The sequence below is a fragment of the Mesoplodon densirostris genome, chromosome 15 (assembly GCF_025265405.1).
Source record: "Mesoplodon densirostris isolate mMesDen1 chromosome 15, mMesDen1 primary haplotype, whole genome shotgun sequence".
Taxonomy (NCBI): domain Eukaryota; kingdom Metazoa; phylum Chordata; class Mammalia; order Artiodactyla; family Ziphiidae; genus Mesoplodon; species Mesoplodon densirostris.
The window spans coordinates 30,830,767-31,119,124 of record NC_082675.1 but is presented as its reverse complement, the minus strand read 5'-3'; the positions used below and the strand labels follow the sequence as shown (position 1 = coordinate 31,119,124).

The 288,358-nt window shown below is 40.6% G+C and overlaps 4 protein-coding genes and 1 pseudogene across 7 annotated transcripts; 4 read left to right on the top strand and 1 right to left on the bottom strand.

Annotated features, from left to right (window-relative positions):
- Positions 1 to 54,995: 54,995 nt before the first annotated feature.
- On the bottom strand, positions 54,996 to 55,841 carry LOC132502696 (small ribosomal subunit protein uS2-like; annotated as a pseudogene).
- Positions 55,842 to 64,370: 8,529 nt separating this feature from the next.
- Positions 64,371 to 66,458, top strand: LOC132502476 (BCL2/adenovirus E1B 19 kDa protein-interacting protein 3-like). The gene is given in 4 exon segments (XM_060118354.1): positions 64,371 to 64,620; positions 65,137 to 65,244; positions 65,886 to 66,000; positions 66,002 to 66,458. Coding segments are annotated over 4 exon segments (930 nt in total).
- Positions 66,459 to 81,158: 14,700 nt separating this feature from the next.
- On the top strand, positions 81,159 to 107,116 carry NDUFV2 (NADH:ubiquinone oxidoreductase core subunit V2). Its single transcript, XM_060119021.1, has 8 exons — positions 81,159 to 81,294; positions 87,536 to 87,601; positions 89,809 to 89,871; positions 89,959 to 90,075; positions 92,541 to 92,709; positions 94,445 to 94,554; positions 99,427 to 99,503; positions 106,967 to 107,116. The coding sequence occupies exons 1-8, from the start codon at positions 81,241 to 81,243 to the stop codon at positions 107,058 to 107,060; spliced, it is 750 nt and encodes a 249-aa protein (XP_059975004.1). The 5' UTR covers positions 81,159 to 81,240; the 3' UTR covers positions 107,061 to 107,116.
- Positions 107,117 to 111,875: 4,759 nt separating this feature from the next.
- Positions 111,876 to 221,792, top strand: ANKRD12 (ankyrin repeat domain 12). 4 transcript variants are annotated; one of them, XM_060118423.1, is made up of 13 exons: positions 111,876 to 112,035; positions 136,316 to 136,453; positions 148,155 to 148,302; positions 156,144 to 156,212; positions 160,420 to 160,566; positions 164,558 to 164,758; positions 166,096 to 166,238; positions 175,900 to 176,047; positions 198,838 to 203,552; positions 210,733 to 210,831; positions 216,071 to 216,214; positions 218,272 to 218,367; positions 219,009 to 221,792. In XM_060118423.1, the coding sequence occupies exons 2-13, from the start codon at positions 136,367 to 136,369 to the stop codon at positions 219,192 to 219,194; spliced, it is 6,183 nt and encodes a 2,060-aa protein (XP_059974406.1). In that variant the 5' UTR covers positions 111,876 to 112,035; positions 136,316 to 136,366; the 3' UTR covers positions 219,195 to 221,792. The 4 variants fall into 4 exon arrangements, with proteins under 4 accessions (XP_059974406.1, XP_059974407.1, XP_059974405.1 ...); XM_060118424.1 differs by having other exon boundaries at positions 111,876 to 112,162; positions 216,098 to 216,214; XM_060118422.1 differs by having other exon boundaries at positions 111,876 to 112,162.
- An 8,627-nt stretch (positions 221,793 to 230,419) lies between these two features.
- On the top strand, positions 230,420 to 265,312 carry TWSG1 (twisted gastrulation BMP signaling modulator 1). The gene is made up of 5 exons (XM_060119577.1): positions 230,420 to 230,582; positions 232,184 to 232,340; positions 252,554 to 252,653; positions 261,507 to 261,773; positions 263,259 to 265,312. The coding sequence occupies exons 2-5, from the start codon at positions 232,218 to 232,220 to the stop codon at positions 263,438 to 263,440; spliced, it is 672 nt and encodes a 223-aa protein (XP_059975560.1). The 5' UTR covers positions 230,420 to 230,582; positions 232,184 to 232,217; the 3' UTR covers positions 263,441 to 265,312.
- Positions 265,313 to 288,358: the final 23,046 nt, after the last annotated feature.

Below are 288,358 nucleotides of genomic sequence, written 5' to 3'. Positions count from 1 at the left end.
TGTTTCAAGCTTAACCTTGAGCTGAAGGCGGAGGTGTGCAGAAACTGAAGCCCGGGGGGTGGGGGGGTGGGACAAACAACTTGCTCCCAATCCTTCATTCATTCACTTCACAGATGTCTGTTGAGCCTTGCCCTGTGCTGCGTTCCCTATGACATTTGCAGGACCACATGACAGAGGCAACCTCAAGACTAGAGTCTATCATCTTAAACCCCAACTCAGGGCTTTTTCCATTGCCCCACTCTGCCCTGGAAGCCCCATCTGTGGATATTCAAGGCACAGGAGGCTTTGGTTCCAGGAGACGTGGGCTTCCAGAACTGCAGGACAGAGAGAAGCAGTGAGCCTCAGGCTCCAGTGAGGGAGAAGTTCTGACACTGCTTGGGCAGTGAGAGAACAGCTTAGAAGAAGATTCTCCTATCAACCTATCTATGAAACAGAAACAGAATCACAGACATAGAGAACAGACTGGAGGTTGCCAAGGGGGAGGGGGTTGGGGGAGGATGGAGTGGGAGGTTGGGGTGAGCAGATGTGAGCTTTTTTTTTCTTTTTTTGCGGTACTCGGGCCTCTCACTGTTGTGGCCTCTCCCGTTGCGGAGCACAGGCTCCGGACACGCAGGCTCAGCGGCCATGGCTCACGGGCCCAGCCGCTCCGCGGCATGTGGGATCTTCCCGGACCGGGGCACGAACCCGCGTTCCCTGCATCGGCAGGCGGACTCTCAACCACTGCGCCACCAGGGAAGCCCCAGATGTGAGCTTTTATAGAGAGAATGAATAAACAACAAGGTCCTACTGTACAGCACAGGGAACTATATTCAGTATCCTGTGATAAACCATAATGGAAAAGAATATTAAAGAAAGAATGTATATATATGCATAACTGAATCACTTTGCTGTACAGCAGAAATTAACACAACATTGTAAATCAACTATACTTCAATTTAAAAAAATACATTGACAAAAGAAAAAAAAAGAAGATTCTCCTAATATTGGAAGGGGGTGAAGAATGAGCTCAGTAGTAGAGGGGCTACTACACTGCAGAACCCCACATGGGGGCAGACCCTCAGGGAGTGGCCTGCCCGGTACCCCTAGAGAGGTTGCACCCTGGGTCCAAGGGTCCCAGCCTCAGCAAGCCTGTCCTGGGCTGGCTTGTCATGGAAGTCGCGGCCTCATCAACCCTTTAAGGACCATAAGAGCTTAGACGGAAGAACAGAAGGTCCTCCCCAAAACCTGGACTGCAGGAGACCGCATGACCTTTGCAGGACCCTGAGAAAGTCAAGAGAAAGAACCACAGTGATGACCAAGATTACATTTTAACAGTCTCTAGAGACTGGGCACTTAGGAGTTAATTTGCTTTGATTTTTAAAAATGAAACAATCCATTGTATCTTGGTCTGAAGGTTGGATAGGACTAAATTCATGTGCGCTACACATATTTATAGCACAAAGCTATTACTTAGACCAGTGTTTTTCAAGGTGTAGATTGAGGCCCACTACTAGGTCATGAGATTAATTTAGTGAGTCTTTTTTTTTTTTTAAGAAACATTTTTCATTTTCACCAAGATCTTTATTTGTTTATTTTTGGCTGTGTTGGGTCTTCGTTGCTGCACGCAGTCTTTCTCTAGTTACAGCGAGTGGGGGCTACTCTTCGTTGCAGTGCGCGGGCTTCCTATTGGGTGGCTTCTCTTGTTGTGGAGCACGGGCTCTACGCGCGCTGACTTCAGTAGTTGTGGCTCGCAGGTTCAGTAGTTGTGACGCACGGGCTTAGTTGCTCCGCGGCATGTGGGATCTTCCCAGACCAGGGCTCGAACCCGTGTCCCCTGCATTGGCAGGCGGATTCTTATCCACTGTGCCACCAGGGAAGTTCCAATTTAGTGAGTCTTTGACCAGCCATTTTTCATTAAATGAATAGGAAAGAAAAGAAAATATCTAAGTGCTGTTTCAAGTTTTTTTTTTAAGTAGCAGATCAGTATGTGTGTACAGGGTAGTGATGTAAGTGTATTTCATGTTCTGGGTCATAGGCAAAAAACTTGAGAAGCACTGAATTAGGCTACACCACTATGAGTGAATAACTCCCTCCACCAGCCATGGGTATCCCCTCTCCTATTTCTATAGGAGGAAATATACAACCTATATTGAATGATTCTCAATCTTGGATCCTTAAAAGTGGTATTGGGGATATTGAAAACTATTTTCTGTAGTAATAACCATAACTTAGTAAGCATACCAGGGTACATGGAGTGTATCACCTCAATTTCCGAGTTAAGGTCACTCAAACATATCTATTAAATTGAAGAGCTGGATTTTATATCCAGCCTCTTCAGCCCCTGAAATAATGCCTTTTCTAATAACGTATACTGTATACTCCACCCTTTAAAAATTCAGAAAGCTTATGGGAAATAATATAAGACTCACAATAAGGCTGCCCAGCTAAAAAGAAAAAACAGGTCTGAGAATGTTTTGTAATGTTGGCTAATTCACATGAAAAGTCAAGTAAAGTAACAAGAGAACATGGGTAAAATATTCTATAAACCATTTAGCAAAATAAAAACCTAAGGTGGTAGTAAGCTCAGACAAGACTGTTTTGGAGTCTTTACCTCAGATGTCTCAGATCCAAAAAGTCATCCCACTACCACAGCAGGCCAATTAGGACTGGCCAAATGGGGCTGCTGGGGGTCTCTTTCTGGGAATTTCCATGGACACAGGAGCCCATGGTCTGTCCTCTCCTGCTGTTCTCTGCCCTGGTCCTCCTCCACTGCCCCATTTCCTTTTCCTACAAGCACAGATCAGAGCTCCTTCCTTTTTCTCTGAGCATCTGTCTCTCTTACACTGAACACGGCCTTGTCAATTTATCAGGTTTCTCTCTTCCAGCAGAAAAAGAAAAGCTAAGCATCAAATTGATGGCCCAGGGCCTCCCTGGTGGCGCAGTGGTTGAGGGTCCGCCTGCCGGTGCAGGGGATACGGGTTCGTGCCCCGGTCTGGGAGGATCCCATGTGCCGCGGAGCGGCTGGGCCCGTGAGCCATGGCCGCTGGGCCTGCGCGTCCGGAGCCTGTGCTCTGCAACGGGAGAGGCCGCAACAGTGAGAGGCCCACATACCGCAAAAAGAAAAAAAAAAAAAAAAATTGATGGCCCATGAGCGTGCATTTATGTATTAACCTCAGGGCTCATTTCATATCCTTATCCCTGATTTTTTGTTTTTATTTCTTCTCTCCTATTTCAATGTTATGTCTTCTTGCTATAGACTTTGTATCTCCGTAAGCCACCTTAAGTCCTTTCGGGAACAAGATAGGGACAGAAATAAAGTTTTAAAACTTATAAATAGAGGTAGTTTCACGTCCCAGGTTTTCTAAGTCAAGGGCATCTTTCTCCCTGTGTTGGACAGGAGCTTGTGGGACAAGCCTCCAGCCTGAAAAATTACTGAGTCATCTTCACTATCTACAGTCGTGGGTCCACTCGGAGCCTGTTCTATTCTGACAACTTTGCATATTTTTTCCTCTCGGCTGAGAAACAATTATGTCCAAGAACTGTCCAAGAATTGAAAAGACACTCTTGCTCTGAGAGCAGACGCTTGCTTGATTGAGTCCAAAACAATCTTTTTTCTTTAATAGATCTTTACTGGAATATAATTGCTTCACTACACTGTGTTAGTTTCTTTGGTACACCAAGTGAATCAGCCATATGCATACATATGTCCCCATATCCACTCCCTCTTCAGCCTCCCTCCCACTCTCCCTATCCCACCCCTCTAGGTCATTGCAAAGCACCAAGCCTATCTCCCCGTGCTATGCTGCTGCTTCCCACTATCTAGCTATTTTACATTCGGTAGTGTATATATGTCGATGCTCCTCTCACTTCGCCCCAGCTTCCCCCTCCCACCCCATGTCCTCAAGTCCATTCTCTATGTCTATATCTTTATTCCTGCCCTGCAACTAGGTTCATAAGTACCTTTTTTTTTTTAGATTCCATATATGTGCGTTAGCATACGGTATTTGTTTTTCTCTTTCTGACTTACTTCACTCTGTATGACAGACTCTAGGTCCACCCACCTCACTACAAATAGTTCAATTTCGTTTCTTCTTATGGTTGAGTAATATTCCACTGTATATATGTGCCACATCTTCTTTATCCATTCATCTATCGATAGACACTTAGGTTGGTTCCACGTCCTGGCTATTGTAAATAGTGCTGCAATGAACATTGTGGTACGTGTCTCTTTTTGAATTATGGTTTTCTCAGGGTATATGCCCAGTAGTGGGATTGCTGGGTCATATGGTAGTTTTATTTTTGTTTTTTTAAGGAACCTCCATACTGCTTTCCATAGTGGTTGTATCAATTTACATTTCCACCAACAGTGCAGGAGGGTTCCCTTTTCACCACACCCTTTCCAGCATTTATTGTTTCTAGCTTTTTTGATAATGGCCATTCTGACTGGCATGAGGTGATAACTCACTGTAGTTTTGACTGGCATTTCTCTAATAATTAGTGATGATGAGTGTCTTTTCATGTGCTTCTTGGCCATCTGTATGTCTTCCTTGGTGAAATGTCTATTTAGGTCTTCTGCCCATTTTTTAATTGAATTGTTTGGTTTTTTTTATATTGAGCTCCATGAGCTGTTTGTATATTTTGGAGATTAATCCTTTGTCTGCTGTTTCATTTGAAAATATTTTCTCCTATTCTGAGGGTTGTCTTTTTGTTTTGTTTATGGTTTCCTTTGCTGTGCAAAAGCTTTTAAGTTTAATTAAGTCCCATTTGTTTATTTTTGTTTTTATTTCTGTTACTCTAGGAGGTAGGTCAAAAAAGATCTTGCTGTGGTTTGTCAAAGTGTTTTTCCTATGTTTTCCTCTAAAAGTTTTATAGTGTCTGGTTTTACATTTAAGTCTTTAATCCATTTGGAGTTTATTATTGTGTGTGGTGTTAGGAAGTATTCTAAATTCATTCTTTTACATGTAGCTGTCCAGTTTTTCCAGCACCACTTATTGAAGAGGCTGTCTTTTCTCCATTGTATGTTCTTGCCTCCTTTGTCATAAATTAGGTGACCATATACGCCATGGGTTTATCTCTGGGCATTCTATCCTGTTCCATTGATCTATATTTCTGTTTTTGTGCCAGTACCATATTGTTTTGATTACTGTAGCTTTGTGGTATAGTTTGAAGTCAGGGAGACTGATTCCACCAGCTCCATTTTTCTTTCTCAAGATTGCTTTGGCTATTCGGGGTTTACTCTGTTTCCATACGAATTGTAAGATTTTTTTGCTCTAATTCTGTGAAGAATGCCATTGGTAGTTTGATAGGGATTGCATTGAATCTGTAGATTGCTTTGGGCAATATAGTCATTTTCACTATATTGATTCTTCCAATCCAAGAACATGGTATCTTTCTCCATCTGTTTATGTCATCTTTGATTTCTTTCATCAGTGTTTTACAGTTTTCTGAGTATAAGTTTTTGCCTCCTTAGGCAGGTTTATTCCTAGGAATTTTTGTTGTTATGATAAATGGGATTCTTTCCTTAATTTCTCTTTCTGATTTTTCGTTGTTGGTGTATAGGAATGCCAGAGATTTCTGTGCATTAATTTTGTATTCTGCAACCTTACCAAATTCATTGATTAGTTCTAATAGTTTTCTGGTGGCATCTTTAGGATTTTCTATGTATAGTATTATGTCATCTGCAAACAGTGACAGCTTTACTTCTTTTCCAGTTTGTATTCCTTTTATTTCTTTTTCTTCGCTGATTGACGTGGCTAGGACTTCCAAAACTATGTTGAATAAGAGTGGTAATTGTGGACATCCTTGTCTTTTTCCTGATCTTAAAGGAAATGCTTTCAGTTTTTCACCATTGAGTATGATGCTTGCTGTGGGTTTGTCATATATGGCCTTTATTATGTTGAGGTAGGTTCCCTCTATGCCCTCTTCTCAAGAGTTTTTATCATAAATGGGTTTGAATTTTGTCAAAAGCTTTTTCTGCATCTATTGAGATGATCATATGGTTTTTATTCCTTAATTTGTTAATGTGGTGTATCACATTGATTGATTTGTGTATATTGAAGAATCCTTGCATCCCTGGGATATATCCCACTTGATTATGGTGTATGATCCTTTTAATGTCCTGTTGGATTCTGTTTGCTAGTATTTTGTTGAGGATTTTTGCTTCTATGTTCATCAGTGATATTGGTCTATAATTTTCTTTTTTTTGTGATATCTTTGTCTGGTTTTGGTATCAGGGTGATGGTGGCCTCATAGAATGAGTTTGTGAGTGTTCCTTCTTCTGCAAGTTTTTGGAAGAGTTTGAGAAGGATCGGTGTTAGCTCTTCTCTAAATGTTTTATAGAATTCGCCTGTGAAGCCATCTGTTTCTGGACTTTTGTTTGTTGGAAGATTTTTAATTACGGTTTCAATTTCATTACTTGTGATAGGTCTGTTTATATTTTCTAATTCTTCCTGGTTCAGTCTTGGAAAATTGTACCTTTCCAAGAATTTGTCCATTTCTTCATGGTTGTCCATTTTATTGGCATATAGTTGTTTGTAGTAGTCTCTTACAATCCTTTGTATTTCTGCAGTGTCAGTTGTGACTTCTCCTTTTTCATTTCTAATTTTATTGATTTGCGTCTTCTCCCTTTTTTCCTTGAAGAGTCTGGCTAAGGGTTTATCAATTTTGTTTATCTCCTTAAAGACCCAGTTTTAGTTTTATTGATCTTTGCTATTGTTTTCTTCGTTTCTATTTCATTTATTTCTGCCCTGATCTTTATGATTTCTTTCCTTCTACTGACTTTGGGTTTTCTTTGTTCTTCTTTCTCTAGTTGTTTTAAGTGTAGGGTTAGATTGTTTGAGATGTTTCTTGAGGTGAGATTGAATTGCTCTAAACTTCCCTCTTAGAACTGCTTTTGCTGCATCCCATAGGTTTTGGGTCATTGTGTTCTTGTTGTCATTTGTTTCTATGTATTTTTTATTTCTTCTTTGATTTCTTCAGTGACCTCTTGGTTATTTAGTAGCACACTGTTTAGCCTCCATGTATTTGTGTTTTTTACAGTTTTTTCCTGTAATTGATTTCCAATCTCATAACGTTGTGGTCAGAAAAGATGCTTGATACAATTTCAATTTTCTTAAATTTTCCAAGGCTTGATTTGTGACCCAAGATGTGATCTATCCTGGAGAATGTTCCATGTGCACTTGAGAAGAAAGTGTATTCTGCTGCTTTTGGGTGGAATGTTCTATAGATATCAGTTAAATCTATCTGGTCTATTGTGTCAATTAAAACTTATTTATTTTCTGTTTGGATGATCTGTCCATTGGTGTAAGTGGCGTGTTAAAGTCCCCAACTATTATTGTGTTACTGTCGATTTCTCCTTTCGTGGTTGTTAGCATTTGCCTTATGTACTGAGGGGCTCCTATGTTGACTGCATAAACATTTATAATTGTTATATCTTCTTCTTGGATTGATCCCTTTATCATGATGTAGTGTCCCTCCTTATCTCTTGTAACAGTCTTTATTTTAAAGTCTATTTTATCTGATATGAATATTGCTACTCCAGCTTTCTTTTGATTTCCATTTTCATGGAATAGCTTTTTCCATCCCCTCACTTTCAGTCTGTAGGTGTCCCTATGTCTGAAGTGGGTCTCTTGTAGACAGCATATATATGGATCTTATTTTTTTTATCCATTCAGCCAGTCTGTGTCTTTTGGTTGGCACATTTAATCCATTTACATTCAAGGTTATTATCAATATGTATGTTCCTATTACCATTTTCTTAATTGTTTTGGGTTTGTTTTTGTGGATCTTTTTCTCCTCTTGTGTTCCCACCTAGAGAATTTTCATTAGCATTTGTTGTAAAGCTGGTTTGGTGGTGCTGAATTCTCTTAGCTTTTGCTTTTCTAAAAAGCTTTTGATTTCTCCATCAAATCTGAATGAGATCCTTGCTGTGTAGAGTAATCTTGGTAGTAGGTTTTTCTCTTTCATCACTTTAAGTATATCCTGCAACTCCCTTCTGGCCTGCAGAGTTCCTGCCGAAAAATCAGCTGATAACCTTATGGGGATTCCTTTGTATGTTATTTTTTGTTTTTCCCTTGATGCTTTTAATATTTTTTCTTTGAATTTAATTTTTGTTAGTTGGATTAATGTGTGTCTTGGTGTGTTTCTCTTTGGGTTTATCCTGTATGAGACTCTCTGTGCTTCCTGGACTTGGGTGGCTATTTCCTTTTCCATGTTAGGGAAATTTTCAACTATAATCTCTTCAAATATTTTCTCAGACCCTTTCTTTTTCTTTTCTTCTTCTGGGACCGCTATAATTTGAATGTTGGTGCATTTAGTGTTGTCCCAGAGGTCTCTGAGATTGTCTTCAAATCTTTTCATTCTTTTTTCTTTATCTGCTCCTCAGCAGTTATTTCCACTATTTTGTCTTCCAGTTCATTTATTCTTTCTTCTGCCTCAGTTATTCTGTTATTGATTCCTTCTAGTGTATTTTTCATTTCAGTTATTGTGTTGTTCATCTCTATTTGTTTGTTCCTTAGTTCTTCTAGATCTTTGTTAAACATTTCTTGTATTTTCTCAATCTGTGCCTCCATTCTATTTCTGAGATTCTGGATCATCTTTACTATCATTACTCTGAATTCTTTTTCAGGTAGATGGCCTATTTCCTCTTCATTTATTTGGTCTGGTAGGTTTTTACATTGCTCCTTCATCTGTGACTTATTGTTTTGCCATCTCATCTTTCTTTCTTTCTTTCTTTCTTTCTTTCTTCCTTTCTTCTTAGTGAGTGGGATTGTGCTCCCGTCTTACTGGTGGTTTGGTCTGAGGCTTCCAACACTGGAGTTTGTAGGCTGTCGGGTAGAGCTGGGTCTTGGTGCTGAGATGAGGACCTCTGTGAGACCTCACTCCGATAAATATTTCCTGGAGTCTGAGGCTCTCTGTTAGTCCAGTGGTTCAGACTCAGAGCTCCCACCACAGGAGCTTTGGCCCAACCCCCAGTTCATGAACCAAGACCCCACAAGCCATGTGGGGCAGCAAAAAAAAAAAGAAAGAGAATAACAAAGTAGAAAATAAAATTAGACTAGGAAACTAACAGATATGTTAGAAAGAACATAAAAATAAAAATACAGATGAATCAACAACCGGAAAGTACAACAGTACCACAAGTAAGAAAGAGGAGGAGGGAAAAGAAAAAAAATAAAAGGGGTGAAAGGCCTTGGCTGTGGAGGGCAGGGCCTAAGCAAGGGAGAGGTTTGGGTGGTGGATGGGGTCTATGCTTAGGGCTCACAGGGCTGGAAAAGGCCCTGGGGTCTGTGGGGGGTGGACTTAGGCTCAATGGAACAGAAGGGGCCCAGGCGTGCCCCCCACCCTTGGTCTCAGAGGGCTGGGGGCCTCATCTTGGAGCCCAGCAGGCTCCCCGAGTGGGCGGAGCAAACGTCCTCGGCTCCTCTCCTGCTCTTCTCGGAGGGCCCCTCCTGCCTGCCTCTCCTGATCTCCCCAGCCTCAGGGGTGCCGATCCTGTCTGGCCTCCACTTATCCTCCCTCCTCAGTTCCCCCACATCCTACCAGTTCACTTGGGGGTTCCTCCCATCTCCTTGGGCATCAGGGTTCCCCACCAGCAGCTGGCAGGCGCCCTAGTTGTGGAGAGATGCTAACTCAGCATCTTCCCACATTGCCATCTTCTGTGTGCTGCTATTTAAGCCTATCTCAAATGCATTCAGCTTTTAAATTAACATCCTCAAACAATCTTGATCTCAGATTTTGTTCTTGTGGTGTTTTGTTTTTGTTTTTTAAGAGTACCTTCAAAAGTGCACCAATGAAGGAATTCCTTGGTGGTCCAGTGGTTAGGACCCTGTGCTTCCACTGCAGGGGGCATAGGTTCCATCCCTGGTTGGGGAACTAAGATCCTACAAGCCGCGTGGTGAAAAAAACAAACAAACAACCAATAAGATTTCTTCGTCACAGTATTTTTGTCCTCAGCTTTGAGCCAGAGGATGCTTGCTAAAGGAAGAAGGAAATCTACAGCACAGGCCCCAGGAGTAAAATTCCTGAGAGTCTATAACTGCAGACTCAGGGTCCTCAGTGGGGAAAGTCAGGCAGCACCATCCAGCCTCCCATAGATGTGTCTTCCACTGAAAGCCCCCACCCCATGTAAGCCCCCCACGCTGCCCCACTGTGTTACTATTTTGCTCATGCAGACCAACCATGAAGGGAGAAAATCCTTCCAATTCCATGTTGCCAGCACAGCCACTGTACTGTGAGTCTCTGGGCAGGGCTGCACTGACGGTCCTCAGGGGGCGTGCTCTCCTCTGGGTTTGGAGAGTGAGGACTTGCCCATGTGCAAATAGGCACAACAGCCCCAGGGACTAACATGCTTTAAGGGACATGAGGAGCCATCCCATCTCCCCCCATCCCAGGGTCCACGATTCTCGAAACCTGGGCCAGTGCAATTCGTTCACAGGGAAAGAGGAGGTTCTCATTGAAAATTGTCCAGCAGGGGTGGGTGCACAAGCAGAGCCCGAGAACTGGCTTCGACTTGTCATAAAGTCCCTGAAACCAGAAGCCAATGTCCACACCCACCCAGAAAGAGGCAGGTGGCCAGATCGCACCAGGAGGGCCCAGCTGGACCAGAACTATCCCATTAGTCACATTGCTTCTCACAGCTTCCTTAGCAAGAGTGAACTGAAGACAGGAGAGGGTAGGAGGGAGAGGGATGGACTGGGAGTTTGGGGTTGGTAGATGCAAGCTATTACAATAGAATGGATAAACAACAAGGTCCTACTGTATAGCACAGGGAACTATATTCAATATCCTAGGGTAAACCGTAATGGAAAATAATATTAAAAAAAGAATGTATATATGTGTATAACTGAGTCACTTTGCTGTACAGCAGAAATTAGCACAACATTGTAAATCAGCTATACTTCAATGAAAAAATAGAGAGTCAACTGAAGGCAGATTTCAGAGCTGGCTGCATAGAGAATGTATAGTTTACTGCATGTAAGTAAACTCATAGATTCTGATTCTACAGAATGGATTCAAGCATTTCAGAAAAAATTATGCTATTATCTCCATAAAGCCCAGAGTTTGCAAAAATCTGGGTATCCATAGCAAACTCAGCAGGCTCTACTTTTTCAATACTTAACTTTATTTTGAATAGATAATACATTCATATATTCAGCTATCAAATCCATATAAAATGATATACATTAAGAATTCTTGGGCCTCCCTGGTGGCGCAAGTGGTTAAGAGTCCGCCTGCCGATGCAGGGGATACGGGTTCGTGCCCCGGTCTGGGAGGATCCCATATGCCGCGGAGTGGCTGGGCCCGTGAGCCATGGCCGCTGGGCCTGCGCATCCGGAGCCTGTGCTCCGCAACGGGAGAGGCCACAACAGTGAGAGGCCCACATACCGCAAAAAAAGAAAAAAAAAAAAAAAAAGAATTCTTGGGCCTCCCTGGTGGCACAGTGGTTAAGAGTCCGCCTGCCGATGCAGGGGATACGGGTTCGTGCCCCGGTCTGGGAGGATCCCATATGCCGCGGAGCGGCTGGGCCCGTGAGCCATGGCCGCTGGGCCTGCGCATCCGGAGCCTGTGCTCCGCAACGGGAGAGGCCACAACAGTGAGAGGCCCACATACCGCAAAAAGAAAAAAAAAAAAAAAAAAAAAAAGAATTCTTGTTTCCTTCCTGTCTACCTTACCCACTGCCCCCCATAGGTAACCATTTTTGTTACTTTCTTATATATCCACCCAGTGTTTCTTTATGCAAATACAAAAATAAATATATTTATGTGGTAGTCAGAACAATGGGTCCCTCAAAGCTGTCCATGTCTTGATCCCTGGAATCCATGAATATGCTACCTTACATGGCAAAAAGGCCTTTGCCAATGTGATTAGGTGAGGTTCTTGAAATGGAGAGGTTAGCCTAGACTGTCCAGGTGGGGACTGTGTCATCACAAAGGTCCTTACAGGAGGGCAGCAGGAGGGTCAGGGACAGAGATAAAACCCGAGAGAGACTGGAAGATACTACATGGCTGGCTCTGAAGATGGAGGAGGGGCCATGAGCCCAGGCATGCAGGTGGCCTCTGGAAGCCAGAAAAGGAAGGAAACGGATTTGTTCTTAGAGCCTCAGGAAAGAACACAGCCCCACCCACCCATTTTAGACCTCTGACCTCCAGAAGTTCTCCAGAAATAGCAGGAAATAAACTTGCATGGTTTCACACCACTAAGTTTTTGGTGACTTGTTACAGAAAGAACAGGAAACCAACACAACTTATTTCCATCCTTTTCTTAAACAATAAAGTTAGCACACTCTGTATAGGGTGTCCTAAAGTCTTGATGCAGTTTTAGGCTTTAATAATTGCAGAAGTGGGGCTTCCCTGATGGCGCAGTGGTTGAGAATCTGCCTGCCAATGCAGGGGATACGGGTTCGAGCCCTGGTCTGGGAAGATCCCACATGCCGCGGAGCAACTAGCCCCGTGAGCCACAAATACTGAGCCTGTGCGTCTGGAGCCTGTGCTCCGCAACAGGAGAGGCCGCGACAGTGAGAGGCCCGTGCACCGCGATGAAGAGTGGCCCCCGCTTGCCACAACTAGAGAAAGCCCTCTCACAGAAACGAAGACCCAACACAGCCAAAAATAGATAAATAAATTTATTTATTTAAAAAATAATAATAATTTCAGAAGCATAAATGCTACCAAAGTACAAACAACATCATTTGAAAGTTTTATTATTTGAATCTCTTTTACATTTATTTAGTTATGTGAATTTTGAATAATACATATTATTTTGTTTCAGTACCTCTGATTGAAGATAACGAAAACTGACTGAAACAAAAGCCTTAAAGTTAAAATTTATCACTCCAAACTCCCAAGACTAAATGGATGAGAAATGTATACAATTGTTTTCAAATCATGTTTTTTTTTTAAATTTATAGCATTTATACTTCTGACATTATTAAGGTTTAAAACTGCACTAAGACTTTGGGGACACTGTGTACGTTCTTCAGCAGTTTGATTTTTGTCAGTCAACAGTATATCCTAGAGATCTTCCCACATCAAAACGTAAGAGGTTCCCAGTTCCTCCTACAGCTGCTCAGTGACCTGACGTGCCGATGTACCAGCCTTCTCTTAGCTGGAGCTGGGGTTGTTTCTAAACACAAGCGCTGCTGTGAATCATCTTGTATGGATGTCACTTTGTATGTGTGCAGGTAGACCTGTAGGGTACACTGTCAGATGCTGGGATGTAGGGTCAAACTGTTACCCACCCTTCTGAGTCCTTCCGCAACAAGGGTCCTCCTGCCCAGCGTCGCTCACGCCAATAGAGCACTTGCTCTCGGGTCAGACGGCGGGCTGGGCGGCTCTGCAGGGAACCCGTGGTTGGGAAGGGGCAGGGTTCTGGCGTGGGTGGGCGCAGGCGCAGCCGCTGCTCATGCCCCGCCCCCCCATTGCAGCGCCAGGCACAGCGTCTCTGCACGCAGGCAGCCCGCCATCTTGAACTGAGTGTGCGGGGGCGGACCTTCTGTGTAGCGCCCTGAGCTGAGCTGTCGACGCCACCGTTTTGCACCGGTAACCCTGGTCTGAAGGGCCGGGCGCGAGGCCCCTGCACGCGGTGCCCTGGGAGCCAGCTGACTAGACTTAGCCCGGAGGAAACAAGGTTAGACTTTACTTTCTCACCCAGGTTCTATTCTTCTTCCCAGGGAACTGTGAATGGGCTTTGCTGGTGACAGACCCGTCCTCTGCCTTGTGCCCGGCTCCTCATAGTGTGTGTGGGGGGGGGCGGGGGTGCTGAGGGCCTGGGTCCACTTTCCTTTACTGCTTCCTGCTGAGCACGGGTGGTGTCGGAACCCCGCGTGGAGGAGGGGAACTTCTCTTTCGGTCTGCTTGGTGGCCCCTAGGCCTGGGCCCTGACTGTTTACATCCCTGGGTGGCCCTCATTTGCGTAACCTTTTGGAGACAAAGGACCCCAGACAGTTTAAGATCCATGGCCCAAATATTAGCGAGAGAATCATGCTCACGCGTCACATTTTTCCTGAAAACGCAGGTCTCTAGGTCTTTGGCCCTGACGCTGAGGCTCACTGCTGGGTCTGAGTCTCCCTGGTCACACATTGGTGGTTTTTCGGATGAGAAGCTTCAGGTCAGAGAGAGGGTCACATGAGTGGTCCAGGGGGTCCTTTGCCCCAGGTTGTCTTTCTGGAGGTTGGGGCTGGTGCGGGGGGGGGCTCTTTCCTCAAATGCAGTGTCCCCCCTGGAGTGACCCCTGTGACTTAAGGGCATATGGGTGGTTAGGGTCACCAAGTGAGGTCCGTCCACTTAGGAGTGAGCTGGGCTTGCAGCCGCCGGTTTTCCAGGTTGTTAGGTGCACCCAGGCTCCTGGCGGTGAGGGATGGGGGTGGGGGGGCAGGTGGGTGGGTGGGTGGATGCCACCAGCACCTGGTCCCCTTATTCCAAGAGCGCTTTCACCGTTTCTTCCACCTGGAGGGCACACTTGAGTTGTTCCATTTCAAAGGGGGCTGGGGTGTCCCTTCTCTCAGGCTTGGGGAATGGGCATCCAGGAGTTCAAATGCTCTTAACCTTAACTTATCCCTTGGGGCTACCGCATGTGGAGCCGGGAGCTCCGAAGCAACTTACTTAATACAATTTTCTTGAGTTTCCTGACATAGCTTGGCTAAGGCCCATTTCAAGGAGTGGCTAGATCGCTCAATGTTCCCTGATGATTGGGGTCTCCAGGCTGAGAGCAAGGCCCCTTTCATTCCCAGGACGCTTGTTATCCTCTTTGTCACTCGAGACATAAATGCTGGACCATTATCACTTTGTAGGGACCTTGGGAGCTCAAACCTGGGGATTGTCCCTTGTAACGGATGCCTTAGTTACTTCAGCTGCCGTTTCAGTTCTAGTGGGAAACACTTCTATCCACCCAGAAAATGTGTCCACTAGCACCAAGAGATGCCTGAAATTGCTGGGTACTCTAAGCATGACAGTGCAATCAGTCTGGCAGCCTTCCCCAGGATATGTCCCTCTGGTCTGAATGGACCTTATCAGGGGGCTTCTGGGGGGGTCTGATGTTGTTGTTGTTCGTTGTGCAGATGGGGCATGTCTCAACTATCTTACTGATTATACTTTCATGCCAGGAGTTACTGTGACCTTAACTCACCAGTTACATAGGGCTTCCCTCCTGTAGTGAGTTCCCTGATGAGCTTCCCTGATGGTTTTACAAGCTGCTGTTTAGGGAAAGAAGTTTCACCCATGTTCATTGACTCATCACCCATGGCCTCCTAGATTTCTATTGAAGCCCCATTTTTAGGCTTTGTCTAATTCTTCCTTTGTGTAGATTGGGGGGTAATTGGATGGATCTGGCCTTCAAGGTATAAGGGCTGGTTGCCAATTTACTGGTTCTAGGGCCACCCTTTTGGCAGTTACGTCTGCCTTGTTTCCCTTTATTTCCTCTGCATCCCCGTTTTGGTGACCCCTACAATGAATCACTGCCACATTTTTAGAAACTGTATTGCTTCTAGGAGCTTCAGTATGCTTAAGCCGTATTTCACCAGTTTATTCTCCGCAGTAAACATACCTTTACTTCCAAATAGCCCCTTGTGCACGTAGGATGGCATGGGCATACCGGGAGTCTGTGTAAACATTCAGGATCTTCCCGGTCCCGAGCTCTAAGGCTCAGGTGAGGGCTGTCAGCTTGGCCTTTTGGACAGAAGTCCTTGGCGTAGAATTCCTGCCTCTGTGACTTGCATCTTGGAGGTCACTGCGTGTCCCACCAGACTTCTCCTCTCTCAAATAAAACTACTCCCCTCTGTGAACCATTCCTCTTAAGCACTTGGGAGAGGCTCACTTCGTAGGTTGGGGTGGCTGGAATAGATTGTGTCTGTCGTTTCCATGCAGTCATGCTCCAGGGGTCCCATTTTCGTAGGTAGCAAAGTGGCAGGATTTACCGTGTGACAGTTTTTTATGGTAGCCACTGAGTTGTCTAAAAGCATAGCCTGAACTTGAATTGACCTTCAGGGGGATAGCCATTCTGTTCCCTTAGGATTTACTAAGGCCTGAACACGGCGTGGAGTCCATATAGTGATCCGCTGAGCAAACGTTCACTTTCCAGCCTTCTTTTTAGCAGGGTGGTAATAGTTGCTACTGCCTGTAGGCAAGGAGGCCACCCCTTAGTGGTTTGATCTGATTGTTTAGAGAAATAAGCAACTACCCTAGTAAGCAGTCCTAGTTTTTGAGTTAATACCCCAAGGGCGATTCCCCTTCTCTCATGAATGTAAAGGTCAGAGGGTTTAGCTAAATCTGGGAGGGCCAGGGCAGGGGGGCCTGAAGTAGTTGCTTTTTCAGTTCTTGAAAGGCCCTTTGCATTCTGAATTCTATTCAAAAGGATCATCATCCTCTCCTTTCAACTTTTCATATAGTGGCCCAGCTCTTAGACCATAGTTAGGGATCCATATGTGTAAAACGTGACTATCCCCAGGAATCCCCTAAGCTGTATTCTAGTTCTAGGAGAGGCGAGGCTGCAAATGACTTCTTTCCTTTCCTGGGGTGGGCTTCTCTGACCTTCTGTGAAAATGAAGCCCAGGGGGCTTCCCTGGTGGCGCAGTGGTTGAGAGTCCGCCTGCTGATGCAGGGGACACGGGTTCGTGCCCCGGTCTGGGAAGATCCCACATGCCGCGGAGCGGCTGGGCCCGTGAGCCATGGCCGCTGAGCCTGTGTGTCCAGAGCCTGTGCTTCGCAACGGGAGAGGCCACAACAGTGAGAGGCCCGCGTACTGCAAAAAAAAAAAAAAAAAAAAAGAAGCCCAGGTAGGTCACCCTAGTTTGTGACATTTGAGCCTTTTTCTTGAATACCTTATATCCTTTATTAGCCAGGTGGTTCAGGGTGGTTACAGTATTTTTGTCAGAGGCCTCCTTAGTCAGGCTTGTGATCAGAATGTCATCCACATCCTGGAGGAGGGTTCCATCCTCCAGGATGTAGATCTTTTAGGTCTTTAGCTAAAGTTTCCCCAAAGATGGTGGGGGAATTTTTTTTTGACTTTTTATTTTATTTTATTTTTTTCACACACACACACACACTGTATTTTATTTTTACAAGAGATAAATAAACTGACACCAAGCATTGTAAATGGATGACCACAACAAAGTCTATTTTATCTGATATGAATATAGCTACTCCAGCTTTCTTTTGATTTCCATTTGCATGGAATATCTTTTTCCATCCCCTCACTTTCAGTCTGTGTGTGTCCCTAGGTCTGAAGTGGGTCTCTTGTAGACAGCATATATATGGGTCTTATTTTTGTATCCATTCAGCAAGCCTGTGTCTTTTGGTTGGAGCATGTAATCCGTTCACATTTAAGGTAATTATCGATATGTATGTCCCTATGACCATTTTCTTAATTGTTTTGGGTTTTCGTAGGTCCTTTTCTTCTCTTATGTTCCCACTTAGAGAAGTTCCTTTAGAATTTGTTGTAGAGCTGGTTTGATGGTGCTGAAGTCTCTTAGCTTTTGCTTGTCTGTAAAGCTTTTGATTTCTCCATCGAACCTGAATGAGATCCTTGCTGGGTAGAGTAATCTTGGTTATAGGTTCTTCCCTTTCATCACTTTAAGTATATCATGCCACTCCCTTCTGGCTTGTAGAGTTTCTGCTGAGAAATCAGCTGTTAACCTTATGGGAGTTCCTTTGTATGTTATTTGTCATTTTTCCCTTGTTGCTTTTAATAATTTTTCTTTAATTTTTGCCAATATGATTACTGTGTGTCTTGGCATGTTTCTCCTTGGCTTTATCCTGCCTGGGACTCTCTGCTCTTCTTGGACTTGGGTGGCTATTTCCTTTCCCATGTTAGGGAAGTTTTCAACTATAATCTCTTCAGATATGTTCTCTGTCCTTTCTCTCTCTCTTCTCTTTCTGGGACCCCTATGATGCAAATGTTGTTGCGTTTAATGTTGTCCCAGAAGTCTCTTAGGCTGTCTTCATTTCTTTTCATTCTTTTTTCTTTATTTTGTTCCACAGCAGTGAACTCCACCATTCTGTCTTCCAGGTCACTTACCCGTTCTTCTGACTCAGTTATTCTGCTGTTGATTCCTTCTAGTGTAGTTTTCATTTCAGTTATTGTATTGTTCCTCTCTGTTTGTTTGTTCTTTAATTCTTCTAGTTGTTTGTTCTTTAATTTTTCTAGGTCTTTTTTTTTTTTTTTGCAGTATGCGGGCCTCTCACTGTTGTGGCCTCTCCCATTGCGGAGCACAGGCTCCAGACGTGCAGGCTTAGCAGCCATGGCTTACGGGCCCAGCCGCTCCGCGGCATGTGGGTCCTTCCCAGACCGGGACACAAACCCATGTCCCCTGCATCAGCAGGCGGACTCTCAACCACTGTGCCACCAGGGAAGCCCTAATTTTTATAGGTCTTTGTTAAACATTTCTTGCATCTTCTCGATCTTTGCCTTTATTCTTTTTCCGAGGTCCTGGATCATTTTCAGTATCATTATTGTGAATTCTTTTTCTGGAAGGTTTCCTATCTCCACTTCATTTAGTTGTTTTTCTGGCGTTGTATTTTGTTCCTTCATCTGGTACATAGTCCTCTGCCTTTTCATCTTGTCTATCTTTCTGTGAATGTGGTTTTTGTTCCACAGGCTTCAGGATTGTAGTTCTTCTTGCCTCTGCTGTCTGCCCTCTGGTGGATGAGGCTATCTAAGAAGCTTGTGCAAGTTCCTGATAGGAGGGACTGGTGGTGGGTAGAGCTGGCTGTTGCTCTGGTGGGCAGAGCTCAGTAAAACTTTAATCCGCTTGTCTGCTGATGGGTGGGGCTGGGTTCCCTCCCTGTTGGTTGTTTGGCCTGAGGCGACCCAACACTGGAGCCTACCTGGCTATTTGGTGGGGCTAATTAATGGTGGACTCTGGGAGGGCTCATGCCAAGGATTATTTCCCAGAACTTCTGCTGACAGTGTCCTTGTCCTCACAGTGAGCCACAGCCACCCACCGCCTCTGCAGGAGACCCTCCAACACTAGCAGGTAGGTCTGGTTCAGTCTCCTATGGGGTCACTGCTCCTTCCCCTGGGTCCCGATGTGCACACTACTCTGTGTGTGCCCTCCAAGAGTGGAGTCTCTGTTTCCCCTCGTCCTGTCAGAATCCTGCAATCAAATCCCTCTAGCCTTCAAAGTCTGATTCTATAGGAATTCCTCCTCCCGTTGCCAGACCCCAAGGTTGGGAAGCCTGACATGGGGCTCACAACCTTCACTCCAGTGGGTGGACTTCTGTGGTATAAGTGTTCTCCAGTTTGTGAGTCACCCACCTAGCAGTTATGGGAATTGATTTTATTGTGATTGCACCCCTCCTACCATCTCACTGTGGCTTCTGCTTTGTCTTTGGATGTGGGGCATCTTTTTTGTGAATTCCAGTGTCTTCCTGTCAATGATTGTTCAGCCGTGAGTTGTGATTCTGGTGCTCTCGTGAGAGGGAGTGAGTGCACGTCCTTCTACTCGGTCATCTTGAACCAGTGTTCCAATTTACATTTTAACGGCTCTGTGAATGCCCATTCTTAGGCCTTCCCTGTTACCCCCATAATTCTACAATTCTTGTGACCAAGTTTGCCTGATCTGGTGTTCAGAACCAAATAAGTGGCACTGGTGTCCACTAAGAATTCGACAGCCTTCCCCCCTATATCCAGTGTCAGCCATGGCTCCTTGGGGGTCAGTTGGAGTGCCAGCTTAGGAGCCCCCTGGCCCCATCATTCTTCATCTGTTTGGACCATCTGCCAAGGGTAGTGACAGGGATCTGCCATTTCCATCCCTTTGGGGGGTGGCAAGGACATTCTCTATTCTAGTATCCCTCTTGTTTACATGTGGCACACTTATTGGATCCTAGTTTCCTTGACTTGCTATCCCTCAGTGGGGGCCAGGGGTCACTCACCGGAGTCAAGAGTCTCGTGGGCGGTTAGTCCAGAGTCCCATGCTGAGTGGTTGATATTGGAGGGCAACAGCCAGTAGCTGGGCTTGCCTCCAGGCCTTTTTATCCTCTGCCTCTTGAGAGCAGCTCACAGATCTCCCCATCCCACTTCAGAGAAACTCGCACTGAGTGGAGGACATCCAGTCACTGGTTTCATACCTACCTTGGGATCCTTTCACACTCACGTGTCCTTGGTGCCTTTTCCTGAACTCGGATTGAGTGTCCTCATTCTGTTTTGTCAGGCGCTCTCATTACCTGGGCTTTTTCCTGGTCTCACCTCTTGGCTCACAGGGCTGCCCACTCTTCTTCACTGAACTGGAAGTGACAATGGAGGATGCTACTGTTGACCCCTGGAAGTCAGCAAGGACATCAAAAAGCTCTGGTGCAGCCACTGCACCTTGTACAGGGGTCAAGAGGACAGCACTACTGGTTAGACAGTTGGCAGGACTGCCGTGGTCCCCTCTTGTCCACAGGCCCCCACTGTCACCAGGCATCCAGCGCCATGGGAGGCCAGCCAGAGGCAGCAGATGGACACACATGAGTTTCAGTCTCCAATCCCTGATGATGCCACAGTGTGACCCCTCAAGGGAGTGCAGTCCACATGACTTTGGGGGCTACACTGGGTGCACACCACACCTGGGTATCGGGTTGCTGGGCAGAGTTGCTTTGACTTCAGCCAGAGGCTGCCACCATTCTATCAGGGTGTACTCAGAGATTAGAGTCAATCATCCTCACGCAAACCTCCCAAAGTCACCACTGTCCTCCCACTGGAGCTGGGCCAAGCCTGGAGCCTAGTGGACAGGTGCAGGCAAAAAGACCATGATCTGTCTCATCTGGGTCACCAAAATTTGTTACCAACCCTTTTGAGTCAGTCCTCAGTAAGTCTTCCTGCCCTGTGTCGATCGAGCCAATAAAATGAGACCAAGTTTGGTTCAGAAGCAAAGGAAAGCTTTATTCTTTGACCAAAGAATGGAGAGGTGGGAGCTCATGTTCTAGAGTATATGCTCTCCCCAAAAGGCCATAGGCAGGGCTACTTTATAAGGTTCTTGTAAGTAAGGAGGAGAGTGGGGTTCTCACAGATTGGGCACAGCTGTGTTGCTCACACTCCAGATCTAAGTGTTGTGCACAGCATCTCTGCACACGGCCCGTTGCCACCATCTTGAATTGAGGTGCTGGGAACAGCGCTAATACACACATTCCACTGAACTGAGGTATTGGCATAGCCATTTTGCACTAAGAACTTTGGTCTGAAGTACTGGGTGTGAGGCCTCTGCACACGGTTCCCTGTGAGCAAGTGAAACTAGACTAAGCACAAAGGAAAAGGGAAAAGAAAGGTGAGACTTTACCTTATTGCCCAGATTTTATTTTATTCCTCAGGAATTGGGAACGGGCTTTGCCAGTGACAAAACCTTAATTTTTAGTAATAGGAGTAGAGTGACAAGTTGTTGACAAAGATCATTGCAGTAATTTCTCCCATCGCTGTGTGGATATCCTTTTGCCATGGAACATGGCCAGTCCTATCTCCAAGAGGTTCATTTCCCCACCTGTGGAACCTGGGCAGGCTTGTGACTCACTTTGGCCAATAGAATGTGGAGAAAGTGATACTGTAGGACTTCCAAACCTCCAAGCCTCGGCCTCCAAAATCCCTGCAACAAACAATCCCTCCCTCCTGCACTCGTGTGCGCTCTCTCTCTCCCTTCCTCCCTCGGCCTTCCTCTTTCTCTCCCTCCTCCCTCCCTCCTCCCTCTCAGAACCCACAGTCCTCCAAGTGAAGAAGCCTGGACTAGCAACCTCCATGAGGTGAAGACCAGTGGAGAGAGGTGGCCAATAGCCAGCACACACAGGAAGGCCAAGAGGAGCTGGCAGATGATCACAGGCACAAGGTCAACCCCAGGAGAGACAGCAGGAATGTCAAGTTAAGCCATCCCAACCACCAACCCAAGGAACAGCTGTTGTGTAAAATTACTCATTTTGAGAAGATTTATGATGCAACAGTAGACCACTGATGCCTCAGGAAGTAGTTTTTCTTAGCAAGACTTATTTATTTACTAGAGAGTTTTTCCTTTTTATAAATTTATTCATTGTATTTATTTATTTTTGGCTGCGTTGGGTCTTCGTTGCTGCGCACAGGCTTTCTCTAGTTGTGGTGAGCAGGGGCTGCTCTTCATTGCTGTGCACGGGCTTCTCATTGTGGTGATTCTCTTGTTGTGGAGCATGGGCTCTAGGCGTGTGGGCTCAGTAGTTGTGGAGCATGGGCTCTAGGCGTGTGGGCTCAGTAGTTGTGGAGCACGGGCTCTAGGCGTGTGGCGCACAGGCTTAGTTGCTCCGCGGCATGTGGGATCTTTCTGGACCAGGGCTTGAACCCATGTCCCCTGCACTGGCAGGCGGACTCTTAACCACTGTGCCACCAGGGAAGCCACAAGATTTATTATTTTTTTTATTGGAGTATAATTGCTTTACAATGTTGTGTTAGGTTTTGCTGTACAGCAAAGTGAATCAGCTGTATGTATACATATATCCCCTCCCTCTTGGACCTCCCTCAATCCCACCCCCCATCCACCTGTCTAGGTCATTGCAGAGCATTGTGCTGAGCTTCCTGTGTATACCACAGGTTCCCATTAGCTATTTTACCCAAGGTAGTATATTTATGTCAAACCTAATCTCCCAATTCATCCCCCCACCCCACCGTGTCCACACGTCTGTTCTCTATGTCTCCATCTCTGTTCCTGCCCTGGCACTATGTTCATCTGTACCATTTTTCTAGATTCCACATACATGCATTAATATACGACATTTGTTTTCTCAGACTCTAGGTACATCCACATCTCTACAGGTGACCCAATTTTTTTCCTTTTTATGGCTGAGTAATATTCCATTGTATATGTGTACCACATCTTTATCCATTTATCTGTCATTGTACACTTAGGTTGTTTCTATGTCCTGGCTATTGTAAATAGTGCTTCAGTGAACATTGGGATACATGTGTCTTTTTGAATTATGGTTTTCTCAGGGTATATGCCCAGTTGTGGGATTGCTGGGTCATATGGTAGTTCTATTCTTAGTTTTTTAAGGAAACTCCATACTGTTCTCCATAGTGGTTGTATCAATTTACATTCCCACCAACAGTGCAAGAGGGTTCCCTTTTCTCCACACCCTCTCCAGCATTTATTTGTAGATTTTTTTGATGAAAGCCATTCTGATTGGTGTGAAGTGGTATCTCATTGTAGTTTTGATTTGCATTTCTCTAATAATTAGTGACGTCGAGCATCTTTTCATGTGCCTCTTGGCCATCTGTATGTCTTCTTTGGAGAAACGTCTATTTAGGTGTTCTGCCCATGTTTTGATTGGGTTGTTTGTTTTTTTGGTATTGAGCTGCACGAGCTGCTTGTGTATTTTGGAGATTAATCCTTTGTTACTTTGTTTGCAAATATTTTCTCCCATTCTGAAGGTTGTCTTTTTGTCTTCTTTATGGTTTCCTTTGCTGTGCAAAAGCTTTTAAGTTTAATTAAACCCTATTTGTTTATTTTTGTTTTTATTTTCATTATTCTAGGAGGTGGGTCAAAAAAGATCTTGCTGTGATTTATGTCCTATAGTGTTCTTCCTATGTTTTCCTCTAAGAGTTTTGTAATGTCCAGTCTTACATTTAGGTCTCTAATCCATTTTGAGTTTATTTTTGTATATGGTGTTAGGGAGTGTTCTAATTTCATTCTTTTACATGTAGCTGTCCAGTTTTACCAGCACCACTTATTGAAGAGACTGTTTTTTCTCCATTGTATATCCTTGCCTCCTTTCTCATAGATTAGTTGACCATAGGTGCATGGGTTTATCTCTGGGCTTTCTATCCTGTTCCATTGATCTATATTTTTGTTTTTGTGCCAGTACCATATTGTCTTGATTAGTGTAGCTTTGTAGTATAGTCTGAAGTCAGGGAGTCTGATTCCTCCAGCTCCATTTTTCCCTCAAGATTGCTTTGGCTATTTGGGGTCTTTTGTGTCTCCATACAAATTTTAAGATTTTTTGTTCTAGTTCCGTAAAAGGTGCCATTGGTAATTTGATAGGGGTTGCATTGAATCTGTAGGTTGCTTTGGGTAGTATAGTCATTTTCACAATATTGAGTCTTCCAATCCAAGAACATGGTATATTTCTCCATCTGTTTGTGTCATCTCTGATTTCCTTTATCAGTATCTTATAGTTTTCTGAGTACAGGTCTTTTACCTCCTTAGGTAGGTTTATTCCTAGGTATTTTATTCTTTTTGTTGCAGTGGTGAATGGGATTGTTTCCTTAATTTCTCGTTCTGATATTTTGTTGTTAGTGTATAGGAATGCAAGAGATTTCCGTGCATTAATTTTGTATTTTGCAACCTTACCAAATTCATTGATTAGTTCTAGTAGTTTTCTGGTGGCATCTTTAGGATTCTCTGTACAGTATCATGTCATCTGCAAACAGTGACAGTTTTACTTCTTTTCCAATTTGCATTCCTTTTATTTGTTTTTCTTCTCTGATTGGCATGGCTAGGACTTCCAAAAGTATGTTGAATAGGAGTGGCAAGAGTGGACATCCTTGTCTTGTTCCTGATCTTAGAGGAAATGCTTTCAGTTTTTCACCATTGAGGATGATATTTACTGTGTGTTTGTCATATATGGCCTTTTTTATGTTGAGGTAGGTTTCCTCTATGCCCATTTTCTGGAAAGTTTTTATCATAAATTGAGTTGAATTTTGTCAAAAGCTTTTTCTGCATTGAGATGAGCATATCGTTTTTATTCTTTATTAATATGGTGTATCATATTGATTGATGTGCATATATTGAAGAATCCTTGCATCCCTGGGATAAACCCCACCTTGATCATGGTGTATGACCCTTTTAATGTGTTTCTGTATTCAGTTTGCTAGTATTTTGTTAGGTATTTTTGTGTCTGTGTTCATCAGTGATATTGGTCTGTAATTTTCTTTTTTTGTGATATCTTTGTCTGGTTTTGGTATCAGGGTGATGGTGGCCTCTTAGAACAAGTTTGGGAGTGTTTCTCCCTCTGCGGTTTTCTGGAAGAGTTTGAGAAGGATAGGTTTTAGCTCTTCTCTAAATGTTTGATAGAACTTGCCTGTGAAGCCATCTGGTCCTGGACTTTTGTTTGTTGGAAGATTTTTTTTTTTTTTTTTGCGGTATGCGGGCCTCTCACTGTTGTGGCCTCTCCTGTTGTAGAGCATAGGCTCTGGACGCGCAGGCTCAGCGGCCATGGCTCACGGGTCCAGCCGCTCCACGGCATGTGGGATCTTCCCGGACCGGGGCACGAACCCGTGTCCCCTGCATCAGCAGGTGGACTCTCAACCACTGCGCCACCAGGGAAGCCCTAAAATGTAATAATTTTTTTAAAAAAGAAAACTGTGCTCTTGTATAGCAGATCAAGAATTATGCGGTTTATGTCTTCTTTTAGAGGTTGTGTTAGTCTGCTTAGGCTGCCATAACAGAATACCACAGACTGGGTGGCTTAAACCGTGGAAATTCACTTTCTCACAGATTTGGAGGCATAAAGTTCAAGATCAAGGTGTTGTCAGGGTTGGTTTCTGGTGAGGGTCTCTCCTCGGCTTTCAGAAGGCACCTTTTGTGTGTCTTCACGCGGCCCTCCCTTTGAGCACATGCACAGAGGAAGAGAGCACCAGCAAAGGCACTACATCTGCCAAATTTGCTTCTGCAGCATGTGGACTTAACACCTGTCTCGTAAAGTTAACTGGAGAATTAAAATTATGTATGAAAGTGCTTGGCAAAGTACCTGGGACAGAATAAGTCATCAATAAATGGGCATTTTAACTATTATCAACGTTATCCCCTACAAGGAAACTCTTAAAAACATCTTTGTATAAATCTGCCTATCCGAACAAGAACTAGATAGATATCAATAGTACTGATTTATAATCATTTCAATTTCTTCCACTTTCTAATTTGAAATTACTTATTTAAGCAAAATAGTTAACAAAAAAGTCATATATTTAAAATTTGCTATCGATGGAGGGAGAAATAAGACGTAACACTTTAATAAACAAATTAATTTCTTTTGATTGAAGTGCAAAAAGAAATCCAATTCTGCATTATCTAGGTAGCTAAGGAGCTCTTCAATATTTGTGACATAGTCTTGCTCACCTAATTGTTGGGGCACAGCTACATAAAACCTTTTAAAAATTCCATGCAAATCACAAGTTTAAAAGTATTGGTTTTATCTATGCAGAAAGGATAAAAGAGGAAACGGACTTTGTTTTACTACATACCAAGAAGGCTACCAAACCTGACTATTTTACTTCAAAAGCTTCTTTCAGAATACTAAAGAAAAGAAAAGACTGAAAGTCAGAGGAGTGTTTTCTACTTGGAGTCCGCAGTAAGGGCTACTACTGATGCCACAGCAACCGGCTCGCTAGGTGGCTTTGCAAAGGAAGCGTCTCTCCAGACCAGCTGCCAACCTCATTTGCATCTTTCTCAGTAAAGTTGCTTCGAAAATGTTTCTAGAACATTGATCTCAATTTCATGAAACCTCAGTTATGACCTGCTCTCTGCTCCTCTCTATCCCACAACCAACTCCCTTACTCCACAAAATTCAAACTTAGCTCTCCCCCTCCCCTCCTGCCCTGGTAGAAGATAGTGATTTATCATGTGATGAATCAAAGACTGCCAATGAACTAGGAGTCACCCCTCTTGCATCTTAAAATAGAATCCTCGGCAGAGACCCATTCAAGATTTTAGTTTTGAGACGCTGCTCCCAATTATTGAAACTAAGGCCGGTCCTTAGAGAATGGAAGTAGGAAAGAATAGTGGTTGGGGGCTTAGGCTCTGCAGTTAGATACACCTGATGCCAAAGGTCAGGATCTCCCTGCCCCACCTCCTCTCACACTCACCCTCCCTCTCCCTACTCGCCATGGAAAAAACTCTGAGGCAGAGATTTTTATGCAGGAGTTTATTGGGGAGAGAGCACCACCGGTAAAGGAAAGGGAAGCAGGACCAGGCAGAGGGAGAAGTTCAAGTGCAATTCATTTGCAATAGAGGCTTGGCTGACCCTGCAGGGTGCTCTGGAGGTGCTACAGCCCTTCAGCGTTGGCCTCCCTTTGCCAGAAATTTGAATTGGCAAAATCAGTCGTCACAGAGACTTGCAGCTCAAGGTCATTAGGACTGTAGGAGCTCAGAGGTCCCACAGGTCTGCTAGCACCTGTAGAACAAACCTTCACCTGGCGGTGCAGACAGTTCTGGGCTATGTGAGTGTGCAGGGACAAGGAGAACCGTGCATCTCAGACGGGGCCAGGTGTGCAGTATAACGAGGACACCTGTTCTCCTTGCACGTAGCTCCAGAAATAACTCCAGACTTTTGTTGAGCACTTCACAGTTTGATGCTGAAGTTGTAAAGAATTACTCAAAGGTGTTCTTCTAGAGGGGGAACCCCTAGGGCCTGGGTCTCTCTCTGCCTACTTCCTGATCAGGAATTCCAATTAATAATTGATAAAGATGTGATTTTTGTGTGCCATTCACATTGGTCTTTTTAACAGTGCTTTGAGCTTACTGTTGAGCTTATCATATTGGGATTTTTTTTTGCAAAACGAGTGTAATTTTCCCTCAATTCATGTATGTGAAAATAAGGGAAGTTGCTTGTGGGCTGACTCAAATTGTTCTACATAAAAATACTGTTAAAGATACGGCAGGGCTTCCCTGGTGGCGCAGTGGTTGAGAGTCTGCCTGCCGATGCAGGGGACACGGGTTCGTGCCCCTGTCCGGGAAGATCCCACATGCTGCGGAGCGACTGGGCCCGTGAGCCATGGCCGCTGAGCCTGCGCGTCCGGAGCCTGTGCTCCGCAATGGGAGAGCCCACAACAATGAGAGGCCCGCGTACCGCAAAAAAAAAAAAAAAAGATATGGCAAAGTTATTCTAGTACCTTAGTTTTATTTTTGGTTTTTGTGTTTTGTTTTTGAAACTTTAGACCAAGTCCTTTATGAAAAACATAATAGTGAAAAATGGTACGGTTTTAAAGAAAGAATCACTGTATATAAAATGTTTGAAAATTTTAATTTTATTTCACATGTGCAGAAACAAAGGTTGGAGAAATACAGCAGTGTGAACTAAATTTTGTAAATACTCACTCCACTTCTTTACACTGTTGTGCTGCCAGTGCATATTGTACAAAAGAAAATGTTTTCATAAATTAATTGATTCAAAAGCAGGTGCCAGTGTTTTACATTTTTTATTTTAAAAATTAATTTTATATAATGAAAATTTTTTTAAAGGTTGCTGGGCAGCTTCTGATGCATCAAGTTAGATCAAGCCTCACTTGAAGGCTGCTAATTACTGGGTTAGTTTTCCACTGCTGCTGAACAAATTCCCACAAACTCAGGGCTTAAAACAGCATCGATGTGTTAGTTCACTGTTCTGCAGATCAGAAGGTTGGATGAGCTTGGCTGGGTCCTCTGCTTGAGTTCACCTCTGAACTCTTATCTGGTTTGCTCAGTTGTAGGCCTGAGGTTCCTGTTTCCTTGCTGGCTGTCGGCCAGGGGTCACTCAGTCCCAGAGGCCAGTCTCCAATCTCTGTACATTGTCCTCTCCGTCTTCAAGGCCAGCAAATGGTGTCGAATCTTCTCCTGCCTCTTCTCTTTCTGACGTCTTCTTCTGCTACCAGCTGATGAAAACCTGGTGATACTGTAAAGGGCTCTTGTTAGGTTAGGTCCACCCAGATAATCTCCCTATGTTAAGTTCAGTTGATTATCAACCTTAATTACATCTGCAGGATCTCCTTTGCCATGTGACATAAGGTAATCGGAGTAAAACCAGGGGTGGAAGGTCATGGGACCATCTTAGGACTCTGCCCTTCACAGTTCCTGTAAAGGACCCAGCAGAATGCCGAAGTGACATATACTGTCTCCAACCCACTGGCTTCCTTTTTGGTGCCTGGGGACCAAATAGCAACTTTTCCTTGATCCCTGGAGGGACTGATCATTGTGAATCTATCCACAGAGTCCTAAGAAAGTTTTCTTGGTGAGCAGACCCCTGCATTTTGTGGGGGGTTATCAGACAGTCCTGCAGACAGAGGTGTGGTGATACGGCAGTAAGGGCCTTTGAGACCGAGACTCCCCACCTGTCAACCCACAGGACATCATCTGTTGAGTGAACACTTTGGACATCAGTGGGTAGGGGCACTTGTACCAAATGCTGACCCACTCATTGGTGCCAAAGGCAGGGAAATTTGCCTCACCAACACTTCTTCCCCAATGCTCTTCCTGAGCAGGAGGGTCCCCTGTGGCACTTATGGGTTGGGGAAGTACAAGCATACAGCACATCAATTCCTCCTAGACATTCAGATATAGATGCAACTGTAGTACATTGACTTGGCTCAAACGCCCTGTGGACAAGTTTATGTTAGCATCTTTTTCCCTGCGAGATCCCTGCCCAAACCCCATCAAGTGAGCTTCTCCCTAAAGGGCCAGGTGTGATGGTCACGAGGGTCTGTATTCAGAAAAGCCATAAAAGTTTTGAGGCGCTGCCACCAAAGTTCCCCAGCATACTTAGATGAGTATGTTTGAGGACAGGGAGACCTTTGTCCCACCTCTAATCATTTTTTTTCTTTAAAGCATCTGAGGGCCAGGAGGAGGGAGATGGAGGGATCAGAGGAGAGAGCTGCTCTGGGCCAGTAAGCAAGCACATTTACTTTCAGTTTCAAGTGGCTGCCTGTTCAGACGCAACCAAGCTGTTTTTGATTTTGGCTCACCCAAAACTCTGTGTCCTCACTGTTGGCACCATTTATTTTAGCTCTGGGGACCCTTTGACTCAGCAGCCAAGCCACATTGCCTTCTGGCTGGGTTTACAGGGCATGATAACCTCCCTTCCTCCTCCTGCCTGGAGGAGAGTGGGCAGTAGCCAGCGCACCATTTGGAAGGCTTCTTCAATTCTTGCCACTCAGCCTCTAAATATTCATTAAGAGCTAAGGCAGTGAGAGACCCTTACTCCCCACCCATCACTACTTGGCAAGAGTATTCACTTCCCAATCTCAGGAAGTCTTCCTGTCCCAGCCCTTGGAACTTTTTGTTCCTCTTCCAGAGAGCCATGACTCTGTCAGAATCCTATCCTCTCACCAAAACTGTCAAGAGCTGGGGAGTGTCTGAGATTTTACCCTGATTACAAGCCAACAAGTTAGCCTGTTACTGCTTTGAGAGATCTGCTGTACAACATTGTACTTACAGCTGACAATACTGTATTGTACACTTAAAACTTAAAGAGCGTAGATCTCATGTTAAGTGCTCTTACCACAATAAAATAAAATAAAAATTGTAAAGAACCAAAAGAAAAGACGAGAAGAGGAAAAAAAAAACCCTTCCCAAGGTCTTTATACTCTTCTTTTTTATCAGGGAAATAGAGGCATGATGGTTACAAAGCTAGGCTCTAAAGGCACTCTTCCTAGATTTGAATCCTAGGTTTTCCATCTTGTTAGCTGTGTGACCTTGGACAAATTACATAACAGCTCTTTGACTCCATTTCCCCAGCTGTGAAATGGGGATAATAGTATCTTTTATAAGGGTACTATGAGGATTAAAGATGTCAATCCATGTAAAGACACTTAGGCCCTGGCACTCAATAAATGTTACTACTGCATGAGATGCTAAATAAATATTTTAAACAATGACTCATACGGAACATATAAACCAATTAAATCTTTGTTCCTAAAGGAACAGAACATTCATATAAGTATAGTTCTGTCATTTTTTCATCTACTGGCCAAGCAACAATAATGGTGGATGTACATGTATGGTTTCTTAACAGGAAGGAATAGGGCTCAGGTCGATTGAGTGCCTACTGTTTGCTCAGCACAGTGTAGATAGTTTTACCTAGATTGATTGTTTTACTTTATTCTCACAATAAGCCTGCAAATTGGGCATTTTACCCGCATTTTTCCTTAGGATGAAACTTGCCCAAGGTTAGTAATTTGTTCCATATCACAGCACCTAGCAGGTCTGGATGTGAATTCAGGTGTGTCTGACTACAGCATACAGTGTATCGACACAGGTGTCCACAGATGCCCTGGATGCTGCCACCTAATTTCCTGGGTCCACCAGAAAGAGGACAAATGGAAATCATTATAGTGGAAGGAGTTCAGTGCCAGTAAGAGCCAAGTTATTCGTCGGCTATACCAGACTTCATGGTTTTCTGTTTTCATATTTAAACAGGGTGTTGGTCTAGGTATAATACTCCAGGTGACCAAATCTTTGCTTTGATAGTTAATTTACTATCCTACGAGAAAGTAAATTAGAAAAAAATGTGTTGGGACTTGAAGGATAAATTAATAAAGATGCCTCAGAAAAGATGGGATGGGGTGAGTGGGGTGGTCATGCTAGGACATGTAATGAGCAAAAAATGCACTGTCACTAGGGCCGAATATTATCTTTATTCAAATGTTGGATAAGCTACCATTTAGTGAAACCTGCCTATTCTCTGTCTTTTGGGAAGTATCATGGAGTTTTTTTTGGAGGCACTGTTTTAAATGTTCAGAAACAGAAGCAACCATCCAGGGTTAGAAAAGTAAATCAAAGAAACAAATGTCTTCTTTTGCTGTAGAAGTATCTGTATCAAATTACTAATGTTGAACTAAAGGGACTCAGAATATATTTCATTTATTTGCTTATGTAACCTTTACTCACTATTTTCATTTTGTGGTGAGTAAAGGAAAAATGGAGTAAGAACAAGATGACCTTTCCATTTTGTCCTAAAATAGAAAACAGGAAGAATGAGCACTGCCCTCTTTTGGTTGCACAATATAATAATCTTAACACTGAACAGCTGGCAGAATGTGTTAGTCATCACCAAATGAGCAGAGACACTTAGTTACCTGGCCTGAGTCAAGTTTTAGACTGTGTCCTCATAATATCTTTCTTCTGCAAAGTAATCACAAGGGTTCCAAACTCTTTGTCTTTTAATGGTAGACAGAGAAAGTGTAGGTGGGTTGTTTAGATTCTCTTGCAGATGGCTGACAATTCTAATCGTATTTAATCATTCTAAAGCATTCAGAGTGGACAAAGACAGAGGAGACACGGAGAACGTTTTGTTTAATCATTAGACCCAATTTCACAATTGCCCCAGGGGCCGAGAACTTGAGGGAGAGGCTAGACTCCCTTAGACAAGAAATGCTGTGCAGGGGCTGCTGGGTCCCCACTGCAGGGTTTCGTCTACACCAAGTGAGGGAGGAAGAATAGGAGGTCTAGGAGGTCTGCGCTCGGAATCAGCATATTCCAGGAATGTCCTATGTTCTAAGGAAACACTGTGCTGCATTAGAAGGAAGCCTTGAGAAGTTTCCTGGGGGGTCCTGCCTGGGGCTGGCCTCTCCTCTGCATTAGCTGCAGGGAAACCATAGTCACTGTTGAGACGTGACACATGTCTCATTTACAGTGGACCTGAAGAAAAGACTCGAGTGTGTAGGTGGAGGGTATATATCTTATTTTTAAATTGAAGTATAGTATAGTTGATTTACAATGTTGTGTTAGTTTCAGGTGTACAGCAAAGTGATTCAGTTTTATATGTGTGTGTGTGTGTGTGTGTGTGTATTCTTCTTCAGATTCTTTTCCATTATGGTTTATTACAAGATATTGAATAGAGTTCCCTGTGCTATACAGTAGGATCTTATTGTTTATCTGTTTTATATATAGTAGTGTGTATATGTGAATCCCATACTCCTAATTAATCCCTCTCCCCTCTTCCTGCTTTGGTAACCATAAGTTTGTTTTCTATGTCTGTGAGTCTCTTTCTGTTTTGTAAATAAGTTCATTTGTATCATGTTTTTAGATTCCACATATAAGTGATATCATATGATATTTTTCTTTGTCTCACTTCACTTAGTATGATAAGCTCTAGGTCCATCTATGTAGCTGCAAATGGCATTATTTCATTCTTTTTTATGGCTGAGTAATATTCCATTGTGTGTGTGTGTGTGTATCTATATATATAGATATATATATATATATAGATAGATATACACCACATCTTCTTTATCCATTCATCTGTTGATGGGCATTTAGGTTGTTTCCATGTCTTGGCTATTGTAAATAGTGCTGCTGTGAACATTGGGGTGCATATATCTTTTCAATTTAGAGTTTTCATCTTTTCCAGATATATGTCCAGGAGTGGGATTGCAGGATCATATAGTAACTCTGTTTTTAGTTTTTTAAGGAACCTCCATACTATTCTCCATAGTGGCTGCATGAACTTCCATTCCCACCAACAGTATAGGAGGGTTCCCTTTGCTCCACACCCTCTCCAGAATTTGCTATTTGTAGGCTTTTTAATGATGGCCATTCTGACAGGTGTGAGATGATAAGTAGAGGGTATATATCTTTAAGAGAAACTTGTGAATATGAAGAAGAGAGACATTTAGAAAGGAAATATAATCCCCTCAGATCATGTGTGGATCCAGAGAGGGAGAAATCAAAATAAACCTTTAAAAAAGTTCATCAGGGTGGCAGAAGATAGAACATAAAGCCCAAATGAGGACTTTAGGGATATTTGGGATAAAAAGGGACATGGAAACTTCCCTTGGTTCACCAACTCTGCTGCAGGAGATCTGAATCAAAGACTGCTTGCAACTAATATATTTTTTGTTGTATGACATGATAGCAAGAGAGGATGGAAAGAATTAGAACCTAATTCGGATGTCAGTGGTCTGGATTTCAGGTTGGGACATCATGCCTATCCTTCGATATAAACACCTGGAACAGTGCATAAAAGGGATAAATAAAAATTTTTGCAAGTTGAAATGCGGTAGGCTGTTGTGTATGGGAGAAAATGAGACATTTTTTTCGTTCAGCCGACACGCAATGTAAAACAAAAGTACCCCATTGTGTAGAAGTCAGAGCTTCCTACTTCTTGTCAAAGTGGCTGCTGGCATCTCCAAATTTCATCATGTTTCCATTTTCTCATCTATTTGGGATGGCAGCATTATTCAGAGGTATAAAGATAAGCACTGGATTTAAGTATTTCCTACTTTCTTAGGGGGAAGTAACTCGAGCCCAGACTACCTAGATCGCCATCGGCTTATTTATGTATCATTTGTCACATGCGCCATTCTGGCCCTCTGCTGCATCCCTCTAAGAACAGATTTTGACCAGCAGGAAGAGCTGTGGAAGTTAGCAGGGGACCCTGGCTAAACCACTGAGGAAATCCCTGTGGGGCAATGACGTTTCACCTCCCTCACTCACACCTGTTGCCATGATATCGATTCATCCGTGTGCTCTTTGTGTTGACAGTTCCAGAAGCACCGTCATGCTTCCCTTCCGTTTTTACCATTGAGATCAACTTAAAAAGATGAGCTCCGACAGGAGGAAGAGGGTTTGTACTGCACATAGCATAAAGCTTAGAGTTGCAATTCTGCAGGAATTTAGTGCAGTTTTAAATTGGTACTGTGCATTTTTGGAAGGTTGACACCTACTGAAAGGGTTCCCCTTTCTGTGTTCCCTTAGACAGCCAGTACCTCTGCCAGGGCCCTGTGCTCCCCCAGCACCTGTTGTGGGTGTCTGCTGGCTGGTCTCTCTGAGCAACAGATCCACAGAGGAGGGAGGAGGACTTCTGAGTAATAGGGGAAGGTTCAGCACTCCAGCAGCCTAGCCGGTCTTAAATTTCTTAAAGATAAGTGCAAATGGATTTTCTTTGTAAAAATAAAGGTCTCGCATTTTTTGTGACCTGGCATCCTGTCCATCCCTAGATAAAAGTGAGCTAGGATTGCCTTGGTTTTCAGCAGCCGTTTTCTGCTACCTTTATGCTGAAAATGATCTTTCCACCTGTCCCATCCTTTACTCAATCCCAAGGGACTGTAGCGAGGACTCACACTTACACTACAAGGTGAGGAAAGGAGTATAAACAAATTGAACATTAGCCCAAGCCCATCTGCTCCCTGTGATCAGTTTTCTTCATTTTGCCCCATCAAGTCCTTCATTCAGAAGAAAGGTCCCCACGAGGAATTACAGTCCTTCCTGGCTGGGCCTGAGCATCTGCCCTGATGCCTTTCGTGTTTCACCCCACACTACCCGTCCACCCAGAGCGGGGCTTCTGACAACCCCTCAGAGAGAGATGAGGTCTGTGCACAAGTGTGAAAGGTCTGAAACTTTACCCAACTTAGACTCTGACACGTTGTCCTGTTCCTCTTCCGGGAATGCTGGCAGAAGACACAAGACTCTGGGGTCAGAGACCAAGGACTTTACTACTCACAGCCCAAGAGACAACATCTGCTGTTAGAATTAGTTCCCTTTGCCCCCATGTAGCACTGAGATCATGCGATGGTCCCAAATGACACCACGTGCAGGAGAGGGACCAGGGTCAAGTGCCCAGCACATGATCAGGCAGCAAACAAGCCCTGACCTACTTAAATGTCAGGGGAAAGGTCAGCCTAACCATCAGGCGCCCTCGGCACGAGCTTGCCAGGATGTTCAGGGCCCATGGAGGGCTGCCTCTCCCAGCAAGGGCCCACATACAGTTTATCATTCCAGCTTCCCTTCAGAGTGACCTTAGTCCAAAAACCCACAGCACCGAGTGCTGATAGCTCTGGGCTGGCTGCTGAAGACCCACCAAATGTTGATTTATTGCTGGAGGAAAATGGGATGGTGGGATGTCCATGTGTCTCCCTATGTTTAAACAAAAACACCCCACACACGGCCCCTGCAACCCTTTCCTGGTTTCAGTTCCTGCTGGACTGTTACATACACTCTCAGTTCCTGTTTGATGGTCGTACTGAAAAAGAAACAGCACCTACTCTCCAACTTGGATAGAGAATTCAACATGAAAAAGGAAGATACGTGTAATAAACTCGAACTCAGTATGTCCAAAACCAGACTTCTGGTTGCGTCCACAGCCACAGAGAAGGCAGCACATACTCCCTCAGCCTCCTTCTGCACCTGAGCGCCCGGCGGGTCGTCCACAGCCTGACCCACCGGTTCCTCCCACTGCAGTCCCATCACCTCTTGGCAGGATGATTCCATCACCCGCTAGATGCTTGGTGGCTTCAGTGTTTACCTTCTAACGCTGATTCTCAGTCCAGCAGCCGGAGAGGTCCTTTCAGCATGAAAAGCCATATCCTATCACTTTTCTGCTCAGAACCTGCCACTGACTCCCAGTGCATTCCAAATGAAAGGACCTGCCTGGTTCCACACAACCTGCAACCCAGCCTGCCTCTCTGATCTGACCTCTGACCCCCCTCCTCACTGCTTCCATTCCCATCACTCCACCTGCTCTGGGACTCACTGGACCCACCAAGCCCACCTGGCTCAGGGCCCTCGCACTGCTGCTGCCTCTGCCTGGTCCTCCCCCAACCCACAGATGCCAAAGGGCCTACCTCTGCTCCCCTTCGGGCCACCCCGACCCCTACACCCCCGCATTATGTTTATCCCTGGCACTTACCACCATTTGACACACGGCAGACATTTATTTCCTTGTTATCTGTTTCCTCTGTGAGTCTGGGGTTCTGCTCACAGGTACCCTCCTTGCTGTATTCCCAGTGCTGAGAACACTGCCGGCCACACACCGGCTCCCAGTGAATGCTTGCTGGAGTCATTAATTCAACAGGTATTTATCATCTACCTTTTCAGTTTGCAGTCCAAGGGGAAGAGAAAAAAATCAAAAGGAACTTGTAATACAGTGGGTTTAGTGCCACGTTGGAGAAGTGTAGGGTATCACAGGGCCACACAGGAGGTCTACACTGCGGGGAGCCAGATGGGAATTTATTTTTAAATACAGATCTTCAGAGAAGTCCCTGTGACATCCAATTTGGCATTCCCAGCATCCTACCCCACCCAAGGAGTTCTCGAGTTTTTGTTCTAATTGTAATTATAAATGCATCAGTCATTGCCTTTATAGGTAATAGCAAAATGAGGGAACATTTACCTATCAAAAGTGATAGCCCAGGGTTTCCCTGGTGACACAGTGGTTGAGAATCTGCCTGCCATTGCAGGGGACACGGGTTTGAGCCCTGGTCTGCGAAGATCCCACATGCCGCGGAGCAACTAAGCCCGTGTGCCACAACTACTGAGTCTGTGCTCTGGAGCCCATGAGCCACAACTGCTGAGCCCACGTGCTGCAACTGCTGAGGCCCGTGCGCCTGGAGCCCATGCTCTGCAACAAGAGAAGCCACCGCAGTGAGAAGCCTACGCACCACAATGAAGAGTAGCCCCCGCTCGCCGCAACTAGAGAAAGCCCACTCACAGCAATGAAGACGCAACGCAGCCAAAAATAAATGGATAATAAATAAATAAATAATGATGGCCCAGGAATGAACTAAAACAATGCTAAATCAGCTAAAACAATTTAAAAATAATTTTGAGTTATTTGCAGTGCTTTGTATACTTTTTATATTGAATTTAAGTATCTTTAAAACTTTACTGAATATCTTCTAATTATACCAAATTCTCTTCTCCTTATTATCAATGGGAACATGTTTCACAGAACTGTAGTGGTATGTACCTACATACCTTTTTAAAATCTGTACCTTTTCATGGAATATCACTTATTTACACACACCTCTCCTTGCCCCTTTGTTTGCCCTGTTTTTCTGCTCTTGTGATTTGTCATCCTTCAAACAGCAGTGGTTCAAATAAGCCATCAGATGGATGCTTTCCCTGTAGACTCAGGGTTACAACGTGGGCTTTCTCATCATCTTCCCCTCAGTATCTTTTAGAACTTCTCTTGCCTTCAGTTCCTAGAATGTGTTTTTGTTGGGTTTGAGTTTGGGGGTGGGGGGTTGGACAGGGAATATAGGTGACATGGGCGGCTTACGATTCTTTTCTGAAAGGCCACAGAGCTCTGCTCATGTGCCTCTTCCACTGTCACCATCACTCCGGCCGACCTTCCTCTTCCCCCAGACAATGGGAGACAGGAATCTTACAACAAAAGTCCCCTCAGGTTTACAGAAAACAAGAGCTAACAGCTGATGTGCATTAAGTACTGACCACGTGGCAAACTTTCTGCACACTCGTGTGGCTTGTCTCAGCCACACACCACAGGCTTGGCCCCAAGGCCACCTCAGGCCGGGCAGGGTGAGCACCTTGTCTGAGGGACTTGAGTATTGGGTGGAGGAACAATTTTTTTTTCGTTTTGAGAGTAAAAATTTTATTTTTGAGGAACTTCATATGCACATTTTAAAGAGAGTCCCATAAGAAAGCAAAAATATTACCCTCTTCTCATCCCAGAAATAAATTTAAAAGGCATAAAATTTTTTTTAAAATCATGACACTTGGAAGTTTAGCACCAGCATCCAAAATTTAAGAAAGGGAAAAAAAGCATTTACGTACTATATGTTTTAGATTTCTTTGGTTGGGGTTCTCCCCACGGGCTAATGATATTTCATCTTTCAACTCATATTACTAAAACAGGAAAAAAACAGGAAAAAAAATAACACCTAGTGGTTGCTGAAACTGGAGAGGTCCTTCCTGTCCTCCTTTCAGGCATCCCGGGATCTCAGCTTGCTCGAAAGTTGACTGACATTTTCCTTTTGTAGTTGTTTCGTAAAGAATAATCGTAAATGTTCTAATGTCAATGTCTTGGACAGTTAATCTTCCACTTTACTGTTTGGATGTTTCCTTGACATTGGTGAGGCCACGGTCTGCTCTGTGCTTTGTTTTATTTTTTGAACGGTCATTAAATTCTTTAGGTCACCTGCTGATGATGGAGATACTCAGGGGCCTGGGGATACTAAACCCAGCTCTAGCCACCGTGCAAAGCTGACAGGTGAGGGAAGCTGACAGGTGACAGAGCCGCAGGCAAAACGGCAGCTGCCTGAGAAACCCTGTGTAGAAGACTGGCCGTGTTTGGTCCTTGTCTCTGAGGGACGGTGACGGGTTACTCTTAGAATGGCTCCTTTCCTAGTTCCCGTGGATTTGCTCTGGGGTGGGCCCCACCCCATCTGGTTGGGTAGAACGCTGGGAAAGCTCCTCAGATTTAGTCCCAGGAAGATCAAGTCGGCCTCACTGATGAGCCTAGGAGTGAGATTCTCAGCAACTATAGGACCTGCCTCCCTTGCCCTGCTGGCTCATCCCAGCACCAAGCCTTCTATTGTCTCACCAGCCACCTGGGGACAGCAGACCCACAGGATTCTGCCCTGGTCTCTGGGCTTTCTACCTGAGAAAGGCCCCAAAGGCTCCTCTCCTGGAATTCAAGCTAACCTGGGCCTGAATCAAGGGGGATGTGTCCTCCTTCCCTCAACCAACCCCTCCTGGGAAGGGGCTCCTGGAAATCCAGAAGCTGCCTTGCCTTCTCCCTCTACCCCTTTCAGTTTGTCCAAAATATTCATCACTGGGTCATTCTGGTTGGTGTGCACTTTATTGAGTCTCGGCTCCTCTTTGCCACACTGTTCTGTTAGCATCTGGAGCCATGAGGGCCTGGTGACCACAGTGGCAGGTGCCACCACTGGGGAACCCACCTGCCTTGCATAGGAGCGCCAACAGCAGCTGCTACATCCTATGTGAAAGCTCGGGTCCCGGGTAGACACACCACCAAGTCAGAGTTTCCAGCCAGGGGACTTTTCTAGTTGTCAGCTCATCTGCACAACAAAGATGACACTAAACCAGGGGTGGGGGGTGGTGCCCAGGGTGGTGGGGTGCCTGGACCCCTCCTATCCCAGGTGACAGGCTCTCCTGCCCTGGCTTTCTGTGACGATTCATCTGTGGGTCACACACCGGCCCCACAGGAGGACTGTCCTCCAGAAGAGACTCCACCAGGAGAGTCTCACGGTGTTAAACAGAGTTTTACACCCCAGTCTTTCATACACTGTAGTCACAATTTTGTCAGTGTTGAGTACCTCCTATACTATTAATTGTTTTTCTTTGAATCAAGTCAGCTTTTCACTTTAAATTTAATTTACTTCTCTGTTGTCCTAAACACTGTCATTTCCAAGATTAATGATCTGAGGTACTAGTTATGTATTTTCAAAAACACATAATTATGAGAACTGGAGTCTATCTGTGTCAACGTAATACAACTCTTCGTTCCAGGAAGTTCTTGCCCAAGAAGATAAGGCTGTACACCAATAAAGTACTTTACTGTTTGCTTCAGAAAATTCCTACAAATGACTTTATTCAGGTGAACAGTTTGCTTACCTGAGCAAACTGTCCTCAGACAGCAGTTCAGTCCCTCAGACCCTCACCTCCAATCCTGAACCATCACATCACAAACTGTACCCAACCTGATCCAGTCTCTGCCTTGAAAGACCCACCTTCAACCCCTTGAGCCCAGACCTCAAACCCTTATAGATGTTCTTCCTTGAACTTTTCCTTCTGACACACAACTAAAACTGTCAAAATGGTGGTCTCCCTTTTGGCAGTAAGTCTAAAAACAGCTTTGCTTACTCAGCGGCTTCTTCTGATGTTCTTTAGGGAGCTGACAGCAACTAGGCAAGTTTAAAATGTTCAGCTGTGCACCCCTGAGACCATCACACACTATGTGTAGACAAGACCCACTTCAAGAACAAGCAATGAGAGGACAGCGGTCCTCCCCTTCACCCCTGCATTCTCTTCACGTATCCTCCCCACCAAGGCCCTTTTTGTACCTAACTTCCGCCTGCTTCTACAACTCTGACTGCAGGACACAAGCTAAGGGGGCAGGCAATTACCGGGGGATGAGCAGGTCATATTGTAGTGAGAGTTGTAAAGTAATGAGCAGTCTCTGTGGCTTGAAAAGATTGTTAACTTAAAACAGGATAATGGACCATTCCTGGAGTCATTCACTACACTGGCCACTCTGTCACCAAATTTCAAGCACATGCTGAAATTCACAGCTCTGTTACAGAGCAGTATCATGCCCAGGTAGTTGCTTACATGATATGATTTGAGAGTATCAAGAAGTCTTCTCTGCCCCAAATTTCTTGCTTTTCTCCCATTTTCCCACAAGGCACAGGTTTTATAGGGTATGAAATTTTAACTTAAGGAAAACATTAACTTCTTAACTTTTTTTTTTTTTTTTTTTTTTTTTTGCGGTATGCGGGCCTCTCACTGCTGTGGCCTCTCCCGTTGCGGAGCACAGGCTCCGGACGCACAGGCTCAGCGGCCATAGCCCACGGGCCCAGCCGCTCCGCGGCATATGGGATCCTCCCGGACCGGGACACGAACCCCGTATCCCCTGCATCGGCAGGCGGACTCTCAACCACTGCGCCACCAGGGAGGCCCTAACTTCTTAATTTTTTAAGGACTGCCTTTATGGTCCTTTGAAGACACAAAATCTGGGGAGATAACATAATAACAACCATTGTCTTTATTGGTCATTGTCTTAGTCTGTTCCAGATGTTATAACAAAAGTATCACTGGGGGTTGTTGAAGACTGGTGGTTTAAACAACAAACATTTATTCTCGCAGATCTGGAGGCTAGAAATCCAAGAGCAGGGTGCTGGCAGATCTGTGTCTGGTGAGGGTCCTCTTCCTGGTTTGCAGACAGCCGTCTTCTTCTTGTGTCCCCACATGGGGGAGAGAGAGAGAGACAGAGATCTGTGTCTCTTCTTATTAGGGCACTAATCCCATTCATGGGGGCCCCACCCTCATGACATAGTCACCTACCAAAGGCCCCACCTCCAAATACCATCACACCAGGCATTAGGTTTCAGTTTGTGAATTTGGGGGGCACATAAACATTCAGTCCATAGTAACCATTTACTGTGGCTGGGATCTGTTTTGACATGTCTACCTGCATTACATGTTTAATTCTTAAAGCTCCCTGTGAATGGGAGGTACTACTTTCCACAGTTTAGAGATGAGGAAACTGAGGCTTCACATGGTTTTCCAAGGTCGCCCCGCTGGTAAGCGGCAGACCCAGGGAGCCCAGGTTAGCAGACCTTACTGCATTGCTAACATTTCTGAGATGGATTCAGAACATGAAAACAACACTGGACACTGGTGTGACCCCACTGTTCTTACAGCTTTCTCCTTCTTTTCTCACTTCCTCATCAGGACGCCCCCCCCCCCGGAGGCAAGACAGGTACTATTTTTAGCAACAGTTTGTCCGTTCAGGTTCCCCTGGGGTGAGGCTGAGCCGGTTGGAGGAGCAAAGAGGAGGGAGCAGACGGGTTGAAGAGAGACCCCGGCTGAAGGGAGGGGATGTAAAATGGGGCTGGATGCACAGATTCAGAGACAGGCCTAGTGGTGCCCAGAGGCAGGGTGGGTGGGCAAAATGGGAGAAGGGTGTCAAAGGCGCAGACTTCCAGTTATAATATAAATGAGTCCTGAGGATGGAAAGTACAGCATGGTGACCACAGCTAACAATACTGTGCTGTATATTTGAAAGTTACCGAGAGAGTAGATCTTAAAGGTTCTCATCACAAGAAAAAAAAATGTGTAACTACCTATGGTGATGGATGTTAACTAGACTTACTGTGGCCATCGTTTCACAATATTTACAACTATGGAATCCCCATGGTGCACACCTGAAACTAACGTAATGTTACATTTCAATTACCTCTCAATTTGAAACAAATGGAGCTGGGTCCTCGTCTTCTCCCCAGGCCTGCTCTGCTCACAGGAAACTCTGTGGTTCCGTTTGGGTGGTCACCACCCCCAGGATGGTATCCCACTTTGAGAAGAAAAACCACAAGAGACCCCCTGCTCTTTGTAAAATAAAGAAGGCACTGCAGAAACAAGGAACACACTTTCACTGAGATTTATAATAAACGCAGTCATAAACAGAATCAGAGAATGCAGACTTCAGGCTCTCACTGGACCGCCCTGAAGAAGCAGTCGTTACTGGGATTCAAGTTTTAAATTCTTTTAGGGATGTTTGCAGTTCTAAGCTATAGATATCTATAGGGCGATAAGGAAGACAAGAACTATTTGAAGTGGTGTCAGTGCAACTCTGGCTCCTTGCATGTGATGGGCACACCGTCTGTACCACACACGTGTTTCTCAGGACAGCGCCACGCAGTAATAATGAACGGCTTCATGTTCAGATTAGGACGCTGAGACCAGAGAGGCTGACATGCAGTGAGAAGTGTCTGCATTGGAATTCAAAACCAGGCTTGTCCTGCTCCAAAGGTTGTGCCCCATCACAAGAGGCTTCCAGATCTGTCCGACGTTATCCTCACATCGAAGGCAAAGAATAGACTGGGCCGGGGCTTCCCTGGTGGCGCAGTGGTTAAGAATCTGCCTGCCAATGCAGGGGACATGGGTTCGAGCCCTGGTCCAGCAAGATCCCACATGCCGCGGAGTGACTAAGCCTGTGGGCCACAACCACTGAGCCCACGTGCTACAACTACTGAAGCCCACGAACCTAGAGCCCGTGCTCTGCAACAAGAGAAGCCACCGCAATGAGAAGCCCGCTCACCACAACGAAGAGTAGCCCCCACTCGCCGCAGCTAGAGAAAGCCTGTGCGCAGCAATGAAGACCCGATGCAGCCAAAAATAATTTTTTAAAAAAATTATTAAGAAAGGGAAGAATAAAAAAAATAAAAAAAATTAAAAAAAAAGAAAGGGAAGAATAGACTGGGCCAACAGTTCCACTTCTTTGCCTCCGATGCCATCCCATTTCCTGCTTCAAGGCATCTTAAACCACCTTTTTCAGAAACAGAGAAGCATATTTACATACAAGGAACCCTAATTCATTTGAAATACAACAGAGATTTTAGCTGTAGTTTGATTTTTTTTTAGAACAATAGAGCAGAGCCTTTTGAACTTTTTTGAACTTGCCCCCCAGGATGAAAAGCCCTTTACCTCACACCTCAGTACACACAACACACACACGTAACAGAAGTTCCACAGAATAACACTCACTATGTGTGTGAGAAGCTCTCTGACATTTTAGATTCCAGTCTAGTCTTTCTTCCCTCCCTCCCTCCCTCCCTTTTTCTTCATAGTCTTCCTCAATGATCTTTTTTTTTTTTTTTATCGTGGTAAAAACATGAGTTCTACTCTCTTAAAATGCTAAGTGCAGGGCTTCCCTGTTGGTGCAGTAGTTAAGAATCCACCTGCCAATGTAGGGGACATGGGTTCGAGCCCTGGTCCGAAAAGATCCCACATGCTGCAGAGCATCTAAGCCCATGAGCCACAACTACTGAGCCTGTGCTCTAGAGCCCATGAGCCACAACTACTGAGCCCATGTGCCACAACTACTGAAGTCCACGCGCCTAGAGCCCGTGCTCCACAACAAGAGAAGCCACCGCAATGAGAAGCCCGTGCACCGCAACAAAGAGTGGACCCCACTCACTGCAACTAGAGAAAGCCTGCACACAGCAACGAAGACCCAATGCAGCCAACAATTAACTAATTTTAAAAATGCTAAGTGCATAATACAGTGTTGTTAGTTACAGACCCAATGTTGTTCGGTTCTCCAGAACTTATCTCGTGTAACTGGAACTTGACCCCCACTTCTCACCCCACCCCCCAGCCCGTGGCAACCACCACTCCCCTCCTGCTTCTGGGAGTCTGACTATTTTGGATTATTTCTCATGTAAGTGGGATCGTGCAGTGGAAAACAGTGTGTAGACTCCTCAAAAAATGAAAAATGGATATTTTATTTTTTAATCCTGGACACGACCCCCTATACTGATGTCAGGATCCACTCATGTGTTGCTACCACAGTTTGAATTACATTGCAAGGGGACCTGAATTGTTTTTTGCTTTAGAACAAACGGTCAAGTCGTTGAAGCTGGTATCAAAGACTTGTGAAGTAGACAGGAAGAGCTGGGGGGAGGACAAAAAGATTTAAAAAATTATTAATGGCAACTCAGTGGGAATATTAACACCCTTATGTATTTTTAATTCTTGAAAAGAGGAAGAGATGCTGCTTATAAATACTGCTTATTTTTTCCTACAGGCTAATAAAAGATGATGAAATACCAGACTTGCTTCATTAAGCAGACGTTTTAAAGTCTAAACCCAAACTAAAACTCAAAGGGTAATTCATCTTCTGTGTTCCAAACAATATTCGTCAGCTCCTTACCTACCTGGGGCGAGCAAGCCTCTCTCTGAAGCCAATGCACCAGAGCGTGGATGCCATTGTCCACTAGGTGGAGATATAGAACAGGAGTAGCCCTTTCTTTTTTTTTTTTTTTTTGCGGTATGCGGGCCTCTCACTGTTGTGGCCTCCCCCGTTGCGGAGCACAGGCTCCGGACGCGCAGGCTCCGGACGCGCAGGCTCCGCGGCCATGGCTCACGGGCCCAGCCGCTCCGCGGCATATGGGATCCTCCCAGACCGGGGCACGAACCCGTATCCCCTGCATCGGCAGGCGGACTCTCAACCACTTGCGCCACCAGGGAGGCCCGGAGTAGCCCTTTCTTAATCTTAGCATAAGATGCCACAGAATTTAGAAACCCAGGGTTGTCCAGTAATTCACATGAATTCAGCCTGAAAGTTTTCTCAGTGCTCCGGGCATGTTTCTCCCTTTTCTTGGAACATCCTTGGATTTCAGCTTCATTCTTGCTGACAGCCTGGCCTTTAAAATTAGTAATATCTTGGCTATTTCCTGTGGCAATACAGATGTATCATAATGTCTGTATTTATTAACAATCTGCAAAATTAGCATGTGCCGTGAATCTTTATTTCTTGCCCCTTCCATATAACATTTAAGAAATACTGTGGGTCCTTGTGTCATTTCCCTTTGCTAACAATTTCTGTATCTCTTAGTTGTTCTACATATTGTAAAGTTATTGAAATATCTGGTGGATATTTTAGTTCTTATTTTTCAATTGAAAAGAATGATCTTCTCAAATACACATGGGCAAAAAGAACTAATAGCTGATAAATTAGAAATGTCTCATAAACAAAAATGTATGCTTTTGCAATGTGGAAACAGTCTTGAAATAATCCCATGTATTAGAGATTTTAAAATTCTCATCAAGTGATGCCTGTTACAAGACATATTTATAATTACTTGCAAGTCTTACTTATTTTTACAATATTTTTTTGATGTTGGTAAAGAGAAGATATTGATGAATAATTTTCTATTGCTACTTATTATATTTGTATATCCTTTGAATTTTTATGAATATACATTACTTTTACAAACAGGAAAATAAAGTTGTTTTTGTTATAAAAGTAGTAACTATGAGGAAAAACATTTTAGTATGGCATAAACTGGAAAGTTATTATAGGTCAGTTGAATGCTCACACAATTTAAGTGCTATGTAGGGTAATCTTAGTCATGAATTGCTGATTTAGGAAGTAATATTTCTAAATTTAGGTCATTTCTACCGTGTTCCTATCTATAATTAAACATTCTCCTTAAAGTGGGAAGAATATCAAGTTCATTATTCTCATGGTAATGTAATTATTGAGACAACTGGTATTAGCACCTTTCATTGTTAAAAACAGCAAAATCAGTATGACATTTCACTATTCTTCAAGCTGCGCGCAACCTACTTCTATGTGGTGGTCGTAGGTTTATGGTATAAGAAGCACTTTCACTTACACTAGCTCATTTTGTCCTCCTAATAGCTGTGCGGCATAGGCAGGGCACATGAAGATTCTAAGCCATAAAATCATGCACATAAGGTCCTAATCGAATGGGCTGCAGAACCAGGGGAGGACCGACCATGTGATTCTGAGTTCAGGCCTTTTGCCTTTCGTTTCTGTAAGCTTTTTGCAGACTGTGCCCCAAAGCTCCCTGGGTGCAGATGAGGAGGAGGGAGTCTTCCCAGCAAGTGTTTTAAGTATTGGCTCCTCTTTCTTGCTTTTTCTTCATCTGCATGTAAGCGGGAGTGAGGGGTGAGGGGAGGGACAGGAATGACTGAGAACGGGCTACGTGTTCCTGTTGTGCTCACACCCAAGGTGGTAAGGGCTGTGCAGTAGGCTACACGGGTCCTAATGATGCTGAGCCCAGATGCCATGTTGATTTGTGACTTTGTCCCTCACCTTTCAAACTGCATCTCCCTGAGGCATAGTTGAACGTTACTCAACAAGTAAGTGCATAAACTGACCCCCGCCTGCGTGTTGAGGACTCCTGTCAGGGGCCGCATCCCTGGACACGGGGTGAATCACAGCAGACTCCCCCACAGCAGGCCCACACAGAGTCAAGTCTAGCGGGAGAGGCAGACAACTATCATCACTAATTCTACTGTAAGATGAAAGTACAGGCTTTATGAGAGACAGTAACAGTGAGACATAGTTTAGATGGCGGGAGGGGTGTGTCAGGAAGTTTCTCTCAAAAAGCCTTACTTAAGCTCAGACCTAAACATTGAGTAGGGATTTACCAGGAAGGATGGTTGGAAACATTCCAAGAGGGATGCCTCATACACAGGCCCTGGGGTAAGAAGATGCTTCTCTTGTTGGAGGAACAGAGACTCATGTGGCCCCAGTAGAGGCAGAAAAGGTAGGCGGCAGGCAGGGGCCCCATACCGGGGGCCTTGTGGTCCATATTAAGAATGTTGTATTTTGTCCTAACCACAGAGACAAGCCTTTGATGAGTTTTGAGTAGAGAAGAGATAGGATCAGATTTAGATGCATTGGCAGCTTGAATTAGACTAGAGTGGAGTGAGTCTCCCTGGGAGACAGGCTAGGAGGCGCCTGGGGATTCAGGACAGATGATGGCCGTGGTAGGGCGGTGGTGGGTAGGTGACGGAAAGAGAAACCCTGGCGGCGGCTGAACAGAATGTGAAGGGGCGTGCAAGGAGTTCAGATTCAGACTTAACAGGGATGGGACTCTGAGAGACGGTCCAGTGGGTGTTAAAGAAGCATCTGGACATAAGAGTCCATTGTTGAAAGGATGCTTAGGCCGGAGCTATCACTTTGGGAGATGTCATCCTAGAGATGGTGCTAAAATCCAGGAAAACTGTTGAGAACACCTTGGGAGGAAGAGGGCACGGAAAAGACAGGGAGGCCCAGAACCCAGCCCAAAGAAACCTCTGCATAATAAAGTAGGCACAGGAGAAGGAGTCAGTAATGGAGCTTGAGAAGGGCCACCAGAGAGATGGGAGAAAATCCAGGAGAGCGTGGTGTCTCCCAAGGCAGAGAGAAAGATGCTTCCTGCGGATGCAGATACTGTGAAGATGAGGATGGTACCCTGTGTCTTGGGAAAGAACATGACACAAGTTCAAGGGGGAGAGCACTGCATATTAGAAATGCAGTTTCAACTAGAAGCAGCATTGTTCTTCTCTCCTTTCAAGAAGGACCTTTTACCTACATGGCTACAAAACTGGCCTGACTGGAATGTTTTATTGCAGAGCACTCAGATTTCATGGCTTTCCATAGCCGCCAGATTGATACTAGCTGTGAGTACCACTTTTTTCCCTAACATTTAACTATGAAAAATTTCAACCATACAGAAAAGTTGAAGGAATTTTACAATGAACACTCGTATATCTATCTCCTAGATTCTACTATTAACATTTTGCTTTTACCTGCTTTATCACATGTGTATCCATCTAACAATCCCTCTGTCTACCCACCAATTCATCTTATTTTTCAGATACATTTCAAAGTAAGTTTCAGACACTGAATCAGTAATTTTAAAACTCCCAACAAACAGAAGTCCAGAACCAGATGTCTTCATGGTGAATTCTGCCAAACACTTAGAGAAGAGTTAACACCTATCCTTCTGAAACTATTCAAAAAATTGCAGAGGAAGGAACAATTCTAAACTCACTCTATGAGGCCAGCATCACCTTGACACCAAAACCAGACAAAGATATCACACAAAAAAGAAAATTACAGGCCAATATCACTGATGAACATAGGCGCAAAAATCCTCAACAAAATATTATCAAACCGAATCAATCTAACAATACATTAAAAGGAGTATGCACGATGATCAAGTGGAATTTATCCCCGGGATGCAAGAATTTTTCAATATCTGCAAATCAATGTGATACACCACATTAACAAATTGGAGAATAAAAACCATATGATCATCTCAATAGATGCAGAAAAAGCTTCTGACAAAATTCAACACCCATTTATGATAAAAAACCCTCCAGAAAGTGGGCATAGAGGGAACGTACCTCAACGTAATAAAGGCCATATATGATAAGCCCACAGCTAACATCATACTCAATGGCGAACAGCTGAAAGTATTTCCTCTGAGATCAGGAACAAGGCAAGTATGGCCACTCTTGCCACTTTTATTCAACATAGTTTTGGAAGTCCTAGCCACAGCAATTATAAGAAAAAGAAAGAAAACCAATCCAAATTTGAAAGGAAGAAGTAAAACTGTCACTGTTTGCAGATGACATGATACTATACATAGAAAATCCTAAAGATGCTACCAGAAAACTACTAGAGCTCATCAATGAATTTGGTAAAGTTGTAGGATACGAAATTAATGCACAAAAATCTCTTGCATTCCTATACACTAACAATGAAAGATCAGAAAAAGAAATTAAGGAAACAATCGCATTTACCATCACATCAAAAAGAATAAAATACTCAGGAATTCCCTGGCAGTCCAGTGGTTAGGACTTGGTGCTCTCACTGCCAGGGGCCTCACTTCAATCCCTGGTCAGGAAACTAAGATCCCACAAGCCACTTGGTGCAGCCAAAAAATAAAAAAAATTTAAAAAAATACTTAGGAATAAACCTACCTAAGGAGGTAAAAGACCTGTATTCAGAAAACTATAAAGCACCGATGAAAAAAATCAAAGATGACACAAACAGATGGAAGGATATACCATGTTCTTGGATTGGAAGAATTAATATTGTTAAAATGACCATACTATCCAAGGCAATCTACATATTCAGTGCAATCCCTATCAAAATACCAATGGCATTTTGCACAGAACGAGAACAAATCATTCAAAAATTTCTATGGAAAACAAAAGATCTTGAACAGCCACAACAATCTTGAGAAAGAAGAACAGAGGTGGAGGAATCACACGTCCTGATTTCAGACTATACTACAAAGCTACAGTAATCAAAACAGTATGGTGGGACTTTCCTGGTGGTGCAGTGGTTAGGAATCCACCTGCCAATGCAGGGGACATGGGTTCGAGCCCTGGTCTGGGAAGATCCCACATGCTGCGGAGCAACTAAGCCTGTGTGCCACAACTACTAAGACCGCGTGCCACAGCTACTGAAGCCCGTGTGCCACAACTACTGAAGCCCATGTGCCTAGAGCCCGTGCTCCACAGCAAGAGAAGCCACTGCAATGAGAAGCCCGTGCACTGCAGTGAAGAGTAGCCCCCACGTGCAGCAACGGAGACCCAACACAACCAAAAATAAATAAATAAATTTATATTTAAAAAAACAAAACAGTATGGTATTGGCATAAAAACACACACACAGATCAGTGGGACAGAATAGAGAGCCCAGAAATAAACCCATGCACTTATGGTCCATTAATCTATGACAAAGGAGGCAAGAATATACAATAGATAAAAGACAGTCTCTTCAGTAAGTGGTGCTAGGAAAACTGGAAAGCTATATGTGAAAGAATGAAATTAGAATTGTATACAAAAATAAACTCAAAATGAATTAAAAACCTAAATGTAAGACCAGAAACCATAAAACTCCTAGAGGAAAACATAGGTAGAACACTCTTTGACATAAATCACAGCAATACTTTTTTGGATCTGTCTCCTAAAGCAAAGGAAATAAAAGCAAAAATAAACAGAACCTAATTAAACTTAAAAGCTTTTGCACAGCAAAGGAAATCATTGACAAAATGAAAAGACAACCTACAGGATGGGAGAAAATATTTGCAAATGATATGACTGATAAGGGGTTAATATTCCAAAATATGTAAACAGCTCATACAACTCAACATCAAAAAAGCAAACAACCCAATTAAGAAATAGGCAGATGACCTGAATAGACATTTTCCCAAAGAGATACATGAAAAGACACTCAACATCGCTAATCATCAGCAAAATGCAAATCAAAACCACAATGATATATCACCTCATACCTGTCAGAATGGCTATCACCAAAAAGAATACAAATAACAAATGTTGGCAAGCATGTGGAGAAAAGGGAACCCTCATACACTGTTGGTGGGGATGTAAATTGGTGCAGCCACTGTGGAAAACAGTATAGAGGTTCCTCAAAAAAGTAAAAATAGAACTACCCTATGACCCAGCAATTCCACTCCTGGGTATATATCCAGAAGAAACCAAAACACTAATTTGAAAAGATACATGTACCACAATGTCCATAGTAGCATTATTTACAATTGTGAAGGTATGGAAGCAACCTAAGTGTCCATCAACAGATGAATGGATAAAGAAGATGTGGTATACATACATATATGTATGTATATACAATGGAATACTACTCAGCCATAAAAAAACAATGAAATTTTGCCATTTGCAGCAACATGGATAGACTTGGAGGGTATTAAGTGAAATAAGTCAGAAAAGACAACTACTGTATAATATCACTTATGTGGAATCTAAAGAAAATACAAAAAACTAGTGAATATAAGAAAAAAGAAGCATGCCCACAGATATAGAAAACAAATTAATTAGTGGTTACCAGTGAGGAATGGGAAGCGGGGAGGGGCAGTACAGGGGTAGGGGATTAAGAGGTACAAACTATTATGTATAAAATAAGCTACAAGCATATATTGTACAACACGGAATATAGCCAATATTCTATAATAACTATAAATGGAGTATAATCTTTAAAACTGTGAATCACTCTATTGTACATCTGTAACATATAATATTGTACATCAACTATAGTTCAATTTTTTTAATTAAAAAAAAAAACCAAGGTAAGCTTTGGACATAAGAACATTTCACAGCTAAACACTCTAGCATCTATATCATTGACCAGAGTTCAGTATCTGTTTATGGTTCTACTTCTTTTGAGGTAAAATTTTGAAAGAATGAAAAGCCCAAATCTTAAATGGACCAGTTGTTGCCTTTTGACAAGTGCACACCCTGTATGGTCGTCGTATTAAGTTATAGAACATTACATCACCCCAGAAAGTCCGTTGCTGCTGCTTTAATCTCTCAGAAAGCGCAGGTGATGTAGGTAAGGAACTCAGTCCTGGGCTCTGGTAGGAACACAGCAAGTGTAAATTCCCTTCTCCCTCTACCAGGGGACTCTGCCACCGCTCATATACATTCACCCACATTCTCGCCAAGATAGAAATAGACATTGAACTCTTCCTAAAAGTGCTTTTGTAAACATTGCACAATACACCCTTTGTAGAGAAGGACAATGGTGTCCAGTGAACCAAGCCCACCCCAAGGAATCATAATTCCTCACCCAGAATCCTGCTCTGCTGGTGCTGAGCAAGCTGAAGCCTCAGCCCTCTCATTTGTCAAACAGGAACAGTGACCATCTCTGTCTACAAGTATAAAATCACCTTGCTGTTTTAATATATGAACTAATAGAGCCCTGGGGGGAAAGGTGAAGAGACTCCACCACAAGGCTGTGACCATGTTGACTAAGCTACTGTATTGACCCAGGTTGCCCCCCTAGCCCCATCCTCGCCTCACTGCTCAGGTGAGGCCTCTGGGCACAGGTATGAGTCAGGGACGTTCCATGTGGAGGGCTCAGGTTCAGCACCAGGTCAGGACTGGAGCTGCTTAGTAGGTCTTCAAAATCTATTGTTAACAACCCCTGGAAGAGGCTGTGGGCTTAGTTTATTTGTTTATCTTCTTGCTTTTGTCTTCTTTGTCACTCTGGGCCTTAGGAAGAGCCCACATGAGCTGATTTGTTGGAATGAAGAGAGGGTTTCTCAATCCTCACCCTACGCTGGATTTAAGGAACCCAGAGACATAAGTTGAAGTGCCAGCGACTTCTAAGATTTAATGAAAATTTGTTTGAGCCTTCTTCCCAAGTCAGTGAGAGGTCTAATGATTGCCCCAGATTTACTTATTAATTTTTGAGATTTTATAGACTGGCATTCACTTTCAGTTACAAAATCCTGCTCTGGCTGAGCTCACATCTCTCTTGGGGGCCACTTCCACTGTTGGCATCTTCTTTCTGCTTTGGACCAACCCAGACCTGGAATTCAGCCTCTTTTCTCTGCTTTCCCCCCAGACGACTTTCCCAAGCAAAGCGTTGTAGAATCCCACCTCTCTCTTCAACCTCTTTCCCTTCTACTCTCTTGACTCCCAGATTCCTCTGGATGTTTAGATTCAAATTTGTCTAGCTATGACTTTACTTCCTTTCCACCCACAAGTGGATAATGAAGGTATTTTTCTAAGCAAAGATAGTTGTCAAGAGGAACTCTGCTGCAAATTATTTGAAATATATATATATATATATATATATACATATATGTATTTGTACACATCTACACATACATACACACATGTATATACACACATACATAATACATATATGCTTATATAGATGTCCTACATGTATACATAATACACAGCACATAGAACTATAGAAATAATTACATGAATGTGTGTATAATTACATACATAACACATACTATCTGTACATACACACCCGTACATACCCTATGACATACGTCTACACAGATCTAAACCACCATCACTAAGGAATTGGTGAACTCCAGCTCCTGCCTCATCTTGTTGGAGTCTTGTTCTCATCTTTTTATTTCTGCATTGCACAGATCCTGCTCTGTAATTGAAACGGATCCCATCCAGCTTGCACTGTTTAGTTTACAAAACAGGAGACTGGAAATATCTGCTCAGTCACTCATTTATTCAATCTCACATTCACTCAACAGGCAATAATCCAGCACCTACGACAGCCCCGGGTTGGATCCTTTAGAGGAGAAGATATGGAAATGAGGGACAGACCCACATCTTTAGAAAGTTGAAATCCAGCTGCATGTGCAACCCTTAACACACCCGAAACAAAACGTCCTCACACGCACAATTCTCATCAGAGGAACAGCAAATTCGAGCAGAAAGTAGAGACTTGCAGTGTACAGCAGCGCTGCTGTTTCAGCAGAATGAGCAGGAGGAAAAAACCGCTGTGGTCAAAAGAAACTGCTGGCTGCTGGATTTTTGTTTAATTACAATTTGTGCTCTTCTAACAGCGTTCGTTCTGCTTAGATGGCAGAGTGGCTTTCATGAAAGTATGAGCTCAGCCTTGCCTTACGCCTGTTGAAAAAAAGAGGTCAGGTAAAATGACTTTAGTGACAGCACCAAGCTAGTTGAAAACCACACTTTCAGATGAGACCAAAAAACAAACAAACCCGCACGCTGGAAATTTCTTGCCCACTAAAAACCCCTTGAAGTCGTCTCAGAAACACATATAGAGACAATTTCCTCTTTTCTCCTTAGCAGTGTCTTCAAGGAAAACAGCTTTCCAGATCTGAGTGGGTGGACCAGTGATGCAGTCTAGCAGCCTGGGTTCGTTCCGAATTCAGCTCCATGGCTACATTTGGGATGAGGGACTTAATCCTTATGTAGCTCTTCCAAATCTCTTCATATAGTTCTGCAATTTTTAACTGAACTCTGCACTGAATATTCTAGTCATTTAAAACGTTTTCACACCACTTTGGCACAGAAATTAGTAATGACCGGATACATTTGCAAAAATCCATGCTTTGTATATTGTAAAACGTCTACATAAAGGCTAACTCTCATCCCGCATGCTGATAAACGTGATCTATATATGGGTTTGATAATTTTTTAATTCAAAAATCAAATGTATTTTTAATGTACCCACAGAGGAATTTACATATGAGTTCATGAAGAACAGCAAGTGATATTCGTGTATGCAGAGGAAAGATACGATGGCCTGTTTCTTGATGGTAATGAAATTTGATAAATGACTTCTTTCCACAGAATCTCCAAAATAGAGTGATGCAGGTACTCACATTTTATCAAATTAGTTAGAGCTTTTCTAGGAATTGGCTCTGTTTTTACTTACATACTTCAGTGACAAAATTAAAGATAAGTTATTTGTTAGAGGCACTATCAGTGGTCTTAATTGGAAAACATTTAACAAGATAAACCTAGCATGCTGGATGTGAGACTAGGAGAACTTGTGCTCTGGTTTCAAAAACTGGCAGTTCTTAGTGCTATACTTCCCCAAACCATAGAGAACTGGCTTTTCCTGGGAATCCTAACTTCTCACTCGATGCTCCTTTTTATTCTTTTTACTTACTTACATTGCTTAATGAAATGAGGCAATCACATGATGTACTCTAACTTGAAAATCCTGTAAGCTGATACTTCAAATTCTGTAAATGATATCCAGATCTAGTATTCTTTTTTTTTTTTTTTTGAAACCGTTTACTTTCCGTCAGCTTATTTCCATTCTAAGAGATTGTGGAAGAACAGCTTAAGACCACCCAGTGGTTGTTCCTACCCATTCAGTGGCCTGAGCAGTGGGAGGTGCAGACCAGCCTTCAGTGGGGCACAGAGGGCACCTGCACACCTTCGGACCAGTTTGCGACCTCAGGCTGAGGAGCAGTGAACTCGGGAGGTGGGGCGGTCCATTCACCCTGAAATTCCTCCTTGGTCACAGCCTTCTCAGCTGCCGCCTGCTCTTCCTTTTCAGTCTCTTCAGGATCTCTGTAGAAGTAGACATCAGGCATGACCTCCCATGAGTGTTCACGGGAGATGGTGCCACACATGCGCAGAACTTCCCGGGCAAGCATCCACCACCTCAGACCCACTGAGTGAGCTCCCTTGTTGTTGCGTGCGATGGCAATGTCCACATAATGCAGAGGAGAGTCTGTGTTACACAGAGCAATGGTAGGCAGGTTAACATAAGAGGCCTCTGTGAGAGGCTGGTGGTCAGCCCTGGGATCAGTAATCACCAGAGGTCTTGGCTCCGGAAGGCTGCCTGGCTTTGGTTAGTGAAGGTTCCAGGAGTGCAGCAGCCAGCAGTAGGAGTGGCTCCAGTGGCAGCAGCAAACCTCAGGACAGCGCGCTGGCCAGTGTTCCTGGAGGATACGACACTGACATCAGCTGGGTTTTCAATGGCAACAGTGGCACGAGCTGCCAGCAGAAGCTTCTCCCAGGTTCTCTTCAGATTTATTATGTAGATGCCATCACTTTTCCTTTGGTAGATGTACTGTTCCATTTGGAAGTCTAGGTTGGTGCCACCTAAGTGGGTTCCTGTTGCAAGAAATTTGAGGACATCCTCCTCCTTCTTTTGCAGGACATCAAGGGTTCCAGACATTGTGAACGTTTCCCTTTAAGTTACGATGGGAATCCAGAACAATGCCGTATGGACCCCTGTCTGACTGATGCAGAAAGAAAGCTAGTACTCTTTTTAAAAAAAATTTTTAAATATAATTTTAAAGGTAACATTCCATTTACAGTAAATACAAAATATTGGCTATATTCCCTGTGTTGTACAATACATCCCTGAGCCTGTCTTTTTTTTGTTGTTAACATCTTTATTGGAGTATAATTGCTTTACAATATTGTGTTAGTTTCTGCTGTATAACAAAGTGAATCAGCTATACATATACATATGTCCCCATATCTCCTCCCTCTTGCGTCTCCCTCCCCCCACCCTCCCTATCCCACCCCTGTAGGTGGTCACAAAGCACCGAGCTGATCTTCCTGTGCTATGCGGCTGCTTCCCACTAGCTATCTGTTTTACGTTTGGTAGTGTATATATGTCCATGCCACGCTCTCACTTCATCCCAGCTTACCCTTCCCTCTCCCCGTGTCCTCAAGTCCATTCTCTATGTCTGCGTCTTTATTCCTGTCCTGCCCCTAGGTTCTTCAGAACCTTTTTTTTTTTTTTAGATTCCATATATATGTGTCAGCATACGGTATTTGTATTTCTCTTTCTGATTTACTTCACTCTGTATGACAGACTCTAGGTCCATCCACCTCACTACAAATAACTCAATTTCGTTCCTTTTTATGGCTGAGTAATATTCCATTGTATATATGTACCACAGTTCTTTATCCATTAGGCTGTTGATGGGCATTTAGGTTGCTTCCATAACCTGGCTATTGTAAATAGTGCTGCAATGAACATTGGGGTGCATGCATCTCTTTGAACTATGGTTTTCTCTGGATATATACCCAGTAGTGGGATTGCTGGATCATATAGTAATTCTAGTTTTAGTTTTTTAAGGAACCTCCATACTGTTCTCCATAGTGGCTGTATCAATTTACATTCCCACCAACAGTGCAAGAGGGCTCGCTTTTATCCACACCCTCTCCAGCATTAGTTGTTTGTAGATTTTCTGATGATACCCATTCTAACTAGTGTGAGGTGATACCTCATTGTAGTTTTGGTTTGCATTTCTCTAATAATTAGTGATGTTGAGCATCTTTTCATGTGCTTCTTGGCCATCTATATGTCTTCTTTGGAGAAATGTCTATTTAGGTCTTCTGCCTATTTTTGGATTGGGTTGTTTGTTTCTTTAATATTGAGCTGCATGAGCTGTTTATATATTTTGGAGATTAATCCTTTGTTCGTTGATTCATTTGCAAATATTTTCTCCCATTCTGAAGGTTGTCTTTTCGTCTTGTTTATGGTTTCTTTTGCTATGCAAAAGCTTTTAAGTTTCATTAGGTCCCATTTGTTTATTTTTGTTTTTATTTCCATTAATCTAGGAGGTGGGCCAAAAAAGATCTTGCTGTGATTTATGTCAAAAAGTGTTCTTCCTATGCTTTCCTCTAAGAGTTTTATAGTGTCTGGTCTTACATTTAGGTCTCTAATCCATTTTGAGTTTATTTTTGTGTATGCTGTTAGGGAGTGTTCTAATTTCATTCTTTTACATGTAGCTGTCCAGTTTTACCAGCACCACTTATTGAAGAGACTGTCTTTTCTCCATTGTATATCCTTGCCTCCTTTGTCATAGACTAGTTGACCATAGGTGCATGTGCTTATCTCTGGGCTTTCTATCTTGTTCCATTGCTATGTTTCTGTTTTTGTGTCAGTACCATATTGTCTTGATTCCTGTAGCTTTGTAGTATAGTCTGAAGTCAGGGAGTCTGATTCCTCCAGCTCCGTTTTTTTCCCTCAAGACTGCTTTGGCTATTCGGGGTCTTTTGTCTCTCCATACAAATTTTAGATTTTGTGTTCTAGTTCCGTAAAGAATGCCATTGGTAATTTGATAGGGATTGCATTGAATCTGTAGATTGCTTTGGGTAGTATAGCCATTTTCACAATATTGCTTCTTCCAATCCAAGACCATGGTATATCTCTCCATCTGTTATCATCTTTAATTTCTTTCATCAGTGTCTTATAGTTTTCTGCATACAGGTCTTTTGTCTCCCTAGGTAGGTTTTTTCCTAGGTATTTTATTCTTTTTGTTGCAATGGTAAATGGGAGTGTTTCCCTAATTTCTATTTCTGATTTTTCATCATTAGTGTATAGGAATGTAAGAGATTTCTCTGCATTAATTTTGTATCCTGCAGCATTACCAAATTCATTGATTAGCTCTAGTAATTTTCTGGTGGCATTTTTAGGGTTCTCTATGTATAGTATCATGTCATCTGTAAACAGTAACAGTTTTACTTCTTCTTTTCCGATTTGTATTTCTTTTTCTTCTCTGATTGCCATGGCTAGGACTTCCAAAACTGTGTTGAATAATAGTGGTGAGAGTGGACATCCTTGTCTTGTTCCTGGTCTTAGAGGAAATGCTTTCAGTTTTTCACCATTGAGAATGATGTTTGCTGTGGGTTTATCATATATGGCCTTTATTATGTTGAGGTATGTTCCCTCTATGCCCACTCTCTGGAGAGTTTTTATCATAAATCGGTGTTCAATTTTGTCCAAAGGTTTTGCTGCATCTATTGAGACGATCATATGGTTTTTATTCTTCAGTTTGTTAATATGGTGTATCACATTGATTGATTTCCATATATTGAAGAATCCTTGCGTCCCTGGGGTAAATCCCACTTGATCATGGTGTATGATCCTTTTAATGTGCTGTTGGATTCTGTTTTCTAGTATTTTGTTGAGGATTTTTGCATCTATATTCATCAGTGATATTGGTTTGTAATTTTCTTTTTTTATCTTTTTTATTATCTTTTTCTTTTTTATTATCTTTTATTATCTTTTTATTTTCTTTATCAGGGTGATGGTGGCCTCATAGAATGAGTTTGGGAGTGTTCCTCCCTCTGCAATTTTTTGGAAGAGTTTGAGAAGGATGGGTGTTAGCTCTTCTCTAAATGTTTGATAAAATTCACCTGTGAAGCCATCTGGACCTGGACTTTTGTTTGTTGGAAGATTTTTAATCACAGTTTCAATTTCATTACTTGTGATCGGTCTGTTCATATTTTCTATTTCTTCCTGGTTCAGTCTTGGAAGGTTATACCTTTCTAAGAATTTGTCCATTTCTTCCAGGTTGTCCATTTTATTGGCATAGAGTTGCTTGTAGTAGTCTCTTAGGATGCTTTGTATTTCTGCGGTGTCCGTTGTAACTTCTCCTTTTTCATTTCTAATTTTATTGATTTGAGTCCTCTCCCTCTTTGTCTTGATGAGTCTGTATAATGGTTTATCAATTTTGTTTATCTTCTCAAAGAACCAGCTTTTAGTTTTATTGACGTTTGCTGTTGTTTTCTTTGTTTCTATTTCATTTATTTCTGCTCTGATCTTTATGATTTCTTTCCTTCTGCTAACTTTGGGTTTTGTTTGTTCTTTTTCCTCTAGTTCCTTTAGATGTAAGGTTACATTGTTTATTTGAGATTTTTCTTCTTTCTTGAGGTAGGCTTGTATAGCTATAAACTTCCCTCTTAGAACTGCTTTTGCTGCATTCCATAGGTTTTGGATCATCATGTTTTCATTGTCATTTGTCTCTAGGTATTTTTTGATTTCCTCTTTGATTTGTTCAGTGATCTCTTGGTTATTTAGTAACATATTTTTAGCCTCTATGTATTTGTGTTTTTTACGTTTTTTTCCCTGTGATTCATTTCTAATCTCACAGCGTTGTGGTCAGAAAAGATGCTTGATATGATTATAATTTTCTTAAATTTACTGAGGCTTGATTTGTGACCCAAGATATGATCTATCCTGGAGAATGTTCCATGCGCACTTGAGAAGAAAGTGTAATCTGCTGTTTTTGGATGGAATGTCCTATAAATATCAATTAAATCTATCTGGTCTATTGTGTCATTTAAAGCTTCTGTTTCCTTATTTATTTTCATTTTGGATGATCTGTCCATTGGTATAAGTCAGGTGTTAAAGTCCCCCACTATTATTGTGTTACTGTCGATTTCCTCTTTTATAGCTGTTAGCAGTTGCCTTATGTATTGAGGCGCTCCTGTGTTGGGTGCATATATATTTATAATTGTTATATATTCTTCTTGGATTGAACCCTTGATCATTATGTAGTGTCCTTCCTTGTCTCTTGTAACATTCTTTATTTTAAAGTCTATTTTATCTGATATGAGTATTGCTACTCCAGCTTTCTTTTGACTTCCATTTACATGGAATATCTTTTTCCATCCCCTCACTTTCAGTCTGTATGTGTCCCTAGGTCTGAAGTGGGTCTCTTGTAGACAGCATATATATGGGTCTTGTTCTTTTTTTTTTTTTTAATTAATTAATTAATTTATTTATTTATGGCTGTGTTGGCTCTTTGTTTCTGTGCGAGGGCTTTCTCTAGTTGCGGCAAGTGGGGGCCACTCCTCATCGCGGTGCGTGGGCCTCTGACTATCGCGGCCTTTCTTGTTGCGGAGCACAGGCTCCAGACGCGCAGGCTCAGTAATTGTGGCTCACGGGGCTAGTTGCTCCGCGGCGTGTAGGATCTTCCCAGACCAGGGCTCGAACCCGTGTCCCCTGCATTGGCAGGCAGATTCTCAACCACTGCGCCACCAGGGAAGCCCTGGGTCTTGTTTTTGTATCCATTCAGCAAGCCTGTGTCTTTTGGTTGGAGCATGTAATCCATTCACATTTAAGGTAATTATCGATATGTATGTCCCTATGACCATTTTCTTAATTGTTTTGGGTTTTTGTAGGTCCTTTTCTTCTCTTATGTTCCCACTTAGAGAAGTTCCTTTAGAATTTGTTGTAGAGCTGGTTTGATGGTGCTGAAGTCTCTTAGCTTTTGCTTGTCTGTAAAGCTTTTGATTTCTCCATCAAATCTGAATGAGATTCTTGCCGGGTAGAGTAATCTTGGTTGTAGGTTCTTCCCTTTCATCACTTTAAGTATATCATGACACTCCCTTCTGGCTTGTAGAGTTGCTGCTGAGAAGTCAGCTGTTAACCTTATGGGAGTGCCCTTGTATGTTATTTGCCATTTTTCCCCTCCTGCTTTCAATAATTTTTCTTTGTCTTTAATTTTTGCCAATTTGATTACTGTGTCTTGGCGTGTTTATCCTTGGGTTTATCCTGTATAGGATTCACTGTGCTTCCTGGACTTGGGTGGCTATTTCCTTTCCCATGTTAGTGAAGTTTTCGACTGTTATCTCTTCAAATATATTCTCTGGTCCTTTCTCTCTCTCTTCTCCTTCTGGGACCCCTATAATGTGAATGTTGTTGCGTTTAATGTTGTCCTAGAGGTCTCTTAGGCTGTCTTCATTTCTTTTCATTCTTTTTTCTAATTCTGTTCTGCAGTGGTGAGTTCCACCATTCTGTTTTCCAGGTCACTTATCTGTTCTTCTGCCTCAGTTATTCTGCTATTGATTCCTTCCAGTGTAGTTTTCATTTCAGTTATTGTTTTGTTCATCTCTGCTTGTTTGTTCTTTAATTCTTCTAGGTCTTATGTTAAACATTTCTTGCATCTTCTCGATCTTTTCCTCCATTCTTTTTCCGTGGTCCTGGATCATCTTCACTATCAATATTCTGAATTCTTTTTCTGGACGGTTGCCTATCTCCACTTCATTTAGTTGTTTTTCTGGGGTTTTATCTTGTTCCTTCATCTGGTACATAGCTCTCTCCCTTTTCATCTTGTCTATCTTTCTGTGAATGTGGTTTTTGTTCCCCAGGCTGTAGCATTGTAGTTCTTCTTGCTGTCTGCCCTGTGGTGGATGAGGCTATCTTAGAGACTTGTGCAAGTTTCCTGATGGGAGGGACTGGTGGTGGGTAGAGCTGACTGTTGCTCTGGTGGGCAGAGCTCAGTAAAACTTTAATCTGCTTGACTGCTGATGGGTAGAGCTGGGTTCCCTCCCTGTTGGTTGCCTGGCCTGAGGCAACCCAACACTGGAGCCTACCCTGGCTCCCTGGTGGGGCTAATGACAGACTCTGGGAGGGCTCACGCCAAGGAGCACCCCCAGAACCTCTGCTGCCAGTGTCCTTGTCCTCATGGTGAGCCACAGCCACTCCTCGCCTCTGCAGGATACCTTCCAACACCAGCAGGTAGGTCTGGTTCAGTCTCCCCTGGGGTCACTGCTCCTTCCCTGGGTCCTGATGAGCACAATACTTTTTGTGTGCCCTGCAAGAGTGGAGTGTCTGTTTCCCCAGTCCTGTCAGAGTCCTGCAATCAACTCCCACTAGCCTTCAAAGTCTGATTCTCTAGGAATTCCTCCTCCCGTTGCCAGACCCCAAGGTTGGGAAGCCTGACGTGGGGCTCAGAACCTCCACTCCAGTGGGTGGACTTCTGTGGTGTAAGTGTTCTCCAGTCTGTGAGTCACCCACCCACCAGTTATGGGATTTGATTTTACTGTGATTGCTCCCCTCCTACTGTCTCATTGTGGCTTCTCCTTTGTCTTTGGATGTGGGGTATCTTTTTTGGTGAGTTCCAGTGTCTTCCTGTCGATGATTGTCCAGCAGCTAGTTGTGATACATGACTCTTTTTGAATTATGGTTTTTTCAGTGTATATGCCCAGTAGTGGGATTGCTGGGTCATATGGTAGTTCTATTTTTAGTTTTTTAACGAACCTCCATACTGTTCTCCATAGTGGCTGTATCAATTTATATTCCCACCAACAGTGCAAGAGGGTTCCCTTTTCTCTACACCGTCTCCAGCATTTGTTGTTTGTAGATTTTTTGTTGATGGCCATTCTGACTGGTGTGAGGTGATACCTCATTGTAGTTTTGGTTTGCATTTCTCTTGAGCCTATGTTACACCCAACAGTCTGTACCTCCCACTCCCCAACCCCGGTATTGCCTCTCCCCCTCCCCACTGGTCATCACTAGTTTGTTCTCTGTATCTGTGGGCCTGTTTCTTTTTTGTTATATTCACTAATTTATTGTATTTTTTAGATTACACATATAAGTGATATCCTACAGTATTTGTCTTTTTCTGTCTGACCTATTTCACTTAGCATAATGCCCTCCAGGTCCATCCAGGTTGCTGCAAATGGCAAAATTTCATTGTTTTTTATGGCTGAGTAGTAGTCCATTTATATATATATGTATGCCATAACCATTATCCATTCATCTGTTGATGGACACTTAGGTTGTTTCCATATCTTGGCAATTGTAAATAATGCTGCTTTGAACATTGGGTACGTGTATCTTTTTGAATTAGTGTTTTGGTTTTTTTCAGCTTTACACCCAGGAGTGGAATTGCTGGGTCATATGGTAGTTTTATTTTTAGTTTTTTGAGAAACCTCCATACTGTTTTCCATAGTAGCTACACCAGTTTACCTTTCCACCAACAGTGTGAGAGGGTTCTCTTTTCTCCACATTCTCACCAACATTTGTTATTTGTGGTCTTCCTGTTGATGGTCATTCTGACAGGTGTGAGATGATAGCTCATTGTTTTTGTTTTTGTTTTTGTTTTTTTTTTGTGGTACGCGGGCCTCTCACTGTTGTGGCCTCTCCCGTTGCGGAGCACAGGCTCCAGACGCGGAGGCTCAGCGGCCATGGCTCACGGGCCCAGCCGCTCCGCGGCATGTGGGATCTTCCCAGACCGGGGCACGAACCCGTGTCCCCTGCATCGGCAGGCGGACTCTCAACCACTGCGCCACCAGGGAAGCCCCCTCATTGTGGTTTTGATTTGCATTTCCCTGATGAATAGTGATGCTCTAGTATTAATTCTTTAAGTTTACTTGAATGCTAGAAAAGTCCCCTCCCTGTGTGACAGCTGCAGGATCATTATCAAGGGGGGAAGAGGGGACTATTGACAAATGTTACTGAAAATATCAATGGTGACTCTCTTGGGGCAGTAGGATTTCAGGTGACTTTTAATGTCTTTCTTCATATGTTAAATGACTAGTTGAATTTTAACAGTGAGCCTGAATTGTTTGCACAATCAGAAAGTTATCTGTAAATAAATAAAATTAGAACCTTATTGAACACTCTTCACAGATAAATTCCAGAAAGAATAAAGGCCAAAATATGTGAAGCACAACTTTTTTTTTTTTTTTTTTTTTTTTTTTTTGCTGTACGCGGGCCTCTCACTGCTGTGGCCTCTCCCGTTGCGGAGCACAGGCTCCGGACACACAGGCTCCGCGGCCATGGCTCGCGGGCCCAGCCGCTCCGCGGCATGTGGGATCTTCCGGGATCGGGGCACGAACCCGTGTCCCCTGCATCGGCAGGCGGACTCTCAACCACTGCGCCACCAGGGAAGCCCAAGCACAACTTTTATATGATTAGAAGGAATTGTACAGATTATCTTCATGACGTTGAGTTAAGCAGAATTTCTTAAGCCAGAAAGTATGAATCGTAAAGGAAAAGACTTAGAAATTTTCATGTAATTTTTAAACGATGCCAAAATTAAAGTTTAGCTTAAAGATTTGATTGAAAAAACAAGCCACAAACTAGGAGAAGATATTTGTAACATGTATTGCAAAGTATCTAAGAAACACAAGGAAATAAAAAGCAGCAAAACAAAACCCCCAGTTTTTAAGAATGGACAAAAAATACGGAGAGGAAGGAGAAAAGGCAAACAAAATCACCAAAATTCACAACATGTCCTCCTCCTCACTAAGAGAAACTCGAATTAAATTAGATGCCACATTATATCCCTCTGATTGTCTACAAAACGTCAAACCGGACAATATGAGATGTTGGAAAGGAAGTGGAAAAGAGGAACTTGCATATTCTACTAGTGGGAGTGAAAATGAATACAACTGTTTTGATGTCAAATTACCAATATCCAGTAAAGCTGAAAATTCACATTCCTTGTGACCTAGAAAGTCCTCCTCTAGAGAAACTTGCAAATAAGTGCTAAGAGACAGCTACCAAAAGAACAATCTAAAACCCATCAGAGAGAAATAATTAATAAAGTTTATATGCCCAAGAACATTAAAATAGCAATTTAAAAAATGAACTAGGTCTCTATGTGTTAACCTTATTAACATAGGTCACTAAAACATACCACTGAGAAGAAAAAAGAAACAGGTTGTAGAAAATTTAAACAGTATGATACAAATTATTTAAAATAAAAAAACCACTATATATTGCCAATGGATACATGTACGCTTAGAGCGGTGTACTGGAGGACACTCCATGGAGTTGCCTCTGGGGAAAAAAGTGAAAGAAGGCAAAGGAGGAGGGAAGTAAATTGGACTTGAATTTTATTTCAATATTATATTACCTTTATTAAAAATACTTATAAAGTATATTGCAAAAGATAAAAGTAATGAATTCAGAGTCTCATTACTGCTTGTCACAGAGCCTGACCAGCTCACCAGAGTCTCAGGTATCCTGGGGTTCCAAGAAGAGAACCTGCAGGGCTCTTGGGTGGGACTGCACCTCAGCAATGGGAACGGAGCACAGCTCCAGCCTCAATTTCTTGTTTTTTTTAAATTTTAGTTTTTAAAGTTTTTTGGTATTGAAATATAGCTGATTTACAGTGTTTCAGGTGCACAGCAAAGTGATTCAGTTATACAAGTATATATATTCTTTTTCATATTCTTTTCTATTATAGGTTATTATAATTCGCTGCGCTATACAGTAGGTCCTTATTGTTTATCTACTTTATGTATAGTACAATAGTTTGTATCTGTTAATCCCAAACTCCTAATTTATCCCTCTCCGCTCTTCCCACTTTGGTAACCATAAGTTTGTTTTCTATGTCTGTGAGTCTCTTTCTGTTTTGTAAATAAGTTCATTTGTATCATTTTGTTAGATTCCACTTATAAGTGATATCATGTGATATTTGCTTTTCTCTGTCTGACTTACTTCACTTAGTATGATAATCTCTAGGTCCATCCATGTTGCTGCAAATGGCATTATTTCATTCTTCTGGCTAAGTAATATTCCATTGTACATATGTACCACATCTTCTTTATCCATTCATCTGTTGATGGACACTTAGGTTGCTTCCATGTCTTGGCTATTGTAAACAGTGCTGCTATGAACACTGGGGTGCATTTATCTTTTTGAATTAGAGGTTTCATATTTTCTGGGTATATGCCCAGGCAGCCTCAGTTTCTGTTTGCAGTTATGACGTGGATCAAATGCTACTGGACGCCCAGCATGAACCTAGATGATGTCACCCCCAGAGTGTCCACTGTGATGACCCACAAGATACTAGTAGTTTCTGAACTAGACACCCACAGTGTTGGAGGAAAAACAGCCCTCAGCCCGAAGAAGATTATATCAAGAGAAGAAATTGAAAGCCTTTTGAAGAAAAACTCAGATTGGACAGGGGATTGGTCAAGTCGGTCTGAAAACATCCCCCCCGCCCCCGCCTCCAAAAAACTGCCTTTAAACATCTTTAAACACCAAACAAAGCACACAGCCTCTCTCGGCAGGAGGAACACGTGTCTTAGGAAGAAAGGGGACATTTTCACAGAAGAATTTCTAAGCGTTTTCCTTCCATCTCTGCTGCTCTCACGTCACTGGCCAGTGGCTTGGGGATCGTATTGGAAAGCATCTGGCCACCAGTGTCTTTTGATGGAGACTTGGACTCTGGCTGTTGCACACGGTGGAGATTGTCTACTAGAGGCTACACTGAACTCTGCTATTTATTCTTTGCGAAGCAGGAACTAGAAAACCAAGGTGCAAATCAAACTCCACAGTAGAGTTTAAACGCCAAAATGTGTTTGCTTTCACAGTGTAATGGCTTCAACTTCCAACGGGTAGGCGACAGGTACGTGTCAGCATTCTGTCAGAGACACCTGCGCAATCTGTTTCAGGCCCCTCATCAGTTAACCTTGTCCTTTGTGCTGAGCTTTTGGGGGCTCTGAGAATCAATGTTAATCTAAGCAAATCTGTGTCTACATTTAAAAAACTAGAAATTGAAGAAAATAAATAAATCTGCCAAATCCTTCAGAGATTAGTGTATTTGCATGTGGTTTAAAATCAAACCTTATAAAAGCTTTTTGATTGAGCCAGAAAAAAGTAATTTATTTAAAAATAAATATTTGTACTCCTGCCGTGTTACTGGGGACCTTTCAGTCTTGGTTTGGGTGATAATGCCTGGAGTCAGCTGCAGCAGTGGAAGTGACCCTATTTTGGGCTTTTGCTGTTGGAGAGCTGGGAGAGCTCAGGAGGTCAAGAGGCCAAAGCAAGAGCATACCCACCTCTCCTGGGACCTTGCTTGGGGCACAGGTGGGGCTTGGTTGGGTGACTGAAATCTCCCAGCTTTGCTGAAGGAAACCAGGCTCTGTGTTGATTCATAGGTGTTAGCAACTGTTTTATTTGTCAATATTCTAAAAATTTATTGAGAACTGTAAATCATTTTAAAAAAATCATCTCTCAACTCAAAGATAAGGCAAAGATTTACGTAAGAAAAGTACAGCTTGTATTTTTTCTCTCTAGATTTCTAGGTCAGTTTAAGTGTGTTCGAGTCAAGCATCATAAGTGTTGTGATTAAATAGCTACCTTTCTCAGAAGATTCCTCTGGTTTTTGTAACCTCCCCTCCTGTCTAACAGGCTTAATACAAATTTAGCTTGATAAGTGTGTCTTGGAAATGGAACATTCCACAAGTCCTATGTATTAATCATTACCTGAAGCACCCACAGTTATGTACTCATGAAGTCCTTTGACAGATGCCTGGACACAGGGCTGATAATTAGCAGGCAATAACATCCACTCTGCACACTGGCCATGGTCCACCTTGATCATTTAGTACCTGAACCTCACTGTGTACCTGAGTTCAACACTGTGCCTTGAAGGTCATTATGGCCCCTGATCACGGGTCTTGGCAGATTTACTGTCTCAGTGCTGAAATCTGGTAGAGCCCTTCCAAGTCCACTGCTTCTCCAGCCTTGCTCTCCCCATTGCTGGAGCAATCTGGTCCTTGTCGCCAGCCTTGACCTCAGCCAGTCTCCAGGACAAATCCGACTTTAGGCAGGAAGCATCTAGACCTCGATCCTCATCACCCTGCCTTCAGTGCTGAACCTCTAGTGGGGATACATGAGCTGACACCCTACCAACCTCTGCGGCTCCCCTTCCCCACCACCTCTCTCTGCCCCACCTGTCTGGTGCATGCACGCATGCGCACACCTGTTCTCAGGTGTGCCGGCCTGCTGAACATCCCAGTCATGACTTCAGCCCTGCTGCTTCCTCCCTCCTCTGCCTGGGATGCATCATTTCAGCAGAAGCAGTTGGCTGGTACCAGGAAGCAGTGTGACTAAGAAAGGATGGGATGGGGTTCCTTGACCACCCATGTTTCTGAGAACACCCTTACCTTCTTTCTGTGTTCCAAGCAAGTTCTGTTTCCAGGGGGGCTGCGTGGCCTCTCCGGGCTGCCCCAGCTTACTCAGGCAGAGAAAGAACACACTTACCTCGTGCTCCCACTTCACATTTTATTGCTAAAACCCTTCCACAACTTCGTGAGGGAGGAACCATTACCGTCATTCTACTGATGAGGAAACCGAGCTCAGAAAAGCTGAACAAGTCACCCTTCTGGAAAGCTGGGACCTGGCTCCAAACCAGAGAGTCTCTGGTTCCAGAGCCCTTTGTCACTGTCCCCAAGGCCCTGGTCTTAGACTCACTTCTATTTTGTTCTGTAGCCTGAGTTCATGTGTTATTTCATGGTCAGCACCAGACTCTCTCTAGGACTGGGACTGCTTTGTTCTGCAGCTCCTCCTCGGAGAAGGGAAACCCCCTGCCTTGGACCCTGACTCAGTGCTGGAGTCCAGCTCCCCCGACAATGTTCCCCATCACTGGTGGCTGCCTAGATGTCCAAACACCACTTGAACTCACCATCACTGTGCTCTCCTGTCTGATAGGGGACTGGACTCCTGCAGGCTGGTCTCTGCAGCCAGCTGCTGACATAAAATGCAGTCTCCTGTTGCCACACCCTTTGGCTACAGCCCTGGAGCCCAGTTTTCTCTCAGCGCCAGCAGCTGGACCTGAGCCCTCCTGTTCATCCCACCTACCCCATGGAGCAAGTCAGCTTAGAAGTCGTGCACACCCCTACCCAGCATTCTTCACTGGATCCTTCTTCACCAAGTTATGTCTAGTTCTTGAGCAAGACAGCTTCAGCGGGACTAACGCAACTGGACTCTGACTTTAGTCTCCGGTCTCTGTTTATTTGTTCACTAGGGTCTTCAGTTGGGTTTCCCCAGAAGCCAACTTTGAGATGAAAATTTGAGACCAAGTAGTTGATTTGAGGGGTGACCCAAGGAAGTGTTATTGAGTGGGTTACCCCTGGGTGGCCCCAGGGTTCAGTGCCGCTGGGGAGCTATGGATGAGAGTGTAGAACACAGCTCAGAGTTCTCCCGCCGAAGGAGGGTGAGGACACTTGGCGATTCCTCCCGGTCACACGGTCATGGGCTGAGGGCTGCACTGCACTTCTGGCTGCAGCCCTCACAGGGAGAGCAGTGGGTGCTTGCAGTAAGGTTGTTCTTAAACATACTGTGAGGGGTCTTTCCTGGTGGTGCAGTGGTTAAGAATCCGCCTGCCAATGCAGGGGACACGGGTTCGAGCCCTGGTCCGGGAAGATCCCACATGCCGTGGAGCAACTAAGCCCGTGTGCCACAACTACTGAGCCTGCGCTCTAGAGCCCACGAGCCACAACTACTGAAACCAGCGTGCCTAGAGCCCGTGCTCCTCAACCAGAGAAGCCACCGCAATGAGAAGCCTGTGCACTGCAACGAAGAGTAGCCCCCGCTCGCCGCAACTAGAGAAAGCCCACGTGCAGCAATGAAGACCCAACACAGCCAAAAATAAATAAATAAAAATTAAAAAGATAAATAAAATATACTGTGATGGTGCGTACCCAGGGGGTATAAGCAGAACACAGGCGGCATCCACTACAGTCAGTTAAAATAACACTCAGAGCTGCCATTTTAGTGATTCTGGAAAGCTTCTGGAGGAAGTATGCAGCGTCACACTAAGTATTACCTGTGGAAGTCTTCCAAGGTTTCTTTTCTTTTTTTTCTTTTTTTTTTTTTTTGCAGTACGCGGGCCTCTCACTGTTGTGGCCTCTCCCGTTGCGGAGCACAGGCTCCGGACACGCAGGCTCTGCGGCCATGGCTCACAGGCCCAGCCGCTCCACGGCATGTGGGATCTTCCCAGACCGGGGCACGAACCCACGTCCCCTGCATCGGCAGGTGGACTCTCAACCACTGCGCCACCAGGGAAGCCCCTTCCAAGGTTTCTTATGTTTGGCTTATGAACTGTCATCATAGTCCTGTATAGGACTGCTCTGGCAGCTCCCCACCTCCACCCTATCTCCAGTACATGCACCAGGTCATTCAGGGAATTCAAAGGTCTTTCACGTGTTTTTCGCTCTTTTACTAACTATGAGGATATAGTTCATCATTCATATTTTGCGAACCCTCCCCTCATACAAAACGGCAGGAACTAGGAGCTTAAAAGAGCACTAAGTGTAAAACATTCTTCCTACCCTCAAGGAACACGCCATCAAATTGGGCAATTCCAATATGTACCATTATTCTTCTTTTCAAGTGGGATACAGGGTAAGAACTAAAGGGGTGGGGTTGCTTATGAGCCTTTCCAGCTGAAAAATCTATAAGAACAGAAATCAAGTTAGCCTGAGGCTAGAATTGAAATACCAGAATCACAGAATTGAGTCCCTGATTTCAACCTCTGCCAAGTTACTAAAGATGGCACTTCTTTTCACATTGTGCTATAGTTACTGTTCTGTCTGACTCCATCTATCCTGCCAACTCTTAAGAACAGGGATAGTTTCCATATTACACATCTATTGCTGCATAACAAATTACGCTAAAACTTACCGGCTTACAAGATATATGTATTATGTCACGGTTTCTATGAGTCAGGAATCTGGACACACCCTGCCCAGGTCCTCTTTCTCAGGGTCCTTTGCAAGCTGAAATCAGGATGTCAGCCAAGGCTTGAGTCTCATCTGAAGGCTTGACTCAGCAAGGATCTGCTTCCAAGTTCACATGGTTGTTGGCAGCATTAAGTTCCTCATGGACTGGTAAACTGAAGGTCTCAGTTCTGAGATGGCTGTTGGCTGGAGGCCACCCTCAGGTCCTTGCCAGGTGGGCCTCTCCAGTACGGCAGTTTGCATCACCAAAGCATGGCAGCCAAGAAGGCAACAGAGAGAGAAGCCATAGTCTTTCCTAACCTAATCGTAGAAGTGACATCCATCACCTTTGCCATATTCTATAGGTTAGGAGCAAGTCACTAGATACAGACCACACTTAGGAGGAGATTATTTAAGGCCATGAATACAAGGAAGTGGGGATAATTGGGGGCCTGTCATGGTGTCCTTACCACCTGGTTATACTAGGTGCTCAATAATGTCTGTTGTTTTGCATGTTTATTATTCCTAAAACAACAGGACAAGTTGCAAACCTGCATCACAGCAAAAGAACATTAGATTTCAAAGGGGGCTGACCATGTAGTAGGAGAGTTTGGTGTCGTACATTCCGTTCTATTCAGTGGACAAATCCACCTAAGAACCCAGTCATGTACTAGTAGCTGGAATGTGAGCCCCCTGAAGGCAGGACTGTGTCCTTAATCTCGACATCGTCAACACCTATTGCCCCTTCCCTGACTCACGAGAGGAAGTTGGCAAACACTGAATGGATTGAGGAATGGTGTAGTGTGGACCAGTACCAGTCGGGGGCCTGTTAGGAACCGGGCCGCACAGCAGGAGGTGAGCGGCGGGTGAGCGCGCGAAGCTTCCTCTGCAGCTCCCCATGGCTGCCCGTTGCTCCGCATCGCTCCCCATCACTTGCATTACCGCCTGAACACCAACACCCGCCCCCCACCTCCTGTCCGAGGAAAGATTGCCTTCCATGAAACCAGTCCCTGGTGCCAAAAAGGTTGGGGAACCGCTGGTTTAGTGAATAACAAAGCCTGTCCCTCTTAGGACTTTTTTTCCACATGGGTTACAGATTTAAAATATTATGCCAATTTATTTTTTATTTATTTATTTATTTTTTTTTAAGTTTTTATTTATTTATTTATTTATGGCTGTGTTGGCTCTTCGTTTCTGTGTGAGGGCTTTCTCTAGTTGCGGCAAGTGGGGGCCACTCCTCATCGCGGTGCACGGGCCTCTCACTATCGCGGCCTCTCGTTGCGGAGCACAGGCTCCAGACGCGCAGGCTCAGTATTTGTGGCTCACGGGGCTAGTTGCTCCGCGGCATGTGGGATCTTCCCAGACCAGGGCTCGAACCCCTGTCCCCTGCATTGGCAGGCAGATTCTCAACCACTGTGCCACCAGGGAAGCCCCATTATGCCAATTTAGAAAGTAGTCACGGAAAGAGGAAGTTTACTATTGTTAACAACCTAAACAAATACTTGATTGAATGAATGTCAGCCAGGCGATCCCCACATTGGCTCTGGTGTATTCATTATTCAATACCTTGTAAAATGCTAATCTGAGAAAACCTATAACGTGGACAAACAAATGGTATCCAGTAAAATCTGCACTTGCTATTACCATCAGCTTGATCTTTATAGCACAGTCATTGGGCAAGTAGAATTTAGAACCTAGGTTTATCTAGAGAGGTTCACTAGCAAGGATTGAGGTGCTGCATGTACTCTGAGGTGTGGCACGTCACAGATTTTGAGTTGGGGTTTAGCAGAAGAGTGAATCCATGTGGAAATTATTGCAAACCCTTTTCTACACAGTGCAAGCTATACATTTTTGTAAGCCCTTGGAAGTCTAGGGTTGCAGTGGGTTTTAAGAATGTGCCTTTGTTTACCTCAGATGAAATGCTGGTTAGAAAAGAAGGTTCTCTTATTCAGAGAAATTAATCCTTGGCCTGATACACCTTCTCCCATTTCTCTCTCTCTCCCCACCCCCACCCCCCTTTCTCTCTATCTCCATTTCTATCATTTCCTCTATCTCAGAGAAGAGTGGTTTCCTGACTCTTGCCTGAAGTGGGGATACGTCTCCTCTAATCTTTTTTATTAGCAGGATCAGTTTAGGAGGTTAGTTATTTCCCACCTGGACCTTTTAGCTGCTCTCTAACAACACTTATCTCTCACCTCTTTCAGGTGAAAACGTGTCCCCAAGAAACCCTATTTAAGGTAAATCCCTACAAATACATCAGATATTTGTGGAAAGTCACACACGTTACTGGACAATTCAGCCCTCTTTTTCTGTTTTGGGTGATTTACACCATGCATAGTGATACTCGCGTTCCTTAGATGCTGACAGATGAGGAAGAATCAGATTGTGTGCTTCGTAAGAACCACGGGGGATTCCCAAGAGCTACAAATTCTGCAAAACAAATCCCTTAAGTAAATAATGGAAAATGATAGTTCATTTTAAGTTCTTTGAAACGTTGAAAAGTGATGCAAGAGGAAAGGGCTCATCTGTTCTTAGTCAGCTTTTGACCTTTGACTATATAAACACCAGAAACGCGTTGGGCTCCAGCTATACCACTCTGCTCCCCAGATGAACAAAAGGAGTCTTTTCGTTAAGTTCTACAGAGTGTACCAGAGCACCATTTCACAGAACATTACATTTAATAATTTATTCTTAAAGAACAGGGCAGTTGTTAAGAGCTTGGCCATCTTAGTAATTTTTTTTTTTTTTTAAGTGAAGGGATTGGACCAGATCTTTTCTAGTCTTTCCTGCTCTGAAATGCTGATACCAGGACTCATCAAATCAGGCTGTCTCTGAATCTGTACTACCATTCCTGTCCTTCCACCGCCCTGGAACTACAGCTCCTTGTCTTGACATTAACACACACAAGTGGCACACAGTGTGCAAGTCGTGCCAAAAGCACCCCCCTTCCATGAAGGACCATGAAGGCCCAGCACAGGGATCAAGTGCCTTTGTTGCTGTGCCCTGGTATTACCCAGGAGGAAGTGGGCCCCAGAGGAAGTGGGGATACGTCTCCTCTAACCTTTTTTATTAGCAGGATCAGTTTAGGAGGTTAGTTATTTGCCACCTGGACCTTTTAGCTGCTCTGTAACAACACTTATCTTTCACCTCTTTCAGGTGAAAACTTGTCCCCAAGAAACCCTATTTAAGGCAAACCCCTACAAAGCCTTCAAGTGTCGGTGGACATGAACTCCCCCAGTTAAGACTTGGCACCCTCCCTCTAAGTTCCCATTCATCCTGCACATACACTTTATTTTATAATCATTTCCCTGCAGTGTGTAAGGTCTTCCCAAGAAGGAACTACGATCTTCCGCATCTGTATCTTCAGAGCCCTGGAGCCTAGCCCATTAATAGGGGCTGAAAATACATTTGTACAGCACATGAATGAATGAAAGTCTTTCCTGACCCATTTCACTCTGCTCTGACCACTCTTTCATTATGCAGCTTAGGCTATTTATACCAACCACACAAGAATATGAAGCAAATGAAGTAAAGAGATGCAAGATCATTTTTCTTAGTCAAGGAATATTTTATATAAGCAAGGAGCATTGGCTGTTTAAACGTTTTCTATGAATACTTTTGTAACTGGTCAAGGAAGACATGAATTCAGATACGCACAGCGATTTTAAGGAGTCTAGAGCTGCTGCTTCTGCCTAGAATTAAAACTCCCCAAAGAGCCTAAGAAATGGTCCATCTCCCTCTTCCCAGCCCTAAATGAAGATCTGAACAAAAATCAGTAGCAGTAAAAGAAGCAGCTTCTGAAGGTTTTCATCCACTAAAAAGAAGTGAGTATAAAAGGAAACTATTTTAAAAAAAAGAAAATTATTCATTTAAAACTTTTTTTCTTTTTTCTTTTTCTTTTTTTTTTTTTCTTTTTGCGGTATGCGGGCCTCTCACTGTTGTGGCCTCTCCCGTTGCGGAGCACAGGCTCCGGATGCGCAGGCCCAGCGGCCATGGCTCACGGGCCCAGCCGCTCCGCGGCATATGGGATCCTCCCAGACCGGGGCACGAACCCGTATCCCCTGCATCGGCAGGCGGACTCCTAACCACTGCGCCACCAGGGAGGCCCAAAACTTTTTTTCTTAATTAGACTGTTTCTCAAAATGAACACAGCTTTATTTTTCATGTAATGAAAATAACACGTTAATTGAAGTAAATTCAGACAGTACAAAGGGTGTAAAGAAAAAAAGAAAATTCTCTTTAATCCCATCACCCAGAGAGATTTAACATTTTGATGTGTACCTTTCTGCATTTTTTTCTATGCACATACAAAAAGTGTGATCATGTTATTCATAAAACTCTGTAAAATTTTTAAAATTAAACTTAATCTATCATGGGCATTTTTCCTTTATGATAAATACCGATCTTTATTATTATTTTAAAATCTGTAGCCATTGTATGGCTGCACTATAATTTGTTTAATCAGTTCTCTGTTGATGACGATCATTTACATGGCTGCTAGGATTTCAGTATTATGAATAATACTGTGAGGTACATACAACTTCATAGACTTTTCCAGTTATTTTCCTTAGAGTAAATTAACAGAAGTAAAATTGCTGGGTAAAGGGTTTGCATATTAAGAAACTGAGTACAGTGGACTTCCCTGACAGTCCAGTGGTTGGGACTTTGCCTTCCAGTGTGGCCGGCAGGGATCAGGGGTGGGGTTGGGGGTTGGTGCGGGTTCAATCCCTGGTCGGGGAGCTGGGGTCCTGCGTGCCTCGCGGCCGAAAGGCCAAGATGTAGAATGGAGGCAATACTGTAACAAATTTAATGAAGCCTTTAAAAATGGTCCACGTCAAAAAAATTTTTTAAATAAAAGAAAAAGAGGGCTTCCCTGGTGGCGCAGTGGTTGAGCATCATCCGCCTGCCGATGCAGGGGACACGGGTTCGTGCCCTGGTCCAGGAAGATCCCACATGCCGCGGAGCGGCTGGGCCCGTGAGCCATGGCCGCTGACCCTGCACGTCTGGAGCCTGTGCTCTGCAACGGGAGAGGCCACAACAGTGAGAGGCCCGCGTACCGCAAAAATAAATAAATAAATAAATAAAATAAAAAGAAACTGAGTACATATTGCCAAATTACTCCCTGGAGAGGCTGGTCTTATTTACATTGCTACCACTGCAGGATGAGAGATTGTTGCTCCACACATTACCCATACCAGCAATTAGCAGTCTTAAAATTTTGCCAATCTGTTAGGCAAATATTGTATTCATTGTTTTTCTTTCTCTCTTTTTTTTTTTTTTTTTGCAGTACGCGGGCCTCTCACTGTTGTGGCCTCTCCTGTTGCGGAGCACAGGCTCTGGACGCGCAGGCTCAGTGGCCATGGCTCACGGGCCCAGCCGCTCCGCGGCATGTGGGATCTTCCCAGACCAGGGCACGAACCCGTGTCCCCTGCATCAGCAAGCAGACTCTCAACCACTGCGCCACCAGGGAAGCCCTGTATTCATTGTTGTTTAATTACTTTGATTACTTGACCAGGAAGCATTGATCAAATTTTGAGAAAAAATTTCACTTAAGCAATGGAAGCCACTAGGTTCAGTCTCACATTAGGGAAGTAACAAGTCACCTGAATATGTTAATGGCTTAGGTGACTTTCTGCTTACTATTTTTTTATTTCTATTTTTATTTTTAATTAATTAATTTTATTCTTGGCTGCATTGGGTCTTAGGTGCGGCACGTGGGATCTTAATCGTGGCATCCGGGATCTTTCATTGCTGCCCGTGGGCTTCTCTCTAGTTGTGGCATACACGTTTTCTCTCTCTAGTTGTGGTGCGCAGGCTCCAGGGCACGTGGGCTCTGTAGTTTGCGGCACGCAGGCTCTCTTGTTGAGGCCTGCTGGCTGAGTTGCTCCGCGGCACGTGGGATCTTCCCAGACCAGGGCTCGAACCCTCATCCCCTGCGTTGGAAGGCGGATTCTTTACCTCTGGACCACCAGGGAAGTCCCGGCTTATTATTTTTTTAAAACAGTCTGCTCTTGAAGTCCTTGTCTTTAAGTTACTGGCTGTTCTGATTTTCATTCCCGTTTGGTCCTACACATCCACAGTTAACTCGAGGAGAAGTTGGAAGGACCATGAAGAAATGATTCACTGCCCTTATCCCCCCTCACCCAGGTGTAAAACAGCATGAAACAGCTGAGCGCTTCAGTGTACCACTGTGACCAGTGACTCTTTGCATCTTCAAATTTCCTGCTTGAAGAACACCCCCAACCCTGCCTCCTAAAACTCTCTCTTACTCACCCAGCAGTAACCTCATCCCTTTTTTTCCTTCCTTTGAGTTTTGACTTCATAACAACTGGCTCTCAGTTGCTCCTCTTCCCTTAAAGTGGGACTGGGCCTGCATTTCACATTATTCATTAGAAAACCAGGCAAGGCAGGCCGGTTGGCATTGTTAGAGCCGGCAGGGTACACAGTGATCTGCCGGAGCTGCCTTAGTAAGTAGGATGTGACCTAGGAGATCTTCTCAATTTAGAATTTCTGACTAAAGCGTTCCACGGATGAGGCAAACCACCTGTTAGATACTAGAAAGAACTTTTTGCCAGGAACCACCTTAATCATTTTCCATAAACTGAATGGTTTAATGTTCCAATTATACTTTCAGAAATTAAGGACCAAACCTTCACAGAATCTAGTAAGTGATGAGGTCAGAATTCAAATCCAAGTCCCTCTGATGACAAAGCTCATGGCTTCCATGATACCATGTCCTCAGTAGCCCCAATTTGTGAGGCTTCAAATGGAGAAGAAATCATAGGGTTTGCAGAACCAAAATTCCCACATTTGGTCATTCCCCCCAACTTTATTCTAGCTCCCCTGGCGCCCAATGCCCCATCTCCCACCCCCCAAACACATGCATTCTTTTTTTTTAATATTTTATGTATGTATGTATGTATGTATTTATTTATTTAGGCTGCGCCAGGTCTTAGTTACAGCACGCAGAATCTTTTAGTTGCAGCATGTGGACTTCTTAGTTGTGGCATGCATGCGGGATCTAGTTCCCCAACCAGGGATCAAACCCGGGCCTCCTGCTTTGGGAGCGCAGAGTCTTACCCACTGGACCACCAGGGAAGTCCCAAACACATGCATTCTTTAATTAAAGGGTTGGCCACTATAGTTAGGGCCAACTTCCCTGGGCTTATGGCAATAGCACTAACTTAGAATAGTGGAATATACCCTAACCAGGCAGCCATAATGTCCATTACATGTATGTAATCAAGCGAGCTTCAATCAAGCCTACAGGGTTAGGTGACTAACATTTGAAATCACTGATGTCCATGTGGGTCTGTGCTCAGAAACAATGACTTTGAAAGTGGGAGGGGCACATCCTTGGTGGTCCAGTGGTTAAGACTTTGCCTTCCAATGCAGGAGGTATGGGTTCGATCCCTGGTTGGGGAGCGAAGATCCCACATGCCTCCCGGCCAAAAAACCAAAACATAAAACAGAAGCAATATTGTAACAAATTCAATAAAGACTTTAAAAATGGTCCACATCAAAAAAAAAAGAAAGAAAAAAAGCGGGAGAAAGAGCAGGGATTTTTCAAATAGTCCCCACAATTCTAGCCTAAGGACTTTGGGAAGAATAGTTGATTGTGCAGTGGGATGGCTCTAGAAATGAACTCACATTACTGGGTGTAAGAGATACTAATCCTGACATTTGCACTTGAGAATTATTTGGGTTAACGATAAGTCAAAGTCACCCTGGGGATTAACATCTTTTGGACTGCTGAACAGAGTGGTGTCACACTTACTGGCAGTTGAATGTTGAACTAAAGCATTTTACTTTATGTATCATTGTTGAAAAAGTTTTAACAGGCTAGACAGTCCCTTAACCCTGATCCTTAATATTTTAAGCATGACTCTTTGCACTCTCTGGTTTTACTCCTAAGTAATAGAAATTAGGGACACCTGCTAAATCCTTGCCTACTGTTAGACACCAATGAAATATACATGTTCTCTACAGATTGTCACCTCCAAAGAGACTGCTCAACCGTGGAAGACCCGATGCTAACACCTACTCTAAGCTAGGTACTTTTAAAAGCATTTCACAGGTGTTTCATGTCATTTTTTTTTTTTTTTTTTTTTTTGTGGTTCGCGGGCCCCTCACCGCTGTGGCCTCTCCCGTTGCGGAGCACAGGCTCCGGACGCGCAAGCTCAGCGACCATGGCTCGTGGGCCCAGCCGCTCCGTGGCATGTGGGATCTTCCCGGACCGGGGCACAAACCCGTGTCCCCTGCATCGGCAGGCAGACTCTCAACCACTGTGCCATCAGGGAAGCCCTGTTTCATGTAATTTTTACAGGTGTTTCATAATGTCTGCTGGAGGAACATCTGGGACCCTTCCTTGAAAGGTAAGACTGTTTTCTCCTAGGAATGTTGTCATCTGCATACAGTCCTTGGAACTGCTGCTGCCATCTTGTAACCATCATAGGAGTCATAGCTGAGGATGGAGGAGTAAAAGACGGAAGGCACTCAAGTTTTTAAGGACATCCTTGAGTAACTGAATTATCTAATATTTGAACTTCTTTACCTCTGGAATTCTTTTCGTGGGAGATCATGAACCCAGTACTGTTTAATCTACTTCAGTTAGGTTTCCTTTTACTTGTATGGAAAAGCACTCTCGGGGCTTCCCTGGGGCTTCCCGCAGTGGTTGAGAATCTGCCTGCTAATGCAGGGGACACGGGTTCGAGCCCTGGTCTGGGAAGACCCCACATGCCGCGGAGCGACTAGGCCCGTGAGCCACAACTACTGAGCCTGCGCATCTGGAGCCTGTGGTCCGCAGCGAGAGAGGCCACGATAGTGAGAGGCCCGCGCACCGCGATGAAGAGTGGCCCCCTCTTGCCACAAGTAGAGAAAGCCCTCGCACAGAAACGAAGACCCAACGCAGCAAAAATAAATAAATAAATTAATAAACTCCTACCCCCAATATCTTCTTAAAAAAAAAAAAAGCACTCTCACTGATACACATGCATGTAAGCCTAAATCCACGCAGACATACGGCCCTTTCAGAGAGGTCAAATATATTTGCACTGTGGTTAAGATTTTCATGGTCAAGAAATATTAAATTCCTCCCACATGCCAGGCACAGTACAGGTTGTTGAACCGAATGGGTTGGGGAGGGCAGGATTCTGCACCTTTGGTGGTTACAAGCTGTGGTAAATGTGGTGATGAAAGTGGAGCCAGGTGTACTTAGGGAAGGTACCATGAAGACTAGGCCAGGAGGCTAGAGAAGGCCCTAACAGAGTCCAGTAAAATCATGCATTCCAGATTTAAAGACCCATGCCATATCAATCAACATCATCCATTTCTAAGTTTCTATGTATTTGTGATGTTTTGGTTTTAATTATATAAGAACTGTAAGAATAGTGTTATGTGTATAATAGTGTTAGGTGTATCTATATTTAGGTAATGTTATAATAAAATAGCTTAAATCAACACTGAGGCCCAGAATGTTTTTCCCTTTTAAAAGGAACTACTGAAGCCAATTTAGAGGAAGCACACTAATTCAAAAGATGAAGCAAAGGAATGGGAACAAGGCATTTGGTGTCTATTCCTAGCTACTGGCTGGCAGCCCTCTGTGACTCCAATTCCCTAATTTGTAAAATATGACTCATAAGGAGTTGCAACTGAATATTTTAGAGTTTTTAAATTAATGAGGGATAAGTTTTTTAAAAACTCCCTGTACTGATATGAAAGTTCCAGAAATCATTCACAAGTTTATTATAGCAAAGAAAATGGGCCTAAAAGGAAGCGAGTGAGTTCAGGACGTACAAGGAAAGGCAGTCAAGGGAGAAATCAACAGGGAAGTGCGTGGTCAACTCCCCACAGCAGGAAGCGGCGCTCTGCAGATCAGAGCTATTACCGAATAAATACTTGCTGGAATTTCCAGAGATGACCAAACAAACATCAAGAAGGAAGTGGCTTTTTTTCTCTTTGGAAAGTTTTATTATGGAAAATTTCTAACACGTACGAAGAGCCGAGAAGAGTAACGAGCACTACCCCGCAGCTTCAGGCACTCGTCACTCACGGCCCGTTACTCTGGAGCAAATTCCAGACATCATATTATATCGTCCCTAAATACGTAGGCACGCACCTCTAAAGCAAAACAACGGGAACCAAGGCATTTGGTGTCTATTCCCAGCTCACTGGGGGGCAGCCCCTGTATCTTCAATTCTGCAATTCGTAACATACGATTTATAGGGGAACGGAACGGAAATTTTTTTAGGCAACCACAATCAAAAAGGAGGCGGTTAAATCCTCCTAAGCCTCCAGGAGGGAGGCTCAACCCAAAAATCCTGGTCGGCGGAGCTCAAGGCGCTGCCCGGGGACATCTCCTTTCAAGGCGGGGGCCCCGGGTGCGGCCCGCGGAACCCGCCTTCTAGGGCGCCGGCGGGTCCTGGCCCCGCCCCTGCCCCGGAAGTCTCCGCCCACTGGCCCCCGCCGCCCCCGCACGCCCCCGCCGCCCTGGGCGCGCGGGGTGGGCTCGGGGGCGCGCACGCCGTGCGTGCCGGGCGCTCGAGACTGTACCTGGCGCGGCCCAAAGGCCCGCAGTTTGGCCTGCCATGTTCCTCTCCGCTGCGCTCCGGGCCCGTGCGTCCGGCTTCGCCGCCCAGTGGGTAAGGAGGCTCGAATGAGCGCGGGCGCTGCCGCCGCCCTCCCCCTGTCTCCGCGCCTCCTGTTGCAGCGGGCACGCGGGAGCCCAGGGCCCCGGACGGGACCCCGGGCAGCGGCAAGGACACCGCGGCCTTCGCCCTCCTCAGGGAGGCCGCGTCGCCGCGGAGCGAGGGCGTCGGCGGTGCGGCTGCGGCGGGCGCGAGGCCTCCTTCCGGACGGGAGGCGGGAGGGCGGTGCCGGGACCCCCGCCCGCCTAGCAGGCCGAGTCTCTGCGCGGGGCGGCCCCAGGGTCCCCTAGCAGCACTGCCCTTGGCAGGTGGGGAAATTGGCCGAGTGATGGCGTCACCGCGTCCCGCACCCGGAGGACGTCGGGGCCCCTCGCGCTCCTGACATCCAAGCCCGTCTTTAGAAAGGACGTTTACTCTCGGGGTGAAACACCCGTTCGCACTAACTTAACAGAGCGTGTTCCAGAAATGACGAGGATGACGGCGGGGCATTTACCGGAAGGAAAGCAGCCTTTCCCCCAGAAGTAACGTAGAAAGGTTGAATCAGTTCTCGGCAGAAGGGAGGGCGGTGGTGTGCAGTAGCGGAGGATGAGCTCAGGGCCTTGCAGGGAGACCTGAGTTTGGATGGTGGGTGCACCGTCTTTCCACCTTTGTGCCTTTGGGCTCTTATTGTTCTCACTTGGTATCCTCGGCTGTCAAGTGGGAATATTCCAATTTGCAGAGTTTGGTCTTCAATAAACGGTTGACGTTCTACTGTTACTTGCTGGGCTCCAGGTAAAAATGTGGATAATAATAATGACAGGTGACATTCCGTGACTGCCCTTCTAACCAGGCCCTTCTAGCCTTTTACAAATAGTGGGATATCAGAATGACCTAGCAAAAGTCAGGAAAGATGTGAGTAAAGTGGTCTCACCAATAAAGTTCCTTTCCTAAAAGAGAAACCTTTAAGGAAATCATTTACATTTTCAAAGAAATTGCTTTTTTTGTTATAATTGCTGCTTTATTAGCTAGCTGCCAATTTCTTCAGCCACAGGCTTTTATTCAGCTTGTCATTGCTTTAAAAATATCCAGAATTTAGTACTGTGTCTAGGGGAAGACACTAATTGTGTGACCTTGAGCCATATTTCTTAATCTCCTTGAGCTCTATTTTTCTTTTCTGTAAAGTGCAGTAATACCTTATTGAGCGATTGTCAAGAATTGCCTAAAAATTATGAAATATGGAGCAATAGCTACTCAGAATAGGTTTATTTCCATCTTTCCTTCAGTAATTGCCCAAAGTTTTCTGTAATGTTGACACCATTTTACAACTCATCACTGCCTCTCTCCCAAGCCACTAATTAGTTTCATAGGGGTGAGAGAGTTGTGGTGGCATTTTCAAGGATTGTGTTTTCAGTTTTAGGATTTTAATTTGGTTCCTTTTTTATAGTTTCTATTTCTATCTTTTCATTTATTGAAGATTTTTTTCTTTCTGTCCTTAAGCACTGTTTTAGCAGTTTTGAAATTGTTTGGTAATCTCCACTGTCTTTTTTCTTGAAAATGGGTTGTTTTCCTTTTTTGTTGTTTTATGTTGAGTGATTCTGGATTGTATCCTGGACATTGTGAATGATGTCATAGAGGCTCTAGATTTTTTTAATTCCTCCAAAGAGTATTTTGTTATAGTTGTTGCAGGCAGGCAATTAACTTGAACTGCAGTCTGGCTCCCTTGTGGGCAGCGGCTCAAATATTGGTTCAGTTCTTTTAGCTGGGCTGTTTGGAGTCTGTCCTGTGTGCCTGCATGTTTGGAGTCAGCCACAGAACTGGGGGCTTCTCCACTCTGGCTTTTCCTTTTCTGGGATTTCCCACTTGCCTATGCCTCTCCTGTGGTTGTCCCAGCCTCTCCTGTGGTACTTCAAGACATTAGGGCTGCAGGTTTTCTCTTGGAGTTTTAGCTGCCCAGCATGGGATAGACTGGGGCCTGCCTTCACAGTAAAAGATGTAAAGAAAAAAAAAAGAACCCTTATGGGCTTCTTCTAAGTCTAGACTCCCTTCATGTGTCTGCTGCATTTGGTTGTTCTTCAGTGCCTTCAGAAAGATTTTTGGTTTTTAATTTTTTTAAAAATATTTTGTCCAGAGTTTATAGTTGTTACCCAGTGGTTTGGCCTGATAATAATCTACTCAGCCGTACTAGAAGTAGAACGTTCTTTGGTGGCATTTTTCTTCCTAAATTTTAAGTTTTGTAGAATGAAATGTTTTCCCATTCCATTAGAGATTCCATTGATTTTGCAGCATCTACATTTTGGCTCTAGGACATTAACTCAGTTCTTTAGATCTAAAGAAAGAGAGAGAGAGGGAGGAAGGAAGGGAGGGAGGGAGGAGGAAAAGTGAGATTAGAGAGCATTTATATTAGTTTTTTTATTGCTGCTGTAACAAGTTACCACAAATTTGGTGACATACACAAATTTATTATCTTACGATTGTGTAGGTTAAAAGTCTGACATGGGTCTCACTTGGCTGAAACCAAGGTGTTGGTAGAGCTACCCTCGTTTCTGGAGATTCTAGGGGAGAACCTGTTTCCTTGGCTTTTCTAGCTTCTAGAAGGTGCCCTTCTTTGTTGGTCCATAGCCCCCTTCCATCTTCAAAGCCAGCAAGGGCAGGTCAAGCTCTCACATACCATTCTGAGCCTGCTCTAACTTTGCTCACTCCTCTGCGTTTTAAGAGCCCTTGGGCCCACCCTGATAATCCAGAAAATCTCCCTATTTTTGGATCAACTGATTAGCAACCTTAATTCCATCTGCAACTGTAGTTCTCTTTTGCTGTGTATACTCACATATTCACAGCTTCCCAGGATTAGGATGTGGGTATCTTTGGGGCACCATTATTCTTGCCTGCCACAGCCTTAAACAGTTTAGGGTAAAGAGAAAATGAACACATTTTAAGTTTATACACTGAGGTTCAGTAGGTCACTATTGCACACTACAAACTCAGATCTTTATATTGGAGATGTGAACTCAAGTCTCCAGTTTAAGGATAAAAATAGTATGCTAGGGCTTCCCTGGTGGCGCAGTGGTTCAGAGTCCGCCTGCCGATGCAGGGGACATGGGTTCGTGCCCCGGTCTGGGAGGATCCCACATGTCGTGGAGCGGCTGGGCCTGTGAGCCATGGCCGCTGAGCCTGCGCGTCCGGAGCCTGTGCTCCGCAACGGGAGAGGCCACAACAGTGAGAGGCCCGCGTACCGCAAAAAAAAAAAAAAAAAAATATATATATATATATATATATATAAAGTATAATATATAAATATATATATAAGTATAGTGAATCACTATGTTGTGCACCTGAAATAATACTGTAAATCAACTAGACTTCAATTTAAAAAAAATTGAATTATAAGTAGTCTTTTCCCTACTTAATGGGCCATTTGAATTCAGTTTCACTTTTAGAAGAAAGAAGCATTCTAGGACGAAATTGTCTTAGAACTGGAAAAGAACAACTTAGCTAGGCGGGACTGATTTGAAGAGTAAGCTGAATTCCCCCCCGCCCCCTTAGACTAGAGTCTAGGCTTTTCACTAGACTGGAGTCTAGTTTCTCATTAGACTCTGAAAATGTCTATACTTCAGTGAATTCCAGTTGAATTCACTGAACTCCAAATGAAAATTCAAGAAACTTTTTTTAATAAACGAATATAATTTGATAGTGAAGAATTAATAGTGGGTTTCAATTCTAGCTTTTTCAGGGTTTAAGAAGGAAGGGAGAAGACTTAGAGCAGGCAAGTAGTGACAGTGACTCTGTGTTAGTTAGCTAACACAGCACAGTTCTCAAAATGCAGTTTAAATCTTCCATTGTTCAGTTATTAAATGTTTTATCCCCATATATCAGCTAGGCAGATGTAGTAACACTTTAACAGGTTTATAGTATCTTCAGAGAGAAGGTTATGTAGTACCTGACTGAACCTCAAAATACTTCAATAAGTATATATCCCTGTTTTTACAGATACAGAAATTGACACAAAAAAATTAAGTGGGGCTTCCCTGGTGGCACAGTGGTTGAGAATCTGCCTGCTAATGCAGGGGACACGGGTTCGAGCCCTGGTCTGGGAGGATCCCACATGCCGCGGAGCAACTAGGCCCGTGAGCCACAACTACTGAGCCTGCGCGTCTGGGGCCTGTGCTCTGCAACAAGAGAGGCCGTGATAGTGAGGCCCGTGCACTGCGATGAAGAGTGGCCCCCGCTTGCCACAACTAGAGAAAGCCCTCGCACAGAAACGAAGACCCAACACAGCAAAAATAAATAAATTAATTAATAAACTCCTACCCGCAACATCTTCTTAAAATTTAAGTGACTTGTGCAAGGTTACACGTTAGCAAGTGGCAGCATGGTGATCCAAACCCAAATCTTCCATTAAAAAAAATCATCATCATCTGAAACTCCAGCGTTTCTTTCTGTAACTTAACTACTTTTTCCTGACTGTTCTCAATCAGTATGTAGTCTATCTTCAAGGATTTGAACTTTAAAACACTCAATTTTGAGGAGAGAGAGAATATGTTTGTGTGTGTGTGTGTGTGTAAATTCACGTGCATATGCAGAATTACAGGTCAGCCAGAGAGTGCCTCAAAATAGATTTTCCAGTATACCGCTACATAGGCCTCAAGACCAATTTTCAAGATTATCTGTATATTTTTAAGTAAGGTATGTGACATATCCTGGAATAATGAGGAAGGGATCAAAACTGAAGCTATTCTAACTTAGAGATTGGTGGTGTTTATTTTGATATACTGGGAAATTGGAAGGAGAAATAGGATTAACAATAGGTGTTTCATTTTGTACTTGATGAACATTTTGTTTTAAATAAGAATTTTTTTTTCAATTTGTCAATTCATGCTAAAAGAAACCTAGAAAATAGAGAAAAATATAAGAAACAAAATATAAAATAAGAGTCCCTTGTAATCTTGTTAACATCATAATAACAGATAAGCACTTTTAATTGTTAAGGCCATCTAGTATTTTCATTAATGTCTATATTGAATATATTGGAATGGTAGTTTATGCTTTTTTGTTTGTTTTGTTTAACCTTGATATTTTCCAGTTATGATTGTGCCACAAACACTTCTTTCTATGTCATTATTTTTAAATATTTTTCTTAGCTACATAATATGTAATGTATAATATGTGTGTGTTGTGTGTGTTGCATTTATTTTAAAGGAAATTTTTATCATATATCTCAGACACAAAAAAGCAAAAAGAATATAATAAACATTGTGTATCCATCCACTTGCTGCCTAAGAAAGAAAGCAAAGCCAACACAGTTGAAGCCCCTTTGTGTACCACAGCTGATCAGATTCTCCCCTCCTCCCCCCATTATCCTGAAAATATTTATCACTCCCATATTTTATACCTATGTTTCACATTCTGTACGTGGGTCTTGTTAATTAAAGCAAGTGTTCTGTGTAAACTTATTTATTCAACTGAAATATTATTTGGATCTAGGAAGAAGTTAAATCTGTGATTGTGTTATGTCACTGCTTTTGCTTCCTTGTCTGTTATGTTTGCCTTTGAATTGTCCAGCTCTTTGCTAGTTCCATGCTTTGTTTAATCCAGTGTTCTACCATCTGTGGTTAGTAGAACTCAGAAGTTGGAGGATTTCTGAACAACAGTAGAACTGCTTTTCAGGGAGAGGGTAGAGAAGGTAGAAGTGGGGGAGAAGCAATAAGGCAAAGAGAAACGAAATGCAACATAGGGAGTAATCAAATGGATTCCTTCCAAAGCAATTGAGTATGGTCAATCTGCATAGCATTATAAGAAGCTTTCTGAAACTACTTTTATGGCTGGAGTTTCTAAACTAACGTAGTAAAGAATTGAAAAGGGGGTGTACATTCAACTCATTTTTACAGAATGAAAACATGTTTATGAAATGAAAGCTATCCAACTTGATTCAGACAAAAGTGAAAGGCAGTAAGTTAATGGTACATTAACTCTTCAGTTGCATGCCAAAAGAATGTAGGAGAAAGGATACGCGACTCAGGAGATTAGGTTGTCATTCTGGTTCTTCCACTGACTCTTGCGTGTTACCTTAGGCAAGTTAGTAACCTTACCTTTGAATCTCCATTTCCTTATATCTCTCCTGAAATAGAGGTGGGCATGGTGTAGTGTGGTAGGCCATATCTCTTAAGATATTCTACTTCTATCAGTTGATTCTATTATTTTAAATTATGGATCTTAAAATTTCATAAGGCTTTTGATTTACTAAACTTTCTTAAAATTTTAGGGAAGACATGTAAGGAATTTGTATAAGACAGCTGTGCAGAATGGAGCTGGAGGAGCCTTATTTGTGGTAAGTAATTACTTAGATTTCTTCAGAATGGAAGGACTTGGAAATTTGGGTGGATACAACACAACATATCTTAAACACCAGTGTCTTTGGTATTTGCTGGCCATTTGGTATTTGCTGGGAATTTAAACATAGCTAATTGAATTCACTACATTTCAAGAGGTGTTGTTCCAGCTAAACCTCTCAAATTTAAATTGATACCAGCGCAACTCTGGGAATAAGAATTTAGATTATTCCTTGGTGAAATAACTGTGAACCTAACCTGATTTCTTGTCACACTTTAGGTTCTTAAAAATCATTCATGTTGGCTCAGTGAAGATTCTGAGGCTGCAACTTGGGGAATCCCCAAATGGCACTAGCTTGAAACTCATAGATTTTAGTAATACAGCGAACACATTGGCAGTTGGCCTTTATGTTTTTTGTGTCCAGGGTTTCACTACAGGTAGAGGTCGATGAATTCCCTAGCTTGGTTGCACAGTTCAGAAAGGCTAAGATATGTATCGCCTTTCTGTGACAAGGTACATTTTTTAGGAATCAATCTAGTGTTTAAAGGCAATTTAGTGGACTTGTATGATGATTTAGAGTTAGTGGTATCATTTTGGAAAATGAATTATTTTTAGGCTGACTCTTAATAAATGAGTTAGCTATACTATTAATAAGTAGAGTCCTGCTTTGTATTTTGTCATCTTTGTCTAAAAACACTTGAGATCATTGTCCAAAGTTTCTGCGTTTTTTCTCTTCTATGTCCTTGAAAAACCAGAACTCTTGAGAGTTAACTTACTAAGGGATTCAGTTCTGTGTTCACCATACATACAAAACATTAATTGATGTAAGTGTTAATCTCAGTGTGACTCATTTGATTTCCTGTTGACATGCCATTTCTTGTCAGTGTTTGAAGAGGGCCTGCTCTTTTGCAGAAGAAATAAAGCTTGCTGTTGGCCAGTTTCTGTTACAGAAAACTAGCTGTTGGCTAGTTTCTGTTACAGAAAACTAGCTGTTGGCTAGTTTCTGTTACAGAAAACTAGCTGTTGGCTAGTTTCTGTTGTGTGGGGAAGAAATGGTGCTTTTGTAGTAGAAGGTAGGTCCCTTTGACAATCTGGTACACTCTCTTTTGGAAAAATGCACATATTTTCACTCAGTATTTTGTATCTTAGGGACTTCCGTTGTGGTCCAGTGGCTAAGACTGCACTCCCAGTGCAGGGGGCCCGGGTTCCATCCCTTGTCCGGGAACTAGATCCCACATGCTGCAACTAAGAGTTTGCATGCCATAACTAAAGATCGCATATGCCAGGACTTCCCTGGTGGCTCAGTGGTTAAGCCTCCACACTCCCAGTGCAGGGGGCCCAGGTTCGATCCCTGGTCCAGGCACTAGATCCCACATGCATGCCACAACTAAGGAGCCTGCCTGCTGCAACTAAGGAGCCCACATGCCACAACTAAGGAGCCCATGAGCTGCAACTAAGGAGCCCGCCTTTCTCAACGGACCTGACGCAACCAAATAAATAAATAATGATTTTAAAAAAAAAAAAAAAGGTCCCACATGCCACAGCGAAGATCTTGCATGCCGCAACTAAGACCTGGCACAGCCAAATAAATTAATTAAAAAAAAATTGGGGCTCCCCTGGTGGCGCAGTGGTTGAGAGTCCGCCTGCTGATGCAGGGGACGCGGGTTCGTGCCCCGGTCCGGGAGGATCCCACATGCTGTGGAGCGGCTGGGCCCATGAGCCATGGCCGCTGGGCCTGCACGTCTGGAGCCTGTGCTCCGCAATGGGAGAGGCCACAGCAGTGAGAGGCCTGCGTACTGCAAAAAAAAAAAAAAAAAAAAAAATTTGTGTCTTAATTTCATTAGGCTTCCAATAATTGGTAATTTTTTGTAATTAGATTACATTAGAAGATCCTATTCTCTAAGCAAGTTGGATAATGCTTTTTTGGGGTTTTGATCCTAAAGCTACTTCTCGTAACCTATAAAGGATGATTTTGAAAACTTCTAAATTTTTGAATTCTGCTAATATTTTGGTAATCATACTCATCAGATCTGTATTTCATAATTAGTTTAGCCATTCTTCTTGATGCAAGGATAGGTTGATGTATATATCATGTTCGAATTAAAGCAAAGAGATTAGATGAACAGTAGTAGTAAAGTACAAAGTTATTCACACTTTTGAGGGAATTTTGATAATTTTGGAAAACATTTTTTTTCCTTTGTGTAGCACAGAGATACTCCTGAGAATAACCCAGATACTCCATTTGATTTCACACCGGAAAACTATAAGGTATGACTAAATTAACATTATAATTAATTTACAAAATATTTAGTATCTTCCAGATGTATAAAAACAAGTGCTTTTTCTTTGTTACAGAGGATAGAGGCAATTGTAAAAAACTACCCAGAAGGGCATAAAGCAGCAGCTGTGCTTCCAATCCTGGATTTAGCCCAAAGACAGAATGGATGGCTGCCCATCTCTGCTATGAACAAGGTACTTCATTTTTGTGTTAGTTCAAAAAGAGGAGAGATTGTGTATAGTAACTTCCTCATGTAGAAATTTCTCTGACATTCATTGATATCAATCCAGGAGTTTGAAGCCCTTTAATCATTTATATGTTTCATAACTCAAATTACATTTATGTTTTCGTTGGTTCCCTTAATAATGCAGAGAACTGAAAGTGTAGAGCTTTTTATCCTTGCAAGAAGTAGTAAAGGCATTATAGTGAAAGAGGCTTTCTTTTTTTCTGTCTTTGAGAGAAATGCCAATAATAATAAAAGATCCCAAATGTGTATAATTTGCTGTCAAGATATTCTGAAAATGAATGTACTGCTTAAACACTAGAATTGCAGAGAAAAGGATCTGCTCACAGCTAATGTGAATCTTTTTAATATTTTGCATCTTTGGCTACAGGCTTTAACAAAAATACATATAATACATGGTATTTACGACACTTGATTATGGCAGCTTGGAATCCACAACCTACAGAAATCTTATGGGTGGCCCATTTAAATATGGTTAATATATTCATGCATGTTTTAGGATTCATTTTTTCCTAATAGTGTTTTCAGCAGTAATCCAAATTTCAAGTTTATTCATATCCTAGTAATACAACTACATTTGTATGGTATTATGTTACAGTGTATCATTTACAAAGTGCCATATAAAACCTTATATTATTTGATTCTTGTGAGAATCACATGACTAATAAGCCAGTGTGATATAATGGAAAACATTTTACTTTGAACTAGAGATCTGATTTTTCTCTGGACTTCCTCATCTGCAATGATGATTTTGAACTAGGTAGAGCTCTTCCAATTATTATATTATGATTTCTAAGTGATAGAGCTGGGACTGAATCATTTCTAATTCTATGCATTTTCTACTTGACTGACTATTGCAGAGATTCTGCTATACTTCATTCTCCTTTTCACTTTCTAAAGTCTAACTATTAGGTTAGACCATTATCATCTTTCTTGAAGTATAGGAATGCCCTCAATTTATCTAATGGAATCCCGGATGCAAATTTTAGATATAGCTAATTGATCTCTTATTTACTTTGTACAGTACTCTAACACTGTTGTGGACCTTTAGTTTTTTGTTTTCTTACTATGAAAAATGTTATAAAGCAAGTTTGGTTGGTACTATACTTAGTAAACATAGGTGCTTATTTTTCTTTTTTTTCCAGTAAATCGCATATATGTTTGGGGGTTTTCTAAATTCCTTACATTATTTTTATAATAGCCAACTTCCTCAGTAATGATTTAGATGCGTTTCTAATCATAAATACTTTTTTTTTTTTTTTTTTTGCGGTACGTGGGCCTCTCACTGTTGCGGCCTCTCCCGTTGTGGAGCGCAGGCTCAGCGGCCATGGCTCATGGGCCCAGCCGCTCCGCGGCATGTGAGATCTTCCCGGACCAGGGCACGAACCCGTGTCCCCTGCATCAGCAGGTGGACTCTCAAGCACTGCGCCGCCAGGGAAGCCCAATACTTTTTTTTTTTTTTAATTTATGTTTTTAATAATGGTAAGCTTGTTGGGAGTCTTGCTGAGTGTCAAGCTTAGCAGAGCAAAATAAAATAAATGAGAGGGCTTCCCTGGTGGCGCAGTGGTTGAGAGTCCGCCTGCCGATGCAGGGGACACGGGTTCGTGCCCCGGTCCGGGAAGATCCCACATGCCGCGGAGCCTGCGCGTCCGGAGCCTGTGCTCCGCAACGGGAGAGGCCGCAACAGTGAGAGGCCCGCATACCGCAAAAAAATAAAAAAAATAAATGAGAAACTAATGTGAGAACATTTCAAAAATATTGTCCTGTTCTATTTAGAATTGGATGTATATGTGTGAAAGGCAAGAAATAGCATATAGAGAATAGAATCAAGATTCTTTCCACTTTGAGATTTTTAATGTTACTGTCCCCCTTCCCCCCTCAAAGAAAAGCCCAACCTTACAACAAAAACAAAATCCAGAGGCACATGCATCATTTCCTTAACCATCACTAAGGCGTAGGGAGGTGCACAGCAGCCGCTTGGGGGAGCTTTTTCAATTAAACACCAGGGCCTTACAATTATTCCATTGGTCAGGCCCCAGTGTGTGTATTTTGAGAGAAATATTCAGACATATAAGCCTGGTTTAGTGTCGCTAAATTAAATTTAGCATACCTACTTTAATCTTGCACAAGTGAGCCGGGATTAGACGTCTTTTGAGAATACATTTCTTTTAGAATCACTGATAAGAGAAAGTTTAATATATTTGTCATTTGAAATGCCATTTAATGAGTTCTTTTTTCATGTCAAAACCTGGATATGTGTATAGTTTTTAAGTGTCAAAATTGAAGGACTTAGCCTTGCAGATATCAGATACAGATATAGTTTCTGCTTTTGAAGAACTTTTTTGGTTTTTACCAAATTGAAGTAATATGCTCAATTAATAAATATTGTAATCATATTATTTTAAAATATTTTAGGTTGCAGAAGTTTTACAAGTACCTCCAATGAGAGTATATGAAGTAGCAACTTTTTATACAATGTATAATCGAAAGCCAGTTGGAAAGTATCATGTTCAAGTCTGCACTACTACGCCTTGCATGCTTCGTAACTCTGACAGCATACTGGAGGCCATTCAGAAAAAGCTTGGTATGGGACACAGTATATTTATAAATTTTATGAAAAAATAGAGTTGTCTTTCGAGATTTGACCTATTTCTTACCTCTATTTTCAAACTTTTACCATCTTACTGGATCTGTACTTCACGAGTAAATTTTTTTCTTACTGTGTTTGCCCACCATTATTACTTCCTATTTTGTATTCTTTAGTTCTCCTCCTCAAAGCTGAGTTTTCATGTTTTCTTCCTTAACGATTGAGTATGTTTTAAAAGCTTCTCAAAGTTTTAAAGTTTTCATTGTTCAGAAAATTAAGTTTCACTTGTTGTGTGATGATAGCATGTGGCACATAAAGAAGTGACTATATCATTCTTGTATCCTTCCGAACAAGACTTGGAACAAATAAGATACGAGAATAGGACTTCCCTGGTGGTGCATTGGTTAAGAATCTGCCTGCCAATGCAGGGGATAAGGTTCGAGCCCTGGTCTGGGAAGATCCCACATGCCGCAGAGCAACTAAGGCCATGCACCACAACTGCTGAGCCTGTGCTCAAGAGCCTGTGAGCCACAACTGCTGAAGCCTGAGTGCCACAACTACTGGAGCCCACATGCCTAGAGCCTGTGCTCCACAGCAAGAGAAGCCACCGCAATGCGAAGCCCGAGCACCACAACGAAGAGTAGCCCCCACTCACGGCAACTAGAGAAAGCCCACATGCAGCAACGAAGACCAATGCAGCCAAAAATAAATAAATTTATTTTAAAAACAAAAATGATACTAGAATAGGAAGAATGCTTCAGGAAGGGAAATTTGGAATAAGATGTTATTACAATTATACTCCAATAAAGATGTTTAAAAAAAGAAAGATGTTATTACAGTAGCATTCACAGAATTAAAAGGGCATTTTACTATAAAAAACTGCCATTGCTGCATTTATCACTATACATATCAAATGAAGTAAAAGGAGGTGTCTCTTAATTTTGTTGTTACTTGCATGTTGTAAAAATAGTTGGAGAGTATAGAAGTATGTAAGACAGAAGTGTGAAGTCTGCTCAAAATCCTACCCCCCCCATCTCCGAGGTACAAATTCTGATAACAATTAGGTATATTAGTTTTAGATTTTAATGTTTTAATTATTTTCATTATTACATACATAAATGTAATATGTCTGTTTGTTTTTGCACTTGATTTTGGCTATAATAATATGTATGCCTCATTTTTCTATTATAAGTTAAATTATTCTGCAATTACTTTCAGGTGTACAACATGTCTTTGCATACTTGTCCAATTGTACACGAAGGTTGTTTACAAGTAGTAGAATTGCTGGGTCAGATTTTACTATATTTTGCTAAAATGCCTTCCCTAAAGATATGAGAGTACCTATATTCCTTACATTCTTAATGATCTTTGACATTAGCTGTTTTCTGAGTCTTAGCCCATCTGATAGTATGACTGATTTTAGTAGGTTAATTATCATGATCAAAATGAAGATAATATGGTCTGATGCACTGTTATGTAACAACAAACACTAGAGATGAGTCCTCTGAAATTTGTTTTTAAAGGAACAAGTTCACTTAAATCCTTGAATGTTCTATAATAACTATACAGAGTTGTTTAATTTAAGAAATTTAATTCTCTTGAATACTTTTTATATGTCTCTGTAAATAATTTTTATATATATGCTTTTTATGTTGGTTTTTTTTTTGGTTCTTAAACTATATTGCAATTAAAATATAACCTGGTCCTTACCAGTGCTTATTTATATTTTTAGGAATAAAGGTTGGAGAGACTACACCTGACAAACTTTTCACTCTCATAGAAGTGGAGTGTTTAGGGGCCTGTGTAAACGCACCAATGGTTCAAATAAATGACAACTACTATGTGAGTATTTACTTAATATAAAGTTGTATGATGTTATATTTAAAATATTTTAAACATTTGGTTTCTTGTCATGTGGATATTGGTTTCTGAATTACTCATTTAGAAGAAAGTGTTGGCATAAATATCTAGAAGGTTTCTTTTTTTCCGGTTTCCAAACTTTATTAAAAATCAAAGAATAGAAAAACTTCACATAAAATATGTCAGTTTTAGCTTCCACATTGTTGTCCACCAGAATGTTTAAAAAAAATTATTATCATTAAACATTTTTGAATTTAACTCCAGGAGATAATGACACATTTTGAAAACTTTTAAATAGGGGCTTCCCTGGTGGTGTAGTGGTTAAGAATCCGCCTACCACTACAGGGGACGCAGGTTCAAGCCCTGGTCTGGGAAGATCCCACATGCCGTGGAGCAACTAAGCCTGTGCACCCCAACTACTGAGCCTGCGTGCTGGAGCCTGTGAGCCACAACTACTGAGCCCGCGTGCCACAACTACTGAAGCCCGCGCGCCTAGAGCCCGTGCTTCACAACAAGAGAGGCCACTGCAGTGAGAAGCCCGCGCGTCGCAACGAAGAGTAGACCCCGCTCGCCACAACTAGAGAAAGCCTGCACACAGCAGCAAAGACCCAACGTGGCCAAAAGTAAATAAATAAAATTTTAAAAATCTTTTAAATAATGAAAAATTTAATAATTTACATATAAATACAGAAAGTAACCACAAAGGCTTAATAGATAATAATATTTTGCCACACTTGCTTTAGGTATTATAATTTTTATCATTATTATACACAGAAATAAACTATAGGTGAGGGTAAACCTCCCCCACCCCTATTCAAAATCCTGTTCTTTTCCTTTCATTCCCAGAGATAACCACTATCATAAATTTAGTGTTTTTCCTATACATGTTTTTTAAACTTTCAAAATATATGTATCTAGGCATGCTAATAATACTATATTGTGTGTTTTAAAAATTTGACAGAGATTGTATCATACCTCTAAGAACTGCTTTAGCCAGATCTCAGAAGTTTTTTTTTTTTTAAAGGAAGTTATTTTGTTTATTTATTTATTTATGGGTACGTTGGGTCTTCGTTGCTGTGCGGGCTTTTTCTAGTTTTATTGAGCAGGGGCTACTCTTCGTTGCAGTGTGTGGGCTTTTCATTGCGGTGGTTTCTCTTGTCGCGGAGCACGGGCTCTATGTGTGCGGGCTCAGTAGTTGTGGCTCGTGGGCTCTAGAGCACAGGCTCATAGTTGTGGCGCACGGGCCTAGTTGCTCCGCCGCATGTGGGATCTTCCCAGACCAGGGCTGGAACCCATGTCTCTTGCATTGGCAGGTGGATTCTTAACCACTGAGCCACCAGGGAAGCCCCTCACAAGTTCTTTTTTTAAAAAAATATTTATTTATTTATTTATTTATGGCTGTGTTGGGTCTTGGTTATGGCCTGTGGGATCTTTTGTTGCAGTGTGTGGGCTTCTCTCTGGTTGTGGCGCACGGGCTCCAGAGGGAGTGGGCTCAGTAGTTGCAGCGCATGGGCTCTCTAGTGGCACGGGCTCCAGAGCACGTGGGCTCTGTAGTTGTGGCGTGTGGGCTTAGTTGCCTTGCGCCATGTGAGATCTTAGTTCCCCAACCAGGGATCGAACCTGTGTCCCCCACATTGGAAGGTGTATTCTTAACCACTGGACCACCAGGGAAGTCCCATTACAAGTTTTGGTAAGTAATATTTTTATCATTTAGTTCTAAATAATTTAAAATTTGCATTTTGATTTCTTCTTTGACCTATGTTTTTTAGAAGTGTTCTTAATATCCAAGTGTGTGGAGTTTTCTAGTTACCTTTTTTTAATTGCTTGCTACCCTGATTATATCATGGCTGTCATTCATAATATCTTGTTAGTTCATAATTCTTAGAAGTTTGTTTATGGAAATTCTTTTAAGGCCTGTGTTGAAGGTAGATACTTCAAGAAGGGATTGACTTTGCTTCTCTCTTGATCCTGGAAATACTACTGGCCCAAAAGAAATCCCCTCTTCTTATATCCTCCCCTCTTCTTCCCCTAAAGTGTAAGGTTCCAGAGTAGCAGGGTTTTTTTGAGGGACAGTTTTAATTTCTAGTTTTCCCTTATATTGAGGGTATAGCCTTTGGGGGTCTCAGCTTTACGTGGTTTGGATGACCTCCTGTGTCCTGGAGATTTGTCCCTTGCCCCTCTAGGCTATGAAACCGTGAAGCCACATTTTTTTGCTGTTCCACTGTCTCCCTAAGTTTTCATTGAGCTTTTGGCCTCTGGGTATTTTTTTCTTGTCAGTGCCTTGACGTTGATAAAATTTTAAAGTTTTTTAAAAAATTGAATCCAGCATTGTTAGTTGTTACAACAGGACATTCAGTCAGGATAGCTGGACTGCCATAATGCCTGTAATGGAAATCTACAGTTTTTTTTTTTTTTAATGAAGATGAAATTGGACTTCTTTGGCATTTTACATTTCTAGGATGTTTTTATTACCTATAGGGGTTTTCTTCATTTTAATGGTGGTGATTCAAATTTCTTACCTTCTCTTTCTCATACTTAAAAAAAAATTCCTTTAAAAATATGGCAATAACTTACCCTTTTCCCACATTTCTGCAATTTACTCAAAATCATGAGGATCTTAATTTAAGCAGGAATTAGACAGTCAAGGCTTTATATGAAGCACTATATGTCTAAATATAGTAGACTGTAGATTTATGCAAGAGATTCAGTTAGTAGTGGTATGGTCTTTGGTGAGGCAGTTAACTTTTTTATTATTATTTATTTATTTTTGGCTGCATTGGGTCTTCGTTGCTGCACGCGGGCTTTCCTTAGTTGCGTCGAGCAGGGGCTGCTCTTCGTTGTGGTGTGTGGGCTTCTCATTGCGGTGGCTTCTCTTGTGGAGCACAGGCTCTAGGTGTGCGGTCTTCGGTAGTTGTGGCACATGGGCTCTAGAGCACGGGCTCAGTAGTTGTGGCCCACGGGATTAGTTGCTCTGTGGCATGTGGCATGTTCCTGGACCAGGGCTCGAACCGGTGTCCCCTGCATTGGCAGGCAGATTCTTAACCACTGCGCCGCCTGGGAAGCCAGAGGCAGTTAACTTTTATGGATCTCAGCTGACCAGTGGATAATATGAAATAGTCACATAAACTGTGATTGGATACCGATTAGAGAGAAATATTAAATACATTTTGAGGATGGTTGGGTAGCTTTGAATATGGTCTTGACATTTGATTTTATTAAGGAATTATTATTGTTAGTTGGGTGTGGTAATGACATTGTGTTACTTAAGAACATTTAAAAATGTTCTGGGAGTTCCCTGGGGGTCCAGTGGTCAGGACTCTGGGCTTTCACTGCTGTGGCCTGGGTACAGTCCCTGGTCAGGGAACTAAGATCCCACAAGCTGTGCAGTGAGGCCAAAAAAAAAAAAAAGTTCTTAGGAGATGCCCGCCCACTGTGGTTATTAGGGGTGAAGTGTCATGATGTCTGCAACTTGCTTTTAAATGTTCAGCCAAAAAAAAAAAAATGAAACTGAAAGGCATATGTGTACATAATTCAGATATGGTAAGGAATTTGGTTATTCATGTATACTTTTCAAATTTTCATAATAAAGAGTTGGGGGAGATAAAATCATTAGGTGAGTTTAAAGATTCCTTCTAGTTTTGAGGTTCTGAGCATCTGTTGCACCCTAAGCAGTTCTTTTTTTTTTTTTTTTTTTTTTTGCGGTACGCGGGCCTCTCACTGTCGCGGCCTCTCCCGTTGCGGAGCACAGGCTCCGGACGCACAGGCTCAGCGGCCATGGCTCACGGGCCCAGCCGCTCCGCGGCATGTGCGATCTTCCCGTACCGGGGCACGAACCTGTGTTCCCTGCATCGGCAGGTGGACTCTCAACCACTGCGCCACCAGGGAAGCCCAGCAGTTCTTATTTTTATAAATGTTTATTCTATATTAAAGGGCTTCTATGAGGCTATAGGCATTGAATATACAGTACTGAATCACGATTTCTCTAGCATAGTACCAGGGTCCTAAAAACATTTTCTTAAGTACGTAACAGTTTGGGAGGGGTAGAGGGATATAATGTAGTTTAGGCACTTTTATTAGTTTAATCTTGCCCCATTCTGTTTTGACTGTCTTTTGACTAAACCTAGGGTGCAGCCAGGGGTAGGAGTGTGTCTGTGTGTTTTAATTGTATTTGTTATTTTAAATAACAGAACCCTTGAGTTAAGAATTTTACACAGGTGCATAGTGTACAAAATACAGAGCTGCTCTGGTTGAAACGGGGATTGGAGGGTCAGGATTATTAAAATAAATGTGTCCAAAATAAGTTTTTTATTTTTCCCTTCGAAAATTAAGTGAAGTTTGCAACAGGGTGAATTTCACCTGGGAAATAAAGAAGATATCACTAGGGTATTAGATCTTTAGCTTAGGGATAGATATTAGGCATCTACTTTTTATGACTGCTGGTGCTAATTCCTACTTGCATCTCACTGATTCTTCAAGGACATAGCATTTGTTGAGCATGTGCATGGCAGTGTTCTATTTTATTTATTTTCTCTTTTAATCCTCAAAACGCTCTGAAGTCAGTTTATGAATGAAGAAACAAGTTTGGGGAAGCTGAGTGATTTCTCTCAGATTGCTGGCTAGTAAGTGTTGGGACTGCAGCTCAAGTGCAGAACTATCTCCCTGCAAAGTGCTGCTTTGTGCTGCCTCTTCAGCTGCAGCTCCTATTGCTATTGCATTTAGCAGGACAGACTATGTATAGGAGTTACTTGGTAACTAACTTGTGAGCTGAGACAGACAGTAAACTGTTATTAGGGATTTACACTGATTTTGAGGTAGGATGTAATTTTAATATGACTATTTTACTTTTTTTTCTAGGAGGATCTGACACCTAAGGATATTGAAGAAATTATTGATGAACTCAAGGCTGGTAAAATCCCCAAACCTGGGCCAAGGTATCCTTTTATTTCTTTTTAATAAATTTTAATGGCTTAACCTAAGTTAGTCTTTCATGTAGACTTAATTTTAAAATTTTAAACCCTAAGTCCACAGGTGTTTTCAGGAGCCTTGAATACTATCTAAATCAACTTGTCATTTAAAGCAATGGTTTTTTCCCCCATCCAAAACCCTATCAGATAATCATCTGGTATCTACTTGGATGTTATAAAGAAGGGAAATGTACTGCAAATAGAAATCTATTTCATTGTTTAAAAGTGCATACTGCCAGAATTTGACCCAAAGTCTGTCTTCCCTCTGATTTCCACCTAAAGGTCCAAAGGTTCTGTCCTTTGAACAAACACAAGATAATTTTTATATCTCTTCCAAATGGCAGCTCTTTAGTTACTTGAAATAGCTATCTCATCTTCCCCATATCTTTTCTCAGATTTACTATCCACAGTTGTTTCATTGTTTTTCCTTATATGACATAGTTTTGGTCTCCCTCCTTGGCAGGTCTTCTGGTTGGCTAATGAGTTTCTTAATGTGACACTTAAACTAATCACAGTATTTGAGATATGTACTTAGCATGTGGGGCATTGTGGGACTGTCTTCTTTATTCCAGACATCATGCTTATAATAATGCAGCCTAATTACATCAATTCTTACTTCAGATACATTACACCATTAAATTGTACTTACAGTCAGTTAGAATGCCTAGATCTTTTTCAACTTAAACATTGTTTTATCCAGGCTACTCCCATCCTGCAGTTGTGTTACTAACTGCAGTAATTAGTAACTACTAATTACTCCTCATTCAGTTATGAACCTGAACTTTTGCTGCTAAACAAACCCCTATTCCTTATCTAAGCGTTCACATTACTTAAAATTCTCTCTTAATACTAGCAATGTTTGCATGGTTTTATACAGTTATATTCCCTTTGTATTTTTTCTGCTTATGTCATATAAAATTTTCCTTGTCGCAATATATATATAGGTTTTAAAGGCCATATAGTATTCTAATGTATTGCGAGAACTATGATGTGCTCTTTATTACCCTGCTTTAAAATATATTTTCCTTCTTTTTGTTACAAACGATTGCCTGAGGTTGAATTACTAGGTCAAGAGGGTATGCATGGTTCTGTAGTCTGCAAGAAGTACTGAGAATTACTCCCTCATTGTTCTGGCCGACTAATAACCCTACCTAATAAGAAAAAGAGGTCAGTTCAGGATAACTTAAGTTTAGTAAAGGCAAGCTGGCCCCTAAAAAACATACACTTCTTTCAACACTTGAATTTGCTTAAAGAGGTTTGGCATTCTCTTCCTAGTTCCTCACTTACTTGGGCTACACTGAAAACATTTTTTAGGAATAAAACATTTCCACTGTGAAGAATTAGTCTCCTTTATGGAGGCTACTGAAGTGAAACCTTTTGTCATTTAACATTACAATATTTCTCTTAGCCACTGGTCCTGTCCCTTACTTATCCTTGCTTCAACTGTAGCCGCCCCTTGCCCAAAAACAAAAGTTCATAATATTTTTCACAAACTTTAGCTATGTATTTAGGACTCAGATGTTTTAAAATAAGTTCGTGCTACTCTTGTATTTGTACTTAAACCCGTAATACTTCTTTCAACTTTAGGGTACTTTGTTTTAATATCTCAGGTGCACATTTCCTTGTGAAATCCACTTGGTTTCTTTAAATGTCCCCTTTTTTTCTGATTAGGTATTGTTTGTAATTCTGTAGTCATACTTTTGGAGCTTAGACCCTCCTCCTTCCTTTCTTGTGAACTTTGTGATTTATCGATGACAACATTAATCCAGCATTAAATCTCCTGCCACACAGATAGTTGCTTTGTCTACTTTATTGTATTCCCTCAGCACTCATTTGTTTCACAAATATTTCTGGATATGTGCTGTGTGCCAGTCACTATTTTAGGTTGTGCATACAAATTATGAACAAGGTAAAGTCGTCATATATTTTATATTCTAGTGATGGAGAGAGACAACTAGTGTAATACCTGAATAATAAATGCTAGGAGGAAAATAAACAGGTTAGGGGATGGAGGATGACTGGAGGTAAATTTAGTCAGGTGAGGCCTTTCTGAGGTGGTGAATTAATGACCTGAATGATAAGCCCAAAGGAACCATGTAAAGAGCTGGAGGAACAATGTTGCAGAGGGAGAGGAAAGAGGAGGTATTAAGGTCCTGAGGGAAAATAAGATGACAGTATGGTTGAAGTGAGTGATCAAGGAGGAAAGTGGTGAAGAGGTCGGAGAGGTAGGTAGAGGCCCAGGTAAGCAATTTGGGTTGAATCCCAAGTATAAAAAGCTGTTGGAGTGTTTTCAGTAGGGAATACGTGTGATCTTGTTAAAATTATTGTCGTAGTTGCTGTGTAAAGAATAGTTTAAAATTTAGTGGATGTTGTAGGGCAGAGGAATTATGAATGATTTCTAGCTTTTTAGTCTGATCACCTCAGTGATTCCTTTAACTAAAATGAAGAAGATTTGGGGTAGGGCAAGTTTGGGGAAGAAAAGTCACTTTGTTTTGGACATGCTACTTAGCATGTTTGAGATGCCTACTTAGACATCCATGGTAGAGTGCTGAAAGGTTAGATATGAGCTTGGGATTTAGGGAATACATTAGGGCTGGAAATATGAATTGGGGGTTCATTAGTTATTATAGATGGTATTTAAAACCATGTCTGGATGAGATTACCAGGGGTGAAATTAAGAGTTTGTTGTTGTTTTCAATACAGGAGATACTATAACATTGTATTTTAACATTAATAAACAGGAACTAAGTACCACAGTAAAGCATTTTCGACATCTAATAATAATAGGGATGCTGCTTATCAGTAACTGTAAATAGTTCTTCAATGTGATTTTTTTGACAGTGTTCTAGATTTGAGCCAAAGACTTTTAAGAATTACTGGTTTCTTGGGGCTTCCCTGGTGGTGCAGTGGTTGGGAGTCCGCCTGCCGATGCAGGGGACACGGGTTCATGCCCCGGTCCGGGAAGATCCCACATGCCACTGAGCGGCTGGGCCCGTGAGCCATGGCCGCTGAGCCTGCGCGTCCGGAGCCTGTGTTCCGCAACGGGAGAGGCCACGGCAGTGAGAGGCCCGTGTACTGCAAAAAAAAAAAAAAAGAATTACTGGTTTCTGAACCTATTTCCTACGTATCACCTCTTATTTAAAAAGCTGAGGGCTTCCCTGGTGGCGCAGTGGTTGGGAGTCCGCCTGCCAGTGCAGGCGGCGCGGGTTCGTACCCCGGTCTGGGAGGGCCCGCGGCAGTGGGAGGCCCGCGTACCGCAAAAAAAAAAAAAAAAAAAAAAAAAAAAAAAAAATTAAAATTAAAAAAATAAAAAGCTGATATAGGGAATTCCCTGGTAGTTCAGTGGTTAGGACTCTGCACTTCCACTGCAGGGGGCACAGGTGGTCAGGGGACTAAGATCCTGCATGCCATGCGGTGCGGCCAAAAAAAAATTTTTTTTAATAAATAAATAGTCGAAGATAAATCTATTCAGTTTTCAGTAATTGCAGAGCATCCATCAGTGGTGTATGTAAAGAGTGTATCTGGACATGGTAATTCAGAATGTCTTCCCAGCATATGAAAATAAGAACTTCCCCAAGTTAATTTCTTGGCTATTGAGAGACACTGTGATGATAGCAGTAACCAAAATAGTTATAGCTGTTCTTTAAATTAACCAAAGCTGGCTACTGCTTTTTTATTAGTATTTTTGTAATAAAGCCCTCTGCTTAAATATTTGAAATAAGTGCTAGTTGTGAGTCTTTGAGTAATTATAGAAATTAAACTGGTTCGGTGGTAACTGATTTCTGAGTACCACTATCAGGTGTACTCTGGCCAAAATTGGTAAAGATTGCTATCTCTTTGTGGTTCAAAACTGCTTTATTATTATTTTGGTAAATGATGGCTAGAAAGAAAAAAACTGATGGTAAGACAACATTCTTTCTTTTGACATTTATAAATATTAGTGTGCTAGAGATTCTTTTTTTTTTTTTTTTTTTTTTTCCTTTTTGCGGTATGCGGGCCTCTCACTGCTGTGGCCTCTCCCGTTGCGGAGCACAGGCTCCGGACGCGCAGGCCCAGCAGCCATGGCTCACGGGCCCAGCCGCTCCGCGGCATATGGGATCCTCCCAGATCGGGGCACGAACCCGTATCCCCTGCATCGGCAGGCGGACTCTCAACCACTGCGCCACCAGGGAGGCCCGAGATTCTTTTTTTTTTAAATTTATTTTTGGCTGCGTGGGGTCTCCATTGCTATGTGCGGGCTTTCTCTAGTTGTGCAAGCTGGGGCTGATCTTCATAGCTGGGGCTGCTCCTCATTGCGGTGCACGGGCTTCTCATTGTGGTGGCTTCTCGTTGCGGAGCACGGGCTCTAGGACAGGTGGGGTGTAGAGCGCAGGCTGAGTAGTTGTGCATGGGCTTAGTTGCTTCGTGGCATGTGGGATCTTCCTGGACCAGGGATCAAACCCGTGGTCCCATTCATTGGCAGGCGGGCTCTTAACCACTGCACCACCAGGGAAGTCCCTAGAGATTGTTCTTATTTTCAATTAAAGTACTGAACATAACTTCTAAACCTGCTTTCAATGACTAATTAATAGATAGAGGTTGTTTTTTAGTATGGATTATCTAGAACTAATTTTAAATCCAACTTGAATTATTCATATTTAGTTTTATAAAGATATTTTAAAATTTACAGAATTCTGTGGAGTACAGATAACATCTGAGGTGTTTAAAAGTATAGATAGGCTACAAAGTATATATACAAAAGATATAGGTGATTGATGATAAACTCTAGACAGTAAAGTCACTGGTTTTTTTATACTAAATGTAGGGGCAGTGGTGCATATATCTCAGTAATATTAAAAAGATAAGCACTAAACTTTCATAAAGCAGCTTTTAAGAAGTACTTTTTTTCTTTTTAATAAATTTATTTATTTTTGGCTGTGTTGGGTCTTAGTTTCTGTGCAAGGGCTTTCTCTAGTTGTGGTGAGTGGGGGCCACTCTTCATCACAGTGCGTGGGCCTCTCACTGTCGCAGCCTGTCTTGTTGCGGAGCACAGGCTCCAGATGTGCAGGCTCAGTAGTTGTGGCTCACGGACCTAGTTGCTCTGCGGCATGTGGGATCTTCCCAGACCAGGGCTCGAACCCGTGTCCCCTGCATTGGCAGGCAGATTCTCAACCACTGCGCCACCAGGGAAGTCCAAGAAGTACTTTTTTTAAGCCATAAAAAATGTACAGAAAGGCCAAGTTTTCTAGAATGCAAATGAGTTAAAATGATTACTGTGCAAGTAGTGTTGGAATGGCTAAAAAACCAGATTTACCTTTTGAATTGTAATGAAGAGAACAAGGTAATTAATGGATGGTATTTTAAGCATATCAGGGAAATCATTTTTTGTTTTTTATTGCGTGAAAACCTGGGTGTAAATTGTGGCTGTCGGGTGAATGGGTGGGGCTAGATCATGGCCTCTCTAGGGTTCTGAAGCATGTTTATAGATAAAGTGAGGGGGAAAGTAACATGATTAGTAGATTAAACCAAGTTTGTAGGCTTTACTGGAGTATTTTACAGCCTTTGTAGTATTTTAATGTGCATTTTGTGAATGGTGGGGGCAGAGGAAAGTTTGCAGGCAGGCGTAACAGAGGACTGGAACCCCCTTTTTTCCCCTAAAGTATGTTATGGGATGGTAATTTCGTGGAACAAACTTTAGGAAACTGGACCAGATTATTCTTAAAGTTACCTTCTTGTATAAAATTCCATAATCTGCATGTGAAGAGCTCATGCAGTATACATGATTAATTCTATTTACTGTTCCAGAAACTTCAGTTTTTTAATCTTCCTAAGTTGATCCTTTGTGTTGGTAAAGAGGGTAGCTGAGGGCTTCCCTGGTGGCGCAGTGGTTGAGAGTCCGCCTGCCAATGCAGGGGACACGGGTTCGTGCCCCGGTCCGGGAAGATCCCACATGCTGCGGAGCGGCTGGGCCCGTGAGCCATGGCTGCTGAGCCTGCGCGTCCGGAGCCTGTGCTCCACAACGGGAGAGGCCACAACAGTGAGAGGCCCACGTACCGCCAAAAAAAAAAAAAAAAAAAAAAAAAAAAAGAGGGTAGCTGAGCTTAAATCACAAGAGTAAAGGAGAAGAAAGAAAGGTCCTCCAAAATTGATTAATTTCATTATTTCATTGGTCGTCAAAGAGCAGCAAGGGTACCTGTGCTACCAGTTAACATTAAAAAAAAATTACAAAGCAAAATACTGTTTATTAAAGCTAAATATCATTTTGCTACTTACCCTAAAACTTTAATTTTAGGCTGTAACAGATAGTACAGTAACTGCTTTTTTACCTGGTTTTCATAGTGAACCTATAATGCAAATATATTAACTAATTTCTGACTTTGTAGATATTATTATAATACATTACTTAGTTACTTGCATTATGTAATGTAATAGCTTAAAAGATCTTATAAATGACTATGTGGTATTGTTTTCCTGTCCCCTCAACAAATGATTTTCTAGGGCTCTAAAAATAGACTTATAAGATTGATGACAGAATGTGGAGGGCAAAGCCAGAGGGAATAAAATGATTTAATTGAATAAGTTCTTCAGCTGAAATCTGTGGCAGGAACAAGGTAAATGAGCAAAGCCAGGAAATAGAAGGGTGAAACAGGAGTAGGTGCTGAGCTAGGCTCTAGCAACAGAGGTCAGACAGGGCAGAGGTTGAGCCTGAACGATTACCTGGGAAAGTATGTGTGGTGGTGAAAAGAAGACAGGTTCATTTACCTCTGCACTGCCTCCCTTCATAGAACTATAGGAGGACCTGTTCATGTTTTCTCTGTAGCCACCCTGATCTGGAACCTGTTTTTGAAAAATTAATATGAATAATTTAGCCTTTAAAAACAAAAATACAAATGGATTTTGTCTTTACTGATTCTAAGGGACATCCTCCCAAATCTTCAGATCTCTCAAGGAATACAGTTTTTGCGACAGTGGATCTCAGTCAAAATAAAATTCAAATATAAAAAGAATAAATGTAGTGCTCTAATTTATTAAAACATGCTTTTTTAAAATGTCCTCTGGGGCTAGGTTATTTTGCTGTAGTTCTTAGCTATGATCTTTGGGCAGATGCTGCATCATCCCAAGCCTTGGTTTCTGTATATGTAAAATATTTTGGCCAGTGTCCCTTGTCTCATGGTATTGTTGTAAAGATTTAATGAGCCAGTGATGTATGTACACTGCTCAGTAAGTGGGAACTAGTATTAGTATTATTTTTGTATTTTTCATATTTCATATTTTTATGTCAGTTTATATTTAACCTTAGGAAGAGAAAATCTTGCGGCAGTTGTAATGTTTGGATTAAATAATCCATGCTAGTTCTCTGAGGAGAAATAGTTACTTAACTGAGCTCTTGTGAGGTAACAGTTATAAATGGGCATCATTAGCAGTCTATTTAATGTTACTTTTCCTTTCAGGAGTGGACGCTTCTCATGTGAGCCAGCTGGAGGTCTTACCTCTTTGACTGAACCACCTAAAGGACCTGGCTTTGGTGTGCAAGCAGGCCTTTAATTTATATTCAACTGTAAATATGTCACTGGAGAAATAAAATATGAATCTCCTATCTATCTACATAGACTTTTTATATTATTTGTTCATTTCCATCTGTGTACACCTTGCTTGTAACCTAGCAACTTGCAGCAGTAAGTGCCATGTCAGAACTTAAGAGCACCATTTTAGTCGTCTGCTGTCTTTGGCTAACTATGAACACATTATTCCATAAGCTAGTTAACAGTTATTTCAACATTACCCATTTTCAACTGCCCCTTCACTTTTATCAGTAATATTAGGTTATTGTGAAGTAAAAATTCTGTCAAATTTCAAATACATTTTGCTCTCCCATCTTTAGCCATAGCCAAGTCTTAAGTTAATACGATCTTTCTATAAACTTTGTCAGTATTCTCTTTAAACATTTTTATATTTACAGCACACCATTGTTACTGTAATTTCAACTGGTAAGTGACATATCAAGCGACTGTAGGTGTAACGAGGATAGGGTAGTTGCCTCTAGAAGTACTATTTATCATTTTTAAAGGAGGGTACAAAATACTTTGATATTATCCTTGGCTATTCTGACCCTGCAAGTATACAAAAACTAAGTGGGGGAAGAAACTGGAAGTGTAACTTGAGTTGGAAGGTTCAGTGGATATGGGAAATATACTCCTCAGCTGAATGCATATTACGACTTGAAAGAAAGAATAAAACCCTTTGTATATAATATCCAGTTCAAGAAACTAGCTATGAGTTTTGCAAGCTGGAATAAAAAATTAATAGCCAGCTTTAAATTCAGGGATAGATCTAAACTAATCCAGTTGTTTCAGAATTTCTCAAAGTCACTGGCCTTGATCTTATGACAGACTAATAACTATGATGCTTATAAATATGATTATTTTTAAGACTGTCTTTAAAAATGAGTTTTTGAGAAATGAAATTGAGTTACTTTTACTGAGGTGGATGGACCTAGAGTCTGTCATACAGAGTGAAGCAAGTCAGAAAAACAAATACCGTATGCTAGCACACATATATGGAATCTTAAAAAAAAAAATGGTTCTGATGAACCTAGGGGCAGGACAGGAATAGAGACACAGATGTAGAGAATGGACTTGAGGACATGGGGAGGGGGAAGGGTAAGCTGGGACGAACTGAGAGAGTGGCATGGACATATATACACTACCAGATGTAAAAGATAGCTAGTAGGAAGCAGCTGCATGGCACAGGGAGATCAGCCCAGTGCTTTGTGACCACCTAGAGGGATGGGATGAGGATGGGAGGGAGATGCAAGAGGGAGGGGATATGGGGATATATGTATACATATAGCTGATTCACTTTGTTATACAGCAGCAACTAACACACCATTGTAAAGCAATTATACTCCAATAAAGATGTTAAAAAAAACCCCTAGTTTTTGTTTTTTACCTAGGAAGGTAACAACAACAGTAATTTTTCAAGTGGCACAAAAAGGTAACACAATGAAAATGCTCCCTTCTACCCTAGAGCCCTCAGACCTTCTTCCCACAGGCAACTACTTTTACTATTATTTTTACCTCTTAAAAAAAAAATAGTCTATCTTCTCTTTGTTAGCTGTTAAGCTTTTTATTTTAAATTATGAAAAATTACAGGTATTCCTTTAAATTAAAGTTACTATTGTAAAAAATGCCTTACACTTTGACATAATTTTTTTTTTCCCACTAGACGAAATGTTAGGAGTGGGAAGGTTTCAGATACTGGGTGAAAAAACAAGTCATGTATTAAGGATATGCACTGATTATTAACTTATGTACTACTTTAGAAGCAGAATATTGATTTTAGGTCGTTGTAATTATAGGCATACTGTTATATCATTATCAAAATATATTCTATAGTTCTTAGATCATCACTTACATTGTACTGCAGTAGTACATATTAGGATTTTGAGTTGAATCTTGCTTAATCTTTTTGTCCATTTTTCTTGAAAATCCTATCAATTTTTAACACAAGAGCACTGGTTTTAATAATTACAGATAGGTTTTAAAAACACCTGGCAGGTAAAATTTCATTACAGTAATCCAAGATGGTTCCAAATGTATATGAACACACTGATTAAAATTTTCTTGCCAGTTTTCGGTTGCCTGAGATGAAGCTATATCCCAGCCTATTTTTCAAACCCGTAAGGAGAAGTTGGCAGTGTTGATGTGTCTAACACCACTTGCTCCCTCATTTCCTCTTCTCAGTTCCTAGCTCTGTGCTGTGTTTTACAAAAAAAGATATTTAGGGAGGAAATGTTCTTATTGCTATTTAAATTTTTTTATTACAAAAATGAACCAACAAATAATTCAACTTGTCATTTTTCCTACTGGGCAAAGAAACTAATGTCTGGCTTTTTTGGTGGTTTTTGGAGCGGCTACTGAGTGTAGCTAGGGAAAGCTACCAATTCCTCAGAATTACTTGCTGTGACTGGATGGAGCCATTGCCCTAGTAAGTCCTACAACATGATGATAGTCATAAGAGTATTAAAGCATTACATCTGTATAGACTGTCATATGATAAGCCATGATTGAGATTGTATTTTTCATTTATTATATTCACCTTCCTGAAATATGGCAGGATTTTTTGAATGATCTAACTGTACATCATGTAGCAAAACGTAACAGTAGTTGATTCTAAAGGTAAGAAGTTGGAAAGAAAGTAAATTTTGCAGATGGCTTCTAGATATCAAATACACACATTTTAAGTGTCTGCTAGTAATAACCCTAAATAAATGTAATAAAACAACCTTGGCTAAGAGTGATGTTTAATGCTTGGGGTCCTTGATCTCCTGGTTCTATTAAGAAAACAGATATTTTGCCCACTTGCTGAAGATGAATTCCAGGATTTGAGACAAAGACAGGGCTCTACAATTAAAAGCCTTAGCAACTTACTAATCAACTAGCTCCAGCTTCTTTTGAGGTCTCTTATCCATAATAAGAATTAACTTCTTGATTTATACTTCTGGTTTCACACTGAAAGGAAAATTAGCTCCTCTTCCCTTCATTTTGGACTTTTCCAGTAACAAACTGTGGCTGATTTATAATTTGTCGTCTATAATCTTAAGAGCTTCAATAAAATTTTTTTGCAACTTGGTTGATTCTACAATGAACTTTTCTTTTACAGATAGTGTCCTATTCAAGTGTAGTCAGTACAGTGCCTTAGATCACAATTGCCTTGAGTCTTTCACGTATTCAGTGACTTTTAAGTAATAAGGTTGTGCATATAGTTATGGCATGAATTATGGTTAATTGATTTCAGCAAATTCAAGATTAGCTACCTTTCAGTTTTGAACTGAGGCTCGTACTGCTGTAGAAATAGCTATTGCCTCTGGCATCCATTCTCCCTATGACAGCGAGTTAAATGAGAACCAACTCAACGACTTGAAGTCAGACAAGAGTTGGTTAAATTTTTAGTGGATTTTTCTTTGTATTTCATGCCATAAATATCCAAATTATACGTAACAGTGATCCACTTCTAGCCACAAGGTGCTCTCTTACAATTCATATTGAACCTAATGTTTAATTTAAAGGTGGGAGAAATCAGGAACCTAGGAAAGTAAAAAACTGTGATGTTTAATGCAAGTTTATGCTTTACATGGTTAAATGCTGGGATTTAGCTTTCTCTGTCAAGTCTGAAATATATCATCTGATTAATGACATAAATTCGTAACTTCACTCATTAAGTCACAAATGCGTGCTGTAGTTTGGAGGCCACAACGATGAGGGAGAAGATGGTTTCCCTCCAAATACGCAAGCTCTTTTATGGTTAAATAAAGGCATGCACAAATAGTCGCGGATTAACCTCAATGTAAATAAAAAGCGTCCAAAAGGAACTCAATAAAATGGTTTCCCTCCGATTATGTAATCCCTTTGGTGGTTAAATAAGGGCAAGTACAAACTGTCGCGGATAACCCTCCAGAGGAAGTCAGAGTGCCAGCAGCTGGACCGCCGAGGCGGTAAATTTCCCTCCTGCACTGTCCTCCAGCTGGCAGTACCCTGAGAAGTACTATCTCGGATGGGGGAAAATGCACTTAAATTTGTCTGAAAAGGTCATCCGAAGGTGTGACTGTGAGAGGGCGTATTGCAGAGTCCGTGCAGTCCCCGCGACAGGTGCACGCGAACGTGCTTTAGGGATGAGCCCGGGGCCCACATGGCTCAGGTGAGGGGCGCGTTGCGGCCTGGCCAGCCCCGTGCTTCCGCAGGTGCGGCCGTCGGCGCGCAGGCGCAGTGCGCGGACCCGGGCGCACCGCCTTTCCGAACGCCCCTGGCCCGCAGTCCACCGCGAGCCGGGGCGGACACCCGCCTCCGCCGCCAGCCGGGGCAGCAGCGTTGTTCTCCCGGGTCCCAGCTCGCAAGCTCGTCCGCCCGCCCCCGCAAAAATAACATGTGAATACCCAACGTAGACAGACTCCTCTTCCTCGCCGCCGCCATTTCCCGAAGTTTCCAGTCACTGCCACGGCCATGGTCGCCGCAGAGCGCGAAGCGGCACCCGCCGGCCCGGCACGTCGGCGGCGCCTGCGCGGCTCCCTCGCTCCCCTAGGCCCCTCCCTTCTGGGGCCGGTGCCGGCGGAGGGGAGGCGGCGAGGCGGGTGGAGTCTGCACCCCCGCGTCCATTTGGTACGCCCCGACCCCCGCCCCCGGCTCGGGAAGCTTCTCCCGGCCCAGCCAGAGCGGCGGGCCGCGGCGGGCCGCGACGGGGAGGCGGGCGGAAGGGGCGGCGGGCGGAAGGGGCGGCGGGGCCGGGGGCGGAGCGCTCACGCCGCCCGTCCCGTGCCCGGCGCGTCACGTGCCCGCGCCGCGGCCAATCGCCGGACGGCGCCGTCCTGGGAGCGAGCAGGCTGTGGTGAGGGGCGGCGGAGACCGGAGATGTTTTCGAGCCCGGCCTTGGCGGCGTTCGCGGCGGCGGCGAAGACCACGACAGCGTCGGCGGCGCCGAGGCCCTCGATCCGGGGGTAGACCCTCCCGCGCCGGCCGTGCCTCGGGTCCGTGCGGGCGAGGGGGGCGTGGCGACAGGAGAGGAGGAAGGAGGGGCGCGGTTTCAAGCCCCGGCCCCGGAGCCCGGGAGGAGCCCCTCAGTCGCGCCCGCTCCCGTCCCCTCCCCCGAGCGAGGTAGGGACGCGCCCCGCCCTGCGGCGCCGCGCTGACAGTATGGGCTGCCCCGCCGGGAGCGCCGTGGCCGCGGCACGGCGGGAGCTGCCCGAGCGGGGGGCGGGGGCTCCGCGGGCGGCCGCGCCGCTCCCGGAACATGGCGGGGACGCGGCGCGTGTGCGTGCGAGGGAACGAGGGAGCGAGTGTGCGCGGCCGGGGGGGAGCCGCCGGGAGCCGGGCGGGGTGGGGGTGGGGCGCCCCCAGCCCGGGGCCGCGGGTAGGCAGCTTCGCGGCGCGGGCGAGCCGGGCCCCGGCGTTCTCGGACCCTCGGGCCGCCGGGTTCTTGGAGCTAGTTCGAGGGTAACACGGTGTGACGCAGCCTCGAGGTTCCCAAAGCGTTGAATAAACGGTTGTACAAAGAGGTCACCGAAGCCCAGCTGACAGCTGTTTTAATAATAACAGAAACAGTTTAGGACGGGAAGTTGACACTCTTGCACCCGTAGAAACCGTAGGAAACATTTTAAGCAGTGTTAGCGGTCGAGAGTGTAATTTACACCCTGCGGACGCAGTGAAAGGGGTCGCAGACCTAGAGATCCTTAACACTTCGGAATCGGCTCTAATCCTGAAGTTGAAGTGAACCTGAGTTCTCAATCATGTGTCCTTTTTTATTTTAAAACGGTTTATGTAAATTATAAAAGAAGGCGAACTGGTGAAATAGCTATTTTAAAATAAATCGACTGTTGATTAAAAACATATGCTCATATAGGCTCTTAAAAATCTTGGGCACTGATCTGTTTCAGTTTCTTCAGTCGTTATACAAAGGCTTTCCTGGAGATTAGCTCAGAACTGGCAGAACATGTGCTATATTGGTGCCAAGTGGCTTAAAAAACAAAATGAGATAGTGTCGACTGTGTAAGATCAAGTCGTTATATTAGCTAAGCTTGTTGGGGAAAGTCTTTAATTTGGGCTAAACGCAAAAACATGTAAACATTCGAAATGTTTCATAGGCAAGGGGGGAAGGCTTTACTAAAAGATCTTTTATAGTCGACACAAGCAGTAACTAAATTTCTAAAGGTCTGCAGACGGTTGACTGGGTAAGGTCAAGACTAACTATTCGGGGTATGTGTTCTATTTTAGGGACAGGCAAGGTGTTAAAATGAAGTAAAACCTAAGTAGTATTCATGGAAGGAAAAGAGCAGGATGCCTGTAATGTTCTTAATCTCTCTGGTTTCCATAGTTGTTGTTAGGATGGTTTTATGGACAAGCAGAGCTGGGAAAGTGGAAATCTCTGGTTGTGTATTCCATGAAGACTATTTGAGGCAGAGTAAAGCAAATAAAGTATTCAGATGAGGAAAGAACTTAGTAGGTGGAAATACATGGTGCGGTCTTTGATTTTAGTTCTTTAATACCAGGAAGGGGGGGAAAAGCTTGAATTTTGTTTGGAGACGAGCGCCCAACTGGTGGAATGAATTTAAAAGGAAGATGTTTTTATCAAATTGTTTGTTACTTTTTTTTTTTTTTTTTTTGCTATAGAAGTTGCTGAAAAAGGTAACTGATAATCTTCAAGGTAGACTGGAGAAATAGGGATATTTGGAAAACTCTTCATTGGAAAAGAGGTTTTTATTCTATAGAATAAAAATAATAGTAAAAATGTTCAGTTTCTTGGTATGAGTTGACGAGTAGTTAAATTTTCTGTAAGCCATTCTTATGTTTTAAGAGCATTGTTTCAGGCTAAAAGGAGAATGAATAGTGAGATTAATCATGTCCATCGCAGTCCATAAAAGGTTTAGACAGCTTTCTGTATATAAACTTGATGCTACTGAAGCAACATCTATCAGATAGACATGAAGAATTTATCCAGTAATTGCAGTAGGTTGCTTTATAGCTAATGACACCACTTTCTGACTTGGAACTTGTTGTGGAAGCTGACATCAACATGTATTTGTAAAATGCTTGTACTCTGTAAAGGTTGTAGTTTAGAGATTTATCCTTAGAACTGGAAGAGACCTCAGATTTTCTAATCTGTTTCCCTCATTTTACAGATGAGAAAATAAAGGCCTGGTAAGGGGAAATGACTTACCCAAGTCAGCACAGCTAATTAAAACAGTCTATGGTTTGGCCTAGAGATTTTTTTTTTCTGAAGACGCTTATTTGCTTCTTTCTTTAAGAAGTAACTTTATGGAGTAGTGGAAAGAACAGGCAAATAAAAGTGAGAATGCCAGGGTTTAAATTCTTGATTTGTCACTTCCTAACTGTGGTTTTTGACAAATCATACTTTCAGAACCTTGCCTTTGTAATCTGCAAAAAATAATTTTCCTACATAATTTACAGGATTGTTCGATGGAACAAATGTGATTACATATGGAAAGCACATTACATACTATAAGCTTTTATCTATATAAAAAGTGGTGATATTATTTTTAAAATAAATACAGTTTTCTACTGTATTATCTAAGGTGTCTAGATCCCTAGGTTTTTGCTTAGCCTTAGCTTCATTGTTTTGAGCACCTGCTGTTTTACAGATTATAACTCCCTGTAGATACATTTTCTGATCCCTACTTAGTTCTAATCTTAGTAAAGCCTCTTATGAACATTTTAAATATTGCAGTTGTTAGAGCCTGACTTCCTCTGGAGAATATGAAGTTTCTTCGTATAGCGTTTGAAAACATTCTCATATACACTCATGCATGCATAATCTGTTTCTTTAACAGGCAGTGGCTTTTTAAAAATAATAGTGAAAGTATCTTAGTAGCAATGTTAATTTGTTGCTAGTTTCTAGATAATGGCAATAACAGGAGGTAATTTCTTTTATAAACTCAGATTTTGAGTAGTTCATGTTAAGGTTATCTTGTAGATCTAAAATATAAGTGCAGAAATGTTAAGACACTGTTGACTTTTGCTGTTAGGTTTAAAGACCTTTTTCTTTTAGCGCTTTGAATCGATAATACTGGGAACATCAACATTGTAGTATTGTAGTGTTACATACATGGATTATTTGTAACCTTGAAGCTAAAGGTTATGATAAACATTTGTTGAGCATGTAGAATCTGCACGTATCTGTGTTCAAAGTTTTAAGTGAAATATTTCAGATAATTTTCATAATAATCCTATAAAACAGGTACTGTGGCTGAGGAAAATGAGGCTTTGAACTGTTATGTGGTGTACAGATATTCACAGACCTAAAAAAGTGACAGACTCTGCCGTCCCCATTCTTAACCATTTCTCTGTATTCTACCTCTAAGAGTGTTCAGCTGATTTTGAGAAGTTTTAGGGCAGTTTTTAAGTTTCTGACTTTGTGAAAAATTTGGCGGGGGGGGCAGTATTCTACCTTATACTATGTTGGTTAAAAAACCAAAAGAAAAGAAAATACCTTATGAGAATTGTGGAAAACAGTCCAGCAAGCCTTTTAATGAGATGCTGATATAGTTGGGTTTTTTTATGTTAGTTGTCAGAAGCAAATTAGTCTCGCCAGCAACAGAAGGACTACAGTTGTTAACAGTACTAAGAGGCTGTTCTAACAGACTCCACCTTGATATTGATGTTCATTGTTCTAAGGAAACATACTTTAAACAGAATGACTGAAGGAAAAAAATAACTAACCAAATTCATTTGGGACTTTTATAAAGGAATAGATCCAGCAAGAGTAAATATGAGTTTGTCCAGGTTAGAAAATAGCAACCAAAACTAGGTTTTCTGATTAGTGGAACCCTCTACAATTCTAAGAAATTCAAATTCAAATTTAAGTTCTTAGAGAATTAGGTTTAAACACAGAAATGCTTCCAAATTGAGGTAAATAGAAGAGGTAAATCATGAAGCTGCAAGTTGCAAAATGATTTTTCTTCGGCTTTTAAAAATTGTGTCTTTTTTTGGCCGGTCCCTTAATATTTGTTTATGCACTCAAATTGTTTCAAAATATGTAGTAGTTTACATTTCTGTTTATCAGTTTGTATTTGGGCCACAATTGGGGGAGATACCACAAATACTAGTGATAAATACTATGTTGTTAAACTACCTTATTGCTTGAAAGAGTTGAGAGAGTCCTGTAGCTTCTTACATTTCAGATTGTTGTTCTTCCTACATAGGAGTTTTGTCGGCATTCTGACTTCTAATAGAGAACAAAAACCATGTGTGCGTGGCTCTCTCTTTCTAGAAATAGCTGTAGTAACTCACGATAAAAGATAATAGTATGTAAAAAATTACGGTGTTCCGTAGTTCATGAAGTACATTTTATATCCAATCTCTTGAATTTCACAATTACTCTGAGATCAGCAAAAAATCCGCTAATCTAATGATATTGAACCATGGATGGGATCCAGGTAAAATTCTCTGGAGTAATGCTAGACTCCTTTGAAATGCACTCGTGAAAGAGAAGCATTTGCAAATCTGAAGGAAGAGGAAAGAAACACCTACTTTTATTCTCTCTTCCACCAAAGCCGCATTGTACACAACTTTCTTCCATTCTGTTCTACCACTTCTGAAACTTTAACAAGCAGGGTAGAAATAAATACTAAAAACATTCATTATACCACTTTACTGATTAGTGCTGGTGGTTAATGATGTCACTTAGATGAGAAAATTTTAAATGTACAGAATGTTTCCTACCATAATTTGCATAAAAATATTGTAATTAGGAATAAAGCCTTGGCTTATATTTTAATATTATGTACTAAAGTCTTGCAACCTCTGAGTTAAAATAAGTCCTTTTTACCAGAGTTTAATTTTGACTATTTGGAAGTTACTTGGTGATCAAAGAAAAAACCTTTTATTGAGCTTTAGTATTCTAGGTACTGTTAGATACTTACATATGTGTTATTTTAATATATGATGAGAATAGATATTTTACATATCTAGTTATGAAGAAACTTCAAAAAGTTGTTACTGGAATGTCTCCAACTCTGCATGCTATTACTCAAGAACTAACTTGAAATTTGTAAGTGTTATGAGAAAAATTTTTTCTTAAGATCAACTCAATTTGTTTGTAGATTGATAGTTGAGGTGATCACCCAGTAGTGGTTCTTCAACCTTCAGAAATTATCCCTGTCTTCCAGGATTCATAAAAACATCCCAAGAATGAAGATGAGTGTTCTCTTTAAGCTGCAGTCCAACAGGACAAAAAAATACCTCTTTACCTTCTATTTGTGCTCCTGCTGTTGAAAGTAAACAAATTGTTGGTTACCAATTAAAATTTGTGTCATTACATTTAAGTTATATTACCGCTGTCATTTTATATCCAAGGCTTTCATCTTTAATTGCGGTATGAAGGGTTTGATTTTAGCTACAGGAATTTGGGTTATTAGCTAATACATGGAGAAATAATCATTTGCATTTTCTCTTCTGTGAATTGATACTTCATATCCTTTTGTCAGAGGCATAATTACAAATGTCCTGTGATTGATAATGGGTTCTCCACATAACTTTTCATTCACTCTTTACCATTACCTTGTGAAGTTTATCTTGTTGCCATTATACAGATGAGTTTAAATCAGTGTCTGTATTGCTCCTTTACAAAACTGCACCTTCAAAGACGCTGATATTATTAAGAGAAAAAAAGGTAAAATGATAGATAAAATTTGAGCCTTTGTGGGGAAAATAATTGTTCTGTATTATGGATTTTTACAAGGAGTGAAAGTTCTTGAATGATCTAGTCTGACAGTGTGACAGATTATCTCTGGATATTGAATATGAAAGTAAACAGAATTTCTTTTATTTTTCTGTATTTTCAAGTTTTGTCACAATGAACTAGTATTATGGATATAATCAAGAAGGTTTTAAACACTGCATGCTTAGTTAACAAATTTTAAATAAATGTTTCTATGAACGGTATTGCATTTAGCGTTGAGACAGGAGTTTAGAAAAATATAAGCGAAGACAATATCAGTTTTTTTTTAAAGGATTTACACTCAATGAACAAAACATAGACATGTGAAATAGGTGGACAGTATTATTGTTTAGTCATTCAAACTGCTTTCTAATTGGTGTAGAAAGGAACATGGTGAGCCCTCAAGGACATGGATCATGTCTGTCTTGTTCATTGTTGTACCGTAGATTCCATCACACTGTAAAGGATCACCCCGATGCTAATGACAGGAGGATGGTCTGACTGACAGAAGAGAATGAACTGGGACTAAGGGAGAAAAGATGGGTAGCAGATGAAAAAGGCCATGATTGCTAGGAAGAGGAGCTTAATAAAAATTAATTTCCAAGATGGGGAGTAATGTAATACAGATTTTCTTAGAAAATAATTCGAGGTCGTATAGAATTCGTATAGGAGACAAAGAGATCATTGAAAAGGTGCTTAGGTTTTAAGGTTTTAGGTGCCAATGCTAAGCACATATCTGAAGAAGACTTTTCTTCTTGTATGGAGCTTAAAATCTAGCTGCAAGAGATAATTACTTAAAACAAGGATCCATAGTTACAGAGAGGTTCTGTAAACATTTGGAAGTTACACTGCAAATTTTTTAGTGAAAGAACCTATGGCTTTCAGGCTCTGAGATGGGTCTGTCCAAAAAAGACTAAGAATCACTGACTTGGAAATTTAAGTTGAATTTTTGATGTAGAACTGTTACATTCTTTTTTTTTTTTTTAATTATTTTTATTTTTATTTTTTTATTTTTTTTTAATTTTTTGCTTTATAACAAATTAAATCAGTTATACATATACATATGTTCCCATATCCCCTCCCTTTTGCGTCTCCCTCCCACCCTCCCTATCCCACCCCTCCAGGCGGTCACAAAGCACGGAGCTGATCTCCCTGTGCTATGCGGCTTAGAACTGTTACATTCTTAAATAGTCCTCATTTGTGTTTTTAGGCATTTATATTTTATAGTATATTTCTTTTCATAGATAAAGTTGTTTAATATCAGTATCATCAGTGAGATTTGCCTTTTTTATCCACAGTTCATAACATTTACATGATTATATTTCAGGAAATGTTTTATTTTAAAAATAAAACCAAATACATACATATTGTTTGTCATTGGGGTTGGAGTTTCCATAGTACCTCACTTTTCTTGTTACTTACTTATACAGCTGTTAAAATACAGTGAATTTACTATGCTTTGGTCCCTCGGTACCATATTTCTTATTATTCTCAGCATACTTTGGCAGGGAAACAGTTTATAATCCTAAATTGCTCTGACTAAAAGAGCAACCAATAATACTACTACCCTAAGTCAGTTTAGAGCATGTTTTCTTTTAAATGCTTTATATGCAGTTATCCTGAATTCTTTTTTTTATTGAGGTCTGGTCGATTTACAATATCAATCATATTAGTTTCAGGTGTACAACATAGTGATTCAGTATCTTTGTAGATTATACTTCATTTAAATTTGGCGGTTGTCCTGAATTCTTGTGTGGAGTATAGCAAGTGGGTTTATGTTGGAGAGTGTGCAGAAGACAGAGGTAGTAGGTCAGGACTAAAGGCCCAGACAGTTTAGCCCTGGTGTGAAGTTGTATGGAAGCTACAACTTTGGCTATCATTGAAGTAGTGCTAATAACCCACCTTATTGTTGGGTCAGGGTGGGAATGATGTGGTATGTGGATTAGAAATAACTTAATACTTCCATAAGTGTTGCTCTCTTGGGCGGGGTAATGATTTCAGTACCTCTAACTGGATAGAGAGTTTGGGTGTAGATAAAGATGATTTTCAGAATCTCAGACTTATATTGCAGAAGCCATGATTATCATAAACTATTCTGGTTTTTTATGCCATGTCCTTTATCTCAAATCTCTTTTTTTGTGTTTTTTTTAATGTGCTACTATTCAAACTGCACCCAATTATCTAAGCAATTAGAAGTCTTCTCCTTTCGTTTAAGGCTGAAGTATGTACCTATCATTTTTAAAGAAAGCCGTCGGGACTTCCCTGGTGGCGCAGTGGTTAAGAATCTGCCTGCCAATGCAGGGGACACAGGTTTGAGCCCTGGTCCAGGAAGATCCCACATGCCGTGGAGCAGCTAAGCCATGCGCCACAGCTACTGAGACTGCGCTCTAGAGACCACGAGCAACAACTGCTGAAGCCCGCTCGCCTAGAGCCCGTGCTCCGCAGCAAGAGAAGCCACCGCAATGAGAAGCCCGTGCACCACAACAAAGAGTAGCCCCCACTCGCCGCAGCTAGAGAAAGCCCCGCGCAGCAACGAAGACCCAATGCAGCCAAAAATAAATAAATAAATATTTTTAAAAATAGAAAGCTGTAAAAATGAGTTAGGGCATTATTTGGGATTAAAGTGTGAGTAGTACTGAGAATGCCACCAGGTGTATGACCTGTTGAGTAGATCGGCTGCTTGTCTTTTGAGGGGCAAAGTAAAATACCAAAAACTTTTTTAAATTTTGAAATATTTCAAATAATTTAAAAGGTACAGAAGATAGCATAGTGAGAACCTTCTACCTATCACCAGCCTTAAGAATTACAATTCAGGGCTTCTCTGGTGGCGCAGTGGTTGAAAATCTGCCTGCTAATGCAGGGGACACGGGTTCGAGCCCTGGTCTGGGGAGATCCCACATGCTGCGGAGCAGCTAGGCCCGTGAGCCACAACTACTGAGCCTGCACATCTGGAGCCTGTGCTCCGCAACAAGAGAGGCTGCGATAGTGAGAGGCCCGCGCACCGCAAGGAAGAGTGGCCCCTGCTTGCCACAACTAGAGAAAGCCCTCGCACAGAAACGAAGACCCAACACAGCAAAAATAAATAAATAAATTAATAAACTCCTACCCCCAACATCTTCAAAAAAAAGAATTACAATTCAGTTGAACCCCCCTGTATACCTTTCCTTGAGCCATTTCCTCACTTCCCCAGGCAAATTCCTATCTCCCTCTTTGCACAAACTTTTCCCAACAGTGGATCTGCCCTTTCCCTAGACCTATGTAGATTTGTTTCTTTATGCAAAGTTCACCACAGTGACCTTTTCCGTTTCAGTTCTATTACGTATTTTTTCAGTCCCTGCCCATTTTTATTTATTTATCTATTTATGTACTTATTTATGTATTCATTAATTTATATTTTTGGCTGCATCAGGTCTTAGTTGCGGCACGTGGGATCTTTTGTCATGGCGCTCAGGCTTCTCTCTAGTTGTGGCGTGCGGGCTCCAGAGCGCGTGGGCTGTGTAGTTTGCGGCACGCGGGCTCTCTAGTTCAGGTGCATGGGCTCAGTAGTTGTGGTGTGAGGGCTCGGTTGCCCCACGGCATGTGGAATCTTAGTTCCCCGACCAGGGATCAAACCTGCATCCCCTGCATTGGAAGGTGGATTCGTTACCACTGGACCACCAGGGAAGTCTCTCTATTGCATATTGTGTAAAACAGTAAGAGCAGTCTCACGAGGGGAGTTGAAAATAAGATTTGTATACATGAGGTAGAAATCTACCTTAAAATCTAGGCAAAGTAAAGACTTCACTGCACTATATGCAGAACAGATTGGCAAAGTAGATGTGAGAGTAACCTAATGAAATAATCATTTTAGGAAGATTAGTCTGGTAGCAGCAGTGTGGAGCAGTGGTCTGAAAGGAAGTGTGAGTTGCTAACTCATTTTGACTGGCTTTTTTCCCTTCTAATTACCCTATGTTAGTGAGATTTTGTTCTGCTTCCAAACACTTTGCTATTTTGCAGGAAGAGAAAGGAGATGGTGGCAAAATGCTTAATTATGAGTGTTTCTGGTTTTCAGGCTTTGGGGGATTGCTCTTGCCCCCTTTTAGAATCTGTTGACAGTGAAGTGAATACGTAGTGGTTGGTAGTTCTCTACTTTCAGTATTGTAATTTTTCCACCGCCCAGTGCCAGAGATGCAAGTCAAGCTGCCTCACCATTTTCTCTGGGCTGTTGCAGCCCTCTGCTGGTCTATGGAAGTTGCACATTTAGAGCCCTGTAGGGCTAGAAAGAGGTCAGTAAACCCAGCAACTCATTTTTAGAATCTTAGAACCTTAGAAGTCATTTATGTCAACTCCCCATTGCAGATTAGTATTTTATATGTCGACCTTTACATCTGGAAATGAATGTATATACAAATATATTTACATACTGAGGGCAAATAGATCATTGTAAACCCAGCTGCCTGTATTACTTTCTTTAAAAATTCTAAATGCATTGTTAGAACGTGATCCTTTATGGTCCACTGTTTGACAGTGCCAAAAAAATCTTTTTACCACTAATCTCTTTTGTAAATATTATCTAATGAAATAATGAGAATTTTATTTTTTAAAAATTTGAGGTATTGTTTAGTCATTACTATTGGAAGATAAATACAACAGATAAATGCTAATTGTTTCTTTTAAATTATTTTCAAAGCATTTTTACTTCTTGTTGCTGATGTCATTGTAGCCTCCTTGCTGTTGCTGACTATTCCTTCCCACCTCACAGTCTGGTCGTTATAATTGAAGTGGTCTCCGTGTCTCTCCTGTAATTCCTCTTTAGTCTGTCTTCCAGAGTTTCACCAATGGCACTTTTTTTTCCCCCCATAGCACCTTTTTAAACATGCTGGTTGAATTGTGTCACTGCCTTTTTTTAAAGCCTTAAATTGCTTTTGTCATCATAAAGATCAAACAACACAATGACAAGGTGCTTCATGTTGCTCCCTTCCTCCTCTTTAGCCTCATTTTCTACCCTATTGTGTTTCAGTTTTTGCTATCCCTTCAATGTGGTCTGCTATCTTGCGTGGGCGTGTATAATTTCTTGGTCTGGAATACAATCATCATTTTCTTGCGGGAAAATGTTATGGAATAGCTGCCAGAAAACATTGTGCTAAAAATCAACCATGGCTTACTTTGGGAAGGTACGATATAGCAAGCATGAACCCTTGGTTGTTTATATTTCAAGCAGTTTGGCTGCCTAAATGTTACTCTATTTTATACTGTTGGTTTACCTTTGTGGAATTTTGAAGGTAATACACGCATAGAGCTAAACCAAATCGACTATTTACAGTGCATTTACTTGGTATAGTCTTCTAAATTAACTGCCATGCTCAGCTTTCTGAAGGAGATAATATATAGCAACACCAACCCGAAGTGCAGCCTATATTTACTGGATTGAGCTTCTGTCCTGAATCTTTTGCTTCCTTTCCTATTCTGATGGCTGGGTTAGAAAACATAAAACACATGAAAGTACCTTTTACCTCTTTCCCTCTTCCTCTCTCTGAAGTAGTTCTCTCACCTGCCATCTCATTATTTTTTCCCCTTGGGTTCTAACCGGAACACTGTAGTTCTCCAGAGCAAACCAAGTGGAAGTCGACCTATTTTATTATTTTTAAAAATTTTATTTGTAGATTATACAAGAGGTACATGCTCATTATAAAAGTTAATATAGAACTGTATAGGGCTTCCCTGGTGATGCAGTGGTTAAGAATCTGCCTGCCAATGCAGAGGACACGTGTTCAAGCCCTGGTCTGGGAAGATCCCACATGCCACGGAGCAACTAAGCCCGTGAGCCACAACTGCTGAGCCTGCGCTCTAGAGCCCGCGAGCCACAGCTACTGAGCCTGCGTGATGCAACTACTGAAGCCCGCACGCCTAGAGCCTGTGCTCCGCAACAAGAGAAGCCACCGCAATGAGAAGCTTGTGCAACAAAACGAAGAGTAGCCCCCGCTCGCCACAACTAGAGAAAGCCTGCGTGCAGCAACGAAGACCCAACACAACCAAAAATAAAAATAAATAAATTTATTTTTTAAAAAGTTAATATAGAACTGTATAAAATAGACCATAAACATTCCTTAAGGACTTTAAAAAATATTGTCTTAAGGGCAGTGTTGAGGACAATTTATTTTAAAGGATGTGGATGTTTTCATCTTTTTCATGCTGTTGGTTAAATTTGTGATTTTGATGATACTAATTTCTTGGTCTGGAATACAGCCATATTATTCTTGTGGGGAAAATGTTATGGAATAGCTGCCAGAAAACATCGTGGTGAAAATCAACCATGCCTTACTTTGGGAAGGTATGATAAAGCAAGCACAAACCCTTTTCATAGACTGAATTCTCACTTGAATTGTTTAAGTAGTTGAGGTGTTAGGGAGGTACAGTTAATATCCCAGAAGCATGACCATTTACCGTGAGGCCTTTTCCGTTATTTTTTAAGACCACTTTTTAAGTGTGAGGGAATTAAGCTTTTGGTCTTTGTGCAAGTAGGAAATGTTTAGTATTTATGTCTAATGGTTTACTTTTTTTGCATGGGGGAACACAGCAATAAGGATGTCATTGTTTAGTACTTTAAGCTATCATTTTTGTATTCATAGAAAAATAGAATGGAGTGAAATTGTTCTAAATATCTTATTCTGGAATCATAATTTTGGAAAAATAGGAGATCTTCAATGTTATCTAGCCTAACTTTACTTTCAAGAAGAAACAGATACTGAGAAGTGATGAAGGTCAACCAAAAAGTCAGTGGTAGATCTCAGCATAGAATCTTGGACTTCAGGCTCCCGGATCAAATCACAGAGAAAATAATAGTCACTTTCCTAACTGAATGACTCTTTTTTTTTTTTAAAGGATGAGCTCCATGACCTTTATTTATTTATTATTTTTTAAAGTAACCATTTTATTTTATTTTGGCTGCACTGTGCTGCATGCAGGATCTTAGTTCCTCGACCAGGGATCGAACCCACGACCCCTGCTGTGGAAGTGCGGAGTCTTAACCACTGGACCACCAGGGAAGTCCCTACTGAATGACTCTTAAGGGTCATTGAATTCTGTTGCTGGTCCTTTAGTGGTTACCTTTTTTTCTCAAAACAATTTTGGAGGAAGCGTTTTTACCCTCAGCATAGCTGCAGCCCAGTGGAAGCTGGAGCAGGAAAAAAGTTAGCAATTTCCATTCCGTGCTTATGGTTCTAGCTTTACTTTCTTTAGGTAGGATCTAAAATTGCTGATAAATTTAGAGGGCAGCATTTGAATATTTTATATACACCAAGGACTATGTATGCTAAGATATTTTATTTACTTCTCATAGCCTTATTATTTGAGCATTACCATTTCATAATATAGATGAAATTAAGATTAAAAATTTAAAAGTAAAAATAAAATAAGAGATTAAGAAATTAAGTGCATGTTCTGGGGACTTCTGGACTATGAGGCAGACTGGGGATGCTCCCTTCGTTTTTAGTAATGTATACGGAAAGCTAGATAAAAATAAAATATTTAAAAAACACAGCTGAGCTTGAAAGCAAGAAAGAGGAATCTGCAGGTGCCTGAAATGGAAAAAGAACTCAAAGTCATAATAGGAAGCAGAAATTGAAGCCCTGTCCTATAAAGAAAATAGACAGATACCTTCTTAGTGTGTGAGCTTTAATGCAGCCCTGGAACCCACAGGCCCAGGAGTGGCAGGGAGCTGTGCCCAGACCAGGAAGGGTCTGAATTATTTATGAATGGGGCCCAAAGAAAAGTCTACCAGCCTAGGGTTATATTTCCTGGTGTGTCTTCTTCTTATCCTTTTATCATCAACCATTTTAGTAGCCTTTTTTGATCTCTTTTACAAAGTATGTTGCTGAATCTTATTTTTATCCAATCTCAGAGACTCGTATCTTTTTTTTTTTTTTTGCGGTACGCAGGCCTCTCACTGCTGTGGCCTCTCCCGTTGCGGAGCACAGGCTCCGGATGCGCAGGCTCAGCGGCCATGGCTCACGGGCCCAGCTGCTCAGCGGCATGTGGGATCCTCCCGGACTGGGGCACGAATCCGTGTCCCCTGCATCAGCAGGCGGACTCTCAACCACTGTGCCACCAGGGAAGCCCAGAGACTCGTATCTTTTAATAAATGAGTTTAATCCATTTTCATTTATTGTAATAAATTTATTATAACAACACAAATATTGGAAATTATTTACATTCTATTGACTATTTCTATTCATCTTCCACAGTTTCTTAATCTTATAAATATATTTAAAATATATTTTAAAATATATATGTTTTCTTTCCTCCAAACAAGAGAAGTACTGTAACCACTTTCTCACTTTCCTCTAGTCTCCTCCACCCCACCTCCTACCCCACAACGTCCCAGCAGCCATGTTGACGTTTTGTAGAATTTTATTTCTGGATTGTTAGGGGTATTCTTCAAGCATCCATCTGTCTGTCATTTTTGTTTTTGTATGAAATATTAGGTTTATTAGGTTATTTACTCACTCTGATTCCCATACATCACACAGTAGTTCTCATAGATTTATTTCAGTTATTTTTTGAGTGCCTACTTAAAAGCAATTTTCAAGCAGGGTGTTTGTATATATACATTCTAAGGCCTTTTTATGCCTGAAAATATCATTCGTTAACCCTCACTTTTATTTTTTTTTAATTTTTATTATTTTTTAACATCTTTATTGAACTCTCACTTTTAAATGATAGCTTAGTTTGATTAAAGATTTTTGGTTTGAAATTTTTTCCCTTAACATTTTGAAATGTTACTGCATTGTTGTCTTGCCTCTGATGTTGCTTTTCGTAACTTCTGATGTCACTTTGATTTCCTGGGTGTGTGACCTGCAGTTCCTCTCTAGAAGATTTTGAAATTTTTGTTTATCTTTTTTTAGTTTATAGTGTGTCTGGGTGTAGTTCCTTTCCTGTCTTGTTTGGCCCTTGAATTCATATTCACTGATTCATTCTTCCATTCAACAAATATTTATTGGAAGTCTACTGTGTGCCAGGTTGTATTCCACACACTTTAATCTGAGATCTTTGATCTTTCCTCAGTTCTGGAAAATTATTGGTAATTTTTTCAAATATCTTTTCTTCATTTTTTTTTTCTTCTGGGAATTCTATTATATGGATTCTGTTACTTCTAACATCTCTTCTTTAATATTTTCCTTTAAAAAAAAAATCCCTCTCTGATGCCTTCTGCAACTATCCTCTGCCTGATCTTCTAGCTCACTAACTCATTCTTTGGGTTTTTATTTCTATTATTTATGTAACCTGTAGAGTTGTTTATTTCAATCATTGTACTTTCATACTCTGTATTTCTTCTTGGTTCTATTTAATCTTTCTGCATATTATCAGTCTTCTCTTATTTCTTTGAGGATTTTAATTGGTTTAAAAATTTCTTCAGACGTCTGTTCCATTAATTCAGCTTCATATACTATAGATGGTTTAGTTTGAGTTGAGATTTTTTTCAGTGGGAAACCAACAAAAAAATTAAGCAGGTCAGTGGTAGCATCTGGTTTTTAGTTTTAAGAGACCTGATCACTTCTTGTAGAAGGGGTGTGTGTGTGTGTGTGTGTGTGTGTGTGTGTGTGTGTGTGTGTGTTTAAGAGAAGGAGGAAGGGAGGAGTAGGGTGGGAATGGAAGCAGGGAGATAATTTGCAGTTTTTGCACTAGCCTGTTCAAGTGATGGTGGTGGCTTGGGGTGGGTAGCAGCTGATGTGGAAAGACATGGATTTAATTTGAGATATGCTTTAGAGATGGAGTCAACATTTCTGAATTTTTGGCTTAAGTGATGGATGGAGGGTGGTGCCATTTACTGAAATGGAGAAGATGGGTAGGTGAGGAAGTTTGACAGAAAATTAAGAATTCTCTATAGTATTACTTTGGTTTGGTATGCCTATTAGACATCCATGTGAAGATGTCAAGTAGGCAGTTGGTTATCCAAATACAGAGTTTTAAATGAGGACGAGAGGTATGGATTTGGAAGTGAGTAGCACTTCAGTGGTATTTAAAACCATGGGATTAGGTTATTTAGGGAGTGTGTTAGAGAGTAGAAAGGGATCCAGGATCAAGTCCTGAGATACTCCCAACATTTAGAGTTTCTGCAGAAGAGGAGAGGTCAAGAAAAAAGGATTTTTGCATAACTTTTACCATAAAAAGGTACTATACTTTGTTTAGCCAGATTTTTACAAATGAATATTTAGATTTTTTCTCCAGTGTTTTGGATACACGTAACATTTTAGTGGATGCCTTTGTATATTATGTTTGCATATTTGTATAGTACACCTGTAGGGCAAATACTAAAATTGAATTATCAGGACAAAAGTCTGTGCATTTGTATTTTAATAGTTTTGCCAGATTCTTCTCCAAAGAGGTTATCCCAGTTTCATCGCCATCAATAATGTATGAGTATTCTGATTTTCCTTAATCCTTGCCAACACAGCCTTAATCCTTGTCAGTCTTTGAAATGAAAAGTCATCCATTATTTTACAGTTTTAAAATTATGAGTGAATTTGAATACTTCTACATGTTTACTCAACGTTTGCATTTCTTGTTCTTTGAACTGCCTCAAGTCATCTTCTGCTTTTTTTATTGATTTGTTTTTAACTCTTTGACTGCTAGTTCTTTTTCATATGTGTTGCAAATGTTTTCACTTGTCATCTGATTCTCGTTTATGACACTTGCATTTCTAGTTTAAAATTTTTATTTAGGACTTCTAAAAAATGACTTTTAGCTATTATATTATGTTTTAGGAAGATTTACCCTATTTAAAAATTTTTTTAGTATTTCTGTAATTCGATTTTTATGTTTATTTCTTTTACCCAGATGCCAACATTTTTTTTTTTTTTTTTTTTGCGGTATGCGGGCCTCTCACTGTTGTGGCCTCCCCCGTCGCGGAGCACAGGCTCCGGACGCGCAGGCTCCGGACGCGCAGGCTCAGCGGCCATGGCTCACGGGCCCAGCCGCTCCGCGGCATATGGGATCCTCCCAGACCGGGGCACGAACCCGTATCCCCTGCATCGGCAGGCGGACTCTCAACCACTTGCGCCACCAGGGAGGCCCCAGATGCCAACATTTTTAACTTGTCAAATCTAAAACTTGTTTGGTGAGAACTGGCAAGATAATATTGAAAAAGAAAAATGAAAGACAGAGTAGTGAAACAGACTAGAAAGCACAGAAACAGATTTGTGTATATAAAGGGATAAGATAGTTATTAAAAACTAGCATTACAGGGACTTCCCTGGTGGTCCAGTGGCTAAGACTCCATGCTCTCAATGTAGGGGGCCTGAGGTCGATCCCTGATAAGGGAACTAGATCCTTCATGCCACAACTGAAGATCCCGCCTGCTGCAGCGAGGATCCCGTGTGCTGCAACTAAGACCCAGCACAGCCAAAATAAATTAAGAACAACAACAACAAAAGAACCTGTATAGCACAGGGAACTCTACTCAATACTCTGTAATGGCCTATATGGGAAAAGAATCTAAAAAAAAAAAAAAAGATTGGATATATGTATATGTATAAGTGATTCACTCTGCTGTACACCTGAAACTAACACAACATTGTAAATCAACTATACTCCAATAAAATTTTTGGAAGAAAAACACTAACGTTACAGATAGATAGGAAGAGTTAAATGTTAAAAAAGGAATTAAAGGGGGCTTCCCTGATGGCGCATGGTTGAGAGTCCGCCTGCTGATGCAGGGGACACGGGTTTGTGCCCTGGTCCTGGGAGATACCACATGCCGCGGAGCGGCTGGGCCCGTGAGCCATGGCTGCTGAGCCTGCGCGTCCGGAGCCTGTGCTCCACAGCGGGAGAGGCCACAACAGTGAGAGGCCCGTGTATCGCAAAAAAAAAAAAAAAGGGAATAAAAGTGAATATATTTTCTGATATTGGAGTTGAGATAGTGTAAGCCTAAAAGAAGAAAGGATTCATAAAGAAAATGCAGGCATAAAATGTATACTTGATTGTACATTGTACATTTTATTTATTTTTAATTTTTTTAAATTAACTCTTTACTTATTTATTTTTGGCTGCATTGGGTTTTTGTTGCTGTGCACAGGCTTTCTCTAGTTGCAGCAAGCGGGGGCTACTCTTCATTGTGGTGCACAGGCTTCTCATTGCAGTGGTTTCTCTTGTTGCAGAGCATGGGCTCTAGGCGCATGGGCTTCAGTAGTTGTGGCACGTGGGCTCTGTATTTGTGGCTCGCAGTCTCAAGTGCAGGCTTGGTAGTTGCGGCACATGGCATTAGTTGCTCTGTGGCATGTAGGATCTTCCCGGACCAAGGATTGAACCCATGTCCCCTGCATTGGCAGGCAGATTCTTAACCACTGCGCCATCAGGGAAGTCCCTGTACATTTTAAAAAGTGGTGTTTATTTCCCCTCTGAGGTATTGTGATTCAGTAGCTCTAAAGATGAAGCTAGAGTCTGTATCTTTAAAAAAGTGTTCTGCTCTGCTTCTGATAATCAAGCAAGTTTGAATTACCAAGTGGCATGAGCCTAAAAGAACAGCATATTTTGAGTAAATTGAAATGTTGTAGAAGGAGTAATGTCAGTCAAGGAGCACCTCGTCAAAGTTACAAATAATGCCAACACAGATTGATCATCTTTAATTTAAAAGCCAACTTAGGGTTGAAGTGAGGGAAAGAAAGCATTTTATGAACTCAGTTTGTTACATCTGTGTTATATTTCAGGTAAATTTTAATGTGTTTTTAATCTGTATAGTCTGTATTTATCCATTACCAAGTTTTGGTGTCAGTGACTTTGTTCTGCTTGTTTTCTCTTGGGGGTTTTGTTTTGTTTTGTTTTCTGATTTTTTTTTTTAACTTATGCTTATTTTAGCTCAGTCGTAGGAAAGTTATCTCTCTTCCTGCCCCTACTACCGTGGTAAAAATGCATTCTTAAAGGAGGAGTACTCATTGCCAAGTAACTCCAGAGCTGTGGTAAAGCCGAGTATATCTGATCGCTTAGTTGGGAAAGACTTGTTGGCACACTTGGAGTTTGATCCCTTCTTGTAGATGGAAGCGAAAGACAAAAACTTAGTGGATTGCGATCCCCCTATGAAAAATTTTCAAGTCAGACTTATAGTTGGAAGATAGAGTGACTAGAGCAAACAGAATAAAGTAGTGTTTAAAGCATTGATCATGAGGGTCTAGTGCTCACTGAAGGCTGAAAGGCTATGAAGTGATCTCAAAATACAGACTTTTCTTTAATTCTTAGAGGAACATTTCTATAGATTTTTACCATAGCATATAGCTTCTTAAATTCTGTTACCTGTTTCTGTTCTCCAAAGTTCTCCTCCAGCTGTACTGCCAACTAGAGGTGTTTTTTTCTCTCATTCCTGTCTTGCCTATAGTCTACCAAATCTTCTCTCTCTTCTTTTTTTCCCTTAACCCTCCTTCCTTTTGACATGTTGGGTAGTTTTTCTCCACAGACATGGTCCCAAGGTTTATTTCGAGTAGCTTTTCAAAGTATCTTAACAAAGTTTGGCCTCTTCCTATGGGTGATTTTGTACTCTCTGCTAAGAAGAAAAAATTTTCTCCAAATCATTAGCCTTAGAATAACGGGCAATTCATAAATAAAAAAGAGCAACTTGTTAATGTTTACTGAAGAGTCAAGTTAGTTACTATACTAAGAAGCCTGACTTGCAAGCAAAACTTGGCATCATTGCAGTTACCTCAGCTTTCAAGAAGGTTGCTTATCTGTGTGTATCACCATTCTTATCTTGCGTTAGTTGTGTTTGAGTCTGCTGTTTTTTGTTAAATTTGTTATACTTGTTTGGTTAAACTTTATGTTGTGAGTCGTGATGTACATTTTATCAGCAGTAGTATTTGGCAGATTTCCAATAACTGAACTTATTGGGCATGCATGCATTGTGTCCCCCCAAAATGAATGGTTCATTGTTTCTCAGAAATGAATTGGTCAGACTTCTTTTGCTAAAGCAAATGCATGTATAATCCAAGAGAATTTGCTTGTAGAACGATTTGGTTTTTGTACTAGAAAGAAGAATTTGATAAGGTAAATGGATGGTGAGATCTTTTTCACTGCCTTACACAGGTCAAGAGATTTGGGATACAGTAGTTTTCTTCCAGTTGTATGTTTACTCCTTGCCCCAGCATCAAAAGCAGTTTCTAGAGGTCTCAGGGAAGGAGGCTTTAAAAATCAGTTTAGAAAATACTGTTTAAAGTTGTATTTAAATGTAAAGAATTGGGTAAAACTTAAATTATTTTCTACTTATCTAAAAGAGGGACAGATATTAACTACAATTTCTAAGCTTCTGTTGAGACTATTTCAAACTTAAAAACATACAGAAGGCAATAACTAAGAAAAAGTTTTTCTGTCTAGATTAGAGGAGAAAATAGACTTCCAGAGAAGCCAGTATTAAATGTTATAATTCATAGGCAGTGACAAGAAACTAATAGTTGCTCTATAAACTTGCCATAAAAAATGGAAACAGATAAATCTAAGAGAAGAAAGCTATGGAGTGTTTATGGCATAACTAACAGTCAGTAGAGGAACAAACTAAATAAATATGATAACGGTGTTTGAATGCTCTTTAGAATCCATTTCATTGTAAGTTAAGATAGTCTCCCAAAGAATTATCCTATGAAAAAAGGAAATGGTAGTAAAATGTTTTTTGTTTTTAATGAGACTATCAGGCTGCCTAATGTGCTTATTTTTAAATTAGATGGTACCCCACACACCCACATACGTGCACATTGTGTTTAATATGGTAGGGAAATCCCCTATTTTAAATTAGCCTAAGCAAATTCTTTTGAGATCTTTTATATCATTAAAAATGCTCCCTCGGGCTTCCCTGGTGGCGCAGTGGTTGGGAGTCCGCCTGCTGATGCAGGGGACACGGGTTCGTGCCCCGGTCTGGGAAGATCCCACTATGCCACGGAGCGGCTGGGCCCGTGAGCCATGGCCGCTGAGCCTGCGTGTCTGGAGCCTGTGCTCCGCAACGGGAGAGGCCACAGCAGTGAGAGGCCCGCATACCGCAAAAAAAAAAAAAAAAAAAAAAAGCTCCCTCATTTAATGTTTTTCAAGCTTTCCTAATGATACAAACCACTGGGCTATTTATTGAAAGTACAGCTTCTTGAGTCTGTTTCAGGCCTACTAAATGTGTAGCACTGTGGGAAAATTTTTATCATCGAGGACTTCTGGGGCCACTAACGTTTATTTGCTTGATAAGTTTACATCGTTATGGGTCTGATTTTTTTGACTAATAATCAAATGATGTGAGTTAACTGGTATTAAGTACAGATTCTGTGACCATTAGAGAGCTGTGAAATTTCTAAGTGTGTTTTTGAGAGTAGCATGCATGTAGGAAGGAGGAACAGTGGAAGACGACACTGAATATATAGATGGTTTAAGATAATGATATTAACCAACCAGAAGTATTCACCCATCCATTACTCCCCACTGTGAAAGAAATTTAGTAAGTTTTTGGTGTAATTTTGACTGAGTTTAAAAAGACACCTTGGGCTTCCCTGGTGGTGCAGTGGTTCAGAATCTGCCTGCCGATGCAGGGTACACTGGTTCAAGCCCTGGTCTGGGAAGATCCCACATGCCGCGGAGCAGCTAGGCCCATGAGCCACAACTACTGAGCTTGCGCGTCTGGAGCCTGTGCTCCGCAACAAGAGAGGCCACGATAGTGAGAGGCCCGTGCACCGCGATGAAGAGTGGCCGCCGCTCGCCACAACTGGAGAAAGCCCTCACACAGAAACGAAGACCCAGCATAGCCAAAAATAAATAAATAAACAAACCAATGAACCGACATTTAAAAAAAAAAAAGACACCTTGGTTCTTTTTTTTACATCTTTATTGGAGTATAATTGCTTTACAATGGTGTGCTAGTTTCTGCTTTATAACAAAGTGAATCAGTTATACATATACATATGTTCCCATATATCTTCCCTCTTGCGTCTCCCTCCCTCCCACCCTCCCTATCCCACCCCTCTAGGTGGACACAAAGCACCGAGCTGATCTCCCTGTGCTATGCAGCTGCTTCCCCTTAGCTATCTACTTTACATGTGGTATACACTAGAGGTTTTTTTGTTGTTGTTGTTGTTGCGGTACGTGGGCCCCTCACCACTATGGCCTCTCCCGTTGTGGAGCACAGGCTCCGGACGCGCAAGCTCAGCAGCCATGGCTCACGGGCCCAGCCGCTCCGTGGCATGTGGGATCTTCCCGGACCAAGGCACGAACCCGTGTCCCCTGCATCGGCAGGCGGACTCTCAACCACTGCACCACCAGGGAAGCCCTCCTCAGTATTTCTTTTTCTGCCTTCTGTTGGGTTATTTGTACATTTTCAAATATTCAAGTTTAATTTACCCAGTGTGATTTTGATCATCTCTTTGTGCGTTGATTGTTCGAAGGATTACAGTATATATCTTGGGCCCAGAACCTAATTATTTATTAAGTACTTTGTTGACTGAAGTAATATTTTAAAAATCCAGTTGTGAGTTTCGTTAGTGCTAAAATTCTCCAAGTACAGTTATTATTATTTTTAAAATTTTATTTATTTATTTATTTATGGCTGCGTTGGGTCTTTGTTGCTGCACCTAGGCTTTCTTTAGTTGCGGCGAGCCAGGGCTACTCTTTCTTGCGGTGCACAGGCTTCCCACTGCAGTGGGTTCTCTTGTTGTGGAGCACGGGCTCTAGGCACGCAGGCTCAGTAGTTGTGGCTCATGGTCTCTAGAGCGTAGGCTCAGTAGTTGTGGCCCACAGGTTTAGCTGCTCCACAGCATGTGGGATCTTCCCGGACCAGGGCTCAAACCCGTGTCCCCTGCATTGGCAGGAGGATTCTAAACCACTGTGCCACCAGGGAAGCCCCAAGTACAGTTATTGAAAAATAATACAAGCTTTTTAAACATACAGTCTATTAATATAATATTATTGCCACGTTTAATTTTCTCCAAAAATATTCATGACAGTTCTTCATTCACCAGTGACTTGTTTTGCCTGGTCTACAAAAGGAGATAACTGCTTCATCTTCACAGTCTCGCCTAGGTTAATGCCTGTTGTTATTATGCACCTTGGTTTTGCTTCTGAGTCAGAATTTTTCTCTTTATATATGACTTGTAACTCTAACTCTGTAAGCTTTGCATAGGGCCGGCTTTGAGGACAGTACCAAGTTTAAATGATTCCGTTTATATGGTAATAGTAGAAACAGTTAAATGACCCCAAGGGAAACTTTGCCTCTTCTGTGTAGTGTCAAAATGTTTCCTTTATTTCTTCAAGTTTGTTTCCTCCTCTATAAAATGTAAGATTTGAACTTATTTGAACTGTGGCAGGGTTTTTTTTGTGTTGCGGTATACTCTAATTTGGCTACATTCAGATTAATATAAACTAGTTTTAATAATTTATCAATTAACTCAGTTCATTTAAGGGTTTTTTGGTTTTGTTTCTATTGAAACCAAACAGATTTTAAAGCACCAGTAGAACAATTTGAAGAATATAGATTTTACTAATTTTCTGTTCAGGATGTCTGAGTTTTAATAATTCATATAGGTCCTAGAATATAGCTTACTTATATCTATGATACCCATTTATAGGAAATTTATAGTGTGAAGTAGTTAAAATTAGGCTTGTCAGTCATTGTGCTTCTTGTTGTGGCCCAGGTCCTGTTCCTGTTGGCCAGCAGCCTGTCTAGCCCAGTGCTGTGCAGTAGAGCTTCCTGTGGTCATAGAGTAGATAATAATAGTGCAGACTACACAGATGCACTATGTAGTGTGGTACCAACTTTAATTAATTTAACTTTCAACAACCATGTGTGACTAATAGGTCATCAGACAGCAACACAGGTCTAACCTCATGGCTACCCCTTTTATATGTAAAACCCACATTTTGGAATTTTTTCTGGATCTCTCAAGCAAAAACTTCTAAGAGAAAAAAAAAGCTTGTAAGAGGCTCTTTGACCTATTAAATCAGCTTGTAGAGGAGGAGACAGAAGACTAAACAAGTTGGAAAGAAAATGATATGTAAAGTGATAATTACAATATAGTATGATAAGGATTAAATCAGTGAATAGGTTGATAAAGTGACTGAATACCTGGGGGTTCAGTGAATGAAAATAAACCACTCTGGGGATTTTAAGTAGTAAGGGCTTAATTCAACTTAAAATAGAATTCGTTGTAAAATTACTGATCACACCTATCAAGTTCTTGGTTGAGTCTTTAGAAATAATTTCCAGACCAGTGCAGAACTACCAGAGAATCTGTTAGGAGCTCCTGCCACTGGAGCCATGCTGGGTGGGGTGACAAACACTTTGCCTCCACTTGGACTGCTGCTGGTTACCCAAAAAGCTGGAGGTTAGATACTAGTCTAGAGAAGATGGGAAGAAATATAAAAGTAGTTCTCTTTTCAGTGACAAGCTGAATGGACTTGAGCAAGAGAACTTTAATTAGAAGCTCAAATTGTTAAATGAAAACTTACTTTAGGCTAGGATAGCCTCTCTGAGAAAATGAATTATCTTATAGAGACATGGAAGAAACCAAATTGCACTAATCGTGGTGCATAAACTTTAAGTAGGTTTTATTGCATACGTATACAAATAACCCTTATATATCCATTCTTTGCAGATCCAGGATGAGAAGACTGATAAAAGAAGAAGCTAGTTGAACAGCTATAAGATGCCCAAATCTGGGTTCACAAAACCAGTTCAGAGTGAAAATTCTGACAGTGACAGCAATATGGTAGAAAAACCATATGGAAGAAAGGTATATGATTATGCTAAGTATTTGTTGACTCTTTGGAAATTGTGAAAAAGACTCCTGATTTAGTATTTTTATTTATTTATTAAAAAATTTTCTAATTATAACTTTTATTTATTTTGTTGTATTTTATTTTACTTTATTTTATTTTATCCACACCCATTGGCTGTGGGATCTTAGTTCCCCAACCAGGGATTGAACCTGGCCCTCGGCAGTGAACATTCAGAGTCCTAACCACTAGACCACCAGGGAATTCCCATGATTTCGTATTTTTTAGTAACTGCGCATAAAATAAAAAGCCGTATGGATGCCAGATCCTGGGAGTGAGATTGTTTTTCATTCCCTAAAATAACAAAATCACCAAGATCACACAGTTACTTGAGAAATGATCATGAGGCTGGGGATCCAAGACCTCACAATCATTTGTCATCTCTTCCCCCTGACCCCTGGTACTGAAACACACGTACACAGTAGCCGTTCACTTTTCCATGTCTATAACTTTGGATAAATTTACATAACTTTTCCAAATTCAGTATATCTCTCTGTAAAAGAGAACAACAGTACTTTATAGAATTGTGACAGTGAAATGACTTAAGTGTTATACTCAATACAATGCTTGGTATATAGTAAGTGCTCAATAAATGTTAACCGTTTTTGTTGTTTATTATTAGTCATTGCCAATGACCCATGATTCTGCCCTTTTACATCTATCCTTTTTCATTACTATTTAATTTAGACCCTCAAAACCTTTATTTAGACTTCTGTAGTTGTCTCCTAAGTGGTCTCACTATCCCTAGTCTCTGCTTTATCTAGTTAGTTTTACACATTACCTTTGAATTTTTCTTTCTTTGGATTTTTCTTTTTTTTCTTTTAAGTTCTTTTCTTCCTATAAGCCATTTTCTTGTTGAAGGACATCTGAAATGTTTCCAGTTTTTGGCTAATATGAATAAAGAGTCTGAACATTCATGTAGAACCTTTTTTGAACAGCTTTATTGAGGTGTAATTTATATACCATAAAATTCACCCACTTAGTGTAAAATTCAGGGATTTTTAGTAAGTTTATAGAGTTGTGCAACCATCATCACAATACAGTTTAGGCCATTTCCATCATTGTTAAAAGATCCTTATGCCCATTTGCAGTGTGTCCCTGTTCCCACCCCAAAGTCCAAGCAACCCCAAATCTGCTTTCAAAATCAGAACACGTAAGTTTTCAACTTTGTTCTTTTCAGAAATTCTTTTGGCTATTAAGGGTCATTTGCATTTCCATATAAATTTTGGGATTAGCTTGTCAGTTTCCACAAAAAAAAAAAGCCTGCTAAAATTTTTATAGGGATTTTATTGAATCAGTAGATCACTTTGAGTAGTATGTCATCTTAACGTGTCTTCCAGTCCATCACCACAGAATCTCTCTCCATTTATTTAGATTTTCAATTTCCCTGACCAATGCTTTGTAGTTTTCAGTGTACAAATCTTGCACTTTTATTGTTAAATTATTAATATTTTATTCTTTCGGATGCCATTATAGATAATTTCATTTAGGATTTTTCACTGCTGGTATATAGAAATGCAAATATTTTTGTATACTGATCTTATATCCTGTGACCTTACTGAATTCATTTATTCTAAAAGTTTGTCGATTCCTTAGGATTTTCTACATATGGGATTATGTCATCTGCTTATAGACATAATTTAACTTCTTTTCCAGTATGAATACTTTTATTTCCTTTTCTTGCCTGATTGCACTGACAGTCTTTGTTTTTGATTACAGTGTTTAATCCACTCACATTTCATGTAATTATTGATAAGGTTAGGTTTATATCTGCCATTTTGCTCTTTGTTCTTATGTTTCAGGTCTTTTTTTCCTCTCCCGTCTTTGCTGCCTTTTTTTAAAAACTATTTTTCAGTGTACTATTTAAATTTCTATGATTTTTTTAAACTATGTTTCTTAAATTACATTCTTAAAATGTTGATCTAGGGATTATAATGTGCATGCTAATTACTACAGGTTAATATTGACTTAAATCCAGTATAATACAGCAACTTTGTTCCAGTATAGCTCCATTACCTTCCCTTCCTTTGTGTTCTCTGTGTAGTATAGGTTATATCTACATTTGTTATTAACTCAACAACAGAATGTCACAATTATCATTTTATAGTCTTATTTTTTAAAGAAATAAGAGAATTAAAGAGAAATATATATTTTTACAGTTCTTTGTTTTTACCTACAAATTTACCAATTTTGGCACTTTTAATTTCTTCCTATGAATTCAGGTTACTGTCTAGTGTCATTTCCTTACAGTCTATAAGAATTTTCCTTAGTATTTACTGTAAGACGGATCTTCAGCTGTGATTTCTCTCAGTGTTCATTGATCTAAGAATATCTTGATTTTGCCATTTTTAAAAAACAGGTTTTTTGAGATATAATTCACATACCATACAATTTACTCATTTAAAATGTAAAATTCAGTAGTTTTTAGTATATTTACAGAGTTGTGCAATCACCACCTCTGTCAATTTTAGGACATTTTCACATGAAAAAGAAGCCCTATGTACCCATTAGCAGTCACTCCCCATTCTGTCCCCAAACCCCACAGCCCTAGATAGCAAATAAATCTACTTTCTGTCTCTATAGATTTTCCTATTCTGGATATTTCATATAAATGGAATTCTACAGTATGTGGTCATTCATGACTGTTTGCCTTTATTTTGTTGGATATAGAATTCTTACTTGACTTTTCCTTTTAGTAGATTGTCATCCCACTTCTTTCTTGCTTTAAGTGTTTCTGATGAGAAGTCAGCCGTTAATTGTGATGAATTTTTTTTGTTGTTGCTCTTTTCTCTTTTGTTTGACTGTAATGTGTTTAGGATCCCTTTGCAGTTATTCCACCTGGGGTTTTTTGAGTTAATTGGATCTGTAGATTAATGGTTTTCATGAAATTTGGGGTGTTGAATTTACTGATTTTTTTTGGTTTGTTTTTGTCATCTCACATCTGCTGTTGAACATACCTAATACATTTTCAGTCACTTTACTTTTCAAATCCAGTATTTCTTTGTAATTGTTCTTTATTCATATTCTCTGTTTAAGTCATTGTTGTCATACTTTAATTCTTTAAACATTGTTTTCTTCCTCCCTCCCTCCCTTCCTTCCTCTTTATAGACTTTGCCAAACCTATCTTGGCCTACTCAGAGAAGTTTCCCTTGAATACTTTTTTCCTTGCTTTCCCAGCTGCCATAATTTTTATTGAAAACTGGACAGTTTAGGTCATAATATTATAGCAGCTCTGGATTCTCATTATTTCCCACCTAAGAGTTGTAACTGTTGCTAGTTTTTTGTTTGTTTGCTTTTAGTAAAATGTCAGGTTTTGCAGTGTTTGTTACTTTGTCACAACCACTGGTGTCTAGGTTTTTGGGGGTTTTGTTTGTTTGTTTAGACTTGCTTTCTAGGGGTTGCCCCATACCTACGTGGATTAGTTAGCAACCATCAGTTGGTCAGGCGTTGTGCTCAGATGTGAGCCAGTAAGCCTTACCATGAGCCAGTAAGGCTTCCACCTTCCACTGATAGATATACATGTGTGTTGGGGAGTGTGCTCAATGTTCAGGCATTTTTCAGGTAAGCCCTAGCATTTACTTTCTGTCGGGCTCACCCAGGAGTTCCCTCATGTGTGCAGGCTCCTCGTTGATTAAGGATGGTGTAGAGAGCTTGGACCCTTGTAGACCTCCCCGGTGTGTGTACACAGTCTCCCTGTCAGTGAGGGGTCTGTGCAGAGCTTAGCCCTTCTAAGGTCTTCTCCACGTACTTAGCCTGTCTGCCAGGAATGAGTGCCAGGGATGAGTGGCTGTCTTATCTAGTGCCCCCGTGGCTCTCTGATTTCTGCAATCTCCTTGTTAAATTTCTGGCTTGTCTACTGGCTGCTGCTCCCCCACAGTGGGACCACAGCCATAGGCTAATAGAACTATGGGGGTTTTTTTCACTCCATTCCTTTCCTACCCTGCTTGCTATTTTTATCAACGGAGTGACTGGGTGGTGGGGTTTTGGCCTTCTGTGTCAATTCAAGTTGACTCTCTGGCAGCAAAGATGCTGGTTTTCATTGCCAGCCCCACCCTGGAACTACTTCATGCAAACTAAGCATTAGCCAGGAAATGAGAACAACCCCAGGCAAGAATGCCGAAGACAATCACTGTTCTTATCCATAGTTCAGCAGTTTTTCTTGTTGAAAATACTTCTCAATTTGTTGTTTTTGTTCAATTTCTAGAGCCTTGAAATGGTGGTTTTCAACAATTTTGTCCAGGTTTGTAGCTGTTCCTTGGAGAGATAAGTTGCCAGTATCTTCGTTCTACTATAGACAGAAGTTTCCCCAAATATATTTTAATGTGCCAAAGGAGCGTGAGTTCACTAATTTATTCATTTTATTCAACAAACCTTACATAGGATGCTTATTGTGTTGTGTGCCTCTCCTATGACCCTTGAAATAAAAGTGATTGGTGGGACTTCCCTGGTGGTCCAGTGGTTAAGACTCTGCGCTTCTACTACAGGGGGCATGTGTACAATCCCTGGTTGGGGAACTAAGATCCCTCATGCTGCATGGTGCGGCCAAAAAAAAAAAAAAGGTTAAGGTTTGGTCTAAATCTTTATGAAGACTCTTAAGTAATTGCTCTATCTCTGTGTCTGAAGTGTTTTGCTCTCAGGACCCCTTGATACTTTTTAGCATAACTGAGGAGGCTAAAGGGCTTTTCTGTATGTGGGTATGTCTGTTGACATTTACACAATCAGAAATTAAAACGGAGAAAAAATTTAAATTTATTAATTGGTTTAAAAAACAGTATAACTGTTACATGTTAATAATATATTTTTATGAAACACAACTGTATATTCCAAGACAGTATCAGTGAGAAGAGTGTCATTGGTTTTGCAAATATCTTTAATGTGTGGCTTAACAGAAAGATAGCCAGATTCTCATCTGCTTCTGCAATCCGGATGTTCAGATATCTTTTGTCACGTAATCTCAAGACTCAAATACACATTCTTTAGACAATGAGAGAGAAAGATACACTAACATCTTAGTGTTACTGTGAGCATATTTCTGACTTTGTATTTCCCCTGAAATGGTCTCAGGGACCATACTTTGTTCACACTAATGAAAGTATTTGAGTGTACAATAATGGGGCAAAGGAGAGAAGCAGTCAGTTCTAGGGCGTTCAGGGGTGGTCTCACAGTAGAAAAGATACCTAATCTGGATTCTCAAGTATGTGACTAGCAGGAAAATGAGAGTAAAGAGTAGACTAAGCAGGAGATGTAAAAAAGACAAGAGTCTGTTAAAGTACTGCATACAGAGTTAGGATGTAGCCTGTGAAAGATGGAGGGTAGGAGATAAGCATTAGACAGGGACCAGTTCATTATGGCCTTGTGTTCCTTGCTAAAGATCTTGAAATTTATCCTGTAGCCAGTGAGCCAGAAGGGAAGGGCCATGGCAGAAACCAGTTAGAGTATTATTTAAAAATCCAAGCAGAAGGCAGTGTGGGCGATGGCTGTGGGGATAGAAGTGGCAGATCTAAAAGATATTGAATTACTGAAACTTGTGTATGTATAGAAAAAGTTGTCTGGGTCCACTCTGAAGTTAATTGGACTATTCCCTGAGAGGACACTCAGGAAAAGGGACAGGTTGTATGAAGAAGAATGTTTGGTTTGTACTTGTTGAATTTAGTTGGTCATCGGAGCATCCAATAGAAGTATCAGTTAGATAGTATTAGTTAGATATGTGTCTAGAGGTCAGAACAGCTAGACTAGAAATAAATGTATGAGGATTTGTGGAAAAGTGATCTATAGGTATCGAGATGTCACCTAAAGAGAGTGGGGCAAGAATGGAGGAGAGCATACCCTGAGGAATTCAGATATTTTAGGAGTCAGGAGAGGGGGAGCAAGGACAGAGAGAGAAGCAGTAGTTACACGGTGAAGAGTGGCGAGGGGGTCTGTGTGCCAAATGCCACAACAGTTAATAGGAAAGACCAGGCCATTGTCAGTAGCGATACCTTACAGTGACCTGGGTAAAGGTGACCTCAGTAGAGTTGTGGGGACAGAGTACAATGTGAGATTTGAGGAAAGAATTATAACTTTTATTTCTAAATGTTTAAATATAGTGAAGGTTGCATTTGTGAAATTACATGTGAGCTACTTGATGTCAGTTTTTGGATTTGAATTTATAAGGCTAAAGCTGTTGAAGCTTTTATTCTTCTAGGTACTTCATATTATTTTTTCTAGGTACTTCATATTATTTTTTGAAGATTGCCACTAAATATGCAGTAGTCCTGACCATTGCCTTCATAACAGTGTGATTTCTTAAAACTATAGAGGCAAGCAAAAAGCAAACACTTTTTACTAATGTATTTCTATTAAAAATTTTGCTTAGGTAAGTTAAGAATACTTATTAATCATTAGATTTATAAAATAGGAAGAATAAACACAAACTATTAAATTCCTTAATTATTAATAGTTGGCTTACCTAAAGGGATATATTTAACTGTTCTCAGTCTCAGTTTAATCATTCAGTGTTTTTTTTCAAGATCACACATTTGTTTGGGTAACGGTCAAAAGTCCTTCTGAGGCAGTATGCGTGGTGCTTACTGCCATGCTTCGGGATTTCCGAGCAGCTTGACATCCAAAGCTGTTGTTAGAAGTAATTTTCTTCAGTTTTAAATAGATATTTGAACTGTTTATTTGCACCTTAAGAGAAGAAGGGCCATAATTTCCATTCCAAATTTCTTGCTTATAGACCACGTTACTACTGCTTCTTTGGACAAAATAAAGTTAGAAGAGAGGGGAGGAGAGAAGGTGCCATGACCATCTTATTCACTTATTTATTTGTAAAGCATATTTTTAGGATTGTCTTTTCTTGGTGAGTGATTGGCCTTGAAACCAGCCTCTAGCTTCTGCTGAGGTTTTCCTTCCATAAAATTTTTAGAAATGAATATTATATAGCTGTTCTCTTATGTAAATACAGACCGTATTTACAGCTTAATATGACACAGACATTGCCGTTATAAGATTCTAAATTAAAAAATAACCTGAACCAAAGTTTGATTTTTAAATGCATTTAAATAGACCATAATTTTAAATAATCCATTCTATAGCAATATGCTTTTTATATAGAGTGCTTTTATTACCATGTTAAATATTACAATAGTCAGGGGTTCATCAAAAATGTCTCCTCGGGCTTCCCTGGTGGCGCAGTGCTTGTGAGTCCGTCTGCCGATGCAGGGGACGCGGGTTCGTGCCCTGGTCTGGGAGGGTCCCGCATGCCGCGGAGCGGCTGGGCCCGTGGGCCACGGCCGCTGGGCCTGCGTGTCCGGAGCCTGTGCTCCGCAGCGGGAGAGGTCACGGCAGTAAGAGGCCTGCGTACCGCAAAAAAAAAAAAAAAAAAAAATGTTTCCTCAAAATTCTTCAAATATTTTATCCTTTCACTGCTAATCTGTGGAATTTTTTCCCCATTGGTTTTAGTTTAAAATTTTTTCCTCTGACATTTTTAGCTATAAATTAGCTATAATTTGCAAAACAAAATCTTTCATCAAACCTTTTCTGGTAAGCTAAAACCCGGGTTAAATTCATAAAGTGTGAGAGAGTGGATGTTAATCGTCTGCCTTTCTAAATAGCTCTGCCCTATCCTTTTCATCATCAATATAGTTCAGACCTTTATTATCTCCTATCCCCATGATAACTGAGAACATTTCTTTTATTATTCAAGTGATGTAATAATGTTCATTAAAGAAGAATTAGAAAATGTATATAAGAATAAAGAAAATAGAAATTGCCTTGTCTGAGATGAAGCATCTGAGGTTTTACCCTACTTGCAAGCTAATTAGTTTCATAGATTATGGCAGAAGACATGAGACTCCTGGGTCAGATAGAGAGGAAAGCGTTTTTTCTCATAGCAATCGCAGTAGCCATATATCAGCATTTGCGCCTTTTCTCTGAGCCCTGTTTCTCACAAAGGGATGCAAAGAAGGCCAGGTGACAGCTACATATACAATGGATTGTATTATAGGAGAGGAATCCCAAATCTTTTTAATGGGCAATAAATCTACCTGACCTTTGCCCTAAAGGGAGAAATTATTTATTATACTGAACAGTGAGCAGGTCTGATCTACCTTTTGCTTCAGAAGGAGACACTTTCTCTGTCTTCCAAGGCTATTCTCTATACAGATATCCTTGAAAAGATAGAATAAAGGGATTTAGTGCTTCTGCTTGCAAGATGTGCAGAAATGCAAGAGAGCTATAGAGAATTGTCTTCCAGCACACCTGTAATGCCATTACCCACAGACAGCCATTAACATTTTGGAAAAAAAATTTTTTTTGGTTTATATACTTCAAGCGTTTTTTTGTTTTTTGTTTTTTTTCTTTTTTTCTAGGTAGATTTTTACCTCGTTTTTTTCCTATCTTCTTGAGTTGGTAAAGGCTACCAGCACATTGTTTAATATCAGCAGTGATAGAAGATCATTCTTGTCTTGCCATTAATACTTTCATTGCTATGTATGATAGCTGTTGTAGGTTATTAAAAGAAAATCATTAATATAAATGAAAAAGACTTAAAACTATTGTAAAATAAAAAAAGTCTGACTCCGTTAGGTTTATTTTTATTTTTTTATTTATTTTTATTTATTTATTTTTTTGCTGTACGCGGGCCTCTCACTACTGTGGCCTCTCCCGTTGCGGAGCACAGGCTCCGGACACACAGGCTCCGCGGCCATGGCTCGCGGGCCCAGCCGCTCCGCGGCACGTGGGATCCTCCAGGATCGGGGCACGAACCCGCGTCCCCTGCATCGGCAGGCGGACTCTCAACCACTGCGCCACCAGGGAAGCCCTGTTAGGTTTATTATGTCATGGATATGAAAGAAGAATGTGCCAGCGATTCTCTCCTGAATTGACAAGAGTATTTATACCATTTGATGATATAGAAATTTTAAGACACTCAGAAATAGCTATTTCTTTTGAAAGTTACTTTCCCCCTATCTGAAAATAATTTTTATTGTTAAGATTCTCACAAAAACACTTTGTTCAAGTAACACTTTTAAGGACAATTTTATTTTACAGAGAACAGAATAAGTTGGTAGCAGGAATGAATATTCCCACTAATCACCATATTGCACAGGAGAGTATGATTGATAAATTCTTGTGAACATTTTTCATTTAACATATTAAATTGGTTTCTCTTGTTTTATGGCACAGAACAGTATCTTTACTCACACAAGTGCAAGGGAGAAGGGACATCCTAATGTTTTTCTTAGATTCTTTTTTTAATAACAAAGATTTGTATTCTAAGACAAATCTCTAGAACTTTGTTGGCTAACCATTTTACTAATCATGCCTTTTTGTTTCTGATTCTTTGACATCTGGGACCTCAGTGACCCTGGGGAGACTGCTCTTCCCAGGGCTACTCAGTTCTCAGAGATAATAAACAACTTATGTGTGACCACACCTTTCATATGCAAACCAACCAATCCAGAGTCCATCCCCAACCACCAACTCTATCCAGCTCTCACACTCTGGGCCACTATCCCCCTGCCCTAATAACAGTCACCCCAGAACCAGGTGCCAGACAACTAGACAAACAACACCTATACCCTAGAGTCTGCTGAAATTATGCAAACTAGCCAACCCTAAACCTGCTTGCTCTGCCTTGCCTTTTTCTTCCTGTGGAAACCTCAACAAAAGCTTTGACTCACATTTCCTTCCCCTCTCTCTGCTTCCTGAACCTCCTAGGTGCTTCCCCCGGTGGCACCTCATGGTGCGGCATGCCCCCTCTTCTTGGGAGCTGTGAGTAACAAACTCTCTTTTCAGTGGCAGCGTTCTCTTGATCTGTTGGCCTCACTATACCAGAATAATAATAAAATCGACGTTTTAAAACAACCTTATAAGCAAAAGGCATGCCTGTGAAGCTCCATTTCATTAGCAGAAGTAAAAAAACAGCTCAAGAGGATTTTCCTTTACACCTGGGAAATAAATACTTTTATTCTTCACTAATCTTTACCAGTTAAGATATAAGGAAGTCACATTCTTTTCCTAATTTGCTAATAGGTTTATCAAGAATGAATGTAGGGTCTATTTACATGTCATTGTCACCTATTAACATCATAATAAGATTTTTCCTTAATCTTTTGATATAATGAATTGTCTTGAGGTTTTCTAATAATGAACTATTCTTATATTGTTTGGGTGAATCCTGCTTGATTATGATATATTATCTTTCTAAGGCACTGAGTTTGATTGGACAGTTTATTGTTTCATTTATTTCATAAGCAATTTAGTGTATAATTTCTATCTTGAACCCTTCTTTGGTATTAGTTTTATTTCGCACTTGTAAAATGGATTGGTTATCTTCTAATCTTATTTCTGTGTTGTAGTATTGTTTATATGAAATGGGAAATATATTTTCCCTGAATTTTTAATTTAAAACCTCTCGTAAAATCTTCTGGAATAGGTACCTTTTTTAGACTTAAAATCTTTGGCTATATATTGTTTTCTGTGATCATAGGTCTATTCAGGTTTTCTATTTCTTTCATGAGCCAGTGTTTAGTAACACATGTTTTCCAAGAAAACAATCCATTTTTCCAGGCCTTAAAATTGTAATTGTATAAAAATGAATACAGTATATATTTTTTTTTTTTTGCGGTACGCGGGCCTCTCACTGTTGTAGCCTCTCCCGTTGCAGAGCACAGGCTCCAGACGTGCAGGCTCAGCGACCATGGCTCATGGGCCCAGCCGCTCTGCGGCATGTGGGATCTTCCCGGACCGGGGCACGAACCCGTGTCCCCTGCATCGGTAGGCAGACTCTCAACCACTGCGCCACCATGGAAGCCCTGAATACAGTATTTTTTTGTAACTTTTTAATATCCCCTCTGGAATTGTATTTTAGGTCTCAATCCCAGTCTTTTTTTTTTCCTGTTTTTTTTTTCCCTCTTCTTATTTTCATGATTAGACTCACTAAAAGCTTTATTATATTGCTCTTTTTGAATCATCTTTTCATTGATAAATTCTACTTTTTAAAAAATTGAGTATTTTTTTATGCCCCTTCTTCCCACTCTTCCTTCCTTTATTTTCTGGCTTGGGTCGAAAGCTCGTGTCTTCTGCAGTCTGAGTCTACTTCTCATTTTTTTCTGAAAATCTCTATGGTTATGATATCTATCATTTATTATCATAGTTTTTATGCTCACCTGCTAGGTGATGTGGCTTAGTTCTTAGTATCTAGCATGTTTTTCCAAAGGAGTTGTCATAACCCAGTTAGATGTGCTGTATGTACCAATTCAGATGTTGGATCATAAGAGTGAACTTGGCAATTGCTGTAGGCATAAGGGTAGGATACTTTATCTAAATGAGTGGACACATGGTATTAATAAAATACAATCTGCTTAATTCAATCTAGACTGTTTTTTCTTATTTATATATTTGTTTACTGGTGATGATGTCTTTCTTAGACATAGAGTTCCATTATATTCAAGATATTTTGTTTTATTGTTATTTTTAAATTTTATTACTAAGTAAAAGGGAATATGAAATAAGTTAGAAAACACATTATGATTGTTGAAAGTGGGCCTTAAGGACATTGAAGACAACGATGGTTTGTAGTAATACTCTTTCTACTTTATATAAAGTATTTTTTAATACTGTATTGCTCAGCTAATATTGTTTTAAGTTTATTCATATTTAATTTTTTAATAGAGTAAAGACAAGATTGCATCCTATAGCAAAGCTCCAAAAATTGATCGGAGTGATATGGGCAAGGAGATGAAAGAGAAATCGTCCATGAAACGTAAACTTCCTTTTACCATCAGCCCATCAAGAAATGAAGAACGAGATTCAGACACAGGTAGGAAATTTTGTTGTTTTCTGGTAAAATCATAATCCTTCTTTTACTGTGATTTTCTTTATCATTCCTCGTTCACTGCATTTTAGAGAGAAATATTTGTATTTCAGAATTTCAGGTTTATCATTGGGGCAGAAATTCATATATTCCTCACCCAGATTTGATTTCTATCATAGATAAAAGCAATTAGCTTTTTTTCTTAGTCTCAGTTTATTACAAATTTCTTCCTACTTTAAGAACTTAATTTCTTGGGGAGCATTTCAGTGAAGAAAATTTACTCAGTAATATGGAGCATTGATACGGTAGATTTGAGAAAAAGCTGTGGAGTTTTTGTGAACAAATTGCTGAACCCACCAAAGAAAGAAAGTTTAGGCATTTTAGATTCAGAAATGAATCAGAAATATGTCCCTTTCAAAAAAAAGAAGAAAAATATTGAGGCTTCCTAAGCCCAGTTCATAGTACTTTTTTCCTCAAAAACTTTTCCTATATCAGGAATGGTACTTGACATCAGTAAATCCCAGTTATTCATAATAGATTAAAACCTTATTACCACTATCTAATAAATTACTAGGTTGTATTTTAACCCTGAACTAATCGTTTCTTGAAATTAATATAAACTTGAATGTTCGTTATATGTTTATCATAACTGTTTTAGCCCCTGAATGAAGTATTGGTAATGAACTATTCTTAAGAATGTTTTAGTTTCACTCAAAGAAAATCAGTGTTACATGCTAAATTTATGTACAGAGATCATATCCTACTTTTATCTTTCTAGCCATCTTAATCATCAGTATGGGAATGATCTTGACTCCAGAATCTGTGAAAATAGACTTTTTTCAAAAACCTAGACTTTTGAAACTCCTTGTGCTAATCTTTAGAAAATACTTAATTTTAGTATACACTGTTAGTAAGTAGGTTTCCTTTTGTGTATTTGGCTGTTTCTCTTAGCTTGAACTAAAAATTTTTCTTAAACGCTTATGACATTTTTAATCTTTGAAAATTGCTTTTTTGAGTGATTAAGAAATTATGTGCTTTGTTCATTTTAAGTTACACTGTCTTCTAGAGGTTCAGAATCTTTCTTTCCTTTATTTTATTTTTTTTTTTTGAAGCTTGAGGCTCCTTATTGTTTTATTTTATTTATTTATTTATTTATTTATTTTTGCGGTACGCGGGCCTCTCACTGTTGTGGCCTCTCCCGTTGCAGAGCACAGGCTCCAGATGTGCAGGCTCAGCGGCCATGGCTCACGGGCCCAGCCGCTCCACGGCATGTGGTATCTTCCCGGACCGGGGCACAAACCCGTGTCCCCTGCATTGGCAGGCGGACTCAACCACTGCGCCACCAGGGAAGCCCTTGACTCTCCTTATTTTTACGCATTGTTCTCAAGGTATTACTAGGTCACTTAGCTGAGAAGAAGGTGCTTCTGTGCCTTCAAATATACAAGATTTAACTTGTCTCATACTTTCTCCTTAGAAACCCTTTTGCTAGTCATTTTTAAAGTACTTACATTAACCAGGTTTTGTTTTCCAGTGACAGTGATAATCCTACTAGTAGTTTGAAGAAGGGACTTAGAAATAAGTTTTCAAAATAATACACTTCCCGTGAGAACCTTTGTTATTAGATCCAGTGGGTTATTTGTCTTTTATTTAGTGTAAAATAAAAGAAAGACTTAGGAAGACATGAACTTTAGGCACTGAATAAACATAGTCTAATTCATATCTTATTGATTGGATTATATGCTTATCCCCTGCTACAGTCTTTCCACTATTTGAATTTAGTGGGACATTGCAGCTCTCTCTAAGACTGTTTCATAAAACAAACTATTATTTTATTTTATTTTTTTTTTGAAAAGGTTACATGGCTAACATTAAATGAGATTTTGATGGATTTAAACATGTATATCTATATTTTTGGTAGGCTGAATTTATAAATTTTAGTAAATAACAGATGAACGTTTTAGTTTTGCATGCACACACATACACACACATCCAAAGCATTAAGAAGAATTTCCCCAGGCCCAAGGCAAAACGTCTTATTTTCATAATTTTTAAAAAAGAGTCCAGAGTACCATTAACTGATATTTTCCATATGAAAGATAATTATAGCACCAAACCCCATATTTGACATTGATCTTTTTAAAATGTTAAATCATTAGCTGAAACTATACAGAATAAACTATAAAAGGGAGAAATACTTATAACATATATGACAACCCTTATCTTATTATAATTAGTAATTAAAGTTCTCTTAAATGTGAAGAGAAAAATACAGAAATGGGAGAATGGACAAAAGATACAAACAAGTAGTTCAGAACAAGAGAATTACGGCTGGTGAAGAAATATATGAAATGTATTAATAGTACTCAAAGAAATAGAGTTTACAATGATTGACAAAACTGTCGTTGGCTTAAATGATACAAACTGGTCACTGGTTTGAAATAGGAACTTGCTTTAGTTTGTCTAAATTATGGAACTACCTTATTGAAGGTAGATATAACAGCATATGTTAAAAACTAAAAGTTTGTTAACATTTGACTTATTCTTTCTTTTGTCATTTATTTTATATAAATAATTATTGATGAGAGTAAAAATTATCTTCAAGTATATTTCTCTCAGCTTTCTTTTTTTTTTTTTTTTTTTTTTTTTTTTTGCTGTATGCGGGCCTCTCACTGTTGTGGCCTCCCGCGTTGCGGAGCACAGGCTCCGGACGCGCAGGCTCCGGACGCGCAGGCTCAGCGGCCATGGCTCACGGGCCCAGCCGCTCCGCGGCATATGGGATCCTCCCAGACCGGGGCACGAACCCGCATCCCCTGCATCGGCAGGCGGACTCTCAACCACTTGCGCCACCAGGGAGGCCCTCAGCTTTCTTTATAATAGAAAAAACAAAACAGGAAAAGATTGTCAAGAAATGTAGGATTTGTTAAATTATGGTAAATCCAATGAAGAAATATGATCTTTTACCCTTAAAAATAACATTGTAGAAGAATAAACTGTATGGAAAGATGTTCATAGTATACAAAGTAAAAATGTAGGTTATGAAATAATATGTACTGTTTGCATTATGTCATATTCTTTATATTTGTATGCATATGCACACAGGACATACATTAACACACATACAGAAAGATAAGATTGTTTAAATATAAAGACTGTTTCATTGTAGAACTAACCCTAAACCTAGTGGGTTTATTAAAGGTCCTGAACAAAAATGTAAATATTATAAGCCCTGACTTAGGTGAAAAATAAAAGAATAGGGAGTGGGGAATAAGGAGAAAATGCTAAGAGTGCTACACAACTCAACATCTCTCATAGCAAGGGATTAACTGAAATTGTCTGAAACTGAAATATGTTTTTAATTTTTAAAACTTTTAATCTTTAAAATTTTACCTATATGTTTATATATGTGTGTGTTTATATTTTAGTATATGGTATCTCTTATAGAGAAGAGCAACTCCTTTAGTTTCTTCTCTTTTTATGTTGGATTAAACTAAAGTTAATCTTATAGATTTTTATTTAAATATAGCACATATGAATGATATTTTCTCATTCTTACGTAAGTTGATTTCTCTTTCTCTCTCTCTCTCTCTACTAGTTCCTCTGTCTTTATATACATTTAGAAGGATGCTTGGCATGATGCTCATGAGGTGTTAACATTTTGTTTCCAGGATTTGGGATGATTTGTTACTTTCTTCTTTGTATTCTTTATATGCCTTGAATTTTTAAAATAATAAACATACATTATTTTTATAAAACACGGTCGTTATTTTTTTTAAGACATTCATATTGTCCAGGGAAGATTCAGTGGTCCTCAAAATCAGCAGTAATGCCATCAACCAGCTGAGTCATTCCTAGTCTTCATTTTGAGATACCCTAGTGTGTCTTAAACTTTCCAAATTGTCAATTATTTAATGTTTATTTTTTTTAAAAGATAGCACTTTCTAGAAAAGAAATTCACATAAAGTTTTGGGGAAAATTACAGCATAATTCAAAGTCATGCCAGTGAGTTCTTATAGCTGTATCATAATACTGTTCATTTCAGCAAATCTCCAGTATATCTACTTGTATCATTCCAGTATCAACCCCACATTGTCCTATCCTATTAGAGAATTCTTATAATTTTTGTCCCATGAAATGTTGAGGCCAATCTGTACAATGACTCATTGAACCTATGGAAGCAACTACTTCTTATCTAGAAGACAAATTATTTCTTACAGCTACTGCATCAGCTTGCTTTATCACCTACTTTTAGCTTTTACTTTTAATCTTTCCTAGTCTAGAATCCTGACCAGATAAGTTATTGTAATTATAACAGAGGGAAATCATAGCATAGTGTTTATTATCAGAAGCTTTGGAGTCTGACAGACTATTGTTGAGTCCTTGCTCAGCCACCTACTAGCCCTGGCCAAATTAGTTGAGTTCCTTGTAAGTCCCAATTTTCTCATCTATAAAAGTGCATATAATACCAACTTCAGAAAATTGTGACCTGTAAGTGACATATCATGTAAAATCAGTTTGTGATACATTAATTAAAACAGAAAACTAATACTGACTTAAATAGATAGAGATTTTTTTCATCTAATGCGGTAAGACCAGGCATAGGCAGTCCAGAGTTGGTATAGCAGTTCAGTAACACCGTCAAGGACTGGGCTCTTTTCATCTTTCTGCTCTGCTACCCTTAGCTCATACGTAGCCTTTGTCCTTAAGCATTTTGCCTTATAGTCACAGGATATATCCTTCCTGGGCAGAAAAGAGGAGAGGAAGGACCAAAGACGGGTATATTTCTCCCAGAGAGACTTTTGCCTTTTTACTCATGAAACAACCTCCCTAGAAACTTTTGCCTGCACCTCAACTGGTTAGGCTCCCCTAGTTGCTGGGGAGCCTGAAAAGTCGAATATTTTTGAGCTGGGCATATTGTCACCCTGATCAAAATTGGAGATTCCTAGTAAGGGGAGAATGAATACTGAGTAGGCACCTTATAATACTGTTACTGTATATAAAATTTTTGACATAGTAATTAATAACTGATAACTGCTATTATCTTTAAGTTATTAATGTTTCTACCTAAGGGAACTTTTTTCCTACACTATCCGTCATAAAATCATACTTATTTTCTTTCCTAGACTAATGGCATCCAAAGGATGCCATGACAATCCCTTAACTTGAGAGTACTGAGCAATTATCTTGAGGCTACACGTGAGTGAATCTCTTCTTAGCCTCCAAACTAAATTTGCAATTATTTTGTTGTGAGTAATGCCATAGAGTGTCTTTGCAGATTGTATTTTTATTATACCCTGAATTTTTTCTTTATTATTCATTCCCAAGAGTACGTTTACAGGGTTAAAAGGGTAAAACATTTCTATAACGTTTCTTCAAAATAGTTATACATAGTTATAAAGGCTCCAGCAGTATATTTATGTTCTTTAATCTCAAATAACATCATGGCACTTGATTTTCTTTAGGTTTGATAGCTCTAAGTATCTATAGGGATAAACCAATAGTACTTCATTTTAGTTTGCATGTTTAGATAAGTAAAAAAAATACAACATTCTTTACTTTTTAAAAAATATTTGTTTCTTCTTAATAGACATTATTTATTTCCTTACTGATTTTTTTTCTTGTGGCATATGTAAGTAATATGTAAATAAATGTGGTAGGAGAAAATGTAAAGAGACACAATACGATCTGTTCCCAAAGTCCGTGGTCGCAGTTGTAGAGTATGTTCAAATGTTTTGAACTAAATATCTGCCAGCCAGCCATAGAAGGCCTACTTTCCCGAGGCTTTGGATGCCATTAAAGGATTTACCCTATTTAATGACACAAGCAAATTTGGAGAGGAAAACTTTAAAAAAAAAAAAGAAAGAAAACAAACAAAAAAAAAGAAAACACGTAATTTTTCTGGTAACTGTGTTAAAGTAGCAGATAAAATTAGTGCTTTGCTTAATAAGGATAGTCCTCTTTTGGTGCTCTTCGTGGTGATTATTTATTATAGATTTACTCTGTCCCTTTCCCTGATATTTTATTATAAAAATTTTCAAACGCAGTGCACACTCTTAAAATCATTCTTGATATTTTTCTTACTCTCTTGCAATCCAGAACAGAATATTAACTTAAAAAGATGGCTTGTACAACAAGGATTTACTTTATAGTACAGGAACTATATTCAGTATCTTGTAATAACCTATAATGGAAATCTGAAAAAAATATATATATATAATGAATCACTTTGCTGTACACCTGAAACCAACACAGTATTGTAAATCAACTATACTTCAACTGAAAACAAAAAAGATGGCTTTTAAAATATAGGTATTGCTTGTCTTACCTTGCTGCAAAGAACATATCAGGGTGAGAGAATTGCTCTGCTTAGCACTCAGTGTTTTACAAAAACCTCATAGATAACAATAGTCTCATTATGGTCTAGTCTCAGTATAGCACTGAAGGAAGAAGTAGTTGAGTAAAAGGACAGGATATGGAAGCTTTTAACTTTCTAGCTCCTTAATTAAATCTTTATAAGAATACACATGCAAACGCCCCCAAAATAAGCATACTCATTTGAGTAAAAGCCAAAAAGGTGTGTGGAGTCTGGATGGATTAATTACTTCCAAAGGAAGGTTTGGATAAACTACTTCCTTATATTAATGAATATAATTGAAAGTTTATTTTATCCACTATTCTTTCATCTGTCACAGTAATATGATCTGCTTTCAATAATCCATTTAATTCGATTTGGTGCAACTTATTAGTTGCCCCCTTTTCTTTGCTTTGCAACCTATGGAGCCCTTTTAAAATTTTTGCTTATCTTTAAATGAAATGACAAATATTCTTCATAGCATTCTTCTAGTTGCTAACTTAATGGGTTAAATTTTGAAATATAAGTGTTTATTGAAAGGCTTGTAATTCAGTCCATTTACCCACTTGCTCTAGAATTGGTCTAAATATTATTTTATTAACGATTTCCCCTTTGATTGAGTAAGCCTTCTCATCACTAAACTTTTAGGCTTATCTTTAAATTTTTCAAATACTATGTTTAGGAGTTGTTCTCTAAATTGGTTTTTTTCCCAACACTTTTGTTTCCTTACACCTAACAACTTATGAATAATGTCTGTAATGATCATCCTGGAGAGAAGACCATAAGCCAATAAATTGAGAATGTGAAGATCAGAATAACATTATGTTGAGTTAAAACAGCATATTGTTTGTAAGTAAAATTATTTGCTCTGGCCATACTGCCAGAAGTCAGTTCTCTAATTTATTGAGTTGTTAGGCAGCATTCCATATTCTTAGCTGATAAACTTTGTTTTGATTTAGGCTACTTTCTTTCTAAGATGTCTTTTGTAGTGGTCAGTAATAATTCATGTTATTTGAAATGTTTATAAATTATAGAAAGGTCCATGGTCTAGAATGATACTGTAGTCCGAAATGTTCTATTGTCTTCTGAATAGTTTTGGCACTCATAGAACAAAAAGAATGATGCAAGTCCATTCAGGTTTTCTAAAGACAAATTCTAAACAGAAAAACACGATAAGAGTACTGCCTCTTTTATCATTATTCAGAGATTGAAAAAGTATATCCTCAAAAGAGATGATATGTTTTAATAAGCAGCCTTAGTAATAACTATTATTGCAAACTACGTGGTTGACTTTTTCAACTTTAAGATCAAAGAAACTGAAATCTTAGGTATTGGCCAAATCTGTGTTTGAAATGTACTTTTTGGCTTTACCTTAAAAATTATCTTTTGGGAAAACAATGATACATCATTGTGGTCTTTTGAAAAATGTTGGTTTGTTGAATTCTGCATTTCCCTTCGTATGCTTTTTTCTTTTCTCCTGTCTCTTCTTATTCTGTAGATTCAGATCCAGGACATACAAGTGAAAATTGGGGGGAGAGACTTATGTCTTCTTACAGGACATACTCAGGTAATTAGATTATCAGGGGCTCCTGTTTAGCCAGTGGTTTCTGTCACATTTATAATTAATTATTGTACTATAAGTAACTTATTTTCAAACCAGTATATAGGTATCTGTGGTTGAATAAGTGAACTATATGAGTGACGCAAGATTTTCCAGTCTTCATTTGAGATCTCCAGTGCATCATGTCCAAGACATGCTCTGTGTGAATGTTACAAGCAGGACTCCTGCACACAGCCACTCAGGTGTGCAGCACAACCTGGGGGCACCATTCATGTAGAAAAGTGTGAAAGTCACTGCCTTGGAGTTGTGATGTGCAGCAACGCCTGTGGGAAGGTGCCCGGGGTCCTTAGTGTCTTAGCTGTATGCCCATCACACGGTATACCATGTGTAGTGATTTTGATAGACAGTGTCATCTTACTCTTCAAACATGCAGTGTTTTTTTAAAAACACATCTAAAAATTTTCAGTTGACCTCTCTAGTGTATTAACTTTGCTGCCCCTGTTGAATTTAAAAGTAGATTAAAACACCAGGTTTCCTGGAGAAATGCCATTAAAGAGTAAATGTATCCCCTAGTATGTGAAAACTAAATTAGTTAAGTGTTTTGATTATTGTTTTTTTAGTTTTTAATGAGCTTACATTATTATGTCTGAACTTTTTAAATGCAAAATATTGTTCAGTCCCTGAATGTCCAGTTTTTAGCATATGACATTTAACTCTAAAAGCTGAAATAAAATTTCTGTTTCTGATATACCTTGTATTCATTTAAAAAATTTGTGGGGTTGGTATAGAACCAAATAATTATTCTTAAAATTATGCTGAAAGCTGTTAATTGAGCTGATGAGTCAGTAATACTTAGTTATCAAAACTTTGGGGTGGGAGGCAAGTTTACAATCTGCCTTAAATTGAACAGACCTACACTTTCTGTGGAGTTAGGTGTACTTTTCTAAAATGGGGCTCCTAAGTACCAAGGTGCACCTAGAAGAGCTGTATGTAATGAAGCCATCCATGGTCTGAGGATCATTGCTGGAAATCAGAAGATATAAGCACCCATCTGTCAAAGATTGTGTAGATACTTCATAACCAGAGAGTAATTGGCAACGTTTTTCCTCAGAATTGAAGTATATATACATTCTAAATGTGATTGATTTAATTATGTTCATCTGTATTTGAATCATAGCTCCCATTCTTTCATGCCTTATACAGTGACTGCTTTGTGGGAAAATGTCGTATTTAGTTTTTGAGACACTAATAGGCTTATGAGCTCGTTCCCCAAGAAAAACAGTTTTGTCTCTTCTCCTTAATATACTTAATTGGGATATGACGATGTTGAGCTTTCTGTTTATTCTGACAAGACCTGGAAAGAAAGCACTGATTTTCAGGATTATAAGACTGAGACACCTCTATAATTCTAAAGATCCTCTGAACTGTGAAATAAAGAATATTGGATTGTTGAAAAGTCCATATCTGTTTTTCTTTAGTCTTAAGTGAATCACCTGGATTTTTCTTTAAAAATCTCTTAAGGTGGCTGAGTGGAATTTCAAATCTGTTAGTATAGATTGAGTATATGTGTCAGTATTCCTGTGTTTAAATTTTAAAATTCTGATCTGTCATTCAAACAAATAAGTACGTATTTCAGATACTGAAATTTGAAAAAATACCTAACTTTTTCTAATATTATCATATATGATCATTTTTTACTTATGACAGGTCAAAGGAAGTTCTTCACAGGATAGATCCCAGATAGTCAGATTTGAATGCTTTCAACTCACACTTTGGGATATACTAATCTAAGATTTATGATTTTGAAGAATGGTATATAGTTATCTCTAACCTAGCTATCTTGCACCAGCTCCTGTTCAGTTACCTTCTTTTCCTGTCTCATGTAAAGCACGAACTCAGACAAATGGCTAAGGTAACTCAGAAAAAATAGAGTTCATATTGAATGCTAGTATCTAATTTGAATTTTTGCTTGAATATTTGGAGTATATCCAATTTGTTTGTTCTTTTCCAAAATGTAGTAATTATATGTTTGCTCATTTGGCAGCATGGAATTTTAATAATGAATTCATAAGTGTCTCACTTTCTTCTGTAAACTGAGTGTATATCACTTTACAGCATATTCTTTTTTTTCTTTTTTTTAGGAGGTCATTACAGGTATAGAGGAACACAGCTGATTTTTGCTTTTAATCTTAATCTAAATCTCACTGAATTTACTTTTTTTTTTTTTTTTTTTGGCTGTGCCTGCGCAGCATGCAGGATCTTAGTTCTCTGACCAGGTATCCAGCCTGCACCCCCTGCAGTGGAAGTGCAGAGTCTTAACCACTGGACCGCCAGGGAAGTCCTAGCGCATATTCTTCTTAAAAGATTGTATTAAAATGCAGTTAATATCAAAAATCAATAGTTTTGCAAATGAGAAAATAAAAGACAAAATTTTTCCAAAATTTTAGGAAGTATTTTAAGGATAGATACTGTGTATTTTTAATTTTACTTCTTCCAATTACTAAACTGTGTTTTTTCCTTAAAACAACTCTTCTACTTTCTTTAAAATTTTCACACTGTTAAATATTTTAATTTTGGACAAGAAGTACATTCATTATATTTAAAGATTTGTTATTCAGATGGAAAACTATTAAAATAACAATTGTGGTTTCTCATTAAATCTGAGAACCAAAGCATACAGAACGTTATTAGGAGAAAGTATATGTTTTAGAAAAAAACAGCCTTCTCCAAAAGACATATTTAGGGCTTTATAATACATTTAGTATGTTGGGTGAAGCACTGTGCTGAAACTGGCTTTATACTAATTGGATCATTAATGACAATGAAATGAGAAATAAGAAAATAATCTATTAGAACTATTAATAAAGGCTGACTTTAAAAATCTTGAAATTTTTTGTTTCTGTTATGTAAAATTTTGCAAATATCAACAAAATGGAAATTTTAGGAGCTATTGAATTTTGAGTGACTTGTGGGCAGCAGAGTTTAAACATTAGGACCTCTAATTTTTCTAGGTCATTAGGATGCCAGTTTATCCTAATTAACTAAGTGGTACACTACAAGTTTTTGTGTCTTAAATTATAGTACGGTAATATTTAAATAATATCAAATTTTATTAGTTTCTTGAAAATTTTACCAGATCAATAAATGCGTATCTCCTGGAGTAGTCTAGCTGCTGGCCACATCTGCCTGATGTGGCAGTCAAAACCACAATATTGACTACTAAGCCTTCTCTTCTTCCACTCATTTTTGCTGTTTTACATTTATTTAAAATTTTTACTAATTTATTTAATTTTGTAGCCCCTCTTTATACCACAAACCTGGATCAGTAAATCCCAGATATTGGTACAGGGTTTCCCAAGAAATAAATGCCTAGACCGTTAATAGGCAGCTCATCTCACAGGGCCACTTGAATTAATTCCCAGAAAAGTCCTAAAGGAAGGAAGGAACAGACACCTGTATTTCTTTGACCTTGGAATCCAGTTCCATCTGAATTTTCTGTCACTTAATGGGAATGCTGGCTCCATTGCCAGAGATTTGCCAAATAGCTAAATCTGAGAGCTGACTTTATGATGGATCAAATCTCTGAAAAATCTTGACATTTTTGAATCTGATCAGGATCTCTATTAACCATCCCCGGTCCCTTACCACACACATATAAAATCTTTAATTTGCTCAGTTTTAGCTTTGATTAATACTGTTCCATGTTCAGCTGTCCTATGACTGAAATAAAGTGATTTGGCGTTTTTTTTCAATAATTACTCCGTGTGATGTGCTTTGTCTTAAACACCTCCTTAGAAGAATGTACAGATTATTAGTGGAATTAGGGAGGTAATATGAAGGAACATTGCTATATAAACTTATCAATAATAGAATAAAATTATAATGAATGAAAGAGGTATTTCAAAGATGTAAAACTAAGGAATGTTTGAAGTGTTATTTAATAGAACAAATCATTAAAAATTTTACTAGTACTAAATTTCCGAATGTTATTAATTTTCTGAAAATTACACAAGACTATTTTTTTCAAAGCATTCAGTAAGAAAATTGCTTATATAATAAAAGCCTAGTGCCCTTTTGTCTGCCTATTGCAAGTTCCTCTGTTACCCTTGTTTCTCATAAACATGTATCATCTATTTTTAAGAAGTCTCCTTATGTTTTACTTTTGAGTGCTTACATTTGTTTCAGATTTTTACATATTTATTAATAATTCCAGAGAAAGAAGGTCCAGAAAAGAAGAAAACAAAAAAGGAAGCTGGAAATAAGAAGTCCACTCCAGTTAGCATTCTTTTTGGTTATCCACTCTCAGAGCGAAAGCAGATGGCACTTCTTATGCAGATGACAGCAAGAGACAACAGTCCAGGTGACACTTAGCATCATCGAGTTCTTGTGTGTTCATAGTTTTCCTCACACTGTAGCTTTGTCTTGACAATTTTTTTTTATAATGACTGTCTTTGGATTTATTTTTATTTTTATTTTATTTACTTATTTTTGGCTGCGTTGGGTCTTCATTGCTGTGTGCGGGCTTTCTCTAGTTGCGGCGAGCGGGGGCTACTCTTCATTGTGATATGCGGCCTTCTCATTGTGGTGGCTTATCTTGTTGCAGAGCACGGGCTCTACGCACGCGGGCTTCAGTAGTTGTGGCTCACGGGCTCTAGAGTGCAGGCTCAATAGTTGTGGCACATGGGCTTAGTTGCTCCGCGGCATGTGGGATTCCCCAACCAGGGATCTAACCCATGTCCCCTGCATTGGTAGGCGGATTCTTAACCACTGTGCCACCAGAGAAGTCCTTGACAATTATTTTTAACTACTTTAAATGCTTATCCTTTCTTGGATTTAATCAGTTTCTTATAACATAAGTTTGCAATTTTACATTTATTTGTGTGACAATTGTTTATGTCTGTATCATCCACTAGATGAAAAGCTATACACGGGCAGGGACCTTTGCACTTAGTGGACATTCAGTTAATATTTGTCAACTAACATGAGTACAGTTGACACCTGAAACAGAGGTTTGAACTGAGTGGGTCCACATATATGCAGATTTTTTTCAATAGTAAATACTGTACTACTGCACAATCCGTGGTTGGTTGAATTTGCACATGCAGAACCATGGATATGGAGGGCCGACTGTATGTTGCACACAGATTTTCAAATGTGAGGAGGGTGGGTGCCCCTAATCCCCAAGTTGTTCAGGGGTCAGCTGTAATTTAGAATTGGGTCAGTCAACATGAGAAATCTGTTGCAGAACTGTGTGTGCTTTTACCTTACTGCAGAAATTTTTACCCCAGTTTCTGTAAAGCTGCTTCTGGGTTTATAGTTTACTTTTCAGTTCATTAGCACACTGCTGTAAGCTGGTAATCTTATCACATACTTTTAGAAGCAAGAGTGTAATTCATGTTTTAGTGTTTAAGATCTGCTAAAATTTATTTTAAAAGGAAGAATATCTGCAGTATACTATATAAATTTATTTCATACTTCATTTCACACTTCCAGTTAAGGTGTTGTGCTACTTGTGTGTGTGTGTTTATTCAAGTAGTTTGCCCTCCAAAAATGATTAAAGATGGCTCACCAGCAGGATGAAAACAAAGAAGGAACAAACCAACTTGCTAACTTATTAAAAGGGGTTTAAAAAGTAGAAAGAGCCCAGACAGCTGGACTGAGATAGTTATTACTACTGAGCATTGAATTTAGCTATGCATTCTGGTAGCTCACAACACAAAAATTTTAAGTTGTATAGTTCTCATTGACCAATACAAGAAGAAAGTAAATCACTTTTCTCTAGAGAAAAAAAAAATTTTGTTTTGGCTCTGATTTCAAGGCGTCTTTTTTTTTTTTTTTTTTAATTTATTTGTGGCTGTGTTGGGTTTTCGTTTCTGTGCGAGGGCTTTCTCTAGTTGTGGCAAGCGGAGGCCACTCTTCATCGCGGTGCGCGGGCCTCTCACTATCGCGGCCTCTCTTGTTGCGGAGCACAAGCTCCAAACGCGCAGGCTCAGTAGCTGTGGCACACGGGCCTAGTTGCCCCGCGGCATGTGGGATCTTCCCAGACCAGGGTTCAAACCCGCGTCCCCTGCATTGGCAGGTAGATTCTCAACCACTGCGCCACCAGGGAGGCCCTCAAGGCGTCTTTTTATATAAGACTTTTTTTTTTTTTTTTTTGCGGTACGCTGGCCCCTCACTGCTGTGGCCTCTCCCGTTGCGGAGCACAGCCTCCAGACACGCAGGCTCAGTGGCCATGGCCCACGGGGCCCAGCCGCTCCACGGCATGTGGGATCCTCCCGGACCGGGACACGAACCCGTATCCCCTGCATCGGCAGGCGGACTCCCAACCACTGCGCCACCAGGGAAGCCCTTATATAAGACCTGGGTAACATAACAGCCTGTTGAAGTGCATTGAAAAGGACGCCGTTTTTCTAGTGAACTTTTCCAGTGTTAGCTCTTTTTTTAAAAAATGGGACAACTTGGTAAAATTCTTAGAGTTTCTATGTATCATAGTTTCCATTAAACATGAGTGTATCTATATCTTTTTCTAATAAAAACATGTTAGGGCTTTCTGCTTTTTTTAAGTAGGGCATGTTGTTTTGGTTATTCTTCTGCCTTTCCACCCACAACTGGGGAAGGAGTGTGGCCAAATTAAAGTTGTTTACAGTGTTAAACTTTAAATGTTTCTGTAAAATGTTGACTTTGAGTCGGACTTAATAGTTAGATGGGAAGACTTATTTTTTAAAACTTTTTTTAATACTATGAACCTCTATCCATAGAGTAAATTAAAGAATTAATACAGTAAGGCAAAAAAGCTAAAGTCCTCCCTCATTTCCAATGATCTCCCCCCTTGAGAGGTGAGCACTATTAACAGTTTCTTATTTTCTAGAAAATTTCTAGATATAAACATGCAAACATATATCTTTTGTTGCTGTTCGTTTTTAAGTATAAATAAGATTAATACCATAATACTGTTCTGCAGTTGGTTCTTTACATTTAAAGGGTACATCAGTCATCTTTATTAATATATGTAGAACTAGAGTGGAGAGCTTTTGAAATAACCTATTTGCCATCTTATAGATATGCTTGGAGTTTAGGGTTCATTGTTTTATTCATTTTCCATGTTTTTGTTTATTCTGATTGCCATTATGGATAGTATTACTGTTATTTTGTCTGTGTGTATATTATTTTGGAATGGCTAAGAAAATTTTATATGAATTAATTAATTCCTTTCAAGTTGTTTGAATTTAAAAATGTCCTTTTGTTTTTAAGAAGTTCAACCACTAATTTTCTAAATAAATAACTTGACTATAAATATTATAATAAGAATCATGTATTCATTCAACAAATATTGCATGAGTACACTGTGTACCAAGAAGTCTTCTAAGCAGCCGAGATACAGTGATGAATTAGACAAGGTTCATGCTCTTCTGGAGTATACATTATAGAAATCCATAGATAGGAAACTGTTACTAACTGAATGTACTTTAAAATCCAAAAGGTAAATTTTAAACTTTTTCTTATTGAGAAAAGGATGATAATGCTTCAGTGCTCTAATCATGTCAGTTTGCAGGGAAATTATTATATGATGTCAGAAAATGATTTTCCATAGACTTTTTTCTCTTAGAGCTGTTGTTTCTTTTAAATAGTTGTAAACTTTCAGAGTTAATTATTAACACTGTACATATGTCTTGAATCCTTAATTGATTAAGAAACTAGTTTTTTGTTATGTTTTTTTCCCAGTTTTGAAATGGGAAGGAGAGGACTATGTATGTCATCCAGTTTAACTTTCTTGTTTTTGAGAAAGAAACTGGAACAAAAATCAAAAGATAAGAATCAAAGCAAAGCACTTTCTTTTCCTCTTTTATCACCCGCTTTTTAAAGGCCTTTCTCTAGACTGTCCTTATTTCTCATAGATGTTAAGCTTCATTTCATACTAAAATCATCTATGACCTTAATTTGCACCTAATATCAGAATAGAACTCCAATAGTTAGAGTCAGAGGTGTAAACTCTAGCCTTCAATGTCATTTCATCTAGTTCTTGAAATAGTATCAAAACATGCCATGAAGAACATGGTTTTTTTGCAGTTTATCAAATTATTCATTAAGCAAACACTTTCAGGGTGCATACTTGATATTTCATTATCATTTTAAACCAATTCTATGAATTGGCTCCTGCAGTATTTGATAACCTTAAAGGAAGACCTACTACATGTAATTGGGTCAAATTATTAGTGTATCATCCAAGTCAAGTTTCAGGTTGTTTGGATGACAAGATATTCCCCCTGTTAGCACGTTACCTATAAAAACCTTTAAATGAATATACAAAATATTTAGTCTAGAACTTTTGTTAACTTTTCTCTTTCTTATAGATTCCACACCAAATCATCCATCACAAACAACACCAGCCCAAAAGAAAACTCCCAGTTCTTCATCTCGACAGAAAGATAAAGTTAATAAAAGAAATGAACGTGGTGAAACTCCTTTACACATGGCAGCTATTCGAGGAGATGTAAAACAGGTCAAAGAATTAATAAGTTTAGGGGCAAATGTGAATGTGAAAGATTTTGCAGGTAAGACTTGTAGTTAAAGACTAATACTCGGAACTAAAATTCTGAGTTTATCATCTAAACAGATGCTGGTTACAATTTAATCTATATTCTTCATTCTTCTTTCTGAAATGAAAGAGTTCTAAAAGTATACTTTAATATAAAACTATTTGGGAGTATATACCTAAAACCCTGATCTCTGCTACAATTCCTTGTCAGTAATTACTCAAATACTTAAATATTAAACATGCATTTTATTTGGCATATTACCATATAATTTTTTATCCAATTTAGGTTCTAGGTGAATCACAGTTAAATAATGTTTAGACCGTTTGTTAGCTTGAGCGCAAGGACTGTAAGAGAGTGGCAGTGTTGTTTCACACAGTAAAAGGGAACAATGTAGAAATTCCCTTTAGTTTCACATACTACAGTACCCTACCCTCCCATCCCCCAGGTTCTTTCTTTGTCACAGAACTGTTGTTAACAATTTGGAGGCTGTCCTTTCTGTGCACTTGCAGGATCATATATACAATGAACATTTAGTTATATAGAGACTTTTTTTAAAAAAATCACTCTATCTGTGTCAGCCTATAGTTCTGCAATCTCCCCTTTTTACTAGTGTCGTACAGATACTTCTGTCGGTACATATAGGTGGTTCTACTTCATTCATTTCAACAGCCACATTAATAGTGTATAGAATAGATTCCGTGGACAGTACTTCAGTAACCCTCTTGTAGAAATATATTTGTGTATAGTTATGGAAGGACGATATTTCAGTAGAAAGGAAACTGCTAAATCAGAGGAGATGCATATTTAAAATTTTTTGAAAATCAGGCAAATCACTCTCCAAAAAATCTTTTATCAGTTTACACTCCCATCAAGAGTATATGAAAGAGCCTTGGGTGGGGGGAAGAGATAAATTAGGAGTTTGGGATTAACATATACACATTACTATATATAAAATAGGTAAACAGCAAGGACCTACTGTATAGCACAGGAAACTATATTCAATATCTTATAATATTGAAAGACCCTAACAAGCTTATTTTGCCTTTTTCTACTCTTTTTCCTTAGTTGAGATGATTGTTCTAAATTATAGCAAGTTATTGGATAAGCTTAAATGTTTAGTACTTTAGTTAAATAATTTAGTCCCAATGGAAATAATATGATTGTGGATGAACCTTCTGTAAAATTGGTGGTTTTCTTAGGTACTTATTTCCAGTAACTTGTTCATCACTCCTTTTTCCTTCTGTACTGTGTGCATGTAGAATCAGTATGTCACACATGGTTATGTATCTAAAAAGCATATGTGTTGAATTAGTAGAAGTGAACCATATGTTCAATTAATATTGTAACTTTAGGTTGGACACCACTGCATGAAGCTTGCAATGTTGGATATTATGATGTTGCTAAGATACTTATAGCAGCTGGAGCAGATGTTAACACACAAGGATTAGATGACGACACTCCACTCCATGATTCTGCTAGTAGTGGGCACAGAGATGTGAGTATGATGGAAGGAGCAGTAATATACATCTTCAAAATATAAATTTAATCCAGTCATTTAATTCACTTCTTAGTCATACGATCTTGTGTCATATTTCACTCACTGCATGATCAGCTCATCTATATTATATTTTCCCTTTTTTCTACCTTCTAATTGCTAATTCCTATCATAGATTTAGCATTTTCTTTTCATAAAACCTATTTAACTTGGTAATTAAACAACTTGGCAAATATTTAGTTAAAGGCCATTCTACTGTCAGATAATTAGATGCAGCAGTTAAAGCAGATTGTACTTAAAATAAAATTTTACATTGTCATGATGCCTTTTTTTAAGACTTATTAATTAATGATTCCTCTATATTATAACATCTGTTCCTGAATTTTAGCTGACATTATTATTCAGATGCTTATGTATATAATAATAAAGACATGATTTAAACAAACATGATTATATATGCTTGGAAATATAATGGCATGTTTAATTTGTTTTGATATAATATTATGAACCATGCTGGGTTTTAAGTTCCATTTTCATTTTCAATCTCTGGCATGTTGACATCAAAGCCTAACCAGTCTTTGTTGTAATGTAGCTTATGTTTGAAGTGTGCTTAATGCTTAGCTCCATTATTATAACCTGCTTACAGCCAGAGCAGATCAACCTGGGGCACTATTAGCAATGGTTCTAAAGTAGGATTTTGTTTATCACATAAGTAGTTTTTCTCTTTCACTTAATTTTAACTTCTATCAAAGAATACTTGTACATAGTTTAGAAAGTTGAAAAGTACTACTTAGCTTATAAAGATAACTACCTGCTCCCTCCCATCCCTCCGCACTTCCCAGTACCTTTAGGCAAAAGCAGCTCTTGTAGGTGTTTCTTCTAGTAGTTATCTCTTTATTTGTAACTAGATGGAAGCCATTTTGCTTTTTAAATTTTTAGTCACTAGTTATTGACCCCCTGCAAAGGGTTTTAATATATATTGCTGCTCAGAGGCGCACAAATTTAATATAATTGTATTTTCTCTTGGATTTTTGTTTATTACCTTGGTTACTACACTGCCTTGTTCTGATTTTTCTTATTTAGTTTTCCATGTATCTATTTCTGCACTTCCTTACTCTCTCTGACATAACTCTAAAATACCCCTGAATAAGGTCAAACACATTGATCAGTTTATTATGCTTGAGAATATCCTTGTATACAAGATATCTTGTATCCTGCTTTAATTGGGACTAGCTTCTCTCTAGATCTGTAGCATAGATGCTGTCCATGGATTTGCTTTTGCCATTAACATCATGTGAGATTCTCAGTCTCTTCATGAGATTTCCAGTCTCTGGTAGGAGTGGTTGTGAACCACATTACATTAACTTCTCACAGCAACATTTGTGTGTTTTCACTATGAGATAAGAAGTGTTGTAAATGCTTTCTTTATACCTATTACTTTTTTAAAAATATTTATTTATTTATTTATGTTGGCTGTGCTGGGTCTTAGTTGCAGCACGCGGGATCTTTGTTGTGGCATGTGGACTTCTTAGTTGTGACATGCAGACTCTTAGTTGCAGCATATGGGCTTCTTAGTTGCAGCATGTGGGCTTCTTAGTTGTGGCATGAGAACTCATATTAGTTGTGGCATGCATGCAGGATCTAGTTTCCCCACCAAGGATCCAACCCGGGCCCCCTACACCGGGAGCACAGAGTCTTACCCACTGGACCACCAAGGAAGTCCCAGTATTATTTTAATCATCACAGTAAATGAATAACCTTCTGGTGTTTCTTGTTGAAACTGTATGACCCATTGCATTCCAGTACCCTCAGCTTCTCCCAGAACATGGAGAAACAAAGACACAGGAGACACAAAGACAAAGACAAAGACACACTGGTCTAAGACACTCCCAAGTTTATTAAACTGATATGAGTTCAAATTAAGGGACTAAAAAGGATAAATATCAGTGTTTTTTTAAGACAAAGTGAGGTAATAATTCATTAATCTGGAAGAGTTGTTATTCAGTACACTCTCCTCTCTAGTGAATAACGTAAAAGGATTTTGGTCATCTCATACCTTTGTGCTGGAAAATTCCCTTTTTCTTCTCTTGTTAGCAGCAAACATTCTCTGCCTTATTTTCTTTTTTGACACAAAAATTTCAGTGTTGTGGTGCCTGTTTTTTAAAAGCCACTTTAGTTGAGAAAAAAATGGAATTTGGAGAGAAGATAGATACGAATTCAATTCTGGCCTGGCCAGTTTCCCAAATGAGTGATCTCAAACAAGTTACTTTTTTCCTCTCAACTTCGATTTTCTCATCTTTAAATCACATAATAAGTAATACCTGTCTAAAACGGATATTTTGAAGGAAAAAAACGACGCTGTGCACATAAACATACCTTGAAATCTAAAACGTTATAGAAATGTCAGAGGTCAAAGATTAAAAGGTGACTTTTATATTGCTATTTTTCAAATATACTCAGATATTTTGGAAATTAAAGATGCCATTTTTCTCATTTAAATCTTTCTATAAGGTATTTTTCATAATTCTCAAGTTATAATTTTGAAGAAAAATGTAGCCTATAACGTTATTTTTCCTAAACTGATCCTTGCTTACCATCGTTCCAGTCTTTTTTGCTCCCTTGACAATTCATACATACCTATGTGATAGCACTTACTATATTATTTTTTACTCATGTGCATGTCTGTTTTCTTCATTGAATTTTCAGTCCCATGTACATATGATTTATGTTCTGGCTATGCTATTTTAAATACTGTACTTACTGCCCTTTTTTTTTTTTTTGCGGTACTCGGGCCTCATACTGTTGTGGCCTCTTCCGTTGCGGAGCACAGGCTCCGGACACGCAGGCTCAGCAGCCATGGCTCACGGGCCCAGCCGCTCCACGGCATGTGGGATCTTCCCGGACCGGGGCACGAACCCGTGTCCCCTGCATCAGCAGGCGGACTCCCAACCACTGCGCCACCAGGGAAGCCCTTACTGCCCTTTTTTTAAAAAGCATTATTGATAGTTTATCAAGCATGAATAGTTTTTCTTTAAATATTGCATAAAAAGATTTCCTGATTTCTAAATGTAATGTTAAAGAACTGTGTCTTATGAGTAAGACATGTTTCTATGAATACAAGTTTCTAAATATGCACATTGCTGCAAAATATTTCCAGAAGCTGACCTTTGAGCTCATGTACTTACAAAGACTCAAACACTATTTCCAGTCTCCTTCCAGAAGGAGACTGGCATGCTATTTTCAAGAGATCTTTGCTTTTCCTCCTACCAACATGCCTAGGATAGTAGGAGTCACAATTCAGAGCTGCTGACGTTTTTTTCTCCTTGTTCTTTTACTTGTCCCCAAGGAGGAGGAGGGAAATGAGATATACCAAAACCCATTGGTATATATTTGTACCATATATTAGGAGTCTCCACCAAAGAATTAGATTTCTTTCACTCAGTAACACTCGTGACAACTTCAGCCATCCATAAAACATTTCTAAGGTAGGAGAAACAGTTCTGTTCTAAATTGTTTCGAGTAAGAGAGGATTAACATAGCTTACTAAGAACCTAATCTTTGGCCTACCTTTCACAAATGTATATTACTTCATAATATACATTCTTACAATAGCCCTATTCTTAGTTCTATTTTAGATACTACCTATGTTTATTTTCTTCTTGTCTCATCATTTTTACTTACTTGTAATTTGCTGTCTATGTTTTTGGGGTTTTTAAAAAAATTTTTTTATTTACTTATTTTGACTGTGCCGGGTCTTAGTTGTGGCACACAGGATCTTCATGTTTAGTTGCGGCATGTGGGATCTTTAGTTGTGGCATGAGGACTTAGTTGAGGCATACGAACTTGTAGTTGTGGCATGCATGTGGGGTGTAGTTCCCCGACCAGGGATTGAACCCAGGCCCCCTGCACTGGGAGCACAGAGTCTTACCCACTGGACCACCAGGGAAGTCCTGCTGCCTGCTCTTTTAAGCAACTTTAAGTTACTTTAAATTCTATTTAGGATAAATAATTTTTTGCATATGAGAATAATCTGTAAAGTATTGGTTATTTAGGCTAGGCTTATTGTAGCATGTTTGAATGAACCAACTATCTAATCGTAGTCAGGAATAAATTTTTTAAAAATATTTATTTATTTATTTATTTTTTACTGCATCGGGTCTTAGTTGCAGCACACGGGATCTTTCATTGTGGCACGTGGGCTTCTCTCTAGTTGTGGCATGTGGGCTCAGTAGTTGCGGCACACGGGCTCTCTAGTTGTGGCGTGTGGGCTCCAGAGCATATGGGCTCTGTTGCAGCATGCAGGCTTAGTTGCCCTGTGGCATATGGGATCTTAGTTCACCGACCAGGGATTGAACCCTCGTCCCCTGCATTGGAAGCCGGATTCTTAACCTTCTTAACTGGACCACCAGGGAAGTCCCAGGAATAAATATTTTTTTGATTATTTCCTGACAGGTATAGAAAGCATTCAGTAGTATCAAGATCCTTCTGTTTTCTCATTCTAAGACTCCAACTGAAGGAAATAAGCCTAAAAATGGGGGGGAAAATGTCAACTTTTAAAGGTGTTCACTATAGCATTATTTATAATAACTAAAAGTTTTTAACTTCAGTTACCTTCTCAAACCCCTAAAAGGGGAGATTTTAAAGGACACAGTCCCACAAGGATAAAGAACAGAAGAAACAAGAAAACCAATATTTTGGGAGATAGAAATTTGAGGAATGAGTGGTGACTACATAGAACAGGGTTTGGCAAACTTTTTCTGTAGAGGGCCAGATAGTAAATATTGTGGGCTTTGCAGGCCACATGCCACCTCCACTGACCCTCCTCCCTTCTCCCTCTCTCTCTGCTTCCTGTGTCCTCCTATGTATTCCTCCTTTATCAATTCTTTTTTTTTTTTTTTTTTTTGCGGTATGCGGGCATCTCACTGTTGTGGCCTCCCCCGTTGCGGAGCACAGGCTCCGGACGCGCAGGCTCAGCGGCCATGGCTCACGGGCCCAGCCGCTCCGCGGCATATGGGATCCTCCCAGACCGGGGCACGAACCCGTATCCCCTGCATCGGCAGGCGGACTCTCAACCACTTGCGCCACCAGGGAGGCCCTATCAATTCTTTTTAAAGTATTTTATAAGAATATAAAAACTATTCTTAGTCAGCAGGCCAGATTTGGCCTACAGACCAAATTTACCAGCTCCTGACTTTAAAAATCCAAGAAAATTGGGCTTCCCTGGTGGCACAGTGGTTGAGAATCTGCCTGCTAATGCAGGGGACACGGGTTCGAGCCCTAGTCTGGGAGGATCCCACATGCCGTGGAGCAACTAGGCCCGTGAGCCACAACTACTGAGCCTGCGCGTATGGAGCCTGTGCTCCGCAACAAGAGAGGCCACGATAGTGAGAGGCCCACGCACCGTGATGAAGATTGGCCCCGCTTGCCACAACTAGAGAAAGCCCTGGCACAGAAACGAAGACCCAACACAGCAAAAATAAATAAGTTAAAAAAAAAATCCAAGAAAATTGAAACCAAAGCCATTTCAACACAGAATCCCAGAAAAACTGAAGCTCAGCAATTGATGGCTGGGTTCATCTGGAGGTGCCCATTGAATAAGACTGAAAATAAGAGGATTGAATCAAACTGGTTTTTTACCCTCATATTCCCTTCCTAACCCTTCACAACTAGATGACGGCACATTTCTCTGGCAGATGTTTGGAGGTTTATTTCCTGACAAGTATAAACCATACTGTCTGGACTGACATACCACAAGAATGGTTGGGAGTAAGGATTAAGTGTAAGCGAATTAAGTAAAACATACTGAACATTAAGACCTCAGTCAACCAGAATGCTGACAGTAAGGCTTATAGTTCTAGGGCAGGAATTGAAAGATTTCTCAATAGAAAAGTGAACTAGCCAAGAGGGGGTTCTGATGAAATGGCCCAGTCATATCACACTAGCACAAGGTCCATCTGGCAATAGATCCTACCTATGCCTAAAAAACTTTCAGCAAGTCTTTTAGTGCCTTACTCTTTTTTTTTTTTTAATTTATTTTTGGCTGCGTTGGGTCTTCATTGCTGTGCATGGGCTTTCTCTAGTTGCGGCGAGTGGGGACTACTCTTCATTGCGGTGAGTGGGCTTCTCATTGCAGTGGCTTCTTTGTTGTGGAGCACGGGCTCTAGGCGCACGGGCTCAGTACTTGTGGCACACGGACTTAGCTGTTCCGCGGCATGTGGGATCTTTCCGGACCAGGGCTCGAACCCGTGTCCCCTGCATTGGCAGGCAAACTCCCAACCACTGTGCCACCAGGGAAGTCCTTAGTACCTTACTCTTAAATATGGACAGCCAGTGATTACCTGACCTTTGAGAAAGGTCTCTAATATGGAAGGCAAAGAGCAGAACAAGCAAATAGAAAAGTAGAAACGTGGAGGACATGATAAGGCCAAGAGAAACTTCAAAAAAATAAAAAGAAAGAAAGAAAGAAATATTACCTTCCCCAAAGAGATGAGAGTTTCTTGTAGCCATGAAACAAAAACTGAAGGGTTGCTAAATAAGGAACAGTTAACAAATTTAAAAATAGAAACAAAAAAAGCTCTTGGAAATTAATAATAATGGTAGCAGAAATGAAAAATGGAGTATGGAGGGTTAAAGATAAAGTTGAGGAAATCTCCCAGAGACTAGGAAGCAAAAGACAAAGGTGGAGGAGGGGAAATGAGAAAAAAGAAGATTAATTCAGGAGATCCAGTATTATCTTAACAAGAGTTCTTAGAAGACAGAACAGTGAAAACATAGGACATTATCAAATAAATAAAACCAGGAATTTTCTCAGAACTGAAGGAACGTGGATCTTCAGATTGAAAGAGCAATTGAATGCTCAGCACAATGGATGTTAAAAGACCAAGATCAAAATTCATTATCCTGGGATTTCAGAACAATAGAGGCAAAGAATGTCCTCAAGCTTACAGAGAGAAAAAGCAAGTTCCATATAAAGGTAAAAAATCAGAATGGCATCAGACTTCAGTAACAACGCTAGAATCTAGAAGATAATGATGATGCCTTCAAAACTGGAGGGAAAATTATTCTATATCAAGAGTAAATATTAATCAAGTGAGGATAGAATAAAGATATTTTCTGACATGGAAAAAATCTCAGAATATTTACTGTTTCTTAGGAATCTCCTGGAGGTGGTGTTTCAACAAAATGAGGGAGTGAACCAAAAAAGAAGATAAAAGGTCTAAAGAATCCACAGAATTGAGGGAAGGCTATTTCTAGGATGATAGGATAAACGGAGATGTCAAGATGACAACTGGGAAGCAAATCTAGACAGCAACCAGTCCATTTTAGAGCAAGTTAGAAGGCTTGGAGAAAGGAGTTTAACAAAAAAATGGTGGTATATTGAATTGAAGAGATCTGTAGTTGGAGCAGGATGGGGGATTAATTAAAGATGAGTATGTAGAAAACCAAGTAAGTGAAAAGTCAAGATAATTAACTCTCTGGGATAAAATAAACTTGTGTAAGAATGGAAATTTTGTCATGGTGTACTACTTGGTTCAACATTTATATTAATCATAATGGCACACAAAAAATAATATGTCTATCTTGGAAAGTTAGGAGGAGGGGGAAGTGGATGTGTATGGGAGGAGAGGGATGGAGTTGGTAAAAGAGAGCTGAATTGTGTTTTCCATTGTAAGACATTAGGCAGTGCCTAAAACCGAAAAATACGGAAGCAGCACACTGTTACTTAAGTATATGGACATAAATATCAAGGACAATTGTTCTTCACCAGCAGCCTTGAAAAGCCATTTGACCTTTTAAAATCATAAACATGTAATTTGATAAAAATTAGTAAACAAAAAGGGAAATTAAATATTAACAGTTAAGATCATGCATAATTTGTTTTCTTTATACATTCTTACATTTCAAGTATTCTGTATTGATGGTTTATTCTTTGATAGTCTAGAAAAGATTTTTCATTATTTAATTCACTGTGAATCTTTATTATTCTTAAATACTTTCATTTGTTAGAAGTTCCTAATTTATAGCATCCTGTTTAATATTGCTTCTTTAAAAAGACATGATATATTTCCTCAGTACCAGAAAACACCATAGTTATGTGTTAGGAATACGGAGACAAATAAAGATCTCACATGAAGTTTATGGTCTAGGATAAGGGGAGAAATGTGTTAATAAATTATAATGTAGATTTACCTATGATAGAACACACTCATGTCACTGGTAGTAGAAGCTCAAAACAAGAAGAGATGTTAGGGAAGCAGAATTAATAATACTTGGCCACCTATTTGATGTAGAGTATGAGTGAAAAACGGGAATGTGATGACTCCCCACTTTCTGGTTTCAGTGACTGGGTATACTTTGGTGCCAGTCACTGCGAATGGAAACAAATAAAAGATAAGTGTGCATGTTTAATGAACTCTGGGACCTATTGGTTTCAGCTTTTGTATTGAAATACAGTATATCCAAAGAATATTTGGATATTTGATTTTGAAACTCAAGAAAAAGGCTGAGAAAGAGCAAGCACGAGAATGAAAATGAATGAGTGGATTGCATAATCGTCATCGCATTCAGAGTGGGTGAGCTCTCCAGGGAGATGATGTAGACCAAAGCATGAATCAAGTGAATCAGGGACAGAGCCCTAGGGAAACAATGTATGGCTTAGATATTTACAGATCTTAAGAGACTCATTTCATTGGACTGACGGTAACGTAATTGTAGGTAGAAGAGTGAAGGGCCAATAAGAAAAACGTAGTCAAGGCCCCAAGGGTAAACATCTTTTCAGGAACTTGACTGTAAAGGAAAGAAGAGAGATTTAGCTAGAGGAGGAGAGTATAGGTTTGAGCAGTTGCTTTTTTTTAAACCTGTGTTTCGTTTCTTTATTGCCATTATTGTTTTAAGGCAAAAGAGACATGAACTGGAAAGATTGGCTTCTAGAAAGGAGCCAATCGAAAAAGAGGTAAGAAATATAGAAAGGAAGAGGAATAAGGAGCAACAAACAAATGAAATGATGACTAACCAGTCGCATCTTGGTTTGTGGAGCCCAAAGCTTTTGAAATTTGTGAGGGCAGGGTTCTTTAAGAAATGAATAAAAAATTAGATATAGGGCCATGTAAGGGGACCATGAAAATGAGAGGCCTTGAAGTTTAAGCTTTAGTAGTTTTAAGTAAACCCATGTCAGTTAGCGATAGTTTAAATCCCAGAGTGATGGGGAACAGGTGATTAAGAGCCTTGGTAGCGATGGTAACCTGAAACAGAGGGGAGATACTTCTTTTGAGACTTCCTGTAGCCTGTACATTCCAGGAGGCCAGGGAGCTTTATACTCTGGTTCATTGATTTATCTGAAGAACTTGGAGCAGTGCTTGTTAATAGGTACTCAGTAAATATTTGTCAAATGTATGATGAAACAGGAAGAAAAATAATGAGATTCAGTGCTAAAATAGCCCAGCTTAAATTTTGAGGAGCAAATTTCTTTGTAGTAGGTATGATCAGAAGGGGGATGGTGATGAAAATGGAACTTGAGAGTAATTATGATTTAGAATAAACACTGAGGAATGGAGGCAGAGGAGATGAAGCAGGAGGATATTATGAGTGTGATCAAGAGGAAAATGGTTGAAATAATGCAGTCTACGAAAGGACTGAGTCTTCCTACTGTTTAATGTTGCAGATAGTGAAACTGCTACTTCGTCATGGTGGAAATCCATTTCAAGCTAATAAACATGGGGAGCGTCCAGTGGATGTAGCAGAAACAGAGGAGTTGGAATTGCTGCTAAAAAGAGAGGTGCCTTTATCTGATGATGATGAGAGTTACACAGGTTTGTTCCACATAATCTGCATTCACCTGTTTGACGTGATATTTAGTAGAATATTCTACTTTTGCTTTATAATACCTAAAATGTTGAGTACCTTAGGTAATGCTATCTAGCTATTAAGAATGGTGAATTTAGTAACCTAAATTTAGATGTTTGCTACATGTCCTCTGTGTAAATGGAGTCATAATGCTCTCGCCCTATTTCTGTGATTTCTTTTCCCCACAGATTGCTGATGTTACATTCAAGCCTATTGCAGCCTCTCTCCCCATTAATAACTACCACCACTGCTATACACTACCACCACTAGCTATCCCACATCTTGAGTTCTTTTAATTCTTTTATAAATTAGAGCACCACTAACCAAACTCTTCCTGGCATTAATGAGTCATCTTTGCATTTTTATTTTTACAATTTAGGTGGTTGAACTCTGGTCATTGTTGTAAAATAGAGGCACAATTTTACAGTCACAGTTTTAAAAAGGAAAGACCCGTAAAGAATATTTCATAAAACTTTTGGCATACTCAGAGTTTAAAAAAATAAACATAAACAATTAAAAAAATATAACAGAGAAAAACTTTCCTGTGTTGAAGAAAGTCTTTTGTGTACAGATTGGAAGGTTTCACCATGTTTCAGGCAAAAATCAATGGAAAACAATTCAATAAGTCTCATAACTGGCCATATCTTTACAAAATTATAAACAATTCCTATAAGCAATTAGGTAATAATACTACTTTTATATTATTTATAAATAAAATGAAACCATACTCATTTAATCTCAGCCATTGCCAGAGGGCAATAGGACAACATCTGTACTTTTAAAAGAGAAAGGTCTACCATTTACTTTTTTTTAATTGAGGTATAATTGACATACAATATTGTATTAGTTTCACATGTACAACATAATGATTTGTATACACTGAAACATGGTCACTACAATAATTTTAGTTAGTAATGGTCGCCATACGTAGTTAAAAAGTTTTTTCTTTCTTTCTTGTAATGAGGACTTTTAAGATCTACTCTCTTAGCAGCTTTCAAATGTGCAAATGCATTAAGTACAGTCACCATGTACAGTACATCCTCATGACTTATTTATTTTATAACTGGAAGTTTGTACCTTGTGACCCCCTTCACCCATTTAACCCACCCCCCATATCTGACAACCACCAGTCTGTTCTCTCTATTGATGAGCTTGGTTTTTGTTTGTGTTTTAGACTACACATGTGAGATCATAGAGTATTTGTCTTTCCCTGTCTGACTTATTTCACTTAGCATAATGCCCTCAAGGTCCATCCATATTGTCTCAAATGACAATATTGTGTTCTTTTTATGGCTGAATAATATTTCATTGTGTATATGTACCACATCTTCTTTATCCATTTATCCATTGATGGACACTTAGGTTGTTTCCATATCTTGGCTATTGGAAATAATGCTGCAGTGATCATGGAGGTGCATATATTTTTTCGAATTGGTGTTTTCATTTTCTTTGGATAAATAACCAGAGGTGGAATTGGTGGATTACATGGCAGTTCTATTTTTCATTTTTTGAGGAACCTCCATCCTGTTTTTTTTTATAGTGGCTACACCAATTTACATTCCCACCAATGGTGCAAAAGGGTTCCTTTTTCTCCACATCCTCAAGCCAACACTTGAAATTTCTTGTCTTTTTGATAATAGGTGTTCTGACAGGTATGAGGTGATATTGCATTGTGGTTTTGATTTCCATTTCCCTGATGATTAGTGATGTTGAGCATCTTTTCATGTGTTTGTTGGCCATCTATACGTCTTCTTTGGGAAAATGTTTATTCAGATCCTCTGCCCAATTTTTAAATTGGATTGTTTGTTTGCTGTTGAGTTGTATGATACCAGTTTTTTATGTATTTTGGATATTAACCCCTTATCAGATAACATGATTTGCAAAGATTTCCTCCCATTCAGTAGGTTGCCTTTTCATTTTGTTGATGATTTTCTTTGCTGTGCAGAAGTTTAAATCTCAGTATTTTATTATGAAAATGTTCAAACACACAGCAAAATTTGGAGAATTGTACAGTGAACCCCCTGTACCCACCAGCTATGTTTTGCAGTTGTTAACTGTTTGCTATATTTCCTTTATTACATTATCACATATCTATTGATCTACCCATCAATTCTTTTTTTTTTGCTGCATTTCAGAGTAGGTTGTGGACATCTCTAAATAATTTAACATGCATTTCATTATAGCTAGAGTTCAGTTTTTGTATGTGATTTTTAGGTAATATTTACATTTGTGAAATTAATAATTCTTTAATAAAACATTCCATGAGCTTTTAAGAAATGCATAGACCTTGTATAATCCAACCTTATCAAGATACAGCATATTTCCAATACTCCAGGAAGTTCCTTATGCCCCTTCCTAGTCAGTGCCCACCCCTACCTGATCATTTACAACCCTCATGGTAAAGATGATTAGACAAGAATCACTAAAGGCTGGTAAATCTAGGGAGAATTCTTTTTTTATAAGAGCAGATATTTACATGACCTTTTCACATTACAAGAGAGGAGGAAAAAAAAACAATGATTATATGGTAGAGAAATCCAGCACCACCTGGACTGAATGATCAAAATTAACAGCATCAAAGGAGAGACAGATGAATATCATGTGCCTCTACATCTGGTACCCTGAGAAGGATAGAACATCACTTGTAGCATTCTGGCTGAGAATGTATAATCATGAGGAATGTTCTGCTTCTTTTTAAAAGCCACTGTCACCAAAGATCAAGAAATGTCAGTGTCATGAACCAGTAAAGGCAATAGAAATGTTCCAGGCTATCCAAAGAGGTAATAATTAAAGGCAATACCTGCTCCACGACTGTTTTCTGTCCTGGAGGGGGGGAAAGATTATAAAAGATATTATTAGATCATTTAGCAAGGAATATGGACAGTAGATTAGTGTTGTATCAGTGTAAATTTATGAAGTCGACAACTGTACTGTGGTAACAAGAGAATATCTGTATGTCTTGGGAAATACTAAAGTATATAGGAATAAAGAGCCATGATATATGTAATCTACCCTCATATAGTTCAGGGACACAAATGTATTTATACACGTGTATATAGAGAGAGAAAGTAAATTATAACACAAGAGAGCAAAACGTTAACAGGAGGAAAACCTGGGTAAAGGATATATAGTGTTCATTATTTTTTATTTTTGTAACTTTTTGTGAGTTTGAAATTATTTCCAAATAAAATCGAAAATATACAAATACATAAAATTTTTTTGCTTTGTCCATTGAAAAGATCTAAAACTGACTAAGACAGTAACAGTAATCATTCTTAGTACCCAGATTATAATCAGGAAATATTTTCTCCTAAAAGAAAACCAAGATTTCTTGAAAAAATGGGTGATGCTAAGTCTAGGGCAGGAAATATGTAAGATGAGCTTGGAACATCTTGTCATTTCAGATTTCAGGTCTTGTCAGAGGCTTAGGAGACAACTTGAACAGTTCCCCACTGGCCAAAAATGCAACAGTTTGAGTTTCATTAAGGGTGTTAATTGCAAAGATTTGAAACCCATCAAATATGTTTAAACCCATGAGTCTATGATGATAAATTTTTTAATTTATCATGGTCATCAGAGACCCAATTTGTTATCTTAAAAATCAGGCAAAAAAGAGGAAAAAAAGCAGTCATTTATTTCACCTTCATATTCATATATGAATTCTTGTCACTGGGTAACCTCATTATGGGTGAGGAGAAGTGTTTTTTATAAGATTAATCCAGCTAAAAGAGTGAAAAGAAAGACTGACCATTTTGCAACCCCCTGTTAGTTAATGTATGGGAGCATTGAGGATCAACAGTTGCTAACATTAAATTAAAAAGAGAAAGAAAGAAGGCATTGCCTGCCCTTGCTGAAGTGCCCCTCTCCTCCACTCCCCAGTCCTCAGGATCCAGCTGCCATTTGCAGGAAATACCCAGACAGGGGAGCATGCTGAGCTGCACCAAGCAACATTCAGACCATAGGAAACCCCAACAGCATCGTTTCCCAACAGATAAATTGTACGAAAATAAGAAGAACCTGTAGAAAATAATAAAAATTACTTAAGTGGCATATCACACTTTCAAAAATGGGCAAGACTAAAATATTAAGCATGTATTTAACAGGTAATTTATACTTAAGGGGAATTTTGTACAAAACTCAGTTAAGGGCTTCCCTGGTGGCGCAGTGGTTAAGAATCTGCCTGCCAGTGCAGGGCACACGGGTTCGAGCCCTGGTCCGGGAAGATCCCTCATGCCGCAGAGCAACTAAGCCCGTGTGCCACAACTACTGAGCCTGCGCTCTAGAGCCCGCGAGCCACAATTACGGAACCCACGTGTCCCAACTACTGAAGCCTGCGCGCCTAGAGCCAGTACTCTGCGGGGAGAGGGGAATAAAAAGAGAAAAATGTAATGTTGGTTAAAGGGTTGATAAAGCAGTATATTGTAGTGGGAATGGTAATGATGGAGCTAAAGCTATAGGCAAAATTGTAAAGGTGGCAGCTTTCCTTTTAGTATGTATTTTCACTCCTTCAGCCTCCAATAAATGTAAACTAAAGTGTTTGGTACGTAGACATTGCTTGATAAATATTTGTTGAATTGTGGGGGACGGGTAACTGGCCCTAAGGAATTATGCCAGAATCCTCCATCCCCCACAGATTCAAGGAGTAGCTGGGCTGAGTTTGTCCATTACTGAGACTGGGGAGGTTGGAGAAGACCTAGTCCAGCAACAGGGAGGTCTCCTCCTGGTGCTTCAGTGCTGACTGGCAGGCCCGGGGGAGCCCACTTTCCCTTCCACTGCTTGCAAAGAGCTGCCTCTTGGACTACTTCAATTTCAACAGCGACAACAAAAGGAGTACTTAAGAAAATTCAAGGACAGCGCAAAGGCTTTTTGGAGCTAATAAATAAAAAACATGATTATATAATCAGACAACACAGTAGATGAGCTGAAGTGGGACTTAAATGATTAGGCTATAAAATCAAGTAAAACAAATCCTCACAACACAGCAAAAATACAAAGAGAAAGAATCCTGAAAGAAGAGATAAGATAAAAGACTTAGGGAATAGATCTAGGAGCTCTAGCAGATCTTTTTTCTTCTTAATTGGAGTATAGTTGCTTTACAATGTTGTGTTAGTTCTGCTGTGCAACAAAGTGAATCAGTCATATGTATACATATCCACTCTTCTTTAGATTTCCTTCCCATTTAGGTCACCACAGAGCACTGAGTAAGTTCCCTGTGCTATACAGTAGGTTCTCGTTAGTTATCTATTTTATACATAGTAGTGTGTATATATCAATCCTAATCTCCCAATTCATCCTACCCCCCTTCCCTGCTTGTTAACTAAGTTTGTTCTCTACACCTGTGACTCTATTTCTGCTTTGCAAATAAGTTCATCTGTACCATTTTTCTAGATTCCACGTGCAAGCAATATTATACATGTGTTTTTTTCTTTCTGACTTACTTCACTCTGTATGACAATCTGTAGGTCCATCCACATCTCTGAAAATGGCACTATTTCATTATTTTTTATGTTTGAGTAATATTCCATTGTGTATATGTACCACATATTTATCCATTCCTCTGTCAATGTACATTTAGGTTGCTTCCATGTCCTGGCTATAGTAGGAGCTCTAACAGATTTAGCATATGAATAATAGCTAGTTATGGGAATTTAAAAGGGAAAAAAAGAAACAGGTGGAGAATAGTCCATAATTATACAAATAGAAAAAAATGTTCCTGAGCTGAAGCAAGCCCGAGTCTATCAATTATGAAGCTTAGTGAGTTCCAGGTGGATTGATGGAAGAAGCATGTACATATACCCCTAGACATATTTTGATCAAATTCCTTGTACATTCTGAGTGTAGCAAGTTACAAGGAAATACAGTCGCATTGGCATTGGACTTCTAACTTACAACAGTGGAAGATAGACTACTGAGAGAAAAGAACTGCAGCATGAGAATTACGTACCTGGCCAAGGTATTGTTCACCTGTTAGGGTAAAGGAAAGATAATTTAGGGGTTTAAAAGCTATATCAATGTATTTTCTTACTTTTTTAAAAAAGAAGTTATGGAAGAATAAACCAACAACTTATAAAAGTGGTTACCTAATAGGAGAAGGGGTTAAAAGAAAGGTATGTGAATTGTTAGTCTTTTTGAAAAACAGTCTGGCAACAGCTAACAAAATACAAGGGCTCTTACCTTTTAGAGAAGTATACTGAAATATTTCTGGATGAAATGATACCATGAATGGGATGTGCTTCAAAATGATACAGGAGTAGGATGAATAGAGGTATGGCTTGGCCAGAGATTGATGGCTATTGGAGCTGAGTAATGAAAACATGGGGGATCAGTGTAACATTCTGTCTACTTTTGTGTAAAGTCAAAATTTACCATTATAAACACAACTTTAAAAATACTTACGCTCCTTAATATAGTAGTCATACTTCTGGGAATATCTCATGTTTATTACAACAGTGTTTTCAGTGGCAGAAGAAAAAATGTATAGTCATACAGGGGATCAGTTGCATAAATCAAGGTATATTGCCACACCACAGACTATTGTACAGCCATGAAAAGGTGTATCTTAACACTGTACCAGTTACTTGGAGAGATTTTCATAAGATATTGTTGAGTCAGAACAGTCAAGATGAAGGATCATAATATCTCATTTCTGTAAAATGAACAATGTTTTAAAAATCTGTATGTTTGTATATGCACACATATTTGTGTAAAATTTTATAAATGTGGAGTAAAATCTGGAAGGATGTATTTCAGGCTGCTAATGAGGCATGTGTTGGGGGTCAAGTGGCAGAGGAAGGGATAACTTGGGTGGAGGGAAAGGAGGTAGAGCTGGACACAGTCGTGTGATACTATTTTTGTACACATAAATATACAGGACTCTACAAAATCTCTTGCCCTGCACCACTGTTTATTTAATCCCCATTCCCTTCCCTTCACAACTAAGTTTCTTAAAGTGCATTGTGGTGCACCTGAAGTACCTTCCATCCAGTCTGTGTTTACTAACATCGCACATGATCTTCCAACAACAAACCCCCCTTAGCTGTCTTTTTAGTCTCTCTGTGGGATTTGACAGTGTTGACTGTGTTCTTCCTAAAATTCTCTGGTCCTGGTTTCAGAGAGGCAGTTCTCTCCTGACTTTTTCTCCTGGAAGATAATTCTCTTCCAGCTTCTCAGACTGTTCCTTCTCAGGTTCCTTCCAGATCTCATCTCTTCGTTTCTTCCTCATTCTCTTCCCATACACCCCATGTTTATTTTTCTAAAGATTTACTTTCTGGAACCCTCTTCTCATACCAGATAATCTCCCAAATAAAGTTCACCCACACTTAACAGCTTTAACTACCATCTATGTTGTGAAGCCTTTTAAATATCTCTTTATTCCATACCTTTTGCTTACGCTTCATGCGTATATATTTAACTGCTCTCCGGATGTTACCACTTAGAATTACCACAGAAATCAGTGTACCTGGAATGAACTACTTTTTTCCCATTTACACTCCTCTTCTTGTTTTTCCTGTCTCATCATTCAGCTATATGTATGTCCTAAACTTGATAGTCATCCTAAGTTCGTCTTCCTCCTTTTTCTTCAGGTCAATTAGTCTACAACTGTGTTTGTGCACCCATGATGTGTTAGGCATTGTTTAAGCACTGGAGATCTAGTTGATTAAGAAAGTGGAGATACTAACATAATCATCCCCTAACCCTTGTCACTTCTTATTTTCAAAATATTTGTAAATCAATCTACCAGTTGCAAGCTGAAAGTCATTTGAACATCTTTGCGCTATGTGAAATCAGGATTATAATAGCTGAATTACATAGGCTTCCGCAAGAAGGTAAGAAAATAAGATTTGAAAAATAGGAACATTTCATATGGTATGTTAATACTCCCATTTATTATGGCTACAAACTCTGCAATCTTGGTCTCTTCAGAAAACAGTAGCTGTGGAAAGCAGCTTTGGTTAAAAATCTTTCTATGAGAAAGCAGTGCTGCAGTAAGTTTTTCCCATGGAAGAAGTTAGGTATCTTATTTGAACTTACATGTTTCATTAGAGTGAAACACATCTTTTAGAATCTTTTTTGATTATCACCGATATTGTTTCATGTGTTCATCAGCTATGTATTGATTTTTCAGCATACTTATTTTCCTCATGGTGAATGTGCCTGAATTATTGCTTGATCAAAATCTCTCAAGGAATGATTCAAAAATCATCAGTAAAAATCATCCGTAAGTATCATACAAAGATTTTGAAGTTGCTGAAAAAGACTGATAAAAATACCCAAATTTATTGTTTAATTTACATGAGGTCCTTATTAAACTTAACATCATCTAATCTAAATTCAGAATGTGTTAATATTTAATCAAGTATTCATTTTACTGCCCATAGACATTTGTACATATAAAGCCTGATAGCATTGTTACCCATCTTGTATGTTATGTCATCCATGTGACAGATACACTTTAAGTGTTGCAAAGTTAGAGAATATAACTGACTATGGATTTCAGAACTTAATAAATTTGGAGTAGATAAAAAGGTACTATACATGTAACATTTTAAAATACGGTTTATTCCATTAGTCATTGTGCTTTGTGACAGTGCTACTGAGAGTAGCTGTTCTACAAACTGTTACTATTCCTCAGGATACAGAGCTTGTGCCAGAATGTACATCAGTGTACTTACTGCTTCCTTCATCATAGAGGAAAAAATGCTGTGACAAAAATGTCAGCTGAACTAAGTGTGCTTGTGACATAACTGATTTCCGTCTCTGGCACAGCCTGTTATTTCATTGTTTCATCACAGATTTGTAATAAACAATTGGCAGAGTGGCCTTAAGTTCATGGACCACACTGAGTAGCCATTTTATGTTGTGCATATCAGACATTTATGATATTGTTGCAGGAAATACAAGTCCTGGTTACTACAGCTTATTTGTATACAAATGTGTGGCACTTTTAAATTTGCATAATTCTTTAGTTGTTTTCCCCCAACCTCTGCCCTTTTTCCACAGTCTTATTCCACATTACCTTCCTGACAGAATTCTATCTAATAATAGTGTTTGCTACAAATAATTGCTTCTTGCTACCCTGCTGAAAACTCAGTCATATTCAGAGAGCCAGACCATGCTCATACACCATAATTATGCTCTCTGGATGTTACCACTAATTATTTATGGTAACAGAGGTGTAATTATGGTAACAGAGGTGTCACACAGTGCCTCCCCCTATACTTTCTGACACTCCTTAACTGCCAAAGTAGAGATTCTGCTGCAACTTTGCAGACCCTGGTTTTATTACTTAAACACAGTGCCCAGTGGGCAAAGTTGAAAATGCCAGGCATTGTTAAAATAATTATTCATCCTTTTCTTATCTTACCTTGACTGCCAATAATCTGGCCATGTTTATTAAGCATCTGCTATACACTTTCCTCACTTGCATGCTTCAGCTTAAGCAAGGAAATGCTCCATCATAATAAATAGACAAGCTCCATTTAGAGTCTACCATAAGACAGATTAGGAAACTCTTTATGTGATATGTTGTTACCCTCTAGTGTTTACTGAGTGCATTTCTGTGTCATAAAATACACAAGATGACCAGTATTTTGAAGCCTTACTTTCTTAATGTTAAAACAATAGATTGTAACTATTCTAAATATATTGTCATATTTGGTAAACTCATATCCTCAGGTTTGTATTTCAGGAGCTATGAAAATATGACTGTTGATACATGCACATATGGAATTATAACAGTTAATAAATCAAGAGGTACAAAAACAATTATTTAAGTCAAAATATACCAGAAATTTTTATTAAATGGATTATGTAATGTTAACAGTTTAACTATAAGTAGGAAGAAGCATCACCTTTGGAAGTTTTAAAGCAAACTTTTTAACCTTGGAAGCATAAACACTACAGGTAGAAATTAGTAGCGTAAGCACCATAGTTGGTGTTCAGCACCCTTTATTTTTCACGTATATGTCACTGTAGTATTGATGCTTACAAGAAATGAAAAGACACTTAAATATCCATGATGTGCAGAGGGCTGAGCCTACAGCGTGATAAGCAATGAGATATTCTTTAATTTAATTATCAATTAAATTCTGGGACTTCCCTGGTGGCGCAGTGGTTAAGACTCCACACTCCCAATGCAGGGGGCCCAGGTTTGATCCCTGGTCAGGGAACTAGATCCCACATTCATGCCACAACTAAGAGTTCACATGCCACAACTAAGGAGCCTGCGAGCTGCAACTAAGACCTGGTGCAACCAAATAAATAAGTTTAAAAAAAAGGAAAAAAAAAATTCTATCACTGTGTTTTGCATACTCTGCTTTTTCTCCTCCGCTTTGTGACATACGGTGCACTTTATACACAGAGTTCTGATTTTACTTTTTCAAACTTTTTTCTAAATATCACCAGCTACTTCTACCTGAAACTTAAACAACCAAAACCCCTACAGTCCTCTTATTTGAAAACCAGTACTTTAAAATCAATACAGATTTTATCATGTGTTTTATGTGGATTCATTATATCAACCTAATTCTAAAGCTTAAGAATTTTAAATTCAAAGTTGAGTGTTTTCTTTTTAAGAAAATTTTATATGTCAAATTTTGTTAAGTAGAGAAAAAGGGAAAGAAATTATGAATACCTAAATTACCATACTATAAGCATTTACTCTTTAGTAGTGTCTATAAAAATTACATAGTTCTATATTTTTTCCTTGTTCATGTATCAGAAAAATAAATGGGAAATTGTGACTGCAGCTGGGATGTTCTTTGGATGCAAATGAATATGTCTTTAAATTTTTATGTTACATAAAATAATAGTCTTCTAAATATCTCTCTTTGAATTTTATGTAAATATAGTAGTCAAGAAATTTTGAGTGTTTGCCCAAAATATGTAAAATTGCTTATTGCAAATACCAAAACTAATAGATTTTTTGTTAAAAATATTTTAGCTTGATGGTTTTCCTTAAAAACTGAATTTGTACCAGTGCCTAGCAACTTAAAGTGAGTCTGTCACATAATTATAGTCCTTGAGATATTGCTGAATAAGACTTAAAGCTCTATGAAGGGTACATTTGGGCAGAACCCTTAAAAAAAGACCTTTGACTTTAAAATATATATGCATACAGTTAAATGAGTTTAGCCTTAGCTATGTCATCCTGTTTTATCTAGTCATGGTTTGAAGGACCTCCATGTAATATATATATATGTATGTATGTGTGTGTGTATATATATATAGATAGATAGATAGAGATAAATATCTATTTTTCTATCTATCTATCTATCTATATATAGATGGAATAGCTGAGACTGGGTGATTTTTGTCAGTTTCCTATAGTGACATCAAAATTTTTGTAGTGATACCAATCATATTTTTCAGAGGGGGAAAATCTTGATTAATTTATACTTTATAGAATTCGTTTCTGTGTTACTGACATGTTGGTAGAAAGGCCATGCATAACTAACAGAGGGAGTGTGAAGAGTGGTGTGATACTTGATTTTACTTTTTATGTAAATTTTGCTTTTAGACATAGTATTTTCAATTATTGATTATATTCTCTTCCCTCTCCAGCTCACCTCTAAATTCTTAGCTATAACTCTTATCTATATCTGTTACTTTAGAAATACGTGAAAATATGTTCTCATATGGCATACTTCCAAATAAATGTATGACTACTTTTCTCCTGTATAGTAGAATTAAAATATCTAACTTTACTTAGGAAAATTGAGGTTTAGAAATGGAGATTTAGAAGAAACTGTATACAGTTACCCAATATTTTATTTTCCTGTCTCTAAGCTGCATTTCTCAGTCAATTTAGGGATATAAAAGCTGCAAAGATGTGTTTCCTAAAATGCAGGTGTTTTTTTCTAATGTTACTTCCTTAGCTAGGTAACATAAATACGTTATATAATCAATTTTTAAATATATTAGTTGTGGTTAGTGGACTATTGCAAAGCAGAGGAACAACCCAAATAGGCATAAGAGAAGCCTGCCTCAGTTGTGAACTACCCCTGTCAGTGGAGCCCCGGAGACGCTGAAACTCAGAGAAGACTGCAGTTAGAGAGGACCATGGACCACTCGTGCAGGGGTACACCTGCTGTAGAGGTCCTCCACAAAACTGCTGGAGAAACAAGTTTTCCCCTTTATCAGTATGAAAAGAAATCCAGAGGAAAATCAACTGAATGAAAACAAGAAGGGCCAAAATGAACAAGCACAACAGCTGATTTGGAGAATGTAAATTACATAGGAAGCAGAAGGGTAAGTTCTTCTCAGTTTGCGTGGAGACACTGGGGGTGGGGGGCAGTCGATCCACTAACCATAACAAAAGGCCACCCTGAAAAAGTCGACAAGGGAAGTCCTTGAAATTCAAAATGTTTATCATTACTGAAAGTAAATATTCCATATAGGACTAAAGAATAGACTGGACATCACTGAAGATCTAATTTGAGATCTATGAGAAGGACAACATATGAAACATTAAAAAAAAATACATTGGAAATATGAGAAAAATGGTACAAACAAACAGACAAAAAACATACCCAGGATATGCAGTATTCATTTTACAAAAAAGAGCAAATGTTGGGAGAAAGTAATTTTTTTAATGGAAGATGTCCCTTAACTGAAGAAAGAGGGTAATTTTACTTAAAAGCAAAACAAAAAGCAAGGAAAGGATACATTTACATGTATATAGATGTATCCACATCTAGATACATCATGACTTCAAGGATAAAGATTATTTAAAATCTTATAAACACCCAGACTCAGAGGTAAACATGTTACCTACAGAAGAAGGAGAGGGAATCCGATTTCTTGTTCTTAAAGATGTGAGAAGACTGTGTAGCTACAGTCACAACGTTCTGTGAAAATTATTTTGAACCTAGAATTCCATTCCCAACCTGTCACTCAAGTGCAAGGGCTAAAGAAAAACATCATTAGACATACTTTCTATTCTCTTTCTGAAAAAATTGTTCAAATATATTACTTTGCAGTGACACAAAATACAAGTCTAAGAGGAAAATATGAAGACTAACCGGATTTTGATGAAAAATTTGCAAGTGACAGCAATGAGCAGTTGGCATATTTTAGGACAAAATGTCAGAGAGCTTTGTGAAGAATGTTATCAAGAAAAGAGTACATTACAGTATACATAGTGTATGAATTAGATTCTGAGAATTCACTGTGTCATGGTATTGATAATATGAAGATGAACAAGACAGAAGGCAAAAACCTCAAGGGAAAATAAGCTGTATATACAAGTCGCAGGCTAAATATTGACAGAAAGCAAGCTAAAATGTGGTCTGAGTTGGGGGTGCTCATGGAGTATAAGCGTGCTTTCTGAAATGACAGTAGTCAACCACCTTGGTCAGGGAATTTAGAAGAGCCAAGAGGACAGACTTGAGGTTCAGAAATTCTGTTCACTTCATTATTTCTAAGTTAGTTAAATTCAAATAAAATCGAATGTAATACTTTAAGTTATGAAGAATGATTCTCTTGAGTGATGGGACTATATTATAGTTGGCTTTTCTTTACCCATCTCTATATTTTCCTGGTTTTCTAACATTAACTGTTCTTAATAAAAGAATAATAAATACTATTTGAAAATGAAACAAAAACAATGTTAATAAATGAAGATCACTAAAGAAGTTTATCTTAGGACTTTTTTATGCATTAGTGCATCTCTGAATAAAAATGATATATATAAACACAATTCCAATATTTTTTGAAGTACTATTCCTGTTGTCAAAAGAATTCATAATTCTGATTGAGTACGTTACACCAAAAAAAAAAAAAAAACAGGCTTTCAACATTGTAGAGTTTTTGGCAACGGAAATCAAGCCAAAACCATCATTTTTTCCCCACTGTTTGGAATGCTGTATTAATTTAATCATAAGAGCTCATATTTTAGTGCTCCTATAGTATTATCTCGGTTTCAGCCCTGGATCTCAAGTTGTGGGCAAGTTAGTTAACCTGTACATGCTTACGTTCCACATCTGTAAAATAGGAGTTACAGTACATACAGCTCCTGAGTACATACAGTACTTACGGTGGTGTGGTAAATAAAGGTTAAATGAGTTAGTATACAAAGACACATAGGCTATTATTGACTGGCACAGAGTAAGCACTTGATAAATGTTTCCTTTAAAAACAGTGAAAACCTGAAATAAAGTTATCATATTAGATATGTCCAGTTATTTAAAATGGAACATTCAGGACCATCCTTTATATGATATTGCAGTCTTATAATCTTTAAAATGTCATTTTTATTTACCATCGTAAAGATGAAAACTCTAATCAAGTTCACTGGTTTATATAATAATTTAAAGTAGTCAAGACGGCTTTTTTCCTTTATTTTTTTTTCTAGCTTTATTGAGATAATTGACATAACATTGTATAAGTTTAAGGTGTAAGTGTAAGTTTTGATATATGTATATATTGCAAAGTGATTACCACAGTAAAGTTAGTTGACACATCCATCACCTAACCTGATTACAATTTTGTGTGTGTGTGTGTGTTGTAAGAATGTTTAAAATCTACCCTTAGCAACTTTCAGGTATACAATACAGTATTGTTAACTGTAGTCACCTTGCTGGTATGATTTTTTTGTTTTTTGCCATAGAGCCTACAGTTAACTAATTTACTGTCTTTAATGAAAGAGTATCTTTTCATATGTATTCCTGAAAATGTGCTTACATATTACCTGATTTTATACTCAGAAAATTATTTATTTTTAAACTCCCTAAGTATAGTGTATATGTTATGGTGGGGGGGGTTAATTCTGTACATTGCATGATATAGTCATTGTTGAAAACATTTTAAAATAGATTAATTGTATGCAAATTAATGTTTTTAGTTTCAATATAGATTTTTTTTTTTTTTTTTTTTTTTTCCGGTACGCGGGCCTCTCACTGTTGTGGCCTCTCCCGTTGCGGAGCACAGGCTCCGGACGCGCAGGCTCAGCAGCCATGGCTCATGGGCCTAGCCGCTCCGCGGCATGTGGGATCTTCCCGGACCAGGGCACAAACCCGTGTCCCCTGCATCTGCAGGCGGACTCTCAACCACTGCGCCACCAGGGAAGCCCAATATAGAAATTTTTAATTTTTAATCTCTATAGTGAAAGTACAGAGCAGAAAGAGGAGTAGTATTACGAACTCATGTATACTTATTACCCACTTTTAATCATTACCACCTTATGGCCAGTCTTGTTTTGTTCTATCCATTCTTCCCTATCCCATCATTTTGAAGTCATTTTATTAGAAAATATTTTAGTAGGTACCTCTTAAAAGATAGGAATTTAAAAAAAACATAATATCATTATCATACCTAAGCTAACTAAACTGGATTACTAGTAAATATTTGGTTATTGTTCCAAGTTCTCATTGCCTCATAAAATCATAAGTTTTTTTCAACTTTTTCAAAATCTGAATCCAAATGAAGTCCATATATTGCAGTTGGGTGATACGTTTGAGTATCTTTTAATCTGTAAATATCCCCTTCCATTCTTATGTTCTTGTATTTTTCTGTTGTTGAAAAAATCATGTGCCTGGCAGTTTTTCCCAAAGTCTGGATTTTGCTCATTGCATCTCCATGATTTTAGTTAAGGAAAACTATTTTCCAAGTATTTTTCTTATCTCAATTTCACATTTTCTTTGTTAACCTACAATGAGTTTAGTGGTAAACTGACTTTAATATTGGAAAGAAAGAGTTGCTTGTGGTGATTACAAAGGGATTTAGCCACAGGTTGAGCAGATTATTTTAATGGTTCTGATCAATTTTCTTAATTTTTGTCAAGACAGAGGTGAACATTAGGCTCCTTTTGAAACTAATTTCTAGCACTTAGTATTGGCATAAACTCTGTATAAGTTATCTAAATATTTTACATGCTAATATTGCCCATAATTTTAAAACCTTATTTTTCATCACTGCTTTTCAAAATGTGACACACTCTAATATATATCTAGTATTTATATGGGTTCTCTAATTTTCCTTTTCTTCACAATTGAACAGTCTTTACTTCAGCTTCTGAAGTAGACTTAATTTTTCCTTTTTCATAAAATACAAAATACATATGTACTCAAATAATTGTACAGACACTACACTATATAAAGATGGTGCCATCGTTTAAAAGTAAATTTCTGGCTGACTCAAAAATGTTCAGCAGCTGATGTATAAAAGCATGAGCTCAGTATAGGAAGAATATTGGAAGTGTTAGTGCATAAGGTGTGAAAGTGCAGGCTATCCAAAATCTAAGGGTGGCTGAAAGCCGTTCAAGTAACAGACCTAATCTCCACGTGACCGGTGATGTGGGAACTGATACCGTGTGGGTGAAGTGGTTGCCACCTCTTCAAAGTGCTGACTTTAAGAAGACGTCAGCAATGAATGAGTCAGACAGTAGTAGTAGTCAGTGGCACTTGGACATTAAACAAAATTGTAAAGTGGATAAATTTGTGTTACATGGTTGGCTTGTTTTTTAACACCTTTAGTGGAGCATAATTGCTTTACAGTGATGTGTTAGTTTCTACTTGTGTTACATGTTTCTGTTCCTTTCTACAGTCCTCCTGTCTGTCCACCATAAGCACCCCGACTTGATTTCTTGACGTCTTAATCCAGTTCTGAAACCCTCTAGTTGTATACTCATTCTACATTTATTAAGTATCTGCACATGCTAGGTATTACAAAAGTCCCTAAGTATAAGTCACAGACTTGTATTTGAAGTATCTGTTGGGTAAGTGAAAAACAGAACAGTAGAGTTACCTCACTGGAGGTTACCTTCCCACAAAGAACTCCCAAATTCCATAAATAGGCCTTTTTATTCTCAGTAAATGCACTACTATCCCTACCATCCTCCATCCCACAAATAGATAATACCTAAGTTTTTTATTCTCCAGGTGTTATAATTTACACAGGTGCTTATTAATAAAGTAGTATACTTTTATAAGTTTACAAGAAGCTGAAGTGTGTGTGTGTGCGCATGTGCATGCATGTATTTAAGCACTTATTCATCCAGAATAGGTGGAATGCATAGGAGATATTGTAGAACAGATAGCCTTCTCTTCGCCCCTTGACTTTCCTGGGAAACGATCTTTGACCTCCCAAATCCCAATGATCAGAATAGCAGCAATAAAATATACACATCTTTTGGAATGGTTTCAAACCAGTGATGTTCCCAGGGGTAAATGAGAAGTTAACTTTACCTCCTTCCAGATCAATCCAAATAAACATATAAGTAAATACCAATGCAGATGTAGCCTCAAGACAAGTCCCCTACCCAACCTCCTCCCCACAACAGATTCCTACCCCTATGCCCTTCCTAAAATATAAATTCTTGAACTGCACCTCTCCTTGACCAATAATCTAAAATATCTTCTAGTTAGGTAGATGGAAAATAATAAAGAGTAACTGATTAAAGACAAATATATGATATTTAATCTTCGGAATCTAAAATGATACAAAGGAGCTTATTTACAAAACAGAAACAGACTCACAGACATAGAACACAAATTTATGGTTACCAAAGGGGAAAGTGGGGGTGGGGTAGATTAGAGGTTGAGATTAACAGATACACACTACTATATTCAAAATAGATAAGCAACAAGGATTTACACACAACTATATTCAGTATCTTTTTTTTTTTTTTTTTCTTTTTGCGGTATGTGGACCTCTCACTGCTGTGGCCTCTCCCGTTGCGGAGCACAGGCTCCGGATGCGCAGGCCCAGCGGCCATGGCTCACGGGCCCAGCCGCTCCGCGGCATATGGGATCCTCCCAGACCGGGGCACGAACCCGCATCCCCTGCATCGGCAGGCGGACTCTCAACCACTTGCGCCACCAGGGAGGCCCTATATTCAGTATCTTATAATAACCTATAATGGAAAAGATGGAAAAAAAGAAAAATATATACATATATATATATATATATATATATATATATATATATAAAACTGAGTTACCTGAAACTAACACAATATTGTAAATCAACTATACTTCAGTTGTTTAAAAAAATAACTGATGAGAATCTACATAAACCTGCATAGAAGTTTGGGGAATAGGAAGTAATACACTGGTATGGCAAATGTGTATAGCAAGAAGGAATGAAAGATGGGAGATGATGTGTAGAACATGCTCTGAACGCGGATGAAGACACCCCGGGCTATATCCCTTCATGGTGAGGTGACTTTGGACAAGCTACTTATTAGTTCTTACTCTGTTTACGTGTCTCTTAAATGGGGATAATAATTGATGGTATTAATAGTTGATGGTAGTAGTAGTAGAGATAGTGCTTCCGATTTTGGGAAGTCTTTTATCCTAGAGGCAGGAACCCTCAGATGAGAAGAAATATGATATGATCTGTAATGCTGGCCACATTGTGGTTTCAGGTGTTAACTGATCTAGGCAAGCACTGGTGAGGACCTGAGCTGAGACAGTGGCCATGGGGATCAAGAGAAGATGGACGTAAGAGATAGTCCAGAGAGTGACACTTGAACGGTTGAATTTGGAAGCTGAGGAATTGAGAGTTGCAAAAGACTCTGAGGTTTTTAGTTTGAATTAGTGGGTTGTTGTCATGCCAGAGGTGGGAAAACATTGGCTTTTAGCAGCAAGAGGAAGCAGTTGTGGAAGAGAAAGTAATGAGTTGAATGTTTTCAGTCTTGAATTAGGGTGGTTGAAAGGAGTCTGAGAAATTCCAGGTTAGGCAGTTGAATCTCAGAGGAAAAGTAGAGACTTGGACTTGCCTATAAGTTCTTTAAGTTTAGGGTCATGGTATATTTAGTTTCGTTTTGTCATCACCCACTCCCGAAGTATATGTGACATTAGTAGAATGTAGTTATGTTTCCTGAAGATGTGTAATCATTAATATAGTCAGACTATTTTAAAAGCCCAGAATCTGTTGATTTTCTTATTAGTCAGGCATGTGAAATATAATTGCTTCGTCAAATGCATGCTGGTTATTTTGGAGAGATTTTGAAGGAGGAGGGATTTACTTTATATACTGTCATCTTCCTGCATTGGTCACATCTGTTCCTTTTGGATTCCATACAAGATAAGATGGAAATTTATGGTAGCCTCAGTAGGGGAAAAGTCAAGCCTAAGGATAATTGTGATCTCAAGTAACATTTAACTATTCTTTAAATGTCACTAGTGTTAGTTGCCTAATATCTTAGAGTGCCTTGAGAGGTACAGAGCAACTTTCAAATGTATTTGTTTTTTATCAATTAAGTTTCATTTTGTTATTTAGCATTTTCTCATGGAGAAGAAAAATGTTTTAATGAAAAATTTAATATTTTAGTGATTGCTTATTTCTCACTTTTCTTCCTAGTTTCCCAAATAAAATTGTTGAGATGATAAACATGAACATTTTTTAAAGGAGCTTTTTATCAGAAATAATTTGGTAAAATGTTTTAAATACGAGTTCAAATTTAGTGACTAAATAGATATTAAAGACTAAAAAGATTAGAAAATAATGCAGTATAATGATAACCATGGCCATTTTGAGAACAAGAATTTGAGGATTTGGGTTCTAGGTAAATTTCTTACTCTAAGCACTCATCTCTTAAGGGAGGCAGAGCAGACATTTTTTTTTTAAGTTACTACTGCACTAGAATTCCAAGACCAGCTTGATGTATAGTCCTGGGTAAAGTAAATCAAAAAGGCTTGGACTGCTTAGGGAAGAAAAGGGTTTCAGCCTGGTCTGGTGGTGAAATGGCATCACAGAATTGTAGTATCTTTGCTGGGGTCACAGACTAGCCAGCTTCATGAGAACCATGCAGGGTCGTTGCTGCTGGTGCTGAGAATCGCGCGCAGAGAGGAGCGAGCCTGTTGGGCAGGTGCAACTCAGTGACCAGAGCCAGGCTGCTATCCTTCCCTGGGGTATTCCCACACTCTTCATCACAGACATATCATGTATCATGAGGCTAACTTATTCACTTTAGAAACTTATATTTTTCCCTTTTAAAAAAGTAGGAGTCTCTTTAAAAGAACCATGGGGGAAAAAAACATATCTGTGTTGGAGAGCATTGCTTAATTACCTTCAGTTGATGAATCGGGAGCACAGATGACAGCCTTACATCTCTCAGGTACACGTATGTGTGTAACTCAGAGAATCTGCATTTGACCTTTAATATGTATATTCAAAATGGTAAGCACTATGATATAGTGATTGAAACATACACAGGAGTATGTGTGTAGTATAATTTAAGTAATATATTAATATGCATAGGCAAAGAAGACCAGAAGAAAATAGGATGAAGAAATTATAAAGTGATGTTACACAGGAGAAATAAAAACACATGGAAAAATGAGCCACACCTGTAATCAAAAAATCGAACAAATAGTGGTACCATTTTATACCTATTAGTGAAGTTTTTAAAAATATTTTTTCTGATGTTAAAACTAATACATGTGTTAGGCTAGGAATTTGGAAAATACAGCAAAACTTGAAAAAAAAATAAAAAGGCATAATTTCTCTGGCCAGAGTTTAATATGGATACTATTTTGATGTATTTCTCTCATTTCTTTTTCCCTACATACACACACACACAGACTAACTTATGTACTGCTATTTTCAACTGACAAGCTATACAAAGTTTTTTCTAAATTATGAAGTATCTATAATATCAAATAGGACAACCTGAATGTCCCCTCAGGAGAATCCGTTTAAGTGATTACACATTAAATCCATGTAATATGCAGCCCTTAAAAACAGTAGTAAAGAAAATACAACTTAAAAAGAAAATATCTACAACTGTTCAATGAAAAAAAGCCATATATGAAATGGAACATGCTGTGGTTTGAGCTCCTTATTTTCATAATAGTTGTTTTCATGCCATTAAATCCTACCTGAACTTCCTATACATCCTTCCTGCCTCAGTTCAGTGCTGTTGCTTTGAGAAGCCTGCTTTCCCTCACTTCTCCCAGTATACTGACTCTTTCCCAAGTGCACCCTTTGGACCTAGTGCCCACTGCCATTTTAGCGATTATCAGGTTGTGTAACTGTTGCAGCCCAGGACTGTGTTCTTTTCATCATGTCACCCGTAGCACCTAGTACTCTGTGCCTGGAGGAGCATAATAAATATTTACTTAAGATTGATTCTAAGTGTCGAATTAAGGTTTTGTGGGATATACAAAGGAAAAAAAATTCCCAATTTCCAGTAAAACTTACCTAATGAGAAATAATATAAATAGAATACTTACATATAAACCCTAAAAAATCAAGTTCTTAAAAACGGCAAGGGGAGAACAGTCCTCAAGAACAAGTTGTAAATAAGGCACCAATAAGACAAAATAACACCTGTCATATCAGTACATATTCTTGTATTCATTTAATCAAGGAGCAGAATAAATACTACTTCCAAAACAGCTCTTCCTTTTTTGCAGCATAAAGTTCTATGGCTTGATACTCTGTATTGCAGTATTGATAACTGGGAATGGAGTTATGCTTACAAGCAGTTGTAATTCCAAAAATGTTCTTTTTTATACCACATGTCAATATAACTGTGTCACTCATTGGCACTTAATAATAGTATTGTGTTAGAATATGACCACATCTTCTGCAAAAATAAGAAAGACTCTCATCTCTCCACAGCTCCTATCCAGTGCTCAAAACCTTACAGACACTCTAAAATGCTTCTGGAATTTGAATTTCCATGTAAAGAGAATATTTGGGAGCTAGATCACTTTAGAGGAAGCTTGATGTATTAAAATAAATTTATAACTTTAATATTATTAAATACTTAGCCAAAAAAGTGTTTGGTTACTTTTTATAATGAGTTTGGTTTTTTCCTCTTTTGGTCAGAGGCCTCAGTTTTCTTTTAATTAGAGTTCTGGGTTTTCTTTTCAGTTGGAGGCCCCATGTATGCAATGTACATTTCAGCTAAGAAAAGATGCCCAACTAGGAAGAAAATAAACTATAAATTAAAAAACTAAAGAATAAAATAGCTTTTTTCTAATTATGTATCTATTCAATTTATCTGTTATAATTTTGACTGTATAATTGGGGGATATATTTCTTTTTTTTTTTTTAACAGATAGTAAAGCAGATAGTCATGTGTCTTGTATAGTTAAAACCATTCACCTTTATTCAAGTTCTGTCCTTTATGGGAATCATTTGCTCTTTTATGCTTTTAGTAATAAAATTCTGAAGCATATAAAACCATCTGTGATGTTTACTTAATTATAAACCCTTTAAGTTAGTGATCGTTAATCTTTTTTGCATCAAAGAATTTTACTTAAATATTCTCTCTCCAGGAAAAAAGAAAATGTACATATATGTAAAATTTTATAGGGGGCTTCCCTGGTGGTCCAGTGATTAAGACTCAGTGCTACCACTTCAGGGGATGCGGGCAGGTTCCATTCCTGGTCAGGGAACTAAGATCCCACATGCCGCATGGCACAGCCAAAAAAAATTTTTTTTTACATAACATTAGTAGCCAGTCTTTTCCTGAATCCAGTCCCCTGAGTTATGAACCTCTTCGTTATATTATACATACATTTTAATATTAGATACTTTTTTTGGTATCTGTGTTGTAAATCCAGTGTATTGTGTGCTTTTAGAAGTGTCACAGGGTGTCATCCAGAAGCAGATTCTCTATAAAGCTTTTCCACAAAACTGTAGCAGAGTTCTTACATATTGCTGTTGTATTATTTACATATAAATATGAATTTTTTCTCTGAATTGTTCAAAATATTTGATGTATATGCTATATTTTTCTCTCAGTCTTGCTTTTCTGACAGTTGTCTCTTGACTAACAGCAGATTTTCCTTTCTTATTCTAGATTCTGAAGAGGCTCGGTCTGTAAATCCTTCCAGTGTTGATGAAAATATTGACTCTGAGACAGAGAAAGACTCTCTCATCTGTGAAAGTAAACAGATAGTTCCCAGTAAAGCAGCTCTTCCATGTGCCCTTGATGAGTATGAGTTCAAAGATGACGAGGAGGAAGCAGTAAACAAGATGATCGATGGCAGGCGCATTCTTAGGAAAGAGCTGAGAAGAGAGAACGAGGCTCAAGTAGAAAAGAGTAGCTTATTTGCAAAACAGGAAAAAGCTTTCTATCCTAAATCATTTAAAAGTAAAAAACAAAAGCCATCTAGGGTTTTGTATTCAAGTTCTGAAAGTTCAGATGAAGAAATTCTTCAGAACAAAAAGTCTTCTGCTCCATGTTCTGTCGCTGAAACATCGAATTCTGATATACAGACCAGAAAGGAATATGGAGTTTCAAATGAACACAAACAGAAAGGCAAAGTTAAAAGAAAATTAAAGAACCAGAACAAAAATAAAGAGAACCAAGAGCTGAAGCAAGAAAAAGAGGGGAAAGAAAATACCAGAGTAACAAACTTGACAGTTAATACTGCACTAGATTGTTCAGAAAAGACCAGAGAGGAGGGGAATTTTAGGAAATCTTTTAGCCCAAAAGATGATACTTCATTACATTTATTTCATATTTCCACTAGTAAATCTCCCAAACATTCTTGTGGACTCAGTGAAAAGCAGTCAACACCACTAAAACAAGAACATTCTAAGACATGTTTATCACCAGGAAGTTCTGAAATGTCATTACAGCCTGATCTCGTTCGGTATGATAATATAGAGTCTGAATTCTTGCCAGAAAGTTCAAGTGTAAAACCTTGTAAGCATAAGGAAAAAAACAAACATCAGAAAGATTTCCACTTAGAATTTGGTGAAAAGTCAAATGCCAAAATAAAGGATGAAGATCACAGTCCAACATTTGAAAACTCAGATTGCACGCTGAAAAAAATGGATAAAGAGGGTAAAACATTAAAAAAGCATAAATTAAAACATAAAGAAAGGGAAAAAGAAAAGCATAAAAAAGAAATTGAAGGTGAAAAGGAAAAATACAAAAATAGGGATGGTGCTAAAGAGCTGCAGCGGAGTGTGGAATTTGATAGAGAATTTTGGAAAGAGAATTTTTTTAAAAGTGATGAAACTGAAGATCTATTTTTAAGTATGGAACATGAGTCCCTAACATTAGAAAAAAAATCAAAGTTGGAGAAAAACATAAAAGAGGATAAATCAACCAAGGAAAAACATGTCTCCAAAGAGAGGAACTTTAAAGAAGAACGAGAAAAGATTAAAAAGGAAGGTGAGAAATCTTTTAGGGAGGAAAAAATAAGAGATTTGAAAGATGAGAGAGAGAATGTACCAACTGATAAAGAAACAGAATTCAGTTCTTTAGGTATAAGTGCCAGTGAAGAGTCTATAGGGTTACATTCAGTGGAAAAAGAAATAGAAATTGAAAAACAAGAAAAGCATATGAAAGAAAGTAAGGAAAAATCTGAGAAACGGTTTCAAAGTAAAGAAAAGGACATTGAGAAGGCTGAAAGAAAAAATTCTGAAAAAGAGAAGAAGATAAAACATGAGCATAAGTCAGAGAAAGACAGATTAGATCCTAGTGAATGTGTTGACAGAATAAAAGAAAAAGACAAGCTATATTCACATCACACAGAAAAATGCCATAAAGAAGGTGAGAAGATAAAAAACATTACTACCGTTAAAAAAACTGATGACAGAGAGAAAAGTAGAGAAAAGATAGATAGGAAACATGACAAAGAAAAACTTGAAAAAGAGAGACATCCTGCAGAGAGCAAAGAGAAGCACTTGATGGAAAAAAAAAAACAATCAGATAATACTGAGTATACTAAATCAGAAAAAAGCAAAAATAAAGAAAAAGATAGGGAGGTAGATAAAAAGGAAAAATCTAGAGATAATGTAAATATAACTAACTCCAAACAGTTCCAGGAAGAGAGGAGGTCAAGTATAGCAGACAGCAATAAAGCACAACATGAAAAAACTTTCTCTCTTAAAGAAAAAACAAAAGATGAGCCTTTGAGAACTCCTGATGGTAAAGAAAAAGACAAAAAAGATAAAGATATAGACAGATACAAAGAACGAGACAAACACAAGGATAAAGTTCAACTAAGTAGTTCACTCAAAGTAAAATCCGAAGCAGATAAGCCTAAACCTAAGTCATCACCAGCATCAAAAGATACTCGACCCAAAGAAAAGAGGCTAGTGAATGATGACTTAATGCAGACCAGCTTTGAACGGATGCTAAGCCTTAAAGACCTAGAAATAGAGCAGTGGCACAGAAAACACAAGGAAAAGATTAAGCAAAAAGAAAAAGAACGGTTGAGAAATCGTAATTGTTTAGAACTTAAAGTAAAAGATAAAGAAAAAACAAAGCATGTACCAGCTGAGTCCAAAAATAAAGAACTTACTAGGTCGAAGAGTTCAGAGTTGACTGATGCTTATACCAAGGAGAAACGTTGCAAAGATGCTGTAAGTAACAGGTCACAATCTGTCGACACCAAAAATACAGTGAATTTAGGCAGGTCATCCTTTGTTTCAGATAACAGCTTAAACAGATCTCCTAGATCAGAAAGTGAAAAGCCAGGTCTCAGCTCCAGGTCTGTATCCATGATTTCAGTGGCTAGCTCAGAAGATTCTTGCCATACTACAGTGACAACCCCAAGGCTTCCAGTGGAGTATGACTCAGACTTTATGTTAGAGGGTTCAGATTCCCAAATGTCCTTTTCCCAGTCACCGTTTTTGTCAATTGCCAAATCTCCTGCCCTTCATGAAAGGGAGTCGGATAGCCTGGCTGAACTACCAGAGCGGATTAAAGCATCGTATACAAGCAGACTTCCAACAGCCCATCTCCGGTCCTCCTTGGTAGAAGATGCTAAACTAGTTATAAATGAGGGGAGACCAACTGCAGAAGTTCGAAGATGTAGCATGCCATCTGTTATTTGCGAACATACAAAACACTTCCAAACAATATCAGAAGAAAGCAGTCAAGATGGCTTAGTTGTGCCAAGAGATGCTTGTCCTTCTCCCAAACCTGAGGTACCCTCGGATGTGCCCGAAAGAGAACTTTCAAGTGCGTCTAACACACATTCCAGTTTTGCAGCCTCTCCAACTAGGTCTGTAAACAGCAAATATACTTCTGCTGATACAAATGGTATCAAGAGCACTGCTGCAGTGGGCACTTTGATGGACAGTCCTGTGTATCTAGAGCCGTCTAATCAGGTTGGTGTGATCCAAAGTAAATCTTGGGAAATACCTGTTGATAGACGGGAGTCATTAAGCGCCAGTGACTTCATCTGCCCAAATTCTACTACACCTGATCAAGATTCCTCTGTTCAGTGTTTTTGTAATTCTGAAAACAAAATATTGAAAGAACAGAATATTGATTTTGTATCCTTGCACCAGACTGAATTGCCAGGAAACACTTGTGCTCAGGATCCAGCATCCTTTCTCCCTTCACAGCAACCTTGCTCTTTTCACAGCCAATCACTTTCAGATGCTGAATCTATTTCTAAGCATAGATCTTTGTCATATGTTGCCAATCAAGAGCCAGGTATTTTACAACAGGAAAATGCAATTCAAATTATCAATTCTGTTTTAGATACTGATACTGAATCTACAAAAGATATGGAGAATACTTTTATCCTAACAGATGTTCAAAAGACAGATGCCTTTGTCCCAGTGTTCTCTGAAAGCACTGTTCAAGAAACAGCACCGAATTTTGAGAAAGCTAATACTTTGCCTGTATTACCATCAGAAAAGGACTTTAATGGAAGTGATGCCTCTTCCCAGCCAAATACACATTATGCATTTAGCAAACTGATGTATAAGTCTTCCAGTGGCCATGAGGCTGAAAATAGCACTTCTGATATTCAGGTTATTTCACATGAAAAAGAAAACAAACTGGAGAGTTTGGTTTTGACTCATTTGAATGATAAGTGTGATTCTGATTTATGTGAAATGAATGCAGGGATGCCAAAAGGAAACCTGAATGAACAGGATAATCCAAAACATTGTCCTGAAAGTGAAAAGTGTTTGCTTTCCATAGAAGATGAAGAATCACAACAGAGTATTTTATCGAGTCTGGAAAACCATTCACAACAACCAGCTCAACCAGAAATGCACAGATATGGACACTTAGTTAAAGTAGAATTAGAAGAAAGTGCTGAAGATGATAAAACTGAAAACCAAATTCCTCAAAGGATGACTAGAAACAAAGCAAATACAATAGCAAATCAAAGCAAACAGATTCTTGCCACCTGTACGCTATTAGCAGATAAAGATGCTGAGTCTTCATCCCCTAGAGGAAGAATAAGATTAACTGAGGAGGAGGATCCTCAGATTCACCACCCACGGAAAAGGAAAGTGTCAAGAGTGCCTCAGCCTGTGCAAGCAAGTCCCTCTTTACTGCAAGCAAAAGAGAAAACTCAGCAGTCTCTGGCAGCCATCGTGGACTCTCTGAAACTAGACGAGATCCAGCCGTACAGTTCAGAGAGAGCAAATCCGTATTTTGAGTACTTGCACATAAGGAAAAAAATCGAAGAAAAACGCAAATTGTTGTGTAGTGTTATCCCTCAAGCACCTCAGTATTACGATGAATATGTGACATTTAATGGATCGTATCTCCTGGATGGAAACCCTTTAAGCAAGATCTGCATCCCCACAGTAAGTGACCTCACTTGATACACACCTGCAACCCGTTCGCTAGGAATGTGACGAAAGTCATGTATAGTTCTAAATTTTCTAGTAGCCACATTTTAAAAAGTAAAAAGAAACAGGCAAAATTAGTTTTAATATTTCAGTGTCAAAATAGAATCAATATAGAAAAGTTACTGAGATAGTCTATAATCTTTTTTTTTTTTTTTTTTGGTGATGAGTATTTGAAATCCAGTGGGCTAGAAGTATGTCTCAGTTCAGACCAACCGCGTGTCAGTCAGTGCTCAGTAGCCGTGTGTAGGCTGTGCTACATTATTGAACAGCACTGGTCCATGGTATTTTGTTCCTTACCTGCTTTTTCTTTCAACCCTAAGGAGTTATACTTTTATTTCTCTGCAGGGTAATTCCTTTCCATGTGCTTTTGATCCCATTCCCTCCAGTCTTCTCTGGAACCTTCCTCTATGAAAACACTTCTTGCTAATATATTTTAAATTTTTCTTTCTCCACTGGCCTTTATCCACCCACTCTGAACATATTTGGGTCTCCTTCATCCCAGGGAGAAAAAGGTTGCCCCTTGCCTGTCACAGTTTGTCTAGCTCAGCCTCTCTCACTGCCGCACCTTGGAGAGTGGTCTGTGCCTGACGTCTCCTCTCTGTCACTTCCTGTTCCTCCTGTCACCGTTATGTGCACTGACAGAGCTCACCAGTGAGCTTGTAATTGCCTGATTGTTTGGCCTCTCCCTTTTTCTTTCTGCTTGATCTCTGTCATATTTGATATCATGACCATCTTGTTCATAAAGTTCCCCCCACTCCCCAGTCTTCCCTAATGGTGCACTCTTCTGGTCCTCTTGCCTCACTAATCTTTTTCTATCTTTTTATGGCTCCTCTGCCCACTCCTTAAACATCAGAGTTCTCCAGGAATCAAATTTTCAGGCACCTTTCATTCAGTGAGGTCCTGTCTCTTTCTGTGGTTTCAGCAGTCTTCCACACACCAGTTAGTCCCAAAAAATTCTTTTGAGCCATATCATCTCTGTTGATCTCTAGACTCAAATATAGGTGCCTCCTGGGCATCATCACCTAAATGACCTGAGGCACCTGTAATGGGCTTGGTTCCCCAGGAAGCTGACTCTGAGACTGTGAGCAATCCCTGTGTGTGTGTGAGGGAATCGGAAGCGGGTAGAGCAAGCAGGTGAACTGAAATAAATGCAGGTGCAACAGTGACTTAGGGCACCTGCGGGAGCTGCTAACGGGGAGTCTACCCTCAGGGACGGAATGTGACCTTGGGCTCCCCGCGTTCTTGGAGGGAGGGCCTAACCACACACCCACTCCGACTTCAGACCCACACAGACCAAAAGGGAATGAGTTACCACCCGCTCCCTTCAAAACAAATTCGTATTTATTAGTGAGGACACCCACAGTAGAAACCAAATTCTGACCATTCTACCTTCCAGTATCTGTACCTTCTACTACTGCCTTCGTTTAGGGCCCTCGTCATTACCTCACTCTCAACGTCGCAGCAAGTCTTTCACTTCTTTTTTCTCCTAGTTTCTTTCTATTGGAGCATTCTCTCTTGTTGTTAAATTTATGTCCGTTCAAAAGCAATAAAAAGCTGTTTCCCTATTGAAGTATCTCAGCTGTGATTAGCTGGCTTCCCATTGCCCACAACATAAAACCCATATCTAAGCCCAGCATAATCATTCATTCACAGTCTGACCCCAGTCTACCCCTCCTGCTTCATCTTCTCACCACTCATCCAAATCACCTAGTGTTTCAGCCAAACTGAACTCACTCTTCTTTGGAATCTCTTGTTTCACTACTTGGGTTCTTTGGCAGCGCTCTTCCCTCTATGCAAAATGTTGTTTTCTCCGGGCCCGCTTTTCTCTTCTCTTCCATCGATTGTACCCACTGTGATGTCACCTCTGTGCAAGGTCTTGTCAACCAGAATTGATTGTGTCTTCCTTATACCTCCCCTGTTATGTTGCAGTTAACTGTTTAACATGTCTGACTCTCCCTCTGAGCTATAATCCAATTAAAGGTTACAACACTTTTGATCTCTTGTAGAATTAGTCTTACATCTATCTTCAGCCCCGAATACACTACTGATTTCCATAACCATGTGTCTAGCTGCTTCTGGACATCTCCTGAATGTCCCACAATATCCTTAAAATCATTATGTCCAATACCAAACATGCTTATCTTATCTCAGAAGTGCTCTTTTTGCTCCATCTGCTTCAGTTACCATCATTATCTGTTATCTCACTTCCCATGCTGGGAACCCAAAACTCAACCCTCCCCTCTTCCTTCCTGTCACATCAGTCACTAAGTCCTATTGATTCATCTCACTTCCTTTCCCCTCTTCTTTCTTACCACTGTCATACAGGGACCTCATGACCTCCTTAGACTACTGCATTATCACACATGTGAATATAGCATAATCAGATATTCAAAAATTGCATATGCATGTAATTAATAACTGTGCTAAGCATAGTGCTAACTGGATATCAGAAATGAGCAAAACAGACGTTCTGAGCAGCTGCCATAGGTTCTAGTCCAGTCTCTTCTAGGCTAGTCAGTCTACTTATTGTCTGGATTCCTTATATGAAACTCAGATATGATTCATGACTACCTGGCTAAACATCTAAAGAAGACACAGTTTTCTATAAGCTAAGTCCCCACTCCTCCCATGCACGGTCCTCCCATGCAGGCTTGGCTGTGGTTACTACCCTGCTGTACTCGGTGGTCCCCAGGCCATTCCCTGCCGGTTCATAGCCTGCCTTTGCACATGTTCCTTCTTTCAAAGCCCAGCTCAGAGGAGATCAGACAGTTAGAGGAATGGTGGTTCTTTATTCCCGCTTTCATGGAATATACCTGATGCTAGTGCCTTTTAAATCTTGGACAGAGATTTTGATATTATTCTACTAATAGTAAACAGTAGTAGATTTAAAAGAATAGAGTTGTAAATAAATTTGTCATTCTTTCAAATTGTCAGCAAGATAATTTGTTAATGATTCAAAAAATATAAAGCTAATTTCCTTTTTTCCTTTATTTCTCCTTAAAGGATAAGAACTTTGAACTGAACTATATTTGTATCATAGGGTTGAAATACAGATAAAGCTATAAAGAACACATTTAAATTAGAAATTTTTACAAACTGTTTCACTAAAAACAATTTCTAATAAACCATGTTAGGTTGCCCTTTTAGCACTATCTGCCTACTGATACGTATATGTATGTATACACGTGTATATGGTGTGATGCATATTTGTGTATATGTTATGCATGCCTGTGTTTACTATCAGCTTTGCTTATTCCTGCAAAGATGATGTGATACAAGTTTAATCCCCTTGCAGCAGTTCTGGGGATATAACTTCAATTAAATTAGAATTTAGTGTTGTTTCAAAAGGGGTTATAAACAGAGCTTAGAATTATTTCTGGATGTAGTAGGGAATTTTTTCTTTGTTTTTAATGAGAATTACTAAAGTAGAGAAACACACAGTACAATGTAGTAGAAAAAGTAGTAGATTTCCAAGTAGCATACATGAGTTTGTTTAGATTTTGCTGCAAACCACCTATGTGATCTTGAAGAATTCGCTTCACTTCTCTGATCCTTAGTTTTGATATCTGTAAAACAATAATGTCTACCCCACCTCAAAGCAGGTTGAAATAGTGTATGCCACAACCCATTGAAAACTTTAAAACATTGTACAGATTTAAGAGGTTACCATTATTTTACCCAGCTCAAAATTACTTTAAGGGTCACATTTACTAGAGCTAATATGCAAACCCGCCACCTTTTGCTCATAAAAAGCTGTACTTTTGAGTTTACTGGACTAAAACTAGTTTATTTGAAACTTAGTTTTTGAAAAGTAATAAAGACCAGAATAACAAAAATTGTTTTGTTACATTACTTTTCGTATTTACCAATATTTTATCCATTCGTTTCCTTTCAGTCTGCTAATTGCCTTTTTGTCAAAGTGGTTTCTTCACTTTGTCTATGTAATCTGATTTTAGAACCTGTTAATAAACGTGGTACGTTGTCTGCAGAGTCCACTTACGTGTTCATTCTTCTATCACATGCTTTTCTTAAAACTTAGCCAGAATGCTGCTGTTTTTCCAGAGGAAATAAAGGGAAGAAAAATAACACTTTAGGTCAGGTTCCCAAAACTCAAATGAACAGGGGGAGGAAAAAAAGAAAAAGACTTGTCACAAGCTGGTATACACAGAAACCATACAGAGGGATGGAGGTGTGGGTCATGAGAAGAAAGGGTGTCCCAAGGAAGCTGTCAAGAGAGCTTCTGTTCTAGAGACTCCTGGGACTCACAGATGCTAAAAAAGACAAAATCTCCACGCCTGATTTACTTACAGGTAGATGAGGAAAACAGCAAAAGGAAAGTTTCCTCAAAAGTCTCCATATAGGGGCTTCCCTGGTGGCGCAGTGGTTGGGAGTCCGCCTGCCGATGCAGGGGACGTGGGTTCGTGCCCCGGTCCGGGAGAATCCCACATGCCGCGGAGCGGCTGGGCCCGTGAGCCATGGCCGCTGAGCCTGCGTGTCCGGAGCCTGTGCTCCGCAACGGGAGAGGCCACAGCGGTGAGAGGCCCGCGTACCGCAAAAAAAAAAAAAAAAAAAAAAGTCTCCATATAGAGACTTCTCTATAGATTGATAAATGTTGAGAATTCCCAAATTTATATATTCTGCCCAAACCTCGCTCCTCGGCTTCTTTTTTGCTAACTGGATAGCTCCACAGACTCAACATTTCAGCACTGAACTTGCCCCCAAATCTGCTTCTCTTTCCTTGTGTCCCCTCCTGTGGTCTCTATTACTAGCCATCCAGTCCTCGTGCTAAGGACCTACAGGTCCTCAGCTGCTCCCTCTCTTTTATCCTAAATCAGTCAGTTACCCGCATTTTTAGACTCCCATCTCTTCCACTCCCTCCTCATCTAACACCAGTGTAACAGTGATGTGCTTCCTTAATTCCTTGCCTATAATGTTGTCCCCCTAATATCTGTTCTCCAAATATTGCAGTGAACTATTAAAACCTTCCACTGGTTCCCCATTACATACAAAATTTACCCTAATGTGTTACAAAATAATATGTGTTCCACAGTATGTTGATTAAATACCTTCTCCAGTAGGGAGAGAGGGGTGTTTTCCATGATCAAATAAGTTTGGGAAACACCATTTATCTAAAAATAAATAGATTTCTTCACTGTAGAACTTCTGAGAACTATTAAAATTTAATTTGTTAATTACAAGATACCTAAATAAGTACATATGTACAGTGTTTCCCAAACTTACTTGTCCTTGGGACCGTTTCTGGTAAATCATCTCTATGCACCCAGTGTTCTGTGGGTCATGCTTGAAGAAACGCTGTTTCCAGAACAGACTACAAGCTTTATTACTGGGCCCTGCTGCCCTCTCCAGCCTTGTATCCCACCCTTCCTGCCCTCACATTTATGTTCCAGGAACTCAGGACAGCCTGCAGTTGCCTCCTGATACCAGAGTGTTCTCATGCTGGTGATTGTACTGTCCTCTCGTGTGTGAATTATCTCCCTCCCTTCTTTCCCTTTCTTTTTTCCCCACAACTCATTTCTCTTAACTCTTTACTCTGGCTCTTCCTTTAAGATAGAGCTCATGCATTACCCTCTCAAAGAAGCTTTCTCTGACACTCCGGTCTCAAAGGAGTAGATATTTGTCCTCTGTGCTGCTTGAAGGACGCCCGTATGACTTTGCAAAACTAAAATAATAGCACCAAACTCTACTCTTGCCTCTTCTTATTAAATTTAAAGAAGTTTACAGACACATAAATCAAATGCATTACTGCAATTAGAGACCTGAAAAATGATCAGCCCCAGTAAGTTATTGGTATTGTAGAATTTTCTGCATTGATTCAACTGATTGTTATTTGACATGTTTTCAATTCCCCATGATTCCTATAAACTGTTTACTATTTATAAATAGAGTCTTGATTGGATCCAGGTTTGTGTCTTTGGCAAGAGTGTTTCCTGTATAGTACTGGGTAATCCCTGTAGCACCACATCAGGCACACAGTATCTGCTTGTTCCCCCTTCAGAAGAGTCCCCAGAGTTATTAAACTGTGCCAAAATGTGCTCAGATAACCTTTGTTACTTCACTCTAATATGCTGACAGCAATTAAAAGCTTGGGGGGGTGGATATAGATACTCCAAGAGGTAGAGGGAGAATATTCAGGGATCACAGACAGGTACTGCCATACTTGGATGTCTCTTTATATTAACGCTTGAGTGTATGCATAGACTGAGTCAGCTTTCTTTTTTTTTAGTTTTGTTTTTGGTTGCACTGAGTTTCAGTTGCGGCATGCAGGATCTTTGCAGAGGCATGCGGGATCTTTCGTTGCAGTGCACGGGCTTCTAGTTGTGGCACGCGTGTTCAGAGCGCGTGGGCTCTGTAGTTTGCGGTGCATGGGCTTAGTTGCCCCGTGGCATGTGGGATCTTAGTTCCCCAACCAGGGATCGAACCCACATTGGAAGGCGGATTCTTTACCACTGGACCACCAGAGAAGTCCCTGAGTCAGCTTTCTTAACCTCCAGCATCTACCAGAAAGCACAGTTCACTATAATGATCAATTTAGAGATGAACTAAACATAAGCTCTTTGGAGCATGGATAGACAAAGTGAGTTACCACATATAATAAAGTTTGAAAACGAAAACTGTATTAGAAGACAATTTCAGGTATTTTTATAAAAGAGCAATTCACTAAATGTAAAACACAGCACTTTAGTGTTTGGATTTTATCATGTCTACAGAGATTTCACTTACTATACCCTCAGACTGCTGTCATCTTTAGGACTGTTTGCTCAGTGTTTTGTGTGTTTTTGTTACTCCTTCCTCCCTGTCTTTGAACTATCACTTACTGATGCTCTAAAATGTGTCTCTATATGGTAAATAACTGCCTTAGTCCTAATGTGCTCTTTGGAATTTGCTGTGGCCTCAGAATGAAAACATCTAAGTTTTCTGGAATGCTCTGCTTTGTTTCAAAGAGTTGAAATTGATAAGTAACAACCAGTTGTGTAATTGTTACTATATTATTTAATTCAAAGAACATTAGAATTTATGTTTTCATTAAGTTATACACTAAAAAGTTTTAATTTTATAGGAATAGCTGATTACTGTAAATAAAATCTAATGTTTTCAACCTTTTTTTTTAAATTAGATTACACCACCACCTTCCCTGTCAGATCCACTTAAAGAGCTTTTTCGACAACAGGAAGTTGTAAGGATGAAACTTCGTTTGCAACACAGTATTGAAAGGGTAAGAAATATTTAAATTTACATTTATGTCAGAAATAACTATTTTAACAATAGATTATAATTGCCTACAGTTTTTTATTAGTGACTCTTCCTTATTTAAAGCCATTTTGGGAAATGGTTTGATTTTATCTTGTGCTCATGCAATAAGATGGAGAATTTTTAAGCCTGATTTAGGATAGCTACTCCCATGTTACAATTCATGTTCAGTATATATTTGATATATTGATATAAGAATCTCTAATAATTCCTTATCGTTTGCCAAATTTGCAGAACTGTAGCAGTGCATTCCTATTTGGACATTTGGATTTCCAAGCTTTGGAATTGTTGCTTGGTACCAGCTACTGTAGTACAGACTCTTACCAAGGTTGTGCTCATTGGCCCTTTTAGGTTCTGCTTTAGTATTCCAGTTTCTGGTGGTTAGTTTTGGCATGAAATGACAGGGGGAAAAACCTATCTAATTATTTATAGAAATCATCAAAGTAACTTGGATTGACAAAAATAATAACACCTTAATTTTTTGTGGGAGGGTCAGGGACTTTCTGAAAATGTGATGTAAGCTATGATCTTTCTTTACAGACATACACACATATTCTTATACAAGCAAAACCTTGTATGCAATTGCTTCATACATGATTGATTTCCTAGGGTAGAGGTTCTTAACCTTTTTTGTGCCATGGATTCCTGTAACAACCTGGTAAATATAAAACCTTTCCTCAGAATAATGTTTTTAAATGAAGAAAATTAATTTATAGCATTACAGAGAGAAAAGCAATAAAAAAAAGAAGCACTGAAAGAGAACTTACAACATTGTGCATGACCCACGTCAGTGCGATTTGTTAGCAGTAAGAAATTAGGTCATATAACCCACATCAATAGCTGTTTCAGCCATCAGGCATGTGTGAAGTCACCTGGTATATATTCATCTATGCATCTAACCATGTTACAAAAGCAGTGCTGCCTTACAGACAGTTTAGAATTCTCGTTTGAACTGTGTAATTTGCAGAACTTTAATAGTGAAAATGACTCACATCCTTCCACTTATCCACCAGCAAACAATTTAGAATTACAGAAAACTAGAAAGCAGCTTAGAAGTCTGACCAGTGTGAGAACAAATAACTCTGCCATTTGGTTCTACAGTGGGAAGAACTGGTTGGTAGTTGGCCAGCTGTGTCGTGTAGCACAGGTGTCTACATGGAAGAGCTGCCATCACATGTCATACAGTAGCAGGTCTAATGACTATTGGAATTTCAAAGAAGAAATTAGTATAAAAACTTGGGGGGTGGGCTTCCCTGGTGGCGCAGTGGTTGAGAGTCCGCCTGCCGATGCAGGGGATGCGGGTTCGTGCCCCGGTCCGGGAGGATCCCACATGCCGCGGAGCGGCTGGGCCCGTGAGCCATGGCCGCTGAGCCTGCGCATACGGAGCCTGTGCTCTGCAACGGGAGTGGCCACAACAGTGAGAGGCCCGCGTACCGCAAAAAAAAAAAAAAAAAAAAAACTTGGGGGCAATACTTGCAACAACTATAACAGGAATTGAAAATAGTTGTGATTTCTCTGGATGACAAAGTTGCAAATACTTCTGACATCACTGTGGTTTGTGGCCTACATTGATAATTGAAAGAAATGCCAGTTGGAGGTGAGCAAAAATAAAGACGTAATTTTTCAGGTTCACAGATGATGTTCCCCTCATTCTGTCCAGAGGCTTCTTAGGAGTACATGGACCAAAGGCTAAGAACCTCTGTTCTGAGGGCATTTTTCCCATAGAATATGATAACATTTGAATACTGTGCTAAATGAATGAACAAATCTTGCAACCAGAGCCCCTGGCCCTTTACCTGCCTCCCCAAGAGCCCCTGACTTCAGAGCCACCTCGTATCCTACCTGCCTCCCCAGGAACTAAGAGGAAGGCAGTACTTTGGGAGAGGCATAGCCCATTCTCAGAAGACATTGTTTGAGAGGCTCTGCTCTAGAAGTTCAAAGACACAGCATTAAGAATGATGATCTGAAGTGGAATATGTAGGCTATCAGTTAAGCCACATGTCTCTGTTAATTATCTTAGGGGAGGGGGTCTGACTTAAAAAATGTATTTCTGGGACTTCCCTGGTGGCGCAGTGGTTAAGAATCCACCTGCTAATGCAGGGGACACGGGTTTGATCCCTGGTCTGGGAAGATCCCACATGCCTCAGAGCAACTAAGCCCATGTGCCACAACAACTGAGCCTGCACTCTAGAGCCTGCGAGTCACAACTACTGAGCCCGTATGCCACAACTACTGAAGCCCGTGCTCCTAGAGCCCATGCTCCACAACAAGAGAAGCCACCACAGTGAGAAGCCCACGCAGTGCAACGAAGAGTAGCCCCCAGTCACCGCAACTAGAGAAAGCCCACGCACAGCAACAAAGACCCAACGCAGCCAAAAATAAATAAATAAACTAAATGGATTTTTTTTTAATGTATTTCTTTCTTGTATGGTGAAAAAGATTTTTGGTTATTGCTCTTTATCACTGCAGGACTACAACCAACTTTTTTTGGGGGGGGGTGCTGTGTTGTTGGGTCTTTGTTGCTGTGCACAGGCTTTCTCTAGTTGCAGTGAGCAGGGGCTACTCTTCATTGTGGTGTGCGGGCTTCTCATTGCGGTGGCTTCTCTTATTGCAGAGCACGGGCTCTAGGCATGCAGGCGCGCGGGCTTCAGTAGTTGTGGCACGTGGGCTCAGTAGTTGTGGCATGCAGGCTCAGTAGTTGTGGCACCCGGGCTTAGTTGCTCCACGGCATGTGGGATCTTCCTAGACCAGGGCTCGAACGTGTGTCCCCTGCATTGGCAGGTGGATCCTTAACCACTGTGCCACCAGGGAAGTCCTCAGCCAACTTTTTAGAAAGTATTTTTTCTTCTAGCTATTTTTTCTTAGTATCTGACCACGTGTTTGGATATTTATCACTTAAAGTCCCACCTTAAATTTGCACTTAAATTCATAAATTATAAGTATTGGACTTAACTCTTCTCTTTTGAGTGTCATTTATCACATAACAGTTTATAGCAGATTAAATAGGACTGTCTCTTTAGCTTTTCACTAAATTATAAATACAGAAAAACTCTACAGTAATGCATATTTGGATATAATGTGGCCTGCATTCTCCAATGGGGGCAGGATAAATTTCTTGTCAGTTGAGGGGTGAATAGACAACATGGTGGGGACGAGACCAGCCACATGTTTAGTCTTCTCCCAGCCCAGCCTTCCAGACAGGCCAAGGTCTGCAGCTGGACCTCAGGAATTCCCATCTGCTAAATGCAGAGGATTGCCTAGATTGGCATTAACCTTACAAAAGAGTGACTGTGTATTACATAAGTGGAAGTTTTGGATCCCACTTAACACATTAAGGCAGGATTGTACTGTGCTTGTCAGAGGTTTACAAGTACAGTTGACTCTTGCACAACATGAGGGTTAGGGGCACCAACCCCCCGCATAGTCAAAAATTAACTTATAACTTTAGAATCAGCCCTCCGTATCCACATTTCTGCATCCATGGATTCAGCCAGCCGTGGATTGTGTAGGACTGTCATACGTATTTGAAAAATACCCATGTATAAGTGGACCTGCTCGGTTCAAACCCACGTTGTTCAAGGGTCAACTGTAGTTAGCATTAGTGTACAGTGTGTTTGTTGCTATGAAATATTCATTATAAAAGAGAAGCTGCCACCACAATGGTGTATCACGTCAGAACAGTTAGTATGGATATAATAAAAACGACAGACAATAACATATATGGGCAAGGGTGTGAAAACACTGGAACCCCATACATTGCTGGGGAGAACATAAAATGATACAATTGCTGTCGAAAACATTTTGGCAGTTCGTCAGCAAGTTAAGCATAAAACTACCATTATAATCCAGCAGTCCCACTCCTAGTTATTTACCCAGGAGAAATAAACATATACATTCAAACAAAAATTGAGCATGAGTGTTCATAGCAACTTCATTCATGATAGCCCAAAGGAAGAAACAGCCCAAAAGACCATCAACTGATGAATGGATAAAGAAAATGTGGTAAAAAGGAATGAGGTACTGATACACGCTACAATACAGATGAACCTTGAAGACACGTGATGTGAAAGAAGCCAGTCACAAAAGACCAAGTTACCATGTGATTCCATCTGTATGAAATGTTCATAAGTAAATCCATAGAAACAGAAAGTAGAGTCGCTGTTGTCAGGGGAAGTAGGGGAATGCAGAGTGACTGCTGATGGGCATGGGGTTTCTTCTTGGGGTGATGAAAATGTTCTGGAATTAGTGGTGATGGTTGAACATCTTGGTGAATTTAGTTGGCCCTCCATATCTGCAGGTTCCGCATCCATGGATTCAACTAACCACGGATCAGAATACTCAAGAAACAATATCCCAGAAAGTTCCAAAAAGAGAAACTTGAATTTGCCACACGCTGGCAAATTTGCACAGCATTTACATTGTATTAGGTATCATAAGTAATCTAGAGATGATTTAAAGTATACGGGAGTATGTGTGTAGGTTATATGCATATATTATGCCATTTTATATAAGGGACTTGAGCATCCATGGATTTTGGTATCTGGGGGGGTCCTGGAACCAATCCCCCGCAGATACCAAGGGACAACTGTATACTAAAAGCCATCATTGTACATTTTAAGATGATTTTTGAAAAGAGACTGCTGGTTTTGGAAAGGAAATTTGCTTATACTTTTGGAACTCTTGGAGTTCTCAAATTTCTCAAGCTTACTGTGAAAGAAAAACTGCTCTGAGATTGAAGTTCTTTAGCACTTCAAGTGATTTTATTTTATTTATTTATTTTCTTAAATTTATTTATTTATTTTTATTTTTGGCTATGTTGGGCCTTTGTTGCTGTGCACGGGCTTCTCTAGTTGCGATGAGCGGGGGCTACTCTTCGTTGCGGTGTGCAGGCTTCTCATTGGGTGGCCTCTCTTGCTGCAGAGCACGGGCTCCAGGCGCGCAGGCTTCAGTAGTTGTGGCACTCGGGCTCAGCAGTTGTGGCTCGCGGGCTCCAGAGCACAGGCTCAGCAGTTGTGGCGCATGGGCTTGGTTGCTCTGCAGCATGTGGGATCCTCCCACAGCAGGGCTCGAACCCGTGTCCCCTGCGTTGGCAGGCGGATTCCTAACTACTGCACCACCAGGGAAGCCCTAAGTGATTTTATTTTTATTTGAAGAACAAGTGGTTGAAGAATTGTTGTTGTTTTTTTAATTCTTTGTTCAACTAGGAAAAACTCATTGTATCCAATGAACAGGAAGTTCTTCGGGTTCATTACAGAGCTGCAAGAACACTGGCAAATCAGACACTGCCATTCAGCGCATGCACTGTTCTCCTGGATGCAGAAGTGTACAGCGTGCCACTGGACGCCCAGGTAAAGGACTAGCCATGGCCTTTAGTGCTCTTAGGATAGCAGGCACCTTTGGTAATCTGGGTCCTCAGAAGAAACATGAATTCAACAATCAGTAAAGCTCAAAGGAGAGAACAACTCTTTCACCCTAAAGTGCTTTTTATAGATAACTTGTAAGTTGCTTCTAAAGTGGAAGCTGCTGGAAGCTAGAAAGGGCGACAGGTGGAGCCCAGGTCGTGATAGTGCTGAGAGAGGGCCAGGCTTTGTTTGGATCTTAGATGTTGTTGGGATAAATTAACACAACTGTAGAAAACTGTAGCTACGGCTTGAAAAGAGTTTACTGCCACATATAAATTACGTGAATTCAGAACTAGACATCAGTTGTCAGAATTTTTTTGTGCTTCATAAACCAGAATGAAATTCTTTGGTCATAAGAGAGAATATAAAAGTATAAACACAGACAGTGAAGGATTATCACCAAAAAAGACTAGAAAATACTGTTTTAAATCAGACAAACTATAGAGACACAAAGTATATGCATTATATTACAGAGAAAGTTACTTAGTTCTCTCTGGACTTTATTTTTCTCACCTGAAAAAAAAAGGGGGGGGAGCCCCAGATGGGTTATAAAGAGAATTTCTGAAAAGAAGTGAATTTTCCCAGTAAACCCTCAGAATGATCCCCAAATCAGAGACTAAAAAGGATCAGGCCACAAGCCACCTAATAGTTGAAGGGCAGAAGAACTTAGTCATCGTCTTGAGGATGACTGTGGGCCTGTTACCCACCCTTGTACGGCTGGCTTTACAGTTGGTAGACGGTCTCTCCACTGAGGAGCAGGCTTGTTCAGGTGAGCATAGCTGCTGAGGGACTAAGAACAAGTCTGCTTCCTTGGGTAGGGGCTTGGGCCATCCTTTAGCCATTCTCATATCAGACCTCTTCCTTTGCAAAATAAACTTGTAATAATAAAAAAGGTTCAATAATAAAATTTAAAATAGTCAAAAGGTCTTACCTGAAGACCAAGGAGGAAGTGGTAACAGCTAAGAATGTGAGTAGTGTGATTGTGTTGCCTGGATGCCACCTCGATGGTGCTGGTGGTCAGAGCTTTGGCAGCAGTAACGGCAGCAGTTGTTTGTCAGACCCAGTGCTTCCCATTGCCCAAGCGTTAGAACAAGGGCTTAGTGACTCTCACTTCTCAAACAAGATTAAAAGAGGTGCTTTTAAAGTGAGAGAGAGGCATGGACATATATACACTACCAAATGTAAGGTAGATAGCTAGTGGGAAGCAGCCGCATAGCACAGGGAGATCAGCTCCGTGCTTTGTGACCGCCTGGAGGGGTGGGATAGGGAGGGTGGGAGGAAGGGAGACGCAAGAGGGAAGAGATATGGGAACATATGTATATGTATAACTGATTCACTTTGTTATAAAGCAGAAACTAACACACCATTTTAAAGCAATTATACTCCAATAAAGATGTTTAAAAAAAAAAGAGGTGCTTTTACCCGATTTCACAGAATAGAAAATTGAAAGAGTATGTAATTAGTTCGAGGTTACACAGTAAGATACAAAGCTGACGTTTGAATATAGCCTATCTTAAAAGAATACCAAAACTGGTATTCTTAAGAGTTGGTATAGAATTTCTTTGTGAGCACTCCAAAGGACTGGTCTTGGAAGAAATGTCAGCCCCAAAGGCCTGTCTCCCAGCTTAACATTTTTTTCTCCCTACATGTGGTAAACGATAACATTAAAATTAATTTCATAACCAATTATGCTTTGATAAGAGGTCACAGGCATGTAATACTTCATATGACATGCCTTTCTGAGACATTTTTGACACAGATTGGTAGGATTCTGTTTAATTAATAACTAAACCCAGCATCCTAATAATTCTAATAACTAATCTCAGTATGGAAATACTTTATCAGATTTTTTAAATATTCAGATTATGTTATCTTTCTTTGAAATATACTTTTCATCATTCCTTTAAAAGTAGAATATACCATAAAAAGATAAAATGGCATATAGATTTTAAAGTAGGTTATTTTATTTTATAATATCCAACAATTTTAATGTTTTCTTTCAGTCTGATGACAGTAAAACTTCTGTGAGGGATCGTTTTAATGCAAGACAATTCATGTCTTGGTTACAAGATGTGGACGATAAATTTGACAAATTAAAGGTATGTATATTTAGAAGTTCACTTTAACTGGATACTTCCCCTTCATAAACAGAAACTGTAGCTGTGTTAGAGAGGAGTGGTTAGGAAAGGAAAGACTGGTTAGTGGTGAATCCTCATGCGGTCGCACTTTGGAAGATAAAGGAAGATAAAGACCCCCCATTTTTTCAGGTCCAGTTTCATATACATGGTGCAGCTACCACAGAAAAAGTGGTTTCTAATGGAGATCTTCATATTTGTTATCCAGTGTATGAGTCTGATTATAGTTCCAACATGTGAAAGAGGGGAGAACAAGAAGAGAAGAAATGTATTTTGCAAGTAATCTGTAAAGAAAATTATTTGGTTTGAATCATTTCAAAAATCACTTTTCCTTAGATTTTCTTGATTCTTCTGATAATTTGAAATTTTATTGCTTGAAAGAACAGTTTCAAATTAAAGTCTGTTAGATGAGTGTGAAGTTGTGGGTCTATAAGTATTTGGCATATGGATACAGACAGGGTAAACCAGAAATGGACGTGTAACTCAGAAGCTTCACATACCCTAGTATATCGATCTTATACGCTAAAGAAACGATGCATGAGATTAATTTTTAAACAAAGCAATTGTAATAAATAATCAATGAATTCTTCTCTTCTTTTAAATAGACCTGTCTTTTAATGAGGCAACAACATGAAGCTGCAGCTTTAAATGCCGTCCAGAGGTTAGAATGGCAGCTCAAACTCCAGGAACTTGATCCTGCCACCTATAAATCTATCAGCATTTATGAAATTCAGGAGTTTTACGTTCCCCTTGTTGATGTGAATGATGACTTTGAATTGACTCCTATATAGCAGCCGTGACTTCCTGGTGGTGGTGTTTTAAATGAATGAGGCTTAAGAGTATTATACTATGGAATACTGCCTTTTGACAAAAATATGATATTATGCCTTCACAGCTATTAGTAAAGTTCAGCTAAAGTTGGTGATGTAGTAAACACTGTCATTTTATTAAAAATGAAAAGAATTATTTTGGATCTTAGATCCAAGCAGTTTCTAACTGAAAACTACTATTTATATTGGTGAAAGGTGACTATCGCATTGGAGCACGTTGGCAGACAAGGTAGATGTTTAGGGAGCTGAGGATCTGCTAATGGCGCTGGAAGCTGTTAGTGCTCCATGTACGAGGTGACCACGGGTGTGGAGGTTCTGTCAAGTTCTACTAAAACAGATCAGCAAACTAAAAGGCTCAATTCCTACCAAATAGTTTCTAATGTGGAAGGAAACCTTGGCACAAAATTTCTTCAGTTTATTATATCTGTAAGTTAATTGTACAGCTTTCTTTTTGAAAGTTTTAATATTGTCTTCCTTTTTAATAACTTATTTTATACATATTGTGCAGATGTAAATCTTGTAATTAATGGTCAAAATGTATACAAAGGGATTGGTAGTCAAAACATATACAAAGAAACAATTGTACAACTGTTTTGTCTAATGTTTAAGGACCAAAGTTGTAGTTTGTGTGGTATGGGGTGTAGTGGTAGTGTGTTGAGGTAGCAGGACTTTTAACTAAGGCATGCGTGTCTGAGTTAGCTTGTTTCCATCACAGAACTGCAGAGACTGTGACTTAGCCATACTGCATGCTTCCTATAATTTAATTCTCTCCATAGCAATGCCTGACGGTAGTGTAAGGTGTTTCATACCAGTCTCCCAGGATAGTACCTATGACTTACTATGTTGGACATTTTATTTAGAATTAGTCATGCAAAGAAACAGCTCTGTTTTCATCTCACAATAGAGCCTGTTCTCCTCTTCCCCAAAAAAATGCCTTTGAATGAAAATTCTGAAATTGTAAATGTCTATTTTAATACTCAAATATGAAAGAATCTGTGAATATATGTAAATATGTTTAATAAATTTTATTGGTCATGTTAAATCATGTAAAACTTTTTTACATTGCTTAAATATAATGTTCTAAGCTTAATAACCTTTGCACTTTTAAAATAACAACTGAGTACTCAAAAAAGAGATATTTGGTAGTCAAAATAGGTAAAAGAAATGGGCATATTCTGATCGATTTCTGCAATGTTTATGAAATATTGATTAATATGTTGTATTTCTTCCTTGTATCAAGATGCAAAACATATAATTTTCAAAATTTTATAATTAAAATAAGATTTGGTATGCTGTTTTTAATAAAATAATTAGCAATATACTTAGAAAAAGTCCAGTTTCTCCTGTAACATGATGTAAATTAAATATTCAGGAATATTTCAGATCTGAAACCTGCTGTTAAACTTACTAAACATTTTTGGAAAGAAGATAGGTTATATGTAAAATTTATCATAAGTATATGAGATAAAATTTACAGAACTTTCCACAATACTTTCTTGAATTATAAAATAATACTGGGTGTTTTTTATTCTGATAGAGAAAAGTGAAAAGAATATAGGAGGAATAAAGTGATTTAAATTCAGCTTGCAAGTTGGAAGTCCCAGCTAGTGGGAAATAATGTAAAATTGAAGTTTTTGAGTGCAAAGGTATATATTAAGCTTAGGGATTTTTGAATTTTTACATCAGTTTATATTTTAATTGATACTGTACTTGGCATGCGCAATAAAGCAGCACGTGTGAAAAATACACAGTGCAAGGACTTTATTATAAAGATTGGATGTAGTAGTCTTTAGAAATTTAGATGAAAGATTTTGGCCTTTTTTATTGGATAAATGGGGCCAAGAAAGGCAGGGTAGATTTTGAAGCACTGGTTTTGTTGAAGTTAAGTTTATTAAGGCTGGGAACATTAAAAACTAATTTATAAAAGCAATACTTTTTAATATGAAAAACTTAATGCAAATTTTGTTTATACTTTTTCCTAAAAATAAAAAAACAGATTATTGAGCATTGAAATCATAGAAAATATGAGAAGGTTAAGTTTATACAGCATTTTGTTCTGTTGGTTCAACCAGAGAAGGGGGGTGGAAAAAAAAGCACTGTTTGGCCAAACAGAACAAGCTGCAGAAGAGAAAAACCAAGCAAGCAGAAATCTGGCATATTTTAGTCATCCCAGTTTTTCAGTACTAACCACAGTTCTCACCCTCTTCAGTGGTACCTCAAGTTGCTGGAGCCTGTCTGCCATGATACTGCTTCTGCAGATTCCCTTTGTAAAGTGACTCATTCGAAGCTAATCGGGATAGCTTAAAAAAAAAAAAAAGTGAATGCCTTCTCCATGGGAATTTATACTATAAGTAAGTTAAGGGCTCTTGATATTAAAGATTATTCTGAAGCTCTAAAATGCTAGGAAAAACTTGGAATGGGGTATATGCCTAAAAAGATATAGGATTCTGAAAGAGAAATAAAGGATGGTTAGTTTAATCAGTGATTTTTTTTTAACTATTCAAATATCATGAACAAGATACTAAATTGTACCTAAGGATTTGTATTTCTTTAAATCTTGTTCTAAATCATATCTGTTTAATAAATGACTAGATATTTGTGCATGTTATTTAATAAAGAGTTATATTTTTATAGAAAAAATAAGAGTGAAATGTGTTAAGTGTTTTTTTTTTGTTTTCCACTCCCACGTGACTCCAAGCCCAACACCAGTGTTTACTTGGGCAGCAGGCAAAATTGCAAAATACTCATTTTGGGGAAACAACCTCTGAAGAATTAGCCTTTTGAGCTCAAGTCTATTCAGGAATGAGGTCTCGAAAATGAATTTTAATTATTAGACATGCTGCAGACTTAACTATAAAAATCTCAAACAGGGCTTCCCTGGTGGCACAGTGGTTGAGAGTCCGCCTGCCGATGCAGGGGACACGGGTTCGTGCCCCGGTCCGGGAAGATCCCACATGCCGCAGAGCGGCTAGGCCCGTGAGCCATGGCCGCTGAGCCTGCGCGTCCGGAGCCTGTGCTCCGCAGATGGAGAGGCCGCAACGGTGAGAGGCCCGCGTACCGCAAAAAAAAATAATAATCTCAAGCAAAGATCCCCTAAAGCTCATTTTAACAGACTGAGGAATTATAGAGTTATTCTAGAAATAGAGCAATGCTAAATATGTATTTTTCTTAGTTACCCAAAAAGTTAGCAATATTTTTTATTCTCTCTCTGATATTCTGACACATAAAAACCAAAAATTTTATGTAGGGGAAACTGACTTTTTAAAACTCATGAGGTAGTCATGTCTTGTATAAAAGCATTTCCACAATTTTTTTAAAAAAATCCTTTTTCAAACCTTAAAGTTTAAATAATTCCTAATTAATCAAATGGCTCAAAAGGTTAGAATTATAAGTATTATAATTTAAACAGTGAAGAGTACATGTGGAAGGATTGACCTCTTTTTTTTTTTTGGCCATGCTGCGAGGCATGCAGGATCTTAGTTCCCCCGACCAGGGATCGATCCTGTGCTCCCTGCAGAGGAAGCTTGGAGTCTTAACTGCTGGACCGCCAGGGACGTCCCTGGAAAGATTGACGTTTAAAGAAAATTTTGCTGTTGATAATAGAGAATGAGGCATATATAGCGTATGTCTATAGAGTAAAAAACACCACCTGTGTGCCCATCACTCAGCTTAAGAGTGGTACCTTTTTCCTCAGTTTTTATTAATTGTGTAATTTGTATCCAATAAAAATACCCACATCTTAAGTAGGCAGTTTGGTAAGTCCTGACAGATGCATACAAAACATTTCCATCCCCCCCCCGCAGTTCCCTCCTGCCCCCTTGCAGAGTACTTCACCCCAGAGGCCACCGCTGTGCTGACTACCGGCGCCATGGGTTACCTGTACTTGTTCTTGAGCTTCATGTATATGGAATCAAACAGTATACACTTGTTTTGCGTCTGCCTTCTTTCAACATAAGGTTTCGAAATTCATGTTTCATGTGTCAGTCATGTGTTCCTTTTTCTTACTGAGTGGAAGTATATTGTACAAGCCTGTTTATTCACTCTTGTTGGTAGACATTTGGATTGTTCCCAGTTGGGGGCTGAATAAAACTGCTCTAAACATGCTAATCTTTTTTTGTGAACACGTTCTTTCATTGCTTGGGCCCATACCTTGGAGTACAGTCACCAGATCATAGGGCATAGATGTATGTCTAACTTCATCAGAAACCGACAGTTCTCCAAAGGGCTTGTACCATTTTATACTCCTACTGCCAACTATCAGAGGCCCAGTTGCTCTGAATCCTCATCAGTCTTTGGTGTTGTCAGTCTTCAATTTTAGCAGTTTTGGTGGATATGTAGTGGTATCTTACTGTGCTTTTAACTTGCATTTCTCTGATGACTCAAGAGGTTGAACATATCTTTTAATATGTTTAATAGCCATTTGTACATTTTATTTTGTGAACTGTCCTCAAGTGTTTTGCTTATGTTCCATTGTGTTGTCTTTTTATTATTGATTGATTTGTAGGAAGTCCTTATTCTGCACACAAGCCCTTTGTCAGGTAGGTCTTTATTAACGTCCATAAGAATATAAGGAATGTATGCATATCCATGCATTTAGGTTTTAGTGACAAGGATTCGAGGCAAAAAATTCTGTCATTGCAAACATTCTTAACGTAAGCAGTGTTTGCTAAAATAAATTATAGTAGTATTTTTTCAACCGTCTATCTCAGAATGCTTTTTTCTTTATTAAATTTTATTTATTTATTATTTTTGGCTGCGTTGGGTCTTCGTTGTTGCACACAGGCTTTCTCTAGTTGAGGTGAGTGGGCTTCTCATTGCGGTGGCTTCTCTTGTTGCAGAGCACAGGCTCTAAGCGCGCGGACTTCAGTAGTTGTGGCTCGCGGGCTCTAGAGCGCAGGCTCAGTATTTGTGGCGCACAGGCTTAGTTGCTCCGCGGCATGTGGGATCTTTCCAGACCAGGGCTCGAACCTGTGTTCCCTGCATTGGCAGGCGGATTCTTTTTTTTTTTTTTTTTTTTTTGAGGTACGCGGGCCTCTCACCGCTGTGGCGTCTCCCGCCGCGGAGCACAGGCTCCGGACGCGCAGGCCCAGCGGCCATGGCTCACGGGCCCAGCCGCTCCGCGGCATATGGGATCCTCCCAGACCGGGGCATGAACCCGTGTCCCCCGCATCGGCAGGCGGACTCCCAACCACTGCGCCACCAGGGAAGCCTGGCAGGCGGATTCTTAACCACTGCGCCGCCAGGGAAGTCCCTCAGAATGCTTTAATTAAACTACTTGTGTAACTGTCCCAATTGGAATATTTGGAGAATACAAAAATTCTGTTTTCCTAAAAGGGAAAGAGAATCACAGCAACATGCTTTGTGAAATGGGAGTGGTATTTAAAAATGAAAGAGATGAATGTCACATCCATATTTTAAAAAGCATGAAGGGAAGAAAGAAAAACCTCAACCTGTAAGTCTGACCGGCTTAAAGGCAAAAAGCTGAAGTCACTGATTAAGGGAAAAAGAATAGAAAACCTGGGCGGGTACAGTCTAATCAGGGATACTGCAGATGGAAGCCCTGTTGAAGCCATCTGAGTCCCTGAATTAATGACACCGAAGGCTGGAGCTGGTGAAAAGGAGCAGTTTGTCCTTTAGAGGCATCTAGAAGCTCTGGCTTTCTGACATAAGTTAGCACTATGGTGGAAGTTTCATGAGGAAACATTCACTGAGCAAAAGTATATGCTCAACATAGAGGCAGACAAAAATCCAGTCCAAAGACATCACTAATTCAGAGGGAGTGAACAGGCTGATGCTGGCAAGCAGGTGAAGAGCAGGAGACCAGCTGCCTTCTTGTGGAGGTTTGGTGTGGGTTTCTTTGTTTCTCGGTTCGCTTGTTGTTTCGTTGTGTTTAGCCCTCCCCAACGCAATCCTGAAAGAACTCCTGCCTCAGAACTGCTGTCTCCACGTGGGATAAAACAGCACAGCTGTGACGCAGTCCTGTGTCCCCTCTTACCTGCCCTGGAGCCTCTCACCTCAGTGCACGCCATGAGTTTTCAGAGTGGAAACAAGGTTTCCAGCCACTGAAGACTGCTCATACTAAGTGAGGTAAGTCAGAAAGAAAAAGACAATACCGTAAGATATCATAACATATCATTTATATGTGGAATCTAAAATACGACACAAATGAACTGATCTACTAAACAGACTCACATACGTAGAGAAGTAGAGAACAGACTTGTGGTTGCCGAGGGGTGGAGGAGGGAGGGATTGGGAGTCTGGGATTAGCAAATGCAAACCTAGTACATGTAGGATGGATAATCAACAAGGTCCTACTCTATAGCACAGTTAACTATATTCAATATCTTGTAATAACCTATAATAGAAAATCTGAAAAAGTATATATATACACATATATATATAAAAAACTGATTCACTTTGCTGTACACCTGAAACTAACAACATTGTAAATCGACTATACTTCAATAAAATAAATTTTTTTTTTAAAGAGTGGATAGGGTTTATGTAGCCAGGAAAAAAAAAAGAATCATGTCCCAAGCAAAAAGAAAAATGTGCGGAATACAGGAGTGGAGAAGTATGAAGCATGCAAATAGACCACCTTGGCTCTATGGAGAGAATTTGTGTAACATCAAAAAAGAATCACATTTACTAGCATGAAAATATGTTCTGGATATGCCAAATGGGAAAAAGCAAGTTGCAGTGAAGTATTCTTAGCATAATTTCATTTTTTGCAAACATATGTTAATACATGTGACTTAAAAAAGACTGAAGGAATATATAGGAAGCTAGGTACAATCTCCAGGGGCTAAAATGGCCAGGGTCGCACATGAAGTCCCAAAAATTTTTAATTCTCTGTAATCAGAAAAAAAGGAAAAAGTTGAAATGAATATAAATTAAGAAATATTCTAAATAAGTAAGCTACAAAGTTGGGACCTAATTTGGTAGGCAAGAGTGAGCCATGAGTAAATAGTGGATTTTGAGAAGCCTTAAGAGCTTTTGAGAACGATTTGTAAATCTCTCAATAGCCCTTGATAGCCCTTTGCAAACATCTGCCAAAACAGCATTTTCTCCTAGCAGGCGGGGTCAGCAGTTTCCCCAGAGGTTTGCTAGGCCTCCTGTAGCCCTAGGGACCTGAGCCTCGGAAAAGTTTGCTTGGGCGTTCCTTTTGCCTGGTGGATTCACAACCGTTCATTGCAGAGGGAATTATAAGTATTTTACGAACCCGGAATGGAACATAACAAAACAAAAATAGCCTCAAGATTTTCTACATTTCTTCTTGTTTAAAACAGGAAGAGTTGAGAGGCCTTTGGAAGTAAGCGTTTTCCTTTCCCCATTCTTTTGAGAGCTTTGCGGTAATTCCCACAACAAAGCAGGGAGGGAAGAGGTGGGGGAGAGGGTGAAGGAAGGAGGTTTCTTCCCAAAGGGCCTTCCATCCCTAGATCTTCCTTTCCACACCACAGGCTGCCAGGCTGTTAGATGCGGCTCCTTTAGTTCAAATCTGTAAATCACATCAGCTAATTCAGCTGGGTCTCTCGGATGGAAAGCATTAAGAATGGGACAGTGGATTCCAAACCATAATCCCCAGCCTGCCGCAGTCGGCCGGTTCCTTGGGACACAGAATAGTCTTCCTGTCTCCACCGGGTGAAAGGCTCACAGGCTGGACGCCTCCTCCACGCAGGCCCGAGCAATCCCCGCCCCCCGCTTCGCCCCCCGCTTCGCCCCCCCACCGTCCAGTCCCACCTCCGGCAGGGCCGGGGGCTCTGCCCGTACTCCTGTAAGGAAGCTCAGAAGTGGAGAATCCAGACGAAACTGGAGTGCTTAGCAGGGGCACCCAACACCTGTGTCTCGGGCTCCCATTTTGCTCCCTGTCTTCTGGGGTGAATTGGCTGGGGTGAGGGGAGGCCCAGAGGTGAGAGTGTAGAAGCACCACCTACAAGAGTGAGTTCACAAACTACAATTGTCCTTCTTATCTCTCTATGCTGGGCAGGATAACACCCCCTCCCCTAGCTTCACTCCCTCTACCCCAGTGGTCCCCAACATTTTTGACACCAGGAATCAGTTTTGTGGAAGACAATTTTTCCACAGATGGGGTGGGGGGACGGGGAGGATGGTTTTGGGATGATTCAAGTGCATTACATTTACTGTGCACATTAATATATATACATTATATATATACATTGTAATATATAATGAAATAATTATACAACTCACCATAATGCAGAAACAGTGCGAGCCCTGAGCTTGTTTTCACTTGCCACTTACTGATTGGGTTTTGATATGAGTCTGCAAGCAACTGATATATTATGGTCAAATCTTTCTGCTAATGATAATCTATATTTACAGCCACTCCCCAGACCTAGCATCACCGCCTCAGCTCTACCTCAAATCATCAGGCATTAGATTCTCATAAGGAGCCGCACCCTAGATCCCTCACATGTGCAGTTCACAGTAGGGTTCGCGCTCCTATGAGAATCTAATGCCACCGCTGATCTGACAGGAGGCGGAGCTCAGGCGGTAAGAAAATTGTTGTTGTTTTATGGCAGTAAATTTACAGTAATTTGTTAGCAGCAATAGGAAACGAGTCACCTCTTCACTGTGGTTGGCTGACAGTCAACCACTGATGCATCTGTATCAGGTGATTGAAGCTTAGGTGAATCAGTGACATTTGACCCTTTCATCAAACCCTACTAAGAGGCTTTATTGCATTGATCATAAAGGCTTCTGTTAAAATAAAATAGCCACTACAATAACCCCTGCAGCTCTCAAATTCCCAAACCCATTCAGAACTCCTTGATAGCCACCTGGAGGCTCAACTGACATTTGATCTTCTAGAGCTTATCAAAGAGGATCTTTAAATTAAAAATAACTATTTTTTTATCTTATTACCAAAGTAATACAGGCAAAGACATGAGAAAATGCAGACAAGCACAAAGAAAAAACATCAACAACACAAATCGCTCATAATCTTCATTCTAAAAATACACACACTTCTTTAAAAGTTGATATATCATGAATATCTTTCCATGCCAATGGTATTTCTCTGCAACACCAGTTCTCCAAGTGTGATCTGGAGACCCTGGGGGTCCCAGGACATTTTCAGGTAGTTCCTGAGCTCAAAACTATTCTTATTTTAATTCTAATGCATTATTTGCCTTTTCAGTCTCCTCTCACACTGTAGTTTTTTTAGAGGGTATATAATATATATTGCAACAGTTTGAATGCAAAAGCTGATATGAAAATCCAGCTGCCTTCTATTAAGTTTGACATTAAATAGCACAATGTAAGACAATGCCACTCTTCCCACTATTTTTCTTTTTTGTCTTGGAATATATACTTTTTTTTTTTTTTTTTTTTGCGGTACGCGGGCCTCTCACTGTTGTGGCCTCTCCGGTTGCGGAGCACAGGCTCCGGACGCGCAGGTTCAACGGCCATGGCTCACGGGCCCAGCCGCTCCGCGGCACGTGGGATCTTCCCGGACCGGGGCACGAACCCGTGTCCCCTGCATCGGCAGGCGGACTCTCAACCACTGTGCCACCAGGGAAGCCCTATATACTTATTTTTCATAAAATATGTATTCATGTTACCATATAACGGAGTCTATTATTTTTAAATGAGATAATAAATAATTATTTCTTAAATTTCTGTTTTAACTTCAAAAGTTTTGATAGATGTAGCACACATAAACAAAACCTCTTTGGAGCCCTCAATAATCAACAGTGTAAAGGGGTCCTGAGACTACAAAGTTTGAGAACCTCTGATCTACAATATTATTTTTTAATATCTGATTTAGCCCATTGCACTGTATCATAATTCATTTAACCAGTAAGTAATGCTAAGAATAAGATCCTTAAAGTTAAATTTGTGTACACTCAATTATTTCTTTCGGATAATTTTCAGGGATGGTTTTTGAAATGTATACTTACTTACTGTACAAAAATGGACTAACAGCAATAATGCAGTCCACTCCGTCAGCCAATCAACTCTTTCCGTTCTTTCTGTTTTCTTCATCAACCAAGGGGAATGTGGGCATTTAAGATCCTACCAGCTTAAGACTTTAGTACTAGGTCTAAAATCGTCTAGTACCATTTCCAAGGGAAAAGTACAATGGGCTCCAACTTAATCACTCTGGAAACTTAAAAAAGCAAATTCCCAGGGTTGTGGGAAAGAACTGAGTGCCATTCTCAGTCGCCTTTATCTACAAGCTAACTGTTGGTCACACATGCTTGGGCAGGCGTCTCCTGCCATCTGTCCAGGTGTCCATCCGTCCTCTCCCCTGGCCTGTGACCTTCTGGACCAGCACCCACGGCGCTCCTGCCCGCTTCTAGCGCTGAGCACAAAGCCGGGCGCCCACGAAGGGCTCGGCATTAAGTGCACTGCGGGACGAAGGCTCTACTCTTGGAGACCCTTATTCAGTAGGTCTGAGGCAGACCCCAGAAGCCTGCGTTGTTTTTTTTGTTTGTTTGTTTGTTTGTTTGTTTGCAGTACGCAGGCCTCTCACTGTTGTGGCCTCTCCCGTTGAGGAGCACAGGCTCCGGACGCGCAGGCTCAGTGGCCATGGCTCACGGGCCCAGCTGCTCCGTGGCATGTGGGATCCTCCTGGACCTGGGCATGAACCTGTGTCCCCTGCATCGGCAAGCGGACTCTCAACCACTGCACCACCAGGGAAGTCCCGCCTGCGTTTTTAATACATCCTGTCTCCGACGTCAATGACGGGATTCAGGTATGAGCTGCACTGGGTACCAGCGGGGTGCATCAGTCAGTCCGGCATCCCCATAACGGGGCCGAGACCAGCTCCCTCCCAGGGTGGCTGTGAGGAGGCGAGGAGCTCGTGCACATCACGTCCCAGCTCCGGGACCAGGGCAGGGTGAGCCCGGAGAAGGGGACGGGCGGCAGAGTCTGCGGGGGCCCGAGGCGGGCGGGAAGGCGCCGAAGACCGGGACGGGGAAGAGGAAGGGGGACTGTGCGCGTGGGCCGGGTGGGCGTGGCCGCGGTCGGGGCGGGGGCGGGGCCGGGTAGGGGGTGGGACCCTGGGCGCGCTGGGCCCGCGGGGAGCGTGGCCTGGGCGGGGCCGGGTCGCGCGCGGACTGGAGCGCCGGGGGAGTGAGAGACGCCTCCTGGCGGGAGCTGGCGGCGGCGGTGGCGGCGGGAGTCGAGGGGGGCGGAGGGAAGCGGGGGGCGGAGGCGAGGCGGAGGCGGGTTGGTCTCTCCCTGTTTTACGGCCGAGGCTCGCGGGCGCTGCGCGGAGGACTGAGCGGAGGCGCGGCCTGCCTCCCTCCATAGAGCGGCGCGCCCGCTCGGCCGACCCGCGGGGAACGAGAGGCAGGCTGCTTCGCGGCGCCGCGGCGTACGGTGAGCGGGCGGGGTTGGCGGGTGCCGCTCTGGGTCTGGAGGCCGCGGCCGGGCGGGAGGAGCGGAAGGACCGGGCCCGCGCGGCCTGGGCGGCCTCCGCGGCTACGAGGCGGGGCGGGCGCGGGGCGTGGCTCCTCCGCCGGCAGCCGGGGCCGCTGTCAGCGCCGCCCGCTCGGCCGCTGCGCTTTGTTCCCGAGGCCCCGAAGGGAGCCGCTCCCCTAGGAGGAGCTCGGTTACCTGCCTCTGCGTGCCTCGTTCACCTGGACGCCTGTTCTGGGGAGGTTCGGGGAGTGGGACGCAGACGGCCGTGAGGTGGGGGAAAATATCCCATTTTCAGTTGCTGTGGGGAGAAAACTAGCTCTGGAAGAATCCGTTTTCCGATGCCTTCTTTGGCCGCCACGAATATGTGCCGGTGGCTCCGGAGTCACCGGACTTGGGCGTGCGGTTCAGTAAAGCGGGCGGTGTGGGTCCTGACGGTCCCAGGAGGGTACCCCCGGCCTCGACCACGGTCCCTGGGGCTTTCTCGTACAGAACCGAGCCACACGAGCACAGAGCCCGGTACTCTTCACCTTCTTCTTGTCTTTGCTTTATTGTTCTTGCTAACACTTAGAATACATGTTTACAGCAATCATAAAGGCCCATAAACGCACCTTCTATCCGTCTTACATCACTAGTCGTTTATTTAATTGATTCTGTTTGGGGTGTGTGTTTTAAACCCCAAGAAGTTTTATCTTCTCCTTTTTAAAAGTTTAATGACTGTGTTGATTGTTCAACCACTGTCAGAATTTGTGCTGGTCTTTCTTTTTCTTTTTGGACTGTAATATTTTCTTCAATATCTTTGAAGAATCACTGGTACCTAAGATAGGGAATTAAAAGAATATCTTCACATTTTGGTAAGTTAGAGTTCTTAATGCAGTTAATAATTTACTATTCTCTTTGTTATTCGCTAAATTATTTAAGGAGCAACTGTCCACTCCTTCCGTTGAGCTGCTTCATTTTGGCTAATTATGTTAAGAGACAAAATGAGATAATAACAAGTAGACACTAGAATAATTTGCATTTTTAAAATTTGTCTTAATTCTAAGAATTAAAATATTGATAAATGTTTTTAAAATTATAATACAATATTTATAGTTTGTTTTGTTTTGTTTTGTTTACTGGCTTAAAGTCGAATAGTGGGCCTGAAACTAAAGCTGAAAAGCAGTGCAGCATTGAAACTACTTATTTGCTTTATATATTGATACTTTCAGGTTACTGATGGTATACACACACACACACACACACACACACACATACACACATACATATTCACTTTAATTTTCACGGTCACCATTTCTGGGTACTCTGAGGAATTTCAGAATTCTATATCTTTGAAGATGGCTAACAAGATATTATTGTATATTGTAGCTTTTTTTTGAGTGTTTAAGTAATCTTTCATTGAGAATAATCTTTAAACAGTCACTCAAAAGTCTTTTAACGCAAACAATGAGTCTTGGTTTATTTACTTGATTTTCATTTTTGTATTTGTTTTTACCCTAGCATTTGCCTTTGAATTAAAGTTTTTGTTGTTTTTTTTTTTTTCTTTTTGTTTGTTTGTTTAGCTTCCGGGAGTTTGGTGATTGTCTTTGAAGAAACATGAAGTCACACTCTGTTGTTATGCTTACTGTAGCCATCCTGGTGTTCCTGACATGGGTCCCCGTGTCACTGAGTTGTAACAAAGCACTCTGTGCTAGTGACGTGAGCAAATGCCTCATTCAGGTAGGACTAAGAGTACTTTTTTACTAATATTAAAATATACTGTAGAGCAGATACAGAGCACATATATACAGATAGAGAGTGTAAGGTCTGAGGTAATGAACCATGACACTGGTCTGGGGTTTTGCCCCCATACTTCTCTTGCATACAAGCAATGTCAGACTCAAGGAGTTCAGTACGGAAAATAATATCCAGCTTTGTAAACTTGCTGTTACAAGGTGATGAGTAGCCTATTCAGATGAATTAAAGGGTTCCCTTGTATAATCTAGTTTACATAACAAAGAGACTCACTATATTTAGAAAAAAAATTTAGCTAATCAAATCATAGACAAAGTGTTCCCTAAATATAATACACTAATTGTCTGTTCTAAGTAACAAGTTACCCCAAACAGCAACTTAATGTAGTAAACATTTATTATTTACGCAGTTGCTGAGGATTGGGAACCTAGGGGCAGCTGAGCTGGGCGGTTCAGGGTGAAGGTTTCTCAAGGTTGCAGGCGTTGGAGAATGTGCTTCCAAGATGCTTGACAGTGATCTCTCTCTCAGCCACCAAGGCAAGCCTTCCTGAAGAGAAAAGTGAGGTTAACTAATGGCTTAGTTTACAGAGCTGTTAAGTGGCTGTGGAACGTGCCCTGTGTTTGAACCCGAAGCCTGTGGCCTTTCCATACACATACTGGTTATTACTGTTCTTAAAGTTGCGTTAATTAGTGTTGAACTTCATGTATTATACAGCTGTTCTCCCTTTTCCCATCCTGTTAGACCGTCAGCAGTCTTGGGTCTGTATTTATTAGCCTGTCTTCTAGCTGTTGGCTAAGAAATTCAGTAACCACACATATTAGAATTCCGTACAAAGTATGACTCAGCTACCTCTTGGCTGTAATCCTGACATGAGAGCATTTGTATGTACTAGAAGTGGTAATGATTTTTATAGATGAGAGGCATTAAGTGCTGATTTGTGACATTTTGGTCCTCATTAATAGTTAAAATTCTGGGAAGCCTGGCCTTTATGTGAGTGTGGTTGTCACCATCTCATACTCTACCCTCACTTTGCATTTTAACCAAAACATTTAACTAGAGAGGTTGGTTGGTTAGGGTTAGGGTTTTCACTATGGATGTTTTTAAGCATAAATAGAAGAGGGAAGAGTATAATGAACAGCAGTAATAATCAGCAGTTACAGCCATCATTCACTCGGGGCTACCCTTGCTTCATCTCTATTCCCCTGCACTGTTCACCCTAGCTCTGTTTAGTGTCAGGCAGACCCCTGATATTATTTTATCATAAATATATTGTCTATCTCTGAAAGATAAGAACTCTTGAAAACATAGCTATTAGCACTTTAAAAATTAACAATAATTCTTTAATATCACGTAGTTTTATACATGGAAGTTTTTTTAAATTTTATTTATTTATTTTTGGCTGCATTGGGTCTTCATTGCTGCGTGCAGTCTTTCCCTAGTTGTGGCAAACGGGAGCTACTCTTCGTTGCGGTGCGCAGGCTTCTCATTGTGGTGGCCTCGCTTGTTGCAGAGCTCGGACTCCAGGCGCGCTGGGGCTCAGTAGTTGTGGAGCAAGGGCTTAGTTGCTCCGCGGCATGTGAGGTCTTCCCGGACCAGGGCTCAAACCCATGTCCCCTGTGCTGGCAGGCGGATTCCTAACCACTGCGCCACCAGGGAAGTCCCTACATGGAAGTTTTGATACAGCACGTCTGCTTAGGCTTGTGCTGGCTGAAAATTTGGTAGTTTTCTCGTGAAGTCCAGCTTTGTGCTGTGGTCAGAGGTGAATCTGTGCCACTTCCCACGTTGTTTCAGTGTATCTTCATTATTCATTATTGGAAATAAAGTCTCATAACAATTGCTATATTCATGTTTAGGTAGAAATTTACTTAAATCTCAAATTATTTTTTGACTCTCCAAGTATGTAATTTCCATTATTCAAATAATTAAAAATTGGATTTTATTTGAAAGACCTTGCTTGGTAAGGCAGTATTTAAAGAAGAAAGCATTTGGTTACTATCGATAAAAACTCTCAGAAGTTTTTGTTTTGCTTTTCAGTTTAAAATTCTGTAATACTTACAAAATGCTTCAAAAAGTAGAGTAAAAAAATTAAGTGTAAAAACTGGAAAATCAGGTGAAGCTTCACCTGTTTGTTAAATGGTGCTTTTAGTAAACTTATCGGAAAGAAGGTAAGACTCTTTTTTTTTTTTTTTAAACCACTAATTCACTGATGCAAACATTTCTGATTCCTGTTCCTTCAGAACTAGGAATCATCAAATCTTTTTCTGGAATAGTAGAGACAGTGCTTCTGGTGCATGGTGGCAGGGTGCTTGGGGTTAAAATAATAGAGGCCTCGAGTATTGAGGGTTTTCTTGTTCATTTATTCCTAAGCACTTATGACATTGTGCTAAGCACTTACTGGACATTGCAGTGAAATGTGATTGGTTCTACCATTTACCTGGTTTTATGGACTCCGCTGATTATTTAACATTCTGCCCTTTACTCTCCTTGCATTCCCTCACTGTGGCTGTGTGACAAACCACCCCAAAGGTCAGTGGCTGGAAACAACAACAACGTTTACTTTGAGCATGAATTTGCATCCTGTGTGGTGCTTGGTAGGATAGTTCATCTGCACCACACAGCATTATTAGCTGGGGTGGCCTGAAGGCTGGCAGCTGAAATTACCTGAGGCAGCGCTGTCCACTAGAACTTTCTATGATGATAGAAATGGTCTACATCAGCCCTGTCAGGTACAGTAGAAACTAGTCACGTGGTTGTTAAGCACTTGAATATGACTAGTGTGACTGAAAAGCAGATTTTAAAATTTAATCATTTTAATTAATTTAAATTTAAACAGCTGCATGTGGCTAGTGACTGCTGTATTGGATATCACAAAGCTGGGCTAGGAAGGTTCTTTGTTCTCTCTCTCTCTCACCCCCCTGTCCCCCCTTTCTCTCTCCCCTCCTTTCCTCCCTCCCTATCCATAGTCTCTTTGTATGACTTCTCCAGCATGCTGGCTTAAGACTAGCCAGATTCCTTACACGTTGGCTCAGGGCTTCCAAGACCATGTGTCTCACGAAACACAGCAGGGGAAGCTGTATTGCCTTTTATGGCCACGCCATTGAGGTTACGGTGTTACTTCCATCATGGTGGTAGGCCCACCTGGATTTAAGAGGAGGGTACACAGGCCCCGCCTCTGATGGAGGAGCATGAGTGTAACACTAAGGAGAGCTTAGTGGATGGGATGAATGATGTGGCCATGTTTGGAAAACACAATCTGCCACATCTTAACTGTGACTTGACCAGCTGGGTGATCTCAGAGTTTCCTTCTAATTCTACATAGTTCTAGAGAAAGCAACCAGCTATTATTGTGTGTTAATTTTTTTTTTTTAATCAGAGTATCTGTATATGCCTATTCTGGATATTTAATATGAATGGAATCATACAATATGTTGTCTTTTATGCCTGTCTTCTTTTATTGAGCATAATGCTTTCACAATTCATCTATATTATAGTATGTATCAGTACTTTATTGTTTTATGGTCAAATAATATTGTACTGTATGGATATGCCACATTTAATTTATCCATTCATCAGTTGATGAATGTTTAGATTGTTTCCACCTTTTGGCTATGCAAGTAATGGAGCTGTGGATATTTGTGTATAAGTTTTTATATGGATATCTGTTTTCATTTCTTTTGGGTATATACCTAGGAGTAGAGTTGCTGGGTCATTTTTTCTATGTTTAACATTTTGAAGAACCACTAAAGTATTTTGCAAAGTGGCCGTATACATTTCCACCACTGTGTCTGCAGGTTCCAATTTTTCTACATCCTCACCAGCACTTGTTGTTATAGGCATCTTAGTGGGTGTGAAGTGGTTTTGATTTGCATTCTCAAACGACTAAGGATATTGAGCATCTTTTCATGTGCTTATTGGCATTCATATATCTTCCTTGGAGAAGTGTCTATTCAGAACCAATGCCCATTTTTTAATAGGCTTATTGTCTTTTTATTGTTAGGTTATAAGAGTTATTTATATATTCTGGGTACAAGTCCATTATCAGATATATGACTTGCAAGTAATTTCTCCCATTTTTTGGGTTGTCTTTTCACTTTCTTGATGGTATTATTTGCAACACAAAAGTTTTAAATTTTGATGCAGTCTTATTTATTTATTTATTTATTGTTGCTTTTGCATTTGGTGTTGTAGCTAAGAAACCATTGCCTAACTCAGGGTTATAAGATATACTTGTCTATTTTCTTCTAAGAATTTTGTAGTTTTAGCTCTTATATTTAGGTCTGCAGTTTATTTATTTATTTTTTTACTTTTTTTATTTTTTTTCTTTTTGCGGTATGTGGGCCTCTCACTGTTGTGGCCTCTCCCGTTGCGGAGCACAGGCTCCGGACGCGCAGGCCCAGCGGCCATGGCTCACGGGCCCAGCCGCTCCGCGGCATATGGGATCCTCCCAGACCGGGGCACGAACCCGTATCCCCTGCATCGGCAGGCGGACTCTCAACCACTGCGCCACCAGGGAGGCCCTGCAGTTTATTTTGAGTTGATTTTTGTATATGGTGTTAGGTAGGGGTCCAGATTTATTCTTTTGTGTATGGATATCTAGTTGTCTCAGCACCATTTGTTGAAAATATTATTTTTTTCTCCGTTGAATTATCTTGACACTCTCATTGAGAATTATTTGACCATAAATGTAAGAGTTTATTTTTGGACTGTCAGTTTTATTCCATTGATTTATATATCTATCATTTTGCCAGTACCACACTGTCTTGACTACTGTAGCTTTGTGGTATGTTTTACAATCACAAAGTATGAATTTTCTAATTTTGTTTTTCAAGATTTGTTTTTAATACTTTGGGCCCTTGCATTACCATATAAATTTTAGGGTCAGCTTGTTGATTTCTGTAATAAAGCCAGCTAGGATTTTTATATATAAATATATTTGACTTTATTTATTGGAATAGTTTTTGGTTTACAGCAAAACTGAGCAGAAAGTGCAGAAGGATCCCATATACTCCTTTCCCCTACACATACCCACTGTTTCCCCTACTATTAACATCTTGCATTAGTTTTGTACATTTGTTACAATTGATGGAGCAATATTGACATACTATTATTAACTAAAGTCCACAATTTACATTAGGGTTCATGTTTTGTGTTTGACAGTTCTATGGATTTGACAAATGCATAATGTCATATATCTGCCATTACAGTGTGACACAGAATTGTTTTGTTACCCTAAAAATCCCCTGTGCTTCCACGTGGCCTCTGCATCCCCCACTGCATTTTACTGTCTATATAATTCTGCTGTTTCAATATGTTATACAGTTGGAGTTATACAGTATATAGCCCTTCCAGGCTGGCTTCTTTCATTTAGCAGTATTCATTTATGGTTTCTGCATGTTTTTTTGTGGCTTGATAGCTTATCTCTTTATATTCCATTTTATGGGTGTATCACAGTTTGTTTATCTATTCACTCATTGAGGGACATCTTGATTACTTCCAAGTTTTGCAGTTAAGAATAAAGCTGCTACAAATATCCATGTGCAGGTTTTTGTGTGGACATAAAATTTCAACTCATTTGAGTAAATACCAAGGAGCACAATAGCTGGATCATATGCTGAGAGTATGTTTACTTTTGTAAGAAACTGCCAGACTGTCTTCTAAAGTGGCTGTACGATTTTGCATTCCCACCAGCAGTGAGTGAGAGTTCCTGTTGCTCCACATCCGCACCAGCATTTGCTGCTGTCAGTGTTTTGAATATTAGCTGTTCTAATTGGTGTGTATTGGTATCTCATTGTTGTTTTAATTTGCAATTTCCTAATAACATGTTGAGCTTTTTTTCATATGCTTTATTTGCCATCTGTATATCTTCTTTGGTGAGGTGTCTTTATGTCTTTTGCCCATTTTTAAATTGAGTTGTTCATTTTCTTCCTGTTGAATTTTAAGAGTTCTTTGTATCTTTTGGATTAACAGTCCTTTATCGGATGTGTATCTTGCAAATATTTTCTCCCTGTCTGTGGCTTGTCTTCTTTTTCTTAAGATTTTTTTTGATGTGGACCATTTTTAAAGTCTTTATTGAATTTGTTACAGTATTGCTTCTGTATTTTTATGTCAATGGTTTTTTGGCTGCAAGGCATGTGGGATCTTAGCTCCCCAACCAGAGATCAAACTCACACCCCCTGCATTGGAAGGCGAAGTCTTAACCACTGAACCTCCAGGCAAGTCCCCTGGCTGGTCTTCTTAATCTCTTGACAGTGTCTTTTGCAGAGCAGAAGTTTTAAATTTTAAAAGTCCAACTTACCCATTTTTTCCTTTCATGGATTGTGCCTTTGGTATTGCCAGCTATGATTTTGATTGGGTTTACGTTGACTCTGTAGATCAATTTGGGAATTATTGCCATGTTAACAGTATTAAGTCTTCTGATTCATGAGCAAGGAGTGTCTTTCCTTTTATTTAAATTTTTCTTTCATTTCTTTCAACAGTATTTTGTAGTTTTCAGCATACAGGTCTTACACTTCTTTTGTTAGGTTTATTCATAGGTATTTTATTCTTTTTGATGTTGTTGTAAATGGAACTGTTTTCTTAATTTCATTTCAGGTTGTTCATTGCTTGTATGTAGTGTTGTAAATCTTAAATCTGTTTTCACCTTATTCTGCTTTTTGGGAGAGTTCCTTGACTTTACCTTTGAACCCTTTCTATTGAATTTTTAAATTTTAGCAATAACTTTAAAATTTTACTTCTTATTTTCTGCTTGTTAATTTTTCTTTTAACACTTTTACTTGTATTTGAATGCACTGTTTTCTCAGATATCCTGAGAATACTTACTGGAAGTTTTGTTGATGGAGATGGAGGTGTGTCTCCACCCCTCACCTCCCCATTCTGTTACGTGGATTTCTCTTTCTTCCAAGATTATTTTTTTCTTTAAATTTATATCTCTTTCATGCAGGAGGCTTTCCTCAAATGTATAGTGTTCCTTAGTTGTCCATTATAGTTAGGAATGAAGCATAAAAGCCTGATTGGGAGACTGTGTTTGTGGGGAGGGCTGACATACACAGACTGGAGGGTATCGCCTGAGGGACAGGGAAGCCCTCGATGCTGGAGTGTGTTTTCTGCCCTGAGGCTGATCATTTTCCTGCAGAGAAGTTTTTGGTTTGTTTGTTTTGAATGGCTGGTGTTCTTGCTGTGGTCGGGGTGGTGGTTGGTTGGTAGATGCTTGGTTCTTGTCTTTGTGCCGTAGTGTGGGGTTGCCTCTGTGGTCTGATAGAAACTTGAACTTTAGTGCCCTCTTTTATTCCTGTTCTCTTCAGTTGAGGAATAGATTTGCTATTGGCGTTTCATGTGCCAAGAACTGTCAGCTGGTGTCCTTAGGCCTCTTTAGTGCTTCTCTTAAAGTGGACCCCCAGAATTATATTCAAATTTGCAAATGTACTGTTTTCTAGGAGAAAAGTCCATAGCTTTCAGGAGGTTCTCAAAGTGGTTGATTGCCCTGAAAAGGTGAAGAATTGCTGGGGCTTTGTTTGCTATCACACTACTAAGTTATTAAAATTCCGCTTTCACATTCAACAAAGTACGAGGCACGTTGACATTTTAGATGGCAATAATAGCTCTTCTCCTTAAACTTAGAGAAAAACATGCACAGAAATGAAGGTGGGAGATAAGAACTTTAAGAAAGGCCATGCTATAGAAGTGTAAAGAAACTTCCCTCCTAAGAGGGAGTTTAGCTTTTCTTTTAGTTATTTGGTTTGAACAACATCTGTAGTGTTGAAATGCTGTACTGTGAGGATAAGTTAGAACATTTGTTTATGTCAGGCCCTCCGCAACCCATGAAGTAACTAAATATAAAACATTTTCCCTGGAAGCTCAGACTTGTGTAAATGTTTTTTACCAGCACAGTCATTCCTGCCTCTCCTACAAGTTGCTACGTAGAAGGGTGGTCCCTACGTAAATATTTATTTTGTGCTTCTGACAGGAAAGATATGTAATTTTAACATCAGGAAAGTAATAGTGTCATCTTGGTGTGTTCCTTTGCTCATATAATGAGTGGTTGAGCTGTCCTCTTTCAGGGGAAAAAATGGTAAAACAGGATTTTGCTTTTAATAAGATCTTTACTTGTTTTTTCTTCTGCTTTTGTGAAAAGAGCATTTAAATTTGAATCAATATTATGCTTCTACACCAGAAATCTCAAGACCCATTTTGTATTAAGAACTGAAAAACCAGGGCTTCCCTGGTGGCGCAGTGATTAAGAATCCACCTGCCAATGCAGGGGACGTGGGTTCAAGCCCTGGTCTAGGAAGATCCCACATGCTGCAGAACAGCTAAGCCCGTGCGCCACAACTACTGAGCCTGTGCTCTAGAGCCCATGAACCACAACTACTGAGCCTGCATGCCACAACTACTGAAGCCCGCACGTCTAGAGCCCATGCTCTACATGCAACGAGAAGCCAACACAATGAGAAGCCCGTGTACTGCAACGAAGAGTAGCCCCCACTCACCACAACTAGGGAAAGCCCGCATGCAGCAACGAAGACCCAATGCAGCCAAAAATATATAAATAAAATAAATTTATTAAAAAACAAAAACTGAAAAACTCCTTACTTATTGTGAGTACTTTTAGCTAATATTTATGGTCATATTTAGGATGATATAAACTTTATATTTCATGATGATATTCAAACTTAGGTTCAGAGATCACTGATGCATTCTTTTAGCACTTTACTGGTTTTCTGAATATTTATTTAGCGCTTTTATGTACTAAATCAACAGTCTGCTTTTCTTCTATTCTAAAAATTGATTTAACTACTAAAGAAATCTTAGATTATCTGAAATAAGTTGGGATTTCAAAGTAGTTTCTCATTAATAATTCTAGTTTTTTAATGTATTTTGTTTTAAGTTAAAAATATAAATAGTTCAGGTAACATCAGGAATTTCTTAATCACAGCAAACTAAAAAATTAACTTTCTCTTCCTTTTTCCTTAATGAGTGCTAATTAAATTCCACATTAGTTTTTTTGCTACAGTTATCTTGATTTGTTACTCTACTAGTAATATTTTGGCATATAGTATACAATGTTCCCTCTTTCCTTTTATAAACACTACCTTATTTTCCTATAGTGTATTCTCTCTTTTTTCTGCTTCCCTGCTCTTAAAAGTTGTGACTCTAACTTATTTTTGTCCTGTTTTGCTTCGGTTAATACCTCATGAAAATCTCTGAAATTAATATCCAAAAGTAATGAGTTAGGGACATCCCTGGTGGTCCAGTGGGTAAGACTCCGCTCTCCCAATGCAGGGGGCTGGGGTTTGATCCCTGGTCAGGGAACTGTATCCGGCATGCATGCTGCAACTAAGAAGCCTGCATGCTGCAACTACGAGTCCACATGCTGCAACAAAGATCCTGTGTGCTGCAGCTAAGACCTGGCACAGCCGAAATCAGTCAATCAATCAATCAATCTTAAAAAAAAAAAAAGTAATGAGTTAGACCTGATATAGTTTAAGGGAAGAGTAAGTTTTGTTTCCCTTCAAATGTTAGCAGTTAGAATAGCTGATAAAGTTTATAAGTGGAGACTAAAATTTATTTTCACTGGCTGTTTCACCTGTTGAATTATTACATTAAAACAAAGATGAAGGGGACATCCCTGGTGGTACAGTGGTGAAGAATCCGCCTGCCAAGGCAGGGGACATGGGCTCAAGCCCTGGTCCGGGAAGATCCCACGTGCCGCAGAGCAACTAAGCCAGTGTACCACAACTACTGAGCCTGCACTCTAGAGCCCACGAGCCACAACTACTGAGGCTGCATGCCACAACTACTGAAGCCTGCATGCCTAGAGCCTGTGCCCCACAACAAGAGAAGGCACCGCATTGAGTAGCCCGCGCACCGCAACTAGAGAAAGCCCACGCAGCAACAAAGACCCAACGCAGCCAAAAATAAATAAATAAATAAATTTAACAAGAAAACAAAGATGAGGGCTTCTCTGGTGGTACAGTGGTTAAAAATCCGCCTGCCAGTGCAGGAGACATGGGTTTGAGCCCTGGTCCGGGAAGATCCCACATGCCACAGAGCAACTAAGCCTGTGCACCGCAACTACTGAGCCTGTGCTCTAGACCCCACGTGCCACGACTACTGAAGCCCGGGCGCCTGGAGCCCGTGCTCTGCAACAAGAGAAGCCACCACGATGAGAAGCCCGTGCAACACAAGGAAGAGCAGCCCCTGCTCACCACAACTAGAGAAAGCCCGCGCACAGCAACGAAGACCCAACGCAGCCAAAAATAAAAACAAATAAATAAATGTATTTTAAAAAGCCAGAGATGAGGGGGACTTCCCTAGCCGTCCAGTGGTGAAGACTCTGCGCTTCCACTGCAGGGGGCACTGGTTCGATCCCTGGTCAGGGAATGAAGATCCCACAAGTCATGTGCCATGCCCCCCCGAAAAGAAGAAGACCAAAGATGAGGATTTCATTGGGACACTTGGAAATTTTCAAATATAATTTTCTTTTTTCAGTGTTAAATTTATAATTCTTTAGGTACAAAAATGCCTATTCTGTTGAATATTCCTTTAAAAGTAAGAATAAGATAAAACACATTGGTATAATCTAGCATGATGCTTAATTTTTATTTTTAAGGGTCTTGGTTATTTTAAGGTATGTGTGAATATAATCTTGTCCCATCAACTCCAAGGTTAGAAAAATTTTTGTGTTAAAGAGAAACATATGTATATATATATGACTATTAACAGCAGTATTATTATTTTATATAAAAAGTATAAATAGAACCAAATTTTATAGGTGATAACACTTGGAAATGTTGAGTATATCATAATAATAATTAGCCTTCAAATATAATTTTAATAGGGAGAATAGTAAAGTCCCTATTTACCTGTCACTTAGCTTCACCCGTGGTCAGCATATGGCCGGTCCAGTCTCATCTCTACCTGCCCCTATTTCACCTCACCTGGATGATTTTAAAGAAATGCTTTGGGGTACTTTTGTAGTAAGTAGGATTAAAATTTTGTTACAAGGTTTATATAAGAAATGGGTGTCGTTTGATATATTTTGGTAGTTCATGTATGTACATGAACTTGTATGCTGATTTATTTAGCCAAAAGGATAAATTCTGTTTTCCGTATTTCACTTGTTTATATTATTTTCAAGGCAAAAGTTTGAATTTATAAAGAACATGATGGTAAGATTTGGTTTAAATACTTCTGTTCCGAGTTTGAAAGTCTGTCTGATGGCCTCCTTAAAGAGTATTAATTTGGGGGCTTCCCTGGTGGCGCAGTGGTTGAGAGTCCGCCTGCCGATGCAGGACACACGGGTTCGTGCCCTGGTCCGGGAAGATCCCACATGCCGCGGAGCAGCTGGGCCCGTGAGCCATGGCCACTGAGCCTGCGCATCTGGAGCCTGTGCTCCGCAACGGGAGAGGCCACAACAGTGAGAGGCCCGCATACCGCCCAAAAAAAAAAAAAAAAAAAAGAGTATTAATTTGTCAAAACAGATTTGTTGTAACTAACATAATTATAATTATGTTTATTGTTTTGAATAAAGGCTAATTGTCTGAGGGTGTGTTGTTTATGTATTGGTTTTTAAATACCCATTTGATCTATGTAAGGATTGTGAAAATAGTATCAGCACAGGTACAGTCTAATGCCTTGTTGGTTACCGATGCTCATACAGTGTTCATTTTCATAATTACCTTTGTTCTTACATTCCTGGGGGTTTTAGGTCAAGATATTATAAACACTTATAGTTTGTTTGATTTAATATTTAAGAACATCAATTTGTGTTTTTGAGTGTCTTTTTTTTTATTGTGTGAAATTAAACTGGATCTTCAGAAGTCCTACTTAAATTTAAAATGTTTACTTGCCATTATAAAAATATCTTGTTCTCAAAGGAATCCACAAAATACATAGAAGTAGGGCTTCCCTGGTGGCGCAGTAGTTGAGAGTCCGCCTGCCGATGCAGGGGACATGGGTTCGTGCCCCAGTCTGGGAGGATCCCACATGCCGCGGAGTGGCTGGGCCCGTGAGCCATGGCCACTGAGCCTGCACGTCCAGAGCCTGTGCTCCGCAACGGGAGAGGCCACAACACTGAGAGGCCCGCGTACCAGGAAAAAAGAAAAAAGAAAAAAAAAAACCCATAGAAGTAGAAAAAGGAAACTAAATCATTTATAGTCCTGTTTTCTAAACACAGACTACTCTTAATATTTGATATAGTCCTTTTTAGGTTTTTATTCTATGTTTAGGTGATTTTTAACACCTAAACATAGAATGAAGTTTGTATGTTATATATACAACTTTCACATTTTGCATTTTTCACCAGCATTGTTTTATGTTTCTTTGTTTTAAAAAAAAGTATGTTAGTTTAGAGAAGTTTAGTTTTAGCTTGAAAGTAAAATAGAGAAATATATTTTCTGAACTATCTTCTGCACGGCTTTCTTTAATACCAGTTAACATTTATATAATGCTTTATGTTTTTCAGTTCAGATTTGTTAAAATAATAAATTTATGGACCACAATATACCATACTGGTCCTTCAGAGATGAGATGAGTTATTCCCTAATCTCCCAAAGCATTTTTGGGGTCAGATTTATTGAGGTATAATTCACATACAGTATATTTCACTCTTTTTAGGTGTACATTTCTATGCTTTTTGATAAATGTATGCTCATGTAACCACTACCACAATCAAGATAGGAAATATTTTCATCACCCTTAAAAGTCCCTTCGTGCCCCTAGGGAGTCAAGACTAGCCCCCTCCCCAGCCTCAGTACTTCTCCACCACTGATTGATTTTTGTCCCTATAATTTCACCTTGTCCAGAATGTCTTAGAATCGTACGTTGTGTAACCTTTTGTGCCTGGCTGACTTCTTTCAGTTATAATGCTTTTGAGATTGACCCATGTGGCTGCGTGTCTCAGGGACTCCTTTCCTTGGTCTTGCTGAGTAGTAGTCTGTTGTGTGGATGAACCCCATTTCTTCATCCATTCACTAGCTGATGGATGCGGCTTATTTCCAGTTTTTGGTGATTATGAATGAAGTTATTTACTTCCATGTATAGGTCTTTGTGTGGATGTATGTTTTCATTTCTCTTGATTAAATACCTAGGAGTAGGATTGCTGGATCACAAAGCATCTGAAAAGCTGAGATTTGGTGTTACATGCTGCAGTTTACGGGCCAGGACTTGAATCCAGATTCTGTAAATCCAAGTCATTTGCTGTCTGCTAGACTATAATGTCGTTTTCAATGGTGATATTTCCCTGTTTTAACAACATTGCTAACAAATCTCTCAGATTTTGGCAACAGTTAAAGAATGGAGATATTTATCAGCAACTTTATATAAATAAAAATTTCCCTCAAGTTATTAGTTTCCATCTCTGACCTGGAAATTTGGAAGTTTATAAAGTAAATTTTAACTCTTAAAGTCTAGGCTTAGTCTTAGATGAATAATTAACACCCCATTTATTTTGCATGGATTAAGATCTCACCAGAACCTTAGACATATAGAGAACAAGATTTTCCATTAAAGTTGATTTAATAATTATATAAAATCTGTCTTCTGGCATAAAAAAATTGAAATTCTTTGTCATATTCAAGATTTTCAATAATACAAATGTAAAATACTTTTTTTAAAATTTATTTTTGGCTGTGTTGGGTCTTTGCTGCGCGTGGGCTTTCTCTAGTTGCAACAAGCAGGAGTTACTCTTTGTTGCGGTCCATGGGCTTCTCATTGCGGTGGCTTCTCTTGTTGCGGAACATGGGCTCTAGGCATGCAGGCTTCAGTAGTTGTGCCACTTGGGCTAAGTAGTTGTGGCTCTCAGTCTCTAGAGCACAGGCTCAGTAGTTGTGGCGCACGGGCTTAGTTGCTCTGCGGCATGTGGGATCTTCCTGGAGCAGGGTTCGAACCCGTGTCCCCTGCATTGGCAGGCAGATTCTTAACCACTGTGCCACCAGGGATGTCCCTTCATATAAGTTTTTCAAGCAAATTGCCAAATTATCTCTAAATACTCATTCTGGTCAACGTAGGATAGCTCAAATATATAAATTTCTGTTTTCTATTTAGTATAAATTTATAATTTTTTCCACCATAAATGTATTGAACCGTGTGATTACCACACTTTAAGAACATCTAGCGTGGTACTTCACGATCCATGTCACTCTGGCTCTGACACGCGGAAGCAGTGGTGGCAGGAGCAGCCCTGTGGCAGAAGATCTGACGTCGGAGCCCAGTTGGGCTGGATCACTGACCCATCCCTTCCAGCCTTTCATCTGTACCAGGAGCAGCGCCCATACTTTCCCTGGGACTTCCAGACCAGGGAGGCAGATGATGCGATCATTAACTGGCCCAAGCAAAAAAAGAATTAAGTATTAAATCCCAACACACTGGTTTTGCAACTCTTGCCGTTGATACTTATTTTACCTTTACAAACAATGATTAAACTTTGGCAATAGCACTTGTAATTGTATTCAGGTACTGAGAGTGAAAGATATAATAGTGCCTTTAATTAAACAACCTGAAGGGTTAGCTAAGTTTAATTATGGGCTCATTCTCTCTAAGAAAGTAATAACTATAATTATTGAGATGCTAAATTAATAAGAAATAAGCTTTATATTTCTCATCTCATTGTTTAAAAAGCAGGAATAGCTATCCAAAACTGGGGTCAAATCTCAGCCACTTACTAATTGAATGATGTACAAATTCATCACCTTATATGAAAATGAAGATGAATAATACCTTGATAAAGGCTTTATGAGCTCCAAGATAATGCATATAAAACACTTAGCACAGTGCCTGTTAATGTTACATAAAACCCACTTAGGAACTTTGGGGGAGGCTGTGGCAGGAAATAGGTGGAGACGCTGGATCCACCTTTCTTCTGTGAATGCTGTGTTTGCTTGAGATCCCACGTTCAGCCGACTGAGCAGTGCTCAAGATTAGTCATAGGCAGGTTAGTGAATTACGTAAATAGCCAGTCCACGCAGGAATCCCACATCTCAGCACAACCCTCTTTCTAGTTAATACAGAAAACTTTGAAGAAATAGTGACATGGAATATAATAATGACGTTTCTGAAGGCGGTGATACAGAATGAGAACATGGACAAGCTGTGAAAGAGATGAAGTATTTAAGGCCTGCCTCTGAACTTTGGTACATAATATGTTCCATTATGGAGCCGTTACGTTATGTTGACAGATTTTTATTGATACAATAGGGAAATGCTTACTTTTTAAATCAGGAGAGTGCGCCATCATTATTTTGTTAGAAACGCACAGGAATTTACCGAAGTGGGAGGAACTTGGGTGCTTTTTCCTTCTACTCTGGTAGATTTTTTTCAAAGTCTTTTATGATTTAAAAAAAAAAAAAACTCTTAAAAATTTAAAACATTCCTTTTATCTTGACTCTAGCCTCTTTAGCAAAGCCTTTCTAGTTACAGAAGATTCATTTATGTTCTCATAAATAAAACAACTAAAGTAAAGATTTCTTTTTAAGTGTCCTGAAGAAAAGATTCTACTTAATTTAAATGGAGTAATTTTTTATGTTTTTCTGTGATCCTTGATTCTTCATAGTTACGTTTTGGTGTGTTTTTTTCCTTTTGTATTTCCAGTACGTGACTTCAAAGCACCTTAAAATTTTTTTTTTATATTTAGAAACATTCTTCCCAACCATAGTTTGCTAGCTGTCAAAAAAATTAAAATATATTTCCAAATGTGTTTATGGCCAAACTTATTTAATAGTGTGATTCTGAAGTACACATAAAGTGAATTGAAAATAATGGATTTCTTGATGAGCTACACGTTTGTTATTCATAATTATTTACACATAGAAATTCATTGTTGCCTTTCCATTTTTGACTTTAGAACATAGAAACAAAACAAATCATTTCCACACATTTTTACTCTTTAGATTTGCAGTGAGGTTTTTGAGATCCGAAATGCCATATGTTAACTTTGCCTGTATATTATTTTTCTCCTGGAAAGTGAGAAGTTAAATGTGTAATACTGGCTAAAAATTTTGTTTGAGGAGCTCGTTTTCATTATTTTCCAATCTCCTGGAAAGAATGCTTGTGTGAGTTTTGAAGAATACAGATTGTTTGGTACATTTTGAAGCTCATTTACTCTCTGAAATTTCATAATTTATGAAATCAAATTGGCTTTATTAAGACAGATTTTTCATTCTATTTTGTAGTAAGATGGAAAGAAAATATTAGTTAGCATTCAACCAGTTTTAGCAGTAATTTTTACCAATGAAGTCTTAACCTGGATTTTTGTCTGTTTAATGGTATAGTAATAAAGCCTGTGTTTCAGTCATTTCTCCCATGTCTCGGCTTCCTAGAGCTTCTCACTTTGTATTCTATCAGTAAATTAAAAGTCATTAAGCATGTTACTTCAGTGCATTGTTCTATCACACTGACATGTAAAAGTACAGGATAGGCATCTATTAAGAGGGTGTGAAATACATTTAATCTTCAGGGGTAGATAAGGCAAGTTCAAGTAACTTTTAATAGTCTGAGTTTTAACCTTCCATTAGTTAGCAGTCATCTGATGTTATCGTCCACTCTTTCATTCCAGTTTAAAACACCTCACAAAAACCTGACAGTAAAAGGTAGAATGAATGCTTTAAAGACTCAGATTTCTCTCATGTCCATTAAATCGACATTCATTTTAAAATTATTTAGCATAATATACAGTAATTCATTTAACAGGCTACCATTTGAAAGCTGTGATAGGAAAAAGGAGAGACTTATTCTTTGAATAAGTTTGTTACTTTCCTAATATGTTTCTCCTGAGCTATGTAGATAATGTAAATATACACAAGATAGTAAAGGAATATTTTCTATGGAAAATGTAAATTAAAAATTTTAAGGGCTTCCCTGGTGGCGCAGTGGTTGAGACTCTGCCTGCCGATACTAGGGACACGGGTTCGTGCCCCGGTCCGGGAAGATCCCACATGCCGCGGAGTGGCTGGGCCCGTGAGCCATGGCCGCTGAGCCTGCGCGTCTGGAGCCTGTGCTCCGCAACGGGAGAGGCCACAACAGTGACAGGCCTGCGTACCGCAAAAAAAAAAAAAAAAATTTTAAAAACTTTATTTCTTGTGACTAAGTTGCAACCTTTTTAAAACTTAAGAACAAAAAGCATCAATATCCTTAACTCTGATGGTGTTTTTTAAAAAATGTGTACTAAGAAAAGGTTCTCTCACTCCAAAGGTGACAGACAGATTTTTATGGAGAAACAAATTACAACATACAGCTTTGGCAGCTCTGTTTTTCTAAATTTCCAAGTAAGTTTGAGTTTGTGTGAATCAGGCATCACCAGTTTTATGATGAAGCACCTGTACTTCTCAGGAGGGCCCTGCCCTTTTAGTCCCTCTCTTTCCATCAGGCCTAGCAAGGTTACTCAGGGTGTGCATTACATGCATGTGGCCTGGGTATAGAATTCCATGGTACTAAAATATTATAATTTACATATATTAGGTCACAGCTATATACTGATGTCAAACTAATGAATTAGAGCATAGCACAAGTGTTGATTCTTTTTTTTCTTTTTTTGGCCATGGCACACAGCTTGTGGGATTTTAGTTCCCTGACCAGTGATCAAACCTGGGCCCCCTGCAGTGGATTGTGGCGTCCTAACCACTGGACCACCAGGGAATTCCCAACAAGTGTTGATTCTTGAAAGTGCTGTGTAATTGTGTAATAGCTAGGGGACTTTTTTTTTTTTTTTTTTTTGCGGTATGCGGGCCTCTCACTGTTGTGGCCTCCCCCGTTGTGGAGCACAGGCTCCGGACGCGCAGGCTCCGGACGCGCAGGCTCAGCGGCCATGGCTCAAGGGCCCAGCCGCTCCGCGGCATATGGGATCCTCCCAGACCGGGGCACGAACCCGTATCCCCTGCATCGGCAGGCGGACTCTCAACCACTTGCGCCACCAGGGAGGCCCTAGGGGACTTTTTGAGAAAAGGAATTAAATGTCAGTGTTGCTATATCTGATAAGAGGTTAATATCCAAAATATATAAAGAACTCATACAACTCAATAGCAAAAAAAAAAAAAAGAATCCAATTTAAAAATGGGCAAAGGACCTAAATAGACATTTTTTCAAAGAAGATATATGAATGGCTAACAGGTACATGAAAAGATGCTCAGTATCGTTAATCATCAGGAAAGTGCAAATCAAAACTACAGTGTGCTATGACATCACACCTGTTGGAATGGCCATGATGGCCATCATTAAATAGATAAGAGATAGCAAGTGTGGGTAGGGGTGTGGAGAGAAGGGAACCCTTGTGCACTGTTGGTAGGAATGTAAATTGGTGTAGCCACTGTGGAAGACATTTTGGAGGTTCCTCAAAAAATCAAAAATAGAATCATCACATCTGGCAGTTCCACTTCTGGGGATATATTCAAAGGAAGCAAAAACCTAACTCCAACAGGTATCTGCACCCCCATGTTCATAGCAGCATTACTTACAATAGCCAAAATATGGAAACAACCTAAGTTTACATTGGTGGATAAATGGATAAAGAAGTTGTGGTATATGTATATAATGGAATACTCTTCAGCCATAAAAAATGAGGAAATCCTACCATTTGCAACAACATGGATGGACCTTGAAGGAACTATGCTAAGTGAAATAAGAGCAAAAAAACCCCAACAAACTCATGGAAAAGGAAATCATACTTGTGGTTACCAGAAATGGGGTCATGGGGAGAGGGAATTGGAGGAAGGCGGTCAGCAGGTACAAACTTGCAGTTATAAGATAAATAAGTACTAGGGCTGTAATGTACCACATGATGACTGCAGTTACTACTGCTATATGACGTATAGGAACGTCGTTAAGAGAGTAGATCCTAAGAGTTCTCATCACAAGGAGAAATATTTTTTCTTTTTATTTTATCTATATGAGATGATGGGTGTTAACTAGACCTATTGTAATCATTTCACAATAAATGTAAATCAAACCATCATGCTGTACACCTTAGTGATGTATGTTAATTATTTCTCACTGAAACTGGAAAAATAGCAGTTTGCAAAAAATTATGTCATATTAGAATGATTGATTGTCTCCAGTCATCTAGAAACATAATAAGATGAATTTAATAGGGATAAATATTATGTGCATGTTTAACTTTTTAAAAATATATATAATACCTCATCAACCAGGGAAAGCCAATTGAGCCGTGTGGCCACAGAATTTCCCTTTAGGTTGGGTCTGTTTAGCAGTGACTCTCTGGTGGCCAGGGGAGGGGCAGAGGGAAGGCTAAAGGAATCACCTTGAAGCTTCATGTACAAAGCAAGCCATGTTAATTAGTTTTCCTGCAGTAACAAACCATCCCAAAGCTTCCTGACTTGAAACAATAACTGTTTATTTTGCTCTTGTTTCTGTGGGTCAGCAATTTGGCCTCTATCAGCTGGATGGGTTTTCTGGGCTCATTCTGCACTTGTCCACGTGGCCCTCTCCCAGGCTTCACATGGCAGCTGGGCAAAGTTCTAAGAGAATGAGTGGAAACACTCCAGACCTCTTGAGGCCCAGACTCAGAACTGACACTAAATCACTTCCACCAAATTCTGTTGGTCTGAGCAAGTTTCAAGATCACTTCCATTCAAGGGGTCTGGAAATAGACCCTGTCTGTTGATCAGAGGAGCTGCAAAGAGGGTGACATGGGGAGGGGAAGAATCACTGCCTTCTTTGTAAACAGACTGCCACACCAAGCACACTGTTTTAATATATTGTAGATCAATGAAAATAGTTTTTAAAACATGCTTTTATTCACACTTTACATATTGAGAAACCACAGCTCCCACTACAAGTCAGCTGGCCATGCATTTAGATTAATTTGGACAGTGAATCTAATAGCTGGAAAGTAAGTTTTGTTCTTATGCTGAATTATTCATTGAGGTAGTATGGGGGGTAAAGTTATGGGTTATAAAGTAAAATGTTTTAATTTTGTTTCAAAATAAGATAAAAGGATCCAAAATGTGTTTTCTGAATGTGTCCAAAAGAAAATCTAAATCTACTTAGATCTAGTAGAACTTAAATCTAAATCTATCTACCTTGTAGATATTTATGTTCCTACAAATAGTTAATGATGTTGAATAAAAAAATTGTGCCAAGGGTAAATTACTATAAATGTAAATATTATGGAGTTTTTTTGCTGCAGAAAATTAACAATTTGAAATACAGTTATTTGGAATTTAAAATTTGAACATCTGTCTCATTTCTAGGAGCTCTGCCAGTGCCGACCTGGAGAAGGCAATTGTTCCTGCTGTAAGGAGTGTATGCTGTGTCTCGGGACGCTTTGGGATGAGTGCTGTGACTGCGTTGGTAAGTTGACATACAGTAAAGTTTCTTAATATTTCATATCACAGAATCCTTGACTTTAAGAGACTTTAAATAATATAAATGTATTTTTTGTGCCTAGACTAGGTTTTGTATAAGATACTGTAGGTGTATAGAACAATATATTATTGCATTTGCTTGTATTTAATAGTTTTTACATATATATGTATTTGTATTTTTATAGAAAAGGTCTGGGAGGAAATTAAAAGCTCTTATTCTTGGGAAGTAGGAGTGGAGGAACAAACAGGTTTTTTTTTTTCATTTTTATACTGTTGATATGTATATGTTTTTAAAAGCCATGCAAATTAAATTAGATTAATTTATTTTTTTTAATGAGAGGGGTCAGGGAGGGGGTGGTTTTGGGGGGAGTCGGGCTTGGCAGAGAGCAGAGTTGTTTGTTTGTTTGTTTGTTTGTTTTTCTTTTGTCTGCGCATGTGGGATCTTAGTCCCCAACCAGGGGTTGAACCCGTGCCCCCTGCAGTGGAAGCGTGGAGTCTTAACCACTGGACTGCCAGGGAAATCCCCTGTTGATATTTTTTTATAAGAAGTATGTCACAAGTAAAAATAGGTACTTAGCATAATAAAAATAGACTATCTTCATTTATATACGACTTCATTACAAAGATCCTTGAGAAACCAAAAGCTGTTTTAAGGGCTTTCTGAGGAACAGTCTCTAAGATGTATTACATAAAAAAAAAAAGCAAGGTGCAAGAGTATGTTTATAGAATGCTATCATTTGTGTTTTGGAAAGAAAACTTAGGTGGACAGACTGTTGCTGGGAGAAACACTCATCCTCTCTCTGTCCAGTTAACTCTTTAATCCTTTAAAACTGCAGTTCAGCTGTCCCCTTTTCTCAGAATCCTTCCTCATTTGACTGAGATAGGATCCTCTGTGCTATAAAGAGAATCTGTTTCTCTTTTCTGATTTTCTCTTAAGAGTAACAGCCGTAGCTCATTTAATCTTTGCTGTCCAGCACATTCCTCAAATCCTGTGGTTTTTAGATCTGGATCTCTACCCTCAGGCTTTGTTTTGGGTATGTGTGTGTTTGTTTTGTTTTTACTTTTCCAGATGTACACAAAAATAGAGAGCACAGTGAACTGCTGTGTACCTGCACCCCAGCATCAAGGCCATACCTCTTCCACCCATCATCTGTCTATGTGTCTATCCCTGCCTTTTTTGGTTGGATGACTATAAAGTAAATAAATAGTTTTACTACAACTCCAAACTACTTTAGTTATTCATCTCAAAAAAAGAATAAGTTTCCTTACATAACACAATGTCAGTACCACATGATTAACAATACTTCCTCAGCATCTAATACCCGGTCCTACTCAGATTGCCCTAGTTGCCTAAAGGTTGTTTATAGTTGTTTTAGTCAAAGCAAGATCCAGCAGAGTCCACTTAGTATATTTGATTGTTAGATTTCTTTTATTGTTCCTCCTCCCCTCATCACCTTTTAAAATTCCATTGACTTGTTGTAGGAACTAGTGAGTTGTGATGGAAAACATGCCACTTTCTGGATTTGGCTGATTGCTTCCTGTGGTTTTTAACTTGTTACCCTGTCCTCTCTATCTCCTGTAGACTGGAAGTTAGATCTAAAGGCTGATTGGACTCAGGTTTAGTTTTGGGAGGTGGGGTGCAGTGTACAGTGTCCCCATTAATAATATCTAGTCTTCCTGCTTTTAGTGTTGCTAAAATTGGTGGGTGGGTTCAGATGGCGAAGGTTTGACGACTTCATGGTGAGTCCCCACCAGTCTTTCACCCAGTGGTTCCACCCATGGCTTTTTTATGTATATTTGGCGTTTTAATCAGTTGTTGTCATTATTATTATTTTTTGCTCAAATTGTCCCATCTTTGGTTAGTAGGAGCCTCTTCAACTTGGCTCTTGAGTCCTTTTTTTTTTTTTTTTTTTTTTTTTTGCGGTATGTGGGCCTCTCACTGTTGTGGCCTCTCCCGTTGCGGAGCACAGGCTCCGGATGCGCAGGCCCAGCGGCCATGGCTCACGGGCCCAGCCGCTCCGCGGCATATGGGATCCTCCCAGACCGGGGCACGAACCCGTATCCCCTGCATCGGCAGGCGGACTCTTAACCACTGCGCCACCAGGGAGGCCCTTGAGTCCTTTTGACATGACTTCTGTCATCTTTGTTGGTTTCAGACAGGCTGTCCCGGGCTCATCTTATAAATATACATCGTATACATCTTATACATTTATATTTGTTGTACAAAACATTCATTTGTTACATAAAACATTAATGCGTCTTATTTTTTCTTTTTTCTTAATTGAATGTTCTGGAATTTCTTCCACATTAATATCATTTTTTGGTAGCTACCTAGAGCCCTGTTGTCAGCAGTAACACTTTATATACTCATTCATCCCTAGGTGGACATGTAGTTGCTTCCAGTCTTGTACCATTACAAATAATAGTATGATGAATAACCTCGTATAGATAGCCAGTTCTGTTTAATATTGCTAGATGTTGTCAAATTCTCCTTCCAAAGGGGTTTATCGTTTGCATTCCCACCAGTGAGGCACGTCTCTTCATCTCCACTGGTATCACCCTAGACCAAGCCTCTAGCAGATTTTGACTGGACTTGGAAACACTGTATTTTGATGGATTTTGAACTTCTTCCACTCTCCTTCAGAAACTCCAACTCCTTTAAAACACATTTTATTGGATTTTTCCATCTCTTATTCCTCCTTTTGCCTGTTATCTTTGTATCCTCAGTCACTTCCCCCTCGTTTATTAATAGCTTCAGTACCTGAATCAACATCTCACTTCCACCACTAGACCCACTGCCCCTTTCGACAGTTCCAATGTGCGCATTGAAGATCCACCCTGGCTTTCTGTTCCTAGGCCTCCTTAGTGATGATGGTTTCTAAATCCACCCCACTGCCAGTTACCCAACCCATAGGTCAGTGCTTAATTCCCCTCTTTCCTCATATCCGACTTCCAATTCAAACCAAACGATCCTCTGTTGCACTTTTAAAATATGACGTGTGAGAGGCACATTTTAAAGGTGTAATAGGGGATCGATCAAACAAGATAGGGCAGAAGACCAAGAAAGAAAAACATGGGTTGAAGGAAACAATAGCTTTAACCAGGAGTTAAGGATGGTTGTCGGATGATGACTGTTCTTTCATATGATGGTCAGTCAGGTGCAACCATAGAGGAGACACAGGAGAAGCTGAGGAAACAGCTTTCATCATGCTCCCAGGTCTCAGGGAGGGGTCACTGCATGCCACGCAGGGTCCCAGGGGAAGCGCCAGGTTTTGGTCAAGTGGGAAAGACAGGAGCAGAGGAAAGTGTTGGCAGTCTTCGTGTGGGGTTTCTGCAGGAAAGGCAGGGTGGGGCAGGGCAAGCAGTGTAGAAGTGGCTAGTCTGAATAATTTTGGTGGACTCTAAGCTGTAGGGGTGGTCCCTAGTTGTCTGGTACATGGCCCCAGGATGGTGAAGGCAGAGGAATATATTGCCTCCTGGGGTGTACTGGCCAGAGAGAGGAGGTCTGGCTCTGCATTGGTTAGTTTGCTGGATCCAAGAATTGCCCACCCCAGGAGGGGCAGGCTCTCTCCCACCAGAAAGGCTTTTTCTGTATTATACAGAAGATTTAAAGCATCAATTATACAGAGACCTAGGAGACAACTAGCCTGACCAAAGCAAGAAGTGAGGGTTCTGAGGGGCTTATCTCTGAGAAGGAACTGAGTTCCATAGGATATCAAGCATGTACTCGAGAAGCAGAATGATTTTTCAAGATATGCTGAAAGTTTATGTATGGTCCTCAAGAAAAGAAACTTCCAAGCATAGAAATTCCAAGAAAAAAACAAAAGTTCAACAAGAAAATATTAGTCCATAAAGGAATTAAATATAGCAGTTCGTTTTCTATTATGAAAATTTTCACACATACACAGAAGTGGAGAGAATAGCATGATGATTCCTATATACCTGTCACCTGCTTCAGCAGTTGTCAAGAATATGCCACCTTTGTTTCATCTGTCCTTTTTCATTCCTTTCTCTTTCTTTGTGTGAAAGTGTTTAAAAAGCAAGTAACATTGTGGTAACCTAAATGGGAGGAGAGTCCAAAAGGAAGGGGATATCCGTATGTGTATGGCTGATTCATTTTGTTGTGCAGTGGAGGCTAACACGACATTGTAAAACAACCATCCTCCAATAAAAATTAATTTAACAGAAAAAGCAAGTTAGAAACAGTAAATAATTTTTACTCCTGCATTTTTCAATATCAATCTCTAAAGTAAATACAGACACTCGCCTTTGTAATCATAATGCCTTATGACACGTAACAAGATTAACAATAATTTCTTTGTTTAATCTAAAATTCAGTTCATAATCACGTTTCTCCTGATTTCTCAGAAGTGTGTGTATAATTGATCTGTTCAAGTGGATCCAGACAAGGTCCTTGTGTTATTATCTGGCTGTTGCATCTGAGTCCTCCTTTAATCCAGACTGGCCCCCTCTTTTTTTTCTCATGCCATTTGACATACTGAAGAAACAGTATCAGTTTTCCTGTAGAATGTCCCACATTCAGGATTTGACTGTTTGCTTCCTTGAGATACCATTTAACTAGTTCCTCTTTCCATATTTCCAGTAATTTGGAGCTCATTATGAAAGTTTGGTTAGATTCAGGTTTAATCATTTTTTGCCAAGAAGACCTCATAGGTCATGGTTTTCAATATTTTATGGAGTTCAAAGAAAAGTTCATTTCGTCTTGAAATTAGAAATATTTTCCTTTGGTAGTGTGACATTGGACAAGGAAATTCTGTCACAGTATCTGTTCTTCAGTCAGCAGTGTTCATGGGGTCATGTGAAGGTAGCTGCTGTTTGCTGGTTTTCAACGTTCAGAATCAGTATTTAATAAGACAAGAAGATTTCATTATGCACAGGCAACAGAATGTGTAATAGTTATAAAGTTTGTTGATGTCACAGGAGAAGTTGGGTAGGGAAAGTGGAAAGGGCAACAGTATCCTTATCTGCAAATGAGGGAATTAAGCAACATGGAATAAAAGTGAGAAGTTTAAGTGTATTTAAGAATACAAAAGAAACAAATTATAGTATTAGAATAATATAATTATTAGAAATATGGGAGAGAGATGGGGTTAGTATAAATGAACTTAATCTTCATTTTTCATGTAAGAAGATTAATAGGCAATGTCTACGGTTGTTTTTACTGCTACTTATAAATTAATCATTTTTAACTTAAATTCTTGTAGCAGTAACCACCAGAGAAACTTAGAACAGACTTTAAAAGTAGCTGAGTATGGGGAGTGCAGTTTCGGATGGGAGGAGTGGGATGCGGGTGGGAGGAGGGGAAGGGAATGCTCTTTTCATTGTAGGCTCCTTTGGACTCTGTTGTTGCTGTCTAACCAGCACACTAAAAGAAAGGAATAACTCTTTTTCCCCTTAGTCTTAATTTCTACCCTTAAAATGTGGTTTCATTGAGCAAACTCTAACTTGACATATCCTTAGTTTTCAAATATATGATGAAACAGGTCAGATTTATCAAAGAATTAAGCACAGATTTTTAAACCCCTTCGTATTTAGTTGTTGTAGACCAAGAACACAATAGTCATGAATTCTGGCTCACTGAAAGAATTCGCATCGGGATTCTGGGCACTTAAAGGATTTGAGATGCTTGCCTTTTCAGTTGTTGCCATTTGTTTCCTGGTTTTTGGCCTCCCAGGCTGTCATGTGCAGAGCCAATTTCCTGAAAAATTTTAGTATAATTAGTATGTAAATTTTGGTAGGGAAACAATGCCACAAAGGAACAAACTTTCTCAAGAAAATGATAATGAAGAGAAATGAGAGCTTCCAAAATAAACTTTATAGTCAACTAAACAAAAGCTCCCTAACAATGATGAACTTCAGGGCAGTGGTGAGATGCTTCCCAGAAAGGTTTTACTAACTGGTTTAAATTATGGCTGGTTAGTAACTCCAACCAGAAAGTGATCCATTTTACATAGTGAAAATGGACAACTAAAGAATTTCCACAAAATTGAAAAGGTTACTTTTCCTGAGCAGGATAACTCCCACACTTCATTTGAAGAGCAGATTCCATGGTTCACCACCCTTGAAAGAATGCAGAATCTGAAGAGTGCTTTAGTGTGGAAATAGAAGTAGAATCCGCTTGCCTAGGAGAACCTCTAGTGATGACCTCTGGACAAGAGCCTAGTTAAAAAGAGAAGATAGATAAAAATTTTATAATGATGCCATGGAAACATATTACCGAGCAACTGTTTACTTCATGCTTCCTGGTTTTTTTGTGTGTGTGTGTGGTTACGCGGGCCTCTCACTGCTGTGGCCTCTCCCGTTGCAGAGCACAGGCTCCGGACGCGCAGGCTCAGCAGCCATGGCTCACAGGCCCAGCCGCTCCGCGGCATGTGGGATCCTCCTGGACCGGGGCACGAACCCGTGTCCCCTGCATCGGCAGGCGGACTCTCAACCACTGCGCCACCAGGGAAGCCCGCTTCCTGGTTTTAATGCAGTGTATTGAGATTTAAATGAAAAATGCTTTTGGCCTAAGTTTGTTAAATGCACTAAATTCCAAAAAAGTTTTTTTTTTTTTTTATGTAATGGAATCCCAGGATATGAACACTGAAGTTTTTCCAAAGCCTCAGAGATGTTGAGTTTAGCTCTTCTAACAGTTGGACTCGGTTCTTCACCCTTTCCTCTCTAATTGCTAGTTTTTATTCATTATAGAGTCTGGCAGAAGAATATATTATGTATGTTTGCATAAAATAAGTATTCTAAGTATTATTTGCTTTTCAGTGGCACTTAAAGGTTATTTCTAGAATGTGATTATTAGAGCAGTGGACACAAAATCAGGCTGAATCATAATCTTGTCTCTAATCCTAGATTATATAACATTGGACAAATTATTTAACTTATCTGGGCCTTTTTCCTCTTTTATGAGTAAAGGAGTCCGATTTGACCGTTGAATCCATGATTCTGTCTCACAGTCTAAATCACAAAAGTTGAGGTATATTGAAAGATGTTACAAATGGTATATGCACAACCTTGTTATTTTCAGCTCTTGCCTTGTTCCTTAAACTAACAAAATGTGGAACACACATGAGAGAGTTTTTCCTTTTCCCTATATTTATAAAGTACAGAAATTTATAAATTTGGTATAACTTTTCAAACTTTTCATCTGAGGAAAAAGAAAAACTTCATATTAGACCTAATAGTTGCTAAACAAAAATGAAACATAATTTAGCTTTTAAAAGTGAAATGTTCACAAAAGGAAATCCAGAGGGTTCTGTTTCAGTTATTATTGCTAGTAAACAACCTACCCCAAAACATAGTGGTTTAACACAGTAGTAATCATTTAGTTAGCTCACAGACCTGCATTTTGGGTGAGGTTCTTTGGGGTCGCTCCTTTCTGCTCCACACAGTGTCAACTGGGACAGCTCGAAGGCTGGGGCTCATGAAACATTTCCACAGCTCTCTCCTTTATAGAAAAACTCCTTGGAAAAGTTTTCTATAGTGACTAATTCTCTTCTGCTATTTTCTCTTTTAAAAATAATTTTTTAAAATAATTCATTTTGGGCTTCCCTGGTAGCACAGTGGTTGAGAGTCCGCCTGCCGACGCAGGGGACACGGGTTTGTGCCCCGGTCCGGGAAGATCCCACATGCCGTGGAGTGGCTAGGCCCATGAGCCATGGACGCTGAGCCTGCGCGTCCGGAGCCTGTTGCTCTGCAACGGGAGAAGCCACAACAGTGAGAGGCCCGCGTACCGCAAAAAATATATATATATAAAATAAATAAAATAAAATAAAATAATTCATTTTGAAACAACTTCAAATGTAGAGAAAATTTGCCAAAAGGGTTAAAAGACTCCCCAGCTATTAACATTTTATTGCATTTGCTCCGTTGCTTAGTACCTCTGGCTCTCGCCCTCTCCCTCCCCACCGCCCAACACATACACACAGTCGCACACTCATGGGCACACACTCCCATGAGACTCTTTTTTTGAAACTTTAGAAAGCAAGCTTTACACACGATGTCCCATCACTGCTAAGCAACCTTGATCTCTTGGGCACATTGGTGTCTGCCAGATTTTTCCATATTAAAGTCACCGTTAACCCCTTTGTAATTGATTAGTATTTTGTAGAGTTTTCCAAGAGTACATCAGTATGTTCCTCATCCAGCCTCTACCCACCAGCCTTAGCACCCATTGACAACTCCCATCTGATCAACACCTCTATGATGATTGCCAAATGGTGCTTTACTCTTCCTTCATTTCGTCTACATTTATCCTTTGGCACTCTGCTAAAAGGAGGAGCTTTCCCTTCTCCTCCATTTTTTTATTCTTTAATTATAATATAAGGCCTCATCAATCCCTATTTTATTCATAGGGTGGTAATCCATTACTATCACTATTTATTTTAATGTTAAAATTGTCAGTTTGGCCAGTGGGAGCCCCTTCAGGTTGCCTCCTGTGTTGTTTTGACCTGTTCCATCATTCATTGATCACTTCCTTACTTTCTGGCACAGAAAGGTGTTCCAGGGTCATTTCGGACGTTCCCTAACCCAGCCCTGGAGTCAGTCTTTCCCTCAAGGAGCTCTGTACCTCTTAGCCAAGGATAGGTATTTAGAAAACAAGATCTGGGCACTTCGTGTGCTCAGTGCTACTAGGGTGTCATCACCTCTAGGCCCTCTCAGCAAAAAACCTAGGAAGATATCTATGTACAGTGTTAGAAGGCACCTGATTTTAATATGTTGGAGCTTGGATTGCAAGGCAGTACCTAAGAATATCTCATGACATTTCAGTCAGTGAGAAAAAGAAATTTTATTCTCTTTGCCTTCCTTGCCACCCCCGCCCCAGGTATGTGTAATCCTCGAAACTACAGTGACACGCCTCCAACTTCAAAGAGCACAGTGGAGGAGCTTCATGAACCCATCCCTTCTCTCTTCCGGGCACTCACAGAAGGAGACACTCAGTTGAACTGGAACATTGTTTCCTTCCCTGTTGCAGAAGAACTTTCACATCATGAGAATCTTGTTTCATTTTTAGAAACTGTGAACCAGCCACACCACCAAAATGTGTCTGTTCCCAGCAATAATGTTCATGCACCTTATTCCAGTGACAAAGGTAACTGCCAAAGCTGGCTTTTTCTCTCTTGCCCCCCTCACTTTCTGTGTGGTCTGTGAAGCCTATATTAACATTATCTTTTAGAGTAGCTTTTTGGTTTTGAGTGTGTATAGTCTTAAGTAAGTTCTGGACTTTAATAACCCCAATCCCTGAGTAAACAGGAGGAGTTGTTCTCACAACTCCTTCAGACTTTCGGTGATAGAAGTTCTGTTGGAAAATAGATAACCAGGTTCTAATTTTGATATTTATTTGCATTATGCTTTCATTGTTCTTTTCATGAGATAGCAACAAGGCTGCTTACCTTATGCAGAGTTGTTCATCGTCAGGTAACATCCAGAGTGTCTTGGGAGGTAAGGTTTCTATAATAGCATTAGTGCCACGAATGCTGCCAGGTCATCAGCTGAATTTGTTAATGAGCAAGTTGGTATTACATTCGCCTCATTTCCAGGTGTAGCCTTACCCCAGGCAGTGCTCTTCAAATGAGTGCTGTTGGTCAGAAGGGAAACTGAATGAGAGAGTGATGTGTACAACTTGGAGAAGCATGTTAAGGAACATTTATTAGTGAGCACAGGTCATACCTTAACTTTGGAATGTAAAAGTCATGTAATTTTCATAAAGTCTGTGATGTTTTCAAATTAAAGGCTCCACACAATTTCACTGTGGAAGAATAAGACAATTATGAATATTGCAGTTATTTCTTAAAATATGAGATAAGTTATACATAAACAGCATAATTTGTGCGTTTTTATTTGGCTTTTTTGTTGTGACCTCCATTACAACCCTGTCTATAAAGTCGTATGAACTTTGGCCATCAATAGTAAAAGCAAAACAGCTTTTGTTAATACAGAGTAAGAATCCTTATTTCCTCTCAGGTTAAAGTACTTTATAAGACAAATTATAAATCTTGGGAAACATCAGAAATGTACCGAAATGTGTTTGCTACCACTTTCCCATTATTAAAATGTAAATAATCAACATGCTAGATATTAAATAATTCATAAATTTTTCTCAAAGTTTATTCAAATTCATGAACTAATAAGCAGGAAGCTAATTCCTGGAAACACCACACAGGATAATTCCTAATAGCTAATGTTGAATTGTGCCACATTGCTAATCACATTGCATCATTTGAATTACTTTATTTTATTGTAAATTCTCAGTATAAATTTAGAACAGTGTTTTTCAAACTTGTTTTAGCTGGAGAATTCTCTCCTTATGGAAATCTTATCATAAATGCCCAGATCAAAGTCTGAAATCTGAGGAGGTGGTGAAGGAAGCCCTTTGCGTCTGAGCTGGAATGGGAAACTCCCATCTCAATGTGATTAACGGATGTGATCTTTTTTCCCCACACCTCACCTGTTGTCCTGGGCAGACTAGCAGCAAGAGAGCGAAGATAAATAACTGTTAATAATATTCAGCTAAGTGTTAAAGCCTTTCCTACTTTTCCTATTTATTGTGCTAAAATCTTAATCTTTTATTTTTCAGAACACATGTGTACTGTGGTTTATTTTGATGACTGCATGTCCATACATCAGTGTAAAATATCCTGCGAGTCCATGGGGGCATCCAAATATCGCTGGTTCCATAACGCCTGCTGTGAGTGCATTGGTCCAGAGTGTATCGACTATGGTAGTAAAACTGTCAAATGTATGAACTGCATGTTTTAGAGAAGGAAATGGTATGCACACCAAAGCAATTTAGTCAAGGGTATGGAAAGCTATTCAGTGATTTCTACTGGTTGCATCTGAATGCCAGCAGGTTAGGAAGATGTGAAGAGTTTGGATTGAGTTACTTCTAAAGTATGACAAATCCGGGATTGTGTTAAATTATGATTATAACTGCTCTTATTGATCTTCCTGCCCGCTGGTAGCGATAAGCCCTTTCTTCTAAACACATGTACAGCTTTGATCACGTGAGAAGCAAGTGCATATAGAACACCTTGAGAGAGGAGAGGTTTCTAACACAAAGCCTGGTGTCATTTTCTTGTCACATTCCAGAAGCCTTTTGTGTCGAAGGTTTACAGCATGTTAACATAAGTTATGATTTCTTCATTGTACTACTCCTAGGACACTGAGTTTTTAGAGTTGTTTGCCATTTTTCACTGTGCCTGGTATTATTTACCTGTTCTATAAGTAGGGTAGATATTCAAATATATCACCCTGTGTTCTCACCAAAAAATCACCATAAAAAGCTTGATTTCAAACCTCTTTATGTTGGTTTTAGAAGATAAATGCTTACTGTATTTTACAATTTAAAACTCTTCCATAGCTGAAGCCACCCTATGCTACACATACCGACAAAGCTGTAGGGAAAGTTTCTCCTCCTCCTCCATCCCTGGCCCAAAGTACTGCTGTAGGTAGTGATGGAGCATCTTTACCAAGAATTGCAGGGTACACCTATGAGGCTCTGTGAAATACACTGCTAGGGTAAATAAGAAGGGAGAGCTTTCCTCTGACTTAAGGTACCAGCTTAAAGAGCTCCAGGAATGGGAAACCACTGCCAACCGGACTCCAGGGAAATTTTATGGAAATGGCAGGGCTGTGCTAGCTGGACAGTAGGGATGAGCCTGCTCAGCCTTCGTGCCACGTTCTCCAGTGGACGGGTGGTTGGAGGGGATAAAGCAGAGAATTCCAGGTATGAACGGGGAGGGTTGAAAATGCCTGGTATTCTAACGGAAGCAAACTTAAAACTACTTACATTCATTATGTTGTTATTTTGTAATCTTTCCTTTAGGTTTGTATATGGATCAGGTGTTCTTGTTAAACAAGGGTTATCACACAGTAGGAGGTTAAGACTGTGAACTGCTGCCCACCCCCGCAAAATTCCCTGTTCAAGATGACATTAAGTCTAAACACACTTCAGAACATCTGGGCAGCTTTTTATATAATGTTTCAATGAAGATAAGTTTAAATAGTATGTGCCCTTCGTGGTAATAAAATCTCCATCTTCAAGCATGAACCTGAAACGTACATATTTATATTCAGAGACTCTTAGCTTTACAAAATTATTAATTTCTCAAATAGTACATATTTGAATTCTAAGTAACTTTTTAGGAATACCTCTTTGTATATCTAAATACTGTAGTATATAAAAATAAATAATGCTCTTTGTATTCATTATCTGGACAATGGTTAGTTACAAAATCATATGTAATATTATGATTAACTATCATAAAATGTAAAGACTTGACACCTTTTCTGCTCTTTCAGATAACTCTAATGAACACTCAAGGTACTTTAGCCTTTTAAAAAGTTGAAATTTAGCTCATGGATGTATTTTTTGGATGGGAAAACATTGAGATGTCCTTTTCTTTTACCTAGAATGCCTTTTTTTACAAGTGCCTTGAAAACAAACATTAGCTCCCTTTCTTCATTAATACCTATAAAACTGAAGGTTTTCTTGAACTTATGAGAAAATTTTAAGAAATCTGCAGCCAGCTGCTTCATTTCAACTTTGCTGTTTTTCAGACTCATTTATACTTAGGAATAGAGGAATGCTTTTGTGTTTATTGACAACATACTTAATGTTTCCATAAATGTGTTAACAAACTTTTTTAAACTGCATTTATCTTCCTTTTTAGGTGTTCATTATTAAATTTTAAAATGTAATATCTCTTGTTGGGAGAATAATTTCTTGAACCATGTTATGTTTTAACTGATTTTTCTTTCCTCTATTTCTCCAAATAGAAATTATCCCTAAATATAATGGTAAGTTGTATATTCAAATTTTACTTAATTTTTTGGCTTATGAAGGGGTTAAAAGAAAGTGTTCACCTAAACGATTCCATTTCCAATTCTATAATGTACTTCAGGTTTTGAATAACAATACTTTTACAAATTAAAAGTATAACATTTGGGAAACTGATAGCCCCACTAAAATTTAGACCTTCTATTACCATTCCAAGCACAGTTCACTTCTATACTGAAGCTCTGATTAAAAAAAAAAAAAAATTAATCAAAAGTTAGGTACCTTTTTTATAACTGGATCCAAAACATTAAATCTTAAGTCTGTAGGTATTATAAAAGCCATATACAAAAGGTTCTTTCCTCTAGTAAGACATGTCCTTGCTTGTTGGTTTTCCTGTCTCCCCCATAACATCTAATTATTACTGAAACTGTACTCATAACAGTGGCACCAAATCAAATGATAATTCAAATGCAATGTCTTTGTTTACAGAGATGCTATAAAAGAGAGGCCTTCATTTAGAAATATGATTTCTAAAGTTTCAGAAAACAAAATTGATAAAATGTTAGAATATTTGAATAACTATTTATAAATCAGAATAACATCAAAACGGAGAAAAGAAACTAAGACTTCTGAAAAATGAGGTAAATATAAATAAGCCACATATTTAAAGTTTGTTTTTAATCTTCATTGAAGATTTTTTAATCTATTCTGCATTCCCAAGACTTTATTGTATTTTACATGATCTACAACATATAAAATTATGTATTTTTTTCTTTGGTTGTTCCTATAAACAAAAAAGTATTTTAATAAAACATTAAAATGAGTGTGCCATGTTTTTGTTACCTTCAGCATAACAAACCAAAATAAGTTTGCCGTTTCTGTCTAGTGAGGTTTTTGTTCAAGGGATCAGCCAAGGCATGCCTCCTCTCTGGACGTCCCTACAGAGTCTGCTGAAACAAAGGATCTTTCACAGTTTGCCCTCTGTTTTTTCATGGGCTTTATTCCAATATGGGGAAACCTTTGAAATGAAATACGTACCTTCTCCTTGCTTGCTCTGTGGGCCTTGTGATGCCAGCCAGCCTCACAAGAACTTCCTGGTGGTGGAAGGAGTCACTGAGAGAACAAGGTGGGAAGAGACTCCCGGCCGTTCCTCACTGACTCTCAAAGGGCAGTGTTACTGGAATTGAGAGCCCTCAGCTGTACACTCGTGAAATCAGTGTTATTTCACAGAATGTTTTGACAGCCTAGTGGAGGGGGAATCTGGAGAGGGGAAAATTCGAGAGGACAGTTTCCCCGCCTGAGTGACTTCAGGGATGATGGACCTGAGGGGTAGATGACTTTCAAGAACGATAGTTCATTTGATTCGGAAAGATGTTCTTTCCGAATGGCAGGCAGTCGTGTGGAGCCGAGGGGAGAGAGGGTCAGAGTTGGGGGTGGAGGGTGTCTCTGAGCTTGAGGAGTCAGCAGGGGCCAGACCGCGGGCAGGCTGGTGCCCATGCCCGTCAGCTCCACCCCCGGCGTTTTAGTCCATGGAGCCGGTGGGCACGCCTGCAGCCTGTGGCTTAGGAGTTACGGCTTTGAGCCCTTAGAGATTTTTCCTAACCAACAGAAAATAAATTCATTTTACATCTTTTTATTTTGAAGTCTGTGCTGGAAGGATGGAGGCAGCAACAGCTGCAAGGTCTGGCTTGTGAGCCGAGAACCCTCAGTGCAGAAGCAAAGATGGAAGAGACCTCTGCCCTCCCACGGGCGTGCTGTGACTCGCAGAAGGAAGCTGGGGAAGTGCAGAAATGCCCTCATTTGACTGAAGGTAGCACAAAAGTTGGACACAGTTACCACTGCAGTATCTTTACAGCAGAAAGGATTATATTTCCTGCCCTCTCCGCTTACCGCTTCACACTGAAGTCGGGGTGAGCCTCCTAGACCACGTGTGTGGTCATTACCGCCCAACCCCAGGTCCTGCCCCAGGGGATAGCAAGGCCTCTGTGTTCCTTTGCCTCAGAGGGTTGAGTTGCCCAGTAGGAGGTAGGCACGCAGACAACCTGCTTTTGTTTTCCAGAGGCCTCACCTGCTCCCGGGGATTCTGCTGGGGGAAGGAGAGAGAGCGAGCGCCTTGGCAGCCTGAGAGTGAAGAGAGGGCCTCGGAAGAGGCCTGGACCTCCTTGGCCAAGGGGCTGTGCCAGCCTCCACTCACCCTGGACGAGGCTGGAGCCCTGGGTGGGCCCGCAGCTCACACAGGGGGCCGGGCTCCTGAGCCTGCAGGTGCCTCTTTCTCGAGGTTTCAGCTTAGGGATGTGAGCAGCCCAGCCCTGGTTGTCCAGGGCACCCACACTGGCCCCTAGGGCTCTGTGAGATGCAGGACAGGTGACCGCCTCTCAGGCAAACGTTGGATGCTCTGGGGCTCAGAGTCAGACTTTGATTTAAAGAAGTAAGGAGACGCGACACGTGGTGCCCCGGGTTTATGGCCTCTCAGCCGCAGCCCTGGCAGCCTCGCTGCTCACACTACCTTCTCTCCTTCCTCCAACCGCCCACCCCCACCGCTGGCCCTGCCCCCTCAGCAGCACACCAGGTTCACTCCACCCTTGGGTTTTGCAGGAGCTGTTTCCTCTGCTGCACCAGCTCTTTGTGCAGATTTCGGTTCCTTTTTCTGACTCAGGTCTCAGCTCAGATACCATCTCCACCACCATTTCTAAAGCAGCAGCCCCTGCCTGTTACCACCATCCTGTTCCAGTTTTTTAATAGGCGGTGACCCCTCAAAGTGTCTACCAGCCTCTTGTTAATCATCTCTTCTCCTCAACTAGCGTTGGAAGCCCATGAGGGAGGGGCCTTATTTCTCTGTTCATTGCCGCCCTAAACACAGTCCCCTGCACCCTGGAGGGCAGCACAGACTGTGTTATGGATGAATGAACTCAGCAGATCCTATCAGATTTCTGCTTGAAACGGTGGCTCCTGGTTGGACTCAGATAAAGGCCCAGCTCCTCAGTAGGCTGTCAGGCCTGCAGTCTGGTCCCACTCACCCCACCAGGCCCGCCTCAGGCCTCCTCATCTCACCCTGAAACAATAGAAAATCTGCACGCTAAAACATTTAAATACCTGCAATTTTTCATTCGAGGTCTGGCAATTAATATTCTTTACTTGCCTGACATGGTAAAAGTTCTTACTAATGTAATTTAGTAACTCAGTCAAGAAATAGTCCTTTAGCCAAAGTATGAAAAGAACTTTCCTGAAAGCTGATATGACTCTCAAGCACGTGATATATTTTCTGAGGATAAAAAGATGTGGTTTGAGTTTTAATAAAGGGCATTATAAACATTCATCTACAAGGACTTATTCCTCAATTGCTGCATGTTATTTTAAGCTTATTCATAATTCACAAAAGGGTAATGCAGTAATAATTTGTTATAATTTTTAATTTCCTGTATCCAGATAGATAGTAGGTGCTAAATATGGGCAGCCAAAAAATTTAAGAACTTTGTTAGATCCAGTACTTTGGCTGCAGGGAACTCAGGAAAACAGGTTATTTATTTTTACGTCCTCTGTGTCAAGTACAAGCACCTATGTTGAATGTTCCTTCTGAGTCTGATCTTGTATTCTCTGCCTTTGGACAAAGTTCAGGATCATGTTCTATATTTCTCTTAACGATTTTGGGTTTGCCTCTTGTTTAAGTGGCCTTTCCCCCTGGATTGTATCTGGAGATCTTCTTCCAGATACTGCTAGCAGATTCTTCAGGTTTGGGTTTTTTTTAAGAAAATAAATTGGGGTATTGGTAATTAAACTTTTGAAACTCATGCCTATGGGTATTTGGGGAATAAAGCACGTACTGGTAGAATTGATGGCTGAGCTGGTCTGGGGCACAGACCCTCGCTGACGGGAAGTGGTGGCGCTTCTGAGTGTTTTCGCCAAGGACTTTATTCTGAGGGCCCCTCAGCGTGTGTATGAGTCAGACGGTCAAGGACATCAGCAGTCAGTAAGGCAGTGGTGATACCACAGGTGGTTGTAGTAGCCAAAGATTTTGCCAGAGGAGCGTTCCAATGCATTTAATTCCAGCGGTTGAACTTTTTACGTCTGGTTCACTCGTGGTGGCCCATTTCCACCTACGTTTTGTCCTTTTGGAGGAAAAGCTTGTGTGCATTCCCAGGAGACCTGGGTTGCTGGGGAGATATTCGTTTGCTTCTGCAGCTGCTCCAGGGGGCTACCAACCGAGAAACCCTAGAACTATGTATGATATTCTACGATGTTCTTAAAACAGTAAAAGTTTATGTTCACATTTGCTTGTACACAAATAAAATATCTGGAAGGATTCACAGGAAGGTGAAAACTTTGGCTGCCTCTGGGTGGGCAAACAAGAGGCTGAAGGACAGCATGGGAAGGAGACTGTGTCATCACCTGAACTGTGAGCCATGAGCATGAGTTACCTTTTCAAAAAATACATAACTAAAACTTCAGTTTCAAAAAAGACACGAACAGAAGTATTTTTCCTTAAAAAAATCAATTTTGTAGCACCCCAAAGCTGGGTCCCTCTCAGTGACTAGCTACCCAGTCTCTGGTAAACATGCTAACATATGACGGAGACAAAATTGTGTGCCATGGGGAGTCTTGATAGTAACTGAAAATCCCCAGACTGTTGATCTAGTCACATTTTTTGACGGACGGACAATGACATATATTCAGTTCTCAAATTCTAATAAATTGTTTCCAAACAGGATCTAAGATTTGAGCAATAAGATTTTAGGACAGATAGTCCTGCAGTCTGTGTTTTTTCCTACCTGGGATTTACTTCTTTGTCCTTATAAAGGACTTTAAGAGTGGAGAGTCAGGCCACAGTATTCATTTAAACAGCTATGTCTCAACTTCCTTAAACTAATCAGAACCAACAAAAACATCAACAAGAAACTCCAAACCTCGACTTTAAAATCCCATGAGAATGCTCTTTAAGAAGAATGTATTTGTGATTGAGTAAAGCACACTGACCTAGGACTGGCCTCCGCTGCCACGTTTACCGTCTGTGAAACTACTGCCTTTGGGGCTTTTCTCCATTCCCTGTTCCTCCTGCCCTGATGGTGGGGCCTCCATGACATTCTTGAGTTGGAATGTCCTTGCTCGTGCCAGTTTATAAAGAGCTCAGTACACTTGGCAGGACCCGGTGACCCGGCGGAGGAGGAAGCACAAGAGTATGATCGTTCTAAGGTAATTGTTAATTTATTAAAGCAAACCGTGCCTCTCAGAGTGTCTACAACCCTCCTTTTGTGAGTTGTCTGAGTCGACCTACCCGATTTCCTCCCAGGGACCTTCTGACACGAGTGCAGACCTCGGAACAAAGAGCTCATTCCAGAAGGCCCTGGAGCACAGACTCTCAAGGGATTCCTGGGCCCTGGCAGGAGGCCAGACAGGCTTCTGCCCCAGGCTCCAGAAATGGATCAGACCCCTTGAAGGAACACATTCTCTTATTGATCAGGAATCTTGAATGAAGTTGAAGAGGTGCAGGTGTTTGGCAACTCTGGAGACAAAATTCAAACCACAGAGCCCCTGCCTTCCCCTCCGCTGCCCAGGGATGTGGGCTGGTTGGGACCCCGTCCCCCATGCAGGTCACCTACAGCCCTGTCTTTGTGCCCAAGGCTCTCCCATTCTTCTTCTCTCTTTGATTTCTAGATGAAAAGAAAAACAAACATCCACTGAAAATAGGGGAAAGGAGAAAACTATTATGCATTTACTGCTTGATTTTCGTGATAATAATGGATTTGCAAAATGGATGGGAAAAAAAACCATGATTCAATCATTTCTGAAATTCATATTTCTCTTGAGAAATGGGTGCACTGAGCAGACAGGCCTGGCAGTCAGGGCTGGGGCTCTTCTGGATGCTTTCAAGGCCAAGCTAAATGCAGAGCAAGGCAGCGGCAGGAAGCTGGCCCCACAGCACGCTCTGCTGGCCTTCTTGGTGCGTGAGGGGGCATCTACCTGCCAGGTCCGGAGCCTGCGGGTGATGACTGCCCTCCGGGGGTGGTGCCACGACACCATGCGGAGTTGCACCCCCCATCATCCATGTTCTAGTTAGGTTAACGTGTGTGCATTATCTGAGCACACCTGGAATTGCCCCACCGGTCACAGCGCTCAGAGGCCAAGTAACAGTAACCTTGGGACCTGGGTCCATTGCTGGCTGGACCAAGGAGCACAGGTGTCCCAAAGCAGCCTGCTTCCCAGCGGCCGGTCTGATGGTGAGGTGGACCTCACGATGTGGACCTCGGTTATCCTCTCCCGGGTGTGAGGACCAGGAGCTGCTCAAAGAATGGTGGCTCGCGGTGGGGCCTGACCGACAGAATGACGTCAGGAGGACCAGCATGGCCCGATGGGTCCTGTGCATGCCGGAATTGTGAAGGGACAGAAAAGGGTGTCGCAGGCTGGCCGGTCCGGAGGCAGAGCGAAGGCTCCATGGCACAGGCTCTGGGCCTGCCTGAATCCAGAATGATCTCAGCCCCATGTTTTTGGCTTTTCCTGTATCCTTGTGTGGGTGTTTCCTTGCAACGAACCAATTTTCTTGAGAAATTTCAGTGAGTCTCTGTTCTATACAGCCCCAAATCCCGAGGAATCCGGTGTTCTCCTAGTATTTTTTCTCTACCCAGATGTACCTGTGTACTTTTTCTTGCAAAACCGGATCAGTGAAATGCTACCTCTTTAAACTTGACAATATATTGTGAGAATTCTCATAAATGTCACTAAAACTTTGTAGAATTTCCTCACCAGGTACCCAAATTTCTGAATAGCTGTCATCACACAGCAAAGTCCAGTCTGCTGCCCTCCTACTGGAAAGCGTCTGCCACAGAAACCCAGCACCCAGTTGGGTGAAGTTGTTCCCCCAGAGCCCATCCAGCCCCGGTCCTGGCCACGCCTTGCCTGCCTTCCCCTGGCCTCCGAGACTTCTAGCAACAGTTCTCACTGTCTCTGGCCAAAACCAATTTTTCAAGAGCAGAAACATATTGGAACTGTCAAAAGAACATGAAATGAGCCACAGAAAAGCATGAAGCATAACTTAAACAGTACTACTTGTTCTGTGACATTTTAAAAAGAGCAAATCTGTCATCAAGGTAAAAAACTGAAACAGAAACCAAGCCCTTTGGTATCAAGTGCTTCACATTGGTGAAGATGGCCCTAAAGCCAAACCATCTCAGTGGGCTGTCAAGTGACATGGGTCTTTCAAACAACAGCTGGTCACCCTCTGCCCACGCTTCTCCTGCTCCAGGGCCTTTGAACATCTGCTTCTGTAGCACCTTTGGTGGCAGCTGCACCTCCCAGGTGCCTTGGTGTCCCTGAAGCCTGGGACCCAAGGACGCTAATGCAGGGCGCCCCAGGGCCCCCTCAGACTCCACGTGGCGGCCCTGTCTGTCCCTCGAGCCCTCGGCACAAGCTGTGTGGTGGCCTCTTCCCCGGCCACCATTGACCTGGGCCGAGCCCCATCCTGACCCCTGCACTTGTGGGATGCGGCCAGCATCGCTAAATGCCAAGATGCCGTCACCACTGGCACTGGTGCTCATCCGTGTTTGTTCCTGACCGTTGTCCCTCTGGGATCTCTCTAGGGTCATCCAGAAGATTGGAGAAAACAAAGAAACCTCAAGCCTGTCGTGCTGGCTTTGTCCACGGCTGCGTGTCTTAGGGACATGGCAAGAGAAAAAGAAAAGTTGCTCACTCCCCACGGTGTCTGCATCTGCACACCATCCTGGTGCTCACACGGGCCACACAACTGTCAAAACTCATCCTCCTGAACACTGAACGCCTGTGCGTTTGGCTATGTTCATTATATCTTAAATTTTTTTTTTCCTTCGGTACGCGGGCCTCTCGCTGTTGTGGCCTCTCCCGTTGCAGAGCACAGGATCCGGACGTGCAGGCTCAGCGGCCATGGCTCACGGGCCCAGCCGCTCCGCGGCATGTGGGATCTTCCCGGACCGGGGAACGAACCCGTGTCTCCTGCATCGGCAGGTGGACTCTCAACCACTGCGCCACCAGGGCAGCCCCAATATCTTAAATTTTTTCAATAAAAAAGTGAAACCAGAGAACGCTACATAATATCCTGCCTAATAATATTAGGAGAGGATGCAAATAAATCAGCTTTTCCCCTGGGCTCCCTGAGTTGGCGTCGGGCCCTGTGTCCCGTCCCGCCTCTCCCATCTCTCACCTGGCTGACGTGCAGCCCGCCGGCTGCCCCTGCCGCCTCTGCTCCTCACATCTTCAACCCATCCTCCTCATGGCGCACCCCAGGACCTTTGTAAAATGGAAATATTTCCAAACTTCTCCTGGCTTAAAATCCACAGTCACTTCTCTGCTCCCTAGAGGGTAACATCCAAGCTCCTAACGGTGCGCCACCCACTTCCGTGAGTGGCCCTTGCCCACCTTGCTAGCCTCTGCTCTCACCCCTGCCTGGCTCCCATTTTGTGCTCCAGAAACTAAACTGCTTCCAGTTCCCCACATGCCCTGCTTGCCTCCTGCCGGAAATGCCCTTTCCAAAGCCACCAAATTAGAATTGGTGCCAGGAGGAACACACACTGTGCTTATGGGCTTCCAAAACAGCGGTCAGGTTTTATATTTTCACCTTAAATCAGGACAGGTACCCAGTTTCACCTGTGAGCCAGATGTGATGTGAAGATGGTGCCCCAGACGGGGGCCTCAGGCTGTCGTTTAAGCCCCAGCTTTGCCCTTGACCGAATGCACGTTCTGCGTGGGTCACTGAGGAGGTCTGAATCTCATTTCCTTTTATGTAAAACCAGGGTTACAAGCACCCGCTGTAAAGGAGGAGGAACCCATGAACTGTTGGATACAGCGAACTCTATAAACTTTTCAGAGACGCACAAATGGCAGCTTAAGGCGAGCTGCCTGCCGTGAGCACAGGGGCAGGAGCGTGACATTTTGTCAGATGGGTTCTGTTCGAGAATCCTGGGAAGAATTGTCTATGGCTGGCTCTGGCACGTGAAACACACTACTGGCTGCTCCATCAAACGCCGTAAGGATTCCTTCTCCAAGGGCATATTTCAGAACCTGTGGCATCTGCCCCCAGTTATGGGTCATGGTAATGCCCATCCTGCAGACACAGTGTGCTCCAGCATAGACAGGCTGTGGGAAGAATTTAGGACACACGGTGGACAGGGCACTGGACGCGAGAGAACCAGATTCTGAGCCCTCCTCTGTCACCAGCCCGACCTCCTGGTCTCAATCCCCTCACCTCCCAGGGCTCCACGAAACTAGTGCTAAGGGCCCTTCTAGTTCTTACATTCTGTGTGTGGCCGAGGTAGAGGTGCAAAATGGGTGCTTTAGAACGGGCTTTTGATTAACATCTGTCTTTAGGTGACTCCAGGATCAATCGAGCCACAGATATTAACTAATCTACAATTATAGTCCAATCTGGCCATTCTCACCATCAATGAAATATACTGAGCTCAGTCTACCAATTCGTATGCTGATTTCTTAGGTGAAGTCTCCTTTTTGTAGGACTAAGAGGTCCTCCGTTTAAAAAGAATTAGTTAGAAACGAGTTACAGTCACTGCCTCTGGGGAATGAGGCTTGACTGGAGGGGGACAGGGAAGCATCATATCAGATCTTCCGGACTTTGCTTTCTACCTTCTGAATTTCTGTTTATACCAGCGGTTCTTTAAAATAGTCACGTAAGTAGTTACTGATGAAGTGACTCTGTATCTGGGACTTGCAGGGTGGGGGTATGAAATGGGACCGGCCATGTATGGAGAATTATTGGGTGGGTGATGACTACTTGGGGAGTTCCTTATACTGTTCTCTTTACAGTATGTTTGAAATGTCCCGTAATGAAAATTTTAAATAATAAACATTTCAACTTGTTGAAAAGCACACTAATGTCATAAACTGGAAGATTTTGCATTATTTCACCTTTTGAAAATTTTGTTACTGTAATAAAAACACAAAGAAAATTCCTTGTAATGAATCAGTTAAATTATTCCATGAGGAATTAGAGTGAGAAACCAGGGATGAGACTGGAGTCACAGGCCAGTCCCCACTGTAGATGAAATTTTGCATCCCCCCCAAATGTATATGTTGAAATCCTAACCCCTGACTTGATGGTGCTGGAGTGGGGGCTTTGGGAGGTGATTAGGTCATGAGGGTGGGGCCCTCATGAACGGGGTTAGTGCCCTTGTAAAATAGGCCCCAGAGAGCTCCCCCACCCTGACCACCACGTGGGGGACACAGCGAGAAGACAGACATCTGTGAGCCAGGAGGCACCAAATCTGAAGTCACCTGGATCTTGGACTTCCAGCCTCCAGAACCATGAGAAATGAATGTCTGTCGTTTATAGCCGCCTGCTCCGTGTACTTTGTTGCAGCAGCCCCTAATGCCTGCTGAGTGGAAGAGCAGGTTAGACGGTCACTTTGGGACATGAGCTACCCTCCTGCAACCTGGTCTGTGCCAAGGTAGACACTGTGTCAGTCTGAGCACATCCTCAGACACCAGGACCCCTGTGTTACTGACTGAGCAAAGCACCTTCATTTGGGAGCACTTTTCCTGTCTCCTTTAGGGAAACGTGGAAGAGGTCGGGCCACTGACCACACAAGGACAGTAAAGAGGGGTCAGACAAGCACCATGAAGGGCGTTCTCCTCTCTGAATTGAGAAAATGGCTTTTATAACCACACACCTGAGCAAAAGCTTCTGTTTTCTGATTATCTGACAGTGAGTGAAGGAGTGAACATATCAACAAGGGTTTCTGGCATTGGGGGAACCACTGGAAAACCTGGGCTTCGATACCACTTGGAGCAGTTTCCTACTGCTGTTGTTAAAAATTACACCACAAACTCAGGGCTTGAAACAGCATAAATTTGTTCTTTTCCAGTTCTGAAGGTCAGAAGTTCAAAATCCATGTCAACGGGCCAAGGTCAAAGTACCAGCAGGGGAGGTTCCTTCTGGAGGCTGAGAATCCCTTTTCTCGCCTTTTTCAGCTTCCAGGGGCCACCTGTGTTCCTGGGGGCTCACAGCCCCTTCCTCACCTTCAGTGTGCCTCACTCCAGCCTCACAAGCTCAGATGGCTTATTTGAAAACAGTGGGTTTGACTCTAATATTGGCTTTCCTTTGGAAGACCATGTCCTTCAGGATTTGATACGTTTGAGAAAGAAGGAAATCCACATCCTGGGACTCCTCGTCCTTCTCTTTTCCCTCTCTTCTCCAGAAGCTTCAGCATCCCTTTGCTTCTCCCTGAAGCAGTGATCCTCAACCAGGGGAATGAGAGTTTCTGGAATGAGATCTGTCAGATTTATTTAGGAGAGAAATATGTAAAAATGCAGATCAGGCTGTGACAGTATAAATCACAAATGGACACAAGCCTAGGCCAATGGGGGCCACTCCCTACAGTGCACGATTGCCTGGGCGCATTTACTGTTTGCTGGTTATTTTTAATCTAACATGACTGATACCAATGTATTGTGGATGACAGAGAATTGAGCAGGGATGAGCTGCTTCCATCCAGGTGGGTGGTCAAGGCTGAGTTTGCCTATCCACACTCAGGTGCTTCTGTGGCCCACACACAGTTGCGTGGTTTGGAATGCCAAGGCATCCTTTGAGTTCAATGAGTCTGAATTCAGTGCTTTGGGAAAATTTTACTCCCTCAAAAGGACTCCACATGTCTCCAGGCAGGACCTGTACTTTTTGTGTGTCAAATAAAAGACACGCACAGAACAGTGATTCTGGTTATCATGGTACCAAAATATGGGAGGGTGGGGGGCAAATTGTTATGATCCAACACCACTCTCCAACCATGGCAATGTTCTTGGGTCAAGCATCCTTTCAAATAGCGTATTTGTGGGTCAAAAAAAAGAAGCTCCATTCAACAGCTGGAAAATTACTGAAAACTTGGACATTGGCACATGGCAAACAAAAAAAAAGAGAGAGAGAAAGAAAAACTGTTTGAAGTAAGAGGACAAAACAAATTTTGACCAGCTTCCTTGTTTAACAGCATGAGCCACCTCAGAATTTATGAGGTCCTCAAAACTAGGTTTGCATAATGAACAATCAGATCATCTGTAAAGCAGCAAACACATGGAAATCATGTTCAGAGCAAAACCACATCTGCATAACAAATGCTGGAATATTGCTCTAAACAAAGGCTGGTCCCTGGCACTTGATGAAAACCCAAGAATGCAGAACAGTGTGGGTGCTTAAAGCAAATGGGGTCAATGACAAGATTGTGAACAACCCCAAGTAAGCAAGTCTTCCTTTTTAAATGCTTCTACCCCTAAATATGTTGTGCACATGTTACATTCTTAGCCCAGGGAACTTGGCCATCCGTATGACAAACCCATGGACCACTGTGAGAAGCGTGAAGCCAAGGCTGTACGGTTGATACATCTTTTTTTTTTTTTTTTTTTTTTTTTGCGGTACGTGGGCCTCTCACTGTTGTGGCCTCTCCTGTTGCGGAGCACAGGCTCCGGACGTGCAGGCCCAGGGGCCATGGCTCATGGGCCCAGCCGCTCCGCTGCATGCGGGATCCTCGCGGACCGGGGCACGAACCTGTGTCCTCTGCATCGGCAGGCGGACTCTCAACCCCTGCACCACCAGGGAAGCCCCGATACATCTTTAAAATGGCACATCGTGTCAGGTCTCTTTACTCTTAAATCTCTCCATGTAAGTGGGATATAATCAGATAGTCCTTTTTTTTTTTTTTTAACATCTGAACATCTGATACAATTCATGACAATGTTAAACTGACTACATTTGTAAATCACTGATTCAGGCTCATTATTTTTTTTAAATTTTATTCACCGAGTGGGTTGTGGGCCCTCGCCACTGACCCTGAGTGGCTGGGCCACCTAGACTGAATTTGCCTAGAGCGTGGGCTGTCGGGTTCCTGCTTCCCCACCATGGTGCTCCAGTCTCCTCAGAGCTTCTTGCATTTTTGAGAAGAAACAGCTCCTGGATCAGATGTCTTCAGGGTGAGTAACCTTGTGAAAATGCACCTGTGCCTAAATTGTCTAATAACCTTGTCAGGCTTGTGGTTAGAGTCCCACCCTGGAGAGATAATATAATAGGTCACAGCCGCTGAGGTACTCAGAGGATCTGGTTAGAGTCCCGAATCCTGGGTCAGGGTCCTGGGGTTTTGGGTTTCTGTGTTTGTCTATGTTTGCCTATTTGTCTGGCTGTTGTATTGCTAGGATTGGCCAATAGGGGTTGGCTCTTGGATGACTTTAGCAAAACTTTATTAAACCTGATATTAATGAGTCCCCTGACTCAGGAGATAAAAGACATTGCTCCTGTCTAGAAACCTTGCCTTATGGAGGTGTCGGGTTTTCACCTGTGCCTAATATGATTGTCTGGTGGTATTGATACAGGTGTGTATTATTAATGGAACCAGACCTGATTACCTTGTTGGGGTGAGAAGGTAAAGGAGAAGTGGGAGCTAGGAGAAATCGTCTATTTCTGAATGGGTGGTCAGCATGGATTAAAAAGCACAGCTGTGTGTCTTTAGTGACTTAATGAAGGGCAGAGATGAAAGAGAAACAAAACAGGTGGGGCAATGTTATTAGATATTTAAGGAAGGTTGAGATTGTAAAGGCAGTAACAAGCCAAACAAGGATTTTATATAATTACTTTCAGTTTAAATAAAAAATCCAGTAGTCAAACTTGGCCTACATTTAGCCAAGTGTAAAACAAACAAACAAAAAAATCTTCCAAGCACAAAAAAAACTTGTTAAGAAAAATTTTAGAGGGGTTGTTGAAAATAGCTTCTAAATGGTAAAGAGGTCTAGAGGGTGGCCTGAGAAGGCTGAAGTATTTTGAAGTTGGAGACAATGTTTCTAATGCAGGTAATGTCTAAGAATCATGTGTGTATGGAACTCTATCAGCAAATTCCGTGCTTTGCTCTGTTTGTACCTGTCCTTTCTGGTAACAATACGGTTCTTTTTGCTATGTGCTTTTATTCTATAAATTTTAACATACTATGTTCTTGTTCTGTATGACTTCCTACTGTAGATAGTATACTGGCATTATGAAAAAGAAAATTATTTTCTTTTGTAATATTTCCTGGCCCCAATATCAGCTGGAGTCAGGGGAAAAAAAATGGCCCAATAATGTGTCTTTGAATTATAATACTATTTTACAATTACATTTGTTTTGCAAAAGAGAGGAGAAGTCAGCTGAAATCAGCTTTATCCCCATTTCTTGCAAGGGAAGAGCCTTTATATAACTGGACACATTTTGGATTTTCCTCACTGAAAATTTTTTTTTTAATTTTATTAAAGTATAGTTGATTTACAATGTTGTTAATTTCTGCTGTACAGCAAAATAACAGGTATATATATATATATATTCTTTTTCATGTTCTTTTCCATTATGGTTTATCACAGGACACTGAATATAGTTCCGTGTGCTGTACAGTAGGACCTTGTTTCTTATCTTCACTGACAATTTTAACACTCTTTTGTATGAGTCAAACTCATACAAAATTGAGGGAGTTAAAATTGAACTGCTTAAGTGTGTATATATATATGTATGTTAAAAAGGAAAGTTTGCTGGGAGGAACAAACATTGGCAATGGTACTAACGGCCAAGGGCTCTATGGAGACCTTGGGCTGAGTGTATTCTACCTGGAAATTGCCCAGATGTCTAGATTGTCTGTGATCTCTGCTGGGGAGGTAAAATATTTTGGTCATCTACCAGGAAGATTATACCCATACATGCTCAGAAAGGAAGTGAGGGCTTGAGTATTTCACCCTGTGTCTTCCTGAGTTCCTCTCTCAAGTTCAACTTTGGGTCTAAGAGAGCCCCTCACTTTCTTCAGGGTGATACCATCACCTCTCCCACCCTCCTTACCGTCCAAGGTGGTGAGTGACCTGGAGCCTGGACTCCGCAAGGCTCCTCTGCAACAGGCAAGCCTGCACTCAGCGCACGGGGGAACTGTTAGCAGGCTGTGACCGCATCGGCTGCAGTCCTGGAGCTGCCGGACAGATGGACCTCTAGGCCACAGCTCTGGACACTCTCCTCTAAGGTAAAGCTTTCCACTGTCCCCTCGGTGAGCCTCTCGTCCGAGCTGCTCATCGTTGGGACGACCGTTCCCCAGTCTCTTGTCCCGGGAATTCTCACGGCCAAGCTGTGGATAGGCACCACCACATTTGCCTGCTTCTTTCCAGAAACCAAAGTAGGAGACGGAATTGGTTCCTAAATCCTAAGGTTCTTGTTTTCCCTCTGCTTTTGTGGGGAGTGAGGGAAGGCCATTTTCCAGAGATTTGCAATCCACAGACTGTTTGAAACCGGGGTATCGAGGAAGCCTTGACCTAGGGGCTGCTTGCTTGCTCTCTCTCTCTCTCTCTAAATGGCCATCCTCAGAGGGGCTCGCTCAGCCCTCAGAACCAGCGCTGGGGGTAGAGGGGTGGAGGGGCCCGCCCGGGTGTGCCCAGGTGCTCCCCACAAGGAGCAAAGCGTGCTCTGAGCCGCAGATGGGCAAACCTGGTGCTTCCCTCCGTCTCCCATGAACACAAGGGTTTCCCAGGTGCAGCCAATGCTGCAGCATCACGCAGACCTGGAGTTTCTGATGAGACTCTGGTCAACGTCGGGCCCAATCCACAGAGGCCGGGCAGAGGCAGCAGGTGTTCGCTAAAGGCAGTTGTTCCAGGCTCTTCTGTGGTTTTGCTGCCCAGAAGTAAACTGTCTCGAGCACCACAATGGAGGAGCCCGGTGGGCCTTCAGAGGATGGACTCCCCGGTGGAGACCAGGGGGCTATCCTACCATCGATGGTCAACTCCCCTCGGATCAAGGGTAGCAGGTACAAGTCCTGGGCTTCTGACATTTGACCTCAACTGGTTTTTCTAGGTTATTTTGTACATTTTTCATCAGCGGCGGAGGGAAGACCCTCAGAAAGAACCTGTCTTGCCTGAGCCAGAGCCTGATGACCTCGACTTACTACATCTGGCTCCTCCTCCCGCGCCTCCTGCGGCCCCCGCCCCACCGTGAGAAGGGAGATCCCCACCCGCGGTGTCCAGGTTTCCACCAAAAGTCCTCCGGGGGTCTCAGGTCCTGTCCCAGCCCTGCACCTTCCTTACCAGACAGTCAAGGGGATCGGTCTCCCCTCCCTGAACCCACGAGGGTATTCAATTCGCCCCAGGGGTCCTCTGCTTCAGGCAGGGCCATATCCGTGGAGACAAGTTCCTGCAGGTCCAGAGGATCAAGGTCAACCAGGGGGTTTGTATGTGTGCACCCTCCCCCCTTCCTACCTCTGATCTATATAATTGGGGAAGAGGTATTTAAAGCACAGCTTTCTGTATATGCCTCAATGCCCTAGTTCCTTCTGGGAGTAGAATCTCCTTCTGGGAGATCCCTTCTGGGATCTGCTAACAAAATTAAATGATTTCCTCACCAGAAAAAATAGACATTAAAGTATTCTCAGATCAGGCTTCCGCCCTTCAAGCTGCACTATTACACCGGGAAAACAAGCCTCACCCAGGAGCCCCTGAAGAAATTCCACAAAAGGTAAGAGCAGATGTTTGGGCTGGTAGGAGGCCGGGAAGAGCCTGGATGTCTAACCCAACAGTAGTAAAACTCCATCCAGGTGCCCAGGCTCCAAATTTAAAGCAACACCCTTTAAAGAGGGACGCAAAAGAAGGAATAAAGCCTCTGATAAGCACCTTTCTTTTTTTTTTTTTTTTTTGCGGTATGCAGGCCTCTCACTGTTGTGGCCTCTCCCGTTGCGGAGCACAGGCTCCGGACGCGCAGGCCCAGCGGCCATGGCTCACGGGCCCAGCCGCTCCGCGGCATATGGGATCCTCCCAGACCGGGGCACGAACCCGTATCCCCTGCATCGGCAGGCGGACTCCCAACCACTGCGCCACCAGGGAGGCCCAGCACCTTTCTTAAATGCCAATTAATCGGACCTTGTCAATCCCATGTAACACTCCCATCCTGCCGGTACAAGAACCTGGGACCAGAGATGACTGGTTTATACAGGTTTTAAGGGCCGTTAATCAAATGTGTAGAGGATACACATGTGGTGGTAGCAAATCCTTATACTCTGCTTACAACTTTATCTGGAGACGTTTATCTGGACTTTTGCTGGACTTAACAGATGCCTTTTACTACAGACCCCTAAGTCCCGAATTCCTGTAACTATTTGCCTTTGAATGGGACGATCCAGAGACTAATATAAAAGAACAAAATTGTTGAATGGGACTCCCACAAGGATGGAAGCAGGCCCCCACCATCTTCAGGGAAGCCTTAGCCCAGGACTTAAGGGATCTCCAATTATATGAGGGAGTCTTATTCTAATATGTGGATGATATACTCATTGCTAGTAAAACTAAGGCAGCTTCAGACCAAAATACAATCCTTACTTTAAACTTTCTGGCAGACCAGAGATGGAAAGTCTCCAAGGGACAAGCACAAATGTCTCCACCAACTGTAAAATATCTAGGATTTGAGTTATCAAGAGGACAAAGAGACTTATTGCCAGACTGAAGGGAAGCATGGGCTAGGGTGGCTGTACCCACCACCAGAAGGCAACCAGGAGGATGCTGGGAATGGCTGGGTTTTGTCATACTTGGATTCCTAACTTTGGACTCATGGCCAAATCCCTATATGAAGCTCTTAAAGGAAATGACAGTGAGTCATTAAGCTGGGCTGAGGAAAGCTCTAAGGCATTCCCTACCATACAAATAATTGAAGTCTGTTCTAACAGAGCTGACCTGACTGATCAGATTAGAAAATTCAGATGTGGAAATGGTTACAGACGGAGCAGCTTCATGGACAGGGCTGTGCAATAGTAGCTCATCAGGAAGGCCTAGGAGCAGAACCCCCTCCAGGTACATCTGCCCAGAAGGCTGAGCTCAGAGCCCTCCACAGAGCCCTGCATCTTGGAGCAAAGAAAAAGGTTTTTATACTGATTCTAAGTTTGCATTCTTTGTCTTGTATGCACATGGGGCCAGATGGAAAGAGAAGTCTACTAACATCAGGAAGAAAAGAAACTAAACACACAGCGGAGATACTGGCCTTACTAGACTCTGTTACAATGCGGGAAGAATAACCACAGGACGTTGCCTGGGCCACCAAAAGACTGATCAGCCAAATTATTTCCTTTACTATGTAACTATCAGGCCACAAAACAGGTGGCCAGAACCAAAAACCCAGATCCTCAGGCCCTAGCACTCATCTCAGGTGTGGACCTCTCCCTGTTTAAGGCTTAACATTCAGAAATGGATCTAGAGAGAGCAGACGCAGGGGGATTTCATGCTGACTCTAACTTCCTGAGATTTAGATGGTGATCAGTACCGAACAACCACAGACGCTGGATTTATTTATAGTGAAGAGGGACTAGTGCTTATGCCCAAGCATTTCAGGGAAAGAATTACTAGGGGTCTACATCAAGGAACCCATCATGGGAGGGATGCAACATCTCATGAGCTGTGCAAGTTTATTATTGCTCCACAAATGCAAAGGACCATCCAAAAGGTAACACAAAATTGCCTGATCTGCACCAGAAACAATCCTAAAACTGGGCCACCCCCGATGATAAAAAAGGTGCAGAGAGACAGAACCAGGAGACGATTGGTAAATAGACTTCACTGTTATGCCAGGAGCTGGGGGACATTGTAGATATTTGCTGGTGTTTGTGATACCTTCACAGGATGGGGTGAAGCTTCTCCACGCAGGACAGAGAAGCCTTCCTAGGGAACAAAGGCCTTACTCAAAGAATTGACCCCTTGTATGGGTTGCCTCTTTCAATTCAAAGTGACAGCAGAGGAGCTTTCAAAGCCAAGGTGACTTAAGGCGTGTCTCGGGCCCTCGGAAATCAGTGGAAGCTCATGCTTCCTGGATACCTCAGTTTACGGGAAAGACTGCAGCAATGAATCATACCTTGAAAAAGACAGTCACCAAAATGGACCAAGAAACCAACATAACTTGGGATACAGGCTGACCAGGTGCTCTGCTGAGGGTCAGATTAGCCCCTTAAAAGCAAGCTCCGATTGAGCCCTTGTTTGATGTTCTATGGGAAACCCTTCCTGAAGATCAAGTATCGTTGCAGTCTTGAAAATGCTCAAGTGGTGACAGAATTAGATTTGATAAAATGTGTAGTCTCTCAGTGGTACCTAAAACTTAAAAGTTTTTCCTCAAACTTGGAAAAATCAATGCCAGAGGATCAACAGGGCACACTCTCGAGGACAGGCTGAACCTCTGTTTCATCTTTGTAATGACACAAGTGAAACACGAATTCATGTTCGTTGTTAAAAAAAAAAAGCAACAATATGGAAACACATGGAGTGAAAAGTGAAAGCCCTTCACACGCTCTTACGCCCTCCCACTCCCTTCCTCACATCCCGAGTCTCTCAGAGTATTTGTACATTTGACAGACAGGACCCCCAGTACCCCCTCCACTCCTAGGAAAACTGGTCCTGCCTTCCCCCTCCTCACTCACCAAGATCACAAAACCCAAAAGAATTTGATTCTGGAGCACTTCCTAGAGTGGAGAAGGAGGTGCGATTTTACAAAGGAAAGGGGTCCGGTAGACCCTCAGGAAGAGAAGGGGGACCTCAGCCCTGCTGAGCTGTGGAGGGGCAGTCCAGAGAAGGCGGGCAATGGGGGTGCGGTTCTAGTGGAGGGGCCGGAAGATGGAACCTTTGGGGCAGGTGAGGAGCATCTGAGGGGTGTCCCCTTAGACATAGTTGGGGGCACCTACGGCCCTCCCAGGGAACGGCCCCTGGGATCAGCCTTTTCAAATTCAGGGGAATTTGTGCCTAACTTCCTCCTGTGATCGTGTCCATCCTACACCCCCATGGGTGGTGGGCTGGGGAGATCCCCAGGGGCCCCCCTCACTGGGCCTGCAGGCGGCTCCATGGCAGCCCCAGGGCAGCCCTGGGGGCTCAGGGAGGACCTCACAGAGCGGAGGGCAGCCTGGGGCCTGGGCTCCCCTGACGGAGGGAGGGAGGAAGCCACCCTCCACGAAGTCCTCTATGGATTTGGTTAAAAACCAAAGTGCATCTGAGTAAATTTGAAAGATCTGTTGGCTTTATTCAATGATTCCTGAATCTAGCAGATACAAAGGAGTTCCGAGGAGCTGTAAAAAATGAGAGACTTTTCGAGGCAGAAGGGAGCAGGACAAGGAAGTTATTCATGGTGGGAAAGTGGGTTGATTACTTTCCCTTAGGGGACAGATGACAGGGGTCTACACCTACCTACCTAAGCCATTCCTGATTTTTTAAAAATAAATTTATTTTTATTTTTATTTTTTATTTTATATTGGAGTATAGTTGATTTACAATGTTGTGTTAGTTTCAGGTGTACAGCAAAGTGAATCAGTTATACATATACATATATCCACTCTTTTTCAGATTCTTTTCCCATATAGGTCATTTTTTTTTTTTAACATCTTCATTGGAGCACAGTTGCCCTACAATGGTGTGTTAGTCTCTGCTCCACAACAAAGTGAATCAGCCATACATATACATATGCTCCCATATCTCTTCCCTCTTGCGTCTCCCTCCCACCCTCCCTATCCTACCCCTCTAGGTGGTCACAAAGCAGCGAGCTGATCTCCCTGTGCTATGTGGCTGCTTCCCACTAGCTATCTATTTATTTATTTATTTTTGGCTGTGTTGGGTCTTTGTTGCTGCGCGCGGGCTTTCTCTAGTTGCAGCGAGTGGTGGCTACTGTTCGTTGCAATGCACTGGCTTCTCGTGGTGGCTTCTGGTTGCGGAGCACGGGCTCTAGGTGTGCGGGCTTCAGTAGTTGTGGCTCATGGGCTCTAGAGCGCAGGCTAAGTAGTTGTGACGCACGGGCTTAGTTGCTCCATGGCATGTGGGATCTTCCCGGACCAGGGCTCGAACCCATGTCCACCGCATTGGCAGGCGGATTCTTAACCACTGTGCCACCAGGGAAGTCCCCCGATTGTTTTTTTTTTTTTTTTTTTTTTTGCGGTACGCGGGCCTCTCACTGCCGTGGCCTCTCCCGTTGTGGAGCACAGGCTCCGGACGCACAGGCTCAGCGGCCACGGCTCAGGGGCCTAGCCGCTCTGCGGCATGTGGGATCTTCCCAGACCGGGGCACGAACCCGTGTCCCCTGCATCGGCAGGCGGACTCCCAACCACTGCGCCACCAGGGAAGCCCCCCTGATTTTTTTTATATCATCATTTTTATTCACTTTTTCTTTTTGAAAATAAGAGTAAACATGCAATGTATAGTGTCTATTTATATATTAAGATTCCATTCCTGGGAGAGTCAATCCTTTAATTAAGTGTGTCTTGGTTTGGTGACATGGGGCTTAGCATAAGTGACTCCATTTGGGGCCTGCTGTTTTTATCAGCTGACATGTGTGTGTGTGTGTGTGAGAGAGAGAGATTCCATTTATTTCTTTTAAACCATGCATATACACACACATCTTTTTAAAAAAACAAATGGACTCATATTGAATTTACTTCTCTGTGGCTTGCATTTTGCACTGAATACATTACAGTATTCCATGTCAGCATATGTAGAGCCATCTCACTCTTTTTAACAAACATACTTTATTTTTTTTTATAAATTAATTTAATTTATTTATTTATGGCTGAGTTGGGTCTTCATTGCTGCGTGTGGGCTTTCTCTAGTTGCAGTGAGTGGAGGTTACTCTTCGTTGCGTTGCGTGGGCTTCTCATTGTGGTGGATTCTCTTGTTGTGGAGCATGGGCTCTAGGCACACGGGCTTCAGTAGTTGTGGCACGTAAGCTCAGTAGTTGTGGCTCATGGGTTCTAGAGCGCAGTCTCCATAGTCGTGGCTCACGGGCTTAGTTGCTCCACAGCATGTGGGATCTTCCCGGACCAGGGATCAAACCCATGTCCACTGCATTGGCAGGCGGATTCTCAACCACTGCGCCAACAAACATACTTTTAAAATTAGAAGGTGGCTGTTTGTGCTCTTTCTGTTGCTGCTGCTGATGATTTAGATGATGGTGATGATCTAAATGGTGATGATTTAGAATTAGGAGGCAGGTGATTAAAATGATCTGCAGAGAGACTGGTAGGGCCTCCTACCTGGACTGGATGTGTGGTGACCTGTCCAGAAGGAGCATTGCTATTAACTAGGCTGTGTCCTGGGGGTGGACGGGGTCCCCTAATATCACTTGGCCTCAGCTTCTACATCTCTGCAAAGGAGGTGGGGAAAGTTGTGGAAAATCCCCAAATTCATCCTTTTGAAACTACTTCCATTTTGTTTTAGGTTTCCACCGCACAAACCTGTCAAACCTTCGACGACGTTTTAATGATGTTAAATGGCCTTCCCTTCCCTTTTATTCCTTATTCTCTTTTCTGAAAGAATCAAAGCCAGACTTAAAATGTTTAGAATGTCAGTTTTACCCAGTTCAACGCTTTTACAAGTGTTGCCAAGAAAGAAATTCCCAGATGCAAACATGTCAAAATGATCTTTGTGAAAGGGGGAACAAAAGCATATTTCAAATGTTGGTGATCAGCAATATTCTTGAAATATAATTATAGCCTTTGAAATCACGTGTCTTAAAATTAATTGTCCCGAGATCACGGTTGGCCTTTTCTATCACAGAACTTTCAAACAACCTCAAATGTAATGCTAACTGGTGGTTTGTTTTTCATAAGAACGGCACAGAATCTCCTTCCTAATTAGCTGGTGTAAGTTACTAAAATGGGCAACACGACGAATGTGGGTGGGGTCAGGCAGGGCCGGAGCGGATGTGCATCTGAGGTCCCGCCTCTGGCTTGGAGCTTCTCCAGGGCAGCTCTGCCCGCTCCCCCCATCCGCCCATCCCCCCACCCCCGCACCTCAGCTTTCATCGCTCTAACAACTGCTGAGACACCAGGGGAGACCCACGAGCAGGAAATGCAGACTCGAGGTCTGAATCTTCCTCAAGTTAGTGCAGAGGGGATTTCTCCAAGTGTAGTTCTCTTGACAAAAAATACCGACGTCATTTTTAAATT

Excerpts from the sequence above, each read along its gene's own strand:
- TWSG1 (XM_060119577.1), top strand. The coding sequence starts at position 232,218 with ATGAAGTCACACTCTGTTGTTATGCTTACTGTAGCCATCCTGGTGTTC. Across the intron at positions 232,341-252,553 it reads TGAGCAAATGCCTCATTCAG|GAGCTCTGCCAGTGCCGACC; the intron begins GTAGGACTAAGA and ends TCTCATTTCTAG. Across the intron at positions 261,774-263,258 it reads ACCTTATTCCAGTGACAAAG|AACACATGTGTACTGTGGTT; the intron begins GTAACTGCCAAA and ends TTTATTTTTCAG.
- NDUFV2 (XM_060119021.1), top strand. The coding sequence starts at position 81,241 with ATGTTCCTCTCCGCTGCGCTCCGGGCCCGTGCGTCCGGCTTCGCCGCC. Across the intron at positions 92,710-94,444 it reads GGCCATTCAGAAAAAGCTTG|GAATAAAGGTTGGAGAGACT; the intron begins GTATGGGACACA and ends TTATATTTTTAG. Across the intron at positions 99,504-106,966 it reads ATCCCCAAACCTGGGCCAAG|GAGTGGACGCTTCTCATGTG; the intron begins GTATCCTTTTAT and ends TTTTCCTTTCAG.
- ANKRD12 (XM_060118423.1), top strand. The coding sequence starts at position 136,367 with ATGCCCAAATCTGGGTTCACAAAACCAGTTCAGAGTGAAAATTCTGAC. Across the intron at positions 203,553-210,732 it reads GCAAGATCTGCATCCCCACA|ATTACACCACCACCTTCCCT; the intron begins GTAAGTGACCTC and ends TTTTTAAATTAG. Across the intron at positions 210,832-216,070 it reads TGCAACACAGTATTGAAAGG|GAAAAACTCATTGTATCCAA; the intron begins GTAAGAAATATT and ends TTGTTCAACTAG.